Source organism: Leptidea sinapis, chromosome 40 (assembly GCF_905404315.1).
Source record: "Leptidea sinapis chromosome 40, ilLepSina1.1, whole genome shotgun sequence".
NCBI lineage: Eukaryota > Metazoa > Arthropoda > Insecta > Lepidoptera > Pieridae > Leptidea > Leptidea sinapis.
In genome coordinates, this window is record NC_066304.1 from 6,255,817 (window position 1) to 6,539,982 (window position 284,166).

At 36.2% G+C, this 284,166-nt stretch overlaps 19 protein-coding genes across 23 annotated transcripts; 10 read left to right on the top strand and 9 right to left on the bottom strand.

Annotated features, from left to right (window-relative positions):
• Positions 1–10,214: 10,214 nt before the first annotated feature.
• LOC126976381 (structural maintenance of chromosomes protein 6) lies at positions 10,215–45,852 on the bottom strand. The gene is made up of 18 exons (XM_050824682.1): positions 45,565–45,852; positions 45,298–45,456; positions 44,450–44,691; positions 43,996–44,246; positions 42,022–42,219; positions 39,863–40,056; positions 38,393–38,539; positions 37,578–37,705; positions 35,113–35,308; positions 33,307–33,472; positions 30,132–30,351; positions 28,164–28,334; positions 26,823–27,010; positions 25,461–25,629; positions 17,777–17,887; positions 14,837–15,037; positions 13,731–13,864; positions 10,215–10,323 (listed from the first exon to the last, which is right to left on the bottom strand). The coding sequence occupies exons 1-18, from the start codon at positions 45,794–45,796 to the stop codon at positions 10,302–10,304; spliced, it is 3,129 nt and encodes a 1,042-aa protein (XP_050680639.1). The 5' UTR covers positions 45,797–45,852; the 3' UTR covers positions 10,215–10,301.
• Positions 45,853–47,592: 1,740 nt separating this feature from the next.
• On the top strand, positions 47,593–57,712 carry LOC126976402 (COP9 signalosome complex subunit 2). The gene is made up of 8 exons (XM_050824713.1): positions 47,593–47,860; positions 47,936–48,130; positions 48,969–49,094; positions 49,265–49,432; positions 50,547–50,721; positions 52,064–52,202; positions 52,431–52,763; positions 53,423–57,712. The coding sequence occupies exons 1-8, from the start codon at positions 47,807–47,809 to the stop codon at positions 53,565–53,567; spliced, it is 1,335 nt and encodes a 444-aa protein (XP_050680670.1). The 5' UTR covers positions 47,593–47,806; the 3' UTR covers positions 53,568–57,712.
• Positions 57,713–60,494: 2,782 nt separating this feature from the next.
• LOC126976415 (arrestin domain-containing protein 4) lies at positions 60,495–70,628 on the bottom strand. Its single transcript, XM_050824734.1, has 6 exons — positions 70,171–70,628; positions 69,098–69,214; positions 67,657–67,874; positions 66,039–66,221; positions 63,772–63,957; positions 60,495–62,061 (listed from the first exon to the last, which is right to left on the bottom strand). Exons 1-6 carry the CDS (start codon positions 70,289–70,291, stop codon positions 61,897–61,899), a joined length of 990 nt encoding a protein of 329 aa, XP_050680691.1. The 5' UTR covers positions 70,292–70,628; the 3' UTR covers positions 60,495–61,896.
• Positions 70,629–78,912: 8,284 nt separating this feature from the next.
• LOC126976401 (tubulin gamma-2 chain) lies at positions 78,913–94,315 on the top strand. The gene is made up of 10 exons (XM_050824712.1): positions 78,913–79,106; positions 79,204–79,406; positions 82,579–82,725; positions 83,976–84,112; positions 87,258–87,452; positions 88,265–88,385; positions 89,800–89,931; positions 90,969–91,151; positions 91,686–91,872; positions 94,081–94,315. Exons 1-10 carry the CDS (start codon positions 79,058–79,060, stop codon positions 94,092–94,094), a joined length of 1,368 nt encoding a protein of 455 aa, XP_050680669.1. The 5' UTR covers positions 78,913–79,057; the 3' UTR covers positions 94,095–94,315.
• Positions 94,310–99,036, bottom strand: LOC126976436 (cAMP-regulated phosphoprotein 19). Its single transcript, XM_050824765.1, has 4 exons — positions 98,835–99,036; positions 98,462–98,509; positions 97,742–97,858; positions 94,310–95,418 (listed from the first exon to the last, which is right to left on the bottom strand). Exons 2-4 carry the CDS (start codon positions 98,498–98,500, stop codon positions 95,227–95,229), a joined length of 348 nt encoding a protein of 115 aa, XP_050680722.1. The 5' UTR covers positions 98,501–98,509; positions 98,835–99,036; the 3' UTR covers positions 94,310–95,226.
• Positions 99,037–100,388: 1,352 nt separating this feature from the next.
• LOC126976379 (ribonucleoside-diphosphate reductase subunit M2) lies at positions 100,389–106,954 on the top strand. Its single transcript, XM_050824679.1, has 6 exons — positions 100,389–100,598; positions 100,668–100,892; positions 100,971–101,206; positions 102,077–102,305; positions 105,576–105,794; positions 106,040–106,954. The coding sequence occupies exons 1-6, from the start codon at positions 100,539–100,541 to the stop codon at positions 106,190–106,192; spliced, it is 1,122 nt and encodes a 373-aa protein (XP_050680636.1). The 5' UTR covers positions 100,389–100,538; the 3' UTR covers positions 106,193–106,954.
• A 2,918-nt stretch (positions 106,955–109,872) lies between these two features.
• Positions 109,873–116,274, bottom strand: LOC126976375 (dolichyl-diphosphooligosaccharide--protein glycosyltransferase subunit 2). The gene is made up of 10 exons (XM_050824677.1): positions 116,037–116,274; positions 115,620–115,798; positions 115,071–115,339; positions 114,233–114,394; positions 113,596–113,743; positions 112,944–113,380; positions 112,524–112,671; positions 111,819–111,966; positions 110,875–111,105; positions 109,873–110,290 (listed from the first exon to the last, which is right to left on the bottom strand). Exons 1-10 carry the CDS (start codon positions 116,053–116,055, stop codon positions 110,145–110,147), a joined length of 1,887 nt encoding a protein of 628 aa, XP_050680634.1. The 5' UTR covers positions 116,056–116,274; the 3' UTR covers positions 109,873–110,144.
• A 1,106-nt stretch (positions 116,275–117,380) lies between these two features.
• Positions 117,381–118,011, top strand: LOC126976455 (ATP synthase subunit g, mitochondrial). The gene is made up of 2 exons (XM_050824774.1): positions 117,381–117,554; positions 117,693–118,011. The coding sequence occupies exons 1-2, from the start codon at positions 117,515–117,517 to the stop codon at positions 117,950–117,952; spliced, it is 300 nt and encodes a 99-aa protein (XP_050680731.1). The 5' UTR covers positions 117,381–117,514; the 3' UTR covers positions 117,953–118,011.
• A 144-nt stretch (positions 118,012–118,155) lies between these two features.
• LOC126976454 (28S ribosomal protein S29, mitochondrial) lies at positions 118,156–122,915 on the bottom strand. Of its 2 annotated transcripts, XM_050824772.1 has the most exons (8): positions 122,715–122,913; positions 122,426–122,639; positions 121,936–122,028; positions 121,007–121,152; positions 120,680–120,840; positions 119,962–120,103; positions 119,082–119,174; positions 118,156–118,419 (listed from the first exon to the last, which is right to left on the bottom strand). In XM_050824772.1, the coding sequence occupies exons 1-8, from the start codon at positions 122,793–122,795 to the stop codon at positions 118,231–118,233; spliced, it is 1,119 nt and encodes a 372-aa protein (XP_050680729.1). In that variant the 5' UTR covers positions 122,796–122,913; the 3' UTR covers positions 118,156–118,230. The 2 variants fall into 2 exon arrangements, with proteins under 2 accessions (XP_050680729.1, XP_050680730.1); XM_050824773.1 differs by lacking the exon at positions 119,082–119,174 and having other exon boundaries at positions 122,715–122,915.
• A 2,467-nt stretch (positions 122,916–125,382) lies between these two features.
• LOC126976257 (uncharacterized) lies at positions 125,383–154,841 on the bottom strand. The gene is made up of 19 exons (XM_050824507.1): positions 154,825–154,841; positions 153,721–153,832; positions 153,176–153,276; positions 152,925–153,029; positions 152,010–152,143; positions 149,064–149,272; positions 147,834–148,021; positions 143,946–144,110; positions 141,028–141,188; positions 138,319–138,506; positions 137,103–137,242; positions 136,547–136,636; positions 134,348–134,473; positions 133,388–133,564; positions 131,740–131,990; positions 129,509–129,635; positions 128,523–128,643; positions 126,999–127,121; positions 125,383–125,750 (listed from the first exon to the last, which is right to left on the bottom strand). Exons 2-19 carry the CDS (start codon positions 153,790–153,792, stop codon positions 125,454–125,456), a joined length of 2,775 nt encoding a protein of 924 aa, XP_050680464.1. The 5' UTR covers positions 153,793–153,832; positions 154,825–154,841; the 3' UTR covers positions 125,383–125,453.
• Positions 154,842–155,719: 878 nt separating this feature from the next.
• LOC126976254 (NBAS subunit of NRZ tethering complex-like) lies at positions 155,720–193,696 on the bottom strand. The gene is made up of 24 exons (XM_050824492.1): positions 193,302–193,696; positions 193,123–193,220; positions 191,898–192,031; positions 190,471–190,604; positions 189,191–189,285; positions 183,498–183,675; positions 182,094–182,249; positions 180,185–180,406; positions 179,219–179,323; positions 177,459–177,545; positions 175,825–176,022; positions 174,273–174,398; positions 173,112–173,235; positions 172,321–172,460; positions 171,378–171,691; positions 169,612–169,921; positions 166,163–166,312; positions 164,148–164,284; positions 162,329–162,526; positions 160,415–160,517; positions 159,292–159,488; positions 158,029–158,141; positions 157,193–157,325; positions 155,720–155,753 (listed from the first exon to the last, which is right to left on the bottom strand). The coding sequence occupies exons 1-24, from the start codon at positions 193,371–193,373 to the stop codon at positions 155,735–155,737; spliced, it is 3,543 nt and encodes a 1,180-aa protein (XP_050680449.1). The 5' UTR covers positions 193,374–193,696; the 3' UTR covers positions 155,720–155,734.
• A 10,813-nt stretch (positions 193,697–204,509) lies between these two features.
• Positions 204,510–206,994, top strand: LOC126976266 (unconventional prefoldin RPB5 interactor 1). The gene is made up of 4 exons (XM_050824524.1): positions 204,510–204,672; positions 204,747–204,990; positions 205,771–206,413; positions 206,486–206,994. The coding sequence occupies exons 1-4, from the start codon at positions 204,613–204,615 to the stop codon at positions 206,943–206,945; spliced, it is 1,407 nt and encodes a 468-aa protein (XP_050680481.1). The 5' UTR covers positions 204,510–204,612; the 3' UTR covers positions 206,946–206,994.
• A 2,041-nt stretch (positions 206,995–209,035) lies between these two features.
• LOC126976282 (28S ribosomal protein S11, mitochondrial) lies at positions 209,036–210,006 on the top strand. Its single transcript, XM_050824554.1, has 4 exons — positions 209,036–209,282; positions 209,362–209,593; positions 209,691–209,756; positions 209,828–210,006. Exons 1-4 carry the CDS (start codon positions 209,113–209,115, stop codon positions 209,933–209,935), a joined length of 576 nt encoding a protein of 191 aa, XP_050680511.1. The 5' UTR covers positions 209,036–209,112; the 3' UTR covers positions 209,936–210,006.
• On the bottom strand, positions 209,994–213,005 carry LOC126976272 (proline-rich protein PRCC). Of its 2 annotated transcripts, none has more exons than XM_050824536.1 (6): positions 212,655–213,005; positions 212,397–212,563; positions 212,248–212,304; positions 211,705–212,175; positions 210,374–210,589; positions 209,994–210,227 (listed from the first exon to the last, which is right to left on the bottom strand). In XM_050824536.1, exons 1-6 carry the CDS (start codon positions 212,743–212,745, stop codon positions 210,141–210,143), a joined length of 1,089 nt encoding a protein of 362 aa, XP_050680493.1. In that variant the 5' UTR covers positions 212,746–213,005; the 3' UTR covers positions 209,994–210,140. The 2 variants fall into 2 exon arrangements, with proteins under 2 accessions (XP_050680493.1, XP_050680492.1); XM_050824535.1 differs by having other exon boundaries at positions 212,397–212,590; positions 212,655–213,004.
• A 5,772-nt stretch (positions 213,006–218,777) lies between these two features.
• LOC126976286 (14 kDa phosphohistidine phosphatase-like) lies at positions 218,778–219,761 on the top strand. The gene is made up of 3 exons (XM_050824561.1): positions 218,778–218,945; positions 219,024–219,214; positions 219,282–219,761. The coding sequence occupies exons 1-3, from the start codon at positions 218,873–218,875 to the stop codon at positions 219,474–219,476; spliced, it is 459 nt and encodes a 152-aa protein (XP_050680518.1). The 5' UTR covers positions 218,778–218,872; the 3' UTR covers positions 219,477–219,761.
• A 10,902-nt stretch (positions 219,762–230,663) lies between these two features.
• LOC126976268 (2-(3-amino-3-carboxypropyl)histidine synthase subunit 2) lies at positions 230,664–233,629 on the top strand. The gene is made up of 6 exons (XM_050824530.1): positions 230,664–230,949; positions 231,033–231,145; positions 231,227–231,456; positions 231,997–232,206; positions 232,777–233,036; positions 233,120–233,629. The coding sequence occupies exons 1-6, from the start codon at positions 230,806–230,808 to the stop codon at positions 233,549–233,551; spliced, it is 1,389 nt and encodes a 462-aa protein (XP_050680487.1). The 5' UTR covers positions 230,664–230,805; the 3' UTR covers positions 233,552–233,629.
• Positions 233,548–238,186, bottom strand: LOC126976280 (coiled-coil domain-containing protein 124). The gene is made up of 4 exons (XM_050824552.1): positions 237,867–238,186; positions 235,081–235,260; positions 234,121–234,227; positions 233,548–233,861 (listed from the first exon to the last, which is right to left on the bottom strand). Exons 1-4 carry the CDS (start codon positions 238,023–238,025, stop codon positions 233,678–233,680), a joined length of 630 nt encoding a protein of 209 aa, XP_050680509.1. The 5' UTR covers positions 238,026–238,186; the 3' UTR covers positions 233,548–233,677.
• An 18,085-nt stretch (positions 238,187–256,271) lies between these two features.
• LOC126976276 (uncharacterized protein C19orf47) lies at positions 256,272–264,580 on the top strand. Of its 3 annotated transcripts, none has more exons than XM_050824542.1 (6): positions 256,272–256,589; positions 256,718–256,889; positions 258,559–258,680; positions 259,415–259,526; positions 260,788–260,870; positions 261,847–264,580. In XM_050824542.1, the coding sequence occupies exons 1-6, from the start codon at positions 256,571–256,573 to the stop codon at positions 262,362–262,364; spliced, it is 1,026 nt and encodes a 341-aa protein (XP_050680499.1). In that variant the 5' UTR covers positions 256,272–256,570; the 3' UTR covers positions 262,365–264,580. The 3 variants fall into 3 exon arrangements, with proteins under 3 accessions (XP_050680499.1, XP_050680500.1, XP_050680501.1); XM_050824543.1 differs by having other exon boundaries at positions 259,418–259,526; XM_050824544.1 differs by having other exon boundaries at positions 256,272–256,523.
• A 13,507-nt stretch (positions 264,581–278,087) lies between these two features.
• LOC126976258 (uncharacterized) lies at positions 278,088–281,086 on the top strand. The gene is made up of 2 exons (XM_050824509.1): positions 278,088–278,104; positions 278,298–281,086. Exons 1-2 carry the CDS (start codon positions 278,093–278,095, stop codon positions 281,013–281,015), a joined length of 2,730 nt encoding a protein of 909 aa, XP_050680466.1. The 5' UTR covers positions 278,088–278,092; the 3' UTR covers positions 281,016–281,086.
• The last annotated feature ends 3,080 nt before the right edge of the window (positions 281,087–284,166 follow it).

Sequence of the window (284,166 nt, forward strand, 5' to 3'; positions counted from 1 at the left end):
CCTCATCTGTCCCGACCTCAACCTGGACGAGAGCCACCGCATACAGGCGCACAACGTCACGCTCGACATGTTTGTGAGTACACCGCGACACCGACACACCGCAGACACCGCACTTCTATTGGGCGTGGTGCGCGGCGCGGACGGCGAGCACGTGCAGCGGGCGGGCGGCCTCGACCTCATCTGTCCCGACCTCAACCTGGACGAGAGCCACCGCATACAGGCGCACAACGTCACGCTCGACATGTTTGTGAGTACACCGCGACACCGACACACCGCAGACACCGCACTTCTATTGGGCGTGGTGCGCGGCGCGGACGGCGAGCACGTGCAGCGGGCGGGCGGCCTCGACCTCATCTGTCCCGACCTCAACCTGGACGAGAGCCACCGCATACAGGCGCACAACGTCACGCTCGACATGTTTGTGAGTACACCGCGACACCGACACACCGCAGACACCGCACTTCTATTGGGCGTGGTGCGCGGCGCGGACGGCGAGCACGTGCAGCGGGCGGGCGGCCTCGACCTCATCTGTCCCGACCTCAACCTGGACGAGAGCCACCGCATACAGGCGCACAACGTCACGCTCGACATGTTTGTGAGTACACCGCGACACCGACACACCGCAGACACCGCACTTCTATTGGGCGTGGTGCGCGGCGCGGACGGCGAGCACGTGCAGCGGGCGGGCGGCCTCGACCTCATCTGTCCCGACCTCAACCTGGACGAGAGCCACCGCATACAGGCGCACAACGTCACGCTCGACATGTTTGTGAGTACACCGCGACACCGACACACCGCAGACACCGCACTTCTATTGGGCGTGGTGCGCGGCGCGGACGGCGAGCACGTGCAGCGGGCGGGCGGCCTCGACCTCATCTGTCCCGACCTCAACCTGGACGAGAGCCACCGCATACAGGCGCACAACGTCACGCTCGACATGTTTGTGAGTACACCGCGACACCGACACACCGCAGACACCGCACTTCTATTGGGCGTGGTGCGCGGCGCGGACGGCGAGCACGTGCAGCGGGCGGGCGGCCTCGACCTCATCTGTCCCGACCTCAACCTGGACGAGAGCCACCGCATACAGGCGCACAACGTCACGCTCGACATGTTTGTGAGTACACCGCGACACCGACACACCGCAGACACCGCACTTCTATTGGGCGTGGTGCGCGGCGCGGACGGCGAGCACGTGCAGCGGGCGGGCGGCCTCGACCTCATCTGTCCCGACCTCAACCTGGACGAGAGCCACCGCATACAGGCGCACAACGTCACGCTCGACATGTTTGTGAGTACACCGCGACACCGACACACCGCAGACACCGCACTTCTATTGGGCGTGGTGCGCGGCGCGGACGGCGAGCACGTGCAGCGGGCGGGCGGCCTCGACCTCATCTGTCCCGACCTCAACCTGGACGAGAGCCACCGCATACAGGCGCACAACGTCACGCTCGACATGTTTGTGAGTACACCGCGACACCGACACACCGCAGACACCGCACTTCTATTGGGCGTGGTGCGCGGCGCGGACGGCGAGCACGTGCAGCGGGCGGGCGGCCTCGACCTCATCTGTCCCGACCTCAACCTGGACGAGAGCCACCGCATACAGGCGCACAACGTCACGCTCGACATGTTTGTGAGTACACCGTGACACCGACACACCGCAGACACCGCACTTCTATTGGGCGTGGTGCGCGGCGCGGACGGCGAGCACGTGCAGCGGGCGGGCGGCCTCGACCTCATCTGTCCCGACCTCAACCTGGACGAGAGCCACCGCATACAGGCGCACAACGTCACGCTCGACATGTTTGTGAGTACACCGCGACACCGACACACCGCAGACACCGCACTTCTATTGGGCGTGGTGCGCGGCGCGGACGGCGAGCACGTGCAGCGGGCGGGCGGCCTCGACCTCATCTGTCCCGACCTCAACCTGGACGAGAGCCACCGCATACAGGCGCACAACGTCACGCTCGACATGTTTGTGAGTACACCGCGACACCGACACACCGCAGACACCGCACTTCTATTGGGCGTGGTGCGCGGCGCGGACGGCGAGCACGTGCAGCGGGCGGGCGGCCTCGACCTCATCTGTCCCGACCTCAACCTGGACGAGAGCCACCGCATACAGGCGCACAACGTCACGCTCGACATGTTTGTGAGTACACCGCGACACCGACACACCGCAGACACCGCACTTCTATTGGGCGTGGTGCGCGGCGCGGACGGCGAGCACGTGCAGCGGGCGGGCGGCCTCGACCTCATCTGTCCCGACCTCAACCTGGACGAGAGCCACCGCATACAGGCGCACAACGTCACGCTCGACATGTTTGTGAGTACACCGCGACACCGACACACCGCAGACACCGCACTTCTATTGGGCGTGGTGCGCGGCGCGGACGGCGAGCACGTGCAGCGGGCGGGCGGCCTCGACCTCATCTGTCCCGACCTCAACCTGGACGAGAGCCACCGCATACAGGCGCACAACGTCACGCTCGACATGTTTGTGAGTACACCGCGACACCGACACACCGCAGACACCGCACTTCTATTGGGCGTGGTGCGCGGCGCGGACGGCGAGCACGTGCAGCGGGCGGGCGGCCTCGACCTCATCTGTCCCGACCTCAACCTGGACGAGAGCCACCGCATACAGGCGCACAACGTCACGCTCGACATGTTTGTGAGTACACCGCGACACCGACACACCGCAGACACCGCACTTCTATTGGGCGTGGTGCGCGGCGCGGACGGCGAGCACGTGCAGCGGGCGGGCGGCCTCGACCTCATCTGTCCCGACCTCAACCTGGACGAGAGCCACCGCATACAGGCGCACAACGTCACGCTCGACATGTTTGTGAGTACACCGCGACACCGACACACCGCAGACACCGCACTTCTATTGGGCGTGGTGCGCGGCGCGGACGGCGAGCACGTGCAGCGGGCGGGCGGCCTCGACCTCATCTGTCCCGACCTCAACCTGGACGAGAGCCACCGCATACAGGCGCACAACGTCACGCTCGACATGTTTGTGAGTACACCGCGACACCGACACACCGCAGACACCGCACTTCTATTGGGCGTGGTGCGCGGCGCGGACGGCGAGCACGTGCAGCGGGCGGGCGGCCTCGACCTCATCTGTCCCGACCTCAACCTGGACGAGAGCCACCGCATACAGGCGCACAACGTCACGCTCGACATGTTTGTGAGTACACCGCGACACCGACACACCGCAGACACCGCACTTCTATTGGGCGTGGTGCGCGGCGCGGACGGCGAGCACGTGCAGCGGGCGGGCGGCCTCGACCTCATCTGTCCCGACCTCAACCTGGACGAGAGCCACCGCATACAGGCGCACAACGTCACGCTCGACATGTTTGTGAGTACACCGCGACACCGACACACCGCAGACACCGCACTTCTATTGGGCGTGGTGCGCGGCGCGGACGGCGAGCACGTGCAGCGGGCGGGCGGCCTCGACCTCATCTGTCCCGACCTCAACCTGGACGAGAGCCACCGCATACAGGCGCACAACGTCACGCTCGACATGTTTGTGAGTACACCGCGACACCGACACACCGCAGACACCGCACTTCTATTGGGCGTGGTGCGCGGCGCGGACGGCGAGCACGTGCAGCGGGCGGGCGGCCTCGACCTCATCTGTCCCGACCTCAACCTGGACGAGAGCCACCGCATACAGGCGCACAACGTCACGCTCGACATGTTTGTGAGTACACCGCGACACCGACACACCGCAGACACCGCACTTCTATTGGGCGTGGTGCGCGGCGCGGACGGCGAGCACGTGCAGCGGGCGGGCGGCCTCGACCTCATCTGTCCCGACCTCAACCTGGACGAGAGCCACCGCATACAGGCGCACAACGTCACGCTCGACATGTTTGTGAGTACACCGCGACACCGACACACCGCAGACACCGCTGCCCATTACAATGCAGTGCCGCTCTGGATTGTTGTAAAACACAATAATTCACTTGTATCATAAATAGTTTTTATTTCGTCTACACCCATGCTTTAAATACTCTATTCAAGATTCTAAAACAGCTTTTTGCCAACATTAAAACACTCAATGTCCTAATAACCATCATACAAACGAGTGTTGTAATGAAATTCAGTACAACATTACAACACTCGTTTGGATGATGTAATGGTTACTAGACTGGCTTTTTTATGTTAGCAGTAAGCTAACTGTTTCAGAATCTTTTACAGAGGATTCATATTATGGGTGTAGATAAAGTCCTGTATATAAAGTCCTCATTCGTGTTTTAATAGCCCTTATTACACAACAGTTGCATAAATAACTAATTATTCGAAACATATTTTGAACTAGTAATATATGACTCAGGACGCGGTGTACCAGAGCATGCTGGACCAGAGCAGCGTGCAGCAGGCGGGCGCCGGCAGCTCGCAGCCGCACGTGTTCCCGCCCACTCCGCCCACCTCCGACCAGAAGAGTCCGCACACGCCCGCCGCCAAGACTCCGTCCACAGCGCGACACGACTCGCCCGCGACCGACCTCTGATTGGTCTGACAAACTGTGATACTCTTAGCGTAGTTTACTTAAGATACGTTTTCACTTTACGACTTCACTCGAGCCGATGAGTGCACTCATACGAAATAGTCTGTGAACGGCTGGATCACTTAGCGTTGCGCGGGGAGTGTGTTTCACCTGATTCCTGCCGCCGAATTCAAATAAGAATATCATCCCCACCATCTGGATGGGTGGCCATGATATTCATGTGGAGGACCCACAGTGCGGTTTTCCAGGAACTTTCTTCCACGTACTACAAAGCTGTGGAATGAGCTTCTTTGTGCGGTGTTTCCGGGACCATATGACATGGGTATCTCCAAAAAAAGCGCGTACACCTTCCTTTAAGGCCGGCAACGGCAGTGATTACTTAATACCAGGTAACCCGACTGAAATTCTCTTAGGCTTTAATGACTAATACACCCTGTATTTACATTATTGAATATTTTCTATTCCTTAAATTTGTATAAAGTTATAGCCCTTTTTCTTGATGGAAACCAAGAGAAGTGTCTTTGTTAGGTATGTTTCGTGGTCCAATCAATGTTGGTAACCAATAAACTAGATAAGTAGCATGATCCACCATCCGAGTAGACAGCACACTTAAAATGACGACAGATGTATTGAGAGTCCAGCTATATAAACATCATTACTGATATCTTGTATTCTGGCATTTCGGTCAACTTTTCTTGTCGAATTCCATAACACTGCCACTGCTTCATATAGTCTATAGAAAAGCCAACGAGACAAGATAAAAAATGTAAGCAGTTTCAGGGGTTCAAAACATTTTCATCGATATCTTTGAATATTGATAATATTTCAAATATGGTAATGTTTCATGAGAATTGATGTATTTCAAAGGTTGTCTAGAACTACCAGCTACTTACTTTGCTACAATAACAGCAAAATTTAATAGTAACGGATTCGAAAAAATACGTATAACTTCAAACGCAATCCAAACAGGAATGAACTTGCTTCCAAAATGGCGGACAAAGTGACTGCTTTCCTGTGCCACGAAACACGCAACGACAGTTTTCTGACACCACCATTACTGCGTTCAAGTGAAAAGGACATAGGTCCGATTGTTTACATTCTTTGATCTCCTCTCATTGGCCTTAGTATACAAACCTCATTGTCACATTCATGTCACATCTTCTTAAATTACGCCATTGTTTCCATAAAATTATGTTATCCTCATATAATTTTAGTAAAGTGAACTGAAAAAAAAATTGAACCGCTTCTGAGTCCAGTCGTTCAGTCAAGAGTGTGCTAGGATCACGTGTTTAACACCCGTTTCGAAACATCGAAATGAACTTAATCCGAGTGCTCTCGTATAGTGAAAATACTACTTTATGCTGAAATTTGAGTGTTGTATAACTTGTATATAATGTATTTAGTGTCCGACAGTACTGAACTGTAGCTCGGCTAGAGTGTTGTATATTTATTTTTGTTTCCACAAGTTATTAACGTATATATCTATATTATTTATATACATTTACAATAAAACAAATGAAATTTTCGATGATTGTTTTTGAATAATTGGTTGACTTCTCTTGCATATGGAGTAACTGAACTATCTATGGGTAGTGTGATAATTTTATTACTAACCTACACAAATTATTTAAAGATTAAAATCCTCGCACTAATATGAAATGCTACTAATTATTTAAAATATATTTCCGTTTATAGTACGTACAGTACTTCTAACGCCGGTCTTTATAGGGCTTAAGATTAATTAATTCTAAAATAATAGTATTCTTGACAAAAAAATCTTTAAAAAACACATGAAATTGGGCAATTCCTGCGTGTCTTAGTATGATTGTTATTTCATCGTTTAATGGGAATGCGCTCTAATATTTTAGAGAATCGGGCCGAGGACTAAAATCTGATGCCGATTTTAGTATAAATTAGTTGAACCACGCTCTACATATTTAAAATTCTCTGTTTTTGTTATAACGACTCCACATGACTTTCCTTTGATCAGGCTCTGACACATTGTTATGGGCGTTTGCAAAAAAAAAGTTTGTTAAAAATAGATGTTTTTTTTTAAAATGACAAAAATTGTTGGGAGTATTTAACAATGTAGATGTACTGTTAACTTCCAATAGATGTATCATTGATTCACACCTTTTTAATTATTAAATTAAAAAGCACTAAAATATTCTATTATATATTTGTTTATGTATCACAGAGCTTTAAGTAAAAGTAAGAGGATTGAATTGAATAATGGATTCAAATTATTCAATATTAACTATAACTAGTTTACAACTAGTTTTATTACCTATGATAGCACACGAGATGTACAGTTTGCATCACATAATTTATAAATGGTTTGTAAATAGTAGCTTATGTTGAAGCATAATATATAATGTTGGCCGTCAGTAAATGCCGTCTAATTTATTAAGAATACTTAATAGATTATTTTGTAAATTATAACTAGAAATATTATTAGAAGACAATTTCAATCATATTGAAAAGTTCGAAAAAATGTATTGTTCCTGGCTATTATCATTATTTGTAGTATAAAATATAAACGAAAAAAAAATCTTTTTAATTACTAAAATATGGAAGTGGAAATGGGGTAATGGTAATGATAAAAATTAAATAAACACTTGGTGTTTAATTCTCTGACAAACTTTCTCCTACTTACACAATACAAGTAGGGAAATATATTTATTAGAATCTAAAAATTTCTAAATAAGTAGTTCCTACCAACCTCTTTGGCGAGGACAGGTTTGTGACAAATTGAATTGTAGTGAATGAATATTGAATACATCTGATCTCAATATTATTAACTAATATAATTTTTCAGTTTTTATTAGTGTGGATCTGGCTTCATTAACCACTAATAATACTTAATAAATTTTGCATGTTACTAAAAATCATTGAGATCAAATGTACTATCAAAATATTGAAATGTATAGATTAATTAATATATTATGCAGTTTGTAAATCTTAGGTTTTTCAAAAAAAAAAATTCAAAAATGTTATCAGATTATTCCGGTTCTATTTTATATATTTGAATACATTCCATGCTTATTATAGTGTTATTTGAAATGTAAACAATTTCTTATTTTTAAAGTGATAACCCTCACTTCTGGGATTAATTAAATTAAATATGTAACCAACATTTATGAACAATGCGGGACTCGAACCGAAAGTGGAAGAGCGCTTGGATGGAACCCGTGAGGTCGCGCTCACGGGTTCCGTCCAAGCGCTCTTCCACTGAGCCAAACGTTCCAGTCACGTAAGTGACATCTCAAGTAAATTTTCTAATATGCAATTATTGGGGTTGAGCAGGTTATCAACTGACAACTTGGCTCAGGGGAAGAACGCTTGGACGGAACCAGTGAGGTCGCGGGTTCGAGGCCCGCATCGTTCATAAATTTTGGTTACAAATTTAATTTTGTTTGAAAAGTTAAATTCTTAAAAATTCAAAACTTCGTATTTATGTTTATCTTAACTATCGGTCAATAATTTCTTATATTAGTGCGCATATTTGGGACTGATTAGATGCTAATTTAACACTGAAAGTAGATAGCCAAAGAATCCCACTACTGATTAGGAACTACTCCCTTGGTAGTGGACACTTTATTTGCATATTATAAGTATATTTTGATTGAAATAAGTTATTACTAATCCAGTCTAGTTGATAAATATTAATTTGCTCCGATTTAGTAGCTTACATAAGTAAATTATTTTTGCATGATTTTTTTTAATGGAATTCATATATCAATTAATACTGTAAAAAATGCATAAATTTACCTCTTGGAGATATGGTTAGTACGTATATCATACCTGAGAGACTGTTTTCTAAGAAGATGAATTGTTATTGAAATGTGTCTGTAATTATTTGGCAACACTATTTATAATATAATTAGGAAAAAATTAATTTGCAATAACTGCCCATTAATTCCCACACGCTTCCCTAAACGAAGCCACTTCAAGATCAGTTAAAATATGTTTGTGTATTTGAGTTAAAAAATTTTTGGAATAAAGTAACAAAATGGCGGTTATCATTAAGAATAAAATTAGTGTTGTATAATTTGTGTAATGGACAGAACTGTTCACCACCATGAAGTTTACACGTTACACTGATATAAAAATTAAATATTTTGTTTTGTAGTATTTTCTTAGATTAACGCTAGTGTTACACATTTAAATGAAACACTTTTAAAGAATTAAAATGCGTGTAATTGTAACAGTCCCCTTGAAGACGTGATCTGGAAAGGTCTTGAAACGTCGGCTTAACTAAAATAATAATGTAACTCTTACGCAAAGATCTTATGTAAAAACACAAGTTACAATTACACGCGTTTTAATCCTTTACAAGTGTTTTATTTCAATTTTGTTTTGTGGTAAGTGATTCGATTATTTATTGGCAAGTCAAGCAGTTAAAATTATAAACATAAGTATATTTCTTGATCAAAAGATCGTCAGTATGGATATTTCTTCTATAGATAACGAGAAAGCGTAAAATCATAATATATCGTTATATTTTTGGTTAGTGCACTTACTATAACTGTAATTTACTCTGTATTGGTTTATTTGCTTACAATAATTTAAACGCTTAGTTGTAAAAAAAGGAAATTTCTTAGTTTAAAAATCAAAAATTATCATATTATTTAATATATATATAAAATAATCTAGAGAAAAAGATGTTCCATATTGTTATTATTTTGTAGTCTGTAAATGTATGTGTTATATATTTGAGCGTATGTACCGAATGTGTTAGGAAATTATAAATTTAAGTAATGGAAAATTATTTTTAATTTAAAAATATTTGATTTCATGTGGTTACGCCAAAACAGCTATACAGATTTCATTTATAAGGATTGAACAGCTGTCACTATACAAACATGCATCTGTTTGACGGCCGTTCCCAATATACTATATACAGCTAGAGATAAATTACTACCTTCTACTCTCAGTAATTAGCTGCCAATAATCTGAAGCTGTCCTAATATACCCGATAAGCCATTCTTATCGCCTTATATTGGAACGCGTGAATTGCAATTTCCATACAAACTTCTGCTATCGCTGGTAAGCTGTATGTCCTCCCATTGGGAAGACAGCGTGCACGGATAAGGTGAGTTACCGTCGATAAGTTTATTGGGACAGCAAAGTCAACGATAGTTACGATTTTTATCTCAAGTAGGCCACAACCGGAGATAGACTGAATATTGGGAACGGCCGTTAATTAAATTATCTTTAGGTAGAACATAATACGGACAATTGTACCAAATAATTTGTTATTAACATATTTGATTGCAAACAATACTTTATAAAATTGCTGTTCCATCCTATTAAATATTTTCTGTAGAAGGAGATTTACTGCAAGTTTTCACAAGCACTCTTTCATTATTAGTTATTAGAATAGGTTAAGATTAAACGATTACGCTTATAATCCTAAGGCGTGACTGCCTTATAAATAAGACTTAGATTGTTACAATTTCAAATAATTTAACGGTAACCATAGCGAGATAAGTAATTTTCTATCAATTTATTTGTTTAACTTTTGTGTATGAAGCTGTTCAGTTGTGTGCGATCTCATTGTGGAAGCCATATTGTGTACGATTGTGCAATGTATTGTTCCACGGGTTTTATGTCATTTTATTGTCATGGCAAATTGTATTAATAAATGGTGTTGATATTTTTCAATCAAACAAGGTTTTTATTTATATTAATTTAATACCTTAGTAATAAAAATAGTAATTTATAATATAACCCTGATTGAATTCTTCCAATGTTTTTTGTACTATGGTCTCGGGTCCGCCATTCTGCAAAAAAATAAGTTTTTAGAAAGATAATCTACATTCATTTAACGCATTGAACATCAACGATAGAAATAAATGTTTTCCAAAAATAACACTCCCAAGTAAACACGTGGACCCCATAATGGATTCTTAATCACAATATATATTACTAGCCGTTCCCGCCTGCTTCGCTGGGCGAATTTTAAAAGGAAGGAACGTTGGTATTCTTAAAATAAGAATCCATAAACCATATAGGATAAATATCGCATCGAATGGTGGTAGTTCAATGTCGATACGATCAGTGGTTTAGACGTGAAAGAGCCTCAAACAAAGACCATTTTAATTATATATAGATTTTACGTTATAAAATGAGTACTGGACCAAGGAAATAAGAAAGTTTTATTATTATATATTATGTCAGTAATTTTCACCTGTATAAATAATGGTATAAAATATAATTCAACTGAAAATACAACTTAATATGTCTAACGATAGATATATTATCCCACTTCAGTATAATAATATTATGTTATAGTATTTTCTTTGATTAACGCGAGTGTTAAACATTTAAATGAAACACTTTTCAAAGATTAAAACATCGGATTAACTTAAATAATAATAAAAATTTAATATTTACACAAAAAAATATGTTAAAACACAGTAACAATGACACGCGTTTTAATCCTTTAAACGTTTTTAAGGTTATTTTTCTTTAGGCGCGTTATGAAAAAATGATGTGAGTGAAATTTAAAATGCGCGCGCATCACTGCAACACAAAAGTGACAGGGTGAAGTTGGTTCCTAAAATGTTCTGATGTTTGCAATTTGTTATTTTTATTGGTTCTTCGTCCATTATTAGGACAGGCAAAGGGTTCAAGCCCATACAGCCGTAATCGTTACTTAATAATTAATTGTCAAAGCCATCTTTGCGAGTTTTTTACGATATACTAGAATAGCACGAGGAATAAATAATTTTAAGGATTTTTGCTTTGTTACGACGCCAAAGAAGTATAACTTCTTGCGTGCATACATAAGTACACACACACTTTTTAATCTATGTATCTGACAAAAATTAGAACCACGAATCACAGGAGCATTGCCGGCCTTTAAAGAAGGTGTACGCGCTTTTTTTGAAGGTACCCATTTTTTTTTTTTATGGAATAGGAGGACAAACGAGCGTACGGGTCACCTGGTGTTAAGTGATCACCGCCGCCCACATTCTCTTGCAACACCAGAGGAATCACAAGAGCGTTGCCGGCCTTTAAGGAAGGTGTACGCGCTTTTTTTGAAGGTACGCATGTCGTATTGTCCCGGAAACACCGCACAAGGAAGCTCATTCCATAGCTTTGTAGTACGAGGGAGAAAGTTCCTTGAAAACCGCACTGTAGAGGACCGCCACACATCCAGATGGTGGGGATGAAATCCTAACTTGTGGCGTGTCGTGCGAAGGTGGAATTCGGCGGCAGGAATCAGGTTAAACAGCTCTTCGGAACACTCCCCGTGATAAATGCGGTAGAAGACACACAATGAAGCGACGTCTCAACGCAACGCCAAGAGATCCAGCCGTTCACAGAGCACTGAGTCCCCGACAATTCGAGCTGCTCTACGTTGCACGCGGTCAAATGGATCGAGCAGATACTGGGGTGCGCCAGACCAGAGATGACAGCAATACTCCATGTGTGGCCGGACCTGCGCTTTGTAGAGCGCTAAAATGTAGGCCGGCTTGAAGTATTGCCGTGCTCTATTGATGACGCCCAGCTTCTTCGAAGCCAATTTGGCTTTGCCCTCCAGATGGCCACGGAATTGGCAATCGCTCGAGATTTCGCGACCCAGTAATCCGATACTAGGCGCGGCTTTAAGAGAAGTGTTCTCGAAGAGCGGTGATACGACAAATGGGTTTTTTTTAGTGGTAAACGCGCAAACTTGAGTCTTCTGGGGGTTAAATTGGACAAGGTTCAATTTACCCCATTCCGCGACCTTCTCGAGAGAGGACTCGATAGAAGACACAAGTTTTTCCCTGCACTGGTCGACAATTTCCCGAGAGAGACCTGCATGGCCCGTGTATACGGCATCACCAGTGCTGTAGTCCGCATAGCAATGTATGTTGGAGGTGTCCAACATATCATTGATATGCAGAAGAAACAGCGTAGGAGATAGCACACAGCCTTGGGGCACTCCAGCATTCACGGGCTTCGGGTTCGAGCAATATCCGTCGACAACGACCTGTATGCTACGCCCAGTGAGGAAGCTGGAGGTCCACTTGCACAAGCTCTCGGGAAGCCCAAATGATGGAAGTTTTGAGAGGAGCGCCTTGTGCCATACACGATCAAAGGCCTTCGCTATATCCAGGCTAACTGCCAGGCCTTCCCCCTTGCTTTCAATATCCGCCGCCCATCTATGTGTTAGGTATACCAGAAGATCACCTGCCGACCGTCCATGGCGAAAGCCGTACTGTCGGTCGTTGATCAACTGGTGACCCTCTAGGTATACTAAAAGCTGGCGGCTAATTATGCTCTCCATGATTTTAGAGAGCAGGGAGGTGATAGCAATAGGCCTGTAGTTCGCCGGATCCGAACTGTCTCCTTTTTTTTGGATCGGATGGACAAGGGCTGACTTCCATGAGTCAGGGACTACGCCTTTGGAATAAGAGTGCCGGAATAAACGCGTTAGCACCGGCGTCAACTCAGGGCCACACGTTCTAAGCACGATTGGAGAAATGCCATCCGGCCCGCTCGACTTCCTGACGTCCAACGAAAACAGAGCTCGCCTAACAGTTTTCTGTCTGAACTGTACTTCAGGCATAGAGCTCTGACACCGCGGGATGGTGGGCGGTGTATTTCCGTTGTCGTCAAGAGTCGAGTTGGAGGCGAAAAGAGCACATAGGAGCTCGGCTTTCTCTTTTGCCGTATGGGCCAGGGTGTCATTCCTCATGTGCAACGGCGGCATGGACGGCTGGTTGAAGTTACCAAGAGCAGCTTTCGACAACAACCAGAACTTGCGTGTTCCGGTCGAGTAGCTGGAAAGCTGCTCGCTGATTTTGACGACGTGCTTAGACTTCGCACGGGCGATTTGCCGCTTAAAAAATCTGGAGGCACGGTTATATTTCCACTTCAGAACTTTGCAGTTCGGATCCTTTGTGCCCAGCGCCGCAACCCAAGTTCGATACGCCTGTTTTTTGCAGTCAGATGCTGCTTTAACTGACGCTATTACTACCCATGTCGTATCGTCCTTGAAAACCGCACTGTGGAAGACCGCCACACATCCAGATGGTGGGGATGATATCTTAACTTGTGGCGTGGATCCTTATCCTATATCGATATGCTAACATACCGCCCATTCGAAAATTATGCCTCAGACCTACATATAGATCTGTACATAAATTTCGAATTAAAGATTTTTATATTTATAACGGTGACTGTACATGATACTTACACATGTATACTAATGTGTTCGTTCGCGGTGACGGCGGACGCGTCCTGCGGCGTGAGGAACACGAACTGGCGGCTCTTGTTAGTCAGCGCGTGGTTGATGAGTAGCTCCATCACTATCTTCCGGTTTATATTGTCCTGGTACAACACATTTTTTTCATGACCATAAGGATCGAGACGAGCGGACGTTCAGCTGATGGTAATTGATACGTCCTACCCGTTACAATGCAATGCCGCTCAGGATTCTCGGTAAACTCAAAAATCTGAGCGACACTGCAATTGAGCCCGTCACCTTCACACATAATTCAAATTCAAATATTTTTATTCAAAATAGGATGTGACATCACTTATTGAAAGTCAAAAACTACCACCCATTACAAAATGATTGCCTCAGGCCTGAGAAGAATGGGCGCAACAAACTCAGCGGGCTTTTTAATTCATCGAAAAATATGTTTACAAATTAATATTGTACAATTAAATTATTATTATATTATTTAATAGCCTGAGTCCAAGATTTTATTGGTGGTTTCAAACGTTGAAACGGTCTCTAAACACTATCCAAATTCAATTAAATTTGTACTCGGAGCATCATAAGTTTGCTTTAATCCATATTTAGAACAATACAGTCGGCTTGTAGAGATGTCCGCGCGACCGTTCTCGCAACACGCGCGATGCTCCCTGTCGAAGTGACTCATGACTACTCACGGCCATTCCCAATATTCAGTCTATCTCCGGTTGTGGCCTACTTGAGATAAAAAATCGTAACTATCGTTGACTTTTCTATACCAATAAACATATCGACGTAACTCATCCGTACACGCTGTCTGTCAATGGGACCACGTATAGCTTACCAGGAATAGAAGTTTGTATGGAAATTGCAACAGTGACTGGCGATAAGAATGACTTATTGGGTATATTGGGTCAGCTTCAGATTATTGACAGCTAATTACTGACAGTAGAAGGTAGTAATTTATCTCCATCTAACGGCCGTAAAACTCCACGAGTGCCAATTATCCAATCGTACTAGACTCCCCCCGCCCGCGCGCTGTATATCCGGTGAATAATAATGATGCATGTTCTATTTCAATTAGTCGCAGTATATTGACTCACCATAAAAACGTCGAACTCGTCCATGAAGTAGAACGGCAGCTCGACACAGTCCCAGAGCGCCATCATGAAGGCCACGGTGGAGTAGGAGCGCTCTCCCCCCGACAGCGATGACGTGGAGGCGGCGTGTCGAGCGGCGCTGCTCTCGCGGCCAGTGCACACGATGTCCAACGTGCCGCGGCTGCACTCGATCTCCATGCGACCCTGACAGACGCACACCGCAGAACAGGTGAAGTAGAGTGGTAAACTCACACAAAAAAAATGTCATATCTCACTCATAGTAGGAATTAAGATTTATTGAAGTAGAGAGTTCTTTGCGGAAATCAATAATTATCCAAATGTTATGTTTTCTAAAATTTTAATTCCGCCAATATTTGTCTTTAAACAATTCGAAACGTGTTTCGCCTTTCATTAAATGAGCCGGAAACCGCTCTTTTATACCCTCGTCCCATGAAATAACGCGCTGTGATTGGTCGACTGTTGTGACGTATTACCCCCGGCATACATACGTAACAATGGTGAAGGGACCAAATTTGTTTAGTAAGTAGTTAAGTAACTCGTACAACTTTATTTTAATTGTACAAAGTACCAGCGGATTCCGTCGGAGCGCTCTTACCAACTCAGCTAACCGTCCGCGTGCCACATCCAAAGTAAATCTTGGTACATCTTGTTCAACTCTCAGGTTGCTGCTCCATATAGAGGATCTACTTTACAGTCGATAACCTGCTTAATCCCAATAATTGCATTTTCGGAAATTGAATTGAGATAAAGCTTTTTCAAATACTTACTAGGTTCGAGTCCCCGAGGTGGTACAAATGATTACAATTGTATAAATCACAAGGTAGTTCATCCAAACTGTAATATGCGAATGAGAGTTTTTTTTATATTACGTTTTACGTTAGAATTCATAATTAAAATTCCCATTTTTTGGGAGCGTGATGTCATGATGTGAATTTAGGTCGGGTTCACATATCGAATGATGGCGAAATAAAGCTGTCGAAGTAATGAGAATCATTTCTAATTTTCTCGGCATGGTGTAATAAGAATTTGGAATTATTAGTGAAATCCAAGATGGCTGCCGCGCTTTTTTATTTTTTACAAGTTTTACAACTATCATTGTGACAAAATGGATGTAGTTTTCACGGTTCTTGGCGTGGTTGAGATCGAATTAAAAAATTATTATAGACCCTGTTCCTGGTTCCGTAGAGCTCCCGATAATTAAATCATAGCTATTTTTAATTTTCATAGATCTTTTATAATTTTTGAGGACTATTAAGAAAGATAATAATTAGATGTCCTATGATTCAAAACGGACATGCATTGCATTTATTTTTTTTTCAAAAAATAAATTAAAAGTAATCTGAATACAGGGGCGTGCATTCCATACATGCCAATAGGCATAGCCTACCTACCATATTTAGATTCTAAATAATATACCTAAACTGGATTCCAAGTTAATTCAGATAAATTTAGTTCTTTTATTCTATAATCGAAATTCTATTGAACACCCAACCAGTAAGTTTTTCGCTGAGCGATATAAGTACTAAATACGTTCCGATAAGATAGTAGGCAGTTCCGATAATGCCTACTGAAGGCTAGTAGAATACGTTCAATTTCTATAACAAAATTTATTTGTCAAGGTTATACGACCACAGCAAAAATATACAATGACTATGTAAATCGTTCTTAAATATGACCATCGCAATTTGACTTCTTTGGCACTTCTCGGGTAGGCAAGCTTATGACAATTAGAACTGACAACTGTAGCTGTCACGGATTAAGCCAACGAAAGAAATTATACCTACATTATGATTTATGAGTAATTAATATGACGTATCTCGTTCGCTTAGTGTCCGAGTTTCAACCTTATTGCGCTCCCATAAGAGTTTTGACATTGCACATGACGTGATTCATGATTGTGAGATATAAAATATAACATTTCCGGAGATAAAAATATATTGTTGTGTAATCAACAATAACAGCGCTGTTTTTTATAGTTGTTGTGTTCTCGTGTACTTTATATTACAGGCGTGAATTATTAAGCTAATTACATTAGTTATTTGTTTCGTGTTGATTTGTTTATTGTTAATTATACTTAGTGTATGTATTGGGAAAACAAAAGAAGTTGCTGTGTGTTTTGTGTTTAAAATGGTTGTGGTAACAAGAAAGGAATTAAAATAGAATGTAGAAATTCCAGTGTCGCGATTGTGGCGAAAATAAGATTTGTTTACAGAAATTAGGTACCTACGTATCCTTTTGCACAATTTTCGTTCGTAGATAAAATAAAAATTGTTTCTCTTACTAGACCAATACCAAATATTAGTTTAACTCAACAAAAAGGTAAAACTATAAGATATTTCAATACCAAGTACTACAAAAAATACACTTGGCTAGCTGGATGCCGCCATTCCAATTTATTGTTCTACTTGACCTGTTTATTTTCTACAACGAAGACTGTGTGGAATGATATTGGTTACGGTGACTTGAATAATTTGACAAATCTTGTTCACTAACTGTTTTGTATAGCCGTTGGAAATCGCGATTTGCTATATTGTATTAAGTTCTTTCGCGAAGCTGTCACGGGACAGTGGGACTGACATTAATCTGTGAACATAGCAGCGGAAGGCCGCTAGTTTATGTTGTACGGGGTGGCAAGATGACGCGGGAATAAAAATTTGAAAAATCTTGCTAAAATAACACGTGGGCTAGCTGGATGCCGCCATTACAATTTATTGTTCTACTTGACCTGTTTATTTTCTACAACGAAGACTGTGTGGAATGATATTGGTTACGGTGACTTAAATAATTTGACAAATCTTGCTAAAATAACACGATCAATCTGACAGAACGGCAGTAAAATGTTGGTTGCGTACAGGTCACCTGGTGTTAAGTGATCACCTCTGGCCTATATTAATATTTCTATTCAATAAAATAACATCTTACCGAGTATCCCCTGAGTGTGAGTATGGACTGAAAGCAGTACTGAACCCGACGAGCGATGTACGTCTGCACCTGATGGCAGAACTTGAGGTGCTTGTCCGCCGTTATTTTTATCTAAACATAAAAAAATAAAGTATGTTGAACATTTTGTATGAATAAACATTTAACATGAATAAATTTAAAGATATTTACTAGGGGCTATATAGCAGTATATCCTACTAATATATTAAATGTGAAAGTTTGTACGCAAAAACTACTGAATAGATTTTGATGAAACTTTACAATAATATAGCTTACACACCAGAATAACACATAGGCTATAATTTATAAAACTGTAGTGTTATATATAAGATATAAAAGAAGTGTGAAGTAAGTAGAAAAGAAATCTGCAATCTCCAAGCTATTCATGCTTGCTCCTCAAAAATGACAGGAGTTACAAATATACATAATAATGTTGGATGAAAATGTTTTTCTTAAATAATCCTACAAAAAAATAAACCATAAATATAATAAAAAATATTAATTTATTTCTAACGCACATTTGATAGTAAGTGCTTTTATCGCATCTGGTATTAAAGTAGATGATTTTTGTCTTTTACAATACATTATTTGGACAAATATTTGTTGTGTCCTTAATGCAAATTTATTTATTGTATGTATTGCAATAGTTTTAAAGGGTTTTTTTGTGGTTAGGAGACACAAATAGAAATATACATTATTTTTATAAGATTACATCGGTAAGTTACTTTACTTTATACTTAACAGCTTTACTTACAATAATTCCACGATATCTTAAATGTTCGTGGTTGTTACTTATAAGGAGTTAGGATTTTTATTTTAATTACTTAGGTTGGAATTTGATTTATATGGATATTACTGCTTATAATAAGACCACGAAAGCGAAATTTATTTGTTTTGAATAGTTAATTATAAGGCATTATTTCGTTTTTATTTTAATTACTTAGGTTAGTAGTTGTTTTTTCTATATTTATACTAGGTGACCCAGCAAACGTTGTATTGCCATTTAATAATTTGTAATAAAAAAAATTCAATAACAAAATTTTTTGAGGCATAAAAAATAGATGCAACCGATTCTCAGACGTAAGAAATATGTCGTACTACAATTATTGTATTCGATGGTTACCTTGCAACCCTATAGCGGCTTTGTGGATGGAACAGAATAATGTAAAAATAGCGATAAAAAAATAGTAGAACTATTTTCGATTCGATGCATCGATCGTAGAAGGGCGAAAATTTGAAGTTGTATGTATTTTTTAATGCTGAATCATAATAAAATAACAACAAAAAAATTAAAAAAAAATATAAACTTCTAAGTTAACGTAAACAATAGATACAGCCGTTTATGCCGAAAAAACATATATATCGACACTCCCAAGGGAATTAAAATTTATAGCGTATTTTCCGTTGACCTAGAACTATGAAATTTTGTAAGTAATGACGTATACTTGTATTATACAAGTACCTATAGGGAAAAGTCTGAAATCTATAACTTTGTAATAAAAACACTTGTATGGTTGTTGTATTTCATAAAAATAAATTTGAAGCTAAATGTGGCTAAGTATTTAAAAAAATCGATACTCAAGTTTATACAAATTTTCGTGATAACTCTTAGAATAGAAATCTAACTCATTGCTAAATCTGTCAATGTCGTCTTCAATATAATATTGTCCACTTGTGAAATTATCATAAAATATCGAGCATCCTCTAATTTTAGATGTCTTATTGATATGATGTCATGTAGCCCGAGCCTACTCTGCGATAGGTTTTCCATACGGCCATAATTTACTTAACAGAGTCATAAAGACATATTCACCTTCTAGAATAGCAGAACCACGACATACGTCCGAATAGTTGTAAAATTCTTGATCTGAAATCGGATTTCATAAATGTGCAATGGGTCAACGAAAACTTGAGTCTTCTGGGGTTTAAATAGGAAAAGGTTAATTTTACCCCATTCCACGACCTTCTCAACAGGACTCGATAGAAGACACAAGTCTCTTCCGGCACTGGGCGACGGTTTCCCGAGAGCGGCCCCCATGGCCCGTGTATACAGCATCACTACTGTCGTCTACATAGCGATGCATGTTAGAGGCGTCCAACATATCATTGATATGCATAAGAAACAGTGTAGGAGATAACATACAGCGTTTGGGATCTCCAGCGTTCACGGACTTTGGGTCCGAGCAATAACTGTCGACGACTTGTAAACTCTCGGGAATCCCAAATAATGGAAGTTTTGAGCGAAGCGCCTTGTGCCATACACGATCAAAGGCCTTCGCTATATCCAGACTAAGAGCTAAGAGAACATTGCTTTCGATAGACGCGCCCGTCTATGTATTGTATAAGAGTAGCTTTGGTTACAACAGCACACCTTAGTAATAAAGCCTTTTCTTTAGTAAAATATCACATTTGTTGGAATCCGAGGTAATGGCTTTGCATATCAAAGTATGCAATATATTATATATTTTTTTTTTAATTTTTGCTAGGTTCATATCTATTTTTAATTGAAATCATGCTCTTTCGGCCTGATGAATATGTATGTTGGGTATTTATCTTATGGAGTTAATATCCCCATCGCTTCTTCCTGCATTTATAATTGGATTCGAAATGTGCAGATATTGCACGTATCTTTCTTTAGTATTTTAGATTTGCTGTAAAAAAAACTTCTTGAAAAACTGTAGCATATTGATCAAGTAAGATAATGTAGAACTACTCCTGTTGAAAAAAGTCAACTACTAATAATAATAAATATCTATTTGACAGTAAACAGCCATCATAGACTGGCTGCTTCTTACGTAACTTGAAAACTGCATCCTCTAACATTTTGAAATTTGTTAAGAACAGACATACAGGTTGGCTGACTTCTGCAATATAATTATTTTAGTTAATGTCAAAATTGGCTGCATTTTACCAAGCTGACTGTTTTTTACAAAATTCAATTGTTGAAGTGGCTGGATTTCACAGATTATTATCTGCGAGATTAATAAAGATATCGACATGGGTGTTTTTGTAAAAAAATCGCCATGTCTAAATTAGCATGGCTGTTTTTATAACTCATTTTTGAAAAAATGTGATATGGCTGTTTTCTGCATAACTAGGACCAAATCATCATTTCATTATATTGTGATGTAAAATTATTTTTAAAAAGATAGAATCGCAAACACGTGCACTTGCACCGAGCCCTACAAAAACGGCCACATTGTCGACACTCGAGGCATTCGTGATTGGGCTGTCGTACGGTATGGGCCTCTCTGGTCGGTTCGTCATAACTTTTCCTGTAGTATTTACGAAGGTGGTCTAATACTCTTGCAGTTTTCTTTCGATGATCCAATTATGAGTGATCACCAGCAAGTTGACAATTGTGACGTCACACCTTTAAAAAACAATACGGAGGCTCTTTCTTCATCCTCGAAGGTGGGATAAAGGATTCAAGTTAACTTAATTTGGTAACAATTGAATTTACCGATTATTCGATATTATTTTTGAAGGTAGTTTTAATACAAAAAAAAGGTTTCATAGGTACTGTTTGCAAAGCCGTGTGATAGCGTAAAAATATTTTTTGCCACCCTCAATACGTACAAATTGAATTAAGTGTTTGAATTTATATGAAATTCATTTTTGTGAAAATAAGTTCACGTTACCGTATACGTGACACGTTCACGTTACGTACCGTAATATTTAAGACTTTGCGTTATTAATATAATATTTACGTTAGTAATTAAAGGGAGTTGCTATTTTGTGATTTTATTTTCTGTAAATCATAGTAGTAAATTTACTAATGCGTCAAGCTAATGCCACTGCTGCTGCCTTAAGACATGTCATAACTTATGAGTTTTCCGAAAGTCGCGGGCACGACAGAAACTTTAATTATGATGTTTACGTACAGGAACGAGTGTACTGCAATGCGTAGTGCAGAACAGCGTGTGATGTCACGTGATGTATTGCACAATATTCGCATGATACAGCCAGGCTCAAGCGATGGAAGACCACTGGCGAATATCCCTTGGCTATGAATCTGTGTATCGGTGACATAGTTGGTGAGATCTTTACATTTACTAGACAGGAATGGGACATTCGGTCAGGTTCGACAGAAAGAGAACATAGCGGAACATGACACGATATTATGCTACATAGTATTTACGGTTTAATTGCATTTTATGAAATAAGTTTGAATGATTTTTGTATATTTTCATGTTTAATGGATCCAACGGTGTACCACTGGCTTCGAGTACTTCAAAGTGGAAAATGCATTTGCTGCTAAGCCTGGCGTGATACATAGCGTCTATGCAAGAGGCGTGGAGTTCCAATTTATATACGTTACACAGTTGTTCGAAGACTTATATCTGGAGAACAGCTGGACTGATTTTCATGATTTTTAATTTGTTGGATTTGTCTCCGTTCCGAATAGCAAAATAATATAGAAATATTGAAATTTTGACGAATTAATAAAATACTTTCTAATAATGATAATCTCTGGATCTACTAAAACGATTTTAAAATGTTTCTTACAAATAGAAAGTCACATTTTTGTGAGTGTCTGATCTATATTATAGTAACCCGAAAAATGAAATGACTTTTTCGTGGTCGTGGCTGTCGGCTTACAAAAGCCGGAGAAAAAACACTAAAAATAATTTATATGACAAAACAACGTTTGCCGGGTCAGCTAGTGTTACATAAAATCGAAAACCCTATGAGGAACGACTACGTTTAACATGGACAGACTATAGGACAGACAGGAGATTAATATATAACCTTGGCGTTGCGTAGAGACATCGCTTCATTGTGTGTCAACCCCACCATCTGGATGTGTGCTCCACAGTGCGTTTCAAGGTACTTTCTTTTCTTTCACGTACTACAAAGCTGTGGAATGAGCTTCGTTGTGCAGTGTTTCCGGTACGATACGACATGGGTACCTTCAAAACACAAACACGTACACCTTCTTTAAAGGCCGGCAGCTCTCCTGTGATTCCTCTGGTGTTGCAAGAGAATGTGGGCGGCGGTGATCACTTAACACAAGGTGACCCATACGCTCGTTTTTCCTCCTTTTCAATAAGAAAAGACCTATGTTTTCTTTATAGCACTATTAACCATAAAGTGTAAATAAGTAACAATAAAGTATAAAGTAAGCATAAAGAGTTAAATTATTCAAAATGTTAGGGCTATAGAGCCCATCCTGTCGATCAAATCTAAGTGAACACTCTCCAGATAAGCGTTTTTTTGAGGAGTTTAATTTAATTATGGTCGCATCGAGTTGGATGTGATTCATAACTCTATAACTAGTGTTGCCATAAATACTGAAACAAAGAAAACAAAAAAAAACTATCGCAAATAAGATTTATTACTTTTACAGTGTGTTTGTTAGTTTAATACATAAATATAAAACAATTAAAAATATAAAAAGCTTCTTCGAAGTGGTCTCCATTGACTGCAAAACAGTCCTTTAAACGTTGAGGCCAGTTATCAATAGAAGCACGCACTCTTTCCATGGAAAAATTCTTCACTGCGAAGCGTACGGATTGTTTTACGGACGCCAAATTATCATGGCGTTTAAAGCAAGCCGTACTCTCTAAAACTGACCATAAATCATAATCCAGCGGATTAAGATCGGGACTAGACGACGGCCAGTCTTCAGCTCTGATGAAGTCCGACTGTGTAGACCGAGCTTAATGACACGGCGCCGAGTCTTGCTGGAAGGACCATTCTTGGTTATTGATCATATTGTTGTTAAGGGGCTGCACTACCTTCTCAAAAATGGTGATTCCTTCATAGCTAATACCCCAGCAAACCACCACTGAAGTCGGATAGTGCCCACATTGCACTCTGTTAACTAATTGGGAAGCTTCGTGAGAGCTTTGAGCATAAATACGGTCATTTAATTTGTTAAAATTTTGCTCAATTGTAAAAGAAATCTCGACCGTAAACAAAATTTTTCTGTGACTTCCCTTTGCGTTCCGCTTCAGTAGTTGTTTCGATTTTACCACCTAATTCTTTTTTAAATTATCAGTTAACAAATGACCAGTACGTGTCTTGTAGGCTGCAAGTCCTAAGTTATCTTTTAAAATACGTAACATGATTCTAGGTGCTATCTTCATTCCCGAGATAGTCTTTTGCTTTCGGACAGGATTTCTTAGAATTCTTTCCCTTACTGCTTTGACCATCTTTTTCGTACGAAAACTACGTGGACGGACCAGATCTTTTTCTGTCTATATTTTACCTATTAATAGCCCGGTACACAAACATTTTACTAATACCAAACGTATGGAGAGTTTTAAAAATTGCATTTGGCTCCACGCCTACTTTGTGTAATGCAATAACAGCGATTCGGTTCTCTTTATCACCCCACTCCATTTCAATATCGCAAAATATTGTACAATATATTGGCGCCAAAATGAGAAAACTCCATGAGCAATCATATATATAAAAATGACAGATTCCAAATTCAAATGTAATATTTTGTTTATTTTCAATTGTAACAATATTTATGGCCAACCTAAGTATTCCACTTATAAGATATACACAGCACTAATGCTGCTCAATACGTCAGCTCTATATACTGCTATAAGGATTTAGGTGACTCGAACTCACGAGATTTCTCCCATCCAAAAAGTGTGAAGCTAAATATATTTGTATTGTTTTATGTTTATCACGTGCGCCAGTGATGACCATGTCGGTGACGCTAACCCAAAAGATTTTCCCCTACCAAAAAGTGTCTAGCTATATTTATTTGTATTTTTTTATGTTTATCACGTGCACTAGTCATGAGCATGTCGGTGACGTGAACCCAAAAGATTCTCCCCTCCCAAAAAGTGTCTAGCTATATGTATTTGTACTTTTTTTATGTTTATAACGTCCACTAGTCATGAGCATGTCGGTGACGTGAACCCAAAAGATTCTCCCCTCCCAAAAAGTGTCTAGCTATATGTATTTGTACTTTTTTATGTTTATAACGTCCACTAGTCATGAGCATGTCAGTGACGTGAACCCAAAAGATTCTCCCCTCCCAAAAAGTGTCTAGCTATATGTATTTGTACTTTTTTTATGTTTATAACGTCCACTAGCCATGAGCATGTCAGTGACGTGAACCCAAAAGATTCTCCCCTCCCAAAAAGTGTCTAGCTATATGTATTTGTACTTTTATTTATGTTTATAACGTCCACTAGCCATGAGCATGTCAGTGACGTGAACCCAAAAGATTCTCCCCTCCCAAAAAGTGTCTAGCTATATGTATTTGTACTTTTTTTATGTTTATAACGTCCACTAGTCATGAGCATGTCAGCGACGTGAACCCAAAAGATTCTCCCCTCCCAAAAAGTGTCTAGCTATATGTATTTGTACTTTTTTTATGTTTATAACGTCCACTAGTCATGAGCATGTCAGTGACGTGAACCCAAAAGATTCTCCCCTCCCAAAAAGTGTCTAGCTATATGTATTTGTACTTTTTTTATGTTTATAACGTCCACTAGTCATGAGCATGTCAGTGACGTGAACCCAAAAGATTCTCTCCTACCAAAAAGTGTCTAGCTATATGTATTTGTACTTTTTTTATGTTTATAACGTCCACTAGTCATGAGCATGTCAGTGACGTGAACCCAAAAGATTCTCCCCTACCAAAAAGTGGCCAACGCGGCTAAAGATATTTCCACTTCAATAAATAAACATCACTCACGTCACGTATGAGCGCGTCCAGACGCCGCAGGGCGTGCTCTGTCCGTCGGTAGCTTCGTTCTATCTTCAACAGTCGCTCCGTCACCTCGCCGCGACTGAGGCTCGTCGTCGACAGCGACGATAGTTTCATTTGAGTCTTCTTCAACAGGTGTGTTACAGTTGTTTTGTCTCTAAGCAGGATAATAAACGGTATAAAAATAAATATGAAGACTGTCAACCGTTCTTATCTAGATGGCAAAATAAGTTAACGAAGAAACAGAGTTCATTTAAAATTTCCCTCTGAAAGTAATGACTACGACTGGAAACAAATTTTAAATTATTATTCGCAATATACGCAATTGAAAACACGAAAGGGTTAAAATGTAACATTAAAATATACCTTACATCAAGTATTGGCTATGCACCTTATATTTGTCTCACGTAAATACATGCAGTATTACAACAGCACCCCATAAAATGTTCAAAACAAAAGTATTACGTTATTCAAAAGAATCGTTAAAAATCGTTTGTGTGGTAAAGGTTACTATAACATAAATGACTTTCTTAATGATACCACAGATTGGGAATGGAGCGACCGCCCTCAGGCTATTAAATAATAAGTTTAATTGTACAATGTTACTTTAATTGTAAAACATATTTTTGATGAAAAAAAAGCCCGCTGATTTTGTTGCGCCAATTCATCTCAGGCCTGAGGCATTCATTTTGGAAAGTTTTATTCACTTTCAATAAGTGATTTCACATCCTATTTTAATAAAAATATTTGAATTGAATTACCCAAGTTATCACTTTGTGACCATTAGACCACTTTAAAATGCCGAGTATCACGCGATTGTTTCGTGACGTCATGGTTCAACTTATTGCCCGGGCGTAGCCTGTTAATTTAAGTTTGTTGCCTAAGCAATGCGTGTACGAGTTAGTTTGTTTATTGTATTTATTGTCTTAGTATCCCTTTTATTTTATAAGATCCCGATCACCGAAAAAGGATTTCAAAAAATGCCATATTGGCTCATTATTTAATGAAGAAAGTAAGGATTTTACGGCTACAGAAATTCATGGAATTAAACTGAAAAGGTGAGTAGGTATTGGCTTTTTATAGAAATGCCCTGTGCTTCCCTGCGTCGTAAAAGGAAGATGGAAGTCATGGGTGATGGGGGTCTTAAGGGTTTTCCAATGTGGGAGAGTGGATTGACTTCCATCAATAACACTTTTGAAAACAATACAATTTTAAAAATAAAGCTCTGGTTCTGAATATTTCTCACAGGTGTAACAATAATTTCGAGCAATAACTAGAATTAGGAATTCTAAAATAAAATTTATATTTCCTATTAAATTAAGAGTTTATTGTCAGCATCTGGCTCCATACCTGGCGTTTTCAACTCGAGGACATAACGTGAGCGCTTCCTGCACCTTCCTGTCAATGAGCTCTTGCTTCTCCTGCAGTATCCCCTCCAACTGCTCCAACTTCCTCTGTTCTTCTCTTAACCGTTGCTCGCACGTCTGCCGCTCAGTCACGCCTCGCTCCAATTTCAGTTGCTCCTGTTCTATCTCTTCCTATTGCACAAACAGTTATTATTTAGAAGTATAGACACTCGGATCAATATAAAAAGTTACTTGTTATACTCAGTGATTTGCGTATTCGATGACATCGAGTCAACCCACGATCGTATATACGGACTGTTTTTTTATGGAATAGGAGAACAAACGAGCGTACGGGTCACCTGTTGTTAAGTGATCACCGCCGCCCACAATCTCTTGCAACACCAGAGGAATCACATGAGCGTTGCCGGCCTTTTAGGAAGGTGTACGCGCTTTTTTTGAAGGTACCCATGTCGTATCGTCCCGGAAACACCGCACAAGGAAGCTCCTTGAAAACCACACTGTGAAAGACCGCCACACATCCAGATGGTGGGGATGATATCCTAACTTGTGGCGTGTCGTGCGAAGGTGAAATTCGGCGGCAGGAATCAAGTTAAAAAGCTCTTCGGAATTCTGTTAAGGGAATTACTGATTAACCTTGACAAGGTAAAACAATTATAATGAAAAATATTTTTTTAAATTTCCCTTACATGAGTAAATAAAATAATAGTATATTTTGCATATCGTCCGACAAGTTGTCGATTGCCCAGCGAAGCGAAGCGAAGTTGAACGGTCATTCGCTTGAGTGGGTAATCGAGAACGTCGCACGAGTTGCACATACAATTTTTTATTACAAATGCCACGGTTTATGTATTATTTCCGACTCAATAGTCGTTTTTAAAATTTTGTAACTTAAATTATAATTTTATTTATTAAATTTAACTGTCAGACGCGTCAACTTCAATTCAGTTTTGATATTTCGATTGTGCTTTTTTTATTATTATTTTAGCAATTTTATCTAAATTTCCGTGTGCCAAGTATAATTTGCGTGCGTCAAGTAAAGTTTTCGCACTCAAACAACAGTTTCATTTACGAAAAAACTCACGCGTTATTTTAAAATGGGCAAACGGCTCATTTTCAACCGCAACAGCGAGCGACTTTTCTCGCATGAGTAATACAAAAATAAAAATAATAACTGCCTACATAGCACCTTATAATAAGTATATTTCATACAATTTATTGGATTGAAGAAAAGTATTTAAGATGACTCTTGGATTACGATATTTTTAAAGCTGATTGTAGTAAGACTGTTAAAGGCTTCCTTCCAGCGAAAACTAATGAATCTCACGCTATAGTTCCGACACGTCTGCGCAAGTCTGTCAACATCACTCTGCAGCTTGCTGATCTTCTCTTGGTGCTCGGCGACGAGCGCACGGTGACTAGTCTCCTCCTCGCTGTGTGACGTCATCCGCTCGCTCATGGCGCGAACTGTCTCTTTGCTTCTCTGTAGTTCTTCCATCTGTTGATTGAACACGTATTCCGTTAATACCGTATCGTGTGACGCAGGTAATAAGCTAGGTTTAAATAATTTAATTCAAAACAACAATGTCGATTATTTTATGACAAGTGAAATAACAGGTTGAGGAAAAATTTTCTTCGCATTTTATATTATGAAAACTAGAGATAATGCGACATTCCACAATAGTGAAATTTTAAAAAAGCTTAAAATAACGAATGGTAACCAATACCTACCACTTAGATTTAAGCGACAGCTAGGTACTTTAGAGCATATAGTTTTAATCAACACACTACTTCCTCTGTAGTGTTATTTAATAAACATGCCTGTAAAATAAATGACATACAAGCCTCTATTGATATATATATATATATAAAGGTATATTAGGTATTAGTGAACAACGTATTTTTTTTATCAATGTATTTTGGGAACCTACTAGAATCACTTCTACAACAGCATTTAGATAATATTTTTACAAATGTTCTTAATACTAGTAAAGTTATAATTAATAATCTTCAGTCCGACGATAGTGGGCAACTTATAGAACTAAATACAAGATCAAAAAAGGTGACGATTATACCAGTTACAGGCGTCTTGAGAGTTTAGAAATAATTTGGTAGATACCAATACCATTTTTACACTGTGGTGAAACTGCTAATTTTCACTATAACTTAGTCTTTAATTCCTTCTGTGAGGAATTTGACAAGATTATTACTCCAGTAACGGTAACAGTAAAACACAAAAGTCCACAAAAGTCGTAAACGCTTATATGACCTTTATTATGAGAAACATTACAATAACAGTGAAGAATTTAAATTACATGTAAAAAAATACTCCAAGCTCTTTAAAGTAGTTTGTCACGAAGCGAAGACGCGTTTCATTGCAGATAAAATTAAAAACAGTAATAATAAAGTAAAAGCGAATTGGAATATAATTAACAATGAAACTGGTAGATCGAATTGCCGTAACACCTCTATGTGTTTAAATATTAATAATCGCGTTATAAATTCGGAAATAGAAATTGCAAATGAATTTGATAAATACTTTTCCGAAATCCCAATTATCACGACCTAAACTCTTCACCAAAAGCAGCACATGATATGCTTAAATTACACGTACCAGTATCTTCCATTGATTTAAAATTTAAGTATGTTAAAATCTTCAAATTAAGCAACCTAAAAAGTACAAAGGACCTATGGGGCCATTCGACTAATATTGTAAAAAACATACTTGACATTATAGCACCTGAATTAGCAATAATTTAACGAATGCATAGATGAGGGTGTGTTCCCTAAACTCATGAAATACAGCAAAGTTATACCTTTGTTTAAATCAGGCAGTTCTTTTGACGCTACATATTTCAGGCCTATTTCAGTGCTGCCTGTTTTTAGTAAAATTTTTGAAAAACTTTTGCTTCAGCAGCTACAAATGCATTTTTTTTTTATTGGACAATAATCAATTTGGTTTCACTAGGGGCTTATCAACAATTAATGCGGGTACTAGACTCATTGAGCACATCTTTAAAGCCTGGGAAGAGTCACAGGATGCATTGGGCATTTTTTGTGATTTGTCCAAAGCATTTTACCGTGTCCACCATGATGCCAAAATATGAGAGATTTTTGACAAGTATCTCATGGTCCACCCAATCAAATGCCTAAGCAAAGTCAATATAAATTACATCTACTTGTAGGTTTTTGTCAACTATTCTACAATACCTCCTGTTTATTTTACCTAAAACCTTTTACAATACTGCTTTGTTGCAGGAAAGGCGAATCTGATGACTGAGTGCCATGTACTCACCAGCACGTTGTGATGCGGCGCGTCTTCGTGATCGAGGGTGGCGGCCGCCTCCCGCGCCGCCTCCTCCCGCTGGTGCAGCACTATCAGCAGCGACTGAAGCGCTTTAGCGGCTTCGCGTTCCATGTCGCGCGCTCGCATCGCTTCTTCGTTCAGCTCTTCAGCTTTCGCCTCACACGTTCTTAGCGTGGCCTCCTCTTCTTTGATTTCCGCTTGCACTTGCCTGCTCGATTAATTAATTAAATAACGATTAAAACCGCATTGTACGGCGATTAAGATATTTAATTTCTGTGATGCCGATAATCTTTTGTTACTCATTACCCCCAACCTTACTAATTTCATTTAAATACGCGCTTTCCAAATGTCAAAATTCCGAAAGACGTTCTGCATAATTTTAGCGAAAACCATAAAAAAAGAATTAGATACTAACCAAACAATATGTAACATAAATATAATATATTAGAAAAACACTTAGCGAAATTTAAAGAAATATATCACATAGGAAAAGACGCAAGAACCTATTAAATATTATTATTTATTATAAACAATAACAGCTATTCGAGATGTTAGCAAAAAAATCATCGAGAGTATCAGAAAACACACAAAAACATCACAAATGGATATAATTAATGATCATAACATCACAGGCGCAGTTAAAAAGCGCAAAAACTTTTCGATGAACAAGAAGAAAATATATTCCCAATACATCATACACGAGAAACTGAAAAAATATCACATATTCTGCACAGTGAAGTTGGGAGAGAGCGGTTAAAACACAGAACGGCGATAAAGCATCGGCAAGGATAAAATATATAACGAACTTATCAAAGGAGTAATATCAGAAAGTATCTTGATCATAGCAAACCTTTTAAATGAAATCGGCGAAAGTGAACATATACCCGATCAATGGACATAAAATACAATAATACTGCTGTATAAAAAGGTAGATACTAAAATGACACAAAATTACAGACCAATAAGTTTAATGCCAAATTTTAAGAAAAATAATTTTAAATAAAATAACGATAATATTAGACGAGTCTCAACCTCGAGAACAGGCAGGCTTTCGTAATAACTTCTCTACTGTAGACCATGTACCCTTACATAATGAATTTCGCGAAGGGCGGCCTTCAACTGCCGTCAACGAAAATAATGTGGCTACTGTTAGGCGGCTAATTGACGTAAACCCGCGGATTACCTATGAGACAATTCGAGGACTATTGGGGATTGAGCCAAACAAGCATGGCACAGAGGTATAGTGGCGCTATTCTTCAAAAAGGGCGATAAAACGCTTTTGAAGAACTATAGGCCCATATCACTTCCAAGCCATGTATATAAGCTGTTCTCTAGGGTTATTACGAATCGTCTCGTACGCAGGTTTGACGACTTCCAGCCTCCCGAACAAGCCGGATTCCGAAAAGGCTTTAGTACCATAAACCACATACATACGCTGCGGCAGGTTGTATACCCTGCTTAAACTATACATATCTATACAGAAGACAGAGGAGTATAACCAGCCACTATGCTTGACGTTCGTGGACTATGAGAAAGCCTTTGATTCGATCGAGATCTGGGCGGTGCTTCCAGTCTCTTCAGAGGTGCCACATTGATTATCGATATATCGAAGCGTTGAAGTGTTTGTATGATAACGCCACCATGTCAGTCCGTCTTCAGGATAAGCTCTCGAAGCCTATCCGACTGCAGCGGGGAGTCAGACAAGGCGATGTTATATCGCCGAAGCTGTTCACCGCTGCATTGGAGGATATCTTTAAGCTTCTGGACTGGAACGGCCTGGGCATCAACATCAACGGCGAATACATCACTCACCTTCGATTCACAAAAGATATCGTAATCATGGCAGAGACCATGGAGGACTTAAGCCATATGCTCGATGGCCTCAATACAGCTTCCCAAGGAGTAGGTCTCAAAATGAACATGGATAAGACGAAGATCATGTGTAATGCACATGTCACACCTACTCCCGTAACTGTACTCTCGAAATTGTTGACGAGTACGTCTACCTTGGACAAATAATCCGGTTGGGCAGGTCCAATTTCGGGAAAGAGGTCACTCGTCGAATCCAACTCGGATGGGCAGCGTTCGGGAAGCTTCGTAAAATCTTCTCGTCCAAAATACCACAGTTTCTGAAGACGAAGGTTTTTAACCAATGTGTGTTGCCAGTGATGACATACGGAACACAGACGTGGTCGCTAACTATGGGCCTTATGAGGAAGCTCGCTGTTGCTCAGCGGGCAATGAAGAGGGCTATGCTCGGAGTTTCCCTGCGAGATCGAATTAGAAATGAGGAGATCCATAGGAGAACCAAAGTCACCGACATAGCCCAAATGATTGCGAAACTGAAGTGGCAGTGGGCAGGGCACATAGCTCGGCGGACAGATGGCCGTTTGGGCAGTAAGTTCCTCCAATGGCGACCACGTACCGGAAGACGTAGTGTTGGTAGGCCCCTCACAAGATGGACCGACGATCTGGTCAAGATCGCCGGAGTAGGATGGATGAGGACCGATCGTCATGACGATATTTGGGGAGGCCTTTGTCCAGCAGTAGACGTCTTCCGGCTGAAATGATGATGATGATGAGCCAAATTCAGAAAATTTTACACGAAGAATTGAAAGTTCGGAAACTTTGTTGTCGTTCGATCCCTCAAGAACTGACCGCGGAGCAGAAGCGAGCTCGCGTGGAATTGTGCTCACAGATGCTAATGAAGTACGACCACGGACATTCTAATGCTGTTTATGACATTGCCACAGGAGTAGAAACGTGGATTTGTTGTTTTGAACCTGAAAAAAAACAGCAATCTTGTGAATGGGTGTTTGAAAATGAGAACTGGCCAAAAAAAAGTGAGGCAGGCGAGAGTCGTTGGTAAAGAAAATGATCGTGTTCCATCTGCACAATTCCACTTGAAGATTAAATGAGTGTTAATGCCGAGTGGTGTTCTATCATTTGTTTACTCACAGTATATATTATATATTAGGTGAAATAATTATAATCATAATCGTTTCGTATAAATCCTAGTATAAGTTATCTAACTTATTTAATTTATTGCAATAAATGCTTCATTTTGCAATAAATGCTTTATTCATTCATTCATAGGGTCTTGGTTAAGAGTGTAACTTTATATAGAATTGCGTTGGTTATTATAGTAAGTCGGTATGCATACCGTTTCCTCTCGGCAGTGCTAAGGTGCAGGAAGCGCGGCGGTCGGGCTGAGCCGCCATAGCAGCGGTAGTTGGGCGCGGGCAGATACTCCGAGCCATCCACCGTCACGATCTTGGAGCAGTGCTCCGGCACGTTCTCCACAGTATCCGCCAGCCGCATTGCGTCGTCTGCAGGACATGTTCATAATACTAGCTCGCTAAGTTTTAAACTTGTGTGCGCGAGTTGGGAAATACTAATATTGAAATGAAACTTCTTTGCGCGCATGAGGGTATAATAGACGCGTATATGTGGGACGTTTTTGTCCAAGTAGAAGGAGAGAGCGAGTTGAGATCGATTAAGAGAGTGAGAAAGGGCGAACGTAGTATGAAGCATATAGCGCCGCAAGTCGGTAGAACAACTTCCTTACTAGCATTGTACCGTGCAGGAGCGGCTGCGAGTTAGAAGGATACAACGCTTGTAGGGAAGATCATCTACTTAATCACTTCAAGTAGATCATCTTAACATTCAAGGTTCATATCAGTTTTAAAATACATATTACTTACACAAAAACTTTGTGAAACGTACTGTCCGGCTTACATATAGTTTTCGCGACTCAGGAGAATTTTATGTTAAGAGCATTTTATCACATCGAATATCATCAACATACGTCAACTACCTCTCTTATTGCAGCTGTACTTGAGCATCGATGATCACTAACCCTCAGATGAACTGCTTGAATAAAAAAAATGAAAGCTACTACCAAAACTTAATGGAACCCTTGCTTTTCATTCCTCCTACTAAAATATCTATCCTCTAAAGCTACTTCTTAAGTTTCCTCCCTGGTCATTGCAAGCCCAATAATGGCATATACCCACAACTGGTCTCAGTGAATAAATATCACTGAAGACTCCTAAACACAAGTGGAGCTTGCTGAAGCGTAAGGCCATTGCTAATGTGAGAGTGGGGTGTCTTAGAGTCCTTGTATTTAAGGAAGGGGACTAACAGTCGCTTTTTTTATGTTAGTAACTCAGGTGAGACGAGAATATTACTAGTTAAAAAAAGCCGGATCATCTAGGATGGTTAGGTTTAAATAACTTAATACTCATTAAGACCTATTGTCACTTACATGAGAAATTAACATTTTAACAATTAAAGTAGATATTTACAAACAATTATTTTGGTAGGTATACATTACGCAATATAATGTTAGGCAAATAGATAAAACAACTTATGTTATTGAAATGTTTCATACTTATTCAGTATATGTCTTTGAAGACTCGCCTTAAAAGGAGTCCATGTTTTGCCATTTCTTATTTCTGAGGGTTGGTTGTTATATTTCTGAGCTCTCTCAAAGGTTAATATCTGTTTTCCATAATTAATTCTATTGCCAGCCAAACTATGGCTGCTCAATATGACTTCGGTTTTCGAGTCGCAATTCTGGTTAAATCCTTTTTCAAGGAAGGGTGTGTTGGTGTGATTGTTTTTTTTTTTTTTTTTAATCTCGTATATGAGTAAGCATGAAGTATGTGTGTATAATTCTCTGATTGTCATAAATTTTTTTTCTGTGTAGATGTTTTCAGTTGAAGTTAGTCGGTATGAGGTCTAATGAATGGAGAAAATAGTACAAAGGTACGCCCTTTGTATTCTAATGTTATTGTAACTGATTCCCATTAAAACACGAATAAAACTACATTATTTAAAATTGAAACCTAGCTAGATCGATTTATCTCCCCCGAAATCCCCTGTAAACTAAATTTTATGAAAATCGCTCGAGCCGTTTCCGAGATTCAGATTATAAGATAAGGAGTTTAAGGATATAAGATATTACTATGTTCGGGCACGAGCAGGATCTTCTCCATGCCCACGTTGTCGATGAGGAAGTTGGCGACGACGGGGTCTGCGATGTCGAGCGCGTCCAACGATGAGGTGAACCCTCGCGCCCGCACCGTGTTGCGACTCACGTCGTGCACCTTCGACAGGAACTTGCTGCAAGTCACGCCCGGCTTCGACGAAGACCCGTACACCTGACAGTTATAATGACATTTCGACTTACTTCTGGATCACTTGGCGTTGCGTAGAGACGTCGCTTCATTGTGTGTCTTCTACCGCATTTATCACGGGGAGTGTTCCGAAGAGCTGTTTAACCTGATTCCTTCCGCCGAATTCCACCTTCGCACGACACGCCACAAGTTAGGATATCATCCTCACCATCTGGATGTGTGGCGGTCCTCCACAGTGCGGTTTACAAGGAGCTTTCTTCCACGTACTACAAAGCTGTGGAATGAACTTCCTTGTGCGGTGTTTCCGGTACGATACGACATGGGTACCTTCAAAAAAAGCGCGTACACCTTCCTTAAAGGCCGGCAACGCTCCTGTGATTCCTCTGGTGTTGAGAAGTCAAGAGATTGTGGGCGGCGGTGATCACTTAACAACAGGTGACCCGTACGCTCGTTTGTCTTCCTATTCCGTAAAAAAAACCACTGACCCCTACTATATGCCACTGGACTGGCGGCTGTCAAAGTGATTTTGTGCCTCTTTGATATTCGCCATTTTGGTACTGTTGGCTATGTAGCGAAAGTCTACAGCACTTAAACTAGTGATGACGACCTCAGCTAAACAAACATCGATAGATGGTGGGAAACAATTTACAAAAAAAAGTGTACTTTATAACGTTGATTCTTGCAGTATAAATAACACGGAAAACGAACGAAATTAATTCAGAATGTAAAAATACTTCAGTATTTGCACGTTCCCTCGCAGCCATTTGTATTATACGTCAAAATTAGTTCTCTGGTCGCCCGCGAGTGGCGCTTAAAATAAGCACAAAAAATTTGCTGTCAAACATATGGAACAGCCTGTCCAATGGTATTTACACAGGTCAGTGCTTCGAACACTAGTCAAACCCTCTGTTAATGGTACCTATAATAAAGCGTAAACATAAAATCATATAGTTATTATTATGACTTGAGTGCTTGTATTTCGATCCCGTCGTATGAATCGTAGTCACACCGTCATAAAAATAACTATGTTAATGTTCCGCGATGAAAAAAATACCCAGCAAACGTTGTATTGCCGATATTAAAATCGCGATACAAAAGTAACTGTTGATCGTAGATGGGTGAAAATTTGAAGTTATATGTATTTTTTAATGCTTACTCATAATCAAACAAAAATAAAAAATAAATGTCAAAAAAAATTTAAAAAAAAAATCGTGTGGACCACCATTAACAGTTAGGCGGACGAAAAATAGATGTTGTCCGCTTCTCAGACCTACCCAATATGCACTCAAAATTTCATGAGAATCGGTCAAGCCGTTTCGGAGGAGTTCAAAGTTTAACACTATGACACGAGAATTTTATATATTAGATGCTAACGGCACATACTCAGTACTCACTAAGCCGCCTTTTTAGTCCCATTCATTATTCTGACGGTATTTCAAAAATATATGTATACGATTTATGTAGATTAGCTGAAAATTCGTACATATGCAGTTTGTTTTATTTTGTATTAGAATATAACAGAATTATAATTGAAAGTGTATCTTTGTAATTAATTCTGATTCTGAATTAATTAATTCGAATTCTGACTAAGGCCATCGGTCCATTTGGTCTGCCAATATACCTTTTCCCTTCTAATTGCGTCTATATTGTTGCTTTGCAAACACCATTGGCTCCTTTGCTCAGGATGCCGGGTAGATTATGGGTACCATAACGGCGCCTATTTCTGCCGTGAAGCAGTAATGTGTAATCATAACTGTGTTTCGTTCTGAAGGGCGCCGTAGCTAATGAAATGACTAGGCAAATGAGACTTAACATCTTACGTGTCAAGGTGACGAGCGCAATTGTAGTGCCCTTTAGAGTTTTTGAGTTTTTTGTATTATAATGGGCAGGGCGTATCAATTACCATCAGCTGAACGTCCAGCTCGTCTCGTCCCTTATTTTCATTCAAAAAAACACACTACTACACTCTTGAAGACAAGTTATTAATCTTGAATACATTCTTCAATAAAAAAAACTGAAAATTATCAAATAACTAAAAATTTAATTTAATACACCTTTACCTTTAATATTAATAAAATGCTTTTATTTATATGTGCTACCTATTGATAGGTTTTAAATCAGTGCCTTAATTAAATTAATTTATAAATCGGATCATAAATCTCAGAGTAATCGGTGTACATACAGAAAAAAAAATACCGATCGAATTGATAACCTCCTCCTTTTTCAAGTCAGTTAAAAAGAGAAATGATATTCAAATATAGATTATATAAATTAAAATTATAGTTAGTAATACCTTGCCCATGATTGATATTAATTTGCGAGTGTCTTCCCATGTATTAGTACAAAACATCTGTATTGATCCACCAATTATGTGCTCCAAAGCGCCACCCCATTTCTTGTCTTTTACTTTTAAATAGTGACCTGTAAAAATGTATAGTTGTAAGATGGAGCATAGATATTTTTAGAGTTAGCTCTGTACAATCGATGACAAATCAGTCCCTTACTCCTAAGCGACATCGATAGCCGAGAAAAATCGATGCAAGTCAATAAAATCATTTATTTAAAAGTAAGACAAATTTGCTAAAATTGGGGAGCAGCTTTCATGTGACCTGTCCGGAAAATCCGCGAACCGAAGTTGCCGAGAACTGATCTTGGTAAATTTTACCTACATTCACATCAGCTACCCATCCTTGCAGCAACAATTTGAAGTACCTATCCCAGTGCGCATGGATAATGGCCACGTCTGTATGGCACTCCTCGCAGCGGTGTTCTTAATTTTCTTCTTGCATAATCTATTATCTATATATATGGTACATACACCAAAAAAACATTTTTTACTATTTTTGTCTGTCTGTCTGTCTGTTTGTTTGTTTCGGCTATCGTCTGAAATGGACCGATTTTGACGGGTCTTTTATTGGCAGGTAGCTAATGTAATAAGGAGTAACTTAAGCTACGTTTTTTTTTAGAAAAATAAAGTAATATTGCAATGTCCAAGAGACGGTCTAACTCTAAAAATAATTTATATGGCAAAAAAAAGTTTTCCGGGTCAGCTAGTCAGAAATAATCTCCTATATTGGTGCCGCAAATCGCAGTCCAGGAAGTACATACCAATTGGTCCCTTGGGCGGTGCGCTGAACTCTCCCCTGCGATGCGCCGCCTGCACCTTCTGGCACAGTTCCACCATCTTGCTACCGTACACCGCCAGGGAGTCACTGCCACGGGACTCCAGCTCACGCAGCTGCTGCCTCAGGTGTTCTGTTCAACACCCAGTATATAGGCAACACCATCACGAATTATAAGAGGAAACTCAGGACATCCTCGCCAACTGGATTCCACCAACCATACTATGGAATAAACTACTTTACGTTGCGTTTCAAGGATGATATGACATAGTTACTTTCTAAAAAGCAAATATACCTACGTAAAAGTTCGGCAGCGCTCTCGTTATTACTTACCATCACGTAATCCGTGCGCTCGAATTACGCACTTATGGCTTAAAAAATATTATTGTATTAGAAAAATAGGCTTTGTTTACAAATGCAGCAAATCCTTGGCATCTTCTATTGTCAGAAGTGGTGTAATATTTCCTCGTTGTGTACGTGACCCGTGGGCGAATATCTGCGACTCCGTTAAAGCGACACTAAATGCCAGCGACCTTGAGCGATATGAGTTCATGGCTGCCGGCCATCTTTGTAACAAAGCCAATATTTTCAAAATTCTTACGTGGAAAACAGTATATATGCTTACAATCCTCGTTATTCACTACTAATCTGAATAAATTAACCTACACAAAAAATTACAAGCTATAAGAATAACTTTTCTGAGAGAAGTACCAAAAAAATGCGTCACGCCATGCCAAAAAACTTGTTTAACTTCAAAGAAAAGTGGTAGTTCAATAGGCTCGGCAGTGTTAACTTTAACCAACAGCAAGCATAAGCAACTTACAAATAAGACTTTAGGATATGTGTAACAGGATTAAGTAGTGTTCATAGCTTGAAATGCTATACTTTCACCACAAAACTTATCTAAAAACACCATGTTTGCGTGTTTTCTGCTTACTCTTCGCCTTAACAATAGCAGTGCAACGAGGTTTGTCAAGGGTCAAAGTACTTATGAATCACATCTTATTTTCAAATTCAAATATTTTTTATTCAAAATAGGATATAAAATCACTTATTGAAAGTCAAAAACTACCACCCATTCTAAAAACTATACCTCAGACATGAGAAGAACGGGCGCAACAAACTCAGCGGGCTTCTTTTTTTATATAAAACATGGTTACAATGTAAATGCCTGTCTGTCCAAATCTAATAGCCTGTGGGCGGTCGCTCAATTCCCAATCAGCAGTACTCTAGTATTAGTAGAAGACAGTCATTTATATTATAGTAACCTTTACAACACAAACGATTTTTACCATTGTTTTGAATTTCGTAATACATTTCTTAGGGGTTTGTACATCAGGGTCAAGAAAAAATCCGTGTAAATATAAAAAAAATGGGTGTGGAGATTAGAATAAGCCCAGAAGGGATTCTTTTTGGCTTTCCTGGTGAGAAGTCTAAATATGTTAGATTAACTCACTGAGTTTGTCTCGATGTTGCGACGCAATAGTCACAGCTCGGTCCCGCTGCGGCTGCAACATGGCGGCATGAGCACGCGCCTGCTCCATGTCGTTCTGCTGTGTCTCGTAGCGCGCTCGGGCCGCCGCGGCCGCCTCTGATGCATCTCGGGCAACCTTCTCCAGTCCAGCTCGCTGCGACGCTGCGTTACCGGATCTAATAATTGGACGTCATTCCAGAAAATGATCCAAACCACAATCAAGTCGAAATTGAGTTAAGAACACAAAACTGGTCACGTGATTCACATTTACGGACTGACAAAAAATGGCAGCCCGTTACTGTTTAATAACATCATCAATGACTTAGTAGCCTACACGTATGGAATACACTAATATTTATTAAACTTTAAACACGAATTCCTTAAAATGTGATGTTTGTGCCTTGGAACGTTTTACAGGAACTACTTCCAATTATAAAGCGACATTATGGGCGATATATCCGGCGGCAGGTTCACCCGATGTTACTAAGGAAGCAAAAATTACCCTGTTTAAAGCCTACCTTCAACACAAGGGGCTTTTGGACCAACCAACCAGGGTACAGTATAGCAATAGTTTCAGGAAACTGTTGAGCTTGCCGCGGTTTTGTTCGGCGTCAGGAATGTTTGCTGAAGCACGAACAGATGATTTCTATGCCATCATAAGGAAAAGGACGTCATCCGTCCTGGCAGACTGCACTCGAGCTCAAACAGTATCCTGAATGTGATAGCGTGAAAACTGCATTCGATATTGCAAGCGATTCATTCAAGTTCTTTTCCGGTAAACACGCTGTCTCAGATTGTTTCCGAAGTTATTATGTACCCTATTATGAATTATAGTAAGCAAATTGTATTATACTTATTATCATAAATTAAATTGTGGTTGCGCCAATTAGCTTCATTGCGTAGAATGAAAGGGCTAACTTGGATCGCGACGTCATCATCGCGAAGCGACCGTTAAGAGTGTACGTCGACACCCGCATCTCAATCCGTGCGTTCGATGCGCGCGCGCGCCACTACCTATTATAAACTGCTTATTTAATATTTTGAGCTCTTCATAATTTACATTAATTTGAAAATAAGCTGTGTCTGTGATGTAATAAAGTGAAGGACGTCATGGTGGAGCCTGCAGAAGATATCAAGGCTAGTCCCTGGAATTTTACTGCATTGAGCTAATTGGTATTATAAGGAGACGAACTCTACGACCTTTTTTCCATACAGTCCACTCCAAATAATCTTTAAGGATTACCCATCTCGACCAAATCGTAACATATTAACATAGTTTTTAAGATTCCAACTAACAAAATATGGGCTTCTGTTGCCTTAATAAAGAAAATTTATTGAATTAGGCGTTACTTTGCGGAAATCCATAATTATACAAACGATTTAAGTTTTCTTTAGTGTTAATTCCGCCAATATTTGTTTTTAAAACAATTCGACACGTGTTTCGCCTCTACACGAGGCATCCTCAGGACGTTGTGTCTCGCCAAAATCTGGCACGAGACTCAATCGATGTCATAAAAAAAGTTGTTTTAAAAACAAATATTGGCGGAATTAACACTAAAGAAAACTTAATTCGTTTGTATTATTTATTATTATTACTTTTAAAGGAAATCCGCGAAACTAGTTTAGAGACAACACAAGTTTTATATTTTATGGCAGTGGAAACATGTCTTTGTTGTAGTAACAGAGTAATTGATACTATCGTCAAAAACTTCCACAAGTTGTGCTGTATATAAATAAACTAGCTGACCCGGCAAACGTTGTTTTGCCATATAAAGTATAATTCACGCGATAGTTTTATAAGTAATAAAATATTGCCTATATTATAGCCTGTACATCATTTTGTTCTATTGTCAATAGTTTTTGCAGCGCACGCAAAAATAGGTTTTCGATTTTACACCTTGTGTTACAAAATAGCAATTTTATTACGGATCCCTAATTTTGAAAAAAAAAACATAGCCTATAAACCTTCCTCGATAAATGGACTACCCAACACTGAAAGAATCATTCAAATCGGACCAGTAATACCAGAGATTAGCGCGTTCAAACAAACAAACAAACACTGCAGCTTTATAATATTAGTATAGATTACTTGTGCTTCTTGTAAGCAAAATTCTACTGTCAACAATTAAAAATAAACTTACTCAATATTTTCAATCTCACGCTCCAAATCAACCAATTTCCTCTTCTCTCTAGCCAGCAACTCGGCGAGTTTGTTTGTCTTGCCCTGTTTATTACGATTAGTCAACTGTAACTCCCGCAATGATGACTCTACCTCTTGCAGGTCTTGTTCAAGCAATCTCTTTTGTTTGTTGCACTCTGTTAAAGTTTTCTTCAGGGACCTGTTAATTAAGTAAATTTGAGAAACTTTTTTGAGAATAGCATTACTGTGCAATACTATTCGTTTAAATGACACATTTCACTTAGATGACTGCATATTAATCAGACTCATTGTAAGTTAGATTTAAGGCGAAGAGTAAGCAGAAAACACGCAAACATAATGTTTTTAGACAAGTTTTGTGGTGAAAGTATAGCATTTCGAGCTATAAACATAACTTAATCCTGTTACACATATCCTTAAGTCTTATTTGTAGGTTGCTAATGCTTGCTGTTGGTTATAGTTAACACTGCCGAGCCTTATTGAACCACCACTTTTACCACTTTTCTTTGAAGTTAAACAAGTTTTTTGGCATGGCGTGACGCATTTTTTTGGTACTTCTCTTAGAAAAGTTATTCTTATAGCTTGTACTTCGTTGTGTAGGTTCATTTATTCAGATTAGTAGTGAATAACGAGAATTGTAAGCATATAAACTGTTTTCAACGCAAGAATTTTGAAAATATTTGCTTTGTTACATAGATGGCGGGCCGGCAGCCGTGAACTCATATCGCTCGAGGTCGCTGGCATTTAGTGTCACCTTAATTAGACAAAGAGGAAAATTAACATTATTGAGTGCTTGTCGCCACGTTAATATACGGAAGTGAAAGTTGGGTATGGCAAAAAAAGCATAAAAGCAGAATTAACGCAGTTGAGATGCGATCACTGCGTTGTATGTGTGGGGTGAGACTGATTGATGGAATTCCGAATGAGGTAATACGAGCGCGCTGTGGACCGAAAGAAGATGTGGTGACAAGGACTGAGAAAGAAATGCTGAAATGGTTTGGACACGTGGAGCGAATGAGTGAAGAAAGAATGACTTATCAAATATATATGGCAAGTGTGGGTGGGCAAGTCGGTCGCGAGAGACCTCGTAGAACATCCGTCGACCAAATTCGGGACATTTTGAGAAAAGGAAAGATCCGAAGCACCCGCAACCGGCGAGCTTGAATGAAAATAGTAATGAATTTAGAAGAAGCTTGTCAGGTTTGTAAGGTTAGAAGCAAGTGGCATTCTATTGTCTCTGCCTACCCCGACGGGAACAAGGCGTGAGTGTGTGTGTGTGAAAATTACCAGTTTAATATCTGTAAGCCTATGACTCTGCATATTTGAGAATTTCACAAATAAGGCATTTTTTTATGAACATAAGGGACGAGACAAGCAGGGCGCTCAGCTGATGGTAATTGATACGCCCTGCCTATTACAATGCAGTGCCACTTAGGATTCTTTAAAAATTCTGAGCCGCGCTACAACTGCGCTCGTCACCTTGAGACATAACATGTTAAGTCTGATTTGCCCAGTAATTTCACTAGCTACAGCACCCTCCAGACCGTATCATAGTAATATTTACACATTACTGCTTCACGGCAGTAATAGGCGCCCATAATGTAACCGGCTTCCTGTGCAAAGGAGATTCCCATTGGCATTAACTAAAGCATTTTAATTAGTAATTTTTCAGGAAACTGCCATAGACAAGTATAACATACTTATGTATCTATTGACAATTGCTTGTTCATTGCACATTCCCATCACCTTTTTTTTTTTTTCAGATTTTCCCTCATGCTTAGCCATCAACCTTATTGAATGGGTGTGAATTATTCCATAGTGTGATTCCCAAGAAATTTCCATCTACTTACAAAGAATAATCAGGAATGAACATTTTTTGACATTGTCTCTAGGAAATCAGAAGCTCATTTGTCTTACTATTTCATAATAAAAATTATAAAATTAACAAACCACTTACTCTATAGCCGAGTTGTCATTCCCATAGTTATCTTCCATAGACCTTAGTTTCTCCATAAGCTTCTGACACCTAGCTCTTTGTTTTTCCGACTGAGTTTGAAATGTTGACGCTTCTTTCTCAAACTCTGCAATCTCACTCCAATAATACTCATTCTGGAGTCTTTGTTTCTCCGACTCAATTTCATCTCGTGATTGCATCTGATCATGTAGGGCCTTCCATTTCTTATATTCTTTTTCCAGCTCTTTACAAGACTAAAATTTTTATGTAATAATAAGTATTATGTAAAGCATAATAACTTTCTGTGCCAAACCATTTAATATTTTTAAATGTATCAAGAATAATTAGTTACATTAATAAAGTTAAATAAAATATTTAAACAAAAAAATATAATAATTATTATTATTACTATTTAAACAAAAAAATAGTAATAATAACAAAAAGATAAAACTGATACCTCATTTTTCCTATTCCAGATAGCGATAGCTTTTTTACAATTTTCAAGTGCATTTGTATAATTACTCTCTGTCTGATCTAGATTTGTTGCTTTCCTGAAGAGTGAATATTTTTTCTTAGCATCGGATGCATGAAAACTCCTTGCATCATCTTGATTCAGAACAGAAATCGGATTATCAACTTGAATATCATGAGTTAATATGATTGAATGAACCTCTTCAAACTTTGTTGAAATAACTTCACCTAAAATATTTAGAGGATTACACAAAATCAAAATATTTATGCACATCATGTTAATATAATAGTTTCACTCAACTGGAGCAATAGTACCCTATTACATACATAGCTACTAGTAGCATGTATGTCACCTCTCACTTTAACATTAAAAAAACTATCTGCCCACCTTGTTCATTGTGTATTGCAATGAGAATAATATACAATAAAACCCGCTTAAGATGATATCACAGGGTCCTCAACACATAGGAAATCTCTGCAATATCAGGGGTTCTTGTGCTTCTGTTGTTGGTATAAATGGGAAGACAATTTGTATTAAGTGTTAAAAAATGTATGAAAACATGTCTTATGTTGCAGGGACTGGTGTAAAATGGTGTATTATGTGAGAAATCATATTAAGCTTGATTGTATTAAGGAGGTACTGTACTTTGTTTTCTTTGCTTATTTGATCAGAAATATGAAATTACTATTACTATTATGAATTACTAAGTTACTTTTTTACATATTTATATACTTAAATCAAGTATTTCATATGGATGGGGCTGATCTGATGATATATAATAGATTTAAATGTATAAAGATAATATTATTGAAAAAGATTTTGTTTTTATTTACCTGAGGCAGATTTAACTTTATAACTTGAACCACCAGATGCTGTGATGTTTCTAACAATAGTAATATAGTCACCATAAACATCATGTTTGTATGCTCTAGGACTACTGTTTCTGATTTTTATTTCAACAGTCGCTGAGTTAGCGCCCTTTTTTATAAATGCTGCAAAACAAACAATATTATGGACATAGAATTTTTATAAATTATCAATAACAATTAATGATAAATATGGTAACGCATTTTAAATTAACAAGTATTGGCCTAACGTACAGTGAAGATTGTTTCCTCTGTTGGTAGCTGAAGCTCTGCCTCCTAAACCAACAACCAAAGCTGTTAAAATCGCACTTTTACCGCTACCGTTGCGGCCTACGATAAAGTTTACATTTCTATTGAAATTAATTTCAAGATTATCATGACAGAAAAAATTCCGAACATGTACGCTATGAATAGACCCATCTATTTCCTCAAAATCATCGGATTCCTCAACATTATCGGATTCCATTACGATAATTTTTGGCGGTATAAAATGTAAATCATGTGGAACTTTAGAAGCAGGAATTGTTGTTAAATAGACTTATGATTTGTTTACATTCAAATGTCAAAGTGACGTAATTCAAAGTCAAATCACAAATGACAAATGTGTTTTACCATAGCCTTTTGTTTTTTTGGTTCTGTTCGTCCATCTGGACAGGCAAAGGGGTCAAAAGCCCATACAGTCAAGTCTTCATTTTTAATTTTACCATAGCCTACTAATAATGTATCAACAGTAATAGTAGGCTATTGTTTTGCTATATGGGCCTTTGACCCCTTTGCCTGTCCAGATGGACGAACAGAACCAAAAAAAGGCTATGGTTTTACGTAAGTATCCATCCCCACTCTTACTTTTACTCTTGTAAGTTGGTTGGTTGTTGCTCCGAGTTGTAACTTGTTTCAAAATTGAAATAAAATGTCTTATCTGTCGATGATGCTTTTTTTTCGCAGAATTTCCGGCTCGCGCCTCGTACGTCCCTTCCGACGGCTACCGGCTTTTTTTGAGACCTCTATTGCACATCGCGAATATGGCGCGCGCGCAGTAGCCTGTCAATGCATATTATTTCTTGTGTATTAATAGATTGCTTATAATCAGGATGATATGAGAGAATGTATAAGAAAGCTATAGCTATTGACACAAGCTATAAGACCATGCAAAATAAACTATCATATAAAAAAGAGTGCGTGTACTTATGTACACGCGTTAGAAGTTATACTTCTTTGGCGTATGGAAAAATAAATCAAATTTTAACAAATAGTTAAGATCAAAGATACTATAAACACTCACCCCCTTAATCATAATGGTCCGCTAACTTTAAACAGCCGCTTAGGAGTGTTTTTTCTCATTCTGACTTAGGTCAATAGAAGAAGACAGAGTGAGAATTAGCAATGCTTTAAGTTAGCAGACTCTTATCAATAAGGGGGTCAGCATTTAAGGTTAATATAAACAAATATAGATTTTTTTTTTTATTTATACATAAAATTTGTTAATATACCAGAAATAAAACAAAAAGTTTTTTTTTTTTTTATATATAATAATGTGATAATTTTTAATTAACGATGTTAATAAATTATACATACCGACAATTAACCTCAAATCTATAAATGCACTCAAAACATTTTTATCACTAATATTCAATATATATAGATATACTAATAAATTACTAGTAAATACTATCACCGTCGTATATGAAATTGATTTAATAAAAACACCAAAATAATATTTATTTATTCACATTCACTGTTTAATTAGTAGTACTGTTACGAAACACGTGTTCTAAATATAAAATACTAGAATATACAACTTGAACATAGTTATCGATTTTCATGCCACCTAGAACTAACTTCACGATGTAGAATTCAGGTGTCAGTGTGCGCGCGCATCGTAAAAATTCACTTCATCATTTTTCTCCATCGCGCCATAAGAAGTATAACTTCAATAAAATGAGGCTGACCCTCATCTTGGTCAGGGCGTAGTGTGCCGTACGACACTCTCGATTTAGGTGTGTATGAAATTCTAGTGCCAAAGGGTACTTCCCGATTTTGGAAGATTATAGATACATCATACGTTTACAGACATAAAAGGTTACAATCTAAAATAAAAACTAGGTATCCCATCGCTCGTGACGTGACTATGACGTTGACTGATGTAATGGCAATTTCATTATGAAGGACAAAAAATTGACAACATAGCAACGTCAACTTGCCAAAATACTCAAAAATGTCAAAACATATTATTATGTCAATTTATCAAAAGTCAAAACCGGAACATTTTTGATTTTACTGTAGCTATCAACTATCAGTAATCGGCGTAAAATAAATGAATTTTGGATTTTTGTTTCCGTTCCTCAGCTTATAGAGGTTTAACTAGATTTATTTTTATGTTGTAAAATATTCATTTTTAAAGTCCTGAAGCTTATGTTTTTTAACACTGTTCCGGCATCTATTTTAAGTCTTCATTACTGAAGCGGGAAGCCAAATCATGTCTGACAATGATGATGATTACATGTGTGAGGAGGAAGAGGACTACGGGCTGGTAATTATTTTTTTATTTAATTTGTTAATACATTCAATCTTTGGTTACTATGTTAACAAAATTGAAATGTTTCAGGAATATTCCGAAGATAGCAATTCGGAACCAGATGTAGATCTTGAAAATCAATATTATAATAGCAAGGCATTAAAGGAAGATGAACCTGCTGCAGCACTCCTCAGTTTTCAGAAGGTGCTAGAGCTTGAGGGAGGTGAAAAGGGCGAATGGGGTTTTAAAGCTCTTAAACAAATGATCAAAATTAATTTCAAATTGGTGAGATAACACTGTTTTTAATTATCACTAAAAGAAATATCTGGTCAGATACATTGTTTCATTTATTGATCAAAAGAAAATTATACAATTGTGAGTTTAATTAATAAAATACCACAACAACCACTAGAAGCCTCTATGTTAAATAACAAAGAACTGAATTGATTTAATTTCTAGATTAGTCTATACATAAAAACCTATGGTTTGTCTACATAGATCTTTTAAGTTATCCTGAGAAAATTTTATAAACAAACATTATATTGTTTGTTTTTATAATTTTTTTAAATGCACTGGCAATTTGTTTATCATATGTATGGTAGATCTTTAGACCACAAAATCTTGTATACATTATAATTCATCTTAAATTTCTGTATTGTTGATACTCTTTTAAGAAAGACCTATCTATATATTTACATATCTTAAAATTTACTAGTTTATTTTCTTTGAGTTGTCATATATTATATTATCAATAATCTTATAATGTTTAAATAAAAATATTTATTTTGAATATTTTTTCTTGAATCATGATTTGAAATAATGACATGGTTGGATAAAATTTTTACAACCAACATGATTTTTAACATTTTTGGTTGAATTTTATTTATTTTAATGTACAAGCTAATAACTTCCCTATGTAATATAGGGATGTTATTGTTTTTTTAATAATAAAATTGATTTCCTATAAACAAGTATAACTCCTAATCTCTTCCTCTTTTTGCATCTTAGATAACATCTGTAACATACCTATAATGCACTGAATTGAAATATATTATTTAAAAAACTAAAATATTACCAATATATCCATGATAATGGAAAAATATGTATTGCATCTGTGTTTCAGGGTAATTTTGCAGAAATGATGTCAAGATACAAACAACTTCTCACATACATAAAGAGTGCAGTTACCAGAAATCATTCAGAAAAGTCTATTAATTCTATTTTAGACTATATTTCAACATCAAGAAATGTAAGTTATTTAAGTAATCTCTCTTGCTTCTAGGATTAAATACACAAATTTGTGGTATTTGAACCCTTGTTGTGTGAACTGTAGATAATTCGCCACAACTGGAGATTTGATCAAACATACCAAATGACATGAATTATGTTAAGCATTATTGCTGTTGTTTTTGTTTACAGATGGAGTTGCTTCAAGATTTCTATGAGACAACATTAGAGGCGTTGAAAGATGCAAAAAATGATAGGCTGTGGTTTAAAACAAATACAAAATTAGGCAAACTGTACTTTGATCGTGGAGATTTCAATAAACTAGCAAAAATATTGAAACAGTTACATCAAAGTTGTCAGGTATATAATTTTTATTGATTGAAAGAATTCATTAGGGTTACTCTTTATTATGTAGTTAAGTCTTGAGTATATGAAAGATAACTGTAGCAACACATAAATGCAATGCAGTTAGAAAGATTAGAGAGTACACGAATGTTGCGACCGCTAGATTAGTGTACTTTAGTTATTTTCACAGCATCATGACGTACAGTATAAAAAATCGTCACCTTTTTGCTCTTAATAGTGATTTTCATTATTATAACACTAGAAATAAGGGATTGCTTGTAACTAATTCTAGTAGGCTTCATAAGATACATAATAGCTTTAAGGGTAAATGTATACACTTCTACAATAAAGTCCCAGCCACTGTTCAGGCATTATCTATAAATAAATTTAAATGTTTTATAAAAAAATGACTCTGTTGTAAATCCTATTACTCCACTGCTGAATATCTAAATGATCGGACAGCCTGGGACTAGATTGTGATTATTTTATAGCGACTGTACAATATTGTATATTTTTATTGAAAAGAGCGCAAAAAAAAGAATGCTGGGAGAGTTTCTTGCGCCGCTTCTTCTCTCTCAGAGCGCCATTTGTTTCCGAAGCGGTAGTAGTATCTAGTAGTATAAGAAATGACATCAAAAAGAATTCTAAAGGAATCAATTTTGAGAAAATAAATGCCTTTTATGCCTTTATGCCTTTTCATATGGCCTGTACAACAAATATTGTTACTTTGTTGTTTATAATTTATGAATATATTAGTGGCGAAATTTATTAAGCTCTGATCCTTGCTTTGGTTACTTAATTAACTTTATTTCTGGAAGTGTGGTTAGCGACTAGCCTCCATTTTTGTTGTCAAGTGTCTGGCGTCTATATCTATCTCCCTCTCTCTTGTGATCAATTGGCACTCCAAACCATCCTGTGTTGCCATCTTAATGTAAATGCAGTCGCCACACCAACCCATATTCTTTTTTCCTGTTCAAATTATTAGCTTGTATTTCAACTAGCTTGTCATCTGACCTTCATGAGCTGCATATGTTATTTCATATATAACCACAATTTCACTCAACAAGTTCACTCTAATTGCTAATTAGTTCTCTGCTGCTACCACTATATAAAATTTTATATTTTTCAGACAGATGATGGTGAAGATGATCTGAAGAAAGGAACACAGCTTTTAGAGATATATGCATTAGAGATACAAATGTATACAGCTCAGAAGAACAATAAGAAATTGAAGGCGCTCTATGAGCAATCTCTGCATATAAAGTCAGCAATACCACATCCATTAATTATGGGTGTTATCAGAGGTACTACAACTCTTAGAGATTTAATTCTGGAACTATGTCTTATATTTATTATCTTATTATTAGTTAATAAATATTCTGTAGCATAGCAGTTTATACTTCTTTTGGCTAATGACTTCTTCTTTCTTGTGACTCCCAAATTGAGAGCTCTTTTGTACCACTTAGGAAATTGTTTTGATTTTACGACCCGATTGATCACTGTGTCTTATAAACTCGCAAGTCGTAAGTGATATTTTATAATACACAAAATGGGCTCTATATTATGCTTTTATAATACTCTTTTCCCAAGATAGAATCTTGTTTTCGCACAGGGTTTCTTTGCTTCACTGCCATAATTACCTTTTTAGTTTTTTTTTTATGAAAATGAGGGACAAGACGAGCAGGACATTCAGCTGATGGTAATTGATACACCCTGCCCATTACAATGCAGTCCCACTCAGGATTATTGAAAAAGGCAAAAATTCTGAGCGACACTACAACTGTGCTTGTCACCTTGAGACATAAGTTGTCAAGTCTCATTTGCCCAATAATTTAATAATATCAATAATAATTTCACTAGCTACGGCGCCCTTCAGACCGAAACACAGTAATGCTTACACATTACTGCTTTACGGTAGAAATAGGCACCCATGAATATGGTACCCATAACTTGCCGGCATCTGGTGCAAAGGAGCCGAAAAGAACTGATAGAATGTGAACAGCCACAAAGAAACAAATATTCATCATACCTATCAATTCAAATTCAAATAAAAAATCATTGCGTTAATCATTACACTAATACAAAAAATTGATTTTTTTTAAATTGCATATGACTTCATACCTATTTTGGTGTAACAAACACAGCAATTCCAAACTCATTATCACCCCACTCCATGATTTTTTTTAAATTGCATTTGACTTCATACCTATTTTGGTGTAACAAATACAGCAATTCCAAACTCATTATCACCCCACTCCATGATTTTTTTTAAATTGCATTTGACTCCATACCTATTTCGGTGTAACAAATACAGCAATTCCAAACTCATTATCACCCCACTCCATGATTTTTTTTAAATTGCATTTGACTTCATACCTATTTTGGTGTAACAAACACAGCAATTCCAAACTCATTATCACCCCACTCCATGATTTTTTTTAAATTGCATTTGACTTCATACCTATTTTGGTGTAACAAACACAGCAATTCCAAACTCATTATCACCCCACTCCATGATTTTTTTTAAATTGCATTTGACTTCATACCTATTTTGGTGTAACAAACACCGCAATTCCAAACTCATTATCACTCCACTCCATTTTTATATGAGAAGAATATTTTCTGAAATTTTTTATTATGATACAGAGTGTGGGGGCAAAATGCACTTACGAGAAGGAGAATTTGAAAAAGCGCACACGGATTTTTTTGAGGCTTTCAAAAATTATGATGAATCTGGAAGTCCACGGAGAACTACATGCCTTAAATATCTTGTATTGGCTAATATGTAAGTTAGCAAGTATAAATTTTATATTTAGTGTTAATTTTAAATGTTTTCAAATAACTAATACAATCCACACAGAGTGATATAGACTAATTACTCAAATGTTTTGACTAACTTTTAGTTAGATAGAAAAGAATTAAATAAATGTCATAAAACGTCTAAAGAGTTATTGAATGCAAAGACGGTTGTAATTGTTAACTTTTTTCTATATATAAAAAATAAATGTTACAGGCTAATGAAATCAGGCATCAATCCGTTCGACTCACAAGAAGCAAAACCGTACAAAAATGATCCAGAAATCCTAGCAATGACAAATTTAGTGATGGCCTACCAGAATAATGATATCAACGAATTTGAATCAATACTCAAACACAATAGAAATAATATAATGGATGATCCATTCATCAGGGAACACATAGAAGACCTGTTGAGAAACATCAGGACACAAGTTCTTATTAAACTGATAGGTCCGTACACCAGGATACACATACCGTTTATATCGAAGGAGCTAAATATTGACGAGAAAGAAGTGGAAAACTTACTTGTTACATGTATACTAGACAAGTAAGTACATCATATTTATAATAATCAACATACTTTTATCTGATAATGTCCTTGCCATATTTTCTAAGTGTGGGTATGGAAAATTTGCTTATAATATATATAACGATTCAAATAAATGTTAAAACTGTCAATGTCAAAGTCAATTTTAATGATGTTTCTATTGATTTCGTGAGCAGTAAACGAAGCAATAATTAAATAAGGTATCAAATTAAATCCAGATCTACTCAGTGAAAACCTCTTGGTGCCATTTCACATAGTCCACCTGACCAGACGATATGGGCACCTTACAAAATATTAATGTACCTTTCATTCCACTGGTGTTATAGAGCATGGGTAGTAGGATAGTGGTGATCACTAGAACCACCATGATACACATATTTTTGTTCTATTCTATAAAAAAAATTGTATTTATTATTGTATAGCAAATACTTGATTATAAATGTGTGACTGCAATAAATGTATAAAGTGAATTCATGATTTGTAAAGTGATACTAAGCTAAGTAAACTAAGAGTTGAAAAAGACATACCAAGATTTACGAACCATACGCTTCTCGAACGGTTGGCTCAGTGGAAGAGAGCTCGGACGGAACCCGTTCATAAATTTTGTTTACAAATTAAATTTAATTGAATTCATGATAAACAAACTGTATTCTTTCCAGCACAATAAGTGGTCGCATCGACCAGGTCAACTCTGTGCTGGAACTGGGAGGCGGGGCCCGGGGTGCCGCACGGTATTCCGCCCTCGACAAGTGGACTTCACAGCTGTCCGCACTACACCTGGCGTTGGCGAACAAGATGGCGTGAAAGATACTTGCAACATATAGAGAACTAATTTGATTTGTAGGCCGAACTGGTCAATCCGATATGATACACATATGATAATGTAGGTAGTTAACAAATTGGACTTGTGAAAGTTTATTTTTTAAAACATGACACTTTTGACGTGCTGGTGCGTTATGAAGGGTGGTTCAACCGTACAAATAAAATTGTAATAAAAATCCAGAAATATTGCTCAAATCGATAATATGAATATTTATAGCATTCACAGTTTGATTCACGCGAATTCAGTTCTTAATTCCAATCCACAATTAACAGTGCAAAGCAGTTATTTCGGTGTTCTATGGGGGCAAATAAATTACCCTCGCAGTTATGTTTTCAGAGCTAATTTGTAGACAACAGTCACGTTTAAAAATTTTGATGTAATGAAGTGTGGGTATAATGTAACATACGATAAGCCTCTGTAGGGGCCGACAAATTTTACTTTTATATATTTAAAGCACAAGAATCTACAACTCTAATATAAATGACGAATCATTCATTTCGTATTATCATGCAGCACGAATATCGTATTTTATTACAATTTTTACACATACAGGTAGAACTACATAACGATAATCATAAAAAAATCTTTAAATTAGAGTCAAAAACAAAATCACGTGACGTGGGCGCTACTCACCTAAGAGGTCTGAACCGGTACGCCGCGGCTTGTAAGTACATGTATTGACATGGCAGGCATTGGCCTACGCTACCGCGTGGCTACTATATTATAATAACGGTTATGTAGCTCTACCCGTGGAGTCCCACTGTACTGTATCTAGATATATATAAAAATGAATTGCTGTTCATTAGTCTCGCTAAAACTCGAGTACGGCTGGACCGATTTGGCCAATTTAGGTCTTCAATTATTTGTGGAATTCCAGGGAAGGTTTAAAAGGTGAATAAATAGGAAAATGCTGCAAAATTAAATAAAACAACAAATTTGTTTTTCCTTTGATGTGTCCATACATAATTTTTATGAGAGAATTTATTGACGCACGATTTGACAGTTCTGCTGTGAAACAATTTCATTACGACAGCAGGGTGCATATTTTACGAAGTAATTTTTGATGTTATGATATATTATTGACAAATTCATATAAAAACATTATTTTATTTATTATATACAGAACAACGTCTGTCGGGTCAGCTAGTAAATAATAATAATAATAACTTTTATTTCTCACCAACAACCAAAATTACAATATAGCGAAAACTTAAAAATACAGGGGATACATAAGTTTTGGTTGTGGATCGCTGGTGCCTGTGGTAGGTAATAAAATACCTGTATTACTGGTCACCAGAATTCCACTTTTACACAGTGAAAAATACCACTTAACGGGCTGTTCTATATGTTTGACAGCAAATTTTTTATCGCCACTCGCGAGCGTCCAGAGAACAAATTTTGACGTATGGCTGCGAAGGATCGTACAATACTGTGAATTATTATTTTTACATTTTGAACCCATTTCGTTTTTCGTGTTATTTATACTTCAAAAATGAACGTAATAAAGTACACATATTGTTTTTTGTAAATAGTTTCCCACCATCTATCGATTTTTGCTGAGGTTGTCATCACTAGTTTTAGTACCGCAGACTCTCGCTACATGGCCAACAGCGCCAAAATGGCGAATATCAAACAGGCCCAAAAGCACAGTGGTATATAGTAGAGGTCAGTGGTTCCCACGCTATAGACGGCAATAGTGTGTGAGCGAGATGTAAATTCGATGTGTCGTTATTTATAACTTTACAGAGCAACAATGATAATCATAATATCACATTGTCACACGTGTTTTTATAATATGCGAGAATGACAGTTGTGCGAAATATAAGGTGACCAGCCCAGCGAAACTCTCAAAGAAAAAAGCGATTCACTCGATTGTATGAAACGTGCAGTGCTGGATTGGCAGATAACGGCTATAATCCTATAAAAAACGAAGATAGCTGAAATTCACTTTGATTTAAGCAACTGTTCGCTTTCAAACTTAGCCGAATTATACTTCGTCGCCAATCGCCATACTGTAATAACAACTATTTCAAACTTATGTCAAATCACTGCATGTTTCATACTAAACTAAATTTCAATTTTTGCTTAGGCAGTACCGCCTCTTATTACGTAGTATTTACATCCTCTTTGAAGGTGACATCAAGCTGGGAGTCTCGTGTTATTATAAGTGTGACATTTCGCAATAAATCATTTGTTTTAAAATTCATTGTAGATTAATATATTTATAAAGTTGGCAATGACGTTCTATACACATATAAGTACATATTCTCTGTCTGATACCGGAACGGAAAAGTGTTCTCCTTACGGCCATTCCCAATATTCAGTCTATATCCGGTTGTGGCCTACTTAAGATAAAAATCGTAACTATCGTTGACTTTTCTGTCCCAATAAATTTATCGACGGTAACTCACCTTATCCGTACACGCTGTCTGTCAATGGGATGACGTATAGCTTACCAGGGATAGAAGTTTGTATGGAAATTGTAACAGTGATAAGAATGACTTATCGGGTATATTGTGTGTAAACTGTCACTGTCCGAATCGGGTTCTAAATTCAACATACTTTTTTGTTTCAGATATTATAAGAAAAAAAAACTTTGTGTAATCTTAATGCCGATCATTACTGTTAAACTTAGGAGACACAAACTCAAAGCTTGGTATTCTACTTTAACGTGATACTGGCAAATATGTAGTGTGTCTCAATAGAAGCCATAGTTGGAAAAATAGAATAGATCATATGTTTCTTACACAGAATTAATGTTATGTACATCGCTGCTTATTGATCAGGAATATTTTAAATAACTGGAGTGAATGCAGCAATGTATAAATATAGCAGTTGAATCTTATTATGGTGTAAATTGTGCCATGTTCCATATTTCGGCTTTGTTTTTATACGACTTGATTCGTCTATATATATATACATCTATAGAACGTCATTGGTAGAAGGTATAACGTATTATGTTCATTACTTTTGTTTTTGACCAAGGCTAGTCTAAAAATATATTGTAACATTGAAAATATAAGTTAGCCACTTCGGGGACTACTAATGATGAATAAAAAAGTTTTGTTTTAAATAATTTTATTTGTGAGACGAAGAATTTAGCACGAAACCATCCCACAATAATTGAAACTCCTTTATCGTAAGCGATTATGTTATTGTTAATGAATATTTATTTAAAATATCCAATTATTGTATTTCTTCAGAAAGTGCCTAACTGAAATCTGGAAACCAGGCGTTATTTTGAGGAAATTCTTTGACACTATTGAAATATTTACTGAGTAACCCACGAATAAACTTTACTCATCTAAAAACATGTACGACTACAACAAACACATGCTTCGTCTTCACCTAACATTGAACCATTATCTCACAGTCCACGAAGGGCATTACTAAAGGTAAGCGTTTAACCGCGAAGATGTATTCCATCAAAATAAAAAACTGGCGTAACGAGCAGACTGATGTGATAACGAATTACAAAATGACGTATATCGTACGTTTAACGACCCCGATCACAACACACTGCGCCCGTCACCCTGAAACTTAGAGATGGAATGTCTCGCGTGCCTGTTTAGACCGGCTAGTTCGCTTAATGTTGCAAAGTTGAACTAACATTATATTGTCTGTTTCAATAGATTTCTGCACAGCAACACTTGGTAAAATCCAATATTATCGCTGGTTACGTTGAAATCTAATATTTATTTGGGTCTGTTAACCATTGTATGTATCGGAATGACCATTGTACATTGCCCTACTGTTTCTTTTTATTGTAATTCATATTGCGCCGATATAAGGCTGTCGCACACTTATCGAAACGGTCAATTGGACAAGTTATTTGAGAAGTTACCTTAAATTAGTAAATAATCTTCAGTTTTTTATATTAAACAGTTTGCAAGTATTTTGTGAAGCAAATGTATTATTATATTAGATTCTCGTTTAATATTTAGTGGTCACGTAATGAGTTTAACTATGGCTTGATAGTCCTTTAGATAACATTCCGATGAAATACCATTCGATTGCATACCTATGATGGTATGCATCATAAGTGTGCGCCAACCTTAAAATTGTATAGTTGCTAGTATTGCAAAAACGAAAAAACTGAATATACATTTTAAATATGTTTACCTAAGATATATGTTTTATTTATTTGCCTCTACAACCAGTGACGGATTAAGACTAGGTACTTGATGCCCTAAGATATCCATGCTTGTGGGCCCCCCTATCCGTATGTCAACCAGAATCGGTCGTTAAACCTTTACCACCTAAAAACATTAATTTTTGTAAAATAAGATGATGAGATGTAACGTAGGTACTTTAGAAGTGGAGTAGGTGCGACAACAATAAAAACGCGCGAATTTTTAAATTAGTCTTTTTTTGGTGACGTGAGAGTGAGACGCGATGCCCTAAGGACGGATTTTTTTTGTCCTTCTGGTGATGCCCTAAGCAATTGCTTAATTTGATTAAGGGTTACCTCGATATTTTATAATACCTACTATTTGCGTTTTTTTTATGGAATTTTCAAATCTTATATGTATTCATGTTTTTGGTTTCTTCTACCACAAATCAAGCATTTGTATTCAGAAAACATTATTTTGTAAAGTTGAATTAAAAAAAACTCCTGTGATTCCTCTGGTGCTGCAAGAGAATGTAGGCGGCGGTGATCACTTAACACTAGGTGACCCGTACGCTCGGTTATCTCCTTTTCCATATTTTTTTTTAAAAATAAAACAAGAACAAACTACTACAAACCCTAAAGTATTAAATATGCCTGTAACTTCATAATAATAATGGGTAATAAAAATAAAACTAATTGAACACTACTCTGTGGCCGACTACCCTATGTACTTATGTTTAATAGTGGAAAGTTCCTGCCTAAATACAAATTGATAGTTTTGGATGGTGTTTAGTGGCTGTTTCCTAGAATAGGAATAATTCGATGAAGGATCAATTCTTCACAGACTTGACGAGGTGGGTAGAAACATGACAGGCGTATAAATGAGCTAATTTCGTTTGCTGGTTTCCCTGCACACCTTCCAAAGGTCCGGAAAGTATTGAACCTTTAGTATTTCATTATACGACATGGTAAGACGTCATACTAATGCCTTTCTAAGTTCTTTCAGTATTTTTTTTTAAGTTTTTTACTAAAAATATCTGCAGTAAATCTTAATACTCAACTGCAGATTATCCAATCAATGAGGCAGCCTGGGACCACATTAATATATCTAGCAGTTACTAATACAATATAATACTTATATTAAGGAGCGTAAAAATCAATAATGGGTAGTTTATTTTGTCTCAGCATGCCATTTCTTTCCAAAGCGATGGCAGTTGTAGAGACTTCCGATAGAAGTGAAAACGTAGAACTGTTAGTATTAAAATTTCATAATGTTTAAAAACAATTAAATTATTAATTTCAATTTATTCTTAAAACTTATTTTCAATTATATACTAATCAAAAACTATTTCAACATAGCAGTTTACACATTGAACTTTTCACTAAATCCATTCAATTTCACTTATAACATATACACAGCACTAATTTTGCACAATACTTCAGCTGTATAGCTACAGATATACTGCTACAAGCATTTCGGTGACGTGAACTCACAAGATTTCAACCGTCCAAGAAGTGTCTAATTGTATTTATATATTTTAAATTATTTATTTATCGCGTGCGCCAGTCATCAGCATGTCGGTGGCGCGAACCTATAAGATTTTCCTACTTTCTACTAAATCGTGCCCAACGCGGCTAAAGATATTTTCACTTCAAAAAAAATTTAACTTTTTACATTTCGCTGGCGAAATTACCTATATTTTAATACTAATAATATAAAGATAGTGCAAGAAGCATTTGAAAAAAAAACATACGTATTATTAAGTACAATAAGATTTATTAAAATAATTTTCTCTACAAAAGTAGACAATACAAATCAAAAAATAATTACAGACATTTAAAACTATATTAATTGGACGGAATGCCATTATCACAGGTTAATAAAATAAATTGCAAATTACACATAGATTAATACGAGGACATAAGTAATATATTAGATTAATCTTACACTTATTTTACATAAAAAACATTAGCATCAAAAGATGGCACAAAAAGGCACTAAGCAATTCTTATAAGTATAGAAGACATACAGTTTGATATGTAAATATTATGAGCACATCCATAATAATTATGAGAAACATGATAATAATTATTAATATAAATTAGTTTAGCTACTGCCCGCGAAAGGGTCCGTTATAAAGAGGCAAAAATACTATTCCTGCATGTAGCATATAGTAGTATGATTTGATTTAAATATATTCAGCAGTTTTTGCGTTTTGCCCGGACAAATAAACAGACAAAAATTCTACAAGTTCTTTTCGCCTTCAATATTATTTGTAGACTGAAGCAAGTTTTCTTTGAAAACTATTCATTTAACTTTGTTATGATGTGATTATGGTATATGTAGTAAATAGGTAATAACATAACATGTGTTATAGTAATATTAATTAGTAGCTAACTCTTGAATAAAAACTTGATTATACAATTTACATTATATGTAATAACTGAATTATAGAACGGAATCTTTTGAATATTGCATGACATATCCTCGAACGGTTTGAAGCTAATAATGTAAAGTTTAAAAAAGTTCAATAATAGCTTTTATAGTCCTCTAAATAATTGTGTCAAATCTACACAATTATATATTAGACTGACTTACACAAATTATTTATATACTTAATGTAATATATACTTAAATATACATAAATACTTCTGAATAAACACGACTATGAACCAAAAACTAGGTTATTAACTAAAGGTAAAATTAACAGTACAATATTGATGAATGAATTATGGTATTAATATTGCCACTAAATACAATTATTAAAATTAGGTAAATAATGAGATCCAATGATCTCATTATTTACCTCTCATAATTATAACTTATTCATGGCATTGAAAACACTAGATAGATACAACTTAACGACAAGTTTTACTTTTTGTATAACAGCATTTTAATGTTTATAACACCTGTCTTAAGCTACATTGTAAGTTATAATAAGTTACCAGAACACTTAAAAGCCGAAACCAATGTTAAAAAATTCATAACCTTTTTGAAAAAGTTACTTTTGGAAAAATGTTACTATTCCATTAATGAATACCTAGAGGAAAAATATATTTGAATCTCTGCCCCTCTGTCGTCCATTGCTATGCCTTATTACGAGGTGCATGTGATAATTATTTAGTACTACAATTTTGTTTAGTAACTAAGTCGCATGTAACGCAATTTAATTAAATAAATAAATATTCGAAACCAACTCATGTGCTTCACATAATCCTTCACATCATAATAATATCATTCTAAATAAACTGGCGTTAGTTAAGACATATTAAAGGCACCTTTACATACAAATATTATATCGAAATGGCAGTGATATTAAAATGTCATTAACGCAGTAATAACATTGAATAAATACACAGTTTTGTTAATTTGTGCTGCAAGTAATTTATATTGTGTTTGTTATCATGAAACACAAAATGTGTTTTTATGTGCCATATTGCTAAACAAGTATGCATAGATGTATTTACCATAAATTTACAACATTTTAAACGGTATATATAATATATGCAGTGTTTCCAAACGAAATATCATAAAAAGTAGAAATCTTATTGGATATTAGTTATACCGGTATAGAATATTTTATATAAATAGATATATTCCACTTGTATAGTTGCAGAGCTTAGATAATCTATACGTCTAAATAGATCTTGCTGTTAGACAAGGGATGAAAACAAACCAGGTTTATTACTTTAGTGTGCGTGACAGGCTGCGTCTTAAACTCGCGATTTGTATGTCACTTTGTGATAGTGTGTGTGTGCATTGCTCAAAATAGAAGTTAACTGTGAACATCAATTTTTTTCACAGCTGTCAGTCTTATCCAGACGTATAAATAAAATATATTAAACAAAGTAATTTTATGTTATAACTAACACAATAAATGTTTTATATAAGTAATATTATCAGTGTTTGTCCATTATAATCTAACAGCATGTATATTTGTTTCAGGTATAATCAGAAAATAAAACTGTTTTCAATCAGGGCACCGATCGTTACCTTAATCACATGTAAATTCGTTGACACCAATCAAATGACACACTCTTAGCTTGGTGGGCTACTGAAACGTGACATTGGCCGAGTTGTGGTGTCCCTTCCACAGAAGCTACAATAGAAAGAATAGAATCTAAGTTGAGAATTAAAAGATTACGGCTTTTTGCATTTAAAAAATCAATATTAAAATAGTTGAGCTGTGAACGGTGAGCTACTGCGCGTGCTTGTCGTGCAGCCAGGGTCGGAAGATGGGCAACGTAGTGGGGTAGTGGGTGTGTGGACGTTCGTCGTCCTCGCCACGGTAGGGGTATGTCCCCAGCAGGATCGGCAGCTGGAGCTTCACCTCCTTCTCCAAGCTCTTCGGCTCCAATATGAACTGAAATTAATTTAAAAAAAAAATTATAAAACTATCAATGTTAGGATTGCATGTCAGAAAGGCTGGGAGGCTGCTTTGGTCTGAAGGGCGCCGCAGCCAGTGAAATTACTGGGCAAATGAGACTTAACGTCTTGTATCTCAAGGTGACGAGCGCAACTGTAGTGCCGCTCAGAATTTTTGGGTTTTTCAATAATCCTGAGCGGCAATTGCATTGCTCGTCTCGTCCCTTATTTTCATTTTATTAGACATTATTTTATGAATGTATTTAATATAGTTATAATTTTTATTAATTGCCCTTTTAGCTAAAAAAAAAATAACACACTGTTTAGAAATAAAACTTTAGCTTCACAATTTGGAATATTATCTTTGGGTTTTTATGAAATATTTTTTATAAGAAATTATTTTATGAATGTATTTAATATAGTTATAATTTTTATTAATTGCGCTTTTTTATATGGACACAGATCGCTTCTCAGCCAAAAGACTTTAAGCTAAAAATAAAAAAATAAACTGTTTAGAATGAAAATGAAATGAATAGAAGAAATGAAACTTTAGCGTCACAAGTTGGAATATTATCTTTGGATTTTTATGAAATATTTTTTACTAGAAATGATTTTATGAATGTATTTAATATACCTAGTTATAATTTTTACACAAATAAAATTTGAAAAACAAAATTTTATGAACGATGCGGGATTCGAACCCACGACCTCCGGCGTTCCGTGCTCTAACCAACTGAGCTAACCGTTCGAGTACGGCCTCGCTATAAAATTCTGTTTGCTTTGTTCAACTCTCAGGTTGAATCCCGCATCAAATTTTATTTGTGTATTAATCCTAGAAATGAGGGTTATCACTTTAAAAACATAACATATTGTGCTTTTTTATATGGACATAGGTCGCTTCTCAGCCAAAAGGCTATTAGCTTATAGTTATTTATGCAATTGTTGTGTAATAAGGGATATTAAAACAATAATGTGGACACGAGGCGAAGCCGAGTGTGATAATAGTATCACATGAGTGTTTTAATACCTAATTATCAACAGTTGCATACAAGACTTTATCTACACCCATAATATGGATCCTCTTAAAGATTCTGAAACAGTTAGCTTATTGCTAACATTAAAACAGCCAATCCTAGTAGTAACCTAATATCAACCATTACTACAAATAAACTAAGTACTTATTAATGAAAGAATTACTTATTTTAGTAGTAATTTACATTTTGTATAGTGCAATAATTAAAATTCACTTGAATATTATGTTCTTTTGCAGCGTTTAAAATGAATCGGTCATTTTTTGTGAACAAAACAATAAAAATATCGAAGAAAAATGGCGGGAATTCAAATAACCTACTTTTTTTTACGGCGCGCAACGTTCTGGTAGTGTGAAACACGCGTAAACGAAAATGTTCTTTTTTTGAAATTCATACAGATACCACGCATCGAGCAATAAGAATGTGGCTGTCTGTTATAACTCGTTGAGCAGGAAGGGATTGAAAAAAAAATAGGTGTGTTGTTATGAAATTCTGTACAACATTACAACACTCGTTTGGATGATGTAATGGTTATTACAACATTGGGTGTTTTAATGTTGGCAATAAGCTAACTGTTTCAGAATCTTTAATAGACGATTTAAAGCATGGGTGTAGATAAAAAGAAAACAAACTGTATAGTATTCTGTATATATATCTTTGTGTTTGTGTGAACTCACAAAGACGTCGTACTGCACGGCGATGAGATGCGAGCCCCGCAGGTTGGTGGGCGGTAGCGGCGGCACATACAGCAGGTCCCCCCGCCAGCGCTCCGCCCCTCCAGCGCGAACCTTGCCGTGCTCCACGCGGGACAGCTCACGGACCTCGCGAGCCGCGACCTTCCCGTGCGCGATGTACTGGATAGTCTGTCGTACACACGACATACATTATATTTATTTTATGAAAATACTAGCCGTTCCTACCCGCTTCGCTGGGCGAATTTCAAAAGGGAGTAACGTTGGAATTCAAAAATCAATAGCCATAAACCATCTAGGATAAATTTCGCATCGAATAGTGATAGTTTCATGTCGATAAGATCAGTGGTATAGGCGTGAAAGAGTCTCAAACAAATTTTCATTTTCATCTATATATTTATATATATAGAAGGGACGAGACGAGCAGGACAACTGATGGTAATTGATACGCCCTGCCCATTACAATGCAGTGCCGCTCAGGATTCTTGGCAAACACTAAAATTCTGAGCGGCAATGCACTCGTCACCTTGAGACTTAATGTTAAGTCTCATTTGCCCAGTAATTTCACTAGCTACGGCGCCCTTCAGACCGAAACTCAGTAAGCTTACTGTGTTTCAGTCTTGTTCGTTTCATTACTGCTTCACGGCAGAAATAGGCGCCTTTGTGGTACCCTTAATCTAGCCTGCATCCTGTGCAAAAGAAGACTCCCACTGGATGTTATATTGTATTTACGAGGACACGTTAATGCCACATTTTCTTTTGTGGTATACGTGTCCCTAAATATAATCTTTGCCCACGAAAAATAACCTTTTCGAGGTCCCGTTTTATCGCACCCTTGCCCGAGTCATGGCACCTATTGGCATCTTTCAACGCGCTCTTGGACAAGAGTGCTCAATGGGACCCATTAAATGATGGGTGAACTTCCCTAGTTTCTGAACTACTAAGGTACGCGGAGAGCATTGAATTATTGTAAGTGGCACTGCCGTACTAATTGGATAATAAATAAATAAATAGATCACTGAAATCAAAATCATTTTATTCATGTAGCTCAAGGAAATGACACTTTTGAATGTTAAAAGTTTTCTTTTCTTTTAATATCTACCGCCACTTCGGAAAGGGTTGAGCTTAAGTGAAAAGAAGTGCCAAGAAGCCAATAACAGCTTCATCTTTTTACAAATAATTTAAGTCACAATATACAATAAAAATACACAAACGTCAAATACTCAACGCCTGAAATGAGTAAGTAAGGAAAAATGTAAATAATACGGAAAATTCAGTTCTCACACCGTAAATAAATAAAGGTATGAATTATTATGTAATAACAAGTAATTTAATATTAAGTAAAAAGTAAATATTATGCTAAAGAAAAAATCATATTTTGTCATTAAGAACATAAATTTTAAATTAGCGCTTATATTTTAATAACCACAATTCGGCTTTTTTTGCAAATAACAAAGTTCGAAACAGTCAAATATTTGGGAATAAAGAGGGTAGATCCTTATAAAATCGATTAATCAAACGTAAAAAAATTCAAAACTTCTCAAATTGTGCTTATATGTCAACTTCTTTTTATGGAAAAGGAGGACAAACGAGCGTACGGGTCACCTGGTGTTAAGTGATCACCGCCGACCACATTCTCTTGCAACACCAGAGGAATCACAGGCGCGTTGCCGGCCTTTAAGGAAAGTGTACGCGCTTTAACTGTCACTAGTGTTAACAATAATAGAGTTTGATATATTAATTTAACTTGATTTTGTAATGTTATTTAAGATTAATAATAGATAATTGATTAACTAAATATATTATAGTACTGTTCTCACTAACAAGATTCAGAATGACTTGATAACTTATGAAATTAAAACACATCTTTCTTCGATAATTGTATATTGTGAACTTTTAAAGTTCACCACGTTTAAAGACCACGGTTCTTTACTTTAATGGCATAACATAGTTTTGTGTGTGGAAACTTGTATAGGACAGTTGCTACCAAATACCTACTTCATTACTATCATCATCAGCCGGAAGACGTCCACTGCTGGACAAAGGCCTCCCCCAAAGATTTCCACGACGATCGATCCTGCGCTGCCCTCATCCAACGTATTCCGGCGATCTTGACCACATCGTCGGTCCATCTTGTGGGGAGACTACCAACAATGCATCTTCCAGTACGTGGTCGCCATTCGAGGAGTTTACGGCCCCAACGACCACCTTTATTACTTAATTATAGTAAATTAGATCAAACAAGTACGTACTTCAGTTAGAGCAGCTCTGGTGGATTTAATGGCTGTCCTCGAGTGGTTGACAATATGTGCGGAGAGTGCAATACTCTGGCCCGGCACATAGGCACCACGGTCCAGTGTCACACTACAGCTGACTGTGCCACCACCAACACATCCCACACCCAACTTATGCTCCACGTTCAACTCATACTCTTGCTGAAAAATTAACTTATTAATTAACAAGTAAAAAAATTAAAACAAATTACCTGAATTTTAAGAATTATAGAATCCTAACACTAAACCCACTTTTTTCACGAAGTGTATAGTCGTCCGCCAAGCATACGAATAAAGCTAATTAGTTGTCCGATTATCAACAACATCTCCCTTCTGTGAATTTTTATTATTTCATGACCATGAATGCTAGGTCCTTCAGTCAGAAAATGTTTTTTTTTTTAATTTTATGATCCCTTTTTTGTATTAAAAAACTTATCATAACACATTTGTCTGATTTTTTAATTACCTATTTAAATGTATGTTTTATTTACATGCTTAACCCATTTAGAAGTTCTCTAATTAATAAATTGATGTTGAGATATAATGCTATATATAAATTATCACATAAGAAATGTATTGGTGTCATAACAACTACTATTAATAAAGAAAAAGATAAAAAAGTTGATATTGATATATTTTCAGACAATATTTCGTCATTTAAACGGAATTTATTTCATTTATATTCATAATTTTTTTTGTAAATTATAGGCAAAAAGTATATTTTATTCAAATAATTTATAAATACTGATAGTTTAAGTCTGTTTTATATAATTGTGAAATGATGCATGTTTTAATTATTATTGATTTCTTACTAATTTACGTTTAATTCAATTTCTAAATATTACGATAATGTTTGCATTCATTTTAATTAAATATGTTTGTGTCTATGTTTTTGAAATGTGTGTAACACCTATAATTAAGCCAACACTTAGAATTTATTATTTATTCTAATAATATTATTATACTTTTGTTAGTGTTTGTCTTGTTGGTGTTAAATAAATAAATAATTTTTACCGTTATTTTATTGAAAACTGCATTGTAATAAGATTAGTAGCACTATAATCGTGGACCAAATCTCTATCAACTATAATTTATAAAAATTGGTTAGTTTATGTTAGAACAGTTACAACAACGCACGAGCCGAGCGTAGCGTGCCGCGGCAGCGGCCGACGACTGCCAGAAACGAATTCCAGGTGTTTCCCTTTCTTTAATTTTAGCGGACGATTAATTTAATGTTATTCATCCGATAATCGGACAACTAAATAATAAATTTTATTGGTCCGGTTGCCATACGCCCTGCCCATTATAATGCAGTGCCGCCCAGGATTTTTGAAAAACCCAAAAATTCTGAGCGGCACTACAACTGCGCTCGTCACCTTGAGACATTAGATGATAAAGCGATCTTTCATAAATTTTGGTTATAAATTTAATTTGTATAATATCTCAAGAATTTATTTTTAATAGATTCTAATGAGCAGATAGTGTAATAATTTATCTCTATATGTTGAGCCCATACGGTGATTGCTTCTAGAACTAGATAATAACTAGATATATATGAAACTCTTAATATTTTGCACAGATTGAAAGACATACTTACAGCCAAAATAGGTGGTTCCAAGTTAAGGTCTATTGGATTCATTACAATAAAAACTTGCTGGTTCTTATGTGTTAAGCCATTGGGCTCTCGTAGTGCTGCTTTGCAAAAATACTGCACCCAACCATGTGTTCCAAGAAATGTGGACGGCAAGCCCATTGGCAGACCCAGCTTAAATGGAAAGCTGTGTATACCGGGGGACAGAATTGATGCACTGTGACCTAAAATATTGATTTCATCAATTCAAATTCAAATATTTTTATTCAAAATAGGATGTGAAATCACTTATTGAAAGTCAAAAACAACTACCACCCATTCCAAAGTGAATGCCTCAGGCCTGAGAAGAATGGGCGCAACAAACTCAGCGGGCTTTTTTTTTTCATCAAAAATATGTTTTACAATTAAAGTAACATTTACAAAGTAACATTGTACAATTAAACTTATTATTTAATAGCCTGAGGGTGGTTGCGCCATTCCCAATCTGTGGTATCATTAAGAAAGTCATTTATGTTATAGTAACCTTTACCACGCAAACGTTTTTTAACAATTCTTTTGAATAACGTAACACCTTTGTTTTGAACATTTTCTGGGATCTTGTATAATAATATATAATATAATGTTGTTGTAATAGTAAAAAGTGAAAACTATCCCAATAAAAACTTGATGTGACTCAAGTTTAATATTTAATTTAGCTATTTATGGAGAACTTATTTAACCATATAGTTAGAATAGAATAATTGATAATAATTGACACAATTTAAGAGTAAGGAAAAATAAACCAATCTCTTCAGAGTCCAGGGGGTCTCTCTGATTTTGATAACACCATAGAAACATTAATGGCTTTTTGTAAAATCATATTTATTCCTTGAAATTGAATGAAAGAAACCAATAGATAAATAAATGTTGCCATTTTAGTTTTCACACCAAGACTCATTATTTTGCAATTATATTCTGCATTGTTTATGATATAACCATCTCTTTACTTGAAAATTCATCTGGTACATTTATTTTTTAAATAAAGTTTATTTGTTTCATTAATAAAATAATTGTTTTTCTGTGTGGTAAGGTTCAGTGTTAATTGTATTATATATCTTTATAATGGTGTTGCTTCAATCTTGTAAAAGATCCAAATATATTACTGCAATACTGACATGCTGTCTGTTAATGACTGAAATCTTAGATAATTTAAACATCTAGATTCTAGATATAGGCTCTTGCTGCTAGACAACTGATGAAAACAGGCCAGGTTTATTACTTTAGTATATGTGACAAGCAATGTCTTATATTCGCGATCTGTAAGTAACTTTCTGTCAGTGTGTATGCATTGCTGAAAATACAGGTTAACTATCAACCTCAATTTTTACAACATTTTCACAGCTGCCACAGTCTATCTAGATATATAAATCATCCAAGACTGAAATAAACCATATTAATAATGGGTTACCTGGTTCACCCAGCAATCTCATTCTGAAGTCAATGTAATTCTCCTTATCAAACAGTCTCTCATGTCTCCCAGAGCCAACTCTCACCACACCCTCCCCAATCACATGGAAATGTAGACCTGAAATTTTAATTTTTTTAAATATTCATTATAATTTCATTCATCATAGAATTAGACACAGTTAGACAATCTTTGTATCATGATGATTATGTCTTTCTCCTAAGAATGAATAACTTAGAATAATTTAATTGTAGATTTAATTATATTTAATTATATTAAATGTTAAATATTCACAATTTGATAGGGATCATGCCATTCATGTTTTGTAAACATGTTTGTAAAACAACTTGTTAATTCTTTCTTGTTAATACCTACACTGATCAACATTGTACAAGAATATTACTTGCCTGTATATACAAAGGCTCTTTATTTTCAAATAATTGATGTTCATATTTTTTTTTAAATAAGGCATGACACAAGCAGGACATTCAGATGATCGTAATTGATACACCCTGCCCATGCCCTGGTGCTTCAGAAACAAAATGGTGCTCTGAGAGATAATAAACATTGGATCAAGATAACATTATACAAGTTTGAAGTCACAACTCACATTAAAAGACATACAAGGCTATAAATTGATTCCTTTAGAATTCTATCTGATGTCATTTCTAATATACTAGATACTACTACCACTTCGGAAACAAATGGCGCTCTGAGAGAGAAGAAGAGAGACATTGACTAGAACATCAGCTGTTTATATTGTATTATCTATAAATGTAGAAATACTGGTGATGTGTGTTACTATTATTTATGAACCTAAAAAAGATTATAGACAGTAAACTTTTATAAACCTATGTATTTACGTTTACAATAAATTGCCTAATACTGATGATATTAATCAAATGCCAGCTTAAACAACATTTAATTGTGTTGAGACTTGAAAGTATGACTGGTTAACCTTCTACCACCCACAATACACCATACATAAAATTTCTTTTTAAATGAGTTACTAAGAAATAAGAATGTCTAATTATATAGTCCTGGTGGCAACATAAATCTATAAATAACCAACTTACCCAAAACGGGAGTATCATCTTGCAGCTCCATTAGAACCTTTCCTGATAGGAACTGACCAGGAAAATACAACAAGGATGTGTTATCAAACACAATTAAAAATTTCAATAATTTTCTAGGCATTTTATCTAGATTTACCTGGTATTTTTTTTAAATATAAATTTTATACAATTTAACAGTAATAAATAATATACAGAATTATATTGATATAAATTTATAGTAAACACAATGCAAAGGAATGCAATTCTAATTAGAATTACTACATACTTCAAAAGAATAAACTTTAAAGCCTTTATCTTACGCTGTTAAATGTTGCGATTATAATTTGTATTATAGTAATTGTGTAATACTGAATACACCTACTACCTAATACCTATTACGAAATAATAAATACCAAGATTCAAGAACCAATTTGTAACAAGAATTTAAAAAATATAAATTGGTTTCTCTTGCTAGGCTGAGAAAATATTTACCAAAGAATACATTTTGATACTGACAATTGACATTTGACACTTACAGTCAAAGAACATATTTTTTGCGCAACCGCTTTGTAAAGTGAGCCATGGACGTTTCAAGTATAACTAATATGTAGTACTCTTGCATGGACCTAGCTAGTAACGCTAACTTTAACTATAATAACTTTGACTGGCTTTATGGCTTAGCACGCACTGCGATTAAAGCCGAGCGAGGTTTAGAAATAGGTTGCGGTTGGCGTTTTGCTTAATTTTATTCTAGTATCACCATGGGTTTCTGGCCAGCAGCAAGTGTTGCGGCTTTGGTTTTCAAAATAGAAAACGAAAAGAGTGCCGCCATAGGTACTGGTTACACCCATTAACAGATCAAAAACATTTGAAAGGATTTTTTTGCAAAATGTACAACGACGTACGGCAGCATCCTGATGAGTTTACTACAGAATGTCCATTGGTAGTTTTGATAAAATTATTACAATCTGTGGGCCAATATCTACAATATAAAGACACTGCATTTCGTAAGGCAATATCACCTAAAGATCTATCCTCTACGTTCGCCCAGTCGAGACTGAGTAGAAAACCGAATGCGGTTAACCGCCGTGCGTGCGCCATCATACTAATATGGGGCACAAAAAAACGCGCTTTTACAAACCGCGATCAAATTGTAGCAAGTTGCGTTTTTAAAATCAGTCACTGAATAAATTCGCTAATGCGTGCGCTTGCATAGAAAGCTATGTGTTCATTTAAATGCGTTTTCAGACTAACGTTTAAAAGCATGCGTTTAATTGCAGTGCGAGTGCGTGATAAGCGTACGTTGAGGCTATCGTTAGACGTAGTGGTTAGATTTCTTTGGCTATGCTAGGTATTTAGTTTCTAAAATTCTAAATCTCCAGAAAGTTTGACAATAATAATAAATATTGTAGTCTTTGGTGAGAGTCAGTTGTCTATTGATAAGATCGAAAAAGCGCGGGAACTCTTGATTGCTTGGGGCGGTCTTTATAACTATAAAATTAAATATTTCTATTATATTGTATATAATCCTCATATTTTTGAAAAGTATATAAGTATTTGTTTATGTTTATCATTTAATTTGTTAAGTAGAAGTAAAAGGTCATATTTAGTGATTTAGGTTTGTGCTAAGAGATGTCGAAAAGGCGGAAATAAACCAAGCCGGAACGAGATAAAGGTCTATTTTAGATTCCACCTCTGAAAGTAGCGAATACTCAGATACGCGTACAGTTTTGGAAGACCACGAGGACTTTTATTTGCCATATAGGGTGGCCGACTATTGTCACCGATATCCGGAAGACACAGGTGCCGGTCATGAATTTATAGACTTCATAGAGAGTGTCACTGAACAGCCACTTGGTAGTCGCGACATGCTAAATCTTAGTAGCTACTTATCGCGCTTCATTAAAGGCATTAAATATCTTAAGAAACTCAACAAATATAAGATAGGAGTAGTGTTTGAACGACCCAATTTGGCTAATTCATTCCTAGACAACACGACATTTTTAAGGGAACAAAATATTAAGGCGTCCATCCCAGCTGGTGCCACTGAATTGTCTGGAGTGATTTCCTCCGTACCCATTGATATGTCCAACAAAAAAATTTTCAAATCTTTGTCAAGTACAAAAAAAAATATTTCTGTTTGGCGCATAATGAAAATAAACAAATCCGATAGTGGTTTTATATTAAAACCTACACAGGCAGTCATTATTACTTTTGCGTCATCTACTTCACTCCCAGATTACGTTCACTTAAAGATGTGGCGTCTACCAGTGCGACCTTATGTGCCGCCAATTAAGCAGTGTTTCCGATGCCTTAGGTTTGACCACTTGGCTAAATTCTGTAAGAATGCTCAGCGTTGCTCAATCTGCACTGAAAATCATTCATATAAAGAATGTACTATACCTATTGACAAAGCAGTAAATGTAAAGCACTGTAAAGGTAACCATCTTGCAGTATCAGGTCAATGCCCTATAAAACAAAAAAAGATATTGGATAGTAAAAATAAAAGTAAAACACCATTATCAGATTTATTTAAACATCCAACAAACTTTCCATCACTCAATAAGACAGAGAACACACAAGACATCATTAATTTAATTTTATCCAATCCAGCAGCAATGAACCTAATCACAGAATCAATAATAAAAGTCATTACACTAAATAAAACACAGAATCAAAGCATTAGCTCTCACGCAAATAGGTCAGCTATTAAAGATACCATACAAATTAAAAATAAAACGTCACATTCAACTGTCACAAACTTAACATAGTACAGTGGAATGCTGTTGAGTAACAGACTTGAGCTTCAAAACCTACTTTATGAGCAGGACATACACATAGCACTTATATCAGAAACTTAAACCAAATATACAGTTTTCTATCAGAGGTTATACAATACTAAGAAATGATTGTGGTAATGATCACAATGGTGTAGCAATTTTTGTTAGAAATGGCATTTATTTTCAAAAGTTAGAAACATTTTCTGATAACTCCTTGCAAAATGTAGCAATCAAAATTAAATACAAACAAAAAGACATCTCAATTATTAGCTTTTATAGTCCTGGCAACAGTGTACCTAACTTTGACAAATCTAAATTTAATAGACTGTTGCATAGTATTCCAAAATCACTAATAATTGCTGGTGATTTTAATGCTCACCATACCATTTGGGGTTGACCACCATACCAATAGAACCAATTCTAGAGGTAGAGACATCATGGATGTAATGGACGATAATGACTTAACCAAAAGGTTAAAAGGTTGCTCTTAAATAATGATCAACCAACTACAGTGGGTACTAATTCTTGGACGCCAAATGGACTAGATCTAACAATAGTATCATCTTCATTATTCCTGTGCTGTGAATGGCAAGTTCATCAGGACTCTTTGGGCAGCTATCACTTGCCTACAATCACAAAATTTTCCATGGTAGTGTCGGAAACTGAATCTTCTTCAATTCCATCCAACATTCCTCCACACAGTAATCTGAAAATACTAAATTGGGACCAATATGAGAACTTAGTAAATGACTTGTTAAAACAATTTGATATAAATAATTGTAATCTACAGAAGTCTTACAATAACTTCTGTTCCATAATTCTTAGAGCGGTAGAAAATTCAGTACCTAAAACCAACTACCACTGTAACAATATTACTAATCTACCTAAAAGAAAGCGACAACTTCCCTGGTGGAATGGGCAATGTACTTAAGTGGTAGAAGATTGCAAACAGGCTTATCTGTTATTCAAATCAAATTGCAATATCCAAAACTACATTCATTTTAAGCAAGCTCAAGCAAAGAAAAAAGGTATATTAAGACTTGAACGTCGTACCTTCTTTTGTTATGGTGGAGTAATTACATTAGTGAATAAATTAGAAAAAATACAAAATTAATGCTTAAGGATCATAACAGGCGCTTTTAGGTCTACTCCTATTATATCATTACAAGTAGAATGTAATATTCCCCCACTAGCTCTTAGATTCAAATATCTACAAACAAAATTCTTTCTCAAATTAACTTCTATTAATAATCATCCACTAATATTAAAGATACAGGACTATATTAACCAAACTGACAATAATTCCTACTACCAAGTAGAAGGCATCTCTGATTTGTTACATTTTTCTTGTGATCATAATCTATTTTCTAGTATTCTTTGGCCATGTTATTTAAATTCTTATAATTCAAAATATACACCTTTTAAAATAATTATTAATGAATCATTAAAATATAAGGAATTGGATTCTCGCAAATGGCTCCAGAATGTTGTGATACGCGATCTCATGATCGCAAAGAAATCCAGTACTCTGGCCTCGGCGAACATGGCCGACGCGCTACAGTACCGAGGCAACTTCATCAGGATAGGATACGCATCATTGTATTGCACCCTGATGTTGTTGATGGCACGCCTGGTGTACTTCGTCCAAAGTTGGCATGTATAGAAGCTTAGACAGTAAGCTTTAAACAGCTTCACCTTCACTGGGTCAGTACACTTAGCAAAGCGACGCGACAGCATATTACACCTAACAGACAAAGCACGTCTCTCACGTTCTCACGTTCAATATCTTCGTCGTCCTTGAGGTACTCAGTCACAATGTGACCGAGATATCTGAACCGCTCAACCCTCTCGATTTTCTCTCCATCCAAGAAAACCTCGGGGATCGACTCCGGACCTCTGCCTGAACGGAACACCATCGCAACTGTCTTTTTAACGTTATATTTTAAGCCGGAACTACCACAGTATTCATAAGCTGTTTCGGTAAATAACAAAAATTTATACAACTATTATATAGGTTGGCTAAAACCCCATATATTGACTCAGCAGCATACAGAATATGTTCCAGACTAAATCCGTCGAGACCCGGAGATTTTCCCCTCTTCATCTTTCGAACCACCGTAGCCACGTCATTAGCAGTAAAACATACATTGTCAGTATCACTAGTAAGTCGCTCATTGGGCATACAAACAGTCCGGGCCGATATCGGGTTGACCCTGAAGTGATGTGAAAATAAGTTGGCAATCTTCTGTCACTTTCACCTTCGACTGCCACAGGTACATTATTTTTGTAGTTAAAAAGTGTGTGTCGATCGCCAGAACTTAACAAAATTTTTATCGGACCTGTGCATTGCTAATACGTCTAGTTTTATTCTCTCCTCATTATTTTGACACCACTTCAGGTTGTTCTTAAAGGGTTTTACGACTTTGCACCATGTTGTCATATAGCTCACCTGTACTGGGCTTACCACTACAGCTCCACCACTCATAATACATTTTAGCCACTTGATGACTATCTTTGACGTGGTAGTTCCAACCAAAGATTTTCTTAGGCCTCTTCAGTGCACCAGTTAGGCTACCCGCGCTAATTTTAGCGCCCGTCTGAAGTACAGAGAATATCCTATTATAATATTCGTCAATTTTATACAAATGCTGAGTACACTTAAAAACTAAGCAGTTATCACAATGACTAGATATATTTGGAATACTTAAATTATCACAGCAATACTTATTGTAAACATCAATTTGAGCATCCGGCCTATGCCCCCATTTGATTCCTTGCAAGGAGTCAAAGGCCGTTAAATTAACTTTACTTATAATAGCACTCATCTCACAAGTTATCACGAGGGGCAAGTGGTCCAGACCAGTAAACACTATACTCGACGTGCACGGTTTTGACAGTGTCGCGGGCTGTACTAGTCGCCACACAGTGATCGAGCCACCTCCTACTGCCATGCGCCTCACTGATGTAAGTGTGTGTATTCGTTGGTATAATTCGATATCAACACATAGCAAGGAGTGGTCCGAACAAAAGGACTGTAATTCGCCTCCAAACCTGGTACCCGGGTGCGCGTTAAAGTCTCCTAGGACATAAACAGCTTCTACACTTCTTTCTTCAATTAACGCCGCCATACCGGCCAGACAATCTGTGAAATCAATTAAATTCTCTTCCGAGTGCGTCGGAAGGTAAACGGTTAAGATCAGAAGTTGACGACAGCCCAAATTAATTTCAACAGCCGCCAACCTTTCGTTCGCACAGGGTATCACAGTTACGTTTGAGAATACCGATTTTCTCCACAGAATTGCCAGGCCACCGTACGGGCGCCCCCTAACAACTTTCGAGTCGTCAACAGAGGATTTAGCAAAACAACCGAAATCGTCACTAACTTCATTCACAAAACTAAGGTCGTGGGGCCACAGCCATGTTTCCTGTAATGCTACAATATCCGCCGAACGACACTGGGCCCTCACGTGCTCAACGGATTTCTTTAAACCTCTACAGTTAAACGTAATCATTTTTACAATTTCTTTTTTACTGTCCATTAAGTGTTTTATAAGAGGCGGCTGTATTTCTACGTTCACGGAAACGGCGGTAAACTAGCCCGGCGGGCCAGAAGTTAGTGTCGAGAAAGGTGTCTAATTTACTCGCTGGTATTGTGACCTTAAAGGAATTGAAAGAAGTTTCCTTGTACTGGGGAAGCAACTCCACATTACTACATAATTCACCCCTTTCTTTTATATGATATTTTATATCGTTCTCAGACACGGACTTTCATTGCTCTTGAGACAGATGGAGCACTCCGATTCTACCACTCGTATCTTGCCAGTACATTCTAAAGTTCCTCGCAAATTATTAATTTTGCGTTTATGTTTCGTATTTCTAACGATGGTAAAATTGTCTTCACATTCAGGTAATTTTTGCTTAATTAGGATATTCGATTTTAACTTCAAACTGCCGTCTTCCTGCACGCGATTCTCACCCGTTTGTGTCTTAAGCGTACGGGCGACTTTAGCTCGCTGCGGTCGCGAGTCATTACGCACAATGTCTCTGTACGTCGGTGTAAATGTAGTCTCAACCGGCTCGCTTACGTCACAGATTACGTAAGTTGACTTGTTTTGTGGTGCGGGCGCAAGCGGTAGCGATTTCATGTTGCCGGGCTTGGGAGTTACGGCCATTATGCTAACATCGGTACTTTTAGTCTTGTGTTGGTCCAGCACATTGCGCAACTCAATGAGTTCTATACTCAATCTCGTCTTGAAGTCAGAAAGCTCAGTCTTCATACTTGTCATGTCTTTAAGAAGTCGCGTTACATCGACATGGTCAAAAGATACCGGTGGTAATTTATTCAGGTCTCTTGCAACGAAGGTTGGTTGCACGTCAGGGTCCACTTCTTTCATTAACTTGATGATGTCTTTAATGTTCTTTTTTTTCTTATCATCTCCTTTTCTATTTAGGTTTCGCACCTTGTCACCACATGCGCTGTATAACGCTTGCTTTCCGTCCTCAATTTCCACATCCGAGAAGTTGGAAGCACAGATCTATATAATACTTAACTCATCCAACACATCAATTTTGTTTTGGACGAAAGTTAAAAGTTCATTAATTATTATTTGATCCGCCATCTCTTACGATCTTGGGCCAAGCAACGTCTATGACATGTTATGACTCATAACTTATGAGAGTTGCAATGAAACGAAACACGCGCGACCGATAACGACCGCGACGCGAGACGAACTGGAAATATCAATGCTTATCCTTAACAAAAGATATTGTTTTATTCTGGACTCCTTCACACATAGGCGTGGAAGGAAATGAACAAGCTGATTATCTTGCTAAATCTATTGTGAATAGTAATCAGATACATACTGCTTTGAACATTCCCATACCACACACAGATGCACTGTCTCATTTTAAAGGTACATTTTTGCAAGACTTTCAGAATTATTGGCAACAAGTTGTTCAAACAAAGGGCAAATGGTTAGCCGACATTAAAAACGAAATCTCTCCTCCCTGGTTTGTTAAAAAGAAAAAATACTTACACAGAAAATTTTACACCACAATTTGTCGATTACGTCTGGGACATTCTCGTAGTGGTGCTCATTTATTTAGGATCGGTGTTTTAGATTCTCCAACTTGTCAATTCTGTAATTTATCCATCCAAACTCTTGATCACATTTTCTTTGACTGTCCCCAATATAATCTTCAAAGATTAACATTGATATACTGCCTCTTGGATATTTATAAGAATGCTGAAGACATCCCGCGCTCACTTCAGCAGTTATTGAAAACTTATGACTGCTTCGTGCCGCTTTACAAATTTATAGTTTCAACGGTAGGCGAAATTTGAAAATACGGCTTGGCTTTTGACACAATCCCTTACACAGACTTAAAACATATTCGTCAATAAATTATTATTGGACTTGTGTTTATAATGTAAATTTTAATGTATAAATGTAAATATTATATTTGTAGTTATACCTTAAATTAGTTTCATATTATCTTAATAATAATAATATTCATCATTATTACTTATATTTCATGTATAATACATTTCTTATAACGTATATGAGATTAATATTTTAGTATTATATCATAAAAGTTTATTATTAAACCCCGGACTAAGCTTGACCTTCATTGGAACAAGAATATTATCAATAAAAGACTTGGCTTCGGCCTCTCATGCGAATCTATATGTATATGAAGAAAATGAAACATGAAGAACACGAAATACTACTTTTATGTGAAATTGTACTATTTATGTTTGAAGATGAAGATTATATAAATATTAAATACTTAGCTTGACTTTGAACAAGCTGTGTAACGTGAAGAATAGAAAAATAAAAATGAAGACTTGGCTGTATGGGCTTCTGACCCCTTTGCCTGTCCAGATGGACGAACAGAACCAAAAAAAAAAGTCTTTGGTGAAAATAAAATGACAACGATGACAAGTGACAACAGCTGTCAATTACCTACAGACATAAACAAACGATAATTTTAATTCATTGTTTTAACTTTTAACCGCTCTAATTCTTCAAGTTGTTTCGATTTCAATTTCGTCTCATGTACGGCATATTATAGAAGAAATATTATGTTTAAACACTACCTAAAAGCGTAATATATTTCCGTTAATCATGCCTAGTGAAATGATAACGCTCCAATTGGGGCAATGTGGAAATCAAAGCACGTAAACTTTACATTTCATAAACCTTAATTCTTTGGCTTATATGTTTTTTAAGTACATCGTAATATTAATTGAATATTTATTATAACGATTTAGTTGGATTCGAGTTTTGGAAGCAGCTATGCATCGAACACGGAATATCTCCTGAGGGCATACTAGAAGAGTTTGCATCTGCTGGATCAGATCGTAAAGATGTGTTTTTTTATCAAGCTGATGATGATCATTACATTCCCAGAGCAGTACTCCTCGACCTAGAACCTCGTGTAATTCATACAATTATGAATTCACCATATGCTAAGGTAATTTGGTATCAAATCAATATCACTTTATTCATTTAGTTCAAAGAAATCACACTAAAGAATGTACTTTAATAACTTTTGAAGTTATACTTTTTACCACCACTTCGGAAAGGTTGACCTTTATTGAGAAGGAACTCAGTGCTATTCCTTTAAATCTACCTTAAACAGCTTATTCATTTTTATAAATTAAGTATTTTAATTATAATCTATGTAAAGTGACCCAACAACATTACGAATTACTTACATATGTAATTTCTTCTTCTTCTTCTTCATACGGGCGCTTTCCGCAACTCGACATCCATATGCGCCTATTTTGCGTGTGAGGGTGGTAGAGGCTACTCCAACCAGCTAAGCTCCTCCAAGAAGTCACCCAACCTCTTAACATTGCGGAAGACTTCCCGAAGAGCGCCTGGTGACCACAGGTGCTTCGCCCTGTAGTTTGCCACCTCACTGCATTCCAGCAGAATGTGAGCGGCTGTTTCCTCTGCCCCTAGGCAACCTCTGCATAGAGGGCTGTCAGTGGCACCTAAATTAAAGAGATGCCTGTTAAAATTGCCGTGACCTGTGGCCGCACATAATATTAATCTTAGGCGACACCGATTAAGTTGTAAGATTTCCCTGGTAAAACGCAAGTCGGTGCAAGGTAAAGCTGCTTTGGCTTGCCTGCACTCCTCAAGGCTATCCCAGTATTGTTGATGTAGTGCTTTTATCTTTTGATTTAAGTGGTTCCTGAACCAACTATGTGGCAGAGGCAGAAAAGGCTCTGGTCCAACCGGTTGGGTCTCAGAACCCCAACATATGTAATTTAAAAAAGTAAAGTAAAATAGATAAGATTGTATCAAATCAGGGAGTACAGTATGTTAACTATTAATCATTCATATTTTGTTTGTAAATAATACCTATAATTTTTGTTGTTATTAAAGATAAATAATATTGTTAACCTAATTACTGCCTCAGACCTGAGAAGAATGGGTGCTACACTAGTATCACTCAGTCAATGAAAACAAAGCAATGGTCTATAAGAAAAATAAGTTGCTTATATTCTCAAGATGTCTAGTTACTAACCTGTATAGAACACTGTCTATAAAAACAACACAAATGTCAAGGTTCCTTTACGCCCTTAAGTACCTCTTGTATTCTTTAACTCACTTAATGTTGGGTGGGACCTTCGTAACAATATGTATTATTATTTTTGAAAGTGGATAGAAAACCACTATTTTTAAACATATTATTCTTACAATAACAACTCGTCAAAATCAAATTTATTTCATCGGGATATTAAGGCAGTCATTACATTGTGCATCATTAGCCCTAGTAGTAAAAAAATCCAACTGTTTTTATGGAAGCCGCAAAGATTGCAAATTACATGAGTTATCCCGTTTGGTTTAAATTTTTGAGAAAGGTAGCCATACAAAGGATTTGGTATTCAATAGGAATCACTACTGTTGCACACCAAAATATAATTGCTTTCAAGAGGCAATGGAATCTTACCAAAATTTTTTGAAAGGTCATTTACTACATTTTTCAGGACAATAAAACACATTTATGGCGAGAGACTCCTTTTAATCTTTTAAAATAAAATCAAAAATATATGATTGCATGTGCAAAAACGGAAACATACAGTTTCCATTTTCATGTGTAATGATGGATTCTCTTTTGAATGGGTGGTAGTTTTTGACATTCAACAAATGATTTTGAATCCTATTTTTAATAAAAATATTTGAATTTTAATAGAACTTTCTACTAATAAGTGTGTTAGATTAACCAAATTTGATGAAACCTATTCATATTATATACCTATAAATGAACATTCTGTAAATCTTCTGACATCTTTGCCAGATTACTTTTCAGATAGTGATATTGAATGAGTAAATAATCCATTTATCATCAGGGTTCAACCTGTGATTGTTGAGTTAAAAAAATACCAAATTCAGGCAATATTAGGCACAGATGTGCAAGTACAACTGTGGGACATGAACCCAAACCTGGTCTATAGCAGTTCTTGATAATATATCTAATAAAAGTTTTTCTTTTTCTTAAATTGTATGGTACAAGGCTTTCATCATTTGTGTATTCTTAAAGTTTTTGCAAGTTATCACCAGCTTGCTTACTAGTATATACAGGTATTGCTTGAACCTGGAGCCCATGAATGCTAGAGTTAAATGCCTCCAATATCATTGCTATGCAGATGACAGTACTGGAGATGCCATGCATACCGACTATATAAGGCAATTTCTAGAGATCTTCGACCGAATCCTCTCTTAAGAAGAATATAACCTCCATAATACTCATGGTTTTGATGACAATAAAACCAATTGTCAGATACCTGCTTTTGGATAACACTCTCATTTATACCTCACCCAGTATCGGAATAGGTCTCTGGATTTTAAAATCTACGAAAAACTCTCTATGACGCAGTGATGAAATGGATAATGGTTTAGCCGGATACCGGATATTCGGCAAGCTACCAGGCTGGAGCGCCAGATATTCGGCCCTTTCTCGGGTTTCACAACGCGATTCGTTCGATTTAATTATAGGCGTGGAGTCGCCTCTTACTAACAAATGCGAAAAATTTGGTTTTCTCCACAAATTGCCACATGTTAATTATGACTACTAAGCTTAAATACACAGTAATTATAAAAATAAACGGTGTTGATAATCATACCACATATGATTTACCTTATTTACACAAACAATGAGAATTTGAATTCCAAAATCCGGCTTGATGTTAAGTGATCACATTCTCTTACAACACCAGAGAAATCAAATGACCGTTTCCAGCCTTTGAGAGAAATGTACGCGATTCTTTTTGAAGGTACCCACGTCGTAATGTCCTGAAATCAGCACAAGGAAGCTCATTCCACAGCATGGTTGAACATAGGAGAAAGCTGATTGATAACCATACTGTGGAGCAATGCTTCGCATCCAGATGGTGTGCTGATCCTAATTTAATCATCATAATAAAGAGAGATATCTCTATTCCACATACCTTTAGACTTGTTCGTACAGTATACTGTACGTACAAGTCTAAAGGTATGTACTTGGTATTACCATCATGGCCACAAGTGTCGTTAGTGTTAGTTACATATTTCAACAATTTATAGAATTTTCCAATTTGAATAAAGTTTAAAAATGTGCTCAAAGAAAATAATAATATAAATTTTTTGAACAGCTTTATAATCCAGAGAATGTTTACCTTTCCAAACATGGTGGTGGGGCCGGTAATAACTGGGCCTCAGGGTATGCTCAAGGTGAGAAACTGAATGAAGAAGTTTTTGACATAATAAACAGAGAAGCAGATGGAAGTGACAATTTGGAGGTATTTTATTATTTATTAGTTTATTAGTTATTTACATATTATATAACTAAAATTCTCTTTATATATTATATTATAATAATAGCATATATAACACTGCATAATCCTTTCATGGTGATAGTGATAAACTCCTTTTTGATAACTATGGTATGGTGAAGATGGTCCTGTTTCCGCAATTAGAGTAACAGTTATTCCAACCAGCCCACATCCTTCCAAAAGTTCAGAACACTCCTGGGGTCTTCCCAGAATTCTCGGAGTGACCTAGTTTTTGTCTGTTTGTTGGTCAGCCCTGAATATTCCAGGATTACACGAGTGACCGTTACATCCTCGGCCAGACAATCTCTGCACTAAAAACTGTCCGTTACGCCGATTGTTAAAAGCTGCTTGTTTAGTGATGTGTGTCCCATTAGGTTGCCAACCATTATTCGGATATCGTGTTCTGTTTAGGCTGTTAAGTCGACGTGTCAGTTTGGACGATAGTGCAGGAATGGCTTCTTTCGACTGTCTACAGCTTGAGACATTTATCTATCGTATGTAAGTTGTTGGTCAGAGGGCGTATTTGGCTGAAGGGAAGTGGTAAGAGTGGGCGAACTTGAGTCACTGATCCCTTGCAAGTTCATCCGCTGCGTCATTCCCCAACGAACCGCTGTGTCCCTTGATCCATTGCAGAGTTATCCAGTTGTTAGAGGCAATTCGCTCCAAGGATAGAATTCAGATTTTGTGTCAGTGTACTTTACTTCTTAGTATTCCAGTTGCAGTTTCCGTTTCGGCTACACACTCACTTTGGAAGATGGAGCTGTGTGTGCCTAAGCGTATTGGTGTGTGTATGTTAAGTTCCCGAGAGAAGGTGCCAGCTCCAGTTACGGCTGCCATTTTGGAACTGTCTGTGCATTTTGATTTTCGATGACTATTTGGAGACACTCCCAGATTTTCACCATACAGCTCCAAAACTCTGTACAGTAACCAACTCACAATTGTTTCTGAAGGTGTGATGGTCATTTGTAGTGCCAGTAAAAGTTACATTTTTGTTATTATTTCAGTTTCGGGGACTGCGTGATCTGGAAAGTTCTCGAAACGTCGGGTTAACTAGAATAATAATAAAATGTAACTTTTACGCACAATCTAATGTAAAAACACAGTTACAATTACATGCGTTATAATCCTTTAAAAAGTGTTTTATGTAATTAATTTGAAACACTCGGGTTAGTCAAAGAAAATACTATGAAACTATTAATGTTATCCAAACGTTTCAGGGTTTTGTGTTATGTCATTCTATAGCTGGAGGAACTGGTTCGGGAATGGGCTCGTATATTCTAGAACATTTGTCTGATAGATTCCCAAAGAAACTTGTTCAGACATACAGTGTGTTTCCTAATTTAGATGAAATCAGGTATGTTTCAATATAATATTATTTTGTATGTTTGTTCTTTTATTAGTATTTGCAGTAAAACTTCTTCTTACTCTTAATTACAACGTGTGAGACAACAATTTCCTCTAATAAAAATAGTAATTTTGGTAAATCAATATCTCGAATATGCACTAGGATATCTTATATATAAAATTCTCGTGTCATGGTGTTAAACTTTGTTTTCCTCCGAAACGGCTTGACCGATTCTCATGAAATTTTGAGTGCATATTGGGTAGGTCTGAGAATCGGACGACATCTTTTTCATCCCCCTAAATGTTAAAGGTGGTCCACACGAATTTATTTTTTTATTTTTTTTACTTTTTTTTTTAATTAGTTTGATTATGAGTCAGCATTGAAAAATACATACAACTTCAATCAACAGTTACTTTTGTATCGCGATTTTAATATCGGCAATACAACGTTTGCTGGGTCAGCTAGTATAATATTCAAACCAATATCTTAACATGATGTTTTTGTACAAGTTCAAATTCATTTAATAACTAATTTCTTTGTGAGGATTTAAATAATGTTCAATTGTGGTTAAATGGTCACAATTCAAATTATTTTGTGAGATTGTTACTCAAATGTATCATATATCGCCTGAATAGTGTTTGTTAAATCTGTCTGTAATGTAATATCTAATAATAAAATTTAAAAATGTGAAAATTTCAGTTTAATTTTGAAATGTTAATAAGCACATTAAAAGCCATTACATAGATAGATGAAGCTATATTATAAAGTTATCCAACAATAAATAAAGGCATTTTATTTATGCTTATTCTACCAATGGGCCCCTTTGCACACGATGCCGGATACATTATGGGTACCACAACGGAGCCTACTTCTGCCATGAAACAGTAATGTGTAAGCATTATTGATCGATTCGATCTGAAGGGCGCCGTGGCTAGTGTTAGTGGGCAAATGAGACTTAACATCTTATGTCTCAAGGTGACGGGCGCAATTGTAGTGCTCAGAATTTTTGCGGTTTTTCAAAAATCCTGAGTGGCACTGTATTGTAATGGTCAGGGCGTATTAATTACCATCAGCTGAACATCCTGCTCGTGTCGTCACTTATTTTCATAAAAAAAAAACAATTGGTAGTTTAAACTAGATAGTATTTAGAGGGGTAATATAGGGGGCGACATTTTCTATCTTCAAGTAGTATCACTGTTTATGTTTCGGTTAGAAAGGCGCTGTAGGTAGTGAAATTAAATAAAAAAATAATAATATATCATGAATTCCGATTGTATTGGAGTGGACACGGCGTACCGTCTTACTTGTGCTATCACTTCGAATTATTACTCGGTGACTGTCAAAGAAAGTACTTATCTGTTTTTACTAGGTATATTTATATTCATACTAGCCGACCCAGCAAACGTTGCATTGCCGATATTAAAATCGCGATACAAAAGTAACTGTTGATCGTAGATGGGTGAAAATTTGAAGTTGTATGTATTTTTTAATGCTGACTCATAATCGAATAAGTTAAAAAAAAATGTCAAAAAAATTAAAAAAAAATTGCCGTTGACCACGCTTAATATTTAGGGGGATGAAAAATGGATGTTGTCCGATTCTCAGACCTACCCAATTTCATGAGAATCGGTCAAGTCGTTTCGAAGGTGTTTAACTACAAACACCGCGACACGAGAATTTTATTATAATAATATATGTTTATATGTTGTGACTTAGTTGGTAGAGCGCTGGTACGTAACTCGAGAGGCGCGGGTTCGAATCTCACATTGTCCATATATTTTTGTACAAATTAAACATATATACTTAATCCCAGAAGTGAGGAATATTACTTAAAAAAAAATAACAAACTGTTTAAATCGTATAACGCGATATCCTTATTACTATAAAATTTATAATGATTTGTACAGTTCATAATTAGCTTCGCGTATTATAAAATTATGTTTGTGTATTCAAATTCAAATATTTTTATTCAAAATAGGATGTGACATCACTTATTGAAAGTCAAAAACTACCACCCATTCCAAAATGAATGCCTCAGACCTGAGAAGAATGGGCGCAACAAACTCAGCGGGCTTTTTTTTTCATCGAATACATATGTTTATAAAGTAATATTGTACAATTAAACTTATTATTTAATAGTCTGAGGGCGGTCACGCCATTCCCAATCTGTGGTATCATTAAGAAAGTCATTTATGTTATAGTAACCTTTACCACACAAACGTTTTGTAACAATTCTTTTGAATAACGTAATACTTTTGATTTGAACGTTTTCTGGGATCTTGTTGTAAAAGCATATACATCGCCCAACAAAAGACTTACTAACTCGACTTAGCCGAGTAGCTATCATAAGTTCATGTCTGTTACTGGTGTTAACATTATGGTAATGACAGTTTCTGGGCAAATTCACTTATGTGCCTATGAACATACATTACATTATCAAGAATATATTGAGAAGCAACAGTCAAGATGTTAATTTATTTGAATTTTGCTCTCAATGATTCTTTAGGACCTAGGTTATAAATAGCGCGAACAGCCCTCTTCTGCAGCACAAATATTGTATTAATATCAGCAGCGTTACCCCATAGCAATATACCATAGGACATAATACTGTGGAAATACTTGTTACCTACTAATTGTGATTAATTATTATTTTATTACGAATTACGGTCGTATACCTTCCTATAACGCGGTACCACTACATAATAGCTTTAAGGGTAAATGTATACACTTTTATAATAAAGTCCCAGTCCCTGTTCAGGCATTATCTATAAATAAATTTAAATGTTTTAATTAAAAAATGGCTCTGTCGTAGATCCTATTACTCCACAGCTGAATTTCTAAGTGATCGGACAGCCTGGGACTAGATTGTGATTATTTTATAGCAACAGCAATGACAGTACGATATTGTATATTTTTATTAAAAGAGAGCGCAAAAAAAGAATGCTGGGAGAGTGTTTTGCGCCGCTTCTTCTCTATCAGAGCGCCATTTGTTTCCGAAGCGGTAGTAGTATCTAGTATATTAGAAATGACATCAAAAAGAATTCTTAAGGAATCAATTTTGAGAAAATAAATGCCTTTTATACCACTCTACCGCGTTACAGGGACGATTACCTGTATTTTTTTTTAAATTGTCCTCAAATATATCTGTCTACAGTGATGTTGTCGTCCAACCTTACAACTCGTTGCTAACATTGAAGCGGCTTACCGAGAGTGCTGATTGTGTGATGGTTCTTGATAACACGGCTCTCAACCGCATCGCCAGTGACCGGCTACATATACAGAACCCGTCCTTTGCACAAATCAACACACTGGTCTCTACAATAATGAGTGCTAGTACGGCCACACTAAGGTGAGAATTTTTTTTTATTTGTCCAATATTGCAGATACACAAACAAAGTTAGAAAAACAAAACTTTATGAACGATGCGGGATTCGAACCCACGACCTGAGCAAACAGAATTATTTATAACTAGGCGGTACTAGAATAGTTAGCTCAGTTGGTTAGAGCACCGGCACGGAACGCCGGAGGTCGTGGGTTCGAATCCCGCATCGTTCATAAAATTTTGTTTTTCAAATTTTATTTGTGTATTAATCCTAGAAGTGAGGGTTATCACTTTAGAAACATAACATATTCAATATTGCAGATGTTGTCTGGGACATACCACAAAAAATTATTTGCCATTAAGTTAAATGTGCTTCCCGAGACATAAAAAGAATAGAAAAAGTCCTTTGCACAGGATGCCGGCTAGATTAACGGCGCCTTTTTATGCCGTGAAGCAGGAATGTGTAAGCATTATTGTGTTCCGGTCTGAAGGGCACCGTGCTACTGAAATTACTAGGCAAATGAGACTTAACATCATATATCTCAAAATGACGAGCGCAATTGTAGTGCCTCTGAGAATTTTTGGGTTTTCCAAAGATGCTGAGCGGCACTGTGTTGTAATGGGCAGAGCGTATCAATTCCCATCAGCTGAACGTCCTGCTCGTCTCATCCCTTATTTTCATAAAAAATAAACTCTATATGTTCTTATTACTATCAATTTATGTTTATCTTAGCTTTTTGAAGGATTTATGTTTTAAACAGATAATATAATTAAACAGTGTCTCGTTACTGATTAATTTAACTATTAAATAGTGCACTGAAATGTAAATTTAATTAAAGGTATCCATCATACATGAACAATGACCTCATAAGCCTGGTGGCGCCATTGATTCCTACACCAAGACTGCATTTTCTCATGACTGGGTACACACCTCTCACAGCAGACCACGAACAGAATACAGTAAGTTTTTATTAAAAGGATGAGTTGTGCATGTGTTAGTGTAATTCAGTTCCGACATTAATATGTACTTAAATTGCTCAAACCCAATAATAAAAACAGTAAAACTAACTAACTTTTTGTGACAACCGTACCAAAATAGGTAATATTTTTACACAAATAAAATTTGAAAAACAACAAAATTTAATGAACGATGCGTAAGCGTACAAGATTTTATAACGATACGACACTCTAACGGTTAGCTCGGTTGGTTAGAGCACCGGCACGGAACGCCAGAGGTCGTGGGTTCGAGTCCCGCATCGTTCATAAAATTTTGTTGTTTTCAAATTTTATTTGTGTATTAATCCTAGAAGTGAGGGTTATCACTTTAAAAACATAACAAAATGCTTAGGATAAATTTTTGCCCGTTCGTAAGAAGCTTTGTCTCTACTGCTCTCTCTCGTCCGGCGCAGACATGAAAATCCTCGCTCCTGATTGGACGGTAACGGTAATCTATAGATAACCATAATGGCCTCACACCGGAAACACATAAGTCAGTATTCTGATTCTCCAACATTAGTAATACTTACAACTTAATTTTATACGTTTTATTTAGTTATAATTACAAAATAAAACAGTGAAGAAAGAAAACTGATTATCACTGTCAAATCAATGGCGAACAAAAATTTTAATGAATTAAATACTTCTTTAGCGGCATTGAGCGCTTTTTTTTTTGTATAAAATGTAAATCTCAGGACACATGAGCAGATCGAAAATTCGTAAGACAATCGTTAAATAGTTCTGAAGTGTTAATTTATGTAAAATAAATTGTAAATTTTGTGTACGATATCGCAATCAATGAAAATTTAAATTTAACTACATAAATGCTAGTACTTTTATATTGATAAATAAAGCAATTGGTGCGAAATTATTCCCTAAACATTCCAAAATTTTCATAAATGCTGAATGTTAATGTTCAGCCGTAATTTGTTTTTTTATATTAATCTAATTTCCTAAATAGAAAACTATTTAAATAATATATAATATGCGTTTCTAATTAGTTTAAATTAGCTTATAATTAAATTAAGTTGAACTGGTCAAGAATCACTGCTAAGTGACTTTGACAATTTTTAATTATTATTGAAATTACAATAACAATTACTGCGGGCCTACCATGAACTCTTATTGTGTACCCTACGCATCACTCGAAAGCGGTAGTTTTGAGAGTGCTCGATTTTACGAAGCGTTCCGTAGTTAGAACATTCAACATTATAATATAATTGGAAAAACTAACGCAGAGTCCTCTAAGTTCAGTGCTAAAAAATCATACAGTTAGCACCCTCATTAAATGTGGAATAAGTATAAAAGAAATTGTCAATGTTTGTACCTTCACCCATAGTTATAAATATTTATTTTTATATATGATGAATATTGACAGGCTCCAAAAATCAGAAAGACCACAGTACTGGATGTCATGCAACGGCTGTTGCAACCAAAGAACATGATGGTGTCATTGAGCCCCGACCGCGGCAACCAACATTGTTACATATCAATACTGAATATAATACAGGTAAATTATATTGTGTTATAACATAATTTATATATATTATTTTTTACCAGTGGGAGGCTACTTTGCACTGGATACCGGCTAGATTATGGGTACCACAACGGCCTATGTCTACCGTGAAGCAGTACTGTGTTTCGGTCTGGAGGCCGCCGTAGCTAGTTAAATTACTGGGCAAGTGAGACTTGACAACTTATGTCTCAAGGTGACGAGCGCAGTCGTAGTGCCGCTCAGAGTTTTTGGGTTTTTCAATAATCCTGAGCGGTACTGCATTGTAATGGGCAGGGTGTATCAATTACCATCAGCTGAACGTCCTGCTGGTCTCGCCCCTTATTTTCAATTAAAAAAAAGTCTCTGTCACTGTTCAGGCATTATCTATAAATGTTTTTTTTTAATGGCTCTGTCGTAAATCCTACTACTCAACAGCTGATTTCGATCACTGTTCAGGCTGTTCGGAGCCTGGGGGCTTACTCCTAAAATCGATATTCGATATATCGTTGCATAAGTCGTGTCGAGTCCTACTCTTAGTTACAACGTAATGAATGTCGAAACGATGTTTGAACGAACGAAACATTTTTCGATATTATCGGTCCTAACCCTACTTTTAGTTGAAAATGTCAGAGACGAATATTCGAATTTGACAAATAATCAAACGTCACTTTTACGATAATCTCAACGACACTTTCTAGGCTGTCGTTGCTATTATCGTTTCAAGTTGTATAGATGTATTTGCCATACAATATACATACTTAATAAATATTATTAAAATAATTATGTGATTTACTATCCAATAGGATTTTTTTTATTAAGTAATTTAAGTCATTTTGTTGATCGATCGTGTTTTCGGGACGATACGACATGGGTACCTTCAAAGAAAGCGCGTACACCTTCCTTAAAAGCAGGCAACGCTCTTGTGTTTCCTCTGGTGTTGCAAGAGAATGTGAGTGATCACTTAACACCATACGGCGACCCGTACGGTCGTTTCTCCTCCGACTCCTCTCGATTATTTTTTTCCCATTCGTTTTATTTTTTGTTAATGTCAGGGTGAAGTTGATCCGTCACAAGTACACAAGTCACTGCAGCGCATACGCGAGCGCAAGTTGGCCTCGTTCATCCCGTGGGGCCCGGCCTCCATCCAGGTAGCACTATCTCGTCGCTCGCCCTATGTCACCGCCTCGCACAAGGTCTCCGGCCTTTTGCTCGCTAACCACACCAACATCTCATCAGTAAGTACTGTAATTTCTGTACATAATTGGATTTACAGGTTTCTGCACCGAAAGCTGACCTAGTTCTTCCATTGAAGTTTGGACTTCAGCCGGAAGACGTCCACTGCTGGACAATGGCCATCCTCTTCCAAGCTATTCCGGCGATCTTGACCAGATCATGGTCGATTTGTTAAAGTGGTCGCCATTCCAGGAGTTTACTGCCCCAACGGCTATGTGTCCGTCGAGGTATATGCCCTGCCTACTGTGTAAACATTACTGTGTTTCGGTCTGAAGGCCGCCGTAGCTAGTTAAATTACTGGGAAAATGAGACTTAATATCTTGCGTCTCAAGGTGACGAGCGCAATTGTAGTGCCGCTCAGAATTTTTGGGTTTTTCAAGAATACCGAGCGGCACTGCATTGTAATGGGCAGGGCGTATCAATTACCATCAGCTGAAAGTTAATTTCATAAAAAACACCGTTCTTAATATCTTTATCTCGCAATATTTCTTTGTAATGTACTATTTTACATTATGACATCCATATATCTGTTGCAGTTGTTTGACCGGTGTCTGCAACAGTTCGACAAGTTACGCAAACGCGAGGCGTTCATAGAAGTGTTCCGGAAGGAGCCAATGTTCCAGGACTCACTGGAGGAGTTCGACAACTCGCGCTCCGTGGTGGAGGACCTGGTGCGGGAATATCAAGCCGCCGCTACGCCGGACTATGTGCATTGGAACCCAGGTATCACATCTTGTTGATAGACCAACAACACTTAAGTGGCACCTAATTTTTCTCATTGCTTTATTTATATCTATACCTACTATATTCCACCTTCGCACGACACGCAACAAGTTAGGATATCATCCTCACCATCTGGATGTGTGGCGGTCCTCAACAGTGCGGTTTACAAGGAGCTTTCTTCCATGTACTACAAAGCTGTGGAATGAGCTTCCGCTCACCGACTCTTCCGACACAAGGAATTGTGCGGTGTTTCCGGGACGATACGACATGGGTACCTTCAAAAAAAGCGCGTAAACCTTCCTTAAAGGCCGGCAACGCTCCTGTGATTCCTCTAGTGTTGCAAGAGATTGTGGGCGGCGGTGATCACTTACCAACAGGTGACCCGTACGCTCGTTTGTCCTCCTATTCCATTAAAAAAAATATATACTAATATTATAAAGAAAAATCTTTCCTGATTTGATTTTTTGTTTGCATTGAATATGCTCCGAAACCACTGAACCGATTTGAAATATTCTTTCACAGCTACACTATCCCTAGGATATGTCTCCTAGGGATTTATAATATTTAAAAAAATTAGGTATCCTTACTAAAATTTCAATAATGTAACCCAAGGTGTAAAAAAATTACTTCAAATATTCTTTACATCGCGTGCGTTGTGAAAGTATTGATGATAGAATACAATAATGTACTACGCCTTTGCATAGCACATCATTATATAAAAAGAAACACTCATCACAATGTTGTCGCGATAAAACAGCATATGTAATAAGTTATTATTTTAAATGTTGCTGTGTGTACGCAGGGAATCAGCTATTGTTAATATGTTACTTGGTTAATACAATTAATACTATGTGATGATATGACATGGGTACCTTCTTGAAAGCGTAGAAACCAATAAAACCAGCAACATATTACATAGTACTTTTTTGACTTACTCGTGTAAGACATTGACTATTTGACGTTTGAGTGTGTTTGTTGCATCATTTTACATTTTATATATTACTAGCTGATCCGGCAAACGTTGTTTTGCCATATAAAGTATAATTCACGCGATAGTTTTATAAGTAATAAAATATTGCCTATATATATAGTGTACATCATTTTGTTCTATTGTCAATAGTTTTTGCAGCGCACGCAAAAATAGGTTTTCGATTTTACACCTTGTGTTACAAAATAGCAATTTTATTACGGATCCCTAATTTTGAAAAAAAAAACATAGCCTATAGCCTTTCTCGATAAATGGACTACCCAACACTGAAAGAATCATTCAAATCGGACCAGTAGTACCAGAGAATAGCGCGTTTAAACAAACAAACAAACACTGCAGCTTTATAATATTTGTATAGATATTGTAATTGAAATGATCTGTAAATCGATGTAAATGTAAATCTTGATATAAAAGAGTGGCAATGAGTTTCTTGCTACTTCTTCTCATTAGCTCAACCCTTTACGAAGTAGCGGTAGATACAATAAGAAAAATATTTTTTATTGGACATTCATAGGTGTCATTTCCGTGACCTGCGTGAATAAACTGATTTTGATTTGATTTGAGTACCCTTGTAGTGTTTCAAGAGGGTGACAATCATTTGTCCTTGTATCCAAAATAAAAATACCATCAGAATTCAGAATGATGCCAATCATAAATTATTCTTAGGAGCTTTTCCACTCTGTTGAATAAAAACGAACAAGGTCATTGAGTATTTGCTATCATATCTGCCCCAATATCCTGCATGTGAAACCCTACTTTTGCAACTTTAACTAATTCCATTAATAATATTTAATTTTTTCGTCTATTATACCTATACATAGATGGGCGGCGACTAGCGAAGGCCTTTAATAGTGTATGTCTTAAGGTGTTCTGTCTAAACTTCCATTATTTGGGTTTTATTCACAGTTCAGTTTTCAAAGAACTTTCTCCACATACAACCAAGCTGTGGAATGAGCTTGCTTGTGCGGTGTTTCCGGGACGATACATCATGGGTACTTGTCTGATCCCTCTATGCTATCCAAGAGAATGTGAGCTGGTGGTGATCACTTGAGGTAGTCTCCATATGTTTTGTTCAAAGTCTTGTGTGCTAACTTTATAACAGACTACTAAACGGTGGTCTCATGCCGTTGCCATATGGCAATGTGAGAAGGAACCTAGGCCTAACCTTAGTTGACATATATATTTCTAAAAACTTTATAATAAAAACAAATGGTTTTCAGATAGCAATCAATAATGAAAGCTGACAGCCTAGAAGATAACTGCAACTGCCTTCAAGAATTCTCAGTTAATAAGTGCCATTGTAATATAGTAACACATCTCGAATTAATAAACCTACTAATAGTTGTTAATAAGTTGCCATTAGTATTAAAGATTTGAGTATTCCAAAAATTACATATCAAATCTTCACCATTTGTATTAAAGAAAATGAGAGTAAATTAAAGCCTTGGAATTTAATTATGTATTTATTTTATAAGATTCATTACTCTTCTTAAAATCTTAACATTCCCTTTATGATTATCTTACAGTGCTAAGTGAATTTATCCGAAAAAGAACATACAAAAGTCTTCATTATTAGAATCACCATTAAAAACCTGTTAAAATCAAATGTTTGAATTGAAGAGACATTTGTAAAGCTATGACTAACATTTAAAAATAGTTGTTTTTTTAATCTACAAAAGCTCCTTTGTTATATACACTATGCCATGGATATGAGTTGTAATATAATCAATAATTTACTTGTAATTTGTATAAACCTATATTATTTAAAAATTAACAATGTATGAATGTATGTATTTCACGTTTAATTTACAAAAAATGAGAAGGAACAATATGTTATAGCACTATTTTCATTAAATCATTCACTACTAATATTAATTTTTACATTAATATATGTTTAATAAAAAAAAGTGTTTTATTATTTTATTTTAAAAAGCAAAACATAAAAATATTAAGATCTTATGTTTCGAGGGGCTAATCACTGGACTTAATGCATTTATAATTTAATACATAACTACTGTAACATTCTGACCATATGGATTTTGTAGGTCATATTATGTTACTGACGTTGCAAAGGTTATTGTAATCAGGTGTTATGAGGTAAGTCTATTTACACAACTCCAAATAAGAAAATAATAAATCTGCTCATTGCTGGACAAGTCGCTAACAGTTTTTAGTTGAAGTAAAACTGGTTGAACTATTAATTGTTCTTGGGGCACATATAACAAATTATTTGGAATGTGTGTCACACATAAATCAAAGGCTACAAAAAAATATTTTTAAGGAAATTAAAATACTTATGTGAAACTGAGTGATTGGGCACTCATAACTAGACTTATAACTAGGTGTGATAGTACAATATGGCAAGGCTAAGATGTCTGGCTTGAAGGCTGAAATTTGGGCTGGATGATTGAAGTTTTCCTGAGTGGCACAGTTTCTGGTGTGGGGATAGCATCTCCAGTTGGGTGCTTCGCAGGAGCTGCTGGAGCTTTGAATGGGGCAGCCAGGTTACCCGGTCTTTGTTTTGCCATTTGATAATCACCAGAATCAAAGAATTTTTGCTGAAAGAAACAATCATTAACTCAAGTAGAAAAAGAAATTTAGTAAACAAACTAGTTGTAATTATATATAAAGTAAAATATAGTACTTATATTATTTGTTAAGTTTTTGTATACATTAACAATGTTGGAGGTGTTGGAAAAAAATAAGCTGTCTTTGTTTTTTTTTTTAAATAAGGGGCGAAACAAGCAGGATGTTCAGCTGATAATGCTGATATGCTTTTAGGTAACAAAATAATGTACCATAGAATTATGTATCTGATATAGGTCTACAAAAGTCTGCAATGATATATATAATAATATAATATTGACAACTTTTACACAAATTAACTTGCCCCTAGCCTGTACTATGGGTACAAGACAACAATATATTTAATGCAATATACTTACTTAAACATACATAAATATATATATAAACATCCATGACTCGGAAACAAACATCCATATTTTTTTTTTATATGAGAGGGGGCAAACGGGCAAGAGGCTCACGGGATGGGGAGAGGTGAGGCAACCGCCCATGGACATCCGCAACAACAGGTGTGTCAAGAAATGCGTTGCCGGCCTTTAAGGTGGGAATATACTTTTTTCTTGAAGGTCCCTAAGTCTTATCTGTTCGGGAAGACCGCTGCCGGCAGTTGATTCCACAAAGTGGCTGTGCAAGGCAAGAAATTTTGAAGAAAACGCGCGGTTGTGGAATGCCATACGTCTACGTGATGCGGATGGTACTTTGCACGTAATGTCCAATGGTGGAATTCGGCCGCTGGAATCAACCCGAACAGCTCCTCTGAGCACTCCCCGTGATAAATGCGGTATAAGATGCAGAGAGAACCCACATCTCTACGCAATGCTAGAGAATCAAGCCGATCGGAGATGATTCGAGCCGCTCTTCGTTGTATGCGGTCAAATGGAAGAAGCTGGTACTGGGGAGCACCCGCCCAGAGGTGAGAACAGTATTCCATGTGAGGCCGAATTTGCGCCTTATAAAGTTGCAGGCGGTGGCTTTTAGTGAAGTACCGTCTCGCCTTACTGAGTACACCAAGCTTTTTAGAGGCCAGTTTGGCCTTCTCTTCCAAGTGACCACGGAACTGAACGTCGCTCGATATATCGACGCCAAGTATGCCAATACAGGCTGTGGCAGTTAGAGGAGTGATCTCGAATCGAGGGGATACTACAAAGGGAGACTTTTTAGTGGTGAACGCACAAACTTGTGTCATCTTGGGGTTGAATTGGACTAAATTTTGTCGGCCCCATTCCGAGACTTTGCAAAGCATAGTCTCGATTTCAGACACAAGTTTGATCCGGTTCTCGTCGACGCTATCCCGGGACATGTTGGCACGTCCGGTGTAGGAAGCATACCCCGTGCTGTCGTCTGCATAGCAATGAATATTGCTGATTTGCAGCATATCATTGATATGCAGAAGAAACAGCGTAGGGGAAAGCACACAGCCTTGCGGGACACCAGAGTTTATGGGTTTTAAGTCGGAGCATGCACCGTTGATAACAACCTTGATGCTCCGATCAGCCAAAAAGCTAGTGACCCATTTGCACAACTTCTCGGGAAGCCCATAGGATGGCAGTTTCGCTATAAGCGCTTTATGCCACACCCGATCAAATACCTTCGCTATTTCCAAACTCACCGCCAACGCCTCTCCCTTCGACTCAACCGCTTGCGCCCATTTATGGGTGAGGTACGCAAGAAGATCACCAGCTGAGCGACCCTGACGGAAACGGTACTGGCAGTCGCTGATCAGCTGGTGCCCCTCTAGGTATCCCAAGAGCTGGCGGTTGATGATCGACTCCATTACTTTGGAGAAAATGGAGGTAATGGCAATGGGGCGGTAGTTGGACGGATCTGAGCGTACACCTTTCTTAGGGATCGGGTGCACTAAAGCCGGCTTCCATAATTTCGGGACTACGCCTGATGAGTAGGAGAGCCGGAAAAGACGGGTAAGGACCGGCGCCAGTTCCGGAGCACATGTCCGCAGCACTATCGGGGGAATGCCATCAGGCCCGCTCAATTTATGAATGTCCAAGGTGAGAAGCGCCTTAAGCATGGCACCATGCCGGATTTTTACCTCCGGCATATATGAATCGCACCGCGTTTTTTTCCAGTTGGACGCGAAGAGGGAGCCCAGGAGCCTCAGCTTTTCCATATTCATCATATAAATGATTGCACCTACCGGGATTCGAACCCAGGACCTCTAGCTTTATAACCATTCAGCTATATTGACTTGAGATAGACATAAACATCTAGCTCTTAAGGAAAACATACAATATCCATTTAAATACTTGTAATATTGTTTTAAGTAAATAAAAATACACCTACCCCTTTAGCTAATCGCTTCTGTAAGAAAGCTGAGTGCCCACCAGGTCCTCTACCAAGCATAGCATTTGGGAACTTTGCTTTCAATTTAGCTTCTTCTAGTTTCTCCAATTCTTTTGGCTGCAATAAAATAAAAAAAGTCAACTCAACAACATTCAGCACTTGCAGAATATTAGAAGCTACACTATACCAGGTCTGTCTCACTCCCCATGTAGGTATCAATATCGTAAATACGAGCGGTGGCCACATCTACGGGGCTATCCAGTAAGGAGTCATGAGCACTGACACACACAAGAGCATTGTTCATCACCTGCTTCACTAGTCCGACCAATCTTTTTAAAATGAAGAAACATAAAAAAAGCAAAGCTTATCACAGGTTATTGTGATCAGTTTAAATTTTTTAAGCTTCCTAAAGATGCTGAAGCAATCTTATTTGATTATTTTTATAATGAAAATACCATTCATGATAGCTACCTATTTCTTTCCTATACTAAGTAGTCACGGGGAAGAAGCTGTAGTATGGATATAATTGATCCCATAACAGTCACACTTAGTAATGGAGAAAGACATAGTATACAAAATAAGAAGCAAACTATACACAGGTTATGCTATGCATATGTCATAATTTGATGTTGTTTTTACCCTTATACTGTATTAAAGTTAAGTTAAAGTAAAGTACAGAAAATAAAATAGATGTGAGAGAGACTTTTCTGAATAACTTACATCATTTTGGGCGTCAATCTGATCTGGTGCTTCACTCATATTGTTATCCTAAAATTCACAAATAAAACAATCAGTTATATTAGTAACTTTTACATAATTACAAAAATTGTATACAATGCAAAATTCAAGAGATGAGAGTATTTAACACAAATGTTTTTGTAGTTTACCCTCAAAATATTAATAATCAACAATATCATTAAATGATTGTTGATATTAATGTTTCCAACTAGTATTTCGTATAGCGTTACAATAAAATGCATTCTAAGAAAAGTTTTAAAATAGTCAAAAAATCTAAACCGTCACAATGTTGTTTACAAAAATATAGCTGTTATACAAAATATATATTACCACTTAAACTATGTACAAGATTTACCTTGATCTATTGGTTTAATTCAGAAGAAAGTAGCTACAGAATTCTATTTTCCAAGTTTACCAGTGGCAGTATGTGAAGCGAAACCCGAGATGATTAGTTCGGGAGTTATAAAATTGAAAATACAAATTCAGATTTCAGATAAGCGATCACAATTATAAATGGCGTAGATAGGTATTGAAAAGTTAATTGTCCAATGTCCCATGTCATTAGCAAACAGGTGAGATAAAAAAAAATAAAAGTTGGACAGTGACACTGACTAAAATCCGTTCAAATTATCTGTGGACCATAGATTTAAAATATACCAGCATATAGATTATAGACGGACAGAGTGTGAAAGACGCGGGAACAACTATAACGGAGTCTGAACCACTAGCTAACGAACACATTGCCTAATCAAAATTATCCACACATTATCGGGCTGTCAGGTATCTATACTATCAGTTATCATCATACTTTGATTTATATCTATATCGATGATTCGATTTGAGCCGTCTTAGGTGTGGTAAAATCACCATCATGATGAAACCATCTTTGATGTTTATACTTTGCATGTTCGACGCTACTTTGGGTTTTTGTATCCTTCTAGGCGTACTTGAACAGTTGCGACTAGAAGCGTTTGTTAAGACTAACTTTTTTTATTTCTTTTTATTTGTCGATATTAAAGTGGCAAGCACCATTTACTACTCCCAAGTCAATTCACCGCAGCCGCATGTCGTTTCTTTCGTGTGTCGTTTCACAAGACTTGAAATCTGCTTCGAACTACCAGTAGTGTGCATAAGCCCTGGAGCGCGTCGTCTTTAGATTCAATTATCCACAGATATTTGTAATTCAAATTTCTCGTAAGAACGTGCTTCAGGCCTATAGCATATCTTTGTCAATATCAGTTTTACACCGAACTTTGATAATAACTAACAAGTTCTATTGTAGATGCATTAATATTTTTGACAGACTATGCCTTAAGGTATTTTCATTGTCTTGAAATTTAAAAATAAAAAGTTGTCTTTTATTGGTCGTATTGTCAACCAATGACCACTGAGCTTTACTTAAATACTTTGCGAGGGAACACTCAACTAACTTAAAATCCATTGAATACATTTTTTTGGATATGACATTATGTGCATAATAGTTAAATAAACTTTTAAATTAATATTTTATTGAGAAATAAAAAACTATCCCTGTATATATCGCTATAAAATTAACTCTACAATTTGCCGCCAAAAAGGATATTGACCTAAATAAAATGACATATCAGAAACGTCGAAAAACTGGGACGCGCGTTCCGAATTGCAACACTTGACAGTTAGACATTATTTTAAATTTCTTCGATTGTCCTATTTCATTTTTAAATATGACAATATTACAGTGTTAAGCTGCAAAAAATTCATGAAAAAAGTTATTTTACATTGCATAAGTTTATTCCTTCATGAATATTATTATATAAAATTAACTGAAATAGTTAAATAAATTTTATTTTACCTGTGGCGTTTTTATATCAAGTTCCAACTTCGGAACGCATTTCCCGCCAAAATTTGTACGGCTTTCCTGCGTTCACATTTTAGTTTTTACATTTCTAGTGGTTTCACAACAGTTCTTCAATCACTTCACAAGTTTGGGTGTTGGGACTAACTATACGATTAAAATTTATTTGTGAATAGCATTTCATAAGTATTTATTATTAATAACAACCGAAATTATTTTATAAATATGTTTCACGTCAATGACAAGGAAAATTTACACAACAGTAGCAACAATGTTCTACTAAAGGTAAGCAATTTTGAGTCACAATATAATATATCTAAAGATACTGATATCACAACTAAGCTTCTTATTTAGTCCCCAGTAAAAAAGGCATTAACTCCTCGAAACGCAAACGTTACTGACGACAAAATGGAAGTTGTAAATGAAGACAAAGTAGAGTTCGATCCTCAACTAGAACCCTTACTGCGCGACAATCCTAGACGATTTGTTGTGTTTCCTATCAAGTACCCGGATATTTGGCAAATGTACAAGAAGGCAGAAGCTTCATTTTGGACTGTAGAAGAAGTTGACCTATCCAAGGTTTGTATACGCCTATTTTATCATGTTACATTACAATGCCTTTGATGATATAAATAATAAAGTCTTTATTTATTTTAGGATCTGTCTGACTGGGACAATCTTAAGGATTGTGAAAGGCACTTTATCAAGCATGTGCTGGCATTCTTTGCTGCTTCAGATGGCATTGTGAATGAGAACTTGGTGGAGAGGTTCTCACAGGAAGTCCAAGTGACTGAAGCAAGGTTCTTCTATGGGTTCCAAATAGCTATGGAAAATGTTCATTCTGAAATGTATTCACTCCTCATTGACACATATATCCGGGACCCTAATGAAAGGTATATCTTTTATATACAACACTCTGTAAATGCTAACTCAAAACTACTGTGAGCATTAAATTGTAGTGCTGAACTTAAACAATTTTTACATTACATTTTTTAATATAATATATTTTGGGAGTGCACATCCAGTGATGTTTGATGATTCAACTTTTTATAGTGTGTTTAGATTGAGGCTGGTTTTGTTCTTTTCATTTGAAACATGCCATTATATATTTTCATAGGTTTTATAGCTGTATAATTTTTATGTCCTGGAAGTTTTTGTTTATAGGCCACATAAGACCTTTCTATTTCTTCTTTGTTGGGTTTCCAAGGAATCATGCATTTCCATTTTCCTTAAGAACCAAATTGCACATTTCTCAAGATTAGTACTTTGTTCTGGTAGCACTGGATAATTTCAATATTTGAGTGACTCTTACTGATCTTCACAGTTGCATGCCATATTTCTTTTTTGTTGGGATTGCCAGGTAATAATGCATTTCCGTATTCCTTATGAACCAAAGCACATTTCTCAAGTTTTTTAGTACATTATTCTGGATGTAGAATTTCAATATTTGAGTGACTCTCACTGAATCCCACAGTTGTATGCCATATGTCCATACCGGTTTTATGATACATTTGTAAATAAGAAGTTTATTTTCCATATTAAGCCTATAGACTTTTTATTTTCTTGTACCTTTGTGGCTTGGATATGATCTCGCCAAGTGATTCTCCTATCCAAATGCATTCCTAGGTATTTTAATTGTTGATATTTTATGTCAATACAATGCTGTCAAGTGTGGTGGGTAGTCTCTTCTTATAAGTGTGAAAGTTATTTATATACTTTGCTGGACTTGATTTAATTTTCATATAAATATATATGTTTTCCAGAGATTTTCTCTTCAATGCTATTGAGACTCTGCCATGTGTGAAGAAGAAAGCTGATTGGGCACTACAGTGGATTGCTAGTAAAACTGCTACTTTTGGCGAGAGGATTGTGGCCTTTGCTGCTGTGGAAGGAATATTTTTCTCTGGAAGTTTTGCTTCAATATTTTGGCTAAAGAAGCGGGGCCTCATGCCTGGGCTCACATTCAGCAATGAGCTGATATCTAGGGATGAGGTAAATTAACCTGTTAAATATTATAATGTATTTTTTTACTATAGCAGATTACTTTTAAAAAATAACTGATAAGTTTTACATCAAATTGACAAGGTAATGTTGGATTTTAATATGGACAGCCCCCTTGTCTTTCTCAATTAAGGGGATGTGCATTAATTATGTGAGTCATTTTTTAAGTTTTCGACCCGTTGGAGTGAAATATCGAGACTTTCCTCATCTGCCCCTGATCCCACAAAATTTATGTTATGGCTGTAAACATGTTGGATTATTGTTCTATTACTTTTATTGAAGGCTAGCAAGGCTAGTATTTGTAAATATTACCATAATTTAAGTGTTTCAACAATCAAGTGCTTCTTTGCTTCCCTGTAGGGTTAGGACAAATACGACAAACATTATTGTGTCAGATTTGGCCATTTTTTATTCTAGAAAAAACTTTTCACACAATTTTACACCATTTTCCGCTAGAAAAATAAAATTAACGTTATATTTGCCACGACCCGCCTCCCCTCCAAGTGAGATTTGGAAATAATTTGCTTAATCTCCTCCCAACCTAGAACATCTAACATAATTAATGGACACCCCTTAAGCCTTTTGACCGGAAATAGGTAAGTAAGTAAACTGTTTGTAGCATCTGCTATAATTTCCATATTATGCTCTTATCTGTTCATCTAGATGTTATATCAGTCGGCAATTACTGGATTTTAATTTTTAATGTAATAATTATAATGTAGTAAAGTATATTTAAATTATTATAATTAGTTATTTAATTACATATTATTCATTTTTTTTTGATTTTAATCATAAATATGGAAATGACTGCTCCAACTAAAATATGCAATATGTTTTACTATTAACAATGTCTGTTAGAATGCAGATACTAATTACTAGTTGAGATATGTATGTGTGTAACTTTATGTGCTACTCTACTACTAAAAGCTGATATTCTGTGAGGTTTCATCAGGTGAAGTGCATCCTACAGCAAGGACAGCTACTCTTTGTGTTTACATATCAAATGACACCTTTTTCTCTTCAGACATTTTTGGTAGCTTCACATGGTTAGACTACAAGTGCAATTAGGATGATTTTTCTGCCTTTTTTTCAGCCTTTTGATATTCTTTTGAGAAGACTGGAAAATTACCTCTTTAACAGTTACATTATTTAGGTGTGCATTTATTATTTATGTGTGTGTTTATTGATGTTTATATTGCCTTTTGCAATATTGCGATATTTGTATATGTAATATGAACTGCCCTAAACTTGAATGCCATATGTCAAAGTTGGTTTTAGTATGGCTTGTGTTATCTATAGATAGCTTGCTATTTGGACCCAGCATCCAGTAAAGTTTTCTGTGTGGTATATTGAGTTCATCTCTCTGGCCTTTGAAGTGCTGCTAACAAATCAGATGGTGATCCAGGCCTATGCTCAGATAATATCTAAAACTATCTTTGGGAGGCAATGTAGAATGTTCAAGGTGTACAGGAGGACAGTTCTTTGAAGTGTAAAAGTTACATGCACTGACTTTGTTATACTGGTTTAAATTAAAAAGTACAAAAATTTTGGAGTTGCTCTGTGGCCAGCTATGTTGTTTATTACTCGCCAATATGGCTGTGTCATCTGCATAAGTAGCAATCATGACTCTGTTCATTTGTAGTAGATCGGAGGTGTATAAGATATACAAAATCGGTCCCACCACTGAGCCTTGCTACACACCTGCTCTGATGTTATAGAATTGAGAGTTTGATTCACGACTCTTTTAATATCGGGAAGTTCTGTCTGTGCGATATGTTTTCAGAAGAATGTAGAAGCTTTGTCTTATCAAATGCCTCCTGGATGTCCAAGAATGCAGATGATCAGGATTCTCATTCCTAATTTTAATAATTTTCTTAACTTCTAAGCTACCCTATGTACTTGTTCAATAATGTAATGTTTCTGTCTAAAGCCAAATTGATGGTTTAGTATGGTATTATTGTTTTCTAGAGGTTCAGAATTTGATGAAGTATCAATTTTTCACACGCTTTTGACAAGATGGGTAAAATGCTGAAAGGTTTACCTGCCTTGTCAATTATAAGAATTTATGTGACACCCACCAAAGGTCCAGAAAGTATTTGACCCTTACTATTCCATTATACAAAATGGTAAGGAAAACTACTGCCTTTCTTCGGAGTTCTCTCTGCTCCTTTGTAACGAGGTCATAACCTGACGTTTTTTTTATCTCTACGCAACTAATAATAGCCCTCCGAACTTCTTTTATTCTGACCGGTAAAGTGAAAATTGCATGTGTTATACATTCGACCTCTATCACAGATTCTGTGTCACTGGTTTAATTCAGGCAGAATAAATTTCATTAACCTTCTAGGGTATGAGATGCAGGGTATAAGTTAGACTTTTCCTGTAATGTGCTTGCCCTGCCATTGTTATTTCTCAGTGGAGGTTTTTCCCGCTGTGGTCCGTCTTATGATTTTGTGAATTTCCACAGTGAATAATCAGTGGCCGCAGAGGATTCGAGTTGAGACAAGAGTCGTATTGTGCCAAGTTCGTGGAATTTTCATTACTGGTGACGCTACCAAACTAACCACTAGTTTATAATTACCAAAAATTATTTGGGCTATCTAGCGAAATAATAAACTTCTTCAAAATCGTGCCTAAAATGAGCAATATTAATTAATGATAGTGTATCCTACTATTTCCACCAAACCTTCTAAAATTGAAAATGACTATAAGACGTAGATGACCCATCCATTTTGTGAGGATTTCTATTTATCAAAAGAAAATAATATAATATATTTTTTTTTAATTATAGGTAATAATTTACAATAATATAAAATTATTTCATTTATATGTTGCAGTCTCAAACAAGCATAGCACAAAACAATAATAGGTGATAATAATTTATAATGTTAAATCACCAGTGGGATGCTCCTTTGCACAGGATGCCGGCTAGATTATGGGTACCACAACGGCGCCTATTTCTGCCGTGAAGCAGTAATGTGTAAGCATTACTGTGTTTCGGTCTGAAGGGCGCCGTAGCTAGTGAAATTACTGGGCAAATGAGACTTAACATCTTGTCTCAAGGTGACGAGCGCAGTTGTAGTGCCGCTCAGAATTTTTGGGGGTTTCAAGAATCCTGAGCGGCACTGCATTGTAATGGGCAGGGCGTATCAATTACCATCAGCTGAACGTCCTGCTCGTCTTGTCCCTTATTTTCATAAAATAAAAAAAAACACCTATTTTGTATCTGCTATTTGAATGTAGCTACTTCATTGGTTGCAGGGTCTACACACGGACTTTGCGTGTCTGATGTTCAGGCACCTGGTGCAGAAACCAAGCCGAGCGCGCGTGCTCCAGATAGTGCTCGACGCCGTCGTCATTGAGAAGGAGTTCCTTACTGACGCTCTGCCTGTGCGTCTTCTCGGCATGAACTGTGAACTCATGTCTGACTACATTGAGTTTGTGGCTGATAGACTACTGCTTGAACTGATTGGAGAAAAGGTTTTTATTTAATCAATTATATTGCTCTGCCTACTTCCAACATCAGGTTTGCAATCATTGGGGCTATGTCAGTGACTTTGGTTCTCCTATGGATCTCCTCATTTCTGATTCGATCTCACATAACCCAGAGCTTTTATAAATTATTACATATTTTAAACAAATTATATTTAATCCATTTTACAGTTTATTACAATAATTTCGCATGTGAACCATTAGGATATTTACCTATTATACTCTTGTTACAGCATTACAACACAAAAAACCCATTCGACTTCATGAATCTCATCTCATTAGAAGGAAAGACCAATTTCTTTGAGAAGAAAGTTGGTGAATACCAGAAGTGGGGTGTGATGGCGAAACCCATGGACAATGTGTTCACTTTGGATGCAGAATTTTAAAATGGAAAGATTGGTTTTTGGAGAAGTTGACCAAATATAGTTGATGAAAGGTTGAGCATGTATGTTATTGTTTTTTCTGTTTGTGACTTAAAATAACATTTTGATGTTTAAGGTTTACATGTACTAAAAAAAAGAAAGAGTAAATTATACTTGAAAGATCAAAGGATTTTGACTCAATTTTGATCACTTAAAATGTATGTTGTAAAGAGTGTTGCACTTTGAGATGTTTAAGATGATGACATGTGACGAAAGTTCTGCCACAGTAACTATTTATTTTGATACAATATTCAATGCACCATTCCAAACATTGCAAGCATTGTGTGTGTGCAAGAAAGAAGAACATGTATTGTATGTTTGCACTATCACAATCAATTAAATATGTAATTATCACCAGTAGAGCTGGTGTTGTGGAAATTTTGAAGTGAAAAGATTCCATGAATATATTGAATATTCATTCATGAGTAATTAATCACGTGGTGAATGTTTTTATATTCCAGTTCATTTTGTAATTTTAAATACAAAAATTTAAATAAAAATAACAGTATTATGTTAATACAATAACACGATAGTGTCTATTAATAATTATGTTGTTATATAATTATTTACTATGTGTAGCATAATATAAATTGATTCAACAATGTATCAATACCTAGTTAAGTAGATGCTTTATATAAGATATTTTTAGACTTGTGATATTTATATGTAAATAATGTCTGATACTTTTATATGACACATTAAATAAAGAATGCAATTAATACATAACTTGTTTCGTTGTAAATTTTTACAAAAGTACCCACATTTGAAGGCTTAGAGACTGGTATGACTGTCTGTGTGAGTAAAGATTATGCACGCACATAGCATCTTGTTGAAGAAATATTTAAATTTAAGGTATGTTTTAATGAAAAGTCATTCCGAACCTGCATTGCATAGTAGTTATCGATAATGCTCCTCCATATCATAGCAAGCAGAAAGAAAAACTACCTATTTTCGAAATACTTTTGTTACATGACCAAAATCATTTGAAAAAAAAATACCAGATGTCTGTCACCTAAAAACATTGGTTGACAAATAATTGAAAAGCAATGTTCGTGCTTGCCACCGTATCACTGTGACTTAAACCCTCTGTCGGGTGGGTACCTACGTTTAGGAATTTAAGGGAACTGCCCGGTGCAGAGAAAATTGTAACAGCCGGAAAGTGATATATTTAACTTATCCCAAAATAAGATAAAAAGTATCTCGCCAAGCAACTGGAAAAAGGAAGTGAACCACGTGGCTCGGTTATGTCAAAAGTATTGGGTAGTTAGAGGACAGGTTGGGAGAAATATATGGGAGCTTATGATTTGTATTGGTCAAAACTGATAGCGACTCTACTGAACTAGAAACAGACACTGAAAATAATTCAGATATTATCTGATTTAACGGCCTTTAATAATTAAACTTTTATTTTATGGCTTAATACAGAATAAAAAGTAATAACGGTAATTTCACTGGGATACGTTTTCGTCTGCAAATATAATTTATTTTTTAAATAGTAGGTACCTACACAGTTCGTAACTGCGGTGGGCTACATTACAAATTAGTTTGCGCACACTTCCTATTCAGGGCTGGGGCATCCGATAAATCTAGTGGCACCAATATCACGTTAGTTGTTTACTTGGTTGAGGATCAATCTGACTGATAAAAGTAGCTTAGAACTAGCACCGTGACAGAAGAAATAATTACCTATTTATTTACTATCCCTAATTACGTACTTTGGTGTGATATTTACGTTTGTTTTTTTTTATCTAAGATTTTATCATGTTTTGCCATACCAACCAATATCTACCAACTTCCAGAAGTTCCGGTAGTTATGAGGAAACAATTTGGTCAGGGTTTTTTTAGCTAACTAAAAAATTCCGGTTTGAATTTTAACATTTCATATTAAGGCGACACTAAATGCCAGCGACCTTGAGCGATATGAGTTCACGTCTGCCGGCCGGCCATCCATATAACAAAGCCAATATTTTCAAAAAACTTGCGTGGAAAACAGTTTATATGCTTACAATCCTCGTTATTCACTACTAATCTGTATAAATGAACCTACACAAAAAAGTACAAGCTATAAGAATAACTTTTCTGAGAGAAGTACCAAAAAAAATGCGTCACGCCATGCCAAAGAACTTGTTTAACTTCAAAGAAAAGTGGTAGTTCAAAAAGGCTCGACAGTGTTAACTATAACCAACAGCAAACATTAGCAACCTACAAATAAGACTTAAGGATATGTGTAACAGGATTAAGTAGTGTTCATAGCTCGAAATGCTATACTTTCACGACAAAACTTGTCTAAAAACATCATGTTTGCGTGTTTTCTGCTTACTCTTCGCCTTAAAGCTTGTACCTAGGTCACACTGAAAATGTTTAGAAAATGTAAAACGGCTTAATGTAGAAAGTTGCCAATACTCATTGTTTTTCCAAGTAATCTCCGTCCTTCTCTACACATCGTCGCATTCGATGGAACCACTGGGAAAAGCAGTGGGCCCATTCTTCCTTACGGGTTTCTTCTATGGCATTTTCGTACGCTTTCACCGCATCTTCAGGGCTCGTAAAGCGAATCCCTCGAATTTTATCTTCAGTTCTTGGGAATAAATAAAAGCAGCAGGGCGCCAGGTCAGAATTGACAGTATGACTCATTATCTCGACACCTGACATAGTCAAATATGGGGAAGGAGGATCCTGCTTCGAGGGAGCTGCTGTCGAATTTTTTCCAACACAACAGGCAAACAGCAATTGACAAACCTACCAGTCTGCAGTAACTGTCCTTCCATCTCCAGGCACAACTCTCGCGAAATGCCTTTCCGACCAAAGAATAAGGAAATCATCTTTTTTCCTTGACTTCTTCCTTTCTTTACCTTAGTTGGCCGATCCTCGAAAGGAAACACCCACTGAGCTGATTGTCTTTTGGTTTCGGGTTCGTAGCAATATATCCAGCTTTCATCAGCTGTGATCATGTCAAATACAGCATTCGAGTCATCGCCATTGAACTTATCTACATACGTTTGGCGACACCAGTCCAAGCGAAGGTGTTTCTGGTCGTCAGTTAAAGTATGGAGAATCCATCTGGTACAAAGCTTCCTGACGCTTAAATGGTCGTGGTATATTTTTGAACTTGACTCATACTAATGCCTAGGCTTGCCCGTATCTGCTGATAGGTCACTCTCTTATCTTCCTCTATCATACGTCGCACAGCACTGATGTTATCTTCAGTAGTCGCTGTTAAAGGACGTCGATCACGCGGATGATCCTTGAGATTGCTAAGTCCAAGCTTAAACTCGTTAAACCAATTGTAAATAGTGGCACGAGATGGGGCTTCATTAAGAAATGCTAATCGCAGCCTATCATAGCTTTGTTGTTGAGTAAGTCCACAACGAAAGTCATAATAAATCATTGACCGAAAATTTTCTTGCGTTAGGTTCATTTTCACGTGTAAAAAGTTTTAGATTTGCCGCCAATTCACAAAAACTAATGACAAATTAATGCAATATACTACTTTAGGTTACCAAAGAGTTCTAAAATTGAAATTCAAATTGGTTTTCATTACAACTGTTTCTAACTGGCCAGTTCTAAGCATTTTCAGTGTTACCACCTATGTGAATGATACTTTTAGGGGTCTTATACGAAATTTTATAAATAAAAAAATTAAAATTTATTCATATTTTATTGAAAACTTTTTACAGTCAATCATTTTATTCTATCACATAAATATATCAAACACACCATAAATATGAACGAATCAATCAATTGAATCAAATCTCAAAACAAACTGGTGTGACATAGATATTGCACTTTCTTGGTGTTGTAATTAATCTATTCTTACTTTAGGCTCAAATGTACCTTTATGGTTATTTTAAGACATTTAAACGGGCATTAATAAATGACTAAACACTAGAGTGCAATCGACACATGCAATGTGACACTAGACACGCTTCGTCTTGTCGCTGACGAGGCGGCGCAGCAAGCTGTGTCCGGAGAGGAAGGTGGCGGCCGCCAGTGGGACCATGTAGCGTAGCGTCTCGAACATCGATAACTTCAGCCACAGCAGCCCATACAGCGACAGGGAACCTGCCACAAAATACAACGTCCTTAGCGAATTATTTTATTTATATTACATACCCGAGCACGCACCTTTGTTACATAGACAAATCCATCTGTTCCCATCATTGACATACAATAAACAAATAAGACTCACAATCACGCTCTAAAATTGTCTGAAGCAAAACACTGCCTTTGCGACCGCGCTTTGAATACAACACCACGCATTGACAGTGTTCAGTGAAAAACTGTCCAACTAACAGCATATCCAATCTTAGGATGGTCGTATAGTGTGTAGGCAAGTGCCCCTTTAAATTAACAAAATCATGTAACTTGATGTTTTTCATTTAAATTAAATAATTGATTTCAGACCAAAATCAACGAGCTAATTATGAGCTAGACTTTGAACATTACTACCACGAATGCTAAGTGTTAATTTGAATGTATGTTCTAATGTTCACTGTATAAGTCAGCTTATACGTGTATATACAACGACGCTCAGACATTTTTGACGACTTTTTAATAGGCGATTGCGAGTCTAGTTGATTCTAGTACGTCAATGACCCGTATGCTTGTTTGTCCTGTTGATTAAAAAAATATATGAGAAAGTGTACCTCCAAGTCCTAGATGGAAGATGAGAGCGGCGGGTGTGAAGGGGAACAGGCGGCAGTTGACTCCGAGCCGCGCCCACAGCACCACGAGCAGCAGCAGGGGCGCTGCGCACGCCGCCGCGAACACGTCCGACACGAGTCGTGCGGGCCGGGGCTCCGCCACACGGAACTGGTGCGCGATCTCCGGCAGCGGCCCGCGGGAGACCGCCCCCTTGGTACTGCCTCCCGACACACCTGCAGATATAGCAACGGTAGATGTGTGACAGCCCACACGGACCACTACAAACTAATATCTCAAACAACTACGTCTATAATCCAGTCCTAAAGCACCTTCGATCTTCGCCTACCGAAGTTCCTTATGGTACGATGCGGAAGGGGTACCCTTACCGGGAAAAACATCCGGAACGTAAGACATGAAGCTTGATAACTCTCTTCATGTACGTCGAAGCGTTGCAACGAGAGAATATCTTGCTGATTATTTTTTTGGCTTTTGACTTTTATACCGGATTTTATAGCATTAATGTACGCTAGCGAAGTTTTGTCAAACAAAAAGTCCCATGAACAGAAGCTACACACAGAGGCGTAACCCTCAAGTTACACCCATAACCAATTTAATATATCAAGGCTCAAATGGTACTGACACCTTGGCCTCAGTGACGAGAACGCGATCTACATAACGCCGCATATTAAGAAAATCCGACCCCTCGTAACGGGATAAGGCAAGGACAAAGAGGAAGATATTATAATCTAGTATAGATTGAGTTTCAAGTTATTTGGGTTATTCTATTGTTGTAATGTACATAATAAATAATAATAGAAGTAAACTAAAAAGTTTTCTACTAACATAGGGAGGACGTTATGGATTGTTGTTCTTTAACATGAATTTATTTAATGTTAGATTAGGTAGGTATAGGAGGTAGGTACCTACAACTTTCATAATAACTCACCAATGGCAGTTGCGTCTTTTCCGAAGTTGAAATTGATCTCTCCAATGTCCCAATGTACAGGATTAGAGACAGCACTGTCTCCGAGATACACACTCACAAGATAGTTGCCAGACAGATTGTTCAAGTGTTTTGATAATGTTCCAACATTCTGCAACATACAACAAAAATTATTATAACATCAGTAAAAATTTTAAAATAGACAAACAATTCTTATCTTAGTCATTTTGACCTGAAGAATGTTCTTTATAACCCCATTACACATTCAGATGGCGGGAATGTTTATAGTCCATAAAAATATGATCTAGGTCAAAAAGCTCCTCAAAACACTCAAGCTGAAACACTCAAGCTGAAAGATGCAAAGCATGGGTACTAGATTTAACAAACAAAACAGCTATTTGGTGTTCCTGATGACACTTCATTACTCTTTGTCACCCAGACAAAGAGTAATTCTCAATATTTATATTATAGAGTTGTACGTTTGTTGCAATTTGTTCCATATAATTTTATGAACCGGCGTAAAGTGCTGCCTTGTCCTAGTGATGTACATATTTCATGTTACTAGGAGACATAATTGCAGTCTCTTTAGTATAGTCCATGTGAAGGTTTGAGAATCTCATTTTATAATCAATCAAGTTATATCCAGGCTAACCACTAGTACCTTCGTGTATCAGATATAAATTATATATAATTACTGTATTTACACACCAATTCTACTTTATATGTTTTGGTATTATCAGGCTCAGCCACAAATATAGCTTCATCCTCACCGCCCACAGGAGCAATACGAACAAAGGACTGTTGAACTGTCACTGCCTTGTTCCATTTATCTTTCACTGTGTATTTTAATAAAATCCTGAAAAATATAAAATTGAGTACATTTTACCATTTTTAAGACAATTTAACATTCTTATAACTCAACTGTTTATTATTACAACAATAAATATACCAAGTAATGGTATTTATACTAATACAACAATGAATGAATAAAAAATTTCAGAAAACATTGATTTAAACATTGTTCTATTTGTCAGAAAGTAAATTAATGTATTTTAAAATAAAACCTGTTTTTTCAAAAACACTAAAAGTACAATTATTACATAACTTCATATAAAAATAACATATTACTTTTGCATGTGATCCGCCTGTAGTTTTTCATTAAGTTTGTTTGGATATGTAATGGTTGTTAGTTTGGGACTGGTGGTACCATCCGCATCGCCAATACCAATTTCTATGTGGCTCACTTGTACTTCACCCAGAACGGCCACATTGAAGTTTGCAGATTTTGTACCAGCCGCAAGAGAAATCTTGTACATGCCATACTGTGTTTTAATTTTGCTGAGATTAAGGACGAAAGTTGTAGGCTCATTTGGTTTCTGTGTGAGTGGTTGCTTCGAAAGTACAACAACATCATCGGCAAGTCTTGTTCCTGATTGAGCGACTACATCTTCAGGCTTCAAGGACCGTATGGGACGCCCAATCAAGTCTGTTACAGTGAAGTCTATGGTGTCCACTTCTGATGTGATGTACTTTCTGTCTTTAAATGCAATGCTTATAGGTGTAGGCTGTGGAAAAAGAATATGTATCAAATAATCTATAAATCAATTTGCGTTATCAATAATCCGAAAGATCAATAAAATTTATTAAGGACCTATGGTTAAGTTACAGTTAAAATTTGTTTTTTATATGAAGTCAAGATTGTTTACAAGAAATGCTTTTAAAAAATACTAAAGGTCAAATTTTGAGTATATGTTTATACTATTAATAAAGAATATCTCACCTGTTCATCTGCAATAGCATAAGCGGCCTCCAGTAACAAGGCTGCTCCTCGGGGTGTGTTGACAGATCGCCGTGACAGCAAATACGCCGCAAATTTGTAGCGTTGCTCCTCTGATAGTGGGGATGCCATCTTCAGTGATTTAAATGTTCTGTGAAATAGACAGTCTTTAGTGGATTAATTTAATCCCACACTGTATGGGTGACAAAATATTTTTTTCTAATTTTTTTTTAAATAAGGGTCGAGACGAGCAGGATGTTCATCTGATGGCAATTGATACACCCTGCCCATTACAATGAAGTGCCGCTCAGGATTCTTGAAATACCCCAAAAATTCTGAGTGGCACTACAACTGTGCTCCTCACCTTGAGACATAAGATGTCAAGTCTCATTTGCCCAGTAATTGCACTAGCTACGGCGCCTTTTGGACCGAAACAGTAATGCTTACACATTACTACTTCACAGCAGAAATATTCGCCGTTGTGGTACCTATAATCTAGCCAGCATCCTGTGCAAAGGAGCCTCCCCCTAGTGAAATGTGGAGGAATCATCTTCTTTCATAGGCTTAACATGAAATTTGTTAGATTATCTTGTTATGCTTAAAAAAATTGGAAAGTATTTAATTTAACTATGTAACTTACCTTAATATAGAAGTCAGCAAAAAAGATGTGACCGGCAATCCACCTTCAAAATGGAGAGCTTTGGAGTCACTCTCATCAGCAGATAAGATGATTCCTTCAGAGTGCTGGGCAGTCCATGCACCACAGCCCATGTGCTCACATAGAGCAAACACAAAACCATAACTAAAATAAAAAGTAATATTAGTCTTCCAAATGAATAGCACAGGCATCATGTAATCATATTTATAAAAATAGCAAAATATCAGTCTTTTCAACACACTTGCTTGTAAAGTAAGCCTTATTACATCATTCTCAAGGCCATAAAAAAACTATAACACACATGTGCATAATAATATTTTACACACTAGTGTGCAATAGAATATTCTCTTCTATCTAATTTAGTACCTAACTGCAAATAATATAATATAGTAGAGAGTAAACAGTGCATTTTCAATTTAACTGGGTCATACAGTTATTTTTGTATTAACCACAAGGTTTTATGCCTCAGAAAATATATTGACATGAAAAAAAATTTATTATTATCAAATTATTTATAATGTTCCATATTTTGTTTGTATCACAATGCAATACATGTTTGTTTTTTCCTCACAAGTGTGTTGAAACAGTGTGTATGAAACTCATGAGCAACTTGCTTATAGACACTTCGCTGAATTATGCAACCCACAGCCTCATGTATACTGAACAACATATTTGTATCTTATTATAAAATAAAAAATTAATGTCCTCATCTTAATTACTTCCTGATTTTATTAATAAATTTAGATTTCATAAAAATAATGAAAGTAAAAAATAATTACATTTAGTAGTATAAAGTTTACTCAAATTTAAATAGGCTTACTTGGCGGCTGAATCATCCTTCTTCAACAACTGTATGAGATTCTTCAAGGCATCTTCTTTGTCATAAATTGAACCCTTGCCCATAGCTTTTAAAGAATACACCGCATAGTAAAGTTCTGCTACGGTGGCATCTTTTTTATCCAGGGTTTGGCTTGGTGCCTTCAAGACATCGGGAGTCAGAAAGTTCTGGCAGCCAGCTAGTTGTGCAGCATTAGTGACATAAAACACTTGTTCTACATTATTTATGTCATATTTAGCATTTTTTAAATCCTAGAAGATGAAATATTACAAATATTATTTACAAATAAATTAAAGTATCTGCTAGTTTGTTGCACCCGTTCTTCTCAGGTCTGATGCATATCTTTTGGAACTGGTGGTAGTTTTTGACTTTCAATAAGTGATATTATATGGTATTTTATTTAGTTATAATAAGTATTTATTAAATTGAGCTAAAGAAACGGCTAATAATGAAAATAGCTTTGAGATTAGAGATGAGTAGACTGTAATAAATATTGCATTTAGTAGATCATAGATTAATCACAGTAAGTACCTGACACACATCTGAGTGTTTAGCATTTAATTGTTTCAATCCTCTTAATGAATAATAAATAGACCCAACATCGTTTGTCTTTAATCCTTCTTCTAGTATTCCTTGTAACCTCTTAATATCAACTGTGCCTTGTAGTATGGCATTACTTACAGACAAGGCACATAAAATTAAAACGGAAACTGAAAATACAAAGAAACTAACAACATATAAACACTGAAATTCATAATTAAACATTCCCGGCTTTAGCATACTTTGAATGACGTGTCCTAGACTCGGCACCTGTGCCGGTTTTGCAAATATTTTTATTAATGCACATACTTGTATTCAAGATGATAAATTTATAGTAACGTTTCAGCAGTAATTCAGGTATACACAAATCAAGTCAAAAGACATAAAGCGAGAAGAATACCAACATACCCTTATCAAACATTTTCATATGTGGTTAGAACAATGCACTAAGGTTGCTGTTTCTAGAGATATTTTTTATAAATTGGTTAATTTTTAATAAACCCTTTCATTTCAAGTAAGTGAATACCACCGGCATATAGAAATAGAAACGAAGTATTAGTTTAACGCAATATATATCACGCAACACAAATCCAAATTCCAAACGATTTAGATCTATCATTTATCTCATTTTAAATAGTAAGTACTAAGTACTATGTACTTGGTTCGTGTTACTTCAAAATTGACAAATGACATAAAATGAAGACGTAGCCGCAACTTACCACAGACGTTATAATATTTTGTTGTCTACCTGTTTTTGGGACTGTACACGTCAAGGAACATATTTACTATATTATCTATACAGTTATTAACATTTAGCCTTTATTTCCAGCAACACACGCACACTAACACAGGAGGGCTCACATTATATTGTCCCCTCATTAATTTAGTGATTTTTTTGGATTTACACGTAATAAAACAAGAAACCTTGATATATTGAGCAGCAGTTGTCATGCATTGCCATCTAGTCGTATTAATTAACTAAGTTTAGAATACCATGAAATGCATTTTCTACTTTTGTGGTAGATGGTCACTATCAACCAATATGTACGCTTGTTCCAAAGAAAACATTAATTGGTTTGCATTTGGTGGTGCGCTGCAGTGAACTGATTAAAACAGGGATTTCAACATGATGGACCGAACATCTGACTAGGTTGTATGTGGGCAGCGCTCGACCGATGCAGATGGTTGTGGAGATCTTTGGGTTAGGGAAGTCCAGCAGTGGACGTCTTGCGGGTAAAATTATGATGGTGAAGAGGGATTTCCAAAGTAGTCGATGCCAAATCTGAAGAGTCGATATCGGTTGCCCTGGGTTTGACATAAACGAAATCTGACATTGGGGATCGATTAGGGTTAAAAATCGACGAAGACTACTGTTAAGTATTTTTACCATAAAAATAATTATCGTCTTTTTATGTAATTGGTATTAATAATTATTAATTGTACTTGATATTAACTGAATTTTATATCTATTTAATTAATATTGATGAGAAAATGATTGTATGAACGGGAAAAAACCAGAGATAGGGTTTTTTAAATGTAATTTTGCTATGGGGGTATGTACATTTCTGATGTACACTTCGTCAAGTGATCATCACTATAACCTGTCAACTGAGATACGTAATAGGCCTGCTGAGGTTACTCACTTTAATTTACTATTAGTTTTACTCTATGGTACACGGTACTTATACTGTGTACTAATACTATATATAATCTTTGGTAGGGTTCATAGAACTAAGAACACTGACATATTTGAGTTTGGCAGTTCGATTGAATTTTATCATTCCACAGGACACTTGCTAAATTCCAAATACAAAAATCATTTGGAAAACTTAATTAAACGATCACTTGTTTCAATTAAATTTATATACTACTTACAAAATATTATAATGGCTGGAGCTGTAGCCAAAATTCCGTCGCTACTAAACAGTAAGTTTATAAATCTAATATTTTTAGTTATGTAATGCAAAGGTTAGGTATGTTTTGGACCGTGTTAATTTATATTTAAATTAAAAACCTACATATTAAAGAAAGAAAATAATAATCACAATATTTATTTTGTTGCAGCGGCGCTCGCTGAAGCTAGACCAAAATTCGCCATATTCATGAAATATGCTAAAGTTGAATTAGCACCACCCAAAATAAGTGATATTCCACAAATCAAGGCTGGTATTGCGAAATTGATGAACAGCGCTAAAACTGGAGCATGGAAACAGCAAACTGTTAGACAAGCAACTTTGAACACATTGGTTGGGGCTGAAGTGCTTTTTTGGTTTTATATAGGAGAATGTATCGGAAAACGTCACTTTGTTGGTTATGATGTTTAAACCAATATTATTCAATCAACTGTAGATATTATATTCATTAAAATAAATTATTAAACAGATTTTTTTTTTCTTGACCAGCCCACACTTCTGTAATTAATATAAATTTGTATTTTGTCAATAATTATATTCTCAATTTCATACAGCTTAGGAAAATGGAAAGTATAACAATAGTTTTGAAAGTAATAGATTTAATTAAAACACAATTTTTGCATTATTTAATCTATAATACTTCTTAAAATATTAACAAAACCTATGCAACTATAAATTCAATAAATTATTTATAAAGGAGCACACAATTCCATGAATCTGTAAGGGTTGTGGGCACTAGTGATTTTGAGTTCTTTTTCAATATCTGGTGATCCTCTTAGCCAGAGTCTGTCTCTGTAGTAACTTGCACATGTCATGAATTCTTTCTCGGTATAATTGCTGACTTCTATTGGTACAAATGGGTCAATATGATCAAAGCCCTGAAAATAAAAAAGATACTTAAACAGCAGAAAACATCTTAATAACGAAATAAATATCATAATGAAGTGTTATTTTGAGACCAAATCACTTTACTGAAGATGTATGTAGGTTCATAAAATGAACATTATATTCTACTAGCTGATTCCTGCGACTTCATCCTCGTACATGACTGAGTACACAATGCTAGTAAAATTGTTGTTTCTTAAAACTTTTAATCTTTTTATCAAATGAAGATATTGCAATGTTTTTTTTTTTTGTTAAGGATCAAGTGTAAAAGGAATTAAACTTAGAAAACTTAATTGACATCTATCCAGTTGTATTTCCTTTATTGGGCACACAAATAAAAAACTATCATTTTATTTATACAGACATATAATATTTCAAAATATCTATCCATCTCATAACACTTAAGTCTACCTAACTAAAATGTTACCAATGGGAACTTGTAAATACAATAATAACAATTGATAAATTCAAGGCTACTATGACAAAAGATTAATGTATACTGCATGTACACATTTTTAATCATTGTTTTTAATGATTATATGTTTACAAAAATTTTAAATTACTTTTCAATGATTGTTATAGATGCACTCATAAAAAATTGTGAGTATGTTTATATGAAAATGATGAATTTTTTGGATTATTATGACATTCTCACCTTTCTGTAAAGCAAATATTTGGGTAGGTAACTCTCTTGCTCATATTCTGGATGTGCAATAGCGTCGGTACTCAACAACATTACACCATTTGTCTAAAACAATGAAATATTAGTGATAATGAATGAGTTAATAGAGCAATGAAATTTTGATTTGAATAATTAATTTACTCCAAAGTCTTTTTTTAATATGTCTAGCTTACTTTGTTGTAGTTATGTATTTTATAATATTGATTATTTGTTACTAAAGACAAGTAGCCACATTATTTACTTTAAATAATTTAATTTATTAAAGTCACTTTATTAGTTAGGGGGCGTCCATAAATTATGTGAGATGTTTAAGGGGGGGAGGGGGTCGATTCAAATCTCATCTAATCTTACGTTGCGAGTTAGAGAGGGGGGTCTCAGTAAATATCACGCAATTTTTTTCTAATTGAAACAAAAATAAATTATACTATTTTGATCCATTTTATCATATGGACATGTTGGATCCAATAGTCTCTCTTGCGACCGAGCATCATTCTCCATGGACTGAATTAGAGTAAATATTCTTTTTTAATCACAGTAGTTACGATTTAAGTAAGTATTCTATTGTTAAATTTTTATTACACTTATAATTCTCAGCAATATTGATTACTAGTCTTAACTAGTCGTAAATAAAAGCACAAAGCAAATTTTCTTTTCCTGTTACAATAACAATCCAACGTGTTTACGTAAGAAACCCCAATTTTGAAAAATCTCATGTGAGTTTGGGGGATGGAGCAGGGGTTGAATAAAATCTCACGACACCTCACTAGGGGGGGAGGGAGTCACAGTAATTTCAAAAAAACACCTCACGTAATTTATGGACCCCCTTATAAATATATAGTACTGAATCATTTACCCAATCATTTTTAGTGAGCTCCAAGAAGGATGCGGTAAGTGTGACTTCTTCAGGGGCCACCTTCTTCTTTGTGGGCGTGTGCAAATTTGTCAGGGGATTGAAGAAGCCATTGTATCCATCTATAGCCACAAATGTTTTACACCTACAATTTAAAATTATATAAAAATACCTTTTTCATTCATTTTGCATAATATGGGTTTGTTTTTTTTAATGACATTAAGGGACAAGATGAGCAGGATGTTCAGCTGATGGTAATTGATACAACCCTGCCCATTAAATTGATTGATTCTTGAAAAACCCAAAAATTCTGAGCGGCACTACAAATGAACTCATCTTGTTGAAACATAAGATGTTAAGTCTCATTTGCCCAGTAATAACTGATTCAAGGGAGAAATAAGCGTCATTGTGGTGCCCATAATCTAGCCTGTGTATCTGTGCAAAGCCTCCCACTAACTAATAAGTAAGAATTACTGAATTAAAATGCCTTTAATAACTATAATTATTGTTAAATTATTATTATTCATCATGGAAAACACCCTGGTTTGAACAGTTTGTCTGCATGATCAAGTCTGTTGTATTGTATAGTTATTCCAATAACCATTGATATAGGAATGTATTCAATAAAGGCTTCTAGACAGAAGTCCTCATTGTGCAATTATATTTCAGATATAGCCAAAAGGATAGAGGGAAATTAGACTATTTTATAAGTACATCTTACTGTTTTGTGTTGGACAGGAGTTTGACTTCATGCAACAGAGTGTCAACAACATCACAAGCATACTTGACTCTAACAATGCCATGCTCAATCAATTCCAATAGTGTTGAACCAGCTGGGGTTTTCTCTCTTTTGCTCCATTCATAGTCCTTTGACACTTTTAACTACAACAAAATAAGAAATAAAAAGTGTCCACATTACAATATCTAAATGGCAAATTATTTATAATATTAATAACATGTAAAAGTGAAAAACTTATATACAATTTAAACTTAATGTGCATTATACTATAATATACACTCAAGAATGAATGTTATTATATGAGCTTACTTCACCAGACTTCAATAAATGTTGATTCTGTGTTTTAAAATGTAATAACCATGCTGCAGCATCAAGAGGTATATCCACAAAGCCTTCTTTAGTCAATGAGTTTGCCATTTCCTTATACCGAGAAACTCTTCTCAGCCAATTTGACACTAAAATAATGTCACAATTTAAAATGTAAAACCAGTCAAATATATTTTGAATAGCCAGTGTATGTAAATTAATTTATTATAAAACTATGCATTCATATGGCACAATGCTACTTGAATAATATATATATATAAAAATAAATTGCTGTTTGTTAGTCTCACTAAAACTTGAGAATGGCTGGACCGATTTGGCTAATTTTGGTCTTGAATTATTTGTCGAAGTTCAGAGAAGGTTTAAAAGGTGAATAAATATGAAAATGTTCAGAATTAAATAAAAACAACAATTTTGTTTTTCCTTTGATATGTCCTTCAGAAATCAAATTGAAACAATAGTTTAAAATGAATAACTAAGTAATAAGAATCTTTGTATCTTTCTTACTTTCTCAGGAGGTAAAAAACAAATTAATTTTAGCTACCTATAGTTGGTAGATTAACTACAGTTGTTAACTATGATGGCAATACAATGTTTGCTAGGTCAGCTAGTATATAATAATCTTAGATCATTTATATGTCTAGATAGACTTTGTCAGCTGTGAAAACAAATCTCTATTTTGAGCAATTCACACACACCTAACACAAAGTGTCATACAAATGGCAAGTGTAAGACATCTCTTATTAAAGTGGTAGGCACCATATTCTATTAGTGTAAATAAACATTCAGACTTGTTTAGTGTAGAATCAATATTATGAACTCTTATATTTTAAAGTTTTTAATATTCTTTTGGATATCATTTCAAATTAAACTAAAAATATTATTATAAATAAAATGAAATTAGATTTTCTTACCCCATGGTACATGTACTATTAAAAATCCTTCTTGATGTGCATAATGTAACAAGTGAGCTATTGTCATAGACTTTCCTGTACCTTCTTCTCCATCTATATAGCAATGTTAAGGAAGTAAATCAACTGAGAATCAGCACATGACACATATTGTTAAAATACCTTTATTTATTACTAGTACTGACCCATGTTATCATACACAATACAATTCAACATTTAGAAGTTTTTATTAAATAGATGAAAGTAGTATTAATTCATGGCTATGAATGTTTGACTATAAAACATTTAATTTGTAATTATTATGAAGGGTAGTCTCGATATATGTTTTCGCCGCGACCAAAATTCTTGCAATTTGATCGAAATATCGGCACCAAATTAATAATATATATATATAATATCGTGAGTACCCGTCATAATAATTACAATGTTAAAGTTCCGCGATGATAAAAGTTTAAAATAAATATTTAATTAATTTGATTTGTTTAAAGGATACGTAGCACATATCTGATGGCAGGTTTGTTGAAATCTGTTGCTTTTATACATTCAATGATTTCTAAAGCAGGTTGTCTTATCATAAATGTAGTTTCTGTAAATGTTTTAGTTTGTTTTAAAAAGCACTTAGGTAATCCACCGTGTCCATACAATTGCTTGCACAAATCATTATCAAGTGTGTAGAATAAACCAATTTGATTGGAATTCTGTTGAGCCTAAAATAAAATTCATATATGCAATTTATGAATTATGTTCATTAAGGCATTTGATAAATCTGGGCTTATTCTTACCGGAGATATCTCGGAAGTTCTAAACGTTGTTACTGATTGTGAATAACGTCTACAAGCAATTCTTAAATTACGAGACAGCATTTTAATGTTGAAAATGATTAATTAGCTTTTAACAAAATTTCTATACATTACTAAATTTATGAGTTTATTGATACCTTTTATTTACTGTTTTAGGTTATGTCACAAGAAAATAGGATTGTATAAACATAAACATGACAATGACAACCACAGAACACTATTACTTTAACGAGAAGAACGCCAACTTCATACAAAAAATGTGGTAGTGCTACCAGCAACGATTGTGGAACCCTCGAGGCATTACCAATGTCATATAAATTATTGCAGGAAATTCAAATCCCACATTTCTCAATTAATCTGTAACTAGTAGCTATTGACTAAGATCAATCCTATGGATTGGTATTGGATTACATTATCATAACTTAATAACGAGATTATTTAAAACAAAGATTATTATTTTCAATTTCATTTATTGGTAATTCAGTGTAAAGTTCAATTCAAACAAACCAAAATATTTTATTTCGTAGGTAAATTGCATTACACTTGAAATATGACAATATACAGAAAAAAATTAAAAATAGTTATTGTTTCCATAGTCTAAGGTGAGGTGTCGAATGGTATCTATGTAGTATGAATTTGCCGTTTTGTTGATACTAAAATATTTATTTAGTATGCTTTGTCTTACATATATTATATTAAAAAAGTATGTCTAATTAAAACATATTTATTTAATTGAATTATTTACCCTCGTTATCTTTATATATAATTCTTGTGTGCGTGTGTATGTCACTGAACTCCTCCTAGGCGGCTGGACCGGTTTTGATGAAATTTTTTGTATGAGTTCAAGGGCATTCGAGGATGGTTTAGATTCACAATTGAACTATCTCCTAAACGGCTGGACCGATTTTGATGATATTTTTGTGTGTTCCAGTGAATTTGAGATTGTTGTGTGTCTTCAGGTGGATTCGAGAATGGTTTAGATTCACAATTAAACTACCTCCTAAACGGCTGGACCGATTTTGATGATTTTTTTGTTTGTTTCAGTGAATTTGAGATTGGTTTAGATTCTCAATTCCGTCCATATAATTCTCCAGCTCATGAGTATGTTAGTGAACTCCTAACGGCTGGACCGATTTTTGACGTGTGTACAGGACGTCTGTTGGGTCCACTAGTGTTATATAAATTTTGGTCTGGTGGGGTCGGGGTCTTGCGAGTGCGGAGTATGTCTATTTCTAGCTATATAGGAAGTAAATCAACTGAGAATCAGCACTATTCAATCAAATTAATTAAATATTATATATCTTATCGAGTTTTAACGGTTTCTCGAGTCATGTGGAGGTCTTGTGTTTTATATGGCAACAATGCTGTGAAGCGGTAGATGAGTTGGAGCTGTCACTCTGCGCGTTTGAAGTTCAGTAGAATATATTTACATTTGCTGTTATTGCCAGATCTAAGGGAGATGCAGTACTTACATACACTATGAAGTGGCCACTACACAGTTATTCGCATTCAATTCATAATTACCTACTTACCTCAGTGGCTGGTCTTCCTCGAAGAATGAACATTCTTCACGTCAAATTTTTCGCTTGGGATGCCAATAAATCAAAAAACGCACGATGCGTGCGATACCCGTATCTTCTCCTAACACAGTTTTGGATGTTCCATGTCGAAACTCGTAATATTAGATATGTATTAATCTAATTTTCAACGTATCCTCTTGAATGTATCTTTGTTTTTAAAGCTAAATGAAAAAAACAATGTAAATCAAAACAATCCAATTTGAAATCAGAATATTCTAGCTGCCGTATAAAGGAATATCACAGTGAAAACTCGAACCAAGAAAGTTTTATTTTTATGCAAAGTGTGACAAACTTTATTTAATATGAACCCGTGAAAAGAACATAATATCTACAATAACCTCAACTTTTCAATCAACAGAGTATTTTACAATGGCTGTAAATCATACTTAGCCTGGCCATAAATACTGTTACAATTAAAAATAGACAAAATATTACTTTTGAATTTGGAATCTGTAATTTTTATAAGATTGTTCATTGAGTTTTCTTATTTTGGAGCCATTATATCGTACAATATTTTGCGATATTAAATTGGAGTGGGGTGATAAAGTGAACCGAATCGCTTTGATTGAATTACACAAAGTAGGTATGGAGCCAAATGTAATTTTTAAAACTCTCCATACGCCTGGTACTAGAAAAGAGAACCAATAATATTTAAAATATACAATATATAAAAAACATACAGACATATCAAAACAAAACCGAAATGTATTAACAATAAGGTTTCCATTTTTACAATTTTACAAAAGACGGCTCCCTAAAAGTTTTATGTTTACAATTATTATTTCTTGTTTATTATATTATTTATGTATGTCTTTTTGTTCAGGGTTTATTACAATAAGATGATGGGAGAAATCATATATAACAGTTATACTACCACAGAAAAAGTAGGCTAGATAAATATGTAATGTACCAAAAACATGTCTTCACAATTTAACTTAGGTACTTGTATATATAGCTGTGCCTACCTTGCTAGAAAACCAATGCACGCCCCTGATTGTTCACATAAACCAACAAATGTTCACTATTAGAGCATAATATCTAAGGTCACAGGTTTTGAAAGAAAATAAATAAAGCTTAACACTGATCTGAGATCATTTAATAAGTTATACTTATTATTTAGTAACACAAAACATTTTAAATATTATTTAAAGAATTTTTTACAATATAACACAGATTCCGTAAAACCACTCAGGGAAGCTGGAACACCCATAGACAATAATCTGAGATGTCCTGCTTCAGCCAAGAAACCGGCGTTCATTAGTTCTTGGACTGCTCTTGTTACAGTATAAGTTGTTGAGGGTTCTCCACTCGCTTCAGAGCTCAGTATATATGTTACGATAGACGAGTAGAGTGGACTCGAAACCAACTTTACGAATAATCCCTGCTTCAGCAGCTCACTGACTAATTCGTCGTCCACCATCTGACTTTGCATAGATTTCTAAAGAGAAAAGAAAAACTTAATTAATTTAGAAGTATTTTATACGATGTGATGTTATATGCTGTCAACATATTTATACCATAGAGTAGATTCAAGTCGATATTCAGATGACAATGACATTGACAATGATGCACCTTTTGGAGTTTCCACTTTATTGGTATGAAATAAAATTGAAAAACTCTCCGGATGAATTACGTACTTTAATTCAAAGATATATATTTTAAAAGCAATTGTAAATTTAATAATATAATGGATAGATATGGCACTAGACGCGGGTTCAATTGCACTAGTCTTAGTAAAATATTTATTTTGCAAATCTCTTATATTATGCAATATAGATTTTTAACTATGCTTTTAATTCCAGCGATAGAGATGCTAATTTGCAATAAATTTATATTGTTTGGAGTTGTTTCTAGTGGAATAAGGTGAGTACCATAGACTAACTCTAACGGAGATACGAAAAGGTAAGCGAATCTATTGTTTGTGTAACCTATTTTGAATCACAAGTCGTATATTTTGAATATTGAACCACCGGCTAACGGACATATTGACAATCGTGCTGCCAGGTGGTTCATACGCTGGTACATTCTTAAGGTATTGTCAACCATCAAAGTAGGCATAGCAAACGTGTCGAAGTTTTGTAAATAAATACAACTGCCGCATTTCGCTCTTGCCTCTACTATTTACCACTGGACTAGCGGCTGTCAAAGTCCTTTTGTGCCTGTTTGATATTCGCCAATTTGGCGCTGTTGGCCATACCGAGAGTCAACAGTACTGAAACTAGTGATGAAGACCTCAGCTAAACAAACATCGATAGATGGTGGGAAACTAATTACAAAAAAAAAATGTGCAGGTACTTTATTATGTTGATTCCTGAAGTATAAATTAAGTAAAATTAATTCAAAACGCAAAAATACTTCAGAGTACTGTACGCTTCTATCGCAGCCATTTGTATCATGCATCAAAATTAGTTCTCTGGACGCTCGCGAGTGGCGCTTCAAATAGGCACAAATATTGCTGTCAAATCATATGGAACAGCCTGTCCCGTGGTCATTATACAGGTCATTGGTTTGACGTCGTCGTGTATACAAAGACAGCTAATCCAGCTATCTCGCTGGCCTTTGGTTTGTTCTGTCGTGTCACGCCTTTCGGTTCGCCACGAATTCGGTTTACTTTCGCTTTTCTATGTGACTAGATTCAAACGATACTATACATAAGAAAATGCTTTAGTGTATGGTGAGTACATACGCGGTGCTTGTCCAACACGTTCAGCAGCAGGCGGTGCTTGTGTGCGACGTTGCTGAGCGCGAGCAGCCAACACGCCGTCACGGAGCCCGTCCCCTCACAGTCACTCACGCACCACTCTACCTCCTGCACACACAACTTGTTATAAAACGGCAGGTGATCTATTACCATGGTCACCAACTGGGTGCGTGGCTTTAATCAACACCGCGTTGCTCAAGGAATTCCATTTAATTAATATTATGATATTCAAAAGAATTGTTAAAAAACGTTTGTGTGGTAAAGGTTAATATAACATTAAATACTTTCTTAATGATTCCACAAATTGGTAATGGAGCGACCGCCCTCAGGCTATTAAATAATAAGTTTAATTGTACAATATTACTTTGTAAATATAATTTAAAAAAAGCCCGCTGAGTTTTTTGCGCCCATTATTCTCAGGTCTGAGGCGTTCTTTTTTGGAATGAGTGGTAGTTTTTGACTTTTAACAAGTAATGTCAAACCCTATTTAGAATAAAAATATTTGAATTTGAAATTTAATTTTCCTTTTTTAATTATAAAATGTGAAATAACTAAAATAACTGGCGCCCAATAGTAAAACGTAACCATTTAATCGTAAAATTTAAAATAAAGGAAAATTACATAATTTTATTATTAACTAGTGTTGCCATAAATATTGTTTCAAGTGAAATATATTTTTATTGCTTTTGCATTAAACATTTATAACTGAAGAGTCCGTTAGTTTACACAATGATGAATGATGAGCTTCTCAATACAAAAGATTGTATTATGTATCAAAATGGATTACGAGATCTCTTCCATATGACTGGTCGCAAACAAAGTAGTATCATCGGCGTAGCTCAAATTTGATATTTTGTAACCACCAATAGTAGTACCATCCATCCAGTCTTCGAGAGTAATGAGCATTATGGAGTTCTGTGTAAGCAATGAACAGAAGCAGTGATATTAAACATCCTAAAAAGTAGGTAAGATTGTTTTAAGGACTCAAAATTATAATGGCTTTCAAAGCATATGATAAATAGAGTATGCACCATAAATAATAAGCATTAAAAAACATTTGTAAACAAATTATATTTTAAAGAGAACTCATAGCCAACTACCAGTGGGAGGCTCCTTTGTACAGGAAGCCACTTAGATTATGGGTACCACAACGTCGCCTATTTCTGCCGTGAAGCAGTAATCCGTAAACATTACTGTGTTTCGATCTGAAGGTCGCCGTAGCTGGTGAAAATACTAGGCAAATGAGACTTAACATCTTATGTCTCAAGGTGACGAGCGCAATTGTAGTGCATATCAGAATTTTTGGATTTTTCAAGAATCCTGAGCAGCCTTGCATTGTAATGAGTAGGGCGTATGAATTACCATCAGCTGAACATCCTGCTCGTCTCGTCCATTATTTTCATTTAAAAAAAAAGCGTGTCTGGTTAGGCTTTATAATGGAAACATTACTAGAATCATTATTGTTTTTTCTGTCAGTCGTGGGATGAAGTTATACAAGTGGACGGTTACCTCGTCGGTGAGCAGCGGTTTCCGCAACAGCAGCTTGAGCAGTGCGCGCGTCTCGTCGGGGTGACCGTCCTCCGCCTGGATCAGCCGCTTGATGTAAGCGCACTGCACACTGCGACCGTCTCTGTACAGACACGGGGACACGATTTTTTAATGATAATAAGGGAAGAGACGAGCAGGCCGTTCAGCTGATGGTAATTGATACGCCCTGCCCATTATAATGCAGTGCCACTCAGGATTCTATAAAAACCCAAAAAGTATGGGCCGCACTACAATTATTGCGCTCGTCACGTCACAGTAATTTCACAAACTATGACGCCCTTCAGACTGAAACACAATAATGCTTCACGGCAAAAATATCTTAATTTAACAATATAATGAAACATATAACTCGTACTTATTAACTGTACCTACACTTTGCTCAAATTTGACCTTTGTCCCCCTGTCACAACCTGTAGATGAAGCCAGAACCTGAGAGTTGGACAAAGCAAACAGAATTTTATATCGAGGCGGTACTCGAACGGTTAGAGCACCGGCAAGGAACGCCGGAGGTCGTGGATTCGAGTCCCTCATCGTTCATACAATTTTATTTTTCAAATTTTATTTGTGTATTAATCCTAGAAGTGAGGGTTATCACTTTAAAAACATAACATATTGTTTAGATTTACAAGAGCGACATTTCAAGTCAATCTCCTAATATGCAAACTATTGGGGTTGAGCAAGCATCAACTGTAAAGTAGATCCTGTAGATGAAGCCACAACTTGAGAGATGAACAAAGCATACGAGATTTTATGACGATACGTCACTCGAACGGTTGGCTAAGTTGGTTAGAGCACTGGCACGGAACGCCAGAGATCGTGGGTTCGAGCCCCGCATCGTTCATAAAATTTTGTTTTTCAAATTTTATTTGTGTATTAATCTGTAGTAAGTTTTGGTTCGCTCGTATCTGTACTAGTAAAAAAAATATCAAACAGAACATGAGGCTCACTGGTCTCTGGTAAGCGGCCAGCAGTGTATGACGTCAGCAAGCGCGCGGCGCTGTCGCCAGCCCGTACACGCTCGCACGCACTCGTTGAACAAACTGGCACGCTCTTCTTCGATCGAGATTTGCTCTTCTATTTGAAATAAAATAATATACAACTATTCAGTAGCGGTAACGAAAACAGATAGATTATAAGAAAATTTATTGCAGCAGGCGTTACTTTGCGGAAATCCATAATTATACAAATGATTTAAGTTTTCTTTAGTGTTAATTCCGCCAATATTTGTTTTTAAACAATTCGACGCGTGTTAATGTCTCGTGCCAGATTTTGGCGAGACAACACGTCCTGAGGGTGCCTCGCGTGGAGGCGAAACACGTGTCGAAATGTTTAAAATCAAATATTGGCGGAATTAACACTAAAGAAAACTTAAATCATTTGTATAGATAGATTATAGACATAATAAGACAGACACCCAAGATAAAGATTGGATTACTTAAGAAAAAGCTTAAAAATGTATTATTAGACAATATTAGGTAATAAGTATTGTAATATAATATATCATAATAATAATATAGTTACTCACAGCTTACATTATTGTACTTTAATTTGAGAACAATTTTATGTTATGTTTGTAAAAGGCATAAAAAGCATTCATTTTCTCAAAATTCATTCCTTTAGAATTCTTTTTAATGTCATTTCTAATATACTAGATACTACTACCGCTTCGGAAACAAATGCCGCTCTGAAAGAGAAGAAACGGCGCAAGAAACTCTCTCAGCATTCTTTTTTTGCGCTCTTTTTATTTACCATTAGGCTATTAGTTAGGTTATGTATAAAATTAATAAGCGCATCTCGCCGTTAACGTTACATTTGGCAAGTAAATAAATGTAAGTTAAATGTAAGTAGATATATATAAATAAATAAATAAAAAAAAGATGAGATATGGATGAACTATAATGATATACTTTGAATGAATGTAGAAATAAAAGATGCGTTAACTTTGAATGCAATGTTGCTTTGTAATTTCTTATTTCGCACGAATATGCGTAAGAGAAAGTTACAAGGCTTTAGGAGAGGGGGGTGGGGGAACAATCTTATACAAACTATCTGATACAACAATGGCCGGTTAGAGTGACGTTTTACACTGTAGATAAGTCCCGAGTTCGATTCTAGATGTCGTTGCCAGTCTTCAAGATGTTCCAATGGAGTAAATCCGTAACAACAACAGTCGAAAGGAATTAGGAAAGTAAACCCACGAGGTATTTAATAATTGATGACTTTCACGTGTGTTCACTTTTATCGAAGTATTTACTAAGTAGAGAAGCTCTCCGAATACTTTATCAATAATAATAACATTAGAATTACTCTTTTTTCTAACAGTAAGGGAGGAGAAGGGCACGACCTTGACTTGATTGTAATTGATACGCCCTCCCCATTACAATGCAGTGTGCCTCTCAGGATAAAAAATCAATACTATTAACATAATATGATAGAGCGACATCTCAAGTCAATTTCCTAATAAGCAAATATTGGGGTTGAGCAGGTTATCAACTGTAAAGTAGATTCTGTAGATGAAGCCACAACCTGAGAGTTGAACAAGACATACAAGATTTATCAACAATACATCACTCGAACGGTTGGCTCAGTGGAGAGAGTTGAACAAGACATACAAGATTTATCAACGATACGTCACTCGAACGGTTGGCATAGTGAAAAGGGCGCTCGCACGGAACACGAGAGGTCCCGTGCGAGAGGTCGCGGGTTCGAGTCCCGCATCGTTGATAAATTTTGTCTTCAAATTTAATTTGTATAATATGCAAACAGTCTAACGATAAGGATAGCATCACAAGAAAAAAATTTAGAGATAAGTTAAAATTGCATTTTTTGAAAATCCTATAGCTTACATTCTAAGTGGGTCGAATATCGAGTTTTTGTCACCGCCCACCGAGCGAATTGTCATATCGCTGTGCGTATGCGACGGAATAGCGCGATCGAAAGATAGCGGTGTCCCGTTTTCGTATAGGGATATGAATCAGCGATGACCGATTGAATGCGAACCTGATCTAATTATCCTATCTTATAAACTTTATATGCACTTAATTATGTTTTTTTTTTTAATTTTAATTATCATTGGAACTCAACTCACGTCAGCAATCTGGACAAACCTTCGCGATATTTGGTTTGCTGTTATATTAATGTAAATTTGTAACGTTTCAAAACCGTACGTAATATCAACCTGTTAAATGCTTAGCAAACTGTTGATCGGGCCATTCGGTTCGAATGAGGTCGATGGTGGAGGCGGCGACCTTCTGCAGGTCCGCTGTGTCGTGCGACGTGCGCTGCGAGAGAGACAGCAGGGGCAGCTGCTTGTGTGGCGGGAGACCGAAGTGAGAGGCCTTCTGCAGCACCAGCTCCACCAGCGGGTCGGGGAATGTGGCGCCGTCCTTGTGGTACTGCGTCATGCGGGACACTAGCGTTACCGTGTCGCTGCAATTCATGTTAATAAATAAATAAATAAATTCTTTATTGCCATACAAAACATTATAAAATAATTGGAAAATACAAAAATGTACGCCTCCAACGCTCATGCCATATTTTTTTTAAAGTTAAATTTCGAATAAAATCGAATCACCTGCGTTTTTTTTAAACGAGAAAGTCGTACAATAGTGATTTTCGAAAAGAACCTTCTCTGCTTAACTGCTTCCGTACCACGCCGTTTTTTTGAACCACAGACTATTGGACGTCCACGATAATTTTTTTTTTGTGAACTTTTTTTTATATTAATACGTATTCGACAACTTAAAAAAATTATCAGGATTATTCATTAGTGTCTCAGCTTTATATTGATGTGCTTTTTATAATGTGTAAGAAAAATAGAAAAAAAAATGCAGTTTAAAGAGTGGAAATCGTGTGACCTTGACAGGTCGGTTATAATGCTCAACCTCGCCGCTTCGAGGCGTGCAATAAAATGCATATTATTTAATTGCCAATAAGTATATATTCTTTTATCTACACCCATGCTTTAAATCCTCTATTAAAGATTCTGAAACAGTTAGCTTATTGCCAACATTAAAACACCCAATGTTTTAATAACCATTACATCACCCAAAAGAGTGTTGTAATGTTGTACTGAATTTCATAACAACACTCCTATGTTTTTTTTTATCCCTTCATGCGCAAAGAGTTTCAACATACAGCCACATTCTTATTGCTCGATGCGTGGTATCTGAATGAATTTAAAAAAAAAGATCAATTTCGTTTACGCGCGTTCCATACTACCAGAACGTCGCGCGCCGTAAAATAAAAAAGTAGGTTATTCGAATCCCCGCCATTTTGTTTCGATATTTTTATTGTTTTGTTTACAAAAAATGAGCGATTCATTTTAAACGCTGCAAAAGAACATTATATTCGAGTGAATTTTAATTATTGCACTATACAAAATGTAAATTACTACTAAAATAAATAATTGTTTCATTAATACTTAGTTTATTTGTATATAATCAATAATGAATGATATTAGGTTACTACTAGGACTGGTGTTTTAATGTTAGCAGTAAGCTAATTGTTCCAGCCTCGTGAGATAAATCCACATTCGTGTTTTAATACCCCTTATTACACAACAGTTGCATAAATAACTATTACTGTACATCGCTCTATAATGTCACTGCCTCTAATTAATTAACAAACTTTAATATCTTTTTTATGGAAATGGAGGAGAAACTAGCGTACGGCTCACCAGAGAAATCACAGGAGCGTTGCCGGCCTTTAATGAAGGTGTATTCGCTTTTTGTGCGCAGTGTACGCGGTGAGGCTCATTCCACAGCTTTGTGGAACGTGGAAGTAAGTTCTGATATATATCTATCTAATATCAATTCATAACTCACTCTAGATCGTGTACGAAGTTATCAGCGATGTGCTGGAACAGCTGCGGTACTTCCAGCTGGAGGTTGAGACACTGCAGCAGCGACTCTAATGCGGGCAATGTTACGTTGGTGGTGAACACCAGCCCGCTGATTGCACCCAACACGCGCTCCGGATCGCCATGACTCATCTCTAGCTCACTGCAAAATTAACACAAAAAGTTCCACTGTCCGAATACAATCGGATGCCTTTTGGATGTTTTTTTTTGTTTTTTTTTTGAGCAGGATGTTCTGTTGATGGTAATTGATAGGCCCTGCCCATAACAATGCAGTGCCGCTCAGGATTCTTGAAAAACATAATAATTCTGAGCCCTGTCTCATTTTCCCAGTAATTTCACAAGCTACGGCGCCCTCAGACCGAAACACAGTAATGTTTACACATAACTGCTCCACGGTAGAAATAGGGGCCGTTGTGGTACCCATAATCTAGCCGGCATCCTGTGCAACGGAGCCTCCCAATGGTAAAGTTCTACTCGTACAGTATAAACCATAGACGTATAGATACTTTAGTATTGTTCGTCTATACTATGACATCGCAAGTGATGTCGTCAGGGATTAGCGATGAGAATACATTATAATATGGAGCGGCAAATCGATAATCGGTAAATTGTTATTGGGTTACATCGAATGTATAATGAACTTGAACTGTGACCTCTTGTTGTATGGTGCACAATAAGGCATAAAAAGGCATTTCCTTTCTCAAAATTGATTCCTTTAGAATTCTTTTTGATGTCATTTCTAATATACTAGATACTACATAGTGGTCGCATTATTCGTGTACTCTCTAATCTTTCTAACTGCATATGCCGCAGAACTGAGTCTATCTGCTAGTTGGGCAATATGTGGACCCCACTGAAGCTTTTTATCTAACGTGATACCCTAGAAAACTGTAATATTATCACGAGTTTCTTGATATGTACTTACATCCAAGCGTCAGAGTGCGGTGGCAGCACGGCGTCTCGTACGCATCGCACAGCCCCGGAGTGGAAACTATCCAAGAAGCTAGCCCAGCTGCTCACTTGCTGACACGCGATAGACCACGACCCGTCACTGAAATGCCAGATCACATCAGACATACATAGTAACATTTGAAATGATTTGTAAATCGATGTACTTAAATGTAAATCTTGATATAAAAGGGTGGCAATGAGTTTCTTGCTACTTCTTCTCATTAGCTCAATCCTTTACGAAGTAGCGGTAGATTCAATAGGAATTTTTTTTTGTCATTCATAAGTGTCATTTTCGTAACCTACTTGAATAAACTGATTTTGATTTGATTTGATTTAACTGCGCAATGACAATGGGAACAACTTTCACCTCAGTGACGACATAACAGGGGCGTGCGTACTAAATAGACAATTATGCAAACAAATTAACAAACATACTTTTGACTTTCCAAAAAAAACTCCTAAGTCAATTTAATTTTTCTAACGCCTAAGAGATTTATTTTCTAAATATATTGTTTATTCTTTCTTTGAATATGTCATTACAAAATCTAATTATGAATATACTAGTGACAAAAATATGTTATGTTTGTCGAACTTATTATTCTTACATTATTATAATTACTTATTATAGTTTGAAATCGTAATATTCATTCATAACATACATTCACATCACACATTACAGATTTAGATATTAACTAGCTCACCCGGCAAACGTTGTTTTGCCACATAAAGTATAATTCACGCGATAGTTTTATAAGTAATAAAATATTGCCTATATTATAGCCTTTACATGATTTTGTTCTATTGTCAATAGTTTTTGCAGCGCACGCAAAAATAGGTTTTCGATTTTACACCTTGTGTTACAAAATAGCAATTTTATTACGGATCCCTAATTTTGAAAAAAAAACATAGCCTATAAACCTTCCTCGATAAATGGACTACCCAACACTGAAAGAATCATTCAAATCGGACCAGTTGTACCAGAGATTAGCGCGTTCAAACAAACAAACACTGATGCTTTATATATTAGTATAGATTAAAAAAAATTATATTATTATTATATATAATACTAGCTGACCCGACAGACGTTGTTCTGTATATAATAAATAAAATAATGTTTTTATATGAATTTTTGTCAATGTAAAATATGCACCTTGCTGTAGTAATGAAATTGTTTCACAGCAGAACTGTCAAACCGTGAGTCAATAAATTCTCTCATAGAAATTATGTATGGACACATCAAAGGAAAAACAAATTTGTTGTTTTTATTTAATTTAGCAGCATTTTCCTATTTATTCACCTTTTAAACCTTCTCTGGACTTCAACAAATAATTCAAGACCTAAATTTTCCAAATCTGACCACCGTTCTCGAGTTTTAGCGAGATTAACGAACAGCAATTCATTTTTATATATATAGATGATATCTATAATTAATAATTTTTAATTATTTCCTGTGTTATGATTATAAAGCTAGCTGTTAGTTTCCCAAATAATTATAAATTAAATTAATTAAATTAAATTATTGGCATTTATTTTCTCAAAATTGATTCCTTTAGAATTCTTTTTGATGTCATTAAAGGTAAGTAACACGCTGTATGACTTATATTATATGAATAAATTACTTTAGTTATTCACCACTAAGATATCAAATCCCATACTATTAGCTACTCAGTACATCTCGATCCCTAGCAGCTCGCGGCAGATCCTTACCTTCCTAATCATCTCATCCTACATTATAAGTTACTTATAAGACTTAATAAATCACACACACACTATCTTATACTGCTGACGTCTACTGTTGGACAAAGGCCACCCCCAAAGATTTCCACGACGATCAGTCCTGCGCTGCCCTCATCCCACGTATTCCGGCGATCTTGACCAGAACGTCGGTCCATCTTGTGGGAGGCCTACCAACACTACGTGTTCCCAACGGCCATCTGTCCGTCGAACTATATGCCCTGTCCACTGCCACTTCAGTCTCGCAATCATTTGGGCTATGTCGGTAACTTTGGTTCTCCTACGGATCTCCTCATTTCTAATTCGACCTCGCAGGGAAACTCCGAGCATAGCCGTCTCCATTGCCCTATGAGCGACCATGAGCTTTCTCATAAGGTTAGCTCTGAACAAATACAGAAAATTAATTTTTAAATATGCTGGAAGTTGCTGCAAAACTAACTTCTTGTTGATGTTGAGTTCGCTGTCGTGCTCCTGCTGGCAGTACTCCGCGCCCTGCATCAACATCAGAGAACGGGTCGCGCCGGGAACCCTGGACATTTAAATATAATGAGAAGGGGTCTTTAAATAATATCCCTAACACGGATATCATTTAATTACTATACGGATTCCTGATAAAAAATGCCGCGCCAAACTAATCTATACTGATCTTACCAGTGGAAGACGACGTTTCGTGAACTTTGCAGAGCACGTTTTCAGGGGGATAGCTGTCGACAGGACTTAAAAAATGTAACTCATACGCACAAACCTGTTGTAAAAATATTGTTACAATTACGTTGGGTCATGTGTCGCGTTGGGGTCACCGAGGACTCTCCCCGAGGTCATGGGTGACATCAGAGGTTTGATACAATACCTTGAGGAGCTGGGTTGGCAGGATTAGCCGCCCACCTCACCACGCAAAATAGGCGCGGATAATAGCCCGTGATAGCCTATAACCTATATATAATGTGTCGCGTTAACCAAAGAAGTTACTATAATGCTACACTGCAAGTCCGTACCGGTGCAGTTGTATAGCCTCGCTGGAGAAGCAGACTGCGTCGAGGAAGGCGAGTATGTCATGCTGCGAGAGCTTGCTGAAGTAGCTGACACACTCGCGGTACCGCTGCATCCACTTCTTGGTGCTGTTCGACGCACTGGCCTGACAAACGTGAAGAAGGAAGACTTAAAATATATTCGGCCTTACAAATAAACTTGGTATAAAGTTATAACTGATGATAAACAAAGAAAATGCAAAATATTTACAGTATCGTTGGCAGCACTGTTAATACAATGATAATTCTGGGCCTATGGACTTGCATCCCGTGCCACTAAATAAATAAAAAAAAAATGATAATTCTGAAGTTTTCCTAATGACAAGCTGCCTTGCAAATAAACGCAGGAAACGTTATACGTCCGAACAAACCATTGGTAAGCAAAATGTCTATTTGTAAATATTTTACATATTCTTGGTTTATGCTTAGTTATAACTTTATGCCAATTTTATTTGTTACGCCGATTATGTATAAAATTTTCGTGTTCCGGTATTTGTTACCAAACTCCTCCGAAACGGCTAAACCAATTTGTTTGTATATAGGGTAGGTCTGAAAATCGGCCAACATCTATTTTTCATACCCCTAAATGATAAGAGTCACCCACCCCAAAATATTTTTTTTTGATTCAGCAATAAAAAATACATACAACTTCAAATTTCCACCCGTCTACGATCAACAACAATTTTTGTATCGCGATTGTAATATTATTCTATTCCATCCACAGATACGCAATAAAGTTGCAAGACGGAAATCTAATATAATGATTATTGTAGTACGATAAATTTGGTAGGTCTTAGAATCGGTCATGATCTATTTTTTATACCCCAAAAATTTTAATTATTGAATTTCTTTATTACTTTATATGGCAATACAACGTTTGCTGGGTCAGCTAGTCTATCTATATATATAAAAGAGAATGTATGTTTGTAAGAGAATGTTGTAACTATTCGACCGATCTCAAAGAAATCTTTTGTAATAGATTCGTTGAAGCTCAAGGAAGGTTTACATATATAATTTATATGGCAAAACAACGTTTGCCAGGTCAGCTAGTAGATGTATAAAAGTGCGTAGAAATTACGCGCGCCTATGTTCCATAGTTTGCCGCACATAATTTATACGCACCTTTACGTTTACAAATTCCAATATAACAGAAAACATGATAGGGTTAAAAGTATGAACTCACATCAAAGAAGTATCTGATAAGCCACTTGGTGTAGATAACGTTGACGGGCACGGGAATCTTGAAGGTGGACGGCAGCGTCCGCAGGAACTTGGTGAGGAGCGCCGCGTTCTCCGGCTTGATGATGTGGAGGATATGCGAGGTATACTCCTCTTCTGTCGGGCCTTCGACCAGCAACTTGTAGTTGAGATCTGCACACCAAATACTGGATAAGTTGTTAGTTTTTGGGTTGACAAATATGTTTTTTTTTTATTATGAAAATAAGGGACGAGACGAGCAGGACGTTCACTTGTTGTTAATTGATACGCCCTACCCATTACAATGTAGTACAATGCAGTGCCGCTCAGGATTCTTGAAAAGCCCAAAAATTCAGAGCGGCACTACAATTGCGCTCGTCACCTAGAGACATAAGATGTTACGTCTCATTTGCCCAGTAATTTCACTAGCTACGGCACCCTTCAGACTGAAACACAGTAATGTTTACACATTACTGCTTCCTTGCTTGCGAAAAACCTAGCTGTGAAATCGTCGAAAAAAATAAGGTTGACGCAAGCGTAAGACGTAGCTTGTTACGCACACTAAAGTAATAAACCTGACCTTGTTTCATCGGGTGTCTAACAACAAGAGGCTATATCTAAACGTATTAACTATTAAAAAATTAACTAAACATAAGAAATATTTATTGTCAACCCTGCCTAAAATTAGATTTTTTATTATATTATTATTAATATATTATATGTTAATTACAATTGTATAAAATCCAGTTTAAGTTTAAGATTGTTTCTGTAAATGATTAAAAGTATAAATAAAAATTTTTTTTTTTTTTTAATATTATTTGTTTCTATATTTGCCATATCCATAATCACACCACATCCACTTTTAAAATTGATCTTGTTTTGCTACACTTGCGTAAAATCTACATTTATTTTACTGTACCATACTAAAATCATTTCGATAGAGCGGTATTTACATAAAGGAGTCTAGAAGAAAAAAGATTCATTTATTCGTGGCATAGGCTCTACTAGTAAAATTAAAACTGTTTCGAATAATAATTTGAATGATGGGAAATGTATACAAATATATAATAAACACATCATGTTACAGAACTTCCGATATATAAATTTAAACTTCATATTAAGGAAATTTTAATGAATAAAGCGTTTTATAAAGTATAGGAATATATAGACGACAAAAATGTATGGATAATATGTAAACTGTAAAGGGAGGATAAAACTTGGTGAGTTTCTTGCCGGTTCTTCTCAGATTAAGGCCTCCTGATGCTCCCTGATCCCTCCCCCTGATCCCTAATAATTGATGTATTTAAATACAAATGTTTTATTTTGTCTCAAAAGAAAAGGTATTTTACAACAAAAAAATATGTACAAGTTATTTCATACTCATAATAACTACTAAACAACATTATACATCACAACCATTAGGTACAAACATTAAGAAAAGTCAACATACTTAAGTTTGGTAAATGCATTTAGACAAGAGTAGGTTGAGGTATTAAGATTTAATAACAAACAAAAACATGTTTAATCATAGGTAAATATAATTAGTTACCTACAATTATTATTACCTTATGTAAGTCCAACATACAAAAAAGTATTTAAATATATTTTTTTGGTCAACCCATTCTCAAAACATTGTAATAAAGATCTTTATAATAGTGCAACATTTGTTTTTCTTTATGAGCCGCCCTCTATGGCCTCTTCCAGTACAACAGTCGTTCTCTTTTCTAGGTGACCTCTTTTTTTTTGGCATAACCAACGTATGAACGAATTCCAGTTTCACTGCCGTTTTTTCTCAACCTGGCATGTTTTGATTTGTCTTTTAAATAGCTCTGTACTATATTAGGTCCGACATTGTTACTGCTAGGACTTCCAGTTTCACTGCCTTTTTTTCTCAACCTGGCTTGTTTTGATTTGTCTTTTAAATAGCTCTGTACTATATTAGGTCCGACATTGTTACTGCTAGGACTTCCAGTTTCACTGCCTTTTTTTCTCAACCTGGCTTGTTTTGATTTGTCTTTTAAATAGCTCTGTACTATATTAGGTCCGACATTGTTACTGCTAGGACTTCCAGTTTCACTGCCTTTTTTTCTCAACCTGGCTTGTTTTGATTTGTCTTTTAAATAGCTCTGTACTATATTAGGTCCGACATTGTTACTGCTAGGACTTCTTAAATAAACTAGGAACATACAGACAGTAGGTTTATGTGAAGCAGACATAAAAGCTGGTGCCTTATTCCACAAAATAGCTATTTTTTCTGGAGAGAAGGTATGTGGTCTACATTATGACAACAATCTACTAGTACATGGCTGAACTTCTAAGTTTCCCTGTGTTTTGGATATTAGTACTCCCCGTGTATCGGTCGGTTATTGTGCCGTGAAGCAGTAATGTGTCAGCATTACTGTGTTTCGGTCTGAAAGGCGCCGTAGCTAGTGAAATTACTGGGCAAATGAGACTTATCTTAAGCCTCAAGGTGACGAGCGCAGTTGTAGAGCCGCTCAGAATTTTTGGGGTTTTTCAAGAATCCTGAAAGGCACTGCATTGTAATGGGCAGGGCATATCAATTACTATCAGCTAAACGTCCTGCTCGTCTCATCCCTTATTTTCATAAAAAAAAGAATAAAGATATCTCATTTCATTGAATCATACCACACTATTGATATCATCACAATGTATGTGGTGGATGATGTAAACATACCTGGCGAAGCAGCCTTAGCCTTCTTAAGGATCTTGATATGTTCTGCGGGTGTGAGCCCGAACACTGGCAACTTTTCGTCCACGTTTTTGAGCAACGTGAAGTAGTTGATGAGAGTAGGGTGGTTGGCGCCCGCCATCTGCGGCCAAATCACTTCCACGATCCTACACACGTTAATCACCCGTGAACCTCAATATGTACTGTAACAAGGAGTTCTTATCCGCATATTAGAACTCATTCTTCTATGATTGGCCGTAAGGTAAAAGAATAACATTTTATTCTAATTTAAAATATTGACGCGGATGAGAAGACAATCGATTAGAGAATGAAGTAAAGTAAGAACGGTCGGCATTCGGCCTAATAATTAATATATTAAATAGAAAATAAAAGTGAATATAGAAGTATCAGAAAACTAAGATTGTTTTAATTCTACAACGATCCCGCGTGTGAGGGAGGACTCACACGCTACAGTACCATAGGCGGTTTATGCTTGGACAAATTTACCAACGCGACATATTGACCATAGATTTTTTTATAAAAATAAGGGGCGAAATTTTGAATGGCACTACAATTGCGCTCGTCACCTTGAGACATAAGATGTTACGTCTCATTTGCCCAGTAATTTCACTAGCTACGGCGCCCTTCAGACCGAAACACAGTAATGTTTACACATTACTGCTTCACGGTAGAAATAGGCACCGTTGTGGTACCCATAATCTAGCCGGCATCCTATGCAAAGGAGCCTCTCACTGGTAAAAATAGATATTCTTTATTCGACCTAATCACGAATAAGATTTACAATTTTGTACTTAGCTATGGTGTGTGTAATATAGTGTTATGCCGAAAATGACCCTTAATTAGCATTTGTTGCAGTTATAACACTGGTTTTCAGAGCGGCCACCTAACCATCAATCTCAGTAATTCAACAAACGTGTTTAAAATTAAAATTTTATATAAAACTAACTATCACTATTAGAGAAAAAAAATGTGTGTGTGTACTTATGCATGCACGTAAGAAGTTATATAACTGTGGCCTAAGAATGCATAAATCACTAAAATTATTTATTCCTAGTGCTATTCTACGTTTGTAGAAAGAACAGTATTGTAAAAATATTGCAACGATGGCTTTGACAATTAATTATTAAATAACGAATACGGCTGTATGGGCTTGAACCCTTTGCCTGTCCTAATAATGGACGAATAAACCAAAAAAAAAAAAAAACGAATGTTCCAAACGTTAGAAAATTTTAAAATTTCACTCTCATAATTTTTTCATAACGCGCCTAAAGAAGTATAACTTCAAATGAATTAATTAAAGTACTTGAAAAAAAGCTTAACCAACCTACACCAATTATTAATTTTTAAAATGGAAGGAACAACTCTGGCATCCAACAACTAGTTCCATTGATAGTTTAATAAGAGTAATTTATAACGTATTTTTAAAGAAGGTTCTGAACGTGAGTTGTGAATTGGTGATGATATATTATTCCAACATTTTGTTACTGAGTACCTGATGCTACCTCTGAATGCTACAGTGTTGTAATTTTACAATTCCATATTACTAACTGAGGTGTTTTTACTGTTCTGCAGGTAGTCTTTGCTTCTTAAGCGGAGACGATACGGGATTGCGCCTTGTGGGCCAAATGGGGCAACAACAGCCCGCGCCGTCGCGTCGGTGCATATTTCACCAGTGCCTGTATTTGCACATATTTGCACTCATTTTGGTTGGAATAGCTCCGTAGCCAGTACCGGATTAAGCGACCGCGGCGCCCGTAGTAAATTCTGTTGAGGTCTTGGCCTATTGTAGCGATAGGCGGTAGGATAGTTAATTATCATTATTAGTATGTAGGTTACAAAAAAGTTAATCCGCCACTGGCCGAACCTAGTGAAATTACTTCGCCAATGGGACTTAAGATCTTATATCTCAAAAGAGACGAGCGCAATTGCGATGTCGCTACGACCTTTCGGTTAAATCAAGAACCCTGAGCAGCACAACATTAAAGGGCAGGACTTACCATCTGCAGGTGAGCGTTTTCCTCGTCTCGTCACTATTTCTCATACAAAATTGTTTGTAGACTCTCTCATTAATATCTTACAAATAATAAAATTTCGGGTTATTTTCCCATTAATTGAGTTTCACGAAGCGTCGAATCTATGCAAAGTCAGTTAAAACTGGGAATCATTCCGGTAACTTCGTAGCGATTTATGGCATCTGATTGCAAGTACTATTGAAATGAATAATATTGAAATACGGATTGTAGTATCCACCTATGCCATTATTGTAGTTATTATGTATTTAAATTTTCAGCCATTTGTGGTCAGGGATAGATCTTTCGGTAGGCTTAAAAGTCGATACTAAATAGATATTGACGACCCCTATAGCCGAGTATAGGTAAGTGACCCTGCCTACTGAGCTAGAGGTCCCGGGATCGAATAGCGGTAGGTGCAATCATTTATATAATGAATATGAATGTTTATTTCCGAGTCATGGATCTTTATTTGTATTTACGTATGTTGAAATAAGTTTATATTAATTTATTATTCAAACAAAACAAATCTTATAACTATATTTAAGACTACTTACAATTAAAACTATCATAACGTGGAAGCGTACCAAGAATACTGGCAGCATTTCCGCGATGGATAGCTAGGCTGATCCGTTGACCGAGATAGCTGCCAGCGCTTGAGTTTCCAGTAGCCTTATTAAGGCGCGAAGATAGTATTTTGAACATTCTCCGCGCCTCTAGGCCCCACGGGCCAAGTGTCTCGACACCAAACGACACACAAAGATGTATGTATATATGTTTGCAGTAAGTATATTGTATTAAATATATCGTTGTCTTGCACCCATAGTACAGGCTATGCCTTGTTTGGGGCAAGATACTTTGTGTAAGATTGTGTCAATATTATATTATTAGTACCTCTGATGCGCATGGGGGATGGTGGCGAAGTCAGCCACGTAGCTGGGTGTCAAATGGGCCAGTGTGGGGTCTGCAGTGAGATGCCGCACCCACACGTCCACTACATCCATTCCGTATTTCATGGCGAGACGGCACGCCATGCGACCGTTCACCTCCTGCTTGCAACTGGACACAGATCGTAGGTTAGTGACTTATTAGAAGGACCAACAAGTGTTCACTCAGATAGGTGAACACCGCAGGCCATACTCTCTCGCAACATCAGAATAACCGAAGCGTTGGACCGCATCGTTCATAAATTTTGGTTACAAATTTAATTATAACAATAATTAAATTTAATTATAATTACAACATTTGAAAGTTTATTTTAAATTTTCTTGGTGATTTATATCTGGTGGACGTGGACTCTATTAGTTCCCTAATAACACCTCAGGGAGGGGGTTAAAAATTACAAATTGTTTAGAAGCGTTGGAGTTTTTCCACTAAGTAGACACGTTATTAGAATCTCGGTTTGCAAACTGCTTTGAAGGTAACATGTAATCTTTTATTGAAAGCACCGCGTAATGAAAATCATTTCACAGATCGCTGTAAAATGATTTTCCTTACGAATTCGAACAGCTCTTCTCTGCCCGCAGTCATATAGGTCAATGCTTTGAGACTTAATTCAATATAAAATCCTATTTACATTATTATAATAAAAACGTTAAACTTGTTATGTATACTCCTTCGTTTAAGTCGAGTTAATAAGATTTTTGTGGAACAATGTACCTATATGCTGATGCCAGAAAAGATAAATTTGATTCTTACTATATTAATAAAAAAAAGAAGAAGCCCACTGAGTTTCTTGCGCCTCTTCTCAAATCTGAGGCATACATTTTCGAATGGATGGTAGTAATTAAAATATGAAAATGAAAAAATATAACATTTCTTTTTTATATTTAGAAACAATTTCTACCCTTATGAAAGGCGATTTTGAAGCCACCGGTTAATTTTGAGAAAATAAATGCCTTTTAAGTGATTTCATATTGTATTAAAAAAATTATATAATCGAATTTACATTATTACATGTTTTTTCAGATAAAATCCTAAAAATATTAAATATCAAACTTATGTATCAGGGTGACGAGCGCATTGCAGTGCCGCTCAGAGTTTATCAATTACCAACAATTGAAATTCATGCTCGTCTCGTCCCGTATTGCCATAAAAGAAAACGTACATACATCAAACAGTTAAATAATATTACAATTCGTTTACAAATAAAATACAAAGTTATTGATATTTTCAACATATACTGTATCGCCGAAATAGCTCAGTTGGGAGAGCGTTAGACTGAAGATCTAAAGGTCCCTGGTTCGATCCCTGGTTTCGGCAGTAATTTTTTTTTAAATTTAGATTTCTAATTTATTTAATGAGAAACATTTATAGGAATTATTTTATTAAGAAATATATTTCCAGAAACTTTTTCGTTATAATTTAATTTATTAACTTATAATTTATTTATTTAATAGGTACACACAACAGAATGACAAGAAGTACATGATTAAAACTATCAGCTAAATACAAGGTAGGCTGTAACTCCACGAGGGTGTGTACACAGCATGTTTAGCATAAATTAATAACTATGAAAATAAAATACTAAATAGCGATTTTAAAGCTAGCTTTAGGTAATGTAATATTATAAAAGAAAAAGACAGAGAACATAATATATATTTGGACAAATAGACGTGAATAATTATGGTAAGGTTATATTAAAAAAAATTAAACTAATTAAGGAAATTATATACTCCAGATTTCCATTGACGACTACTAAACTAGAGGTCCCGGGTTCGAATCCCGGTAGGTGCAAGCATTTATATGATGAATATGGATGTTTGTTTCCGAGTCATGGATGTTTATATGTATTCATGTATGTTTAAGTAAGTATATTGTATTAAATATATCATTGTCTTGTAACCCATAACACAGGCTATATATGCTTAACTTGGGGCAGATAATTTGTGTAAAAAGTGTGTCAATATTATTATTATTATTTACAAACAGATAAACCGTAGATGTCAGGTATTCGCTATTTTCGGGTAGTAGGGCATTGTATTGACGGCAAATTCTATACATAAGGTTATGGAAGGATACGTTATTATAATACAACGGAATGGTAAAAGGCTGTAGATGTCTTGAAGACCGATTGGGAACTCTTAGATGAATGTCCAACAAAAGGGTAGTAGATATTGTGCCATCGAGTATTTTGATAAAGTCGTTAGGCCATGCAATTTGCCACGACTCTCAAGGCTCAGTAAGTTGAAGTAAGATAGCCTTTCCTCATATGTAAGACCAAACCTAATCTTCAATACGCGAAGAAGATGTCTTTGAATAGACTCAGGCATATCAGTATATGTATTATATTGAGGTGACCAGACAATAGAGGCGTATTTGAGTTGGCTCAAGATTAGCGACTTATAGAGTAACAGTAAACTATTTGGTGACTTGAATTCTTTAGTAGCTCTACATATGAAGCCAGATAGCTTATTACATTTCTTTGCTATTGCTTCATAGTGATATTTAAAAGATAGTTTCGAGTCAACAAAGCAACACCTAGATCCCGTAAAACAAACTTTCGCTCAAGTGACATATTATCAATTTTATAGTCAAACAAAATTGGGTTTTTAATACGTGTAGAAGATATAAGGGAGCATTTTTTATACTCAAGCTACTATTTGCACTACACCAATCGAGTAGAGTATCAAGATCCAATTGTAGATTAATACAATCACTAACAGTTTTAATTCAACAAAAAATTAAAAAAAAACATACTTCAGCCACCTCCGCGCCTACTGTGCCAAAGTAATGGATTCCAAAGCTACGTACGTATTGACACTAAAAAGTTTATACCAGGTCATATTAGCGGCTTCTATATTTTGCATGAGCTATCGTGGCCAAATCATACTCATAACGAAAATATACGACTATCATTATTAAATAATTAGATTTATACATGAAAACAAGAAAACTTTTATATTCAATATATACGGCCTTACAAATAAACTTGGTATAAAGTTATGACTAAGCATAAACGAAGAATATGCAAAATGTTTACAATATCGTTGACAACATTGTCAATACAATGATAATTCTGAAGTTTTCCGAATGACAAGCTGCCTTGCAAATAAACGCGGGAAACGTTATACGTCCGAATAAACCAATCGTAAGCAAAATGTATATTTGTAAACATTTTGCATTTTCTTGTTTTATGATTAGTTATAACTTTATGCGAATTTTATTTGTAAGGCCGTTTAAGTTTTGTGTTTTCAACGGGGCGTAAGCTGTGGTGTAAAAAGGCATTTATTTTCTTAAATTTCGATTGATTCCTTTAGAAATCTTTTTGGTGTCAGTTCAAACACTACGACCGCTTCGGCGCAAGAAACTTTCTCAACATTCTTTTTTGCGCTCTTTTTTTAAATAAAATTTACAATTACTACAAAAGTTATTGGTACAAAATAATAATAATCTAGTCCCAGGCTATCGCGTAGATATTAAGCTGTGGAGAAGTAGGATTTACAACAGAGCCATTATTTAATAAAACATTTAAATTTATTTATACTGCCTGAACAGCTACTGGGGCCTTATTATAAAAGTGTATCAAGCTGAGGTGATCAGGATCAGATACCATAACAGTGATCATAAATACCACGTACCGGAAGACGCAGTGTTGGTAGGCCTCCCACAAGATGGACCGACGATCTGGTCAAGATCGCCGGAGTACATTGGATGAGGGCAGCGCAGGACCGATCGTCTTGGAAATCTTTGGGGGAGGCCTTTGTCCAACAGTGGACGTCTTTCGGCTGATGATGATGATGATGAGGATCATAAAGGTGTGTGGGTGTTGCAGACTGTCACCTGGCGAGCCTGTACACCAGCTCCTGGCGGTAATCGGGATCGGCGTGGTACAGCAGCGTGTTCACGTCCAAGCCCACGTCCCGCAGCTGCCGCGCCTCGCTGCTGGCGCACAGAGACCTGATGCAGTGACGCACGATCTCCATATGATCCGAGCTCGGCCCCTTGGACTCCAGCGCAATCAACGCCATCTACAAGTGTACCATAAGCTTATTTTCATATTCCAAAAGGCCACTCAATACCATAATATAGTAGAAATAGTTGCGTAGAAATTTTCTCGTATTTGTAGTGCTGTGGCCAATCTGTGGTGAAAGATTCCATAGAGATTTCAATAAAGTCAGTAATTTCTGGAGTTTGAATGATACATGATATCACGGCATATTTGATTGGATAAAATATTTATTTGAATATATAAAAGAAGATACAAGTCTCGCATAGTTTCTTGAATCTGGCTTGAGACACCGAAAGATTTTTTTTATGATAATACGGGACGAGACGAGCAGGACGTTCAGCTGATGTTAATTGATACGCCCTGCCCTGTCCTGTTACAATGCAATGCTGCTTCGTATTCTTGAAAAACTCGAAAATTCTGAGCGGCACTACAATTGCGCGTGTCATCTGATCTTAAGTGTCATTTCCCCATTGATTTCATTAGCTACGGCACCCTTCAGACCAAAACACAATAATGAGTACAGATAACTGTTTCATGGCAGAAATAGACGCCACTGTGGTACCCATAATCTAGCCAGCATTCTGTGTAAAAGATCGTCATCATCACCATCATCATCAGCCGGAAAACGTCCATTGGACAAAAGCCTCCCGAAAAGATTTCCACGACGATCGGTCCTGGAGCCTTATTACCAAAATCGAAATACGAAGTTTCGATTCACGGATCGTACATTTTCCTACTACGAAAGTATTTCGGATCCGAATATTGATACTAAGTTCGCGATTAGACATTTTGTCTTTCGTTTACCTTGTTCCCAAATTCACTTGACATTATTGTGATCGTAACTACGACTTCGCTTTACATGGTTATGTCTATGGTTCCGATACGAAATCCGTCCGCACTATTCGGATGCGAAGTACTTTGGTAATAGGTTTTAAATTCGAAGTTCGTCGTTCTTTCGTTTCGGACCGAAACTTCGGATTTAGACTTCCTGCGCTGCCCTCATCCAAAGGAGCGTGTGTGATTTCTAAATGTGTACTCATTACACGCCACACGTGACTCACGTCGCGCGGCCTGCTGTAGTACACGTGGTCCTTGAGCCCGGCCACGCCACACTTGAGCAGTGCGGCGTACATCACGGACGCCACTGCGGTCTCGTGGTACACCGTGCTCGCCAGCTCCCGCAGCCGGCCGACGTCGGCACAGCGAGCAAAGCACGCTACGCTCAACGCTGTGTCCCTGTAGAGACAGTTCTCCGCATACTTTTCTAGCACTGAAACATAGGCCACATCACAAATTTAATTTGAAATAGTTATTTATGCAACTGTTGTGTAATAAGGGGTATTAAAACACGAATGTGGGTTTATCATGGATAATAGTATCACATGAGTGTTTTAATACCTAATTATCAACAGTTGCATACAAGACTTTATCTACACCCATAATATGAATCATTTAAAAGATTCTGAAACAGTTAGCTTACTGCTAACATTAAAACAGCCAGTCCTAGTAGTAACTTAATATCATACATTACTGATTTTACACAAATGAACTAAGTGTTAATGAAATACTTAATTATTTATTTTTGTAGTAATTTACATTTTGTATTGTGCAATTATTAAAATTCACTTGAATATTATGTTCTTTTGCAGCGTTTAAAATATCCGGCAGCACACCGCTGTCAAAACTTCAATCGCTCATTTTTTCAAGAAAAATGGCGGGGTTTCGAATAACCTACTTTTTTTTACGGCGCTCTGGTAGTTGGAACGCGCGTAAACAAAAATGTTCTTTTTTTGAAATTCATACAGATACCACGCATCGAGCAATAAGAATGTGGCTGTTTGTTGATACTCTTTTTGTGCATGAAGGGATCGAAAAAAAAACATAGGAGTGTTGTTATGAAATTCAGTACAACATTACAACACTCGTTTGGTAATGGTTATTAGAACATTGGGTGTTTTAATGTTGGCAATAAGCTAACTGTTTCAGAATCTTTAATAGAGGATTTAAAGCATGGGTGTAGATAAACTATTTTTCCTATTAAGTTGCGCAAAGTTCGATCACTACAAATATTTTGAATAATTGGAACGTATAGAACGGTGGCGTTGGGGCGCTGGGACGGGGGGAGGACACACGCACGAATTGACAGGTCCATTCCAGACGACAGATGTAAACAAACCGGCGCGAGCAAGAGCGCTCGGGCTCGGGGAGACAGTGTCACAAGCACGTGTTAATGCGAAGAGAGTGCGAGAGAATCGCTCGTATACTCTTATACAATCCCGCACGCTCACCACATTCCCGCACGCTCAGCTACATTCCCGCACGCTCTTGTCAACGTGTGGGAAAGTGGTACTTTGCGAAAATTCGCTTTCGCAAAAACGAACTTGCACACGATATTAGGAAAACAAAATTTTATGAACCGTTCGAACGGTAAGCTCAGTTGGAAAGGCACTCGCACGAAGCGCGAGAGGTCGTGGGTTTCAGTCCCGTATCGTTAAAAAAATTTATTTGTGTCTTAATCCTAGAAGTGAGTGTGTGAGTGAAGTGTCAAATCAAATCAAAATCAGTTTATTTATCATTTATTAAATAATTTATCACGTAGGTCACGGAAATGACACTTATGAATGTCAAAAAAAAATGTTTTTCTTATTGAATCTACCGCTACTTCGTAAAGGGTTGAGCTAATGAGAAGAAATAGCAAGAAACTCATTGCCACTCTTTTATATCCAGATTTACAGATCATTTCAATTACAATATAATATGTAAAATGTAAAATGATGCAACAAACACACTCAAACGTCAAATAGTCAATGTCTTACACGTGTAAGTCAAAAAAGTAAATGTAAATTAATACAAAAGTTATTGAGTACAGTAGCTGCATCATCCACATACACCATAAATCAATAAAGGTATTCTGTGAGCATTTTATAAGCGATTATAAATAAATAAACATGTATATATCCATACATATATATATACACAATAACTTATAAGAATCTGAAACCGAGTCCCCGGCAACAGGATCATCCTGCCACCACAAGCAGCGCCCGTTCACGAACATGACGCATGAGCCAGCCATCGCCTCCCTCAACCATGTGCTTAAAAACATAACAAGTTGTATAGGCCACATATTACAGTCCACGTGCTATTCGGGCTATTTATAAATTTGAAGAGTGAGACAGCGACTCGTGCGCTGTTGCCATTCTCTTACCCGCACCGGACATCTGTGATATGCTTCCACGTCGAGAGGCCGCGCGTTTATTTTGCACATCAGACACGTATATACAACGTAATGTAAATATGTTCACTCATAACCGCAAGGACTATTCGCGCTTTTATAACTTATACAAACATAGAATTGTTATGCCAACTATCGAGTTAGTAATTCACTGTTGGGCGAATGGCGATGGCTATGCTGTTACAACAGGATCCCAGAACATAATATATACAACATGTGTTAGTAAATTAAAATATTTTTATAAAACATACTTGTGTGGTAAGTTTACTATGGCATAAATGACTTAACATATTAGTCCTTGGGAAAAGAGTGACCGCCCAAGCCATTTTATTGCAATGAATTTTATTTTAAAAAAAGGGGCCCGCAGAGTTTCTTACTCCCTTTCGTCTCAGTTCTGAGGCATATAAAATTTTCGAATAGTAGATTTTGACGTTCATTAACGGCCGTTCCCAATATACTATCTACAGATAGAGATAAATTACTACTGTCTCCATATACCCGTTAAGTCATTCTTATCGCCTTATATTGGGACGCGTCAATTGGACAGTCGTCGACTGGACAGACAACGTGTACGGATAAAGTGAGTTACCGTCGATAAGTTTATTGGGACAGAAAAGTCAACGATAGTTATGATTTTTATCTCAAGTAAGAGACAGACTGAATATAACGGCCGTTAGTGATTTTTAAATTGTATTTTGACAAAAATAAACATTTTTTGTTAGGGTTGGCATGTGTTGGTGAAGGAGCAGCCATAGTAGGTGTGATTGGTTACCGTGGATCTCGTGTTGTCGCTGCGGACGGTCGCCGAGCGCGTCACGCATGTAGTACACGTTGAGAGCGGACAGCGGCGACTCGGGCCCGCCTTCCAGCTCATTCTCAACACTGAACTTATTGTAGCAGTAGTACCTGCCGTCATTTGTAACTAATATAAAAATCACCAATAACATCAGTATACAAATGATTTAAGTTCTCTTCAGTGTCAATTCCGCTAATATTTGCCGCCAAACAATTCGACACGTGTTTCGCCTCTACACGAGGCATCCCCAGGACGTGCCGTCTCGCCTGATGAGAACTTAAAACATTTGAATAATTATGGATTTCCGCAAAGTAACGCCTACTTCAATAAAAATAACATCAGTATTCATCTGAGTGATTTTTTTTTATGAAAATAAGGGACGACACTACAGTGGCACTCAGGATTCTTGAAAAACCCAAAAATTCTGAGCGGCACTACAATTGCGCTCGTCACCTTGAGACATAAGATGTTAAGTCTCATTTGCCCAGTAATTTCACTAGTTACGGCGTCCTTCAGACCGAAACAGTAATGATTACACATTACTGCTTCACGGCAGAAATAGGCGCCGTTGTGGTACCCAAAAACTGGCCGACATCCTGTACAAAGGAATGGAATGATTATGTGGTTACAAATTTAATGCGGGCAAAGTCGCGGGCAGAATATATCATATCCATTGGCCAGTCACGTGAGAACTATACACAAATTTTCATCAAGCCAATCAAGAGTTGTACAACTACATACAGCTGACAAAAATTGCAAAAATCAATTATAAAATTAAGCAGTACCTGAATAAAAGTTTTCTTGCCCTTAATTTTCTTTTTGAAAAGCATACACATATATAATAGCATATTTTAAAATTATTTAGAAACTGAGATGCGTGCTATACATTACCAGGGCGAGACCTCAGCCTGTGGATACAGCGTCCGATAGAACTCTTGAAAATGCACTTTACGTTCTGCCTTGTACGCCTCTGTCTCTAACTCCGAAGACACGTCACTGCAATTAAAAAAAACAGTTAAATAAAAGCTAAGAATTTTACATAACTAATCTGCCCATAAATATTGTTACAACTTAAAAACTAGATAGAAACTTCGATAATGGCCACATAGGTATATTTAATATTATTTCTATAAATCTTTTACCTGGGTATAAGTTTATTTTGAATAGTATCCACCAAATAGTTGATGAGAGGCTTCTTCTCATTCTGTAGCGGACTCAATATGTCCTTCTTCTCAGTGACGGGCTGGAATATACAAAAAAAATAAAATAAAAACGAAGTTCTAATTCCAAAAATTTATCATCATTGCAAGAGCTTCCTCGACGGACATTCATAATATCTACATAAATACTTAGCGTTTTTCTACTGCAACTCCATTTTCCACTGATATTTAGAGACAACCAATGAGAACAGGCCATGCTTATTACTTTAGTGTATGTGACAAGCTACGTCCTACACTCGCGATTTGTGTGGCACTTTGTGTTAGTGTGCGTGCCGTGCTCAAAATGGATGTTAACTGTTTTCGACGATTTCACATTCTATCTAGACGTATAAGTGATCAAGTTCTATAGCATCTCTTCTATTTTAGGAAATAGCTTATATGGTTTCTAGTGAAATGATTCAGTGAGTATATTTTGCTAACAGTTCAATAATTGATGAATTAATATGCACATGAATGAAGCCACCGACCGTGCTGAGCGCGTCAGAGAACTCGTCGTCGGTGGACGTCCAGGTGTAGCCACCCGCGCTGCCTCCCAACATGCTCGGCTTCGGTGACAGCCTCTCCACTTCCACTTTTAGTCTGAAACAGCACACGACAACCTAATAGTACTGTATAATTGTTCACTTAGTTTCGGTGTCCTACTAGATGGTGCATATTGTATGTTAAAACACGCTATCAATAATAATATATAATGCAGGTTTAATATATTGTATGTGACGAATTTTATTGAATGGAATTGGAATTGAACTGTCCGAAGTCCGAACTGAATTAATATTTTTTTTTATTACTCACTGTGGACCATATAAAATCCAATCTTATTTTTTTAACCAGGTGGTCTATCATGTTGAAACAAAGACACTAGATAGTGATAATTGTAAATGATGGGAATGACGACTAAATTTAACAGTGAAGCTGTTTTTTGTCAATAGTCAACAGGTTGAAAAAACTGTTAATTCGTGAACGGGTTTTGAAAAATCGGTTAATGCATTTATTAATAATTTAGGTTTTCATTGCGTCAATATAATATCAAGTCAAGGTTTTCGTTCGCAAATTCGTCAACTGTTTTGAATTAAGCTGTTTTAGTGAGGCATTCAGTTTCTTCATTTATTGTGAGTTACGGGCGCAGACGTTGATTAAATTTATTAGCTTATTATGTTCAACAGGTTTTTTCGTTGAAGAAAAGCAGTTAATTTGTTAACGAATATAAAACTGTTAATAAAAATAGTTTATTGATTTAACGACCACCTCTAGTGTGAACTCACAAATAATTATCAGTGACTTGAAAAAACGGATAAACGGAAAAACTGCTATTTGTACCGTGTTTTTTTTAGGAATTATAAAAATCTCAAAATAATGTCTGTACTACACTGGAGATTTCAAAACACATACCAAGATATATGGAATGTTGTAGTTTTGAGTTTAGTGGCGATGGTGGTGTTCCGCAAACCATAAGTTCATAATATTTGTTACAATAATAAAATAGCGTAACACTGCGTTTCCTCGATATTAAAATTGGACTGTATATTGTTGATAGGAGTAATAAAAACGGAGAAAAGGAACAATGCTCATACCACATACTTTTACTGTTCCTCGCCATAAACAGCATCCACCGGGTCACGGCTCTACAGGAACCAACGTGGTTTCAACATTCGAGAGGCGGCTGAGAACGTCTCGGACAGCTACTTCTCGTACGGCGGTTCCAAGCGGAAGAGGGGGTGGAGAGATAATAAATACTAATATCCAGCACCCACACATACGTCACGTGGTTGTGACGCGATTTGCTACTGGTTTCAGCTTCGGGTTGAGGTACAGTAGCGATAGATGGCACCTTAACACGTCCGATCTTTACGGTTGAAATTTACTGGCACTTTATCAAACAATATATAATGCAAAGATCGAACAGCGTTATATGTGGATAAGGTGGTATACAAGTAGGAAACACAAAAAAACGACTTTAAAGGCCCGGCGGGAGCTAAAACTAATAAGAAACTACTTTATTGACAATATCAAATATATCTATGAGTGTGGTGAAAGTTTCCAAGACGACAGCGGTAGCATGACCCGGACCTACTTTCATTTGGCTTCTCATTCCCCGTGTTTTCAAAGCCAAGAGATTTCACCCTTTCCTTTTAGGGTTCGTGTAGTTTGAACAAAAGGCTTGAATCTTGTTTTCAATAAAACTTCAAGTTATCCTCGCGAAAGCGTGGTTACCTGTCATTGAGTATGTTCGCGATGTGTTCGGGCGGCGCGGTGGCGGCGGCGGCCGCGAGCAGCGTGCGGCGCGTGTGCGGCGGCGCGTCGGCAGCAGCGGGCAGCAGCGCTGCGGCGTGCAGCACGCCCGACATGCGCGCCGCTGCTGCTGCGCCCGTTCCGGCTCCGCTGCACCGCAAGGCGGCCACGCGCAAAGCTACGTTGACCGCGACGGCACCCGCGTTCGCCCGCACCGCTTGCTCACACACGCGGTGCAGCACCATACTCTCTCTATACAATGACATACCTACTGCATTATACCAGTTTTTTTTTATAGAATATTCAAATCCAAATTCAAATATTTTTATTCAAAATAGGATGTGACATCACTTATTGAAAGTCAAAAAAATTACCACCCATTCCAAAACGAATGCCACAGATCTGAGAAGAATGGGCGCAACAAACTCAGCGAGATTTTTTTTATCAAAAAAATATGATTACAAGTAATATTTATCAATTATTAAACTTATTATTTAATAGCCTGAGGGCGGTCGCTCCATTCCCAATCTGTAGTATCATTAAGAAAGTAATTTCTTTTGAATAACGTAAGACTTTTGTTTTGGATATTTTCTGGGATCTTGTTGTAAAAGCATATACATCGCCCCACAAGACTTACTAGCTCGACTTAGTCGGGTAGTAGGCATTATAAGCTTATGTCTGTTCCTGGTGCAGCACCAAACCCTATATTAATTACAAACTAGTCTAAACTTTAACAGGTTCACAATTAATAAAATACATTCATGATAATCTTTTTGTATATCTGTGTACATATTTATTAATCTATTGATAGGAGAGCATAGTAAGTTCAAACCATTTTCTTGCGTTTATTTATAAAATCTGGTTCTCGTACTTGATCAAAGACTTGATTGATTACTTCACCATTTCGGGTGTAACCAAGTTGTGAAGACCACTATCGGCTGAGCAATACAGTCGCAATTCAGCGGACTTCTTGCGGAGTGGACTATGCGTAGGACTAGGAAACTATCCTGATCAAGCTGTGTCGCTGGCGACACTTAATTCGGTCTTGGTTTGTAGTCCAACTGTTTGAAGAGACTTTCCTCCTCTTCACAATTCATTTCGCGGCGCGTTAATTTGCGAGCGACTTCACTTGGTGTCAAGCGCGTGCGCGGACCGTGAAGGAAGAAGAAGAACTGGTTCCATCCTTGCAAACATCGTGGTGCAGCGGGCGGGATGAAGTGGGTAAGAGCAAGAGCGTGATAGAAGGACAAGGATAGATAGATAGTGGCGTTAACACAGGTCATCAAATAAACTGTTGTGTAATAAGGGGTATTAAAACACGAATGTGGGTTTATCACACGAAGCAAAGCCGAGTGTGATAATAGTATCACATGAGTGTTTTAATACCTAATTATCAACAGTTGCATACAAGACTTTATCTACACCCATAATATGAATCCTATATAAAAGATTCTGAAACGGTTATCTCACTGCTAACATTAAAAAAAGCCAGTCCTAGTAACCATTACATCGTCCAAACGAATGTTGTAATGTTTTACTGAAATTCATTACAACACTCGTTTGGATGATGTAATGGTTACTAGAACATTTGGTGTTTTAATCTTGGAAATAAGGTAACTGTTTTAGAATCTTAATCTTCGGAATTAAAGCATGGGTGTAGATAAATGTGTTAACTAAGCTCATTACAGTATTACTGGTGAGGATACACACCTGGCATCGTCGTGATCCCCGGCCACCCGCAGCAACTTAGCAAGCTGCAGCAGTTTCTCGCTGGCCATGTAGGCGCTCTCTTCAGACGTCAAGCACTCCTCTATCAGTTTCATTCGATCCTCGCACAGACGAACTGTGGCGTAACAACTTTTTAAATATTATATAATATATCTATATACATAAAATATTACCCCCTATTCCTCCTGGCCACGCTATAACTTGAGAATGGCTTTACCGATTTCATTCATCTATTTTTAAATGCTTTCTAATAAATTATAGAGGGTTTTTACATTTGAAAAAAATTAAGAGAATTGCGCAGAAACCTAAAATCAAAAAATTTAACGACCAATTTAATATAAACTTTTTTTATGTAACCTTATCCGAAACTATATTTGAAATAACTGCCAGTTGTTTGGCAGTAAGAGACAGATCACACACTGCAACGTTTAGTTAATGAGAACAACGTTTGTCGGGTGAGCATGTAATTTTTTAGTAATTTAAGGATTGCACCTTTCTTCAATTAATTTTAGTATAAACCAAAAGCCTGTTAATTTGAGCTATTTAAAAAAAATATATAACTTAATCGTGTGGACTAAGGTAACAAATAATAATGATCCCAACAAATATTTATCCAATAAATACAAGGCAATCCGTGCGTATTAGGAAGAAAAGCAACTGTAGAGTTAAAATACTGCCAATATTTATTATTAAGATCGGTGGTTGGTTAAAACTCCCGTTGGATTAATGTGTCGATATCGCATCGCCCACAACTTGCATATGTAGCCCAAAAAGTTAGGGAAATTACTGAAAAAATAATAACTTGTTTAATATCTGACCTTGGATCGGCAACATCTGTATGCGGAAGGAATGCAGCAGTGGCAATGCGTCAATCAAATCTATCTCCGTCTCCACGGCAGGATTCCCGCGCTCTATCAGCAACAGGCACGACCTGTATGACACACGTATTTTTGACTACTCTATGAAGTTACTGATGTCTTGTAATTGGAATTTTTCTATGGGAAAGGAGGGCAAACGAGCGTACGGGTCGGTCATCACTGCCGTCAATCACAGGAGCATAGCCGGCCTTTAAGAAAAGTGTACGTGCTTATTTTAAAGGTACCCAAGTCGTATCGTCTTGGGACACCGTACAAGGAAGCTCATTGCACAGCTTTGTGGTATGTGGAATAAAGATCCTTGAAAACCGCGCTGTAAAGGAACTCGACACATCCAGATGGTGGGGAAGATGTGCTAATTCGTGGCGTGTCGTGCGAAGGTAGAATTCGACGCAGGAATCAGGTGAAACAGCTCTACGGAAAACTCCCCGTGATAAATGCGGTAGAAGACACACAATTTAGCGACGTCTCAATGAAACGCTAGGTGATCGAGCCGTGCACAGAGCACTTGGTTCGGGACTTTAGAGGTCTTTCAGAAATATAGTAAGCAGCAAGGAAGGAAGACTTTTCTGTATAGTAATTTTTCCGTAATGAGGTTACACAAACACAATAAATGGGCGATAGATGCTTGGATAAACTCATCAAGAATAGTTTATCGCAATGAATTGAAATTTATTTTCATGCAATTGACTATATGACTTACTAATGAAGTTACAACCCTTAACATATAATAAAAGTATGGCCTAGGTTGGTAGTTAGTACTATTGGGCTGATAATGTAGAGAACTTTTTTATGTTTCTAAAGTGATAACCCTCACTTCTGGGAATAATACATAAATAAAATCTTGACGTGACTTTTAAAAATATAAAACAACAATAGTTTAGATTAGTAAGAGCGACATCTCAAGTCAATTTCCTAATATGCAAATATTGGGATTGAGCAGGTTATAAACTGTAAAGTAGATCCTGTAGATGAAGCCAAAACCTGAGAGTTGAACAAAGCATACAAGATTTTATGACGATACGTCACTCGAACGGTTGGCTCAGTTGGGAGAGCACTCGCACGGAACGCAATAAAATTTTGTTTTCAAATGTTATTAGTGAATTCCAACAAATTAATAAACAAACGATTTAGCCGGACCATTCATCATCTGTAATCACTCAGGATGCATTTGCCAAAGCTAAACTCTGTTCCGGAGGATCATACTTGGCCAGCGTGAGCGCAGGATCGAGGAGCGAGGAGGCGGAGTTGAAGTACTCGGTGGCGGCGGTAGTGACGAGGCGCACAGAGGTTTCGTAGTCCACGAGGCGCGACGAGTGGCGGTTCAGGGCCACACTCAGCACCTCGCCTGCCAGCCTGATGCTGTCCGCGTCTCCAGACGTCAACAGCGCTGATGCGTAAATCTGTACATTACGGCACTAGACCTTTAGACTTTACCAGTGGGAGGCACCTTTGCACAGGAAGCCGGCTAGATTATGGATACCACAACGGCGCCTATTTCTGCCTTGAAGCAGTTATGAGTGTTTCAGTCTGAAGGGCGCCGTAGCTAGTGAAATTACTGGGCAAATGAGACTTAACAGCTTATGTCTCAATGTCACGATTGCAATTGTGGTGCCGCTCAGAATTTTTGAGTTTTATCAAGAATCCTGAGCGGCACTGCATTGTAATGGGTAGGGCGTTTCAATTACCATCAGCTGAACGTCCTGCTCGTCTCGTCCCTTATTTTCATTAAAAAAACTAGTAATATTAAGCGGACAGGGACAAGTCTGACACCGAGTGCTAAGTCTGATGATATAACAAGAACATAGTCTCAATGAAAAATTTTCCTCATTGGAAATATATGGAAAGGGAGGCGACATACGAGCGTACGGGTCACCTGGTGTTAAGTGATCACCACCGCCCACAGTCTCTTGCAACACAAGAGGAATAACAGGAGCGTTTCCGCCATTCATGGAAGGTACACGCTTATTTGAAGGTACCCATGGTCGTCCGGTCAGTCCCAAATTATATGCACTGTCTGCCCACGATTCTCTTTCCTACAGGTCCCTTCCACGTTGTGCTCTGAATGGTCCATCAAGCATCTGTCAGTCGGGAAATGTGTCCGGTTTAGTGCCACTTTAGATTTAATGCTTAATTTAAGGCATCAGTTAGTATTATTTTCTTTCTTATCTTCTGGGTTACCTTCTCCTATTTTTTTTTACTATAAAATACAATACCTAATTAGGACATCTCACCGCGGATTCGAAAGACTACATACTAAAATTAAGGAGAATTAATAAGGAAGGTCTAGTATAAAGACAATAATTAATATCGAACAAGGTGTATGTACCTCATGAACTTCCTCTCGGGATACATAGGAAAAGATCGTTGTCTGAAGATCCACCATGTCTTTAAGAACACTGCTCCATTCTTTTTGTTTGGATTTCTCAGTCCTGCCACCAGTTAAAAAAGGTTTAAAATTGCATCACATTAAAATTTAAGTAAATGAAATGACGCTAAATTATTTTCTCGTCGATAAGGGTCCCAAAAACAGACCCTAAATTATTCAAGGTCATTCTATAGTAGTATAGCCTAACAAAACCTTAGTCTATAAGATGATAGTTGAAAACTCCTTTACCTAAAAAAGCAATAGACAGACAAAGGGAGTGCCGATAAAAGTGTGACTTAGAACTATAAGATGATAATTTATAGTTTTGAGTCACACACACACATAACGTTTGTATGGATATTCTGCTCTATTCCTCGTACTATGTCTCCTGTGGAAGGTATACCACAAGTTTGCCAATGTCACGTTAAAGTAGACCACCAAGCTTAGAGTATTTTTGTATTCTAATTTGATTGGTAGTGACTGGTGCTAAAGATTGAAACAAGTTTTATTTTCTCATACCTGAAACAAATATACATGCTGTTTATTAGTCTAAACTAAAAAGGACATACACAATATATATGAATGATATAAAAATTGTTTTAATTATTGAAGCTTCAATTAAATTACTTTGACAATTTGACAGTTCAAATTTGACAACGACGACAGCCGGCTGCCTCACTCATTAACCTATTATGTGCGTGTGATTATAAATTATCATCTGATAGTTTTAAGTCACACACACAATATAATATTTGTAGGCATATACAGGATGTCCCAAAGTTATGGGACATGAAGGGAAAGTACCTTAAATATCGAATATAAGCTATTTTACTGAAAGAAGACTTTATGTTATTTTTAAAAGTTAGTACTTCTGCATTCAAAGATTTTCTAAAAATTACTTGAATCGTCTGGGATTCGAACCGACTGAAATGTAAAAAAAAACTACTACTAATTTTATGATGCCAATCGAAAGAATGGCCAAAAACTAATAACTCTTCTTAAGTAACATAAGTAACGTATTTGAAAAGAAAGGAAGAACGTAAAATGAACGTTTTCCTATTTCGATTGTTACAAATGGACCGATAATGGCCAGATTCCCCGGACCTTACACCATTAGATTTCTTCTTTTGGTGATACGTGAAAGATATGCTATACAAAAAGCGATACGCGAACGTGGGTGAGTTACAAACAGAATTGTGCCATATGATATCGAGTATTCACCATAAAATGATAAGAAAGTCAACAGGCAGCGGACTCATTAAAAAATTGCCAATTTTCGTAAGACAAGAGGGATCACATTTTTAACATTTAATTAATTAATTTACAAAAAATAACCACTTAATTGACTACTTTCTTTTAAAATACTATGTTACTTAAGAAGTGTTATTAGTTTTTGGCCATTCTTTCGATTGGCATCATAAGAATAGGTATGTTTTTTTTTTAATTTAAGTCGGTTCGATTCCCAGACGAGGCAAGTAATTTTTAGAAAATCTTTGAATGCAGAAGTACTAACTTTTAAAAATAACATAAAGTTTTCTCTCAGTAAAATAGCCTATCTTCGATATTTAAGGTACTTTCCCTTCATGTCCCATAACTTTGGGACATCCTGTATATGAGTGATAATATAATTGAAGCTTCAATTACAACAACTTTGACAATTTGACACTTCAAGTTATACAATGACGACAGCCGGCTGCCTCACTCACAAATCTATTATGTGTGTGTGACTCAAAACTATAAAGTGTCGTCTTATAGTTTTAAGTCACACACACATAATGTTTGTATAGATATAATATATGAGTGATAAAATAATTGAAGCTACAATTAAATCAACTTTGACAATGACGACAGCTTGAAGTTGAAGTGAGGACTCACGCGTGTGCGGCGACGCGGTGTGAGCGAGCCAGGCGGGTGAGCAGACGGGCGCAGTGCGCGGGGTCGGGCACTCGCAGCACGTGGGCCAGCTCCCGCGGCGACGTCGGCACTGCGCGGCCAGCCAGCTTGCTGCAGCCGCTGACCACGCGCTCTAGCTCGCGCACGCGCTCCACGGCCCACGAGCACGACTCCGCGTCGCTGGACCCAGCAAGCATACATTCAGACTAACTGTCGGGCTTTCTACCTTTGCTACAGCCCAGCGAAACTCTCTAACGGCCGTTCCCAATATAATAATAATATAGACACACCTTTACATAAATTATCTTGCCGGAAATTAGGCATATAGCCTGTGTTATGTGTTGCAAGACAACGATATATCTAATACAATGTATACTTACTTAAACATACATATTTATAATAAGATAATATAATATGATAATAAGATATGAATAGATAATAAGTATTTACTTATTATCTACACCCATGCTTTAAATCCTCTATTAAAGATTCTGAAACAGTTAGCTTATTGTCAACATTAAAACACCCAATGTTCTTAATAACCATTACATCATCCAAACGAGTGTTGTAATGTTGTACTGAATTTCATAACAATACTCCAATGTTTTTTTTTTCGGTAGAAAGAGTTCGGTGCGTGGTATCTGTATGAATTTCAAAAAAAGAACATTTTCGTTTACGCGCGTTCCACACTACCAGAACATCACACGCCGTAAAAAAAAGTAGGTTATTCGAATCCCCGCCATTTTACTTCGATATTTTTATTGTTTTGTATACAAAAAATGAGCGATTCATTTTAAACGCTGCAAAAAGACATTATATTTTAATTATTGCACTTTACAAAATGTAAATTACTACTAAAATAAATAATTGTTTCAATACTTAGTTTATATGTATATAATCAGAAATGAATGATATTAGGTTACTACTAGGACTGGTGTTTTAGTGTTAGCAGTAAGCTAACTGTTTCAGAATCTTTTGAAGGAACCATATTCTGGGTGTAGATAAAGTCTTGTATGCAACTGTTGATAATTAGGTATTAAAACACTCATGTGATACTATTATCACAAATCCACATTCGTATTACCCCTTATTACACAACAGTTGCATAAATAACTATAAACATCTATGAGTCGGAAAGAAACATTCATATTTATCATATAAATGTTTCCACCTACCGGGGTTTGAACCCGGGACCTCTAGTTAGTAGTCAGGGTCACTAACAATTCGGCTATATAAGTCGTCGTAGTGTGCTTTCTCCTTTCATATCCTCTTTGTTCCCGCCTTAAACCCATCCCGAAACTTACAGTCCATATGCCCTGCAGCTATGGATCACTGAACTATTTAGATGTGTTAGAGTCCAGTCTTGCCAACGACACTGTAGTGCCCCTCAAGATAGTACATCAAAAAATCTGAAAGAATGCGCTCAACATCGTATGTTTAGTTTCAGTAGCCCAGTAATTGAACTAGCTACGGCGCCCTTATTTAACACTGAGACACAAAAAGTGCTTGGCCGCAGAACAAGACGTCGACTGTGGTAGCCATATAGCAGGTATCCTGTCTGAAGGAGCTACTCGTAAAGAAACCTCTGAAAGTGTGTCAATATTCCTACATATTCCTACTAGCCTGGATGATCTCAGGTATTGCAGAAGATGAAATGCTCGTGCGCAGATGAAGCCTCAAGCCTTAGAAGGGGAAAGAGAGAAAAGACGAATGTGGATCATGAAGGCAGTTAATTGGTGCGAACACTATCAAGCAAACGCATTGCTTGTCTTACTATAAAGAGAAAATATGAGAGGCTCACGAGTTTTCGAGTACTGAGTGCAGCAGGTCGCAGGCGAGCGGCAGCTGGTGCGTGTCCTCGTGAGCCAGCAGGCAGCGCTCCGCCAGCCGCACCTGTGTCTCTATGTCCAGCTCTAACTCGTGTTTGGACCTGAATACCTGCACAGAGACGATCTTCTTAACATTTCATGGATTAGTTTTAATTTAGATTTGTGAGTGAGGCGGGCAAGGAACAACTACTTAAATTATTTCTTCATCTTCAAACATAAACTCATTAAATGGCTTAACTTATTCACAAACAGAGACAGAAAAACTCTTTAATCAGAGCTCTAAACCGACTTCAAGAACCCATCGTTCAGGAACGCGAAAAATGGAGGGAGGAATTTTATCTGTTTATTGGAAATCGAGTATATTTCAATTCCTTAATTAGTTTAAATTATTAAAAAACACTTTAATATGCCATAATTTCCCTACCATAATTATTCACGTCTATTGTCTAAATATATCTAATATATAAAATTCTCGTGTCACGGTGTGCGGGACCGAACTCCTCCGAAACAGCTTGACCGATTTTCATGAAATTTTGAGTGCCATCTATTTTTCATCCCCCTACATGTTAAGGGTGGTCCACACGATTTTTTTTTATTTTTTTTTTTAATTTGTTTGATTATGAGTCAGCATTAAAAAATACATACAACTTCAAATTTTCACCCATCTACGACCAACAGTTACGTTTGTATCGCGATTTTAATATCGGCAATACAACGTTTGCTGGATCAGCAATAATACATATAAATTACGTGACACGTTGTTTGTCCCCGATGGCCTCCTAAACTAATGAACGGATTTTAATGGGGATTACTTCATGGAGTGCAGTTTAGTCCTACGTGAGAGATACGATAGTTTTTATTTCGATTTGAGACCCATAACTATTTTTATTTTCAATATTTGTTTTGTATGGACATATTTTCTATGAGAGAATTTATTGACGCACGATTTGATAGTTCTGCTGTGAAACAATTACATTACAGTTAACAACACGGAGCAATGACGTTCTATACATTACATAGAAAGTCATTGACAGGGGGCATATTTTACAAAATAATTCTTAGTGTTATGAAATACTAGCTGACCCGACAGACGTTGTTCTGTTAATAATAAAAAAAAAAACTCTTGCGGATGGAATTTTGGAAACCCCGTTCTTAGCTGACCTCTACTCAGTGAAAAGAATATTCCTACCAAATTTCAAGTCTTTAGCTCTAATGGTTCCAGAGATATCGTGATGAGTGACTATATACGTGGAAATCTCTTATATATACATATATACAGATTATTGACAAATACATAAAAAAACATTATTTTTTTTATCATGCACAGAACAACGTCTGTCGGGTCAGCTAGTATATATATATAATAAATAAAATAAATATATTTATATATAAGACAGAGAAAATATATTTATAAAATACTAAAATAAATATATTTTCTCTGTCTTTTTCTTATATTACATTACCTAAAGCTAGTTTAAAATCGCTATTATGATTATCTTAATAGTTTAATTTAATAATTTACGTCTGCTAAACATACTATGTCTTATTAATAAACGCGATGTAAAGTGACTCCAAGTTTAAATTTACTCCTCGCTGTCATGTAATTTTATAGTGGCAAAGGTAAGATAAAGTTAAAAAGTTTTACACTTGGAATAACTTAACTTCCCGTTTATTAACAAAACATGCAGTGTATACACCCTTGTGGAGATGCAGCCTACCTTTTTTTTATGATAAAATGGGACGAAACGACCAGGACATTCAGCTGATGGTAATTGATACGCCCTGCCCAATACAATGCAGTGCCGCTCAGGATGCTTGAAAGACCCAAAAATCCTTCGCGGCACTACAACTGCGCTCGTCACCATGAGACATAAGATGCCAAGTCTCATTTGCCCAGTAATTTCATTAGCTACGTCGCTCTTCAGACCGAAACACAGTATTGCTTCTTGTAGTGTGTATCCGTTAAAATAAATAGATTAATTATTACCGCAAGGACGTAGGTAAGATCGTGGACGCTGAGTGCCTCCAGGAAGTCTGTCAGCTTCTCCACCCACGGCTGCTGCAGCTGAGCCTCGTTGCGCTTCAGCAACGGCACCACGAACTGCCGCAGATCTGACACGAACGTGTCGGGAGACGACTGTAACCAGGTACGTTCTCACTTTACTGTTAATATCTGGACAGCCGAGCCTTGCTCGGATTTTTAAGAATGTACAAAACTTGAACAAAAAAAAGATAACAGAACATCTGGATTCGAACCGGGGTCTTCTGCTTTGATCACCCAATGCCCCATCAGAGCTATTACAGTCTTCTATATAGTAACGAAATTTACCTTTGTATTCTAATGTTATTGTAGTTGTTTCTCATTAAAACATGGATGAAACGACTTCTTTTTTTTTTAATTGAAACGTAGCTAGATCGATTTATCGTCCCCGAAATCCCCTGTACACTAAATTTTATGAAAATCGTTGGAGCCGTTTCCAAGATTTAGATTATACAGTATGGTCTGCATACCTATGAAATAAATAAAAATATAAGTAATACTAGGCCACAGAACTATCGCAAAATTAATTACATAATTAAAAACATTAAATTGAAAAAGTGAAATTTTCAAACAAAATAAATATTCAAATAAATGTAGTAAAATTTAACAGTCTATATAGACAACTTACCTTGACCCCGGAACGATGTGCGAAGGCGGCAAGTAGTCGGCTTTACCTTTGATTCGTTTGTTAATTTGCGACGTAATTTAAATTCACTATGTTCATTTATACGAACACTTTTTTATTTCGGGATACCTATCTGAACTGAACTTTAAATTGAATATTGTGCATTAGAATAATAATGGAAACGTAGATTTTCAAATTTTCTAAATGTCCACCACATTCTTGATTAATACACAAGTTACATCACCGTCCAATGTTGTCCCGAAAAATAAATGTCAAATTCACAGTAATAAGATAAAAGTTAAATTATCAAATACAATTACTTTTTACTTACTACGCTAGGTAGCTAGAACTTCAATTAATAAGTACAATTAGTTTTTCATAGTCAATCGTTTGAGGCAATCGCGCAAAAAGAATGAAATCACTGCGAAATACAAATTAGCCTATTTGCCCAGAAGACACGGGATAAACTAAAGTGGTGCTCAGTGCTCACTTAAAATAACGAAAAAATAATTCCTTAATAGGGAATTCCTCACAAGTTTATCGATACTTTTTTATACTTATTTAGCAACCATCACCAAATACCTAAACATGGCTACTTTTTTGTGTTTTTCGAATATCTTAATAATTTTAACAAATTATTTATTAGATAAACATTTTTTATTAGTTTTCAAAGAACTTTCTCCCACGTACAGTACTAGCAGGCTGTGGAATGAACGTCCTTGTGCGGTGTATCGTGGACAAATGTCAAAAAAAGTATGTACAAATTTCTAAAGGTCTAGCAATGCTCATTTCTCAATAAAAAATCCTGAGTATCAAACGGGCAAGTTGGTACGATTTTTAACAATTAGATTGCTTTGTATTACGTAAGATGTAAGGCATACCTACCCTACAATTCTATTTTATCGATACTTTCCTACACATACACCAACAAGATAAACAAGCCTACAAACTATAACAATTATTAATAAATTAATGAATGGAAAAATTTTGTAAAAAAGAAATTATTTTCGTAAGTTCAACTTAAACCACTGTTTTCTGAGTGATTTCTTGAGCAGCAAATAGGTAAGTTGGTACGATTTTTTATAGGTTGCTTTCGAATTACGTAACATGTCAAACAAGTAATAAATCATTATTGTTAAGTTCTTCCCTATTCACAATAATTATCTCTCAACACCTTTATAATTTATAAAAACAAAATCACGAAGCTGTTTAGTTTTAAATACCTAGGGTGTAGTGTATTTTTACAACAATCATTACAGAACAATTTTAAAATAAACTTAAATAACTTATTGTCTATCGATTACAACTCCCTTTAAAGAAAGCTAATTATCGATAGAAGATATCTTTACACTACCCCGCCCGTACGAATTTCGAGCTTGCTTTGAATCGCGCCGCCCGCGACCGTCAAAGAGACACCGGCACGTGTATGCTGCCAAAGAAAACCGCCACTGGCGGCAAGGCCGTCTTATGACACTATTGAAATATTCAAGTTCATTGAACCCTTGACCCAGTTAACTAATAACCAGTAACCAATGCACGGATTTCGTTATTTTTTGGTATATCGTCAGAAAATATGCTAACAAGTATGTACCTACATTTGTTTCATAGAAGTTAGTTCCATACTGTATATACAAGAATTACTCGTTTAAAGATATAAGATTTGTCAAAGTCAAATAAACTTTATTCAATCAGGCTTAAACTAAGCGCTTTTGAATCGTCATATGTTCGGTAAAAGTATAGAACTCGTGAGAAGAACATACAAGAAACTCAATGGCCACTCGTTTCAATCAAATAGACCATTATACAATTGCTGTAATATTCATAATAAATTAGATTGTAAGGTACTGCAATCCAATATAATCGTGTTTAAGAAATATCAAATATTTTGTATAAATAAAGAATAACCTGTATAAATATAAAATATCGTATATTCGTGAACATGAAAGTGTAGCTGGAATGTATGTTATTAATATGCATACAATTCCTATATTGCAATATAAATATATATAGCAAGTCATGTATATGTATTGTTGACAGTGACAGGTGGACAGAGAGAAGATGTCTAAAGGCGATTTCTCCCTGGTGACATTTCCGCTGCAACCGTTGACGAGTTAGGGCTTTATTTTGGCCAATTTTTGTTCGTAGTAAATCGTTAGTAATTGTGTATTTCGTAATTTATTCTTAGAAGCTTAACAAATTGATCTATTTAATTGTACAGTTATTTATTTAGATGTTAGCTTGTTTGTGATTTTTTTGTAGGTGGTATTAATTTATTATAAAATACCCCTTTCGATCTTATTTCCTAGAGTATTATGTGTTCCGATAGATGACTACCTACCTAAATATTTATTATAGACACATATATAGCCATATGGATATTGTAACATGGCATCAGTAGAATGTAACCATTGGAATAGCAAACAATTTCAGATAAATTAACATATAAGCCTCGAGTTGTTGAATTATTTACGTTACAAAACATCTATAAAGGCTGGTCGCCAGGATAGCAGTTGAGACAAAACAGGTAGACAACAACAAGACTGGTAATAGAATAATATTCGGTTAAGAACGATGCTGACAAACGCTAACCAGTTATAGAATGGTAAGTTTGGGTCGAGAAGCACTGCGCTCCACAAATGTGATGGAAATACGACATTAAGCGTTACAGGGACAAATGGGAAAAGGCAAAACGGGAAAAGGGATAGAATTTCATGCCGCCAGCTAATCGAGTTCTTATAACGAAGCAAAGATGAAATATGTTCCTACTTACCGATTTTGTCATCAATTTGCAAACATCCAATAGCTCCATTTCCTCAAGCTGCGACAAGGTGACGTCTTCCTCGTTGAGGTCGTACAGTAGTGTGTCGAGTGTCACAAGGTTGTGGAGTATCGCCTCCAGCCCGCTCACGCCGCCGCCTGTGGTTGCTATGGTAACCAGCGTTAGAGCGTGAGAGACGAGCCCGCTGCACATCTCTATCTCTCTCGCACGCCGCTCGTACCAAGCCGCGATCTCACTCTCGGATAACTTCGCTTCAGACTCGGGGCTCGCATCCTCCGACCAATTGGAGCTCCATATTGGTCTGCACAATTTCAACTAAGTTAAAATATATTTTACCAAAAATAAAAACGCCCCTAAGCTGGTTTTGAAATGATATTCAAAATTACATCGCAAAATTTAATAATGGATTTCAAGCTAACAACTCAACTAAACTGCCTGCTTATTACCTTACAGAAAAAAAAATTAATATAATATAAAATTACATAATAATTAAGGGCAACTCTTTATAAGGATTAAGAGATTCGACTCGCCTATTGACGTCACACTGTAGATCAGTGCTTCATCAAAATAACGCTAGTGTTATGTGTAAAAAGTTCTTTAACCATCTTGCCAAAATATTAGAGAGATGCCTAAAACTTAAATGAATAAAAAAGGAGTGTGTGTACTTATGTACACGCGGTAGAAGTTATACTTCTTTGGCGTATGGAAAAATAAATCAAATTTTAACAAATAGTTAAGATATAAGATAGTATAACCACTCAGCATTTAAGGTTAATATAAACATGTATAGATTTTTTTTATTTATACATAAAATTTGTTAATATACCAGAAATAAAACAAAACGAAAAAAAATATATATTTTAGATAATAATGTAATAATTTTTAATTTACGATATACATACATACCGAAAATTAACCTCAAATCTATAAATGCACCCAAAACAATTTATTCAAATCGGTTTTATCACTAATATTCAATATATATAGATATACTAATAAATTATTAATAAATACTATCACCGTCGTATATGAAATTGATTTAATAAAAACACCAAAATAATATTTATTTATTCACACAGTTTAATTGTACTGTTACGAAACACGTGTTCTAAATATAAAAATACTAGAATATACAACTTGAACATATTTATCGATTTTCATGCCACCTAGAACTAACTTCACGATGTAGAATTCAGGTGTCGGTGTGCGCGCGCATCGTAAAGATTCACTCTCATCATTTTTCTCCATCGCGCCAAAAGAAGTATAACTTCAATAAATAAAATTATGGCTAGTAGAAAATTTTAATATTTAAAAGTATTTATTTGAGAGAGATACCTAGAACCATGTTTTTGTGATATAATTTATTTATAATATTATACTAATTATTTTAATCTTAAATAATTTATACGTCTAAATAGAGTCTGTTTAGTTTACGTGACAAGCTAGGTCTTACACCCGCGATTTGTATGACACACTTTGTGTTAGGGTGCGTGAATTGCTCAAAATATAAGTTAGTTTTTTCAATGTTTTCACAGCTGTCACAGTTTATCTATACGTATAAATGATCTCAGGTTTTAATATTGGCAATCAAATATTTGTATGCCGAATTAATGGCGAATTGTGCTGTGCAACTACGATTTAAGAACTATGCAACCTCTTCAGACCGACTTTAGGGTTTTCATCCCCGTTTGTGTGAGAAACTGTGACACTGTTTTTGCCTCAGACAGTGTCTTTTTGTGTTCAGCATAGCAACTCACCTGAATATCTCTTTCTTGCACCAATCGTGCTCATGTTCGGACGGCTTGATTTTGATCGGTGACTTCTTCTCGAACCATGAGCTGGGCTCCTTGGTGGGCAGCAAGTGCTGGTAGTTGATCGGGTTAGCCGTTTCTGGCACCTTGTCCAATACGGCCAATTGCATAGACAAGGATTTTATGTACGGCCATAGACACGTGAGCGCTTCTATGCGACCTTCTTTGGCGATCTCCATAGCGCTATGCACTATGCTGTTGCTGCGGAGCCGGTCATACTCATCTTTAACGTATGTTGATTTCTCACAATCCAGGATCGCCTAAAACATACAGTTAGAAGAGGTTAAATTAATAATTTGTAGTGAGCTAGGATAAGAATCTCAGTTAGGTTTGCAAAGTGTGCAAAGGTTTAATGGATCATTTGCATATAATGAGCGTGGAATCAATAAACCTGATCTTAGTGCAATTGGACGTAGTTCTTGAAAAACGTTTCAAGCCGTAAATATTACATTTAAAGGAATTCGTGTTTAAAGTTTAATAAATATTAGTGTATTCGATACATGTGGGTTGGGCTACTAAGTCATGAATGATGTCATTTAGAGAGTGACAGTAGGGCTGCCATTTTTATCAGTCCGTTAACATGAATCACGTGACCAGTTCTGTGTTCTTAACTCAATTTCGACATGATTGTGGTTTGGAACGTTTTTCTGGAATTACGTCCAATTGACAAAGGATTTAATGGATTATCTTATAAAGGAGAAGGGATTTATTGTTTTGTTTTGTTAATTTAATCAAAGTTATCATGGATCTTTTTGAATGAATTTGACTGGCAAGTGTTAGATAGCATTTTTTGAAATAGCAGATATTAAGCAGTTTCGCTGTAGCTGAACATTGTAGTGATAATAATGCAAAAAATGGTATGTTTAAATTAGAAGAACGGAACCATTACCTCATACAAGCTGAGCCGCTCCTTGTAGAAGATCATGACGTGTCTGCAGCGCAGCAGCTCCGTGCTGTAAGAGTTGAGGTCCTCGACGCTCACATCTTCACAACCCTTGCGCTCCTCCTCCGTGAGGTCCTTGTTTATTTCTATTATACGAAAGTAGAAGAACAAACGAGCGTAAGGCATCACATTCACAAGGATTACCTGACTGATAACAATTTGCGATTTTCACGCATTAGTATTAATAATTTATATTTATCTCATTATTGTTTAAAATTACAAAATGTAAACAATTTGTTATGTTTTGAAAGTGATAACCCTCACTTCTAGGACAAAATGAAAACAAATTTGTATATTAATCCTAGAAGTGACGGTTACCACTTTAAAAACATAACAAATTGTTTAGATTTAGAAGAGCGACATCTCAAGTCAATTTCCTAATATGCAAATATTGGGGTTGAGCAGGTTATCAACTGTAAAGTAGATCCTGTAGGTGAAGCCACAACCTGAGAGTTGAACAAAGCAGATTTTATGAAGATACGTCACTCGAACGGTTAGCTCAGTTGGGGGAGCACGGGCACGGAACGCCAGAGGTCGTGGGTTCGAGCCCCGCATCGTTCAAAAAATTTTGTTTTCAATTTTTATTTGTGTATTACAAAATGTATGCAATATTAGCAAGAGCATGCTAAATCAGGAAACACAATATGTCAAACTACGTTAGTTTTGCAGATAAAGGATATATTTGAAGGGATAATAAATAAGTAAAATCTGATATTCAATATAAGTGCGAATTATACCCTCGAGAATGTTCTGGTTGGTGAGCTGCAAACCAAAGTCGAGCAGTTCCCTGGCGGCTGGTAGACTCTCAGGCAGGCGGTCCACGCACTGGTGTACTACCCATATTTTCTTTGATACTTTGCTCTGTAAATATAATTTTATTTTTAATTTTTAAAAGGACAACTTCAGGCGCTTTAGCCAGGCACCATTAACAAATAGAATTTGAGAACATAAGCGCCAATTTGATCGTATAACTCTTCTAAAAAAGTTCTTCTACTACACTGCCAAAAGGCGCAACGAACATTTTAGTGATGAAGAAACGGTGTTTTTAGATAAAAATTAGAGCACACGACAGAAATGAATATCATTTATGAGATATAAAACCATTACGTAGTAATTATTTATTAACTTATTTTAACTAAGAGCGAGAGGTATTTATTAAGGAATTCAAAAAATGCTAAAGACAGTCATAATTCCGAAGCTGCCTCATTGCTTAGACAATCTACAGTTGAGTAATAAAATTAACTTTAGAGCCTTTTCTTAATGAAACTTTTTAATTTATTTAAAATCAACATCTTAAATATATTCCTATTCTATTCTTACCATCAAGTGACCCAAAAAAATCTACTGCTGCATAATTTTTCTGCAAAGAGTGTTCTTTGACACACTCTTAGGACACAACAAGACCCACCCACCAGACAGTGTTGTATGGCGTGCGTGGACGATGTGAATATGATAAATAAATATATTTCTATTCCATTCTTACCATCAAGTGACCCAAAAAAATCTACTGCTGCATAAAATACCTCAAAGAGTGTTCTTTGACACACTCTTAAGACACAACTAGTCCTACCCACCAGATAGTGTTGTATGGCGTGCGTGAACGATGTGAATATGATAAATAAATATATTTCTATTCCATTCTTACCATCAAGTGACCCAAAAAAATCTACTGCTGCATAAAATACCTCAAAGAGTGTTCTTTGACACACTCTTAGGACACAACTAGTCCTACCCACCAGATAGTGTTGTATGGCGTGCGTGGACGATGTGAATATGGTAAATAAATATATTCCTATTCCATTCTTACCATCAAGTGACCCAAAAAAATCTACTGCTGCATAAAAAACCTTTAAGGGTGTTCATTGACACACTCTTAGGACACAACTAGTCCTACCCACCAGATAGTGTTGTATGGCGTGCGTGGACACGACGCTAGTGCGCCACTGCTGCTGGAACACGAGGTCTGTGTCCAACGCGAACCGCTCGGCGAGGCTGAGAGCCTCCGTGTACTTGCCGCTCTCAATCTGTCACAAAACACATTATATTTTTTCACCTGATCTTAAGTGGTCACCGCCGCCCATTCTTTTGCAACACCAGAGTCATTATAAGCAAGTAGGTCGAAATTCGCTTGAACATAAGTTTCCTAAGTTACTGTTATCATTTTAGTAGACACTGGCAGTCCTCCATTTGTCATACAATCTTTTTCGCGCAAATATAAGCCTAACTGTTTTTATGATTTTAAAAGATTTATCAGCAAAGCGCGTCATGAATCAATTTTGTCGATGGTACCTACATACACACATTTTCACATATACTATTGGAAGTAAACAGTCATTATTTTTATCTCGTACAATTTATTTTACGAGATATTATCTCTCTTGATATTATCGTTATCATATACCTATCATTTAAAGACCTGCCACGGCAATATATGTCAGTAAGCCAGCCAATACATTACACGGAGATGGGTTGGGCTGGAAGCCAAAGTTGTCCCATCTATGGAGTATGGACACATATAATGAACGAAATTAATGAATTAAAGAAAAATAATTTATTTTGGATGAAAACCTTTTTACCACACATTCAAACAAAATAAGTTAATGAAAAAATATATAAGGTTAATATTAAATACAAAAGAAAAAGAGCAATTCTAAATGATGGGTGTGGCACTGGTCTTCCAAAACTGGAGTCTACTCAGTTACAGTTGTGTCTATACTTTAATAAGCAAAACACTGACTTTCAGTGACCCCATTGTTTGACGTTTGGGGCTGAACTAACAAAAAGGAGTAATGACGAAGAATTTTATTATGAAAATGATGAGAAAACTCTACAAATGTATAATACATACACGTATACTAAACACCACGGTTCTTGTGATGCCTTTTTCAAGTTTTGCACAACGCATGCGTACGTAACACACGTACAACGCTCCCCAAACCAAGCAAACTCATACTATGCCTTGGTAAACACGAGTGGAGGGGGTACGAAGCAAAGCTCAAATAGAACCACGAATATCAACGAATATCACTAAGTCAGAACTTGTATAATAATTTTAAGATGTGCATTGTGCATGAACCTCTAAACTGCATATGAAGTCCTGGTACATGTTGCTAGGATGACACATGATTTCAATCGCTGTGAAAGACATTACTATCACCGCTACTATGTTTATTTTCTCTTTGTGTCTATGTAGTAATACGTTGTGCGCATGACGTCAAAATATATTAAGGTATACTCGCGTCGTACATAAGACAATCTCTTCTCCAACTATGATCTCCTGGTACCAAAACACTGTAAAATGCTTGCTATCTCATTTTCTCCCACGTTAAATCTTATGAATTTACGTGTCTGTCTCTTTTTACTGTCGCTTTTTCGTTTCACCGACTTTCAAATCATAACGATGATAGAAGTGTTCACTACAAAAATGTAACTAAAAATAAGTAGATGTACCTTTCGGTTGAATAGCTGTTCAGGAGTGGTGCTACGAACGGCCATCAGCCTGTAGACACGTGACACGACGGTGATGCGCCGGGGTCTGGGCTGGAAGCTCTCCATGTCGGTGATAGCAAACAGAACAGCCTTCATCAGCTCTTTGCTCATCTCCAACATGGATGCTTCATCTTCCTCAGTCGATTCAACTACAGCCATCTGTTGAATACAACAACTTATTATAGATAACAAAAGTGTAAAAGTAAAAACAGAAAAGTGAAATCTCTTTATGGACGTATGAGAGAAATTTTATAGCAATGTCGTCACAATATTTGGTTACGCGCCATATTTTTTTTATTAAAGTTCAATAAATTGACGTAAAAAATAATATATTAGTTTGAAAAGACTATAACAATGCTTCAATATTAAAAGGATTTTTTTCCTTAACCCCAAATCTACAGAATTTATGTGAAGTTGTAAATAGTAGAAAAATGATATCTCATAAAGAAGTTTCACTTTTTACCTGAGTACTGTGGTACTAAGGGAAGAACACAAATTGTTTTTTTTTGGTGAACCTTAAAATCGAATCAATTTAATATCATGACAGTGAGAAAAGACATAAGATAATGTTAAGGTGATTTGGTCATGTGAAGTTTGATGAAAGCAGAATGAGATAGCAGAAGCTCCATGAAGCAAGCAACTCAAGTGTTCCTTTCTCTTTCCGTTTTTCCTGTGGCGGTGATTGGCCGGTGGGTCATGACAGTTCACCCAAAGTTTATCCGAAAGGTCCCGGATTTGGAACACGTGAGGTCAGCCCTTTGACGCGGAGCAGCGTCACGCCAGCTGTCAGTCATCATAGTATGTATCGCATATGAATTGAAAGATATTTAAGTAAAGAGCAAAGAATTACAAATTACTGATGTATAAACATATAGAGAGATACATCTCTAGCAGAGATACAGCAAGATAGCAAATGATAGCGAATCTATTTTATTCTATCTATTAATCTATCTTTTACTATTTTAACTGACTCCTTTGCACGGCTAGATTATGGGTACCACAACGGCGCCGATTTCTGCCGTGAAGCAGTAATGTGTAAGCTTTAGGTAGGAATTGTGAAATTACTGGGCAAATAAAACTTAACATCTTATGTCTCAAGGTGACGAGCGCAATTGTATTGCCGCTTAGAATTTTAGTGTTATTCAAGAATCGCGGCAAAGGCGGTGCAAAGAATTTGAGCGGCACTCCATTGTGATTGGCAGGGCGTATCAATTATCATCAACTGAACGTCCTGCTCATCTCGTCCCATTTTTTCATAGAAAAAAACTGATTTTGATTGACAAGTCGTAAGCCGTCAGCCACACCTGACATTAGCTCCATAGTATATTGAATATTATACTACCTAGCACGAGCTAGGCTATTACAAACATAATTGTTCACGCTTTATCGGGCTGTCAGGTCGTCTGTACGCTAGTATACTCAAACCCCCTTATTCATAATGGTCCACTAACTTAAAACAGCCGCTATGGAGTGTTTTTTCTCATTCTGACTTAGGTCAATAGAAGAAGACAGAGTGTGAATTAGCAATGCTTTAAGTCAGCAGACTATTATGAATAAGGGGGTAAGTCTATGATGGGAACAAAATTTTAACATACCGAATCATCACTTTGTGACTTCTTTGCTGGCAGCACATTGCTCTCACATTCCAGCACGACGAAGGCACCGTCATGTGCGCACCGAACCTTTAATAATAATAATAATAAATTATTTATTGCCATACAAGTCATTACAAATATAAAATAAACAATTAGGATACGCGATGAAACAAAAGGCAAAAGGAAAAGGCTCAGCTTCACCTGACATGGAATCATGGATTTATTGTTTCCATGCAGCACTGTTTTTCAGCCATCCCCTCCTCCCTAAGGTGTTTGAGCGGGAGTGGATGTATTATGGCTCCCCGATTACCTACTAAAGCTATCTTTTTCTTTATAAAATATAATATTAGAAAGAAATAAAAAATATTCTGATTACCCTTGCAAGTGTTTGTCAGTGTGTGTGTGTGTGTATGTGTGTATATGTGTGTGTGTTTAGGTATGTGCATGAGTGTGAGCGTGTGTTTATGTCCGTACACAGAAAAAATCTTTTAGGGTATATTTCCAGTGGAAGTGGTTCAATTTCTCCGCAGCAAGTTGCTTTTTTAGTAGAGCAAAACGGTATTTTTTTTTGAAGGACTCGATACTCATTTGTTTCTTTATACATTCACTAGCTGACCCGGCAAACGTTGTTTTGCCATATAAAGTATAATTCACGCGATAGTTTTATAAGTAATAAAATATTGCCTATATTATAGCCTGTACATCATTTTGTTCTATTGTCAATAGATTTTTGCAGCGCACGCAAAAATAGGTTTACGATTTTACACCTTGTGTTACAAAATAGCAATTTTATTACGGATCCCTAATTTTGAAAAAAAAAACATAGCCTATAGCCTTCCTCGATAAATGGACTACCCAACACTGAAAGAATCATTCAAATCGGACCAGTAGTACCAGAGATTAGCGCGTTCAAACAAACAAACAAACACTGCAGCTTTATATATTAGTATAGATATAGAAGTATAGGTATTAATATGTTAGTATTATGGTTAATGTAAATTTTCTTTTTAAATATGTTTACTATTCCAAATTCAGATAATCTCATCAAACAAGTATTATTTGATTTTTTTTATGGAATAGGAGGACAAACGAGCTTACAGGTCGCCTGTTGTTAAGTGATCACCAGAGAAATCACAGGAGCGTCACCGGGCTTTAAGGAAGGTGTACGCGCTTTTTTTGAAGGTACCCATGTCGTATCGTCCCGGAAACACCGCACAAGGAAGTTCATTCCTTCATGATTAAAAGTATTTCTGAAATTAAAATGTTCAATATTAGATATTTGTATTACTTATTGAAAATCGGAATCTACCACACATTCGAAAAGATATGGGCCAAGAAGACTTAAGAAGAACGGGCGATAGAAATATTTTGTGACATTAATTATTATTATCATCATTTTCGAATTATTTTATTAAAATTTACAGTAATTGTAAAGGTTGTTGATTTGTATTTGAACGTATACTTATTTAAATATTCTCATTCAAGTGAGATTATTTCTCGCTTAAAAACAGAATAAGGTGCTAAAATTGTAAATTTTGCGGATATCCATAATTATTCAAATGTTGGGAGTTTTCTTTAGTGTTCATTCCGATAAGTTTTGTCTTCAATCAATTCGACATGTGCTTCGCCTTTACAGGAGGCATCATCAGGAGATGTTGACTCGCCAAATGCTGACACGAGACTAGAGTCGTCCTTAAAAGTGATTGCTCGTTTAATATAAATACAATATATTTTGTCATAATAATAATATCCTGTATTACCCAGGGTGCACCTTGGAAGAACTCTGGTCTCTTCCCCAGAATATTGGTCATGTCTTGTATCCCGCAGACAGACACCGCGCCGCTGAACCGTGACAATATTATTTCCTGCAAATATTTAGTATTTAAATCATTTCTTATATTATTACTATGAGGGAAAAGAATATTTGAAGGGTTCTCTGTTGAATCAAATAGTTTACTCTCCCAGAGCGCCATTTGTTTCCTAAGTGGTGGCAGAAATTTAATATCAAGAACGAAAGCAATAATAACTCAAGGAATACCAGTTGGAAACTTTAAATATAACGCTTTTAATATAATCTTATCTACGACCTAGTAACATCAAAATATAATAATAATATTGACACACTTTTTACACAAATTATCTTGCCCCAAATTAAGCATATATAGCCTGTGTTATGGGTTGCAAGACCAACGATATATTTAATACAATATACTTACTTAAACATACATAAATTCATATAAACATACATAAATACATTTAAACATCCATGACTCGGAAACAAACATCCATATTCATCATATAAATGCTTGCACCTACCGGGATTTGAACCCGGGACCTCTAGCTTAGTAGGTAAGATCGCTAACTACTCGGCTATACAGGTCGTCCTATAATTAATTAAAAATAATAATGATTAATAAGTATATCTATAGTTTGAAAGTAATAGCTAAAATATCGAGTCACTTGTAAAGTTTGAAAAAGAAATTATAATAGCTTATAAAGCCTTATTAAATTATATGTATGTAGTAGCTAAAGAATCAATATTTTAACTCTTTACTTTGTTCATAGTATGGTGTTTTCGGGACGATACGACATGGGTACCTACAAAAAAAGCACATTTTTCTGCATATCATTCAGCACTTCATGCTTTTACTTGCTGTTTAGGAGGATAAGAATTATGACACACACTAAAATTGCTTTAATATATGTGATTCCCCGACTCTACTTACTTCATCACTCCACCAGTCTACATCAGCTGGATAGTACAGCATCAGGTCTTTCCCAGTGTCCGTCTTGAGCGGGCTGTCGAGGTCGTGCCCCGGTTGTTCCGTCAACTGGTATCGGCTCTCGCAGCGCAGGAGAGGCAGTCGCCATGTTGTGACGTCACCGTTGCAGTGCAGGCACACTAACATTGAGCTGCTCGGTGAGGGAACCATGCGGACTATGAAGTTCTAGAAGTTAATTGCGGTTAACATTAAAAAAAATACACTTTTAAATTTGTTAGCGATGAACAAAAAAAAGATTGATATCTTCTTAAAGATGTATATTTCGTCTGTCTTTAGCAGGATTACAATAATTATAGTTACTTGTGTAGTTCAGGTGTCGTGTGCAAGTAGTTGAAGTAGAATAGGGTGAATGAATGAATATTGTATTTAACAGTTAGATGAAGGATGAAGTATGATTGACAGAGAAGGTAAACGAAGTAATGTTTGAGTTATTTGATGAGTTTAGGTGTATGGATCGATATAATAATAAAACTATATTTAATCCAGTCGACGATAGGAAATCTGGCGTCGACAAAATTGATTGCGATATTCAATTGTAAAAATAAATCACAAATACGGATAACCTTAAAAATAATCATTTAATGAGCTAAAAATAATGATCCAGACAGCAGACATTGCAAGCATCAGCGCATCTGTTCATTATTTTGTTGACCCATGTCATATTGGCCTGGAAATACTTCGAAGAAATGTTTATGTGTTATATATATTAGAGGGAGCAGACGGGCAAGAGACTCATGTGATGGGGAGTGGTGAGGCAACCGCCTATGGACATCCGCAAAACCGGGTTATAAGATGCGTTGCTCGCCTTTAAGGAGGTAGTGTGGTCTTGTCTTGAAGGTCCCTAAGTAGTACCAGTTCGGGATAACAGCAGCCGATATCTTCTCTCAGGACTTCCCGTGATAAATGCGGTAGAAGATGCAGAGAGAACCCACATCTCTACGCAACGCCAAAAAATTAGGCAGATTAGAGGCGACTTGATCGTCTATGATTCGAGCCGCTCTTCGTTGTATGCGGTCAAATGGAAGAAGCTGGTACTGGAGCGCTAGCCCAAAGATGTAAACAGTACTCTATGTGAGGCCGAATTTGCGCCTAGTAATGTAAATGATGATTCATACTGTTATGGGTGATGTGTGAAGTATTTCATTAAGAAGGAGTTATAGAGTTATACAACGCATCCAGCCAATGATATTTTGCCTTCTCAAGTACCTGTCATGATACTAAACAGAAACATGGAAATCAAGGGCGGTGGAATCCCATCAAATCAAATCAATAATATTTTTATTTCATATTTAAATCATATTACACTTGAAATATGTCATTGTTTTCATACAGCTCAATCGGAAGACAGGTTTCCTCAGAGAAGAAAGAACAGATTAGGTGTTAAAAGTTTTTATTTTAAATGTACTTTACATATCATTTCAATTACAATATATGCAAAGTGACGCAACAAAAATACGTCAAAAACTGAAAGGCTTACACGAGTAAGTCAAAAAAAAGTAAGTTTATACGTCTTATAAACACAAGAGTTATTGAGTACAGTAGATGCATCAATCCACACATACCGTAAATAAATAAAGGCATTATGCGAGCATTTTATTAAATAAGATATATAATAACTTTAACTTTAAGATAATTAAATAAGGAAAATAAAAAAACATGAAGCAGACCTCCCAGTAACAAGATCATCCAGCCACCACATGTAGCGCCTGTTCACGAGCATGACGCATGGACCAGCCATTGCCTCCCTCGACCATACTTTAAAGAAGGGAACGACCCGCCCCACGTCACCGCCACAAGTAGAGGCATTTAAGTGATCAAGCATCAAAAGTTTGAAATGATATTGGAAGCTTACCATATTCTTGGAATGTAGGAAGGGAATGTAAAGTGTGAAACGCTGGTTAGCGAGCTTGGCTTCCAGCTCGTCAGACACCACCGACAGCTTGTAGAACGGCTCATCGTTGAGGATCCGCCACGCGCGGATACCGGCACCCAAGGGACACTTCGGATCCTGTTCGACACATTTAGATATAGCTGATACTCGATATGTTAGAGCGGTGAAGTGTCGCCATAATAAGGAGGAATAAAAACTCCATCTCTCTGACTATTTTAATTACTTTTTATTTAGCTTAACTAATGATTCATCGGTGTTGGTACCGTCTAGTTTCACACCATTTGGTGATCCATCATGAGTGAGTTAGTATAGTGATTCGTGCTAACATTCCATCAACCACTGCGAATTTGCGCCGGCGGTGTTCACTCGCATGGTACAACTGAAACTTTTGTGACTATTGGTGGTCAGGGATGCACTAGACGGGACGTGACCGTTAACTAACTACAATGACCCAGAAAGGACCTCCAAAGTTCCAAGACTCAAGACGAGTCAGTACCATCACCGACAAATCGTGAGTAAAGTCGTGAAATAAAGTTAACTTAGGTTTGATTAGGGGTAAAAATTATGTAGGTGCAAATAAATAATAACAAAATGTACGGCTTAGCAGTTTATAATACGTAATAGCAAATCTAACTCAGGCTTGATAAAATTTCCTGGTACATATACATCCATTAACAAGCTCTTACTTAAAAAATATTTTTTGTGCCAAATTTATCACATGAAGCGGGCTTCGAACCTGCGTCTGCAGGGTGAATGCCTTTGGCGCTCTTAACCCAATCCTTTAGATTTAAAAAGCGACATCTCAAGTCAATTTCCTCTTATACAATTAGAGCTGCGTTCAATTGTAAAATAGATCCTGTCGATGGAGTTTTGATAAAAGTGATGTTAAGATTTACATACGATATATAACGGTTTGTTTAGTGGTACACCCGTTGGGTTAAGAGCCGCCGAATTCCTTCTTCGCAAGACACGATACAAATTAGGATATCATCTCCACCATCTAGATGTGTGGCGTTCCTCCACAGTGCGTTATCAAGGAACTTATTCTACGTACAACCAAGTTGTGGAATAAGCTTCCTTGAGCGGTAATTCCAGGACGATACAACAAGGGTACCTATATAAAAAAGCGCGTACATCTTTTTAAAAGGGCGGCAACTCCCCTGTTTACCTCTGGTTTTGCAAGAGAATGTGGGTGGCGGTGATCACTTAACAACAGACCCGTACGCTCGTTTTTTATTCTGTTTAAAAAATAAATAAGTTCACTCTAATAACGATAGATGATTCATACACCTTGCCACAAATAAACAACAACGAATATATACCCAGAAGTGAGAGAATTCATTTAAAAGTGAAAAATGCTCGTACTTTATAAAGTGGTGTGGGAACCCCGGCGATGTACAACGTGGCGTGAGGAGCGCAGTACGCCGCAGCAGACACTCCACCCGTGAACGAGAACGTGTGGTGGAGCTTGCAGCCCTCCGTCTGAGAGACGAGGTAGCCCCGCAGTTTACCATCATATGTTATTATTAGGACCTCCCAACTCCTGAAATATTATCATTGTGTTAGACGCATAGTGAGGAGACGTCATCTTGGAAAGGATAAAAAGGCATAAAAGGCATTTATTTTCTCAAATTTGATTCCTTTAGAATTCTTTTTGATGTCATTTCTAATAACTACTAGATACTACTACTGCTTCGGAAACAAATGGCGCTCTGAGAGAGAAGAAGCGGCGCAAGAAACTCTCCCAGCATTCTTTTTTTGCGCTCTTTTCAATAAAAATATACAATATTGTACAGTCATTTCTATCGCTATAAAATAATCACAATCTAGTCCCAGGCTTTCCGATCATTTAGATATTCAGCAGTGGAGTAATAGGATTTACGACAGAGTCATTTTTTTATAAAACATTTAAATTTATTTATAGATAATGCCTGAATAGTGGCTGGGACTTTATTATAGAAGTGTATACATTTACCCTTAAAGCTATTATGTATCTTATGAAGCCTACTAGAATTAGTTACAAGCAATCCCTTATTTCTAGTGTTATAATAATGAAAATCACTATTAACAGCAAAAAGGTGACGATTTTTGTGAACGTATATTAAATTTTCATAAATGTACTGACAATGAACAGTCATAATATATTTTATTTCTTTAAATTTTCTTTGAGAGACTGTCTGTAACCAAGCTAATATATAGCACGAACAGCTCTCTTTTGCAGAGCAAACACTATATCAATGTCAGCAGCATGACCCCATAGTAACATACCGTACGTCATGATGCTGTGAAAATAACTGAAGTACACTAATCTAGCGGTCGCAACATTCGTGTACTCTCTAATCATTCTAACTGCATATACCGCAGAGCTGAGTCTATCTGCAAGATGGGCAATATATGGCAGGAGGCATCGGTGAGGATTGGGATGCCAAGCAGTGGTGGTGTCTTCATTCGAGAATTGCATGTACTGTGAACTAGCATAAGGGCTTAGATAATTTCCCTCCGGTGATTCCTCTGGTGTTGCAAGAGAATCTGGGCGACGGTGATCACTTAACACCAGGTGACCCGTACGCTCATTTGTCCTCCTTTTCCATACAAATAAAAAAAAATTGTGTGCGTGACAAGCCACGTCTTATACTCGCGATTTGTACGACACTCTGTGTGAGTGTGCGTGCATTTTTTTTGATGACGTTTAAATGATCTAAGAATATGGGGAATCCCCGTCCGTTTGGGAAGTCGACCTATTATTTTAGATTGGTGTCCCTTTAAATTGAAAATACGTTAAAACTGTTTTATTTTTGGAACGAAGTTCCTTACGGCAGGATTGGAGGAGATAGGGATTTTGCTGCGGGACCGAACTGAAAAAAATGTGATAGTAAAACCGTAAGAAAAAATCCGTGGAAAAGTGCGTAGAATAAAACCGTTAAATGAGACGTGCGCAGGCGCGACAGTCGCATACACAAGCGAGTAGTGTATATATAATCAATATTATTATATTAATATATGATAACGATTATATATGATAATAAATAGCAATATTAGAACGTTTTTTTTTTGCAATTTGTGTCGATTCTACATTAGCCGAAGGAACTTCGTTCCTACCTGGTGTCCCACGACACCACATTTGTAACTGATTATGTTTAAATTCCTAATAAAAGTATAGATGCGGAAATAGTTGCTATGTTTTGCTATTTCAATTTCACGTCGGATGCCTAAAAATTGCATATTCAATACTGATAACTACAATCAGCCTAGCGAAACTATCTAAGAAAAAAGCGATTCACTCAATTGTATAACGTGCAGTTATTGACAGATTGACAGACGACGAATTTAATCTCGTAAAAATAGGGAGATAGCCGAAATACGTTTTAAGCAGCTGTTCGCTTTCAAACTTAGCCGGGTTATACTTCGTGGCCAATCGTGATACTGTAATTACTACTATTTCAAACTTATTTCAAATTACTGCACGTTTCATACTAAGCTAAATTTCTATTTTTACTCAGGCAGTTCCGCCTCTTATTACGTAGTAATTACATCCTCTTTGACTACAATATCCAAATATTATGAATTGTCTTAAGTGTTCACTCCGCTAAGACTTGTCTTTGGAACAAGTCGATGATGACTCGTGTTAAGGCGAAACACGTGTGGACACAAGTGGTAAAATATAAAACATTTGAATCATTACGGATTTCCGCAAAATAACACCTAATCCAATACAATCTCTGACAGATTTGAGCATTGGTTTTCTAGCAAAGGTAGGCACTCGCACTGTAGATCTAACCAGTCATAGTTGCGCTTTAGTACGACATCGCTAGGTTTTGAGGTCTAATTATTGAAGTTGTTTGTGTTTCGCATATAGTTTCCGGACATTTTGTTAACCTAATACCTATTTACAATACCTATGGACAAATTGAAAAAAATATGGAAGAACAGAAACATAACAAAAGCCACGAAAATCCGGCTCGTCCAAACACTTGTTTTTCCCATATTTTTGTATGCTGCAGAGACGTGTGGACGTTGCGACAAGCCGAGAAAAAGAAAATTGATGCCTGGAGATGTGGTGCTGGAGGAGAATGCTAGGAGTTTCATGGATCGAGTTTCGCACCAACGTCTCCATTCTCCAAGAACTTGGAATAAAACAACGCGTTTCGGTGTTAATACAGAGTCGCATTCTTAAGTTCTTCGGACACGTCTCCCGGCGCGAGAGTGAATACATTGAGCGCCTTGTCGTTCAGGGCAAAGTGGAGGGCACCAGAGGGCGGGGACGGTCACCCATGCGGTGGACCGACCAAATTAAGTCCGCTGTAGACGGTCCATTGAATGTGTGCACAAGACTGTCGGCCAGCAGGGAAAAGTGGCGAAGACTCGTGGGGCGCATCACATCTGCCCCAAAAGATTCCACTTCGTGATGACCACGACCGCTCTATCAAGAGTGTAACGACGAAGAAGAATACTTATTTAAGTTTATGTCATTCTAAGTTTGGTTATAAAATAACGAAACCAAATTAAACTAAAACAACTTTAACACTAGTGCTATATTTATTTAGGTTCTTAACGAGGTAGGCACTGCCTAATTGCCTATATGGTTAGCACGCCCCTGTTCTCTGATGACATACAGAATACTTTACGATACATCATCATTATAAATCCGGGGACAACATTCAATTTAGAATACCTGTGACGGGTGGGTAGTTGACGCACAGTAAACCAGAGGATGGAGTCCTCGAGGCCCGGTTGTGCGTTGTGACACACGAAATTATATATTTATATGGTCGCTCTTATATGTGATACCCTTGGTGTTACAAAAGCGTATGGGCTGCGGTAATCACATAGCATCAGGTCTCCTGTATGTACATAATATTTTCGTTTATCTTCCTCTTCCGTAAAAATTCCGTAAAAACTTCCTTCCTTGTGCGGTGTTTCCGGGACGATACGACATGGGTACCTTCATAAAAAGCGCGTACACCTTCCTTAAAGGCCGGCAACGCTCCTGTGATTCCTCTGGTGTTGCAAGAGAGTGTGGGCGGCGGTGATCATTTAACAACAGGTGACCCGTACGTTCGTTTGTCCTCCTATTCCATAAAAAAAAATTACACCACAAGTTTCAAAACCTTTATCACCAAAGTGAACGCGGTAAGCTCCTTATTCGCGCTTTCTTCATTCGCGTTTTCATTATTATTACATGACTGACGCTTGAGTACCACAGAGCAAGCAACCATCGGTTCGATACTGGTTACACCGAGAAAGTCGCAAATCAAACCGTATAATTATTTCACAACAAATTTAAAAATTATAAAAGTCATAGCGTATATACGTATGTATTGGGACAGCTAAAAGGTGACAGAATGGCTCAAGCGGTAGATCGGCACTGGACATACATGATGTGTGCCTGTTTGCAGCTGATGTTTGAGATTCTTTTATTTTTATTATGTTTAAGTTTCATTTTAATGTTAAGCTGTAATATATTTTGTTTTAATAAGTTTACTTTTGTTAATTATACATTTTTTAAGCTGCAAATAAAATATTTTATTAATATTATTATATTCGCGGATTAAAAAAATGCCACTCAATTTCTATATGCGCGGATCTAATCGGTTAACAATAAAAAGGAATCAAATAGGCATCCAACCGAATATCCTTTGTAAACGCGTCGTCGAATAGACTTATAAAAAAGTAAAATATACGTAATTTTCACCAATTGAAGGAGCTTTAAAAACTGCCAAGCAAGAAAAAATTACAAAATTCCTTAAACCTAATTTTAGGTTAAAGGTAATCCTTAGCCCGAGGATAATAATTAATAAATATGGTAAAAAACTTCAATAAATTCATTTTTTACTTTTTTTTTTGTGTCACCTAGGATCGTATCCCAAATAATCCCATATAAATTACTCGAGCGGCTTGTGGGTTTCATATTCGCGCGGGGCTTATAGCGTTCTACGTGTCACATATAATAATGCGTTTAGGAGGCTGTTAGGACGGTTTCCATGCCATAATGCGCAAAAAAGCGGTCTCTCAGTAACAGAATCCTAAAGATGATTGCTGCCAGAGCTGACTGTTCCTTCCAGAAACACTGGATACAGTTAGCTCTAGGTTTATAAATATATTGCACTAATAATACTAACGTAGTTCATAATAAATATTGTTACTAATACATTTACTAATATATATGGAGATGTCTCTGAATTAAATGAATAAATAAAAAAATAAAAAATAACCATTCCATATTCACGGTTTCTGTATTCGCGGCGTATTTACGTAAGTATATCTTTATTTGGAACAAACACTACAAATACACGTGAACATTTACAAAATATAATTACAAATAATATGAAAAAACTTATCTAAAAAATTACTATAATATGCCTAAACTAATTAAAACTAACATACATTAAAAACTAAAGTAAGGCTTATTCTATATCAACATAATAAGGTGGTGTTTGCAGTGTTTTGTGCCAAAAAGGCTACTCAGCATATTAGTTGGGTATCACCCAACACTGATTTTCAGTAGCTACCTTCAATAAGGCGGCCGTCGCGATTACAGCCACAAGTGCTTCCATTATTAAATACTATAATTACGTTTTTACTGTATTTGTACCAAGCACTCAAAATTTCTTTAACCAGCATTCCGATACTTGAAGAGACACTAATGCTGATGATCCTGATAAATGGGGGCTCCATACCGTGTCTTCTAGGGGTTAAATTGAACAAGTTTTTTTTTGGATTATCGCGAGTGTTATACATTTAAATAAAATACTTTTTAAATGATTAAAACACGTGTTGCAACAAACAAAAAATGTTAACTATATTTATACAGAATGTTTGTGTAAATTTACATTTTTATTATTTTCGGCTAAATAAAACACCTTTATGCTTTTTTAATCCTGTAAAGAGTATTTTATTTAAATGAACAAGATTTATTTTACTCTTTTCCAAGAGAAACTCTAAAAAATACTGCACTTATTCTCAATTACATATGATAGCTTATCATGGGTTATTTAACATTAACTTATTTTTATTATTTACAATATTACCATTATGTTAAGCTCCGATAAATTACTTGCCATTTTGTGTCCTTAACCCTGAGTGGCATGAATATAATTTCTGCAACTGCATGAGTGTTATCGGTACACTCCAAACCCCCTGGTCGTGAGCAATCCTGAAATAATACAATATGAAACTACAATAGACTGCAAAATTATTTGTTACACATGAATATAGTCGATAGTGTTATGATCAATGCACACACGTTTCATATTATGATGTTTAAAAACACACCGGTGAGGAAATAATATAATAATCAACCACTCAGTCCTAAACAGTAACAAATAAATTTATCTAATAATTTATAGGTATGTATTTATATTAAGAACTAAATTGTTTGTATGTTTATGTGCATGATGTGTTCACCTGTAATTGCAGGAACACAATTTATGAAATTTATGTTATAATCTTATGAATTGTCTTGTGTATTCTGTGTTGGTGGACCTTGAATAAATAAAATAAATGTATATGTACACCTCACACAGTTTCTTTAATTTAGCTGCATAGTAACCATTTGTTAGTATTCAAATTAAGAATATTTCGCAAATATACAACTTACAGTAAGATTGTAAACTTATTACTATTCTATGGTGTTAATAAAAAGCATGCTTGCAATATCCTGGATTAGGAGTGTAAAAGCAATATAATAACCCACGTTATGATGTAGTAAAAGAAGTACAAAAATTAATATTATTACTATTTGTTTTAGTACTATTGATTTTATCTTCTCATCAGTAAACCGACATGTGTTCCATTCTGTTTCATGTAGTGTATGTTGCATATCAACTTTCCAATTAGTGAACATTTTGCACCAACTGGAAAGTTGTGTGAATCATAGTATAATAGGGGATCATAGATTTAATGTAGTTTTCAACTTGAAAATTGCACACACTTCTAAGAAAAGCAACTATCCCAATGGACATATCAGTTTTTGACATTTGAGTATTTTTGTTGCATCACTTTGCATATATTGTAATTGAAATGATTTGTAAAACAATTAAAATGTAAATTTTAACTTAAAAGAGTGGCAATGAGTTTCTTGCTAGTTCTTCTCATTAGCTCAACCCTTTACGAAGTAGCAGTAAATTCAATAAGAAACAATATTTTTATTTTTATTTTGACATTCATAAGTGTCATTTCCGTGACCTACATGAATAAAGTGTTTTCGAATTTGAAATTTGAATTTGAATTTGACAACAATGGGATTCCAAATTTATTTTGAGGTCCTGAAATCATTGCAACATATTACAATGTATCTATACTAATCTATTTTTCCACTGACTTTAGAAATCATACTTACAATTGGAATTTCAAACAGATTCGCAGCTGTGAGATCATAGAAGCTTACAACACCATTTCCGTTAGCAATTACCAAGAAAGAACAGTCTGGACTCCAAACAATCTTACGCCATTGAGAGTATGGATCTCTGGAAACTAAACATTTTAACAATCCGATAAATCAGAAGCACAATTAAAGAGTATATAAAAAAATATGGTATGCTTATTTATGGTAAAATTTACCTTGTGCATTTTTAATATTTTGGAATGGTTAGGGAATGATTCCGGACGAATTGCTTTATTTATCAGTATAAAAGTACTAGCATTTATGTGGTTTAATACAATATTCATTTATTGTGCTATATAGTACACAAAAATGATAATTTATCTATACTAATATATAAAGCTGCAGTGTTTGTTTGTTTGTTTGTTTGTTTGAACGCGCTAATCTCTGGTACTACTGGTCCGATTTGAATGATTCTTTCAGTGTTGGGTAGTCCATTTATCGAGGAAGGCTATAGGCTATGTTTTTTTTTTCAAAATTAGGGATCCGTAATAAAATTGCTATTTTGTAACACAAGGTGTAAAATCGAAAACCTATTGACAACAGAACAAAATGATGTACAGGCTATAATATAGGCAATATTTTATTACTTATAAAACTATCGCCTGAATTATACTTTATATGGCAAAACAACGTTTGCCGGGTCAGCTAGAAAATTATTACATAAAAAATTAGCACTTTAGTACTATTACAATTATTTTACAATAAAAATCAACTTTCATTCATAATTTCAACTACTCTTTCACCATCCTCATTACCAGCAACATCATCACCAATTTATAAAACTGATAGAATAGGTTTAAGGTAGCTGAAGTAAGAAACAAAATAGGTAATTTAAAAACTAAATTTAAACAAAATAATTAGTAACAGAGAATTACAGGTATACCTTTTGCCTTAGGGAGAGTCTTCTCTAATGACAAAGTTTAAAAACCAAATAATTAAACTGTAAAAATATTTCAAGGCCAAGATTAGATCCCTCAACCTCGCAGGGTTTGGGCTTCACAATCACAATGATTCAACCACTGATCCAATGACCGTATGATCATTAAGTTGTAATAGTCGAACTATATATACTATAATTAGTTAAAAGTATACATTTTTCATCCATAATTTCAACGACTGTCTTACAAATTTTCAATCAGGCCACATGTCCTGATGCAAATTTAACATTTTATACCCATCCCAAGAAAGATTGATCCAAGTGATCACTTCAAAAAAACTATATTTAAAATAAATTTCTGATGTAAGTATCAATAACAGATGTAAAATTAAATTACAATTTTAAATTATTTTTTTAGACTTTACACTAATTACTATGAAAAAGAATTATTAATTAATTTTATCCTGCAATCTAAGAACTGATAGTATTGTTTTATTTAAAATACCTGTTGTTCGAGCAGCAATGGTTGCATAATCTGATCTTTTAGTTCTTATTTCTAATATATTATCAGTAAGGATTGCAATGACTTTCCCTTGATCGCCTAATGCTATGTGCCATTTTTGATGTTTTTCTGTAAACCTAGAAAATTTTATAGTATATAAAATCACATCTTTAATTAAGTGAGACATACTTTTAAACGAGGATCTGAAAATTGAGCCACTAACATGATTTATTCAAAACATAGAAGACTAAATACAGAACTTCTAAACTCAACAAACATGCATTTTGTAATTTTGACTCAGGCAGGTTTATATGTAATATAAATAAAATTGGAGTGTCTGTTTGTAATATTGAAATAACGGTTTTTTACTACATGTACATGAATTATACGGTATTATACGGTAGATACACCAAAAAAATATTTTTTACAATTTTTGTCTGTCTGTCTGTTTGTTCCGGCTAATCTCTGAAATGGCTGGACCGATTTTGATGGGACTTTTATTGGCAGGTAGCTGATGTAATAATTAGTAACTTAGGCTACGTTTATTTTAGAAAAATTATTTTATTTAAGAAAATTAAGTAATGTTGCATTGTCCAAGAAACGATCTAACTCTAAAAATCATTTATATGGCAAAACAATGTTTGCCAGGTCAGTTAGTATGTAAATACATGACTTGCAGATGTTTGACCTCATTTCCAGATGACGGTGAAAATAATTATATTCTTTGAATTGTGTAGAGAAAATATGTACTTAAATGGCTCTAATACCAGTGAACCTTCTTTGCACACAGGGTAGAGAAAGCCAACTTTTTCTTCCATGAAGTGGTAATTTTCTGGCTTTATTGTGTTTAGGTTAGAAGAGCACCATAGGTCTTGAAATAACTGGGCTAATGAGATTCAAAGTCTTATGTCAAAAAGTGAAGAATTTGGAGTTCAATTGAGAATCCTGAGAGGCACTGCGGGCAGGGTGTCTTACAAACACTTCATCTCATAAAAATTAAATTTTAACTTTCTTAAACTTAGCTTACGGAGGATTTAAATTTAAAGTAAGGGTGATTTGCACTTTAAGAGAACATAATATTTGTGTTTGGTTGTAAGGTTCTCAACTCTCTTGGATTGAATTATTAAAGTTCTTTTATTATTCTTCTTTCTTAAAGAAGTAACTTCGGGTAGTGATTTTGCTCAAAGTTTTATAATATTTTTGTTGATAATCCAAATATTTTACTCACGCAGTAACACTATCAATAAGGCTCTTTTTGGGACCAAAAAATTTAAGCCACTTCCAGAGTCCTGATAAAGTTTCTGGGAAAATATTATCCGGCTTTTGCTAAAAAAAACACAGAATAAAGAAAATATAACAAATTACTTAATTGTTTATTTAGCCTTCATTGATTATCTAAATAATTACCAAATACTCAGGTTCTGGTTTCCACTCAGAAAACACGTAAAGTTCGTGCAATATCGATTTTGTTTCCGACATCGCCTATAGCATTAGAAAATAAACAAATTTTTAAATCGTACTTCCCTATATTATTTAGATAAAAATGTTGAAATATTTTGTATAAATTCAGTTTTCTGTTAAAAACAACACTGAACTCTACAGTTCACACTGATGTTGTTGATGTTTTAAATATATGAATTATTATGACGTGTTTATCGTACTTCCGATACACTACCCGATCAAAATTCAAATATCAATAATCAATTAGCAAACGTCGAATGCACATCTATCATCATAATATCATCCACAATCTTAATTATTATTATACTCTTTGATCTTAATCAACTCCAATATGATTCCAACCAAATTCCAATTTCCAAAAACTTTTTTTTTTTGGAGTATATTTTGTTTATGGTATCTAGACCTTTAGGCCAAATCTTGAGTATTTTTATTAGGTAATTAAGGTCAGGGTGGCTAATTCCGGCATAGTTTTTTTCACCTTATATTGGAATGCCCATTTCCGATAAATGTTTTGATTTAGGATCAACGTTATGGTTCAATGAAAATGATAATGTTTTAAAGTTTCAAATACCGTGATCTTATTTAATGAAACTATCACTAGTACTAGAATAAACAACTTTTTAAAACTTGAACAGTGGACGGATTTTCCCTTCGAAATCGGGAAAATCCGTCACACTAGAAGTATTTATTGAAATCCTTTGTAGTTTTACGGAAGCACGTAATAAAGACATGCGTTATCAGAAAACAGTCAATTCTGTGCTTAAGGATCTTATACATAAGATCTATGTAATATTACATACATAAAAATCATTTTCGGGGGCAATTTCGGCATATCTTAACAAGCTGTGGTTGTCAACATTTTTAGGTAGTTTAGTTTGGTTAGGTATAGGTATACCTTCTTAATAAAAAATAGCACACATTTGGTATCGAAAAAAGTTTTATTTAAGTAACAATCTTTAAACCTAAAAATAACAAATGGTATTTACCTACTTAGTCTTATAAAAGTTAACAATCAGTCTGATTATAGAAACTATAAAATCAACAAAATATTAAATGAAAAGTATCAAAGATAAACAATATCAAAAACAAAACATTTAAAATAGAACGTAAACTAATTAAGTAAACATAACGGTCGCTTAGCGACAAAAATAATTCGGTAAGTCAAAATTTGTATTACTTATAAAAAAAATTAAACTGTGTCGAGACTGCATACTGTACTCGGCATGTAGTACTTACTACTATCATAATTTTAGGTAACTATTTACTGTCATGTACCTACTTGAAGTATTAGTATGTTGTTTGAATATGTTCTTTTAATAAAAATAGAGCTCATCGTCTTCACAAGACAAAATTAAGGCATTTAAAATTTGTTCATCATTATGTAAACTGACCTTTTTGACGATTGATCCATCGGGCACATTATCTAGATCTATTATTTTAGCCATTTTAAACAAAAGCTTAGGACTTTTAATAGTTTTATAAAATTTGAACAGAATAATAAATCTCTTCACCTTGAATATAATTATTTTCTATAATGCCAACATAGTATGTCCACTTATTCCTGTTATAGTACCGTACTAAAACATGGTCATTTATAGAATATAAGTATTCAGGTGTCTTGAGTTTTGTATCATTTTTATTAACGTTACGCTTATTTCTTAAGTTGATTCTTAAACTACTATTTTTAGCCTTACTTTTTTCAGTCTCTTCGTTGCTTTCGGTTTTTGAGACCTGATTTTGTGAGTGATGTGATTGACTCTCAAAATCAGGTACTTTAATTAACGTATCTGAATAAACATCGTCCAGACACCCTGGTGGCAGAACTAGATCGAGAAATTTGTTTTTCTCGTTTTATTATTTTCGCGTGCTTGCTATGGTCCAAATTCTTGTCATTCTTCTCTAGTTGAGGTATTTTATTTTCTTTTCCTTTGCTCTTTTTGCCAATTCCTTTTCCTTTAACTGTTGTTACTATTTTCTTTGCAGGAATCTGAATTGAAGTAGCGTTAGTATTAATAATTTTAGTTTTCTTTGCAGATTTTAATCCTGAAGGTCCTGGTTTTATATCCTCATGTGGTCTCGTTGCGGCTTTTATAATTACGTTGGATGTAATTTTAACTTTAGGGGAATCAAGTTCGTGATTTTCAAAACAATCAGACATATACTGGCTATTTATTGCGGTAAAAGGTTTTGACTGAGAGCTGTCCCTTGCTAAATTACTTAAGAGAACTACGTTATCTGTATTTTTCTTCACCAGATTTGACTGTATTTTTCTTTTTATATTTTTTTTACTATTTTCTTCGTCAATTTTGAACTTGACCACGTCGTCGTGAGTAATTACTTCTGCACCTGATGCCACTTTTCGTCTTTTTGGTTTGGAAATATTTTCGCTGCGTTGTACTTTTTGGAGAAGTAGCTCTTCAAAAGAGATTGTATTATTCTCTGATAAATCATTGGATAAATTTATTTGTATTTTATTACTACAAAATTGGTTATTGATACTGTTAAGAGTGATGCATAATAACGTCTGAGGATCCTCTCTCAACTGAGTATGTGGGTTTAAAACATAATGTTTTACGTTTTAGTTGTAATGGATCGAATAGCCGTTCTTCAATTTCATTTCGTTTTGTTGGATAGATGCCTGCCTTTCTAAACCGATTTCGTAAAATTTGAGGATTTATGTTGGTCTATATTGATCCAATCAATCTGGAGAAATCCTTTTTTGGCAATGGTTTACCAATATTTAGCCTTTGCCACTGGACTAACATTATATCCCATTGATACTTAAATGATTTCATGACTGATACATCCAGTGGTTGGAAGACGTGACTGGTATGGGCCGGTATTTTTAATATCGTCACGTTAGCTCTGCGAGCTTCTTGTATGATATTTAAGCCCACATGCGTAGAGTGGCCGTCATAAATTAAAAGTGCTGGACGTTGGTTGCCTAACGTAGGCAAAAAAGTTTTTTTTTAAATGCTTCGAAGACTTTAGACTCCATCCAGCCATTCTTGTAGTGCCCGGATAAGCGTCTGGAGAAGTCCACTCATCCCATACGTTTTTACCTTTAAAAATAATGAGTGGTGGTGTTTTTTGTCCAGCCGCACTAGCACCTAGAAGAACCGTTGTATTATCTTTTCCCGGCGTTGCAATGACCCTTGTAGCTGCGTAGCCTCTCACACCAACAATTTTTGTTTTTGATGGGTCTTTCGAGAAGCTTGTCTCGTCCAAGTTCCAGATCAGATGAGGTTTATCTTGTAAATCTAATTCTTTTATAGTTTTTTCTAAGAGATCAAAATATGGGTAAACTATATACGGATCTATGGCAGTTTTACGAGCATACTCCACAGTTTGGGGTTTTTTAATCGATAAATTATGGCGTTTTGAAAATGAAAGAAACCAATCTTTGCCTGGTATCCCATTTTTGAATGACGAAGATACATTATTTACTTTTATGTATTCTCCAACCATATCTAACACATCTGCTCTTGTCAATCCAAAGCCATAAGTTTCCATAGTATGAAGACAGGATGCCAGACTCATTTCAACTTCGGAAGATAGAGTGGTTTTCCACCCAATCATATTAGAGCTTCTTTTTTTATGTACGTGATCCATTATTGTCATTCTTGGTATTTTGTATAATTGTGCAGCTTTATAACCACTTAACGTGCCATTACGCACTGCCAAGACGGCTTCACGTTGTTGAGTTTTATCATAATCACCTCTATTTGTATGTCTTTTATATTTACGTACCATTATGAATGACGGTGACGATGATGATATGAACTGAAACAATTTAATCAATACAAATTAACATTCAGCGAATATATAATTTTAAATTTAGTACACATACAAGAACTATTTTTGATCTTCAGAATAACAAAATAAGGTTTCTTAAATCGATTGTGGTAGCGATTCTTCTATAACTGTTGCAAATATTACATGATATATATTATCTTTCAAATGAACTTTCTTTGAACTGTAAGTATGTACCATAGAAATCGGAATAAATGTCTTATTATTCCGATTTCTATGGTATGAACCTACCTAGTACCTATGACGAATATTCATTGGTTCACTTTTAAAAACTTATGACTAAAAAGGTTTACGATGTCTGAAATGGGGCAAATTCGTCATGTGACGATTTAGCCCCTTTCAAAGTAGACGGAATTAAGCACTTAACGTTTTTGTGGTTATAAATTTGTAACGTTGAATAAATCCAATAATTTGCAGCGTTATCTCGCAAAATAATACACGAAACCTTTACAAGTACGCTCAACTATATATATTGTAGTCATTTGGTATTGTAAGTAACATAATTTAAACTTACCTTAGAAAATACGGCAGTGTATTGACACTCACATTTCACTTTGAAAAATCAACTGAACTTTGAACACTGTTTTACCCGTTTTTATAGCGACTAGCGCCATCTAAGAAATTTTGTTAGAAGTGAATAGCAATGTTGTTTTACCGACACGTTTACAAACGCTACAGCTCGACTATAACGAACATAATTTCAAGTAGACGGTTTCACCCAATAGACGGAATATGCCACCCTGACATTATATTATAATTTCCCAACTGTATTTTTGATGAATTTATATAGAGGCACGTAATAGGATCTATTTTTCAACATATCACTCAGGCGGCGGGAGGGATCTTGCACTGTCAATTGATTTTGCACTATTTCACTAATTTCACTGACAAGAATCAATCTGTCAAACGAAAAGCACTCACATTTAAATATGAAATGTCACCAACCTGTGATATCACCAACAGAATTATTGCAGAAGGTGCAGTAGCTACTCTCCACTATGCCCAACCGAGCCAGGTGGGCCGGGACGGTGGAGTGACCAAAACGCAGTCTGTTTATAGTCGTAATAAAGTCCCGATTGGGCATTTTCAATTTGTTATACCATGGTGCTACAGGTAAGTTTGCTTGAATATTTCCATACCATTTACGCTTCTATTCTTGGTCTTGTTTCCAAAATTCGACCCATAAACTATTGACCTGGTTGTCAATAGATTGATAGCAGTCGGTCAAAGGCACTTTTACTATGGAGCTAACATCCAACATGTTGGTTCCATCACGTGCATTCCAAAACACTTCTTTTAGAATATATTTTTATGTCATAAACATATGTTCTTGACAGATAGATATAGAGACATAGAGATAGCTACTAAGCGGTATAGGGTATATGCATGAATTCAATACTTAAATTTGATTTTTTACATCCTAAAATTATCAAACACATCAAATTATAGATAAAAACATTCTTATTCGATTATAAAAATAAATATTCATTCCTGGCTATATATTTCAGCTACTCAAACGCGCCATTATGCGCGGGGTTTCTGTGACGTCTATCAAGTGACAATGACAAGTATCAATGACAGTATATCCCAAGAATCTATATTGTACTAATAAATGTATGGCCGGTTTTCTCCTTCGGTTATACTGCAAAAACTACTGAACCGATCAGAATAATTCTTGTACGATTAGATCAAATCAAATCAAAATCAGTTTATTCACGTAGTCACGGAAATGACACTTATGAATGTCAAAAAAAAATATTTTTCTTATTGAATCTACCGCTACTTCGTAAAGGGTTAATGAGAAGAAGTAGCAAGAAACTCATTGCCACTCTTTAATATCGATCCATACATATATATACACACAATAACTTTTGAGAATCTGAAACCGAGTCTCCGGCAACAGGATCATCCTGTCACCACAAGCAGAGCCCGTTCACGAGCATGACGTATGAGCCAGCCATCGCCTCCCTCAACCATATTTTAGGGAAGGGGACGACCCGTCCCATGACACCGCCACAAGCAGTGACATTTAGCATGACGAAACCTGTTACGAGAACTCAGCAAACAACAATAAAATAATCCTAATCTACATATCATGCAATAATCACCAAATACCTCTACTTACAATTTGAAAATTTTGCTTAAACTTGTAATTAATATTATATTTTTACTAACAGTAATCAAAAGCTCAATCCTTTAGGGTAATCAAATTAAAATCACCTTATTCAGGCAGGTCAAGGAAATGACTTTTCTTTTTATATCCATTCCATCCTTTGAGGGTTGAGCTTTAATAAGAAGAAGTGGCAAGAAGGCATCACGAAACCTGATGAAAATAACGAGATGAAGTCATACGCATCTGACCATATATTAACTAAATACGGGGTTCCTCAGGGAAGTGTTCTTGGCCCGTTTCTATTTCTAATTTATATTAATGACATTATAAACATAACAAAATACAAATGTGTCCTCTTTGGAGACGATATTTCCATAGTTGTGGCTTCTGACAAAAATGCCTCCGTAAGTGATCATGAAGCTGACAAACATGACGATGAATTCAATTAGTCAATGTATTAGACATAATAACCTTAAGATAAATCTGGCAAAGACAAATTATGTTCAATTTAATGCAACTAAACGCGAAACCCCAATTCTAAATGTTAATTATAATACCACCACTGTAAACACAGCAAATCAAACAAAGTTTTTGGGATTGCTCCTGGATGACACCATTAGATGGGAATCACATATTTCTAACGTTTGTAGCAAGATCAACAAATTTGTTTATGCTCTTCGGCAAATAAAAAAAGTTATTTGTTTACAAACAACATTATTAGCTTATCACGTTTACATTGAGTCTGTTTTGCGTTACGGACTGTTCTTGTGGGGTAATTGTACAAATATTTCTAGGGTTTTCATATCGCAAAAAAAATGTGTGAGAGCTATTTGCAACGTGCCACCTGATGAGTCTTGCAGACCTCTGTTTGGAAAACTTGCTTGTCTTTATATCTATGAACTGTGTGTATTTGTGAAATTTAATAGTGATTTATTCAAGAATGTTTGTGACACTAACCCTCAAAGAAACCGCCGGGATCCAAATAGACTAATTTTCGACGAAATCCCACTGACCTTGCAGTATGACAAGAGTTGTCTTGCTTTGAGTGTCAGAATATACAATAAACTGCCCATTAATTTAAAATTATTTAATAAAAGACTTTTAAAGAAAAAACTTAAACACTGGTTAAGTGAACGACTCTTTTATACGATAAATGAATTTCTGAACGCGAGTAATGTCATAACATAAAATGTGAAAATTTTTGTTAATAATTAATTAGACAATATTTATTATTATTATGTTAGTCTGTTATTACTTTATTATTATGTGAGTCTGTAGTTCTGTATTATTTTTCAGTATTATGATAATTAATATTTATTGTTTCTGACATGTAGACATATTATATCATCTAATCTTGTTATGTGTTATTTACCTTACTATTTACTGTATTAAATTAATTTGCATGCCTAGTTAAGCCTGGCGCAACATGTGAAACTGTAACATTATACCATCGTAACATACCATGTTTATACGCAAATAATTTGATTGATTGATTGATTGATTAAAGAAACTCTTTGTAACAATCACTCACTCACAAATTATTTCAGTTACAATATATGTAAAGTGATGCAACAATAATACTCAAACTACAAATACTCAAAAAAAATATATAAAATAATACGTAAAAAAAGAGCTATTGAGTACAGTCACGGCCGAATACTACTGTATGAACAATAATACTAGGCCATGGTACAGTAGATGCATCAATCCACACACACCGTTAATAAATAAAGGTATTTAGCGACCATTTTATTAGCAATTATAAAAAATATAATTTTTAATCTTAAAACCATGAGGTAGAGTTTCCGGCTACAGGATCATCCTGCCACCACAAGCAGCGCCCGTTCACGAGCATGACGCATGGGCCAGCCATCGCCTCCCTCGAGACCATATTTTAGGGAAGGGAACGACCCGTCCCACTCGCCGCCGTAGATGCAGCGTAGTGTTTCGGAGAATATTTAAGTATAAATTATGTTGATGATTACTTATTTAGAACCTATTTTGTTTTTACTTAGAAATGCCTATAAATTCGCAATACAACTAATTCAGTCCATGACATTTCATTAAGTACATATAGTGATAATTCATACAGTGAGCGGGCGCGGGGTTTTGTCGGGTCAGCACTTGTCTTGTGTAACCAAATTTGTAACAATTCTGGTGAAATGTATTTAATTTAATTACATTTTGTGATTGACAAAATAATTGACCAAAGTCAAAATCTTACTTAAAAGTATTTTCTGGTGCCTGCTTGGCAAAGATACTTCGAAACTAGAGAAAGTAAGAGTTCCAAGAGTCTCAACTATTCGAGCCAAGTGGTATAAACAGTAACCATTTGACCGAGTGCAAAGCAGAGCTGCTCGAATTGTCGGGGACTCAGTGCTCTGTGAACCGCTAGATAACTTGGCGTTGCATAGGGAGCTCACTTCATTGTGCGTCTTCTACCGCATGTATCACGCCGGGCAACACTCTTGCAATTCCTCTGGTATTGCGGGAGAATGTGGGTGACGGTGATCATTTAACATTAGATGACCCTTACTCTTGTTTGTCCTCTCTTCCATACAAAAACATCAATGAGAAGAGATAAAGTATCTCAGACAACTTGCTTATGTTGCTGTGGTATATATTCAAGGTACCAATTTTGAAGTGAGTTAAATGATTTAAAAGTGTAATTTTTTTATTAGTTTATAGTCTGATTGTTTGTTTCTTTAAAAATGCAAAAATTTAAAACAGAATTTTAACATTGATCTCAACGAGAATCATATGTTAATGATCTTTAATAACAGAAAAAAGCAATGGATATGATAATTCCAATTAAATTATATTTTCTGCATTTATATAATACGTTTAGTTTTAGAAATTAATGTGAGAAAATTTAAAATTCAAATTAATTATCACATAATTACCTTGCAACTTGCACTCTTTTAAATTGAGAAGAAATAAAATCAACTACCGGCAGCAGTCTTCCCGAACAGATACGACTTAGAGACCTTCAAGAAAAAAGCATACTCCTACCTTAAAGGCCGGCAACGCATTTCTTGACACACCTGTTGTTGCGGATGTCCATGGGCGGTTGCCTCACCTCTCCCTATCCCGTGAGCCTCTTGCCCGTTTGCCCCCTCTCATATAAAAAAAAAATCTGGGTTCGAAACACAAAAATACGTCACCAAGCAGCATCATAAACGCAACTATTTTTGGAAGATTATTTGATTGCGTCTTAGCAAATCCACTTTCAGTTATTGTGAATAATAATTCTACAGATCATTGAATAATAAAAAACCAACATATAATTTAATATTTCGCTTACCACCGAAAATAATATCTAGGAACCATACTGTAGCTGTACCTACAACCAATAATATCAATTAACACAAGTGTCTAATATCTAACTTGTAACGTAGCATTATAGATCGTAGAAATAGTAATCGTGCATAATAACTGTAATAAGCGTATGCCGAAAGATTCGTTCTGACAAGAACATTTTATTTTATATAACGTAGTATTAGCTCTGATAAGAACATTTTATTTTGTATAACGTAATATTAGCTCTGATAAAGAACCATTTCATAATGCTGTAGATCAACTCATAGAATCATACAGATCACCAGTTTAGTCATCTCAGTAAAGTTTCAAGCATCCTACTTTCTCTCGACGATCACAGATATACTCACGTGATCCGCACAGCAAGGCCGAGCGTCCTCGAATGAAGCGTCGGGACTCGGGGGTCGATCGCTATTCATGCAATTTTAATCAATGAGCAACAGCCGTAGGTGCGGAATGCTCATTGACATCGTATGATCGAGGTTCGACGCGAGTTTACACAAACTGCGATAGCATTAGTTTTAGAGCGTGATAGAACACTTAATATTATTCTCAATTCTTAGTGAATGAAACGTTTGACTATTGGTTAAAATGTAAGCTCTAGTATTGGTGTGTATTTTCTGAACTTGTAAATATTTTTTAAGTAACGATTGTAATTGGGTAACTAGTTTTAAGGATTTTGTATATATATCGTGTAACTTTTTAATAAATCATATCTTCCATTTATCTTCCACATATTCCTCACAATATCTAAAATACCTTTGCTTATGTTTATCTAGACTTTGACGTCACACTGCGCTTCAACCAAGACCATTGCGTTTCGATGTTTTATATTTCACGTTGTTTCGCGCGTATTTATTGCACTTTTGTTTATTTAATATTTATTATTCAGCACAAATTTAATAATAAAAACAGTTTAAGATAAAATAAATAATAATAAAGATAAGAAAAAATAATATTTCAACTAAATATATGTTACATGCATATACCCTATTATAATTATTTTATGTTAAATATTATAAAAATATAAAGAGAGGCCGTACATAACGATAGCAACGGTTATTAAGCGCTTCTTAGATTATTATTACTAAGTTTTGCATTATTTTCACCCGACTTCATATATTGGGAGATTTACAATTCAACTGTGTTTATTTTTGTATGTTTTTTACCTCATTTAAATGATGGATTTTGTGATTTTTTTAAGCCAATACCGAAACTACAATATTGAAAAACACCTACCCGAGCAAGTAATATTCAAAATCCCTCTCCCCTCCCCCCGGATGCAGATTGAATGATTATACCCTAAAATATATTTATTATACACCAAAATCCAAAGTATTAGTTTTGAACGGAGAAATAATTATTTTATTGGTACAAGACAGATTAAATTGAATTGAATAACGATTCAAACTGAATCTGTTACTAATGACTACAAAAACCTTAGCACAAGGTCGGTACAATAGCCAAACCATCGGACACGGTCTGGTAGCAGACCATATTTGATGGCATATCACATTGTCCAACATAAAAAAGTTATTATTAAATTACCTTCCGGACCGTATCAGTATGACGGCAGACCAATTGATGCGAGGCGCCCAACCAGCATCCACACCTACCGGACGGACTTTCCTATAGTCCGGCCGTACCAAATCCGGCAGAACACTATTACTGTCTCTTGACTGTCTCTACTAATATAGACTATTTATATTGTATGAACGTTGTTTTACTATGTCCATTCTATAGCCCCCATTCAGGGTCGCCATAGAATGGATATGTCTAAAAGTACAATACCTAAACTTCCCTAGCAATATTCAAAACCTCCCGCCTTTTTTTACTGATTAGCTTCGGTGGCACAAACGGGCGCTAATATCGTACTTGCATTTATTTAGTATGAAGTTGGCTTTCTACTCGTCAGAGTAAAAAGCGTTCTGTGGTCTCTATCGTGAAATAAATTATAAATGTTCTGATTATTGATAAAATAAATACTAAAATAAACCTAAAAAAAAATAGTCAATGAAAATTGGAAATAGTTTCAATAAAACAATGAATTTTTTTGACAATTTATACAAACAAGTAATATGAGCCTTCCTCTCTTGGTACCACTTTTTAATAATTAGATTAATGTAACAATGTATTCTTTATTGCAGAGCTTACAGGAAAATGAAAAGAACTTGAAGTTTTGGGAAGACTATTTACACAGCTTGAATTTGTTAGATCTTAAACTTTATTTCGATAAGCTAAAAGTGGATATTCTGGTTCCAATTGGAAACAGGATTTTATTTAGAGGAGCTCTGAAACATACGAATGAAGTTACTGTTGCCTTAGGGGCAGATTACTTTGTTAAATGTTCTCTTAATCAAGCAGAAGTGCTTCGACAACATAGAATTAAAGGTAAAATGATTGTATTTCAGTTGTTTAAAATTTATATGAAATAAAATACAGTAACTCGAAATTAGATTGGGTGTACTGCTTATGCTGTGGGTTTCTCATGTGCAATGCAGTCAAAAAGGTGAATAAAGTAATAGTGTTCTAATCAGCCTACAAAAAGAACATTTAAGTGCAAAATGTTTTCTACTTAAAAATAAGGAATTATCACATGAGAATAGGGGTTTTAGTTATTTTCACCTATGTGAGATTTACAAAGTGGAATAAAATCACATCACATATGTGTTTAATATATAGGCATTAATATCATATCTATACTAATAAATAGAGAGCCGTTTTGTTCCTTCGGTTATACTGTGAAAATTACTGAACCTATTGGAATAATTCTTATACCATAAGATGCAGGGTATTTCGGAGAAGGTTTAATAGATATTATGGTCATTTCTTATGTGGAATCTATATTTTTTTTACTTAGAAATACCTATATATATTAGCAATACAAATAATTTAGTCAATGACAATACAATAGTGACATACAGTGAGTGTGCATTGGATACTTAATTTACATGGCGAAACAATGTTTTTCTGGTCACCTCTTGTGAAGAAATAAATTTAAATATTTAAGTAATTTCTTTTTTGGGTCTGAAATCAAGCTCAGTGCCCATAAGTTAAAAATATTTTATTTTATTACAAATATGCATTTAATTCATAGTGATTCCGTTTAAAAATTCTTTACTTTGATATTATAAAACCACCATCAGTCTCCAAATGTTTTTACTTTTGTAGATGCACAATCCAAAGTAGATGTTTATAGGAAGGAGAAGACATATTTACAAAGCCAACTAAACCTTAATAAGGAAACTATTCAAAACAAATGTGGTCAGGACATTATTGAAACATGTACAGATGAAGAAGATAAATTGTGGAGAATACAGCACAGAGAAAGACTTAGGCAATATAATCTGAGCAAAGAAAAGAAAAATGAGGATAACAAAATAGAAATAAATGATAAGGAACTATGGGAAAGACTAGAAGAACTAGAATTACAAGAGGAGTTAGAAAATCAAATGATGACACCTGATGGCATTGTTGATACAGATGATAATATTAATACTAGAAGTGAGAAAGAAGATTCTTCTAACTTACTACCATTTAAGGCTAACTTCCATAATTTAAATGACCTACAAAAACCAATAAATAATGTGGATTGTAACCGAGTTACAACTGATGCCCATATATTGAACATCCAAGCTAGGGAGCAAACATCAAATGATTTGCTAGAGCAGGTTCTGAACCGACAAAAACATTTAGAAAATAAATTACTTGAATTGAAAAATATGAAAGGAAAAAACAGTAAAACTGAAAATGATTTACTTTCTAGGTTAGATGAAATAGAAAAGCTTGAAGAGGTAGAAGATGAAATGGACAGGTAAGCCTCAAAGTAAAATTAGATGGTTTATATATGAATTCCATATAATTAATTCATAGTAAATTTTTTCAGACTAGAAAATATACTAGATGATGCAGGTGATGATAATAATACAAAAAATGTGGTTAGTGACCATGAAAAAAGAGTTTCTTTTGCATGTGATGATGATGATGTTGAAACATTTGAAATAACATTCAAGCATTCAGATGTAGTACCTAGTTCAAATCCATACAGATCTGAAAGTGGCATAATGAAACCAAGTGATATTTATGTAGCCTTTTCTCACATGTTTACTGATGAGACCAAATCTATATTAAAGAGAGATAATAATATATATTGTGACAAAATTGATGATACTGATAAGGTTAAAGAAACACAATCGGAAATAAACAGATTAGATGAAGTTAGGCAAGAAATAATCATTAAAGATGTATTAGAAAATAAAGAAAATTATATATCAAAACAAGAAAATAATCAGAGGCCTGCTAGTATATTTAAGAAACAAAGACTTAAGCAAAAATTGCTATCATAATCACTTGAGATATATCTATGAGTTTTGAAATAAATCAATCAAATTGTTATTGCTTTTATTTTTATTATATTAGAAATCATGCATATAATAAAGAAAAATAGAACAACAAATGTTTATTTATCAGTAGGTACCACACAGGTGATTCAAATTCAAATATTTTTATTCAAAATAGGATGTGACATCACTTATTGAAAGTCAAAAAACTATCACCCATTCCAAAATGAATGCCTCAGACCTGAGAAGAATGGGCGCAACAAACTCAGCAGGCTTTTTTTTTTAATCAAATAAATATGTTTACAAAGTAATATTGTACAATTAAACTTATTATTTAATAGCCTGAGGGCGGTCACTCCATTCCCAATCTGTGGTATCATTAAGAAAGTCATTAATGTTATAGTAACCTTTACCACACAAACGTTTTTTAACAATTCTTTTGAATAATGTAATACTTTTGTTTTGAACATTTTCTGGGATCTTGTTGTAAAAGCATATATATCACCCTGCAAAAGACTTACTAACTCGACCTAGCCGAGTAGTAGGCATCATCAGTTTGTCTATTCCTGGTGTTAACATTATGGTTAGTTATGACAAAATACAGTAACTCGAAATTAGATTGGGTGTACTGCTTATGCTGTGGGTCTCTCATAAAAAGGTGAATAAAGTAATAGTGTTCTAATTAGCCTACAAAAAGAATGTTTAGTACTAAATGTTTTCTACTTAAAAAATAAGGAATTATCACATGAGAATAGGGGTTTTAGTTATTTTCCCCTATGTGAGATTTACAAAGTTGAATAAAATCACATCACATATGTGTTTAATATATAGGCATCAATATCATATCTATACTAATAAATAGAGTTAGAGATTAAAAAATACATCGCCCCGCAAAAGACTTACTAACTCGACCTAGCCGAGTAGTAGGCATCATCAGTTTGTCTGTTCCTGGTGTTAACATTATGGTTAGTTATGACAGTTTCTGGCAAATTCACTCATGTGCCTATGAACATACATTACATTATCAAGAATATATTGAGAAGCAACAGTCAAGATGTTAATTTCTTTGAATTTTGCTCTCAATGATTCTCTAGGACCTAGGTTATGAATAGCGTGAATAGCCCTCTTCTGCAGCACAAATATTGTATTAATATCGGCATTGATTGTCTAGTAAGACTAGGCGTCACTAATAGAGCACACCAATTAGTGGTAAATATTGACTTTCAATAAGTGATATCCTATTTTGAATAAAAATATTTGAATACTTCAAGCCGGCCCACATTCTAGCACTCTACAAAGTGCAGGTTTAGCCACTTATGGAGTATTCCTGTCATCTATAGTCTGCCGCACCCCAGTTTACCTCTAACCGTTTGATCGCGTGCAACACAGAGATGCTCGAATTGTCGGGGAAATAGTGCTTTGTGAATGGCTAGATCACTTGGTGTTGCGTAGACACACATCGCCTCATTGTGTATCCACGCATTTATCACAGGGAGTGTTCCGAAGAGCTGTTCCAACTGATTCCCACCATTGCATGATACGCCACGAATTAGGATATCATCTCCACCATCTCGATGTTTGACCTCATTCCTGCCACTGAGTTAAGTGGCCTTTAAGGCCGGTTACGCTCCAGTGATTCCTCTGGTGTTGCAAGAATATGTGGGCGGCGGTGATCACTTTTTCATCAGGTGACCCGTACGCTAGTTTATCCTCTTTTTCCTTTAAAAAAAACTACCTTCGCACGACACGCCACAAAATACGATAGCATCGGAATGGCGTTCGTGAAGGAACGCCACACATCCAGTGCGGTTTTCAAGAAACTTTCTTCCACAAACAACATGAGCATGAGCTTCCTTGTGTGGTGTTTTTTGGACGATACGACATGCGCAACTTCAAAAAAGGCGTATACACCTTTCTAGAAGATCGGCCACGCTCCTGAAATTCCTCTGATGTAGCAAGATAACGTTGAGTGCGAAGATCACTTAGGTCATTAATCAGGTGACCTGTTTTCGCTCGTTTAAAAAACTGAAAGATTATAGCTTAGGTACTCAATTGATGAACGATAAAAAAAATTATGTACTTTGAGGTTATGCTTATGTCAAAAAAAAAATTCTATTGTATTGTTGTTGTTTGTTACCACTTACGAGACTAACACTGTGTAACAAAATTAAAAATGATTAATTCTATTAGAAATACTATCTTTAGGTCCGTGTGTAGTTCTTTCCGTTTATTTAATACATCAACAGCTTTAGGAACGGAACGGTTTGACCATAAAAGAATACCCGCCGATGATGAAGGAGTGCAAGGTGAAAAAATAATTGATCTGGACTCTGTATTGAAGCAGTAGGTATTATAAGAAGAGATAAGGCATACCTAGTTGATCTTCGTAAATTTATATTCAATCGTGTCAAATTCATTTTAGGAAGAAAAATCTGTTTCCCACGCTTGATTCGGATAATAACTTGTATGATGGAGTTCCATATAAATCATTGCCAATCTGCAATGTACGTGTTTCTCAAAATAATACCATATTTACTATAACGGATGCGGAAGGCAGTGTAAAATTGATTAGATCTTGTGGCATTGATGGGTTCAAAAACACAAAGAAAGGAACCAACATTGCTGCACAAACTACAGCAATTAGCATTGCAACAGTAAGTGGATATTGTTGTATTAGTCAGGCTCTTCCCTCCTCAGGATTGTTAAGGTAACAATAATCCTCATACATCTTAATATTATATTTCATTTTAGAAAGCAATTGATAGAGGGTTCAGAACAATAAGAGTACGAGTTCGAGGCCTAGGACCTGGAAGATTGGTAAGAATAAACATTCACTATCCTTATATCAAGAAGTTTTAGATTTGAAATTATATTTTGTGTTGTTTCAGTCTGCTGTAAAGGGATTACAAATGGGTGGGTTGCAGATTGTGTCAGTAACAGATGCTACTCATGTTTCATGGAATCCACCGAGGCCCAGAAAAGCTCGAAGATTATAAATTTATCAGATATTATAGAGCTACAGTTAATTAGTTACTATTAAAGTCAATAAAAAACTTTTTTCACTAAACATATTTTATTTACAAAATATAACTATAGAAAATCTTGGTTACTATTTGGGTAAGATATAAATTTTCTGCCCAACAAGGTGTACAAAAAGTATTGATAAGTAGTATTCTTAATACATAATCCTTAAGTATACTATTAAAATCCATATTTTGATTGTGTCATCCGTTTTGTCATTCTATTGTTGGCCCATTGGTTTTGTAACTCTGCTTCATTAGCTTTAGCCTGAAAGCATTGAAAGTAACATATTAGAAATATTTGTGCATAATGGGGATCATAAACATTGTGTCTTGACCCTATACTTTCAAGACAAAAGAATTAATGAAGGGTTTAGCGTGCCAATCATACAATATTATATTTAAGTAACCCACCTGATGAGCCAGATAAGTTATTTGATGCTTTCTCTTTTGTTGACTTGTTGGTTCATTGCCTCTCTTTTTGCTATGTGATTGTCGTTTTGTAGTGTCATCCATAAGGCCTTTCATTAATAGTTCTCTAGCGTCTTTCAGAACGTCTTGTTGGTTAACATCCACAATTTGTATTTCTTCTCGTTTGCGCTTACCTCTTGCTCCACATAGTTTTAATATCTTATAAAAAAAATAACAATTAGGAATACAACATATAAATTCAAATATTGTCTTAACCCTATGGTTTCTATAAAGCAAACAAATATGGCACTGCAATGCAATTATAATAATTATAATTGCATTGCAGTGCCATATTTGTGGTACCCAGTAAGAACTGGTTTCATCATTTTACTTTTACCATATTTTACTACAACACATCAGGAAAACAATAGCAATAACAATTTATTTTATAACAAACTTATAATCCATGCAAGTTTGCTATTCATAAAAGACTATATATCTTAGGTAGAGCTTGGATATCGTTGATAGGGTATTTTACAGAAAGAAGACTTTGTTATTTTTAAAAGTTAGTAATTTTGCATTCAAAGATTTTCAAAAAATTACTTGCCTCTTCTGGGACTTGAACCGACTTAAAAGTAAAAAAAAAAACACCCCTACTTTTATGATGCCAATCGAAAGAATAGCCAAAAACTAATAACTCTTCTTCTTAAGTAACATAGTATTTTAAAAGAAAGGAGCAATGTAAAATGTTTGAGTAAAATTTCAAGAAAGTTGTTTATTGCCGATGACAACATCCGAAAAGTAGAGATATTATCATTCCATAGATAGCATTGATTATTCGTAAATAAGTACCCACTTCATCCTTAAAATACTTTATGGCAAAGGTTTTTATTAGTTTAAGAGTGATATGAGAACGTGGGCGAGTTACAAACAGAATTGTGCCATATCATATTGAGTATTCACCATAAAATGATAAGAAAGTCAAAAGGCAGCGAACTCATTAAAAGATTGGCGATTTGCGTAAGACAGGAGGGATCACATTTTGAGCATTTAATTAATTAATTTACAAAAAAATACCCACTTAATTGACTACTTTCTCATATCTATATATCATAAAAGTACGAGTGTTTTTTTTACAATTAAGTTGTTTCGATTCCCAGACGAGGCAAGTAATTTTTAGAAAATCTTTGAATGCAGAATTACTAACATTTAAAAATAACATAGTCTTTTTTCAGTAAAATACCCTATCTATGATATTTAAGGTACTTTCCCTTCATGTCCCATTACTGGGGCAACCTGTATATAACTATGAATGACATGAAATTGGTACATACAGCTTCATCATCTAAAACATCATTACTCTCAGCCTGAACACTATTATTATATGTTTCCGGAGTTACATAGTCAGCATTGAATCCTATATAATTTTCATTATTTACTGAATCCGAATATACATTATTCTGAAGATCCACATGATTATCTTCCTTCTTGAAGTATGACTCAATACTGGGTTCTTTCTTATCTGATACACTTTCTTTAATATCAATATCTGGATATACTTCAACTGGAGGTAATTCAACCTTCTTATTTATTGAGAAGAAATCATTTTGTATTTCATCATCACTTTCATCAGAATACTCAATCACAGATTTTTTATTATGATCACCTTTATCTTTAGATGAAAATGTCGTCTTTAATACAGGTTTTAGTTGATTATTCTTTTTAACAGATTGTGGTACAATTATCTTTGACATACTTGACTCACTTTTAGGTTGTGGCAATAAGCTAAGCAGGCCTGATTTTTTCTAAAACATAATAAAATGCATTAATAAATTGAGGCCACCATTTCAGTATTGCAAAAATAAAACAAAACTTACTCCATTTGTTGGTTTTGATTTGATGCCATCTGGTATAGTATTTTTTACATCTTTAAACTGAAAATTGATGTTGTAATGTGAATATAATACAAATAATAAAAACATAAGTAGTCCACCATTTTTATGAATAATACTTGTTAGTAACTTACATCATTTAGAGAAGGTACTGTGATTCTTGATTTAGGTTTAACATCGGGTTGTTTCTCTTTTTTCAGAAGAAATTCATCATTCTCTTCTTTGAGACTTGATTTAGAAATCGTTGGTTTTGGCAGTGCAATAAAAAGGTTTTTTTCATTGCATCCTTCATGATTTCCGTCTATAGTATTCAAGATTGATGGGGGAACTGAAAATCCAAGTAGATATAATAAAAATAAAAAATACTTATTAAAATTTGTATGTTTTATTACGTTTTGGTACTACTACGTCATTTGGGTTTTCACTAGTTTCATCTTCATAATCAGTGTCAGAGTCACTATTATCGTATGCAACTAATGCCATTCTTGGTTCTTGACTTCTTGGATAATTTAAACGAAATATGTATTAACTTTTAAGCTTTTGAAGCTTAATTACAAAAATATTTAAACTTAAAAATAGGTATTTGTAGTATCAATATTCAAATACTCCAAACCAATCCTACTGAATATAATATATACTCTAAATAAACGCCTAAAATATAATTTACGCCAAATAGCCTAGCACTAATATAAATATTATTCGCAGTAAGTATTGTGAATTGAGTTGTAGTAGTGTTATTTACAGTTTTGCCTTTTGAAGTTTTGATTTTTTTTTAAATTGATTTCATGACTATGGATATATGGCAATGATGTTCTATACAAATGGACATATCATTCGAAGTCTGATAACGGAAAAAAACGGGCAAAAATGTGCTTAAAGACAAGCACACTTTTCTCTTTAGTCGTGTGTCAACTGTGTGTCAATCAACAAGCCTAAGTGAAGTGAAAAAGTGCTTAAATAATACATTAACGACTCAAAAAAAGGTGGTGTGACTTATCATCTTTTTTTTATGCCGCCCACAATCTCTTGCCACACCAGAGGAATCACAGGAGCGTTGCCGGCCTTTAAGGAAGGTGTACGCGCTTTTTTTGAAGGTACCCATGTCGTATCGTCCTGGAAACACTGCACAAGGAAGCTCATTCCACAGCTTTGTAGTACGTGGAAGAAAGCTCTTTGAAAACCGCACTGTGGAGGACCACCACACATCCAGATGGTGAGGATGATATCCTAACTTGTGGCGTGTCGTGCGAAGGTGGAATTCGGCGGCAGGAATCAGGTTAAACAGCTCTTCGGAACACTCCCCGTGATAAATGCGGTAGAAGACACACAATGAAGCGACGTCTCTACGCAACGCCAAGTGACACAGCCGTTCACAGAACACTGGGTTAACCGATTTTGATAATTCTTTTTTAACCAACTTCAAAAACGGAGGAGGTTCTTAATTCGTCGGTATATCCCATTTTGGTCCAGATCTGATAATAACAATATTGAGAAAAACATAAAAGTCTTAAATTTGTTATAAGTATGTACGCGACAAATTTATGAATAACTCAATATAGCACCAACCGATTTCGATATATTTTTTTATTGGAAATAACATAGGTACTTCAAAGGTACTTTGGTGAGAGTTTGGTTACGTTCTGATTATGGGATCCATGGCAAAGTAATGGAACTCTTCAATTCTTAGGCTAAAATTAACGATATTAGGCCGAATCTTTTATATGCTATCCGGATATTTGAGTCACCTATCGCCACATCGTTATGTTCAAGTAATAATCGTCGCAGTGAAATATCAATAGAACTCCTTAACGACTGAAAGTAAGGGTGCGAACTGTGACAGAATTTCTAACTGTCTGTAATAAAATTGCAATGCGCTTACGTTCATTGCTGCGTTGCAAAATTTAGTAGATCTACATATTTTATTTGGACAAGTTATTAGTTAGTGTAGTTCAGATTCAGTAAAAATCTAAAAAAAATTAACAATAAAACAACCAACAATAATCGTTACTAAAATTAGACATATTAATTAGATTGTTTAAAAATACGCAATTATTTTTATACTTTTTAGTGCATATTATACCTATTGTTTTGGAATAGTGTATTTGAAGTCGGTTGCTGTTTTGTAAAAAATATTTTTAAAGGCCTAGTGAACTATGATTAGCAATATTGTATTTTGTGTAATGTGAACGGCTTACAAGAACGTGAACAATTACATACTAGTGCTATTTACACGTTATCACGGAAGTATCGTTACCTAGTGATAATATTTTTCAGCTTTCCCGACTACCCGAGATAGTGGAAGACAATTGGCGCCAGTTGGTAGCAAGAGAGAGATGTGAAAAAATTTACAAACCAAATAAGTATATTTATATTTCACCACTAAAGTATTTAATGTTTTTTGGATTTAACCACATTTAAAATTTGAAAAACTCGTCAATCAGCAAGGTGAACACAGAAGTAGTCCGGATTCACATGCAGCACGTCACTTCCACAAAGATTGGTCGATATTTACCGACGCGATTAAATTTACGCATTAGCACTTAATCTCATCCTGTAAACCAAGTTGGTATGGATACTCCTTTCGTCGATCTTCTGGTGTGAGTAAACATCCTCTCGTCCGGCAAACAATGAGTGGCCGTGCACAGCAAAGATCGAATAGAGCGTAACGCTTGAGGAAGTACTTGCTCCATATTTTCTGTTGATTTTTATACGAGCGAAGTGATAGCTGAATGGCTTGCCAAAGAGCTACGTTAAATCGTTTTACTTGGCCATTTCCTCTTGGATAATATAGCGTTCTCCTATTAGAAGCGATCCCTATTCAGTTAAAAAAAATTACCTCATTTGACATATAAGACGTCCCACGATCTGAGTAAGAAGGTAAGATGGTGGTGGAATTATTTCATTTAAATGCTTTATTTCGCCAACATTGTATTTTTTCAGTGTTAATTTTGCTTCTAAGTTTATTATAGAAAATTAATGATACAGCCCCTGATCAGTAATCAGTAATAAGAAGAAACGGTTTGCCAATGAGAAGGTGGAGCCATTTTCTCAGTGACTCCACTATGGCGTAAGCTTCTTTCTCTATAGCCGAGTGGTGGAGTTCACTACTGTTTAGCATTTTCGTGAAAAATGCCACAGGCCTGCCAGCTTGAGATAGAGTTTTTCAAAACCTGTAATTAACTCTATTTTTAGTGGAAATACTTGTGTATATGCAACGACATAGATCCTCTGACAAAAATAGTATCCATTTGCTATATTTATATGTACCTATATATAATACATGTTGCATAATATGAGTGTGTTTTTTTATTAAAAACGTATAAAACCGCCGACTAAACAGATCTTGATCCGATAACAGACACAGGCTGACAAACATGAAACTTATAGCAACTCTCTGTTACGTCAGGATTTAAGAAAATACCTAACCGTTAGTACTGTTACTCCACTGATGTCACTCTCCAAATCGGGATTTAAATTCAATATATGCAGCTTAAACTGATAAAATATTTACATTACTGCCTATCGACCGTTAATATTATTTATAGATGTGTGTAACTGGAGTAAACTCAGCAATGTATAAATATAGCAGTCGAAGCTTACTAGTTATGCTGTAATTTGTGGCATGTGCCACATTTCGGCTTAGTTTTTGTATGACGTGAATTGTTTATATTTACGGACGCGTTTACGAATCCGATAAAAATAAGATATTTTTCGGTAGCGTTGAAATGAAACTAAATCTAACAAAACTAAAAATATAAGGTCATCTCTAAATATAAGGTCTATATAAAATCGAATCCAAGATGGCGCCTATGAAATTTACCAACTTCTCTTCATGGGTGTCATAAAAGGCCTGTCTAACAATATCCCACATGCTAAATTTATTCTTCATTCCCTAAATATATAAATATTTACGTTTCGACTTTTCGCCCACAATATTTACAAAACACATTCCGTTACCAACCTAATTAAAAAATCTCAAAATTTGATTTTGAAAGACCTCTCTAATGATACCTACATGCAAAAAAAAATCATCCCCTTTTTAACCACAAGAACCCTTCTTATTAATAATTACCACCATATTATGTCAAGAAGAGTTATTTCAATAGATATTGTAATCATCTTCCTTAATCACGCATTATTTTCAAAAGACCAAAGGAAATGTCATGTATCAATACTGAATCTAACTTTCGAAGACCTATCCAACGATACCCCACAAGATAAGTCTCCAGTATTTTTTTCAACTCCACCTTTAGGGGAAGTGTCCTTTGGGGGGAAGCTACGTCCAAAGCACCAGACAACAAAATATGGCGTGCGTACTAAGTACACATGTCAGAAGTGAAACTTATTTGTGAAAACCAATTTTTAAATCTCGTTTATATTAATAATTATCCTAATCTGTTCTCTAAACCAATTGATTATTGTCAATATTAGAAATTATTAAATGTTTTACTAATTATTATTACTCATTAAACCTGCACGATACAAAGCAAGCAGTGAAGATGTTCTAAATACTCGCGGCCGCGCGCTAAACCTGCATGATACAACGATGGTAGTAAATCTGTTTTACTTCATAGCGGTACCGTCTGCTTCATGCTACATTTGTATTTTCTCACTCTATCTCAATCAGACTCAATCTCGCTCCCCTCTTCTTGGATAAAAACGTCCTTCATTTTCGTGACACTTTATTCCGTTTCATCCGTAAAAAGTTTACCCTCATGCGGGCAAAGAAGTTTCACTTCAAAATTGATCCCAAATTCGTTCTCTACACCCTCGAGAACCTCGAATACGATATCCATATTGTTGAAATCATAATTTTGCGCGGCGGCAATCTTGAATTTCAAAAATGATCCCAAAATCGTTCTCTGCACCCTCGATAACTTCGGATACGATACCCATATTGCTGAAATCCCTCTCCCTCTTCTTGGATAAAAACGTCCCACATTTTCGTGACACTTTATCGGCACATATAGACACTGGATTTAAAAAATGATCCCAAATTCGTTCTCTGCACGTTGTTGAAATGATATATTTGCGCAGCGGCCATCTTGGATTTCAAAAATTATCCCAAATTCGTTCTCTGCACCCTCGAGAACCTCGGATACGATATCCATATTGTTGAAATCATAATTTTGTGCGGCGGCCATCTTGGATTTAAAAAATGATCCCAAAATCGTTCACTGCACCCTCGATAACCTCGGATACGATACCCATATTGCTGAAATCATAATTTTGCGCGGTGGGCATCTTGGATTTCAAAAATGATCCCAAAATCGTTCTCTGCACCCTGGATAACCTCGGATACGAGACCCATATTGCTGAAATCATAATTTTTCGCGGCGGCCACCTTGGATTAAAAAAAAACTGTGTTTACTGCACACGTCGTTATACGACAGAATTGCCATCTAAAGTTCTAATATTTAAGTACTAAACGAATACATCAACCAATTATCAAAAATACATAGGTATTAAAAAAAACAAAATTCAAACTTGCTAAAGTATCAAATTCATTTGATTCCCGCAATTAACTTTAAGCACGTGTATGTATTTGAGCGGTGTCAGTGTAGCGGTGCGATTTGATACCTCTCTGTTTTGAGAACGCGTCCTTAAATAGAACGTCCTTGTTGACCACAGACACGTTTTTTAACAATTTATTGGATATGGTAACACATTTGTAGTATACATCTTCTGGTATCATGTTCTAAAAGCATAAAGATGTTAAAGCATTGGAATATGTTGTTTTACTTTGTATACTTAATAACTGTATAATTTTAAGTGATTCCAGGAGTGCTTTACAGGCTCTTATGAGATCTCAATCGAAGTCTTTTTTCCTATTGTAGCAGACATTAGCCTTATAAAATTTTAAAAAATATTAGAAATATAACAAAAAATTGCTAACAATTCATGTCATAAAATCATTACCACCATATTGATAAGAATGCGCCTTGGATACACCACTTGTCTGGCCCACCATCCAAGGTTTCATATTATAGATAGTCCGCAATGTGAATGCACACTTTGAAGAGATCTGGTTCACATATTTGTTTGCTGCACTAAATATGACCGAACTTTCTTTTTAGATAGCTTTATATCCATCCGTGTCCCTTTCCCTACATCTATGAATACCCTCCTTAATTCTGTTGATCCTATATAGATAATTATACTAGATATATTATTAGATAATTATACAGAATACTTTCTAAATATATTTATAGCAATAATATTATTGTAAATAATATATAATGTGTTAGTCTGTAAATAATTTTTGTATTTATTTATTTACTATTTACTACTTTTGTCATATCCATAACAGATATAAAAATTATCGTGTTGATCATATTTAATTTCCCGATTCATTTCCCTACCTTGGAATAAATAAAGCACTTAGATGTAGAACATGTAAGAAAACTATAATGAATAATGAAAAGAAACTTAAAAAATTGTATGTTTAAATTCTCTTTGGCTTGCGGTACGTGGAATGTCTGAGCCATAATCTCCAAAAAGGAGTGGAAATTAAAAAAAACCTTAAATTTGAAAAGAAAAATTCATTCTGTATTTACTTTTTTATTTTTGTGGACTGTTGAGAGTGTTTTACATTTATTAATTGAAACGAATGCATGGATTTTTATGTTTTCAAAAATTAATAACGTCTGCAGTAAGAACATTGAGTAATTCAAATAATAGAGGTAATCTTTAAGATAAATATGCCCAATCTAACCTAAAACAAGAAAATGTAATTACTCTTAATATATTAAAATTTTCAGGGTTTCATTGTTCACCTCTGAGAATGGCATCACGTCTTGATAACGTTCCGCTGGTAGACATCGATACGTCTGGCGTCTTTAAATATATATTGTTAAAAGTTTACGAAAAAGTCACAAATAATCAGGAACCTGAAATAACTATATTACGAGGGTACAAACGATGTAATTATCATTCCGATATTTATGAAGAGGTAAACTTATGTTTACTTATGTTATGTATCAATGTTACATCTAAATGTAATGTTTGAGTTATTACAGGTACAAGCCAAACTTGCACCACTTGATTGTGAACCCTTGGGTGGTGGAAGAATCTCATATGATCCACAAAGCAAAAAGATTCACATCTATGGATACTCTCAAGGCTATGGTAAAGCAGACCATGAAATTGCCGCCAAACTATTGAAGGATGTTCTACCTGGCTATGTTATTACAATAAGTGATGAGGGGTACTAACTATACCATAATATGTCTTTTTTCCCCCGTGGATTGGTACTGAGTGGATATGTCTATAAAATACTCCGTAATGAAAAAAAATATTGAATATTTGTCTTTTAACCATACAATACCAGTAAATGCACTTCATTTAATGATCAAAAGAAATTATTTTTACTAATTTATTATTTGCATGTTACAGTAATGTAGCAGCCGAAAATCCTTGTGTATGTGAAAAGTCTACATAGTAAAATTTGAGGAATTTTGTAAATTACTTATATAATAAAATGCATTGAAAGTCGTAAAGTTCATTATTAACTAATTCTAAAAATAAATTAACAGTGGTGAAACTAAGAACACAGTGAATGAACTTTGATTCAATATGTCTATACTAATATTTCAAAGAAGTGAATTAAACTTTTTGTATGTGACACATGAAAATGTGAAATAACCGAAAATTGACCAAAATTATTTTGGTAGAATGATATAACTGAGTAACATGGGCTAAAAATATAAGATCTAATGTAAATTGCATTAATAAAAACATAGTTACTAATATTGGCTTGCAAACAAGCTAAAAAAGAAATGATGTAACAATTTTACTTGTTCTTTTTACTACTACATTCAGTCTGAACAAATTCAGTGTTGCTTTATAGTTCAAACCTGACCATATTCGAAAAAAAAATAGTGAAAGGTCATTTGTTCTATATCGTTATCTAAAGTAAGTTGAGTGAAGAATTTAAAAAAATATGGTTGCCAGCTCTCAGTCAGCCGCAACATTGGGGCTGCCAGGTGTAATAGTAGTAAGTAGGTACATTCAAGTTCAATTATTTTTAATTCAAAATAGGATGTGATCACTTATTGATAGACAAAAACTACCATCCATTTCAAAAAGTATGCCTCCTCAGACCTGAGAAGAAAATTCAGCGGGCTTATTTTTTTCATGATAAAGTATGTTTACAAAGTAATATTGTACAATTAAACATATTATTAGTTAAAAGCTTGAGAGTGGTCGATCCCTTCCCAATCTGTGCTATCATTAAGAAAGTCATTTATGTTATAGTAACCCTTACCACACAAACATTAAAATAGTTATTTTGAATTTCGTAATAAGTACATAATATGTTTTGAACATTTTCTGGGATCTTGTTGTAAAAGCATAGGTACCTATAAGTCGCCCCACAACTTGACTCAGCCGAGTAGTAGGCAATGTTTATGTCTGTTCCGGTGGTGTTAACATTATGGTTATGACAGTTTCTAGCAAATACACACAAGTAAGTACCTGTATCTTATTGTTGATAATTTACTTTTTATTTTTTAAAGTAATTAATTATTTAAAAAAAAATTGAAGTTTTATTTACTATTTACAATAAACCAGAGTGTACTGAACAGCTATTTCACTTGATTTTGTCGCCGAATTCCAGCTTCACACGACACGCCACAAACCACGCGATGATCCCTTAACACCATTTGGACCTGTAGGTTTGCCCTCCTGCTTCATAAAAATCCCTTCGACTCGCTCTTAGCGTTTAGTGATATGTTCCAGCGGTGTGGTGCGAGTGGCCAACCAGATCATCCAATGCTTCCGCCTTACCAATAACCAAAATTGATCAAGTGCGAGATATTACCTTAAACATATAATATATACAAAATCCATATAAGTACATGTAATAAAATCATTAGAAAGTAAAAACAAAAGCCATCCATCATATATCTTTTTATAGAATCCTTGCTGTGTTATACAAACAATACCGAATCTAAAAAGTACGTATTAGATTTTTTTTTGGAAGGTACGGAATGGTAGGTACGTGCAAAATGAAACAACTGAATAGACTTAATTAACATTTTTGCATGCTTAGATGAAGGATCCGCTGCGCTCTAACTACCGATACCGTACTACCTAAGAACAATAGCTTTTTTATTTCGGGAACTATTAGATTCTTGTCTGCGTGGCATCTTTAAAATTTTGTAACACACGCATTGTGTTATTTTACATTGAAATTAATAAAATATAAAATACTTACTGATGATCTGTGATTCCATTGTCTTTTTTATTTCTTATAGTATTATTTTTTTCAAAGTTTTACTACGCAATTCTGCATTTTAGTTTTAATTATTAGCAAGTTTAACGAGCATGAGGCACATCAACGTCACACATTGTTCGAGACTGGCTCGAGTACGCCCACGTAGTATTAGTTGCCGCACTTTACGACTGCGCCTGCGGTACCTAGTTGGAGCGAAGCGAAAACCAATCCTTAATCTAAGTTGGCATGAACATTTAACAAGAGGTTGGGACAACATAGAGGTTACATAAAATCAAGTTAGATGCAGGCATTTATTTATAGCTTCTACGTCGACAACGTCGCGGACACCAGGAAACAACTAGTTGTAAATATAAATCTATTCAACGGTATCAACTGTAAGTATTGACTAGACAGTATCAGTAATGAGTATTCAGATGGTATTGAGTAATCCTTTAAGCAGTTTGTGATTCTGTGGCGTTCCGACGACGTGACACAATGGTATGGTAAAGGGGCTCCTGTTTCCGCAATTAAACCACTAGCATGGGTCCATTTTGCGTGCAGTAATGGCCAGTTACTCCAACCAGCCCAGCTCCTTCCAGAAGTTCAGAACATTCCTGGGGTGTTCGCAGACTTCTTGGAGCGACCTCGTATTGGTTAAGGTTTTTGCCCGTTGGTTGGCCACCCCTTCACATCCAGGATTACGTGAGCGACCGTTTCATCTTCGGCCACACAGCCTTTGCACTTAGGACTGTCCGTTACGCCGATTGTGAAAAGGTGTTTGTTTTGTTGATGTGTGACCCGTTAGGGTGCTCACCATTATACGGATGTCATGTCTGTTGAGGCTGATAAGTCTACGTGTCAGTTTGGGCGACAGTGCAGGTTTCGCCTCCTTCGACTGTCTACAGCTTGAGACATTCGTCCATCGGGTGTTGTGTAGGTCGTTGGTGAGAGAGCGTATCCATGAGCGCATTTGGCTGAAGGGCATTGGCAGAAGTGGCAATGGACCAGTCACTATATTTGCCGATGCCCGCCTTGCAAGCTCATCCGCTGCATCATTTCCTAACGAACCGCTATGTCCCTTGATCCATTGCAGAGTTACCCGGTTATAAGAGGCAACTTGTTCCAGGGTTTGGTGACATTCGTGTATTAGTGCTGAGTTGTATGTGGTACCCTTCAGCGCTGTTAGTACCACCATACTGTGAGAAAGAAATCTGATACTGTGGCCATGTACCTTTCTTCTTAATATAGCGCTGGCGGCTTCCTTGATGGCTACGCACTCACATTGGAAGATGGAGCTGTGTGTGCCCAAGGGTATGGAAGTGTGTATGTTTAGTTCCTGTGACAATATGCCGGCACCAGTTCCAGTAGCCATTTTCGAGCCGTCTGTGTAAATTCTTAATTCGTTTACACCTGACTGATCAGCATCTTTCTCATATAGCTGTATGTGCTAGTTCTTATGAAAAGCATGTGTTTTAGGTATCTTGTCGCATTGTCTTGTCTTATAGGTACGGCATACCGCCCTAGGTGGGTCAAGGCCGAATTATGCTTTGATGCTTTCTCTGATTCCATTAGTTTTATTTTTGAATATGATTATTTAATTTTGTTATGTGATCTCAATATTAATTATTTAGACGCTAGTAACAATAACACACTAAAATTAAAAACTTTTCTTTTGAGTTTTAAATTAGATCAACTAGTTAGTGAACCGACACCCTTCACCGAAAGTAGTCCAACTTTAATAGATTTGGTCTGTTCAGACTTGCGTCCGAAAGGTATCACTTCAGAAATGGTGGGTACCCTCCATGGTTACTGTTTAATAGTTTGTGAATTTCATGTTAAGCGAGTAAAGCCAGTTACTCCTATAATTAAGTATAGACCATTGAGGAAAATTTGCCTAGCCGACTTTAATATCGACCTGCAGGCTGTTAGATGGGATCTAATAGCGCAGGTTGCTGACGTTAATAAATTGCCATAAAAATGAGCCATGCTCCAGTTTAGTCTGTAATTATCAAGGAGCGGTCTTACACTTGGATCACAGACACAGTAAAGCTAATGATGAAGTTACGACATAAGGCGGCGTTAGACTACCACATAACTAAATTAGACTCAAAAAAACAATATTATAAATCACTTAAGTCCACTGTCAGTGAGGCTATTTACCAAGAAAAGTCGGCATATTTTAAGCGAAATATATTAATGAATGTTCTCGCAATCCCTAACAACTTTGGAATAATCTTAAGCAGACGCTACTACCGAGCAGTAATACCGACCTACCTCCATTTTTTGATGATCCTGACGTAATAAATAATCACTTTTTAACTCCATTTCTAGTGCTAACGATTACATGTCACAGACGACGTTTTTTGAGCATCACAGGTTCTCTAACGCGATATTTCATATCGAACAAATCAGTCAAGACACTGAGTAAAATAATAAGAAGTTCGAAATCAAATGCAGAAGGATGCTATGCAATTTGTCTTGAAATGGTCATAAATACGTTACCATATACGATGGAGGTTATTCAGGCTATGATTAATACAACAATCAAAATTTCTGGAACATAATAAAACATTGCCTGACGTGGTCAGGTTTCAGAAAGGGACGTAGTACTACAACCGCACTACTTGACGTCACTAATAATATACTCAAAGCTCAAGACCAAGGAATGTGCAGAATTTTGGTCTTTTTGGATTTTTCCCGGGCGTTCGATTATTTGTTCTACTTTTATCAAAATTAAAGTATGACGGTTTTGACACTGTCCAATGGTTTGCAAGTTATTTGAGTAGCCGATACCAATACGTGCGCATTGAGAATTCTGACGGCAGTTCTCTAATATCAAAGAAGTTAGCAGTGAGACATGGAGTGCCACAAGGATCTTTTTCGGGCCCAATTTTGTTTATCGTGTACACTGCTGATATTATCAAGCAGGTTCATAATAGCAATATTCATATATACGCCGCCGACATGCAATTGTATATCAACTGCAAGCCGTGCGATATAAATGATGCTATTAATAAGCTAAATGAAGATCTCTCTAGAGTAGCTGCATGGTCAACTAGTAATAGCTTATTGCTCAATCCAGCCAAAACTAAATTTGTAATTTTTGGCAGTAAATATCAACTCGATAAACTCAATCCATCGATTGATATTTCACTATTTGGGCTACGCATAGAACGCGTTTTTGAAGCGCGTAATCTTGGCCTGAATATGGATTGTGAATTAAGATACAAAAACCATATCTAAGCTGAAAGCCTCAAGGCTTGCTTTGATAGATGTACGGCCTTACAAATAAACTTGGTATAAAGTTATAACTGATGACAAACTGTAGCGGCCAAATCCGCTACTTACTTCCGCACCGCCGCTTATGTTCTTGGACCACACGACATCACGCCACATCGTACGATCTATGACGACAGCCTACGTCACGGGTGGTGCGAGCTGCGAACCGGCTGCATCGCGTGCGCGTCCCCGCGCCCGCGCTCCCGCCGCACACCGCGGGCCCTGCGCCCGCCGCCACAGCTAGGCCTCCCGCGCCCGCGCCCCGCGCGTCGCATAAATACCAGAGGCGATCGCCCGCGCCACGCATTCTGCACATTTATTTACCTCGCGCTCACAGCTTTCCGCTTGCTTTATTTTTGCTTTGTATAGACGCTCATTTCATTCTACATTTTGTAAAGTATTTCTTTTAATTAGTAGTAAATTCAACCTTTCATCTTTGACTCAATCTTTCATTCTTACTTCGCTTCAAACAAATATCATAGCATCCCTAGCTCAGCCAGGGGTAGTCATCGAGAAGTCGTAGGAGTAGAATACGTGCTACAGTGGTGACCCATCCGACAAGTGACACGATGACTGGCGCAGAACAACAACAAAAGGGATTAGGCGGTGGTCCAAGTACAAGTGACGGCGGAAATAACAGTGACGTATTTCGAGTGGGCGTACGGATACCACCCTTTTGGCCCGAGGAACCGGCTGTATGGTTTGCCCAAATTGAAGGTCAGTTCATTTTGTCTAATGTTACAAGTGACTCCACCAAGTTTTATTATGTCATTAGCCAATTAGACCATCAGTACGCAGCAGAAGTCAAAGATATCATTATTTCCCCGCCGGCTACAGACAAATACGAGAAATTAAAGTCGGAACTTATCAAGCGCCTCACAACGTCTAGAGAACGTAAAATTAAACAGTTGTTGATGCATGAAGACCTTGGTGATAGAAAGCCATCTCAATTTTTGCGTCATTTACAAAGCTTAGCAGGGAAGACAATACCAGAAGAGCTTATACGAACTATTTGGTCGAGTCGATTGCCAAATAATTTACAAACAATTGTCGCATTACAGAAGGACAGCGCCCTCGAAACCGTGGCAGATCTGGCGGACCACGTTCATGACATAGCACCGCCCGCAGTCGCTCAGGTAGCCAGATCAGCAACTGAACAGCCAGGTACTGCTTTTGAAATTATGTGTAACAAAGTAACAGAACTGACACGGCAGGTGGAGTCACTAATGCAGAGCCAGCAACGGCAGTCTCGATCCCGCTCCAATGACTTTAGGAACGAATACCGCACGTCACGATCCCGCTCTAATTCCCGATACCGACAGCAACCAGAAGACGATACACAATGCTGGTATCATTTCCAATTTGGCTCGAACGCAAAGAAGTGTGTCAAGCCCTGCACATTTCGTTCGGGAAATGCCAAGGGCAGCCACTAGTGGCCGAACACGTCTGCCCTACATCATCAGGCCGCCTTTTTATCACCGACCTTAACACAAAAGTACAATACCTTATCGACACAGGGTCTGACTTATGCGTTTATCCACGTTCTCGCATTCAAGAACATCGCACGAAGACGCAGTACGAGCTCTTTGCAGCAAACGGTACGGTGATATCAACATTTGGGTACGTTCACTTACAACTCAACCTAGGGTTGCGCCGCGTATTCAGTTGGCGCTTCGTGGTGGCAGACGTCTCCAAACCAATCATTGGCGTCGACTTCCTTAGCTTTTATAACCTGCTCGTCGACTGCCGCAATCACCGCCTGGTCGATGGGGTAACGTCACTGTCCGTCGCCGTACCACGCCAGCACCACAAGGAGGACATCTCATCAGTACGTACAACATCGCCAGGGGACTCGTTGTATAACGACATTGTACGAGAGTTTCCGAACATTACACGCCCAGCTGGTAAGCCAAGTGAACCAAAACACAACACGGTTCACCATATTAGGACGACGCCTGGCCCACCAGTATTTTGCCGCCCTCGTCGGTTAGATCCGGAGAGACTCACCATTGCCAAAAAGGAGTTGGAAGAGATGGTACAAAATGGTACAGCTCGGAGATCAGAGAGCCCCTGGTCCTCAGCACTGCACCTAGCACGTAAGAAAAACGACGGCTGGAGACCTTGTGGGGATTACAGAGCATTGAACGCTCGCACTATTCCAGACCGATACCCTGTGCGGCACATCCAGGACTTTGCGCACCAGCTGGCAGGCAAAAAAGTCTTTTCTACGGTGGACCTCGTTAAAGCATATAATCAGATCCCAGTCCATGCTGACGATATTCCTAAGACTGCCATTACCACGCCTTTCGGATTATTTGAATTCCCTTACATGACATTCGGACTTCGTAATGCTGCACAATCTTTCCAACGTTTTATGGATGAAGCACTTAGAGACCTAGACTTCTGTTTTGGGTACATTGATGACATCCTAATCTTCTCTGAATCTCCATTACAGCACCAGCAACACCTTCGCCAGCTATTTCAACGTTTGACAGATTACGGCATACTGATAAACACAGCGAAATGTGTATTTGGTAAGGATGAAGTAACTTTTCTTGGCTTCACAGTGTCCGCAGCAGGCGTTAAACCTTTGGAGGAGAAGGTCCAGGCAGTTCAAGACTACCCGCCACCCAAGACGGTAAAGGAGTTGAGGCGATTCCTAGGAGTCATCAACTTCTACCGAAGATTCATTCCTGGAGCAGCAGCAATACAAGCACCGCTTAATGCCTTACTAGCTGGACCGAAAACCAAAGGATCACACCCAGTCAACATGACTCTAGAGCTGCTAGAAGCATTTAAAAGATGTAAGTCTAGTCTTTCCCATGCCACACTCCTAGCACATCCAGATACCACAGCAGAGCTGGCGATACAGACTGACGCTTCGGACCACGCTATTGGAGCCGTACTGCAGCAAAGTAAGGGAAACACCTGGCAACCCCTCGCTTTTTTCTCCAGAAAACTCAGCCCTTCCCAAAAAAAGTACAGCCCTTACGACAGGGAATTATTGGCGATTTATGAAGCGATTCGTTATTTCAGATACATGGTTGAAGCGAGGACATTCACCATCTACACTGACCACAAGCCCATTACGTTTGCATTCAGCACTCAACGTGACAGCTGCTCACCTCGTCAGTTCCGGTACTTGGACTTCATCAGTCAATTCAGCACTGATATCAGGTATATCCCTGGGAGGGACAACACAGTAGCTGACAGCATGTCTCGGGTTGAAGAGATGACAACGCCCCTAGATTACCAGTCCCTCGCCCGTGCCCAGGATTCTGATGCTGAACTTCAAAACTTACTCGTAAGTGGGTCAGGCCTAAAATTAGAAAAGGTCATGCTAGAGAACTCTGATATTCAGGTATTCTGCGACACTTCTACTCAATACACCAGACCTTTTGTTACTTCAGCTTTCCGACGTCAGGTATTCAACACGTTACATAGTCTAAGTCATCCCGGAGCAAAAGCCACAGCGCAATTGGTAGCACAACGCTTCGTTTGGCCGGGTATTAAGAAGGACTGTCGACAATGGGCCAAAGAGTGTCAACAATGTCAGCGCAGTAAAATATCTCGCCACACATCAGCTCCATTAGCAAAGTTCACAATGCCTTCAGCTCGCTTCCGTCAGGTCCATATGGACATAATAGGTCCCTTACCTTCTTCTGTTGGTCACAGGTACTGCCTCACCATGATCGACCGCTTCACTCGATGGCCGGAGGCCATGCCCTTGCAGGACATCACTGCAGAATCCTGCGCTGCCGCCTTCGTAACTGGGTGGATTGCGCGGTTCGGTTGCCCCGAGAGCATCATAACCGACCGCGGCCGCCAGTTTGACAGCCAGCTGTTCAAGAGGGTCGCCGCGCTGGTAGGCGCCGACCACCGCACCACAACAGCTTATCATCCCGCAGCAAATGGCCTCGTAGAGAGGCTACACCGTCAGCTCAAGGCCGCTATAACCTGCCACACCAGTGCTCAATGGACGGAGGCATTACCTCTCGTGCTGCTGGGCATACGCAGCGCGTGCAAAGATGACCTGCAGGCGTCTACCGCGGAATTAGTCTACGGCGAGCCACTCCGCTTACCTGGACAGTTCCTTCAGCCCATACGGGACGACCACATCGACGTTACCGACTTCGCCAGCAGACTGAAACAGCACATCACTAAGCTGTCACCAACATCTACGTCATGGCACGGACAACGTACATTCTACGTGCCCAAAGACCTACAGCACTCCACTCACGTGTTCCTGCGCCAGGGTCCTGTAAAACGGCCGCTACAAGCCCCGTACACCGGACCCTACAAGGTACTACGTCGGGGCTCCAAGTCATTTGACATAGAAGTCCAGGGTAAGACGTCAACAGTAACGATCGACCGTCTCAAACCAGCATATATCGCAGATGACAACTTATCAGGAAAAGACACACAAACACAGACTGTACCTACACAAAAGGAAACTACGGAAGAAGAACACATCAGAACTACAAGAAGTGGACGAAGAGTCAAGTTTCCCGACTACTATCACCCGTAGTCACGGTCTCAGTGGGGGAGTACTTGTAGCGGCCAAATCCGCTACTTACTTCCGCACCGCCGCTTATGTTCTTGGACCACACGACATCACGCCACATCGTACGATCTATGACGACAGCCTACGTCACGGGTGGTGCGAGCTGCGAACCGGCTGCATCGCGTGCGCGTCCCCGCGCCCGCGCTCCCGCCGCACACCGCGGGCCCTGCGCCCGCCGCCACAGCTAGGCCTCCCGCGCCCGCGCCCCGCGCGTCGCATAAATACCAGAGGCGATCGCCCGCGCCACGCATTCTGCACATTTATTTACCTCGCGCTCACAGCTTTCCGCTTGCTTTATTTTTGCTTTGTATAGACGCTCATTTCATTCTACATTTTGTAAAGTATTTCTTTTAATTAGTAGTAAATTCAACCTTTCATCTTTGACTCAATCTTTCATTCTTACTTCGCTTCAAACAAATATCATAGCATCCCTAGCTCAGCCAGGGGTAGTCATCGAGAAGTCGTAGGAGTAGAATACGTGCTACAAGAAAATGCAAAATGTTTACAATATCGTTGACAACACTGTCAATACAATGATAATTCTGAAGTTTTCCGAATGACAAATTGCCTTGCAAATAAACGCGGGAAACGTTATACGTCCGAACAAACCATTCATAAGCAAAATGTGTATTTGTAAACATTTGACATATTCTTGGTTTATGATTAGTTACAACATGCCAATTTTATTTGTAAGGCCGTAAAAGTTTTGTATAAAATGAGACCACAAGAATTGCGCATAAAACTTGTTGAATCTTTGGTTTTATCTAAACTTAATTATATGGATACACACAATTAAAATTTGAAAAACAAAATTTCATGAACGATGCGGGACTCGAACCCACGACCTCCGGCGTTCCGTACCGGTGCTCTAACCAACTGAGCCAACCGTTCGAGTACCGCCTCGTTATTAAATTCTGTTTGCTTTGTTTAACTCTCATAACAAAGGTTAACGAAGAAAGTACTTACCTGATACCTAAGATATAATGTGTAAGAAGTTTAATTAGAAAGGCGTGCGCTACTTATGGCATTCCTGTGTATCGTCATTTAGTGGTCCCACTGAAAAATCAGCGCTGGTTGCGACAGTAATCAGCATTATGCTGAAGTTTAGAATATTATGTAAATATTGTGTTTGTAACAAATAAAAATATTTCTTTCTTTCTAATGAGGGTTTTAAAATGTTTGAAATATTCTTCTTTTATTGTATTTTAGGTCTTGTTACCAATGCTCAAAATAAATTAAACCAACTAACAACGTGACACAGGATTTTGCTCGTTACCAAGCCACAAAAGTCAAATCAAAAAAGAATGACTTATGACACTGACATAATAACTGTTATTAGAAGATGTGAGAATTACATTAGATAGGTACCTAATTTATATCCAAGAAATCGTAAAACCGTTCCTACAAAGTTGCTTACTAATTTAAGATTAAAACATTCTTAATTTTATTTAATAAATACGTTTGAAGCATTCTGAAGGGCAATATGGCAAATTTTACACTAGATGGAAAAATTTGTATTGAACGCGAACTGAATATAATCCCAGTGGAAAGTGAAATAGATAATTTAAATACAAGATTTGATATCGAACAAACTTGCAAATGGATAAATAAAAATCAATTTAAGAAGGTTATTAGTTTTTTAAACCAAATATTAGTGCTTCAAATTATTTATGAGAACCAAACAAATAATTTCCATTCCCCTTTTACTAGGTTTGTTTACAATTCCCTGATGAACTGCTTGGAATAAGTACTAATGTATATGAAGAGATTAAAAAGCAAACCAATGTCGATCTCTACATTCTAGGTGACACATCATATGCGAGGTAAAATGTTAAATTGATGATAAGTTTAAAACATTAAACTAGGCTGTTTAAAATAATCTCAAAGTTAAATTTTTTTTTTAGTTGCTGTGTTGATATTGTAGCAGCAATGCATGTTGAAAGTGATGCCATTGTCCATTATGGCCATTCATGCTTTAGCAAAACTGAGTTGCCAACATATTTAGTGCACCATAAAACTTCTCTAGATATTAATGAAGTTATGAGCACTATTTCATTAAGCTTGGTTAGCAATACCGATGTATCAAGTGAGAAGTTGTGCCTCTTTTATGATGCTGAATATGAACATATCAAAGGTATGTGGTGCAATAAAATTATCCAACCTGGACATTGTTAAACACAGCATTACAACACCTTACCACACAAAAATTTGATTTGTGTTCAAGTAGGTTTGCTCGAAAGCAAACTACTGTCTATTTCTAAACAAATTACAATATACAGGAAAGGATTCAAAGCACATACAATGTGATCATAATATATATTTTGTACCTATATAATTAGATTGATAGAGCAATTTATGAAACACATTAATTAGATCCCGATGATCTATCAGCAAATAAATGTAGCATAATAAATTTCAATAATACTTCCCAAACAATACTTATCATTTAAAAATCCCACTTTTATGTGTTGTTAATGTTTCACTCAATTTTTTTTTATGAATATGTTTTTATTTTTAAGTGTTGTATGAACAATGTACTCCACAATTTCTTTCTATTGGCCTGAAAATAATGTAGCATGTACACAACTTACAGATAAAAGAAATTGCACAGATGTTTTTCTTTAAAGTGACTTTGTCTTCTGAAACTAAACATACTTTCTTTATACTATTACAGAACCACTTAGCAAGTCCTGGTTTCAACAATATCCACAGAGCTATATGGCAATTATTGATTGTATGGAACCCAAACCAAATCAATATCTAGGCAGAATTATAAAAAATAAAAGTAATCAAGAATTTCCAATAGATGTATTAAATGACTGCTTTTGTATATTTATTGGTTCAAGGGGACAAACTTTCTTTAATTATACCATTTCAGTGCCATGTAAGTGTATAGAAAATTTTAATTACTTGTAATTAAGAATTTAAACAAAAAAATTTATACTAAAAAATGTACTTACACTTTGCAGACTTATCTAGTGAGCTAAGTCAAGCCCATATTTATGATGATCTTTGAGTGTGGGCTTAACTCAAACCCCCGATTTCTACCAGCTTATAATTTAGTGTATTTACTAATGTTAATGTTTATTTAAATATCTATTCATTCTGTATTATACAATAGCAAATGAACAGTGTATGAATTACACTTCACTTTTACATTGGGCTGTCTAAAGCTTAGCACATCATAATTTCAACTTTCAAATGACTTTAAATACCAAACAGATGATGCTAAAGTTACGTTAAGTCTGAGCAAATTCTAAGTGCACTAGATCTTAGCAGGAGTCTCCCGATTTGCTTGCAATATTGCTAAATAAACTACTATATTTATACACAATTAAATAATATTTTTCTTCTTCTCATGAGTTGGGACTTACAGTTTTCACCCATTTTTCAATGTGTGATATATTTCGATGTGTTTGGATCTAATATAAAGCACAAAAAATCTTTATTCTAGCAAAACAATGGTATTTGTTAGATCCAGCATCAAATATGTTTGATGTAATTGAAGAAACAGTATGGTTTAAACGTAGAAGGTACTTAATTGAGAAGTGTAAAGATGCTAATGTTATTGGTATACTGATGTGTACATTAGCTGGAGATCAAACTAAGGATATCATAAGTCGGATGAAACAGTTATGCAAAGCTAATGGAAAAAAAAGTTACATTGTGTCTGTGGGGAAACCTAATGTTGCCAAATTGGCAAATTTTCCAGAGGTATTGATTTTAAATACTATATAGTTTTATAGTAACTTTGTTATGAATATTTTAATCATGCTGACTTGATATTTTTCTTTCAGATTGATATTTATGTAATGATTGCATGTCCAGAAAATAGTCTTTATGACGAGAGAAATTTTTACAAACCATTAGTATACCCTTTTGAACTTGAAGTGGCTCTTAACTCAAATCGAGAACCATACCCAGCATTACATGTGATAGATTACAATGAACTGCTACCAGGGAAAAAACATCACTGCGATATCAGTGAAGTGTTTGAGGGAACAGATGTTAGCTTAATTACTGGGAAAATAAGGGAAACTAAAGTATCTTCACAAGGTACCTGTAAGGATCTAATTGAAAAGGAAAATTGGGAACTTGAAAGTATAGGGCACAACCTGCAAAATAGATCTTGGAAAGGTTTAGAACAAAAACTTGGAGAAAGTGATGTGAAAATAGCAGAAGGTGGTCGGAAAGGAATACCAATTCAATATAATGATGAACCAAATTGATGTACACCCATTTATTTTCTTATACACTTTGTTGTTTAACAAATGTCTTTCAAGACTCAATAAATATATTTAAAGTTAGTACCTAGTTTTTATAATATAATTAATATTACTGTACATAAATAACATTTAAGTTCTTTGATTTAGTGGGTTTTCTGGAGATTTTAACCATTCCTTTCTAAGCATTTGTTTCAGTTGTGATAATCTTAATGTCGGGTTTTCAGCCTTTAGCCTTGGTAGAGTAACTTCTTCAAAAGCTGTATATGCAGCTTTCAATCTCTTCTCTGGATGTTTATCAACTTCAGTTTTGTCACTAAAAAAAAACTAAATTATTTAGACTCAAGTTCTTCAGATACTTTAAAACATATTGTTTTTATTAAATTGAAATACCTTCTATATTTTTATTCTTAAACTTAATACATTAGTGTTAAAAAGTTCATGAAGCCATTTTCCATAAAACATAGGTAATATTGTTGATAGCACTTACTTCTTGAATTTAACCAGAAAAAGTAGCATATATTATTAGCATATATATAGTATAATATAAATTAAAAAAAAAATATGTGACTCACCTAAGTATTGATAAAGCTTCATCTATAGTTTGTGCTGATTCTCCGTCTATCTGCAGTCTATTAATATTCTCTTCCAATGGTGGCTCCTCTACTACAACTCGCGCAGGCTGAAACAAAGTTCATGACATTTTTTATGCTTTAATGTTCACCCTACTTCATAATTGTAAGAATATTAATCTATAATACTCATATATATACTATAGTACAAGATCTTTATTTTAAAAAAGAAAATACACATGTCTGTTTAAATTTTTGTAGAGCCGCATCTGCTGTGTTGTATGTACACATTAATTTGTTAGTGTTCACTGAATGAAGATTTACCTACCATTTGTTGCTAGCGATAATTCTATATGGTGTGTTAGTGATGGAGAGGAAGAAGAAAAATACTTTGTTTTTATATGACTGATAACAGAAAGACAGATTCTTTGTGATGTTACATTAGTAGATCATAAAAATAAATATAAAACAAAAACAGGTGGAGTGGATGGCCCGTTGTGCTAACATGTTTTCTTAAAAAATTTGCAGCAGACCCAGATTAAGACTTTTTTATTTACATAAGTATTAAAATGTGTAGTTTACAATTACAAATGTAAACCTCCAGAAAGCTGAGAGTAACAATCAGCTTAATCACTTTAACATACACCTAAATGGGTGAAATTTGATTATAAGAAGAACTAAACAGACAACCAGAAGTTAAGATATTTAGATAGCTATTGCAATGAAAACACACTAAAATATGTTTCAAATCAATGATTTTTAAGAAGAGTAGATTAACAAAGAGTCAATAGGAATAAAATTACTACATATCTTTTTTTATTGAAAGAATTAAGATGTTTTTTTGCACATAATATGGTAATTATCTAAATGTAATGATTTATCTTATGTGTTAAATTGGCTAAGAATAAATACAAAGCTAAGATAAAATTATGTAGCAATAAGAAACAGAAATGCAATAATTACCACTGGTTTCTCAGGTTCAGCCTTAATAACTCGCTCCTTCATTTGAGTAATCTGTGCCCTGGTTATTTTTGGTGGTGGAGGTACAACTTTACTCTTTAGCGACTCCATTTCCTTCTCCAGCAAAGCTTTAGCTTCAGCCTTCTTTTGTAATTGTTCTAAGCGCTTTTTCTCCTGTTCATCCTAAATAGTAACAAATTATTATTTATTTATAAGATGATGTTGGAATATATCTCAGTTCTATCTTTTTTAGTTATTTCTAATGAATAATTATTTAGGTTAATTTAAATTGTCATTATTTATATAACAAATTTGTAAGGTCATATTGGCCTAGCAAACTCATAGAAGTTATATTGTGTAGTAATATGACTGCTACACACCCAAAATGATGTGGATCATTGAATTTGTGATTTTGAAAGTAGCTCATCAGAACAATCCAAGTTATAGATAGGGTCAATATAAATAATAATGAACTGGTGTTGGTTTTATATATACTAAAGGGTGTCCAGCGGGAATTTTTCAACTTTAAATAAACGTTACTCATTTGTTAGCGGGGTTAGGGCTGCGGAGGGGGTGACGTTAGAAGCGACGTTTCTGCGGATTTGTCAGTCGCCATGAGTCATTGGTCGGGCGCGCACCGCGCGTATGCGGTGGAACAATATTTGTTGAACGGCAATTCGCCTATTCGAGCGCGTCGTGCTTTTTGTTTGCATTACAACATTCGGCGATTAAGCGATGGTCCGAGTACGCAGCTTATCAGAACGTGGGTGCAAAGATTTCGAGAAGAAGGGACAATGATCAATAGGCCGCCACCAGGACCGTCTACGTCGGCAGCAACACCAGAACGAGTGGCACAGGTGCGTCAAGAAATTCTTAGAAATCCAAGGAAATCAGTAAGAAAGATTGCCGCCTCTACAGGCATTAAGAAGTCAACTGTGCATACGATTTTGAAAAAAAAACTAAAGCTTCATCCCTATAAAATGCAAATTGTCCAAAAATTGAATGAGAACGATTATGTTTCAAGAGAAAGGTACGCCAGAACGGCTTTGCAACGATTTCGAACCCCCAGAACACTTGGAAACATATTGTTCAGCGATGAGGCACATTTTCACATCGGGGGTTACGTAAACAAGCAAAATATGCGTTACTGGAATCCCAACAACCCAAGAGAACGTCATCAGAAAAGTTTGCACTGCCCGAAAACCACAGTATGGTGCGCCATCTCAGCTCAAGGAATAATCGGACCGTATTTTTTTAATCAGGGGGAAACTGTGGATACCTCTGTATACTGCCGCATGATTGATGAGTTTTTAGTGCCGCAATTGCAAGTTTTTCCAGGACGCAACAATAGGACACATTTCCAGCAAGATGGGGCAACCCCGCACACTTCCAGGGTGTCCATGTCGAAGTTAAGGGACATTTTCCCTGGAAAATTAATAAGCAAGTACGGAGACATAGCCTGGCCACCACGATCGCCTGACTTGACGCCCTGTGATTTTTTCTTGTGGGGATACCTCAAGTCCAAAGTTTACTGTAATAATCCCCGCACCATATCTGCCCTACAAGAAAATATCCGGCGTGAAATTGATGCAATCCCCCAAGCACTGTGTTCGCGCGTATTCGCCAATATGAGGGTTCGCTTACAAGAGTGTGTTACGCGAAATGGACGTCACTTGGAGGACATTATTTTTAAAAAATAAAATCCGCAGAAACGTGCTTTGTTTTAAAAATATAATAAATATTTTGAGTTTAATAATATGTTTTTTATTTAAGTTTAAAAAACAAAATTTTCCGCTGGACACCCTTTAGTAGTTGCCTGTTGCATTCACAACTAAAGGTTGAACCTCAATAAAATATTTAATCAATATGTTATGTTTTTAAAGTGATAAACCTCACTTCTGGGATTAATACACAAATAAAATTTGAAAAACAAAATTTTATGAATGATGCGGGACTCGAACCCACAACCTCCAGCGTTTGAGAGTTCGAGTCCCGCATCATTCATAAAATTTTGTTTTCAAATTTTATTTATGAAAATATTTAATATGAGAATAATCAAGTCATAAACAGAGGCATCTGATAATTCAATTATCATAGTTGTCACACTGGAACATACAGGGCAAGCCTGTCAGCCATTAAGTTGGCATAGTGACATCCCATTCTGCATGGGCACACACTTCTTCAAAGGGAAGATATATATAAGAAAATATACTATTTTTTACTAAGAGGAAGAATGCCTGAATTGTGCAATAAAAATAGGTAAGTAGTCATCAAAACACTTACAAGTAATAGTACAAGACATGTATAATTATGTTTTTTTTTCTTTGCAAGAGGAGGACAAACTAGTGTATGGTAAGTGATCACTGCCACCCACAATCTTTCACAACACTAGAGGAATCACAGACACATTGGCAGCCTTTTACATACCTATTCTACACTGAATGCTGAAAACTAGATTTTTTTCATTACATTGATAGAATCCTGGATCTCAAAACAATCCATGCTCTGTGTTGAACATTTGCCAGATCAGAGAAAATATCCATATATGGCCAGATCTCTATTAATTGACCTAATAAGGTCTAGTCTGAGGACAAGCTTCTTGACTCAATAAAACTACCATATATTTTATGTGAATTGTACATGGCTTTAAGTTTCTATATTATGTGATAATTCAGGGATTGAGAATATTGTCAATAATAATAATCGATTTTATATGTTTAATTTGAAATTACACGGCAGACATACCTAACCTACTAAGGTAGCCTTAGGCCGTAATAAAAAATACCTACTTTCTTTTGTTGCTTTTTCTTAAGTCGCTCATCGTTATCTTCCCATTCAGCATCTTCAATTATCTTTTTAGCCTTTTGCTCTTTTTCCGTCTTAGCATTTTCTTTCCGCTGTCGCGCTGCAACAGCTTTGCTATTTTCACCGACAAACTTTTTTGGCATATTATCGAATATCTTAATAATTTGCTTTATAAAGAATGATATTAATTAAGACTTCATTAATTTGAAAAGTAGAACATTAAATAAGATTATTTTTAAAATTCAATGATTTTTATGTTCTAACAACAGTTTTCAATCATTTTCATTGTTCATTTGAGTTTTGACTTTTGAGCGGTTTTTATTTTTTATTTTATTTTTTTTTAATATTAATTCGTTCTTTCGAACAGGCTATAGCCAGGGGCCTTACTGCCTTGTCGTTAGTATTTTCATTTCTTTGGTATTTATTATTTTCACTATTTTGTTTTACAAAAAGTCCAATCCAGTTTTCTCATTTCATCTTACATTATTTCCATTTTCCTTTTCCAATTATGTATATTCGATAGCGAATATTTATAGTAGTTTCTTTCATCAAATCCAATCCAGTCTTAAAGTCATCAGTTATTTTACCATTTCCGTTAATGTATAATTCTCTAAAGAATATTTTCCATATTTTCCTTTTAGTAAGTCCAAATCCAGTAATATAGTCTCTAATAATTTTCCCCTTTTCTTAAAGTCAAATCCAGTGTAATTTGCATAACTTTTTAGAATAATACCTACCTATTTACATTATCTGTTCAGTTCGCGAATTGCGCTATGCTATTACTAGTTGTATATGTACGAGTTATAACGTATTTACATAATTATAAACAAATTTACAACGTATGTATCTACAAATTACAATGTATTTACAGTACTACATACAAATTTATACAAGGACATATAAGTTGATGTGTCCTTTAATAGATCTATTACTGAGAGCGGGATTATATTGGGTGCACCATATATTTCCAGTAGCTCATCCATCAGCACAAGGCGCTGTATGCCAAAGGACGAACAATCAAAAAAGATGTGATCCAGAGACTGATCTTGTTGCTTAATACAATGGTCACAAAAAGGAGAGGAGACAATTTTTTTGCGATGAAGATGAAAATTCAATCGATAGTGACCAATACGCATTCGTGTTATTGTAGTATAGAACTTTCTGTGAGCGTTATTTTTAAACTTACAAAACCAGGGTGTGCTATTAACGGGATTATCTAACAAAGTATACGAATGAGCCTTATTTTCAACTTCTGTACAATTGTACCAATATCTTCCCCAAAGAAGAGTCATACGCTGTTTTAGATTACTTATTATATCTGTATATGGTATGTTAATGTCTAGATCTTTGCAATCAGGATATAGGGATAGATCGGATATATTAATGATAGTTCTAGCTAGAAAATCAGCGCTTTCGTTTCCTGCTACTCCTATATGGGACGGGACCCAAACGAAATCCACTTTAATATCGATTAAACATAGATCGAACCACAATTCCTTTATAGCAAAAATGATGTAATTGATGTTAGCACTCATTTTGTTATTTGACAAACTTTTTAACACACTCATACTATCACTAACTATTACCCACTTCTTATTAAGTTGATTTTGTTTCTTAATATGCTTTAAAGCAAAAAGAATAGCGACGGCTTCAGCAGTAAAAATACTGGCATATCTATTAATCTTAAAGCCAATACCCTTCCTAATTTCAGGAAGGTAGATTGCAAAAGAAACATTATTATTGTTTTTTGCGCCATCCGTATAAACAAATTTACAATTAGACCATTCTGACAATAATACATGAACCTCCTCTTTTGAAGTTAAATTTGGATCTATTACAACATTAATTGCAGAATATTTACATCGAAAAGAACCTGCATGGCAGGGAAGTATATCATTATTCCGATGAATATTTAAATCTTGTAGAAATTTAAAAAATGAAGAAAAATCTTGCAAGATAAACAACTGTCTCTGAAATGAAGACGATTGATAAGCAATAAGATTCTTAAGAAGATTGTTCGTCGGCAAGCTATAGAGCTTTAAAATAAAATAAATCTGATACACAAAGGAGGAAGGTTGGCCTCGATTTGCATAGCAGCTATTGGGCTAGTTTTTAGTGCACCCAATATTGTACGCATACATTTATTTTGTATTTTATCCAGACTATTAACAATTTTGCTGTCTGCGGCGAAACAATGAAAGCCATATTCAAAATGACTACGAATAAGCGATTTATACAAAATTAACAATATTTTAGCGTCCGCTCCCCACGACGTTGCACACAAAGATTTTAATACATTATAAGCTTTATTCGCTTTAATTATAACACTATCTGTATATTTTTTCCAAGACAGTTTTGGAGTAAATGTTACACCTAGAAATTTTATGTCACATGAAATAGGCAGTGGAATGCCATTGTATAAAATGGGAGGCAATATGATGCGTTTACGACCAATCACAAAGACTTTTGATTTGGTTGGATTTACATTTAAATTAAGATAAGAAAAGTATTGATATAAATTTACAAGTGCTTTATTAATAGTAGCGGCTAAATTAATCAGATCAACTCCCGATACATAGACGACTAAGTCATCTGCATACTGTAGGTTTACTATATTTGGCCCCAAAATAAGGTTCAATCGTCTTATGTACATAATAAAAATTAAAGGAGACAATATTCCCCCCTGACAAACACCTAGAGAAGAAAGTCGTGGTCCATACAAATGTTTATTAAATTTTACATATACTTTTCTGTCAGTCAAAAAGGATTGCATCCAATTTATTATTTTACCTGGTATCCCTAACATTGATAACTCGTCACAAAGCACGGCAATATTTACACTATTGAAGGCACCTGAGATGTCAAAAAATACAGACAAAAGATACTGATTACTTGCTAAACATTGATGCGCATCAAGCTGTAACTGCGCTATACTCTCCCTAGAAGACCGACCTTTGCGAAAACCAAACTGATTATTAGGCAAAAGACAATTTTGTTCTATAAAGAACTCGAGACGTTGTTTTAGAAGCTGCTCAAATATCTTCCCAACACAAGACGTGAGAGCTATAGGTCTATAAGAGTCAGGTAACATTTTATTTTTGTCTGGCTTTAAAACTGGGATTAAACAGTCTGTTTTCCATTCTGCAGGAATAGTATTCTCCTTCCATAGGCGATTGAGATTATTTAAAAAGATGTTGAGACTGTGGCAATTAAGTTTTTTGAGTAAAATATATGGAATGGTATCAAGACCGAAAGATGTATCTCTTCTAGTAAATAAAGCGGATTTTAGTTCTTGTAAAGAAAAAGGCTCTATCAAATATTTATTACTATCATTAACAACATTTACATTAGTTAACTCATTTGATACAAAGTCAGAAGTATACTTTTGTAGAAAATCTGGAATCCAACTATCATTCAACACACTGTCAGGAATGTAAGTTTTGTTAAATTTGCGCATGTATTTCCAAATTGAAGACAAAGGAGTACAACGATTAAATGAATTGCACAAGCCTATCCAGCTATTTCTTCTTTCACTTTTTAAGATAAGTTTTTTTAAAGCCCGCAATATCTTAAACTCCACATAATTTTCATCAGTGGAGTTGTTTTTAAAATTAATGTAACCATTTTTAGCATTTAAAACTGCTTCTGTTCACCTCTGATTCCACCAAGGCAACCAAGGATATTTAAAAGATTTTTGTGAACAAGAACTAGTAACATTATTACTATTAGAACTTTTGGAAAACAGACAGCTAGGGATTGACTGCTTGGCAGCAGAAAGTAAAATATTACAAAAGGAATTAAAAGCATCTATTGAAGATAAAGTGTCAAATTTAACATCATCCAAATAAGAAACAACTAAGTTACTATACATATTCCAATTCACCTGCTTATAATTAGGGTGAGTGGGCAAATGTAGATTATTACATAATGTGTTTTGCAAACTACTACTATCACTACTTACTGCCATTTTTATTATTACAGGGAGATGATAACTACTGCCCAGAGGACTGTCAATAACTGACCAGTCACATAAAAGAGCCAATGATGGAGTTACCAAAGTCAAGTCAAGAGCATTAGGACGCCAAGATGGAGATCCTATTGTGGTAGCTTGACCATTATTCAGAATAACAAGACCATTCTCATCTATAACCTCTAAAACATCTTTACCTCGAGGCAATGTATCAACACATCCCCACAACATGTGATGAGCATTGAAATCACCTGCAAATATCATTGGCTCTGGAATGGACTTAATTAAACTGTTTAAATTGTTTTTATTAAATGGAGGATTTGAATTGGAAGGACTGTAAAAACTTACAATACTCAGTTCTTTGTTATTAATTTTAATTTTAATGCAAACATTTTGTAGAGCACTATCAAAATATGTATTTATGTTAGAAAATGTGATATTATTATGAATAAAAATTGCTACACCATTGTGTTTATTACCACAATCATTCCTTATTGTGTTATAGCCTTTTATTAAAAAATACTGATGTGGTTTTAACCAAGTTTCCGAAATTATAGCAATATGAATATGATTTTCATATAAAAACCTTGTAAAAATAAGCCTATTACTAATAATACTTTGAGCGTTCCACTGCACTATATTCAATGTATCCATAATAACAATTAACTAGATGTCTTTTTTCTAAAAGTGTTATTCAGAATTTCCTTAATACTATTTGAATTTATAGTTAACTTATCTTTATTCATACAAATTTGTATAACTGCTTCAACCAAGAGGTTCATAAATTTGTCAGATTTTATAAGATTGCTCAGGTGTGTGTCAATATACTTTGAGTTTAATTGAGGGAAAGCAGATTCATTGAAGAGATCTGAGTATCTAACACTACGGGACTTCATTTTGTTTTCTTCAATTTTTTGTTTTTTCAGAGGACAGGTAGATGAGATAGCTATGTGATCTCCACCACAGTTGGCACATTTTGTTAAAGTTTTTGGACACATTTTAAAATTGTGATTGTCAGAACATATGGAACAAACTTCATTGTTTCTACAAAATTTAGCAATATGGCCAAATTTCATACAGCGTAGACACTGTTTAATAGGGGGTACATATACATTAACCTCATGCCTCCAGTGATCAAGTGTTACATACTCAGGTAACAACGTTGATGCAAATGTGACTGCAACAGTTTGCGTTGGAACAAAGGAGACAACACCCTGTGGGTCCTTTACTCGCCGCATGAACCTTCTCACAGCAATAACTTTTTTACTCGATGCAATTAATTGATGATTTTTTTTGTTGGAGTAATCAGTGGGAACAGAAGTAAGAACTCCAGTGACCTCCGTTTCAGAAGCCGGAATTGAGGCAACCATCTCCAACTCGCTAAGTAACTTTTCATTTTTTAAAAATACATTCGCATTGTTAGGCAGGTCAAACGTAACACCAACTTTAAAAGCATTAACGGACCTCAGGTGCAACACACCCGATACGCAATGCCTCCTGATTCCATTTGACAGACCCAACCTGTCCTTGTCTGATATTTTGACTTCACCCTGCTTGCGATTGAGAAATACAATAAATTCCTTCTTATTTGAATTTTCGTCGTACAACCTATAATAATTTGTCGCTCTATAAGGGGTATACTTCTCTTTATCCTTTCTTCTTAGAATGAGACGTTCAGTCACCTCCGCGTCAGATACCGAGGATTCGGATAGGGGAAGTTCGTCTGCTGGTTCTGCGTCGCTCTGGCCGTTCTTCGGCATTTTACCTGTACGCTTCCCCATGGCGATGGGGAAGCGCACTTAACAATTTATATATACAAAAATCGAATTTTTATAAACCAGGATAAACAATTTACAAGTATGAAAAATATATGCACAATGAACAATAATTTAAACAATTTTTTTTTGTATAAGCGCGCCTTCCTTCGTTCACTCGTTCCCGCCAAAAACGAGCGGTTTTGAATTTGTCACACTCAAATGACGTATCTCCTTGACATTTAAATATTTTTTTTTTTTACATTAACTGGCTATGTCGACGATTCGGCCTCGTCAAGGTGGAGAGATTTTTTATTCTAATTTAGCTGATTGAAGTATATAAAGAGTTGATTTGAAAGGAAATGATCGGTTGATATAGCTGTGGTTTTTTTGTGAACTGAAGAATAGGCAACAAGAATGAGTACGGTTAGTAATAAACACCCATAATATTAACTACCTTGTTAGTATCTAATCTAAGTTTAAGGGAGAAATGTGTGAATGTAAGTGGGAATATGTGCCTAATAGATGCGTAGAAAGTATGGAGGATAGAAATTACAATTTAATATTATTGTGGGAAATAAATTTGTAAAGAATCTCTATAAAAGGGGAATGGCATAATGTAAGAAGAAAAGGGATGTTGATGGGGCGAGGGATATCCTTCGGTAGAAGGTCATATAAAGGAATTGACAATTTAGGGCAATTGAAAAAAATATGTTCAAGAGTACCTTCCGCAAGGCCAAATCCACATATAAAATGGTCCCTTACCCGGATCTTGGCCAAAAATACTGGGGAACAGACAAATCCCAAGCGAAGTCGTATGATGACAGAAGTGAAAAGTTTATTTTGTTTTTTTTGAGGAAAGAACCAGGACTTAGAGGGGATAAAGGGTTGGATAGAACCATAGAATTTACCTTTAGTTTGTTTTGTAGTTTTGCCATGAATCAACCAGAAAGGGTTTAGACATAGCGCGTAGATCTCGAGGAAAACAGTAATTAAATTTTAATGTTCCAGACTGAATCGCGTCTTTAGCGCACGAGTCTGCAATTTCATTGCCAGTTATCCCTACATGGCTAGGTATCCAAGCAAATGCAACTTCTATTCCCATTATGTGACATCTGTTTGAAGATTCGAAAGGATTTTTTGTTAGGTCCAACAAGCAGCTTAATGAGTCAGACAGGATTAAAGCCTTGTTGATCTTATGTGATTCAACATATGACACCGCCTCTGACAGGGCAATTGATTCGCCAGTAAAGATGGAATTCTGCGGGGGACTTTTGTAATTTAAAATTATATGGAACTTAGGGATCCAAACTGCAGACCCGACCCAGCTATTGTTGGATAATTTGGATGCGTCCGTGTACAACGTCACCCAATCAGACCAATCAAAAGATAGAATGGAATTAAATTTTCTATTGGTTTCAGGGCAGTGTTTAGTAATTCCAAAGTCAAAGAAAATTTTAGGTTGGAAAATAAGAGATTGATATTCTACTTCAAAGACTGGGCATAAGGCTGATTGGAAAATGGGAACTGGAAAGGCTTTAAATTTAGTATAAGAATTAATTAACGGAGGCGGATCTTTATGAGACCAATATAAAGAAGTTTGAATAGTTAGAAACATAGAGTGCAGAATATCAAGAAGGGGGTGTGCGCTAAATTGGATTACGTTAGTTAGGAGTCTATCGGCTAGGTACTAACGGCGAAGGTGAAGAGGTGGGTCTACACACTCCACCGTTTATATATTCATGCAGAAACATACCCACGAAAATGATAATCAACAGAAATTGCTCGCGTTAGGAGCCGTTCTTCCAAATCGATTTTATGAATAGATATTTTGCTTCTAGACTTTTATTTATATACCATTCGGTAGGAAATTTAATATAGATATATTTTTATAATAGTAGATTAGATTATTTATAAAATCCTATAATATTTGAAGCAAAAAGTAGACTGGGGTAGAAAATTCATTTTAAAATCCAAAGATTTTTATCCTGTACATTTTGTCGTGATAATCTATGTTTTCTGTTCATACACTAATTCTATCAATATGGCAATTATATGACTTTTTTAGCAATATATAAAACTTGTACACTATCAAACAAAAAATATTGAAAAAAGTTAAACGAAAGTAGCTTGCGTTGACAAAAAACCGTTACACACACACACACGCTTACACAAATACTTACGTGTATTTCGCGCTGCTTGAGAATTCTGAATCTCTTAGCATTTGCCTATCTTGTGGTATATTGTGTAGCTTGTCTTACTCAGTGTATATTTATCGAAAAAATATATCCGCGCGCCTCCCGCGAGTAGACATAATATGTCAGCTTGCCACTCAACGGTAGTTTTATATACAGACATAATATGTCTGCTTGCCAGTCAACGGTAGTTTTGTATACAGACATAATATGTTTGCTTGCCACCTGGGGAGCAAGCAGACATAGCAATTGTAGATAATTAGGTATAACTCCACAAAGAACAATCTTCGTTCGCTGTCTTGTAATTGAACCGCTCGCTACGACGCCCGGGAAAAAGTGAACAAAAATGCTTTGTCCGTAAAGCTATGCCGTCGAATGTTGGTGGCCTAGTATCGTAACGAATCGAAATCTGTATCGGATTTCATTCGTTCATAAGTGCATAGGTAAATAGACCATCTCGTACACGTCATAAGCGCTAAAACTGGGTGAGGTAAAACAGTGCCATACGGCACTACCGATCTCTGCGTGTTTGTAACAACAAGTGCCCATGGGCACCGTCCGATGTCGAAAGAAAATCATATAGAACCTAAGATTAATGACACTAGAACTAGGTAGGTAATCTAATGGTTAAATTCTCTTTGTAGTTTGGTATAAGTCCGTCAACCTAACTCGGGATCTGGCTCGAATGACAGTTCTAGGAAGTACGTTTTTGCCCTGTGCTGCCTCGGGGCGTAAAAAGAATAGGGTAGTCCCAGGTCCAAGGGTGTCGTAAGAGGCGACTACGGGCTTTTTGAAAGTGGGAGAGTCACGCTGCTGCCTTATGACGTCAGCACAATCGGGCCAGACTCGTCCGGGTTACTTACCACACTCGCACAGAATACCGGCGTGAAGTAGCGGCCTAGTGCCGCTATGTTTCGCATAGGTTAGTGTCGAGGACCGGACACCTTTCCCCCCCGTCCTTTCCCCCCCCCCCCCCAACAAAATATGAGAGCGGTCCTAAAAAATAAATTACCCCAGGAGGGTACCGGCTCTTGTAGAGCCGGAGAATCCCTCCCCGAGCATTCGCGCTCGGGCTGCCCCTCGTATTCTGGGGAGGGCACAGTACCGCGTATGTCACAGGACAAACAGGGCAGCAACACCACGGCACCCCGCTCCACGCTTAATGTGGACTTTTGTAACATCCGGGGAATTCACTCCAACTTAAACGCCGTCCACCACCACCTTGAGACGGCGCAGCCGGCCTTGTGTTTCCTTACGGAGACGCAGATATCTCGACCTAGCGATACGTCATATTTAACGTACCCCGGGTACAAAATTGAGCATAATTTCATGCCTCATGCCGGGGTATGTGTGTACGTTAGGGAGGATATCTGCTGTCGCCGTCTCGGCAATTTTGAGGGTAGGGGCCTGTCTACTCTCTGGCTCCGCGTAGATTTAGAGGACCGCGTCCGCGTGTGTCTACAGGTCCCATAGTGGTAACGCAGAAACGGATCACCTCATGGGCTGCGTTCAAGCGGCATTTGATGACGTGCTTGCTCAGACCCCCTCCGCTGAAATCGTAGTCTTGGGTGATTTCAACGGGCACAATGCCGAATGGCTTGGATCACGTACCACAGACTACGCAGGGCGATCTGTGCATAATTTTGAATTGGCGTATGGCCTGTCCCAATTGGTTGAGTCGCCGACGCGGCTCCCGGATGTGGATAGCCACATGCCGTCCTTATTAGATCTTCTGCTGACTACACATCCCGATGGTTACCAGGTCTCTGTCGACGCCCCTCTCGGAACGTCCGACCATTGCCTGGTCAGGAGTGTAGTGCCTATCCGACGCCAACGTCGCAGACCACCAGCGACCCGCCGCGATTGGCTCTACAAGTCAGCAGATTGGGATAGGATGCGTTCCTTTTTTGCATCCTACCCTTGGGGCAGGGTTTGTTTCCTTTCAGATGATCCTAGTGCCTGCGCCGTTGCAGTAGCCGATGTGATACTGCAGGGCATGGATATTTCTATACCAAGCTCTGTAGTACCGATCGGTGGCAGATCACAGCCCTGGTTCGATGCGTCAGTTAAAGCAGCATCTGACTGCAAAAAACAGGCGTATCGAACTTGGGTTGCGGCGCTGGGCTCAAAGGATCCGAACTGCAAAGTTCTGAAGAGGAAATATAACCGTGCCTCCAGATTTTTTAAGCGGCAAATCGCCCGTGCGAAATCGAAGCACGTCGTCAAAATTGGCGAGCAGCTTTCCAGTTACCCGACCGGAAGACGCAAGTTCTGGTCGTTGTCGAAAGCTGCTCTTGGTAACTTCAACCAGCCGTCCATGCCGCCGTTGCACATGAGGAATGACACCCTGGCCCATACAGCAAAAGAGAAAGCCGATCTCCTGTGCACTCTTTTTTCCTCCAACTCGACTCTTGACGACAACGGAAAAACACCGCCGACCATCCCGCGGTGTCAGATCTCCATGCCTGAAGTACAGTTCCGACAGAAAACTGTTAGGCGAGCTCTGTTTTCGTTGGACGTCAGGAAGTCGAGCGGGCCGGATGGCATTTCTCCAATCGTGCTTAGAACGTGTGCCCCTGAGTTGACGCCGGTGCTAACGCGTTTATTCCGGCACTCTTATTCAAAAGGCGTAGTCCCTGATTCATGGAAGTCAGCCCTTGTCCATCCGATCCCAAAAAAAGGAGACAGTTCGGATCCGGCAAACTACAGGCCTATTGCTATTACCTCCCTACTCTCCAAAATTATGGAGAGCATAATTAACCGCCAGCTCTTGGTATACCTTGAGGGTCACCAGTTGATCAACGACCGGCAGTACGGCTTTCGCCATGGTTGGTCGACTGGCGATCTTCTGGTATACCTAACACACAGATGGGCGGCGGCTTTTGAAAGCAAGGGGGAAGGCCTGGCAGTTGGTCTGGATATAGCGAAGGCCTTTGATCGTGTATAGCACAAGGCGCTCCTCGCAAAACTTCCATCATTTGGGCTTCCCGAGAGCTTATGCAAGTGGACCTCCAGCTTCCTCACTGGGCGCAGCATACAGGTCGTTATCGACGGTTATTGCTCGAATCCCAAGCCCGTGAACGCTGGAGTGCCCCAAGGCTGTGTGCTATCTCCCACGCTGTTTCTTCTGCGTATCAATGATATGTTGGACACCGCCAACATGCATTGCTATGCAGACGACAGCACTGGTGATGCCGTATACACGGGCCATGCAGGTCTCTCTCGGGAAAACGTCGACCAGTGCCGGGTGAAGCTTGTGTCTTCTATCGAGTCCTCTCTCGAGAAGGTCGCGGAATGGGGTAAGTTGAACCTTGTCCAATTTAACCCCCAGAAGACTCAAGTTTGCGCGTTTACCACTAAAAAAACCCCATTTGCCGTATCACCGCTCTTCGAGAACACTTCCCTTAAAGCCTCGCCTAGTATCGGAATACTGGGTCTCGAAATCTCGAGCAATTGCCAATTCCGTGGCCATCTGGAGGGCAAAGCCAAACTGGCTTCAAAGAAACTGGGCGTCATAAATAGAGCACGGCAATACTTCAAGCCGGCCCACATTCTAGCGCTCTAAAAAGCGCAGGTCCGGCCTCACATGGAGTATTGCTGTCATCTCTGGTCTGGCGCACCCCAGTATCAGCTCGATCCATTTGACCGCGTGCAACGCAGAGCAGCTCGAATTGTCGGGGACCCAGTACTCTGTGAACGGCTGGATCACTTGGCGTTGCGTAGAGACGTCGCTTCATTGTGTGTCTTCTACCGCATTTATCACGGGGAGTGTTCCGAAGAGCTGTTCAACCTGATTCCTGCCGCCGAATTTCACCTTCGCACGACACGCCACAAGTTACGATATCATCCCCACCATCTGGATGTGTGGCGGTCCTCCACAGTGCGGTTTTCAAGGAGCTTTCTTCCTCGTACCACGAAGCTGTGGAATGAGCTTCCTTGTGCGGTGTTTCCGAGACGACACGACATGGGTATCTTCAAGAAAAGCGCGTACACCTTCCTTAAAGGCCGGCAACGCTCTTGTGATTCCTCTGGTGTTGCAGGAGAGTGTGGGCGGCGGTGATCACTTAACACCAGGTGACCCGTACGCTCGTTTGTCCTCCTATTCCATAAAAAAAAAAACGGTCAGTAAGAAAAACTCAACGAAAACAGTTTAATTCTATTGAATCTAAGTATACTTCCTAAATATATATACAGCAATCTATTCAGTAGCCTAATCGATTATGTCTGTAAATATTAATTTTCATTTAATTATTTATCTTATCCATATCAAATTCACGTGTTCTACATCTTTTTAACTCGATTCGTTTCCCTATCTTGGAATTAATGATATCATTTCGATGTAGAAAATAGAAGAAAACTTCCTATCTGAAATGAATAAAAGATAGACACCTTGAAGCTGGCGAAAGCATGAAATGTGCGAGCCAAAATCTCCAAAAAGGAGTGGAAATTAAAACAAAAGCGAAAAATGTCTACCTTGTACTGTAAAACGGGGTCAATGGGGACGAAACTAGATTTTAGATGACATTTTCTCTGACTTCTTTATATAAAACCTTTGTTATTTATATTTAAAAACTTGAGTTAAAACTATCTCTATAAGATAAAATGTAGAAAGAACTTATAAAATTTACGAATTACTCATGATAGCTTAAATTATTGGGCATCCCTATTTAAACTCTTGCCCCCTTATTAAAAATAGTCTGCTAACTTAAAGCATTGCTAATTCTCACTCTGTCTTCTTCTATTGACCTAAATCAGAATGAGAAAAAACACTTCTTAGCGGCTGTTTAACGTTAGCGGACCATTATGAATAAGGGGGTTAGAGAGGTTAATAGGGATCAGCTATGGGATAATAGAAAAAAACAGTCAGGGTTGTCACAGAGCTAGGTCAAATATTACCATTATTTTGCACAGGCGGGTAAAGGTTAAATAATATTAATGGAATCAAAAATATAAAATCACTGTAATAAACAACATTATAGAAGTATTAAAATCTTTTTTTAATCAACATACTATACTTAAAGTATTATAATTAACATATTATGTCAGTCTTTATATCACAGAATATATAACCTAAATATATTATCTTTTAAACATATTTCAATAACTCTTATATCTTAATAAGATTTATTATACCTATTGCCACTCTTTTTCTTTATATATACGACAAGTACTTAATGTAGGATATCCTTCAATCTTTTATCATATTTAATCTGAATCAAGTTCCATGAGAGCTTTCATCACTTCATCATCATCCCTGTAGTATATTGGTTTTCTCTTTATATTGTGAGTAATTTTTACTTTTTTGCTTGGTTGATATCTATTTTTGGTTGCAAATTTACAATTTCATTTGATATTGTTTTAATTTTATTACCTCTCTTTGCAATATTTTCTTTTGTGTTGTCTGTGCATTCCTCAAAATCGAATTCACCAGATTTTTCTTCTTCAGTAATAAGTTATTACTGAACAACTTCATGTATAAAATCATCAAATACTACAGGCATTGTTTCCATGACCATATCCATTTTTCTAATGTTTTCAGTATCTTCACGGAACGGTTTATTTTCAGTGGTTTCTGTTGAGTTTTTTTTTTGTGATGTAATTTCTGCAAATGTATTAAGATTATTAAAATAAAATATTGGGTTCTGTTTCTTGCTAATTACTGGTATTCTATAATATTTCTTTATTACATTAATTTCTTTACTACATTAATTTATTTATTACCATTCATTGGATTATTTTCATCATTTACAATTATTGGTTCTTTTCTCTTCGTTCTCTTTATAAGTGATTTGTTTGTAGTTTTCACACCTCTTTCAGTCTTTTCATAACTAGGTGCTGCTTTCTTCAAGTTTTCATGTTTCATACCTGTCGTGTTTTCTCTTCTTTCACTATTTTGTTTCCTAGGAACAGCTTTATTGTTTAGATTACAGTCAGACATTTTGTGATAATAAACGGTATTTTTTTCTGATCCACTTTTATTTTAGGTTGTTACTTGTAAATTATTTTCGTCACTTTCTTCATCCTCTTTATTTTCTACGCTCCGTCCAGCAACTTTATTGAGTTTCTTTTTTTTTTGTTGCATCTTTTGTGTGTGCTGTACCATACCTCATTTCTTTTAGCATGGATAGGACGGTCGCGTCAATAACCTCTTTAAAACCCTCTGTTCAGTACTTTTTGTTTATGCATTGGAAATATACCACATTTGTCAAATCCAGCTAATATATTTTTGGAAACATTGCTTTCTATATTAATTAAGAGTTTTTTCAATACTGAAGGGAATATTGTTTTTGGGATTGTGGCTGGTGTTCTGCCATCCGTCTTTTTCCAGTTAAGAAGTAAGTCCCTCCACGCACTTTTTAAAGGCCTAAAAAAGGCCACGTCTTGTGGTTGTGTCAGGTGAGTTGAATTTGCAGGTAAAAAAAATGAATTTGATGCCACTTTCATGGCATTCTCTAATTAAATCAATTGATAAATGAGAGGCCAGGTTATCACCTAAAAGGCTGCTCTTGCTCTCTTTATATTTTGACTGAGTCTTTTGCTAATTGTATTTTTATGCCTTTTAAGAAAACATGACATAAAATCAGGACCTGGCAAATTATTTTTGAACCTTTTGATCAAAGTATTTTCCCATTTTATCAAAGTATCCTTTTATCAGCAATCTAAAATCAATGGGTTCTAAGGATATCACCATTCTGAACCACATCTGAATATATATTTACGTACTCCACTGAGTACTCTTCTTTAGCCTTGGCAGTTTGGCCTTCTTGTTTTTTCATGACACGGGTGTTGTGTCGATGCAGGACTGATTTCGGTATATCGTATTTCCGTGAAACATCTTTAAAGGAAAGGTTAGAGCTATTGTACTCGTGTAGTGCCATTTCTATTACAGAATCGTCATATTTTTTATATATTTTTTTCGACTAGTTTGGTAATCACGCGGCATTGTCCAAAAATAGATGTTATCTGAAAAATAATGAGTTTTAATGATAGAATTGCACTTATTTCTTATTATTGTTCAACAAATATAAACTCGTTTGTCTACCTATTGCATGGGTTCCGAATTAACAATTTGAATGCTTTGAAATTTAACCTGTAATATGTTAAGCAACATTTTCGTACGTTCATATAATATTATGCTACCGGACTGAAATATACCTATTCATTACGTTAGCTTCATTCTATTGGCGTCCTTAATGTACTCATTATAGTGTTTGAATTGATGATTTGCTTTATGCGATATTTATATTCGAAACAAAATGACTTGATATTTTAAACAAATAACTATACTGCTATTAGTGATTTGCTGTATGCGATATTTTTATTCGAAACAAAGTGAAGTGATATTTTAAACAAATAACTATAGTGTGATTAGGTAGTAAGTCACTATCTATTGTTAATTTTAGTTTTCAAGTCGTTGTTTTATAGGGAAGGTAATCGTTTACGATTTGTATGTATCTTAAAAAGTGTTCAAGTACTTATGAAGAAAAAATTATTAAACTTTATCTAATTACATTTATATTATATGCTACAATATGATAAAATATTCAAGTTCATAAACATTAACTTCAACCAATAACCAAATCTTGTAGTTGACAAATAATAATAAGTAATATTTCAACCAATAAAATAGCGATATTTTTATCAGTTATGTTTTAACTAATATAAAATATTCAACATCAACTATTAACCAAAAGTAGTAACTTACAATTAATAGTATTAACTAATATTTTCTACCAATAAAAATATCGATATATTTTTTATCCGATAACTATTAACTAATATATAATTTCAACCATTATTGACATCTATGGTCCATATTTAAAGAATGTCATTGCCTTAAATATTTCATTTTAAAACAAAAATAATGTAAATACTACGTATTAAGACACGGGACTGCTTGTGCAAAAATTAAAATTTTGTGTAATATGAAACGTGCAGTAAGATTTGATATAGGTTTGAAATAATAGACCAAATATAGTAACTAGACATCGGTTGGCGTGGCCAACATGAGACAGATAATATCCTATATATGTAGGTACATCATATTACACAAGAGCTCTTTCACTATCACTTTTACATCGTAAAACGCAACATCGCACCATATTTCCTTCGATTCTACTTAAGATTGTCTGATGATTATTATTGATCTGATGTTGAATAAATAGTGGATATTTCACATGTTTCACAAGTTTTCTGTGCAGCACTGTCAAGTTTGTTAACACACCGGGTGTGCTGACCTTGAAAAAACAAGCACGCATGGCGAAACAAAAAATCTAATCACTCTATCTCATTTCTTTACATAAGTTTCTCTTTTTCTCGTGTGAGTGAGACGGAAGTTATCTATTAGTCTAGTAGCTATACTTGGTCTATGTTTGAAATAGTAATTATTTTGGTAATTACCATATGGCGTCGAAGTATAATCCGGCTAAGTGTGAAAGCGAACAGTTGCTTAGAACGTAGAGAATTTCGGATATCTCCGTTTTTTATAAGATTATAGCCGTCATCTGTCAATCTATTATTGACCGTGCATGTTTCATACAATTTATTGAATGTGAAGTGTGAACCGCTTTATTCAGAGTCTTCAGTTCCCTATACTTATATTACTCTTTGGTCTTCACTCTTAAGTCTCGTTAGCAAGTATTATTGTTCACCTGAAAAAAGTACAATAGTTTTATTCACGAGATCAAGAACTTCTCCTCCTATTTCTATATTTTATGAGGGTTATCAGATTCCAGTTAAAGATAATGTTAAGTTTTTGGGAATTGTCTTAGATTCGAAACTAACTGGTATCCCACATTGTGATTACCTAAATGCTAAATGTGAGCGTACTCTTAATATTTTAAGATGTCTGTCAGGTGTTTGGTGGGGTGCGCACCCTTTTTGCATGAAATTGTTATATAATGCTCTTATAAGAAGTATATTAGATTATGGTACATTCTTGCTGGAGCCTGGTAGTGTTAAGACATTTAAAAAACTAGATCTCATACAGGCCAAAGCTTTACGAGTAGTTTCTGGTGCTATGCGGTCAAGTCCTATCAATGCTCTTCAAGTAGAATGTGGTGATCCTCCACTACATCTACGTCGTCAATATTTAGCAGACAAATTTATATTCCGATCTTTTCATTTTCTTAACCACTCTCTTTATAACAAACTTCAGAAACTTTCTCATCATATAGATTCATCTGCATATTGGTCAAATAAAAAACCACCTTGTCTAATCAATAGTTTTAAGAAATTTATCAACATAAAAGCTCCTATTCATCGATCCATTAATTATCCTCTTTTCAGTACTAGCTTTGAAGGATTAATGTTGCTTCCAGAAATTAATTTTAACTCAGATTTAAATAAGCACGATATTAGTACAAATTTTTCGTTTAATCTTCTTAAAAATACTGTTTGGGTTGATTACCATCATATTTACACAGACGCGTCTAAACATTCCTCCTCGGATCCCGTTGGTGTAGGTGTCTATCACGCTCAATTTAAAATATCACAGAAAATTAAACTACCTCCGGAAACATCGGTGTTTACTGGGGAATGTTATGGTATTTTTAAGGCTATTGAATATATTATCCTATTTAAACTTCCAAAAACAATAATTTTCTCTGATTCAAAAAGTGCCTTACAGTCTCTCAATAGGTTCCCATTTAAATCAAAAAACATTTCTTCTGTTGTCATAGAATTAAGAAATCTATTAAATAAATGCAATCACTTTGGTCTTTCTGTGTTGTTTGTATGGATCCCCAGCCATAGCGACATTCCTGGTAATATAAAAGCAGACCAACTAGCTAATGAAGCCGTGGTCGATGGCGACATTTTCCCTTATAAAGTTTTTTGCCAGGATCTAGGTGCTGTTCCTATAGTTCACCTTCAGGATTGTTGGAATAGACTTTGGACTGAAACTGGTCAATCAAAAGGCAGGAAATATTTTAACCTTCAGCCACTTATTTCATTTAAACCATGGTTTTTCCGTGCCAAATGCAATAAGTTAGTATGTTCTTCTATCATAAGAATGCGTTTGGGTCATGTTTGCACTCCTGTTCATCTTAACAGATTAGGCATTGTATCTACTGACATGTGTGAATGTGAATCCGATAAATGTGATCTAGATCACATTTTCTTTTCATGTTCTCTATACGACCGCTCCTCATTCCTGAATGATCTAATATCTCTTAATGTTCCTTTTCCTACCTGTATATCCTGTCTAATTATGTATCCATGTAAATTTTATAAAATATTGTCATCTTTCATTCTTCAGAATCATATTAATGTTTAAATATTTGTAATGTTGTGTAAGTAGCAAGTATATATGTATATTTATGAAATTTTTAATATCCGTTTCAATCCTCTTTCTACTTATCTGATCCTTTCCCGTGTTCCGTATCCTTTTTTAACTTAGTTTCCCAATCTTTTAATTTACGTTATTGGCAAAAAGTAAACGCTATTGCCAAAAGAAGAAAAAAAAAAAAGTATTATTGTTCTGTGCTCGCTAGGCTGTTATAAAATTAAGAAGTAGGTACTGTTTTGCTGTAAAGTGTAATGCGTTAAAAACTTAAAATATTCTTAGCTGCTGGCCTGCTGAGTGAGTTCACTGCAGCTGAAGAATTAAAGTGTTCTGTGAGCTGTACACAGCGACTTATACCTATGGGCTCTATGATAAAGTATTGTACCGATGGAAAGTTCATAAAGCATAGCATAGACCTTCGTTTTAAACTCATCTAGGTATATTTAAATCTTCTATTACGTTAAATTAAGTCTAGACCTCCCAAATGGATTCAAACATCACAGGTAAATAATTGTAAATAGTTTCAATGTCTACAGGCAATTTAATATTAGGCACACGCAAATTTGCTGCATATTTTTAGAATGTGTGTATTAGATACATGTTTATTTTTAAATTGTTATTTGTATTTTAGGTCTGTGGGTGAATTTCTTCACGGCTGCTGGAATTCCTTCAGAAGTAGCAGCAACATATGCACTTACCTTTACTGAAAACAGAATACAGAATGATATGCTGCTTGATCTAAATAAAGAATACCTCAGAGATATGGGAATCATAAGAATGGGCGATATCATTGCTATTTTACGGTAACTCTCAAATATTAAGTAGCAAGTTATTGTAAATTACCACTTTAAATTGGGTAAAAGTAGGGAATGGCAATAGCTCTATTACATCTGATTAAATGCCCTTTAAGTGCCCATTCATTATTGCGACCAACATTTGTTAGTTTGTGTGTGCTTAGTGTCAATACTTAGTGAGAGATTATAGTCTATATGGGTATTGGCCAGTAACATGAGGCAATTTTGTGAAAAATTTCCAACTTGCTGTGTTTAGACGGTAACTTTGAATTTCACTCTTCCTTAGCCATCTACCAAACACCAGCACAATTTAATAATTGAAGCTTATATGTAATAATTCTCAGTGTATGATTAAATAACAGTTTCATTCTTTTAAATTCTGAAACAAGTACACATGCTGTTTACTATGATTATTCAATTTCTAGTGTTGCTACACTAGAAAATTACATAATTTTACTTTTAGTTTAATCATATCTTTCCTAATTATTTACATGAAATATTTACAAATGGAGTAAAAACTAAACAAGACATTCAAATGGAGTATAAAATTGTATTAAGAAGAATGTATTAAATTACAAATAAAAAATAAATGGGCCACATTTCCCACATCTAGTCCACAGTCACAGAGAGATTGATCTCTAATTGTAGGTTTTATCAGGAGTGCTTATGGTGAAGCTGCAAGGGGCAAATACTTCAGATTACAGATTTAGTGGTAGGCTTGAATTTTGAGAACCATGGCTTTTGAGGGATTATGGTTCGAATGTCACTATAAAATTTACCTTTGGAAGTTTAAGGCTGAGATCTAAAGAGTGTGCTTGCTCAGACTTCAGACATATAGACTACAGAAAATATTGCTGAGTGTGATAAAACATAAAATTGAGTTTTGCATTGGGCTGATATTTCCCTAATATTGGTCGAACCATCCTACATCACGGGTTTCAGAGCAGTGCTCAATTTGTAAGAGACAATTTGGGAATGTTGGGAGCAGAATTGATTTGAGAGAATTGCTTGTAATTTAAGAGTCTGTCAGTATTATGGTGCTGTTCAGACTGTGCAACATAATAAATAGAATGGACTCTAGAATGGCAAATGATTCCCCTTTAAATACAAAGGTGATGGAGAGGCAGTTATAACTAATTAATTAATTAATATAAGGTGGATGAAATCTATACTGCTACTCCAACCGAGGGACAGACTTTAGAAGAATAAGTAAAAGAGTGCATTATATTAGATAATGTTTTGCTAGCTTCTATTGTGTTCTGTTCAATGCCATTGTTATGTGTTTAAAGGGCCAATACACCACATATTGGTTATATTAGGTGAGAGAACCCTAGCTGACAGACTGAATAAGTGTTCAAGTAAAATTTTGTCTAAAAGTTATTAAAAAATAACTATGTAATAAAAAAAATAGGTAAATTTTTCAATTAAATTTTTCTTCATGGCTAGTGTTGTATTTTTCTTTTATGTAATAAAAATATTAATGTATTGTTTTTTTTTTTAAATTTGACACAATTTGACTTATTTTTTCCATTTTCCAGCCAGTAAAAATAGTATTACAGTGTATATTAGATGTTTATACTATATACAAAAACATCTTTTTCTGACCTGTCAATACTAAGACAACTATATGTATTTTAAGTACAGATAACTGAAAATATGGCTTTATATTTAAATTCAGGCATGCAAAGAGAGTCCATGAGAATACAGCAAGAGATAAGGTGCTGAGTACAACCAGTGTTACCTCAAAGGTGCCTGTTGCGGCTGTGACTGGGCGCTCCACTGTTGCCCAACCATCTTCACGTAAGAATTTTTTATTATCGTGGTAAACTTTATGAATATTTTAGTTTTGTATGATTTCATATTATTTGTCAACTACACATTTAATTGCAATCAACTGGGAGATTAACAAAAAATCTTTGGGAAATTGTTGGAATGCTTATGATGAAATACCAGAGGAATGTACTCCAAGTATAATTGTTATATTAATAATTATGTTACTATAACATAAATGATGTAGGGCAAAAGAGGCCTTACTCCAAAAAATAAATGACTTTCTTAATTCTTTCTTATATTTTCTGTGGTATTAACCACAGTTTGGGGATGGATCAACCGAATGCGGTTTGGTTTTATTGAAATTCATTTTTAATCCAATTTTTAAACTTTCTTTGTCTAGTGAATTGATCATATTTATAGATTTAGAATAGTGTGGAAAAAAATGGAGGAGGCCTTCACCCAAAGAGGGCCCCATACTACTAATTAAACATTTATTATTAAGAAATAGAAAAAAAAAATACTGACATAAAACTATTCTCTTTTTAAATTTTTATAATATTAAGCTTAAGTTTGATTTAATTTTTAAATTTAGCTTAAGTTAATTATGTAATTTAGTATGGGAATAAAAGGCTTTTTTATTTTATTTTATTTATTCTTAATAAAAAGTCCCAAAATAGAACTCGACACAATGCAGACACTCAAGAGTATTTACACTCATAAATTGTCATTAATTTAATCAGGCCCTTATTGTAATATTGCAGCAGCATCGCGCATTTTAGAACACTACACACGAAACACGGCACAAGACACTACGCCAGTACCCGGGGTGCAACACATGAAAGTGCTGAAGAGAAGATCTAACGAAGATATAACGTACGTATTGAAATATGATAAAAGGCATAAAAGGCATTTATTTTCTCAAAATTGATTCCTTTAGAATTCTTTTTAACCGACTTCCAAAAGGAGGAGGTTATCAAATCCATCGGTATTTTTTTTTATGTATGTACACCAATTACTCTGAGATTTATGACTTAATTCTTCTTTTGTTTGATGCGAAATAGATGCCATTTCGTCCCATAAAAATTTTACATAGTTTGGCCCAGTAGATATCATTTTATGTACATTTATATGAAAATTTTCGTCTAATTTAATTTTTTTTATTATTATTATTTTATTATATAGGGTTATTTATTTCTAGACGAAGCTATCCCGCTCACGCGTGGCGAGTGTAGGTACCTTTATTACATTTGGCTTGGCAATGACTTAAAACCTATCAATAGGTAGCACATATAAATAATAGTATTTTATTAATATTAAAGGTAAAGGTTTGCATAAGAGGTGTATTAAATTAAATTTTTAGTTATTTGATACTTTTCAGTTTTTGAAGTCGGTTTTTTTAAACGTAGTTTATTTTTTTTATATCAATATACTAGATGTTACTACCGCTTTGGAAACAAATGGCGCTCTGAGAGAGAAGATATTTTTTAAATAATCATAATCTAGTCCCAGGCTGTCCGATCACTTAGATATTCAGCTGTGGAGTAATAGGATTTACGACAGAGCAATTTTTTTATAAAACATTTAAATTTATTTACCTATAGATAGTTATTGTCAAATAATGTCAAGAAAAAATGATAATGCTTGAACAGTGGCTGGGACTTTATTATAAAAGTGTTACCCTTAAAGCTATTATGTATCTTATGAAGCCTACTAGAATTAGTTACAAGCAATCCCTTATTTCTAGTGTTTTAATAATGAAAATCACTATTAAGCCGGCAATTTAAAAATATTTATGTGTATCCTAGAGGTAATGCAACAATTTTAAAGTTTCTAAAGTGATAAGCCTCATTTCTGAGATTAATTACATAAATAAAATTTATGAACGGTGCGAGACTCGAACCCGCGACCTCTCGCGTTCCTTGCGAGCACTCTTCAAACTGAGCCAACCGTTCGATTGACGTATATTGATAAATTTTGTATGCATATGCATGAATTTTGTATGTATGTATGAAGCCACAACCTGAAAGTTGAAATGGACAAATTAATCATGTTCAAATATTCCATTATATACATAACATATTAAATGGAGGTTTAAAAATGTTTGTTACCTATTTAATAATGCTTGTTTTTACAGAACTGAAACAGACAGCAGTTTAAAGAAGTCAAGACTTATAAGATTTAGTCTACCGTCACAGCAGTCTGTTAAACCTAAAGAAGGTAATACATAGTATTAAGTGTACAAATTCAATGCATCAAGTCATACAAATGATTTTGGCGAAACAAAACGTCCTGAGGATGCCTCGTGTACAGGCGAAACACGTGTCGAATTGTTTAAAGACAAATATTGGCGGAATTAACACTAAAGAAAACTTAAATCATTTGTATAATAATTATGGATTTCCGCAAAGTAACGCCTACTTCAATAAATTAACATATTATTGTTTAGATAAGATAGGTAATTAAAATATTAAAGTAAATTTCAAATAGAGAAGCAACAGCCAGGGATAACTGGCGTAGAATTGTTCGTCGTTCGACGCGACCACGACTGCTCTGTCAAGAGTAATCCGACGAAGAAGATGAATAGTTACTGGTATTCTGTAACCGCGCGTTTTGCAAAAAATTCTTGCCCCGCACAGCCACTTTGTGGAGTCAATTACCGGCTGCTGTTTACCTTCAGGAATAGAGCATACTCTCACCTGGCCGGGAACACACTCTTGACTCCTGGTGTTGCAGATGTCCATGGGCCTCACCACTCTCCATCACGTCAGCCTCCCGCCTATTTGCCCGCCTCTTTTATAAAAAAAATGGCAATTGTAGAGACTGCCGATAGAAATGAAAACTTAGAACTTTTAGTATTAAAATTTGAAATTATTTCAACAATGCATAGTATAGACACATTGAAGTTTTCACTAAATCAATTAAATTTCACTTATAAGATATAAATAATGTTTCACAATACGTCAGCTGTATAGCTACAGATATACTGCGATAAGCATGTCGGTGACGCGAACTCACAAGATTTTAACCATCCATAAAGTGTCTAACAATAATTCTTTTTTATTATTATTTATTTATCGCTTGCGCCAGTCATGAGCATTTCGGTGACGCGAACTAATAAGATTTTTCCATTACCAAAAAAGTCCAACGCGGCTATAGCAGTTTCCACTTCAAAAAATACATGTTTTTGTTACAGGGCCACCAATCACGAAAACTGTGTTTGCGCGTCTCGGAACAGAGGCCAAAGTTGTACCAAAAGTAGAGAATGTTGTACAGAAAGAGTCCGCTAAGCCAATATTTACCAGGCTCGGGGTTAAAGAAAAAACAGATGTGGTGATCCCCGTTCCCAAGGACGCTCTCAAGTATGAAGGTATCCTCAAAAGCCCTCCGGTTGTTAAAAGAGGTTTCACAGTTACAAGCAACAACAATATTAGGAAAGTTAATGTTGGAACCATGAGGGCTGACGAAGCACCAATGAGTGTTAAAGATAAACTTGCTTTGCCTAAAGCTAAGTCTGTTAAGTTTTCTAACAAAGTGGAGTACAAGGAAATTGAAGCTATTTCAAATGTTGTTGAAAAGGTTAACACGTTTTTTAATAAACCAGAAAGAAGGTTGGCTATGCCAGAGATGACTGTGAAGGGAAGGCTTGGTGTGAAAAAAGATCAACCAAATGTTGTAATAACCAAAAATATTTTTAAAAGATTAGGTATATGAGAAGTTGTTACCAAACACTTATCTTTGTATCATAGAATGGAACTGTTTTGTTCATTAAAGTGCTCTTCTGTCAGTATTTCTCATTATAAAATGACTTGGGACGAAAATGAAAATAGTGCTGTGATTTAAACTGGTATTTCCTTTTGTTTTTTGCACAAGATTTTGATAAATTTTTTCATTAATTTGTGGGGTGCAATGTATATGAAATACCGTTATAAAAATTTTGTGATTATTATTATTGCAATGCTTCTATGAATCTGACAATATACTTATTTAAATACTCCATAAAATAATTTCTAAATATTAAATTCACCTGTATAATATAAATCGTGGATTTAATGACTACCTTGAGTCAAGAGTTGCACATAAAATTCAAATTTACTTAATTGTATTCTAATCAGCATCTGCTTGGAGATATAAAAATTGTTATTAATTAACATGTAAACTATTGTCAAACAGACAGCGAACCGAAAGCGTGGCGAAGCGTTTTCATTTTGTTATGTATAGTATCGTTTGAATCTAGTCACATAGAAAAGCGAAAGCAAACCGAATTCGTGGCGAACCGAAAGGCGTGTCACTACAGAACAAACCAAAGCCAATAGCTCGGCATTGTGTTTATTTACAAAAGTTTGACACGAGTGTCGTCCCGCAACGCTTCGCTTTTGCTGTGCCTACATTGTTGTTTGACGTGTCTACTTTGATGTTTGATGTGCCTACTTTGTTGTTTAACGTGCCTACTTTGTTGTTTGACGTGCCTACTTTGTTCTTTGACGTGCCTACTTTGTTGTTTTATGTCTCCGCTTCGGTTCGCATTTATGTTTGATAATACCTTTAGTGAGGATCCATAACGTTTTTAGTTTAGATTTATAGAGATAAGAAGTCAAAAAATAAAACACAGAGCTAAAATGGTATTCTACATCAAAAATTGATAAAGCCAAATTACTAGCGAAGTTCACTGTAGCCACCGCGGTAGCTGTGACGTCACAGTGCCATTATGTGTATATTTATGCATGATAATTGGGGGACTTAGTGATATTTTCCATTGTTTACATGGCCACATGACGTCATGACTATCGTCCGGCGATTTACGTGCGTTCGAAAATTAAAAATACTTTTATGACAATCAAATTTTGTTTTTTCTTTTTTTTTTTTTATTGATTTAGGGGATTTTTTTGCTTTGTTTTGTTGTTTATTTTTGGATCGAATTGAAATATTTCAGGAATGAATGTGATTACTTGTTATAGTTTTTAGCATAAGTTGTCTTTTGTTAAGTGTGTGCTAACATAATGTTTAATTGGCTTTTTAAATTTTGATTGTAATAGGTTTTGTCTTTATATTGTTTATATTGCATTTTACATTATGTATGATGTGCTATTTGTAGCATAAACGAAGTAACTTGAGTTAAAAAAAACTGATTTTCTTAATTATTACTATTGTTTATCGAGTGAGTATGTATGTATGTAAGTATGTGTACTGCAACCACTGAACAAAATGATCATAGTTTAAATGTAACATTCATTGCTCTTCCCAATCCTATATTACAGAGCAATACGCCAATTTGAATATTTTTATAAAAATGCAATCGATTTTTTTTTACATTTAATTATTTACTTTATATAGTATGTGACGACTCCACTTGTAATTGGATGTGATTTAAAATTACAGACTGCCCTTTATAACACAAATAAAATTTGAAAAACAAAATTTTATGAAAAATGCGGGATTCGAACTCACGACCTCCGGCGTTCCGTGCCGGTGCTCTAACCAACTGAGCCAACCGTTCGAGTACCGCTACCTCGCTATAAAATTATGTTTGCTTTGTTCAACTCTCAGGTTGTGGCTTCATCTACAGGATCCACTTTACAGTTGATAACCTGCTCAACCCCAATATTTGTTTTTCAAATTATTGTCAAATTTTGTTTTTGAAATTTTATTTGTCTATTAATCCTAGAAGAGAGGGTTATCACTTTAAAAACATAACATATTGCCCTTTATAAGTTTATAGGAAGGTATCTCATTGAAAAATACAAGCCATTTATATTTTTCTCATGTAACATATTCTGCCGTTAGTTGTCGACGATCCGAAATATTTTCCCTTTTACAAAATATTTCTGTAAATGATTACAACTGTATGTTTGTATATTAAAATAATGATGTGAGACATAATATTAAAAATACTATTTGTAAATAACATAGAATAAATAAGTTTTGCATAATTTACAGTTTTATTCATCAAGTGTTCATTTGTTTACAATTGTTTTGTTGTTTGAAATCTCGAAATAACAAAAAAAAAACTACGAAAAAAAACCGACTTCAAAAACTTGTATAAAATAACTTAGCAAATATTTAATTTAATACTTCTCTTCTGCAGACCTATTTAATGCCTTTAATGTTAACAAAATACAATTATTTGTATGTGCTATTTATTGATAGGATTTAAGTCGGTGCCAAGCCCTAAACAAAATAAAACTTAATATTATAAACAGCTTACTTACTGTAATTATCAACGACGTCTACCCACTCGGGTTGTTTTGTTACTAGGCGAAGCTATCCCGCTTAAAGTTACGAGGTCCAATGATACATTAGGTATGGCGAGTTCAACCCTGTTGTACTTGTGTTATATGATTTTTTTTAAGTATTACTTACTTACATTCTTATTATTATTAGAGTAAATAGAGCAGGTCGAATTGTCGGGGACCCAGTGCTCTGTGAACGGCTGGATCACTTGGCGTTGCGTAGAGAAGTCGCTTCATTGTGTGTCTTCTACCGCATTTATCACGGGGAGTGTCCCGAAGAGCTGTTTAACCTGATTCCTGCCGCCGAATCCCACCTTCGCAAAACACGCCACAAATTAGGATATCATCCCCACCATCTGGATGTGTGGCGGTCCTCCACAGTGCGGTTTTCAAGGAGCTTTCTTCCACGTACTACAAAGCTGTGGAATGAACTTCCTTGCGCGGTGTTTCCGGGACGATACGGCATGGGTACCTTAAAAAAAAGCGCGTACGCCTTCCTTAGAGGCCGGCAACGCTCCTGTGATTCCTCCGGTGTTGCAAGAGATTGTGGGCGGTGGTGATCACTTAACAACAGGTGAACCGTACGCTCGTTTGTCCTCCTATTCCATAAAAAAAAGATGAACCTGAAACTAATGACTCGAAAACGAACATTCATATCTATACTTATATATCTATACTAATATTATAAAGCTGCAGTGTTTGTTTGTTTGTTTGAACGCGTTAATCTCTGGTACTACTGGTCCGATTTGAATGATTCTTTCAGTGTTGAGTAGTCCATTTATCGAGGAAGGCTATAGGCTATGTTTTCTTTTTCAAAATTAGGGATCCGTAATAAAATTGCTATTTTGTAACACAAGGTGTAAAATCGAAAACCTATTTTTGCGTGCGCTGCAAAAACTATTGACAATAGAACAAAATGATGTACAGGCTATAATATAGGCAATATTTTATTACTTATAAAACTATCGCGTGAATTATACTTTATATGGCAAAACAACGTTTGCCGGGTAGAGATTTATTAAGATTCATCCTCGTCAGTGCCCCACCCGCCTTGGAGCCTCAGTAGGGGACGTCATGCACCTTGATGTACATGTCCGCCAGGACTACTGCGAGGATATAGTAACCCTCACCGTGAATACCTGATGACTGACGGTAACCGAGTAATGTAGAAGCCGCATACGTGAGGAAGAGAGCCTCCCGCGCTCACCTCAACATCCGCGACCGGGCCATAGGCACCCACATGGATTTGGGTCACTCGCCGGCAGCCCTCTGACGGGAAGCCACAGCCGATTGATCGAGAATCGCTAGTCCCCGACCGCCCGTTTAAGAGGAAGATCAGGGCCAAAGAGGCGTGTTGCATCAAGCAGGTAACTGACCGACCGCTATCCGCTCAACCATCAGGATTCCTTACTCCCTCCTTACGGGTATCCACGCACGGCACAAACACGTAGGTGATCGCAAGTTCCTTACTCATTGATGTTAGTGAGCCCTCGACCTCTCGATCACGCGAGGTGAGGTGAAGGAGGAAAGGATTGTGTGGGTAGGTTGGGGGAGGGCGGCCAGAGGTTTCTGTTCTGCCAATTACCTTAGTGTAAATTATTTGATGACTCTATGGAGGCACTTGGCCAAAAAACGGGCGGCAACCTCGAGAAGGATAGTCCACTGGCCTTGCTTAGAGGGTCGCTGTATTGATATTCCTCTAAACCATTCGCCAAACCCAGCATCGGACAGATGCTGGGAGTAGGGGTTGCGTCAACCAAGGTCCGTGAGAGAAATTCATTGACGATACCCCCGCCCTACAGCCGCCAAGAGTCCTTAACATGTTATGTTTCAATGTATCTCCAAAGTGACGTAGCCAGGTTACCCATAACTTGGTAAGAAAAATAATTAAAATGATTGCATTTTTAATAAAAAATTTGTTGCTTTTGTTAAAATATTAATAAAAAAAACATAAAATGTCATTCCTGTTGAAGAACCAATAAAAATAAACAAAAATACAAAAGCTTCTCTGAGAAACAATATGACAAAATGAGATTTCCTCAGATCTGCTTGCTATATGCTAAAACAGTTTCTGACGGGCAGAAGGCGTAGTCTCATACCGCACTTCATGCACATGATCTTGGTCTTCCCTTTTATGCAAAGTTTGGATCGACCCTTGGGCCCAAATGTCGGAAAATGATTATATCCATTAAATCTGAGGTATTCCTCATGGCTTTGATGGTTTTCTTTGATGCTGGTGGCATACAATCAGATTTGTTTGATTGTTATTGTCTCCCAGAATTCAATAGCCCTTGTATTATATACTAATATATTAAATCCAGCCAATATTTACGCACATAGCAAACAAGATCTGTGAAAATATTGGCAAGTGCCACCTACGAATTTTCATTGCAGTTCTGTAGAGGGCAAACAACATGTTCGTAAGATCTTCATCTCCCATGTGCGATTTGTAGTGCCTGATGATTTCAGGACAACAGACCAACTGGCGTCTCTGCCACATAGCTTCCAGCAACGGTGACAAATTTATTATCATGCCATTTTACAATGCATACTTTATTTTTATTACACACGACTCGAGAGTATGAGCCTCGTACTTTTTTTTCTTTAGAGTTTTGTCGGTCAAAAACCTCGCCCCACCACGCAATCGTAATTCACAATTCCCATATGCCATTTTTTTAACAACTTGCTTTGAAATATTAAGATAGCGACCGATTGCTTTAGTTGAATATAAATTACTTTGTTCTGTTATCATATTCAGGTTGACATCGAGAAGATAATGGAAATATTCTAGTGTCGTTTTAATACTGTTCGTAGTTGGTAACTCTTTATTATGTATTTCAGCCTCATGTTCAAATTTCTTGTTTACCCAATAGAAATTTAATTGCTCTCTTTGTATAGGCACTGGTCTCTTTACAGTTAATCTACTGCTTAGAACGCGTATTCTTTACGTTGGATGATGATGGTGAAGCTACTACTGTTGGTGGCGATGGCTCAGGTGTTTCAGGTACTATTCGGTCTTTTGGTTTGACAAAAATTCAAGTAGGCAATTGGTGACGGAGGAATGGCCGAAAGAAGAGAATCTTGAGCTGAAGAGTTCATGGAAATGGTTCAATATCATCAGTTCAATAATAAGGGGTTGTGCTGGTACTGAAGGGCCGGAATCGGATATCGTTTGCACTTTTCCAAGGTCACATTCATCATCAGAAAGTAAGTGAAGATTTTGAAGCGAAGAAGGAAGCAAAGTAACCGGTGAAGATTCATAACTAAAGTGCTTTTGAAAAATAATATTGTCAAATACACAATCAGACTCCGAATTTTCCATATCATTTGATGATTGATTGGGTTCTGGAACCAAAGCAAGTATTTTTCTGCCCATTGAAAGCACATGCAACTTATTTACCTAAAAACAGAAAATAAGCTGACGTTTTTTAAGCATAATGAATCGCTTATGGGCTTGGCAGTGTGCACGTGTAGATACAGGAAGATTCTATAAAACTTCTTAGATAAGTTGGCAGTGTGTACCACGAGATACACCCCAAATAAACACAAATCTGTTGGACACTTGGTAGTGTGCACGACGAGATAAATCCATTTAAAATGTCAATAAAACCACCCACCAGATAATTATTTATACTGCATATTATTTAATTTAGTAAAACAACAATTTTTCTTACCTGTTTGCGCGGGAGCACGTCGTCGGTTGAAAATTAAAGGAGTTTGAAAGTTCAACCGTGTTGCCTACGTTAAAAAAATAATTTACGTTCGAAGAGCATAAAAACATCGAAATATTTTCATAGATTTTTTTTGTTTTAGCAAAAAAAGATAGACTTACAATTTTTTAAACTTTGATGTAGCTGCAAAGATACATTGTCAAGTAAAAGGGTTAAATCGGCTGTTAAAAGTTTAGAACTTGTTTTTCAATGTACCTCAAAATCTAACGTCATGTTAGTGCGTGTAACGGCTCGCGTAAACTAAAACCTATTTTGGCGGACAGAACAACCCGGATGAGTAACTCGGACATGAATGTGCTTACACTGCAACAGTGTATGTACACTTTGGGCCGACATTGAACGCTTTTGTAGTTGACTATGTTGCGACACGTTTTTTATAATGGAGGAATTCGAAGAAATGTAAATGTCTCTTAAAAATTTAATTCGTCCACGTCAGCGATATCGGCGTGTGACTGTGAATGAAAAATTAATGTACAGAATACAACCTTTTTGCAGAATTAAAATTATAACCCAAGAAGTCCTTCGAATATTCTACGACCCCTATAGCCCAGTGGTTAGTGACCCTGCCTACTGAGCTAGAGGGCCCGGGTTCGAATCCCGGTAGATGCATACATTAGTATGATGAATATGATTGTTTGTTTCCGAGTCGTGGATGTTTATAAGTATTTATGTATGTTTAAGTAAGTATTATGTATTAAATATATCGTTGTCTTGTATCCATAGTACAGGCTATGCCTACTTTGGGGCAAGATAATTTGTGTAAAAGTGTGTCAATATTTATTTTTATTTGAGAATGTGTTTCAATAATAAAACTTAATTTGCACTGTAGTTGCTGACAGACTGGCGAGAAATCCCAACAAATTCGGTTACTCAACGGTTACCGCTCACGTACATCTAATCCGTCATCGGCCGACAAAATCGGTGTTGGCTTTTCGACTCACAATGAATTCGGGCAAATAGATTTATCACGAACTTACGCGATTTTATTATTTTTCGACGGAGATTCGTGACTTTATGCCATCGTCCACAATAAGATGATAAACGCGGATTTTAAATTTCCGTACCTACTTGATTTGCATTACACAAATATTTTCAATATTATCAGCTTATCGTAATAAAAATTGTTCCCGTTCTCAGTTTTGACAAATTCACTCAGAAAAAATCGTGCTTCATAATAGTCAAATACGATTCAGGAAAGCCTCAATAATGTCAATATTATTTAGAATTGCTACTTTTTATTTTTACCTTCATCTCAGAAAGCTGTACTTGTGTTTACCAAAGTAAAGTAAGAGCTAGGCGTTTCTATGCCATTATTATTTTTCGTATTCTTTTTATGAGTGACGAGACGAGCATAACAATGCATTGCCGTTCATGGTGCTTGTAAACCCAAAAATTACCTAAGATGTAAAGTCTCATAAACCAAGTCATTATATTTCACTTTCCTTTCAAATCGAAACACAATAATAACTCATTGTACATTATTGCTGCGGTAGAAAATGGCGTCCCTGCTAAACGGCATCCTGGATTTAGTGTCTTCACTTTGGCAGACAAGGAAGTAATTGTCTTATCTATATATCGTTGACTTACCTAAGTCCTAAAGAACAAGAAAAAATATATAAATAAACATTTTAACTCCTGATGAAGACAGCGAACTTATCAAATAGGTACTCGTATGTCGGTCTCAGTGAGTCTTACGTCTTTGTGTCGAGACACTTGGCCCGTGGTGCCCAGAGGCACGGAGAATGTAGGTACATAGTACTATCTACGCGCCTCAATAGGCCTAGCTCTGGAAACTTCCCCATAATGATAGTTTTATTGGAAATACAGTTATAAGATTTGTTTTGTTTTAACTCTTGCCGTTCAATATGTTCCTGATAATCATGTATGTATGTACCTTTACCGTTGGTGATGCAATAGGCTGAACCGTTGACTCTCACCACAGAGCCCTCGGTTCGATTCTCACCCGCCACGTACCAATGTGTTGTCGGTTTTAGAATTCATATTATGTAATTAAGTTTTTTCGACGCTTTATAAGGTTGTTACAAGAGGAATCACAAGAGCGTTGCCGATCAGGTGACCTGTATGTTTGTTTGACCTTTTTCATAGAAGGTACTTACCTACACGGGCACATTAGCTAATTTTCTAGATACTGTAATAATCATAATATCAACCAGGAACAAAGAAAAACTTGTTATGCCTTTTACTCGGTTAAGTGTAGTTAGTAAGAAGGTAGTAGGTATGTATGTTTTAAAAACTAAACATTTTTTTGTACATGTTACGATATTCAAAAGAAATGTTATAAGGTTTATGTGGTAAAGGTTACTATAACTTAAATGACACAATGATACCACAGTTTGGGAATGGAGCGACCACCCTCAGGCTATTAATAATAAACGCCCGCGACATTTAAAAAAAACACGAAGCCCGCTTATCTTGCGCACGTTCTTCCCACTGACCCCACTTCTGGGATTAATTACACAAATTAAATTAGTAAGCAAAATTTATGAACGATGCGGGACTCGAACCAGCGACCTCTCGCGTTCCGTATCGTTCAGACAGTACCTATCGTTCATAAACCTTAATATGTCTTGTTCAACTCTCAGGTAAAACAAATCTTATAACTATATTTACAAAACCATGACATTACATTAAAACCATGAATACTGGGAAGTGTACCAAGAATACTGGCATAATTTCCACGTTGGATAGCTAGGCTGATCCGTTGAACGAAATAGCTTGGGTTGCCAGTAGCTAGGCAAGAAGATAGTACTCTCAGCTTGTGGCTTCCAACCTACAGGATGAACGAGGGCGGCACTGAAAATTTCGGGAATCACGGAAGTGACACAACATTACTATTTAAAAATTTATTTATTGCTTTTCGAAGTATTCTCCGCGAAATTTGACACATTTTTCCATACGATGGAACCAATTATCGAAGCAACCATTCCATTTGGAAGTTGGGGTCTCCAAAATGGCTGTTTTGTAGGCGTCCACAGCTTCTTCAGGTGATAAAAATCTGGCTGTTTTGTAGGCGTCCACAGCTTCTTCAGGTGATGAAAACCTCTGACCACGCAATTAATTCTTTATTTCAGGAAAAGTATGGAAATCATTAGGGCTTAGGTCGGGGTTGTACGGCGGATGGTTTAATAATTCTATGTCTTCTTGCTCTAAAACTCTTTTGTTCTGTGCGCGGTGTGAGAACTCGCATTGTCGTGATGGAGGATGATGCGGCGGTTGCAGTTCTCTTTACGGAGTTCAGAAACGACCTGTGGCAAACAAATGCTAGCATACCATTCTGCATTAACCGTTCTTTGTCCCTCAAGAGGAATAGTCGCAACATGGTCGGTTTTGGAGACAAACGTGGCCACCATTTTTTTTGTAACACTCCGTGAACGAACAATTTTTGTTCGCTTTAACTCATTTTCGAACACCCAAACTCGTGACTGGTTTTTTGTTTCGGGTTCTTACGCGTATATCCAGGATTCGTCACCTGATACGAAGTTGTATACAGCATTTGAGGATCCTGCGTGGAATCTTTCGAGAGTTCTGACGCACCAAGTTACGCGAGCCGCTTTTTGCTCTTCACAGAGCACGTTGAAATTCAGCAAACCAGCGATAAATTGTGGTTTGAGTAGGGCTTCATCACCAAATGCAGAAATCATCCGGTCAACAGACTGTTTTTGTGTTAAACCACTTCGAAAGTCATAATAAATCATTGCTCTAGAATTTTCTCGAGTCAATTCCATTTTCTCAACGACTAAACAAGTTTGAAAAGACATTGTGACAAGACCGAGAATCTTTTTTTAAATAAATAAATGGTATTCGATTTTTAAAACCAAGGAGTTTTCAATTAAAAAGATTTTAATATGACAGGAACAGTGGAAATATTCCATTCCCGATACTTTTAGTGCAGCCCTCGTATATAAGTTTACAGTTTATAACTGCTGAATCCAAATAAAATATAAGTACTTACTTATGTTCTTAAGCACATTAAAAAAAACGAATCAGGTTAAAAAAACGAGCTGAGCTCTTGATGGAGGCATGATCGTATTGCGGGCAGATCATACTGCACATCTTATATACTTTAAGAAAATGTTTTTTAAAAGAATATGTGTTAACACAAACCTGCATAATATAATAATACATCTATCTGTTCTTTGTTAATTAATGTCATCTATCGTGGATACTAGAATTCCATTTTGCAACAGATGGAATTGTATCGTGTTTTAATTAAAATAAAATCTTAATTATTTTTGTATATACATATGTCTTCCTTCCTCATCTGAGGGGATCCCACGCAGAAGGTTGAAAAACACTGAAGATAATTTAAATAAATATGGAACACGCACTCTTAAACTATAGGTACTCAAAACGCAGAACATGTTTTAATTATGGAAAATGTCGCCGCCAACTAGGGAGCGGGGTAAATTATATCGTTTGCGCCGCCCGAATTTAAATATTGCACGAGGTGGCAACGTCGCGTTTGCGAAATGTTTGAGGCTAATTGTGTACGAGTGGTTAATTGTTGAACCACTGACCCTACTCTTAAACTATACTCAAAACACAGAACGCTCTTGAACTATACTCGCGCTCAGTACAGTGATCTTTAAACTTGATACACTAACTTTCCTGTGACTTTCCTCGAGCGCATGTGGTCACTGGTCACAGCCGACGCGCCTGAGATACGAGGGCGTGCGGTCCAGAGAAAGTGTTCTCAGCCTACACCTATATACGATCAAATTACAAAATTTTCTAGTTCAGTATAATAAGCTGCATACAAAATAATCAGCTCAAATTAAATAAAAAAAACGTTCGGTTTAAATAGTCATACTCTCGTTAATTCTTATAATTTAAATACAGTTTGCTTAATTCAATTAGGTACATAGGTACCCACAGGTATTCGCTAGTAGCAAAGTAGGTAAATATAGTTAGACTAGGTGTATCTGCGTACATTCGGTAAGGGAAAATTACTGAGTAGGTACTTCACTCGTATTTTCGCAATAATACTTTATATCTATTCAATGGATACACTATAGTCTTATATAATATTATACATATTATATAATAGATAGTGCATCAGATTAATTTCGGATACAGGATAAGTCCAGATAATTCACTTTTTTATGTCACACCACACAAGACCAGCGAAACGCGTCGTTAGAGACTAAACATTCCATGAATTCAATTCCATTCTATTCTAACTGAAACGACGGTTGCAACTGTAATAGCCTTAACACATGGTCGGGTTTGGTCTGACCGAAAGACCGGAGGCGGACCAGTATCCAGGGCCGGATTTAAACTTAATACATTAATGGGCACCGGAAAAAAATCCGCCCCAATACTGGAATTTTACTAAACCTTATAGTTTATGATATTATTTATTTTTCGAAACTAAAATAACTAATTTATTGCAGAATCTTTATTATATGTTATATATTCTAAAAACATGAATAAATATTTGTCTCCAAGGAAATAAATTGATTAAATCGTTTTTCTTATTATTTTTTACTGCACGTGCCAAAATTATAATTTACAAATAATGGATAAATTTAATTTCTTGAATTATCAAGTAAACCAAAAATTATTAATCATCAGAATTAATTAATTATATTGAGCAATCTTCATAAGACTAAAAAAAAATTTTTACCCTTCAAAATTTTGCCGCCCTGGGCACTTGCCCCAACTGCCCCTAGTGTAAATCCACCACTGCCAGTACCGGACCATATTCGATGGTATGTTACATGGTCCATCCCAAAACATTATAATTAGTACCGTGCGGACTGTACTGAGTACAACAGAGGACCAATTGGTGCGAGGCGCCCACCGGATTATCTGATGGTCCGGCCGTACCAAATCCAACCATGTGCTTAGGTTATAACGCATACTTCATTCACAGTAATGAATTATTTATGTTGCTCCATTGCCTTTTAGTACATACATGTGCGACGATATTAAAAAAAACTAAAATTTTATCCCAGTGTCACAGTCCATTTCAATCCGCAAACCAGGAACACATTAATTACCAACAATCCCTTACATACTACCATATCTCTTACATTTAGGTGTCCGGCATAATCGTCAAGAAAGCTATTATTTAACGCAACCTTAACAGGTATCTAATAAACCGATAAATGGAACGAAAATGTCGGCATTAATTTCCAAATGTACCACTGCTCTTGACCTTATTGCGGGTTTGTTTAAAGTTTGATTGAAAAGGAGGGTTTAAGTAAATACTACTACTATTAAAATACTGACCCATAAATAGAAAAATAAGCTGTTGGAAATAAGGATTACACTCAATTAATAGGTTAATGACATATTTTTACTAAGTATGGCTTTCATTATTAATGAACACAGGGTTTTCTTTACCGAGTAGGTAAAGACTCTCTTTTTTTAAAATAAAGTGCCTGATAAAAGGATTATTCTGATAGAATAAATTATGTATAATAATACCTTTATTATATTTTATAGAATTAAACTAAATCTTATAATTTCAAAAATTATTGTGCTTCTTACACTAAAATATAAGTTTTAACGATGAATTTAAAATACCACCTACCTACATAAATCAATATTCATGATTGGAGCCTCCTTTTAAGGCGCGGACTGACTAGAATTGTAAACGCTACAACTAACCCTACAATATTTGTGTTGATCATGTGGCTAAGCTGCAAATGGGCATTTATTTTACTGATTTTCTTTTGTTTATTCAAAATTTACATATAAAATTGAAAAATTGTTCGGTTTAACTTTTAGAAAAGTACTAATTCTATTCAATTCTTTAAAAAAAGAATGTTGTTATCGCTGAAAATGTGGAGATTTTTGACTCCAAAGTTTAGTTTTAGGGAAGCAACTTCCAAATTTTTTATTGGATATTTCAAATTATATATAAATATTCTATTCGGTTAAAAATTTTTTTTAGATCCTTCTTTGTGCACTGTATTTTTTGCGTCGGAATATTTTCATTGCGTTATGTTGTAATCGACTCCCTAAGAAACCAATTTTTGTGGATATTGAGGTATGACCGCGCCTTAAGCACTATAGCGCATGTGTTAGAAGACTCCGCTCTTCCATAGCTTATTAATATAACATTATTTACAGACAATCATAAGCATATTATAATTACTAAAAAGTATGTCTACCAAAAAAATAAAATGAATGTGTGCGTTGGGTGTGTGTTAATGATAAGTAAAAGTTAATGAAGTATGTGTAAGTCAGTGTGTATTTGTGATCAAATCTTTTATATGAGTGTTTGTTTGTGTGTCTAAATAAAACGTTTGTGTTAATACTGTTCAATTAATGTGTTTGTGTTAAAAGTTCTTCAGTTTCTGTATAAGTGAGTGACTTTATCCAACACAAATATTATCCGATTTAAAAGGAGAAATTAGAACAAGAGCAAATTGGTTTCATCTAATCCTGAAATGGGTTAACAATAAGGGGCACTAAATGACGTTTCGTGCTATGTTGCCAGCTACAAAACTTCGAACTTACCCTGATGCATGGGCAACCCAAGTGGCTGGTCCATTGCCACTTCTGCCACTGCCCTTAAGCTAAATGCACTCATGGATACGCTCTCTCACCAACAACCTACACAACACCGTATGGATGAATGTCTCAAGCTGTAGACAGTCGAAAGTAGCGATACCTGCACTGTCGCCCAAACTGACACGAAGACTTATCAGCCTTAACAGACATGACATCCGTATAATGGTGGGCACCCTAACGGATCATCATCACACATCACTAAAAAAAGACCTTTTCACAATCGGCGTAGCGGACAGTCCTAAGTGCTGAGGCTGTCTAGCCGAGGACGAAACGGTCACTCACTTAATCCTGGAATGTGCGGGGGTGGCCAACCAACGGGCAAAAACCTTAACTAATACGAGGTCGCTCCAAAAAATCTGCGAACAGCCCAGGAATGTTCTGAACTTCTGGAATTAGCTGGGTTGGTTGGAGTAGGTAACTGGCCAATACTGTACGCAAATTGGACACTAGTGGTTTTATTGTGGAAACAGGAGCCCCTATACCATACTATAGCATTACCCTGATGCACATCACACACGGTCTACCTATCTACATTTCGAGCTATAGGTACGAGTATATATGTACCTACGTCACAACGTATTCGTCGTATTTAATAATGGAAGCACTTGTGGCTGTTATCGCGACGGCCGGCTTATTGAAGGTAGCTACTGAAAATCAGTGTTGGGTGATACCCAACTAATATGCTGAGTAGCAAACCTTTTTGGTACATAACACTGCAAATACCACCTTATTATGTTGATATAGAATAAGCCTTACTTTAGTTTTTTAATGTATGTTAGTTTTACTTAGATTAGGTATATTATAGTAATTTTTTAAGATAAGTTTTTTCATGTTATTTGTTATTAAATTTTGTAAATGTTCTCGTGTATTTGTAGTGTTTGTTCCAAATAAAGATATACTTACTTACTTACTTACTTACAACATCGAAATGTTAAGAAAACTGATGATGATCATTGTTACTTATTTTGCACATGTGGTTTTACATTGTGCACACTCTATCAAGAAATATACAAAAAAAATATATTATTTAGCTTAGTGATATTTGCATAGAATGACGAACAGATTAGTTCTTTAATACTTCTAACTTTCTACAAAATTGTACAACATTTTGACCTTCACAAAGATGGTAAGATCTAATAAAATGTTGCAACGTAATGAGGCATGGAATCAACAAGGTACTTAGGGAGGTACTGTTAAAAATTAAAGAGATTTTTGTTGAGCTCACTGGCGTAACCGATTGATTTAAGCTAATATTAACCATGGCTACATAAGTACATGATATCTCTTTGTTACGCTTTATTGATGTAAAATATTTTTAAAGGTATAATACTTAAGTATTTTTAAATTTTGTTCTGTGATAGCGTGCGAAAGTAGTGATTACGATGGGATCTATTTTATTGATCTAAATATCGATGTATACTCACAATTCTGAAATTGTGTAGTAAGCCGTGTCGAACAGCGTGTCACCCTCGGTTTTGTGTATCCTTAGTTGGTGGTGGAACTTGAAAAAACAAATGGTGGAACTTAAAAGTAAAATAAGTAATTAACCCCACGCTCGTCTGGATAGCTGACGAGGTGAAATTTATGCTTGACTGCTCGTTAACCTGAAGTTAACAATAGCTTTTTTTACTTAGTTTTTATCACAACAATAATTATCTTCTTACAACATGTATTAGATAGTTATTACGTATTGTTAATTTACTGATTATTTAGGAAGTTCACGCTATAATTAAACTGGAAACTATTCAGTTAATGTCACGGTCGAATTAAGCTGAGAGCTGTCGTTGTGTTCGTAGAGTATGCGAAGCTTAGCTGTGGAGTGATATAACATGGTGCGGGAAAAGTAATGCGGTCTCGTAGCATTCGATAAAAGCGTTGGTGCGGACAGCCGGGGCGCAGTGCTGCTTCCGCTCTAGTAGATACAACGTCTCCTAACATGGAGACAAAGGTATTCAATTATTTTAATACTTACTCATCTAGTATAATTTTATTAGTTTTCTTTACTCTAAAAGCCGGCCGCTATTGTGATCTCTCACCATTGGGTGACTCGTAGACTCCTTCATCTTCCTTTTCATTAAAAGTGATCGGCTCGATAACATTATAGTTAAAATTTGTGCTTTATATTAAATTTGTGTTTCCAGGTACGAATAGTAGTGTGCTTGCTGACTTTATGTGCTGCAACGTTAGCGAAGAGCTTAACGAACTCAGAACTAAAGGACAATGTCAGTGCTGAAAGTAGACTCTACAAAAACGTTCCAGTTGGTGTCTACGCTAGTGTGGCTCCGTATGCCGCCTACTCCTTCCATGTCCCGAGTATAGTTGCCCCTAAAAGTCTTCCAATTAAAGAAGCAAGTGTTAATCACCAAAATAACAACGGATTTTTAAAGGATTCATATGGAAATCAATTTGCTGGAACTCCACAGAGTATGGGCTATAAATCCATGTTTCCACAACAATTTGTTCAGTTGCAAAATCTTCCTGTACATCTGAGTCAACCACTGGTATCATCAAGCATTCAGTACAAACATTCAACGCCTCATTTTTTTGCGCCCGGCCAATACGGAGTACAAAATATCCAGCTTCCTCAAACACTAAATAGATACACCATACAACAACCTATTTCGTTTACTGAAAATACGAGAAATCCATCAATTATATATTCACAGTTTAAACCTCAGCAGTTGCCACAACAACAGCCAAGTAACAATAATAATATTTATGCAAATGCTTTTACAGTGGAACAATTTAATAACCTTAAGAATCAACCGAAATTTCAACGATTGCAAACTGCCGATAGCCAGCATAATGATGAAACGCAGCAACTTTTGAACGCTCCCAAGCAAACTACGATAACAACAGTATCAAATGGAAAAAAAATAGCTGTGAATTTGATTACAAAACCTCCTTTACCTTTACTTGATCTAAGTCTTCTGGAACCTTTGCATTTTGCTAACCCTTTAGTGCCACAAGTGCAACACTTTTTACCCAGAATTAATTCAGCAGTTTATCATAAGCTTCCCAATGTTCAAGAAGTGAAAAAGCATCAGATGGAATTTGTCGTCCAAAATACTAAGTCATATGATAGCACTAAAGACAATCAAAAGAAGGTAACACCGAAAAGAAAACACAAAAAAGTGACACAGAAACATGTGCCACATGAAGACGAACCAGACTCACCGACAGTTACGGCACAACAGGATATTCCAAATGAAAGTCCTGAGATAGTGTATGAAATAAATTCTCCGAACTACAAGGAAACAGTTTCAGAGAAGAAAATAAGCTACAACAAAGAAACTGAGACTGCACCCAAAACTTACAATTACGAAATGAATACACAAAGTCAGCCTGTACATTATAGTTATGAAAAAAATTCTCAGAAGGAACCAGTCCATATAAGCCATGAACATCACGAAGAAAAAGCGCCCATTCATCATAATTATGAGGAGCATACACAAAAAGAGCCTATTAGATATAATTATGTCAAAATCGTTAAAGAACCGACACACAAGCCAGGAGGCAGCGTAGAAAGCCATGAAGATCCAAATCATTTGATATATCACATAAAGGCAGATGAGGAGGAAGGGCAACATAACAATAATAAGAAACATAATTCAGCTGAAAACTCTGATGAATCACACGAAGAAGAAAACAGGAGAGAACCTATTGATGATATACCCCACAAAAATTATGACGAACAAATACATTATATTGAGGTGCCTGAGCAAACTCAGGACTATAATCCTGAACATCGACAAGTACAGTATTATCAGGAAAAACCAAAAGAGTTACAACAACACTCGCCACAATCTCCTGGTCCTAAAAATATTGCCCATTTCCCCAAGGAACAAGAACAAATCATATTGCACGAACACGAGGAAGAAATTGAAATAGAACCACAGCAAAGAGAACATAGTTCAATAAAAGTTGATCCTAATCAACATATTCAGACTCAAGAACACACTCCACGTCATCCACAGGAAGAATCTCACAGGTATGACTATCCTAGATCATTTTATTCATCAGCTCCAATTATTAAAGGGACGCCAAAACAAGAAGTTAGTAACGACGAGGCAAAAGATGATGTTCGGGAAAATAATAACGAAAAAGAAGAAGACCGTGAGGAAAACGAAGAAGACTTTGAAAAAAGCTATATGGATGCCGCATATGGCTTTGCTGCATACCATACACCCAGAGTTGATGTTGAAAAAGAAATATATAATCCACAGACGTACGGGTCACCAAAGTATTACTCAGAATATAATATAGAGAAAACACCTTTACAACAGTACCAGGCTGGAGGAGATGAATTTCCTGAGTTCGCCCGGTCAAATTATAAGGAAGCAAGAGACAAAATGCAGGAGAAGTATTACTTAGATTACGAAGCCAGTCGGCCCGAAGGTCTTGGTGAGAGACATAAGAATAAAGAAAATTACTATGCCTTGTACAATAATCAAAAACCAGAAACATACAGCAACGATGAAAAAGAAGAGAAAAAGAGTGAGAAATATACAGTTATACCCACCTACCACTATCGTGAACCCGCACATAAACAAAGTAAACATAACAAACCAAAACCCGCCCATTACGAGTTCCGGTATACAAACGAAGAGCCTAAAGATGCCTCTGCCCACGCCTCTCGACCTCACATCAGATATAATGGTAGAACTCAGTTTGTAGAACCACAATATCAGTATGGGTTTGAACCGATATCAATCCCTCAACTTTTGGACAGCGAACTAGCCGCTATGGCATCGAGTAATAACCCCAAAAGTCAAAAGGGAGGCCTAAGAAAGAAAACTTTTAAAGAAAATCTCTTTATAAAGACGACTAGCACCAAAGGTAGCAAGAAAATTAGTTGATTAGAATAATTAATTATGTTAATTATAGATATAGGATAGACGACTGCTAATATTATAGTTCTTTCAAATCATATTTGTTTTATTTTTTGGTGTCACCCAATTACAATCTTATGCAATACCACTTTCCCTGATTCTGTTACGCGATATACTTTTTATTCATTTTATTGAAATAGCCTAAATAAAAACATCTGAACGAAGTCAGTGACCGTGGTGAACATAAAAAGTGGTTTGATTGATTTTACTTGCCGCTGCACCGAGATGTGTCAATCTGAGAGAGATTTGTGAAATAATTATTTGGTATAAGATAGATACCTATTATACTATATAGAGAGATAGACCTATACTATATAGTGACTCGATATTTGCACCAATACTTGTCCATATCCACTACTTCATTTAAAATCACATTTTGGACTAATTCGTAGTATTAAAGCACATTAACTTTGTTTACACTTTTTTATTGTGTGTTTAATGAGGTTCGACTTTTTGGAAGTGGTTACATATTAATATGCCAAACTAAGTTAGAGAACTAATTAAACTTTTCATACGCTATCGTTATATTCATTGTTCAATGTTATGTCCATTATTATTAATATAATACCGGATTGCGTATTCACGTTTCCGTGTGCAATATAGGAGGATCACTCAAGGATTTGTCAGGCTAATTATCCTTTTCATATCCGTGTTAAATTTTAAGGCACCCATCCTTTATTTGATTTTTTGCGCCGTTATTCCATCGTGTTAGCATACGAGACCGATATTCTAACATGTTGTTTAGCAAACACATGACGCACTGGTGTTAAGTGATCACCACGGCCCACATTCTTCAGCAACACCAAAGACAGCCCTTTAGAAAAGTGTACGTGCTTTTTTGGAAGAACCCATGTTGAATCATCCTAGTATTTACTTCAAAAATTTCTTTCTGTGTGGCTGTCATAGGTCATAATGATTTTCGGTTGAATAACCTTCTGGCAAGTAACCTCTAAATTCTTTACAGATTTAAAGAATGTGTATAATTTTCTTGGTTTGATTGAATTGAATAGAGTTCGAAGAATTGAATTTGATAGACTTATGTGTAAGATATAAAATGACAACACTAATTTATTTTAATTTTTTTCAAGATGAGAAACAGAGCAGAGTAATGGCAGAATAAAAACACTTGATTCAGCAAATTTACTGTCGTACAGCAGTTATAATATTATTATAGCACAAAATATACAATCGTTTATTTGAATTGCTTAAAACATTATTTAGCAAGTATTAAATGCTAAATATTCTACTATTCAATGTACTGGAGATTTAATTCAACTATAAGCTAGGTAAATAGTTTCTTATTTTACTCTTTTACTGACCATATGCAGTCTCTAAGCAACACTGCAGGTATTAAGAGGAGTGTTATCGAATGCGGTGATATGTTATAAGTGTGTTTTTTACAGTTAATGCGCTTGAGTTTGCTGAAGTTTGGTTTAAACAGGGTTCATTGGTGCACTAAAGGGGTTTCGATAAATGATCTTGAGCAATTACCGTCGATAACAACCTGTATGCTGTATCATGTGAGGAAGCTGGTGAATCACTTGCACGAACTCTCGGGAAGCTCATAAGATGAAGAAAGAAGTTTTGGAGAAAAGGTAAAAGGCTGTCGCTGTGCTCAGGCTGGTAAGCTCACATTTATTATATTATCTCTAAAGTAAAGAGCTTAATAAAAATATAATTTAAACAAAATGCTCAGATTGTGAATAGAGGTTTTAGTGAGTGTTGCATAATATATAGATGATTGTTTTTGTTATATAGTTGAGTTCTCGTGACATACTTCGACATGCTAGCTTAAATATCACTGTTTATGCCGGCTCCGTGGGACGGGTCATTCTTTCCTTAAATATTTGTATGGTCGAGGAATGCGATGGTTATGTCTATGCTATGCTACGTCCATGCATCATGCTCGTGAACGGGCGCTACTTGTGGTGGCAGGATGATCCTGTTACCAGAAACTGCTTCATGTCTTTAAAATTTAAGTTATTATATTTTTTATAATTGCTTTTAAAAATCTCTTTACTTATTTACGGTGTGTGTGGATTGATGCATCTGCTGTACTCAATATGTAACTATTGTTTTCATTTGTATTAATTTAATTTACTCTTTTTAACTTACTCGTACGGCATTGACTATTGTCGTTTGAGTATTTTTGTTGCATCACTTTACATATATTTTAATTGAAATGATTTGTAAAACGATGAAGCTGTAAATGTTAATTTAAAAGAGAAGCAATAATTTTCTTGCCACTTCTTCACATTAAAGCTCAACCTTTTCCGAAGTGGTGCTAAATGTATAAAGAGAATAAATATTGACACGGGAGTGGGTCAGGGATTGGAAATAATACTCCGCTTATAGGAACGAGTCTTTATTTGCGTTCACTTTTTCTGAACTTGCACTTCGCCGGTCTGCCGCTGTTCCTCTTGTGAGCGGCGGTACCTTCAACGCGTCACACCGCACGGAACACTAAACCTCTTCTATCTTCTTCCTTTTGGAACACTTCCACTTTTCACTACTTCTTCTTTTCTTCTTCTTCTTCTTCTTCTTTACACTCTCGAGTCAGAACTAGAACTGCCGTAGGCCACGCTTAGTACGGCTTATATACCCCCGGATCCGTTCTATTTTCAAAATGATTCTCCCATTCCATCTTTAAATTTAAATTGTACTAGAAAATTCTTTTAACTATTTTTATCCCTTTTTTTCTGTTCGATTTGATCCTGAACTAACTAGAAATTTCCTTTAACTTCACAAAACCCAAAAAAATCCATACACTGGTAGGTGTATCGAACCCGGGTCTACAGCGACTAAAGTAAACACTTTTCCGCTGAGCTACGAGTAATGCTGACGGAGCTGTTGAAATTAACAATGTGTTGAAGTTTGACAATTCTCGTCATATACTTCGAAGGGTTGCTACGCAACAATATTTTGACATTCATAAGTGTAATTTCCTTGACCTACACGAATAAAGTGATTTTGATGTTTAAATTCTCTTTGATTTTGAAGTGTAACGCCTTCTTCCTTGACCGCCGACCATTTTGTGTTACGACCACCGTGTGTTAGGTATAGTAGGTACCAGAAGATTGCAACACGTTACATACTACGCCACTTTATATGAAATTTA

Bases quoted from the DNA above. Each gene is read 5' to 3' on its own strand.
- LOC126976381 (XM_050824682.1), bottom strand. From the start codon at position 45,796: ATGGAATCCGATAATGTTGAGGAATCCGATGATTTTGAGGAAATAGAT. The intron at 44,692-45,297 runs GTAAATAAAAAC...TAAATATTTTAG, and splicing joins TAAAGTTAAATCTGCCTCAG to GTGAAGTTATTTCAACAAAG. The intron at 30,352-33,306 runs GTATGCATACCG...TTAATCGAGCAG, and splicing joins AGCACTGCCGAGAGGAAACG to GCAAGTGCAAGCGGAAATCA.
- LOC126976402 (XM_050824713.1), top strand. From the start codon at position 47,807: ATGTCTGACAATGATGATGATTACATGTGTGAGGAGGAAGAGGACTAC. The intron at 47,861-47,935 runs GTAATTATTTTT...GAAATGTTTCAG, and splicing joins AGGAAGAGGACTACGGGCTG to GAATATTCCGAAGATAGCAA. The intron at 49,433-50,546 runs GTATATAATTTT...TATATTTTTCAG, and splicing joins AGTTACATCAAAGTTGTCAG to ACAGATGATGGTGAAGATGA.
- LOC126976415 (XM_050824734.1), bottom strand. From the start codon at position 70,291: ATGCCTAGAAAATTATTGAAATTTTTAATTGTGTTTGATAACACATCC. The intron at 69,215-70,170 runs GTAAGTTGGTTA...TTAAAATTTCAG, and splicing joins AGATGATACTCCCGTTTTGG to GTCTACATTTCCATGTGATT. The intron at 63,958-66,038 runs GTACGTACTTGT...TGTGTACGACAG, and splicing joins CCAGAGCTGCTCTAACTGAA to ACTATCCAGTACATCGCGCA.
- LOC126976401 (XM_050824712.1), top strand. From the start codon at position 79,058: ATGCCTAGTGAAATGATAACGCTCCAATTGGGGCAATGTGGAAATCAA. The intron at 82,726-83,975 runs GTATTTTATTAT...CAAACGTTTCAG, and splicing joins ATGGAAGTGACAATTTGGAG to GGTTTTGTGTTATGTCATTC. The intron at 88,386-89,799 runs GTAAGTTTTTAT...GAATATTGACAG, and splicing joins CAGACCACGAACAGAATACA to GCTCCAAAAATCAGAAAGAC.
- LOC126976436 (XM_050824765.1), bottom strand. From the start codon at position 98,500: ATGAGTGAAGCACCAGATCAGATTGACGCCCAAAATGAT. The intron at 97,859-98,461 runs GTAAGTTATTCA...ATTTTATTGCAG, and splicing joins AGATTGACGCCCAAAATGAT to CCAAAAGAATTGGAGAAACT. The intron at 95,419-97,741 runs GTAGGTGTATTT...TGTTTCTTTCAG, and splicing joins AGAAGCGATTAGCTAAAGGG to CAAAAATTCTTTGATTCTGG.
- LOC126976379 (XM_050824679.1), top strand. From the start codon at position 100,539: ATGTTTCACGTCAATGACAAGGAAAATTTACACAACAGTAGCAACAAT. The intron at 100,599-100,667 runs GTAAGCAATTTT...CTTCTTATTTAG, and splicing joins GCAACAATGTTCTACTAAAG to TCCCCAGTAAAAAAGGCATT. The intron at 101,207-102,076 runs GTATATCTTTTA...TATGTTTTCCAG, and splicing joins ATCCGGGACCCTAATGAAAG to AGATTTTCTCTTCAATGCTA.
- LOC126976375 (XM_050824677.1), bottom strand. The intron at 115,340-115,619 runs GTACTTACTGTG...TTCATCTTCTAG, and splicing joins AACACTCAGATGTGTGTCAG to GATTTAAAAAATGCTAAATA. The intron at 113,381-113,595 runs GTGAGATATTCT...CTTTTTCCACAG, and splicing joins ATGCTATTGCAGATGAACAG to CCTACACCTATAAGCATTGC.
- LOC126976455 (XM_050824774.1), top strand. From the start codon at position 117,515: ATGGCTGGAGCTGTAGCCAAAATTCCGTCGCTACTAAACA. The intron at 117,555-117,692 runs GTAAGTTTATAA...ATTTTGTTGCAG, and splicing joins AATTCCGTCGCTACTAAACA to CGGCGCTCGCTGAAGCTAGA.
- LOC126976454 (XM_050824772.1), bottom strand. From the start codon at position 122,795: ATGCTGTCTCGTAATTTAAGAATTGCTTGTAGACGTTATTCACAATCA. The intron at 120,841-121,006 runs GTAAGCTCATAT...ATTTTGTTGTAG, and splicing joins ATTTATTGAAGTCTGGTGAA to TTAAAAGTGTCAAAGGACTA. The intron at 120,104-120,679 runs GTAAGATGTACT...TTTAAATTGTAG, and splicing joins CTCCTGTCCAACACAAAACA to GTGTAAAACATTTGTGGCTA.
- LOC126976257 (XM_050824507.1), bottom strand. From the start codon at position 153,792: ATGTTGGGAGGCAGCGCGGGTGGCTACACCTGGACGTCCACCGACGAC. The intron at 149,273-152,009 runs GTAACCAATCAC...CCTATGTTTCAG, and splicing joins GCGACAACACGAGATCCACG to TGCTAGAAAAGTATGCGGAG. The intron at 129,636-131,739 runs GTTGATATTACG...TATTTCAAATAG, and splicing joins GTTTGCTAAGCATTTAACAG to AAGAGCAAATCTCGATCGAA.
- LOC126976254 (XM_050824492.1), bottom strand. From the start codon at position 193,373: ATGTCGGAAACAAAATCGATATTGCACGAACTTTACGTGTTTTCTGAG. The intron at 189,286-190,470 runs GTAAGTATGATT...GTATTATTTCAG, and splicing joins ATCTGTTTGAAATTCCAATT to GATTGCTCACGACCAGGGGG. The intron at 171,692-172,320 runs GTAATGGTTCCG...TGTATGTTTTAG, and splicing joins AGCGGCTCAGCTTGTATGAG to GCGATCCTGGATTGTGAGAA.
- LOC126976266 (XM_050824524.1), top strand. From the start codon at position 204,613: ATGAAAATTGGAAATAGTTTCAATAAAACAATGAATTTTTTTGACAAT. The intron at 204,673-204,746 runs GTAATATGAGCC...TCTTTATTGCAG, and splicing joins TTGACAATTTATACAAACAA to AGCTTACAGGAAAATGAAAA. The intron at 206,414-206,485 runs GTAAGCCTCAAA...AAATTTTTTCAG, and splicing joins GTAGAAGATGAAATGGACAG to ACTAGAAAATATACTAGATG.
- LOC126976282 (XM_050824554.1), top strand. From the start codon at position 209,113: ATGATTAATTCTATTAGAAATACTATCTTTAGGTCCGTGTGTAGTTCT. The intron at 209,283-209,361 runs GTAGGTATTATA...AATTCATTTTAG, and splicing joins CTGGACTCTGTATTGAAGCA to GAAGAAAAATCTGTTTCCCA. The intron at 209,594-209,690 runs GTAAGTGGATAT...ATTTCATTTTAG, and splicing joins CAGCAATTAGCATTGCAACA to AAAGCAATTGATAGAGGGTT.
- LOC126976272 (XM_050824535.1), bottom strand. From the start codon at position 212,745: ATGGCATTAGTTGCATACGATAATAGTGACTCTGACACTGATTATGAA. The intron at 212,591-212,654 runs GTAATAAAACAT...TTGGATTTTCAG, and splicing joins TGACGTAGTAGTACCAAAAC to TTCCCCCATCAATCTTGAAT. The intron at 210,590-211,704 runs GTATGTACCAAT...TTTTTTTATAAG, and splicing joins ATGTTTTAGATGATGAAGCT to ATATTAAAACTATGTGGAGC.
- LOC126976286 (XM_050824561.1), top strand. From the start codon at position 218,873: ATGCATGGATTTTTATGTTTTCAAAAATTAATAACGTCTGCAGTAAGA. The intron at 218,946-219,023 runs GTAATCTTTAAG...TAAAATTTTCAG, and splicing joins GAGTAATTCAAATAATAGAG to GGTTTCATTGTTCACCTCTG. The intron at 219,215-219,281 runs GTAAACTTATGT...GAGTTATTACAG, and splicing joins ATTCCGATATTTATGAAGAG to GTACAAGCCAAACTTGCACC.
- LOC126976268 (XM_050824530.1), top strand. From the start codon at position 230,806: ATGGCAAATTTTACACTAGATGGAAAAATTTGTATTGAACGCGAACTG. The intron at 230,950-231,032 runs GTTATTAGTTTT...CCCTTTTACTAG, and splicing joins ATAAAAATCAATTTAAGAAG to GTTTGTTTACAATTCCCTGA. The intron at 231,146-231,226 runs GTAAAATGTTAA...TTTTTTTTTTAG, and splicing joins GGTGACACATCATATGCGAG to TTGCTGTGTTGATATTGTAG.
- LOC126976280 (XM_050824552.1), bottom strand. From the start codon at position 238,025: ATGCCAAAAAAGTTTGTCGGTGAAAATAGCAAAGCTGTTGCAGCGCGA. The intron at 235,261-237,866 runs GTAGGTATTTTT...GTTACTATTTAG, and splicing joins AGAAAAAGCAACAAAAGAAA to GATGAACAGGAGAAAAAGCG. The intron at 234,228-235,080 runs GTAATTATTGCA...ACTTTGTTTCAG, and splicing joins CTGAACCTGAGAAACCAGTG to CCTGCGCGAGTTGTAGTAGA.
- LOC126976276 (XM_050824542.1), top strand. The intron at 256,890-258,558 runs GTAACTCTCAAA...ATTTAAATTCAG, and splicing joins GATATCATTGCTATTTTACG to GCATGCAAAGAGAGTCCATG. The intron at 260,871-261,846 runs GTAATACATAGT...TTTTTGTTACAG, and splicing joins GTCTGTTAAACCTAAAGAAG to GGCCACCAATCACGAAAACT.